At 41.5% G+C, this 260942-nt stretch overlaps 3 protein-coding genes, 1 long non-coding RNA gene and 1 pseudogene across 7 annotated transcripts; 3 read left to right on the forward strand and 2 right to left on the reverse strand.

Annotated features, from left to right (window-relative positions):
* Positions 1-14759: 14759 nt before the first annotated feature.
* Positions 14760-137702, reverse strand: OPRK1 (opioid receptor kappa 1). Its single transcript, XM_061598754.1, has 5 exons — positions 137633-137702; positions 50460-50614; positions 49492-49824; positions 24519-24871; positions 14760-15640 (listed from the first exon to the last, which is right to left on the reverse strand). The coding sequence occupies exons 3-5, from the start codon at positions 49752-49754 to the stop codon at positions 15108-15110; spliced, it is 1149 nt and encodes a 382-aa protein (XP_061454738.1). The 5' UTR covers positions 49755-49824; positions 50460-50614; positions 137633-137702; the 3' UTR covers positions 14760-15107.
* On the forward strand, positions 33316-33603 carry LOC133375585 (small ribosomal subunit protein uS14-like). Its single transcript, XM_061607332.1, has one exon. It carries the CDS (start codon positions 33316-33318, stop codon positions 33517-33519), a length of 204 nt encoding a protein of 67 aa, XP_061463316.1. The 3' UTR covers positions 33520-33603.
* A 35957-nt stretch (positions 137703-173659) lies between the features above and the next one.
* On the reverse strand, positions 173660-223517 carry ATP6V1H (ATPase H+ transporting V1 subunit H). Of its 4 annotated transcripts, none has more exons than XM_061598714.1 (14): positions 223303-223514; positions 218099-218221; positions 213000-213102; positions 209701-209790; positions 204382-204495; positions 202046-202150; positions 200938-200979; positions 195267-195364; positions 190519-190711; positions 189295-189473; positions 187857-187982; positions 185457-185558; positions 183956-184069; positions 173660-174036 (listed from the first exon to the last, which is right to left on the reverse strand). In XM_061598714.1, exons 2-14 carry the CDS (start codon positions 218200-218202, stop codon positions 173976-173978), a joined length of 1431 nt encoding a protein of 476 aa, XP_061454698.1. In that variant the 5' UTR covers positions 218203-218221; positions 223303-223514; the 3' UTR covers positions 173660-173975. The 4 variants fall into 4 exon arrangements, with proteins under 4 accessions (XP_061454698.1, XP_061454706.1, XP_061454714.1 ...); XM_061598722.1 differs by lacking the exon at positions 223303-223514 and adding an exon at positions 223017-223233; XM_061598730.1 differs by lacking the exon at positions 209701-209790 and having other exon boundaries at positions 223303-223515.
* On the forward strand, positions 216480-216598 carry LOC133375719 (5S ribosomal RNA; annotated as a pseudogene).
* A 1227-nt stretch (positions 223518-224744) lies between the features above and the next one.
* On the forward strand, positions 224745-227901 carry LOC133371384 (uncharacterized). The gene is made up of 2 exons (XR_009759313.1): positions 224745-224867; positions 225581-227901. It is a non-coding gene; the product is annotated as an uncharacterized LOC133371384 (long non-coding RNA).
* Positions 227902-260942: the final 33041 nt, after the last annotated feature.

A 260942-nucleotide genomic window follows, 5' to 3' on the forward strand; every position in this document is an offset into this window, starting at 1 on the left:
AACAACTGGTAACCAGTGTAGATCTTCTAACACCAGAGTGATGTGATCATGGCGACGGCTGTTCTTAATTAAACGTGCCACCGCATTCTGTACCAGCTGTAGTTTCCAGACCATTTTCAAGGGTAACCCAACGTAGAGCGCATTGCAGTAGTCTAAGCGAGAGGAGACCAGGGCATGTACCACCCGTGGGAGCAGATGGACAGGGAGGTAGGGTCGCAGCCTCTGTATTAGATGTAATTGATACCAAGACTTAGATGCTGCCAGTGGGTGGTTCTTCTGACCAGATGGTGGATGTCCAGCCTGTCCTGGATGGGGTTGCACTCCCCCTGAAGGAGCAAGTTCATAGATTGGGGGTTCTTCTAGAACCATCTCTGTCACTTGAGGCTCAGGTAGCCTGGGTGGCACAGAGTGCCTTCTACCAACTTCGGTTGGTGGCCCAGCTGCGCCCCTATCTGGACAGGGATAACCTGGCTTCAGTTGTCCATGCTCTGTTAATCTTCAAATTAGATTACTGCAATGCACTCTACGTGGGGCTGCCTTTGAAGACGGTTCGGAAACTGCAGGTTGTGCAAAATGCAGCGGCCAGATTGGTAACAGGGACCAGATGGTCCGAACATATAAAACCGATTCTGGCCCACTTGCATTGGCTGCCTGTATGTTTCTGAGCTTGATTCAAGGTGCTGGTTTTAACCTATAAAGCCTTACACGGCTTGGGACCACAATACCTGATGGAACGCCTCTCCTGATACGAACCCACCTGTACACTACGCTCAACATCTAAGGCCCTCTTCTGGGTGCCTACTCTGAGGGAAGCTGGGAGGGTGGCAACAAGGGAGAGGGCTTTCTCAGTGGAGGCCCCCAAATTATGGAATGATCCTCCTGACGAGGTGCGCCTGGCACCATCACTGTTATCTTTTCGGTGCCAGGTCAAGACTTTCCTCTTCTCCCAGGCATTTTAGCATGTTTTTTTAAATTGTTTTAATTTTTTTTAAGTGTGTTTTAAATTATTTTTAAAAGATGTGTTTTAACTTATATATTTTTTGATGTTTTTAGTTGCTGTAAACTGCCCAGAGAGCTTATACAATAAATAAATAAAATAAATAAATAACAGAACAACAGACAACAGGGAAACATATCTGTGGCAACTTTCACCAGAAACGAAGAGGAGTTACAATTTATTTAAACAAACAAAAACCATTATTTTTTCATTGAAATTATTTAGAATCCATCCTTCACTCAAAAGTGCTGAAGCAGAAATACATACATTTCAAAATCAAACTTAAAATTAAATTATATAATTTTCATTGTATCCAGATGTGTTCGTTCACTACTTTTAGTTCTATTTCAGTATATCACAAAAGGCTTCCAATTGACCTTTCTTCCTTATTCTATGTCTAATTCTTTCAAAATCTAAATCACCTCTGTTTTCTCAAACTTAGGAGCTGTTGCTGAATGCTTACTAGGGTTTAGCCTGCTGGTAAAACACAAGGCAATGAAAGTTTTCTAATGGCTAACATTGGTTAAAGATTATGGCACATAAATACCTCCGTTATTGCGTCCAGTAATGGCAATTCCACAGTTGCTGCCTCCCAGTGTTTTTGTAAATCTAAAAGGTTCCAGTTGCAGTTGACGTTTTTATCTCTCCCTGAAGTTCAGGCTCTATAGGTTTTAGAGCTACCAATAAATTTTGAATAATACAAGGCTACTTGTGGTCTTATGGTTCCCAGTGACCTTTCACATTTCTTAAGTCCTGAGGCCATGGTTTCATAAATGTTACCCTCCTTAATTCTAGCAAGATTCCAATGACAAAGGACTAATCAGCAGGCTCTGAATGATATAAAAATGAAGTGGAAAAATCTACTATAAACACAATAGATCAGTATTATCATCTCTATAGTGTGCATGGGATGGTGTTGGGGCAGAGAAACACTGGTGTGTTTAAGGCCAACTAGAAAGTTGAATTTGGGACCAGAATTCACAGTTACAGAAATAAGAGAATACCCTTGAATCAAATATTTTGATGGATGTCAGACACAGATGTTTGAATCCTTATAAGCGCATGACAGTTATCCAGTAATGAATGACAAACATGAAATGTCAAAGTTTTGATAGGTATCTAAAACTGAAATCCAAAACAAGTGTCAGAGGGGGATGTCTTCTATCAGAACATGCAAAAATGCATTTACATAAATATAATTTCATAATATAGGGAAGTGCAAGCAAACTTTTTCAAGCCCTCATTTTATTTCCCCCCAAAATATATAGACTTAGCTTTCAACATTTTGTCTCAATGCAGTTTACAGCAGAAAATGAACAATACTAAAACTCAAAAGCTAGTTAAATAATAATTAATTAATTAAACAACAAGGAGAAGAAGGCTGCAATTCTACGTCCCTGGGAGGATAATCCAGGGGCCAAAGGATACAACAGGTTTCAACACTGAAGAGGGGGATGTCAGGTCCCCCTCCCTGCCACCATGGAAGCTTCTTTGGTTCTGTTCCATCAGAGTGCCAAAGTCAGTAGAGTCACGTGTGTGTCTGTGTGAATGGCAGACCAGGAACTATGGATCCATAGTCTTCTCATTACCACCACCCCAATACCCCCCAACCTGTAATAAATTAGTCTTGCATTTTCTTCCCTTTGGAAACAATGGGAGAAAAATAGAGGGGTTTTCCTTGTGTTGTTGTTTTAAATGCAAAATGAACAGGGAAGTGCAACAGCACTGCTTCAACTGCATTTCCACCTTGTCAGCAAGATCCTGGAAGGGCTTTAGATAAGGCCGTTAAACCACCTTCATTTACCCTGCTCCTCACAACTTGGGGCTCCACTTTAAGTGGCTAATCCCTTGTACTAGCATTACTTGCTGAGGATCTGTTTCCATTCAGTCGCCTTGGACATTCATGAGTCATAATCCTTTTCTAGCAACAAAATCTGTTATTATTGCAATGCAGCAATGAAATTCTCTAGTGTGACACATCGTCCTTCTTTTGGTATTGATAACAGATGCAGACCTGGCTTTTCTACAAAGTATATGCTATTCTAGTCTCTCAAAACAGCTGATGCATATAGCCATACTTTGCAAACTTCTATTTTTCAAGCTGCTGCTTATATTAACAAGGTTGGTTTCTCTGCCTTTTCTCTAATTTTGTGGCATGGTTGTTCCATTTTGCAAGTCATGATTTGCTGAAGCAGGGAAGGAACTAGCATTGCTGCATTGCAGCATTTGCAAGGAAATGAAGATAATAGTTGTTCCCTGCTATCTCCTAGCCAAACAAATTGATATCACTGGTACAGTGTGACACTGCTTTTCCCACTGCCTCTTCTAGTGCTAGAGTTGCCAGGTCTCCAGTTTTTGGAGACTGCAGATTTTGGGGTCCTCTCTGTGTGTCACCTTAATCTATGGACTCTCAGCTTTCATTTTTTTAAAAAAATTTAGGTCGTCTGGTTTAAGAGATATATACCAAAATGTCAGTCCCCCCAACTTCTATTAAATGAGCTCATAGCTGGATGCTTTAACCACGGCCTTTCAGGTTTGTAGTAAGTAAAGTCAAGGTTGTGATTGAAAAGGAATTTGTTAACCTCCAGACAACAGCTAGAACCCATTGCAAGGCCAGAAAACTGTTGTCTTTTCCTTGTTTATAGCTTTCTGTGTGTGTGCAGATCAGGAGATGTAGAACAAAAAAATCACAGCAGGATCTTGGTAAGCAATTGTTTACTGCAAACAATTTCAGTTATAATGGAAGTGTACATGCAAGATTTTTTTAAAATTACTTGCAAAAATAGCATATTATAAGTTTTATCTTTCAAATAATTTTTGAACAGAAGTTTAAAAGAAGTGTACATGTACATTTTCCTGGGCTGTTGAAGAAGGCAATTTATTTGTCTAATGTATAGCTTGTTTTGAAAACCTTCCCAATATGAAGCTTTAATCCTATACTCACTTTTCAGGGAGTAAACCTGCAATGTTAATCCCACATACTTACTTTTGAGTAGACATGGTTAGGATTGTGCTATAAATCAATGGGATTTTTGACTGAACATAGCAAAGGATTGTGTTTGTGTTGTAAAACTTTCTCCCCCTCCAATCCTAATTTAAAGCAATTAGGCAGGGTTTACCTAGCTGTCTCTACTTTTATTTTGTAGGAAGCTAATACCGATTTTATTTTATTTTTAAACTGTTCTGCAAAGACCAACTGGTTCTGACAATAAACTATTATATGGAGGGTATGTATTTTTACATCTCCAGTGTATGTGTATATGGAATCTTTCTAACACCCCTGTGAGCTAGAGTTGGAAACCAAGGCAGCTCACAACAAGGACTAAATCAATTTAAAATCCAATAACCATAAAACAAGTATGAAACAGCTTCCCTGTTTGAATAAACCCCATTGAATACATTGGGACTTGCTTCTAAGTAAACATTCATGGGATTGCACTATGAATATCTTTACAGGTTGTATAAATAATAAACATTTAGGAAATCATCATTGTCTTTTGTTTTTCTGTTTGCATTTCATTTGCCTCTGACATCACTTCCTTCCATAGAAGCAACAACAGTGGTTCCATGCCCACCCCAATGACATTAGTAGGGGTCACCCCTGAAATCTCAGGGGTTGGGATGCTTCTGACCTGGCAACCCTATCTAGTACCGGTTTTGCTTTTGTGTAGGTGTTTTATATTGTTATAGGTTTTTATTTTACTATTTGAGACCATGTGTCAACCACCTCAGATGACTGCTGTCCTATGGAACAGAACCCCTCCTTTGTGCATTATTTGCATGATGAAGGAGTTCCATGTGGTTACCAGGAAGTATGGAAGCAATACTGACATTACATGCATCACTGGGGTCCCAACCATATGGGGGTGTCTGTGGAGATTCACCTACTCATGCATAGCTGCTCTTCACAGATGTCCAAACTCAGTGCATGGATGTTGAGGAGGTGGGCCCAGCGATGTGCACCACGATGCCAGGGGCAAGGCCTGCTTCCAAGTAATTGTGCGGAGGTCCTCCACACAATTAATGCTTGAGAGTAGCTCAGGAAATTCTAATATCTCAAGCTCTTCTCTAGATCAGAAAAATGAAATGAAATGGACTGCCTTCAAGTCGATCCTGACTTATGGGCAACCCTATGAATAGGGTTTTCATGGTAAGCAGTATTCAGAGGTGGTTTACCATTGCCTCCCTCTGAGGCTGAGAGGCAGTGACTGGCCCAAGGTCACCCAGTGAACTTCATGGCTGTGTGGGGATTTGAACCCTGGTCTCCCAGGTCATAGTCTGACACCTTAACCACTACACCACACTGGCTCTCTAGATCAAAGAAATGGCAATATACAAAAGTAGTCTCATCAAAGTATCAGAGTAGAAATAAGCAAACAATGATTTATGTATTGGACTAGAAATATTTTGGGTGCTCAGTTTTTTTTTTTTTAAATCGTCCTGCCTTTCTTCTGCAATTGAACCCAAGATGGCATACACAGAGTTCCTAAATGGTCACCTGCCCAGGCAGTGACAAGACCCAGATCGGCTTAGGTACAGCTAGGTGGTGGCTTCATGTGCCTACACACTGTCCCCTGGGACCTCAGCTATGCAATTGTTGCAGTGCTACTCTAATGACTATAAAATCTGTTAACAGCTTGAAACTAAGATCAAGAAAAAACATAATACAAAACTACGTTAAACTGGAATGCAATTCCACACAGAGTTATGCATGCTTAAATCCATTGATTTCAAAAGCCAAAGCAAGCATAATTCTGTTTTGGCTTTAGGCCCATATTTTAAAATTATTTAAATATAAATATAATTGTCAGTATGCCAGTTAAACTGAGTTTTTTTAAAAAAGATGATGATGACGTTGATTTACACATCATAAAAGGCCACCTATACTTCTGGGCATCAGAAGATTCTGGGCTGGCTGTAAAATTATAGTTTTAGTCTGCAATCATACTTACATGGGAGTAAGCTCCTTCAACTCCTTGAGACTTAGTTCTGCATAACTATTCATAGGATCACACTATGATTTTGGACTGCACTGTGCCATAAGTATCCAAAGTATCTTCTTCTTTTTTGACCATCTCTGCTATGTGCAAATGTAAGCCACTGGTGTTTGTTCCTTTCTACAAGGAGGATATTGCTGCACATGTTCAGTAAGAGAGCTGAAGAGGGAGTAGCCACCACTATGGGCAATTCACCCTTAGTAAGAAAGGAAGATTACATGTCAGACTCAGAGTAGGGATGGAATGGCCTGTCAATTTTGGTTCTCTCAAATTCTCCTTTTTCCAATCTTAAATTCAGTTCACATTTCTGCAGCAATTTGTGTTGTTGGGGTTTTTTTAATTCTCATGGAAATTCTCCAGCATTTTAGTGCAAATTTCTCCTCAAAAACACATTTTTGTAGGCAGTTTTGACTAATGTAAACATTTTTGCAAGCAATTTCTCATCATATAATTAATTTTTGTATATTATTTTCACAGATAAATTTGTTTTTATGAACACTTTCCTCTAACAAATGCATTTTTGTAAACATTGGTTAGTGAACTGCATTGCAAAATTCAAATAAGTGTGATTTGCAAAGGCTGGCTGTGTTTCAGTTCTCATTATGTTTTGGAAAGTATGAATTTGATAGATTTGGTTTGAAATGTGAACTGAATCAAATTTCTCACCCATCCCTACCTCAGAATATTTAGTAATGCCTGGCTGTCTCCTCTCTATAAGGCCCTGAATCCTTAAGAACAGATTAGCAGTGAGGTTTCCTTTTTGTTAAAAAAGAGGGTTATATAGTTCCCCAAAAGTAAACTCTAAAGTTCCTTGTCTATTTATGTTCTTTTATGTTATCATGGGCCTGTAAGTTTCATTTTCCTCATTGATCAACTAGCACTGGCAGCCATTTTGAGAAGACTGCTGTGGAGCTGAGGCAGATGACAGAGACAATTTCCCCTCTGCAGCCAACCAGACCAAACAAGCTTCAAGGGAGAACAGCTGCTGCAGAGAGCGTTCAAGTGGAAAGATTCCGTGGTGATAGCCTGAAAGACAGAACTTTGGGAGGAGGATGCTCGGTTTTATTGTTTTGCATTATTACACACAGATGATTAACATAGAAGACTGTATTTTGCATTTGTTTGGTGTTTGACAGTTGTGTGCTATTTGCCTCTGAATGCCCTTTACTGGGAGCCCCTCCTGAGACCTCAAATAATTTTTTTTGTATACATATAAAGAATATTTAAAAAAAAAAGGTTATGAAAAAGTTACACAAACTTCACCCATCAGCATTCACCACCAAAAATTGCAATCATTTTAAAATGTGCTGCAAAAAATATTTTTCTGAAGTTATCATTTGGCACAAAACTGATTCAAATGGTGGTTTATGCTAATAGAATGCACTTCCATTTGTGCAAGGTGGGGAACCTAATTTTTTTGGGGTGGGGGGTTGTTATTGGCAATATGAAGGCTGCAACTGAATGCTAGGATTTGAGCAACATTGAAGACTAACCAGCACTTAGCAATGTGCTCCATGTGAGATGGCCAAGTGTGTGCCACTCTTATACTTTATTAGACACATAAGAATTATAAATAATGACAACAGATAATCATTTAGATCTACCTTTGTTCCATTCAATCGTCCCATTGCTGGGGAACGGTGGGTGTTGAGAGTTCTTTTTAAATTAAAGTCCCCTTTGTCAGATCTAGAGCATGTTAGTATGTTAGTTCATGTGCAGACTACAACCTATTATTACAATTACCTAAAATACAGACAGACTTATGTAGCAGTCATTGGTACTTCAGTTCCAGCACTGTCCCACACAAGTATTGCTGTGGGATCATACAAGTGATTTATTTTAGAAGAGGCAGCATAGGGCAAGCTAGAGAGAGGGAGAAGTGAATGTTTCAATCATAGGCCCTTGCTCTCCATCTGATCATTTAGTGAAACTTCATCTCCTCCTTATAGATAATCACAAATATGTCCTCATATTCTCCCTGAAATGCGGAATGAATAAGAAAAATATTTTCTATCTCATCTGTACAACTCTGGGGAACACATTCAATGAAAACTGTGGTTTTCAAAATGTTGTTGGACTCCAACTCTCATCCACCCCAAGCAGCATGGCCAGTGGTCAAGGATGATGGGAATTTTAGGCCATTAGCATCTGCAAGACAACAGATAAGCTATGGCATTATCTGCATTAAGCTATGGCAATGAGCAAAGTAATCACTGTAAAATCCTTGAAAAATGTGCAGCCAATGCTTCTAGCCACAATGCAGTGTGTGTTACTGAAACAGCATATCCAATTGTAAAAAGCCTTTGACAACAGGCTGCTTCTGGATTATTTCTGGACTTCAGACAGTCTAAGTAGCCTAGCCATTATTAATTTACCCAGACTTTGCACAGTACAAGGGCGTATTTATACTAGAAATGGACAGAACTATCCAGGTCTATCTTGGAAAGGGTTCCACAAACCTTAAACTGGTTTTCATCTAAATTTTATTTATTTATTTATTTTATTTTCATTTCTAGACCGCCCATAGCTAATAGCTCTCTGGGCGGTGTACAAAACTAGATTAAAATACAATATAGAATAAAATCAGTAACAAAAAAGAACACATTAAACTAAAACAGTAAACATAAAACATTAAACATTAAAATGCCTGGGAGTATAGCCAGGTCTTAACCTGGTGCCTAAAAGAAAGAACCGTAGGTGCCAGGCGTATTTCCTACGGTAAGCTGTTCCACAATTCGGGGGCCACCACAGAAAAGGCCCTAGATCTAGTAACAGTCCTCCGGGCATCCTGGTGAGTTGGTACCCGGAGGAGGGCCTTAGATACTGAACGAAGTGAACGGGTAGGTTCATAGCGGGAGAGGCGTTCCACAAGGTATTGTGGTCCCACACCGTGTAAGGCTTTATAGGTCAACACCAGCACCTTGAATCTGGCTCGGAAACAAATAGGTAGCCAGTGCAAGCGAGCCAGGACAGGTGTTATATGCGCGGACCGATTGGTCCTCGTTAACAGCCTGGCTGCCGCATGTTGCACTAGCTGAAGTTTCCGAACAGTCTTCAAGGGCAGCCCTATGTAGAGCGCGTTACAGTAATCCAATCTAGAAGTTATCAGAGCATGGACAACAGAGGCGAGATCATCACTGTCCAGATAGGGGCGTAGTTGGGCTACTAAGTGAAGATGGTAAAACGCATTCCATGCCACCGAGGCCACTTGAGCCTCGAGCGACAAGGAAGGGTCAAAAAGGACCCCCAAACTACGAACCTGTTCCTTCAAGGGGAGTGTAACCCCATCTAGAACAGGATAAGCATCCACCATCTGGGCAGGGAAAGAGCTCACCAACAGCGTCTCAGTCTTGTCTGGATTGAGTTTCAGTTTATTAGCTCTCATCCAGTCCATTATCGCGGTCAGGCAACGGTTCAGCACATCAACAGCCTCACCTGAAGAAGGTGAAAAGGAGAAGTAGAGCTGCGTGTCATCAGCGTACTGATGGCAACGCACTCCAAAACTCCTGATGACCGCACCCAGAGGCTGCATGTAGATGTTAAAGAGCATGGGGGACAAAACCGACCCCTGAGGGACTCCACAATGGAGAGTCCAGGGTGTCGAGCAATGTTACCCAAGCACTACCTTCTGGCGACGATCCACTAAGTAGGAGCAGAGCCACTGCCAAGCAGTGCCCCCAACTCCCAACTCCGCGAGCCTCCCCAGAAGGATACCATGGTCGATGGTATCAAACGCCGCTGAGAGATCAAGGAGAATCAACAGAGTCACACTCCCCCTGTCCCTCTCCTGACACAGGTCATCATACAGGGCGACCAAGGCTGTTTCAGTGCCAAAACCAGACCTAAAACCGGATTGAAACGGATCCAGATAATCGGTTTCATCCAAGAGCGCCTGGAGCTGGCCAGCGACCACCCGCTCCCAAACCTTGCCCAAAAAAGGGACATTCGCCACCGGTCTATAGTTGTTCAAAACATCTGGGTCCAAAGAAGGTTTCTTTAAAAGAGGTCTTATTACTGCCAAATGTCTGCCAAATGTTCTGGGATCCACTTTGAATTCTAGAGCCTCCAATATGCTGTTGAATTTAGCAGCAAGCAGCAGGTTTAAGAATGTGTATGTGTGAGAAGGGAACAGGTGAGCATTACCTTTTCTGAAGTTTAGATGATTTAAATGTAGTGGAGCACCTGATCTGCAAGCAGAAGGTCTCAGGTTCAATCCCTGATGTTTCCAGGTAGGGCTGGAAATGGGAAAGACTCCTGCCCGAACCCCTGGAAAACTGCTGCCAGTGTTCACAACAGTGAGCTAGATGAACCAGTGATCTGACTTGGTGTAAGGCAGCTTCCTGTGTTCCTAAGTACCACATCAGGCTCAGAAGCCTCCACACATCCACAACAGGGCTGACTATATCTTAAAAGCCTCCAGAACTGAGAGAACACTGGATTGCCAAAAGTTCTAGGTCCATTTTGCAAGGTACTGCTCTGGGTGGAACTGTCTATTTGTCCCCAAATGTTGCCTGTGATGGACTCTACTGCGGTATATATAGTGTTTACCATTCTGACAATTTCACTAGTTTAAGATGGGCAATTTACCTCACAATGAAACTTACACATGAACAATTAACTATCACACCTAATTGCTGTACATAGTTTGGCACCTGATTACTGTACATAGTTTGCAGTTCCAAACCATCAGACTGCTTTTTGTGCCTTTGTTCTACTGCCTTATATCCTTAAGGGTTTTTTCTCCATGTGCGTATGTATGTGTGATCTTTCTGGATGATATGAAATAATCTCCAAGATAAAAGATAATGTTACTATTCAAATTAGGGGCTACTAACAAATAATAGATCTGTCAGAAGAGGCTTTGCAGCACTGAAAGGATATCATTGTTATTACAGCAGTAGCCTTTGTGGACTTTGTGCAGAGGGCCAATTATTATAGTAGTCATCCAGGGTCATAGACCTGTTACTTTTTTGGGAGAGGGGTCCCAGACAGGTCCCTATGTATGAGCCATTCAGCATGAAAAGGGAGTGTGCTGGTCACTGGGAAAAATCCTTGTCCTTTCATGCTGATTGGAGCCAATCAGAGAGAAAGGAAGTGAGTCAGCCACTGAGAAGACTCTTCTCAGTAGCCAACACACAGCCTCCTCTTTCATGCTGATTGGCTCCTAGAGACATCTGTTGTCGTAGAGTATGGATTTGCAAGACAACAGGGAGAGGAAGGAAGATAAGGAGAAGTAGAAAAGGGGGTGTGACTGGGAGGGGTGCAATGTGAGAATTATGAAGGGACCCTGCACTTCTTAATTTACCACTACACTACTGAGAATCACAGTATGCAGGGAGGATAGGGTTATTTCCTTCTCCAGATGTGATTTCCCACTGCAGAGCTGCAAGGCTTAGTTTAAAAGTCCCCATTTTTCCTAAGCCTTATAGCTGTGTAGGGTGGGGTGATATTTGGGGAAGGTGGAGGAAAGATAACCCTACCCTTCGTGCATACAGTGATCTCAATAATAATCTCTCATCACCACCATCTCCATGGCTGTAATTAATTTAAAAAAACCAAGAGGCATACCTGCATGTTATCCATTTGTAACTTGAAGTTTCATCATGGGTTATAGTGTTTAAAATTGTTACAATTCTAGGCAATTTATCATAATCTAAGAACAAAATTTTAGGAAAAGCATTAGAACTCTGAATTATAAATGCTTGCAAGATATGCTGTCAAGCATATATCCAAGAAAAGTTATTTTTACTAGATTCTACTGTAAATGACCAGTAGTCTTTATCAATAATTCCATGTTACTGAAAACCATACTGTGTCACTCTCGCTATCAGTAGGTAGGTATATTTTGGGGGGTTTGCACACACAAAAAAGCACTCATTATCATGAAGCATAATATATATGTTGCTGTATTTGTAATAGTTTTAAAAAGAAAATCACACTGAAGCACTTTTGTGGTAGATAGACACAAATACAAAGTCAGTGGTGATCATGCTTAAACCTTGCAGATCAAGAAATCTTGCAGTGCAGACAGACATATGCAGACACTCCACAATTATGTCACAGGCAGAAAAACCTAATTGGATTAAATTATACATACTGATGCAGTCTATTTTGGCTGAAACATTTGTGTGGCTTTGCTGAACGTCAGCTTTGGAAATGGATGGAGGACCAGACCAAGTGGGAGTGCCAGGGCGGGGGCTAGTACACTGTGAAGTGCTACATCTCAGGACAGGGTGAAAGTCTTCCTCAGCCTTGTCCCTCTCGATGTTTTGGACTACAACTCTCTTCAGCCCAAGCCAGCTTGGGTGGAGAGTGGAGAAAGCTACTTTAGAGTACTTTAGAGGTGCTGTTAGTTGTTCCCCATGTTATAGAGGCTTCTTTGTCCTCGACTAGTAGTCGGGTATTTATTGTCGCCAGTCCCATGTTGTGAGAGGCATCCTTGCTCTTCCCTCTCAGGCGCCTCTTGCCTTTTCTATCCTGACAGGCCTGTGCAGCCGTTTAGCATTTTCTTGCATGGCCAGTCATTTCAAGCATCATTCTGTACTGCTTTTAATGGTATTTAAAATGTTTTATATCACTGTGCACCACCCTGATATTTTGTGAGAGGGTAGTATATAAATACTTTTAAAATAGAATAGAATAAATAAATAGAATAAATAGCAATGAGAAACATCCTCTCAACTTGGCACCTATAAGCTAGACCCAAATGTCCTCTTGTTTCTGAGTCTTTAGCTGAAGGACACCATGAACATACTAATATAAAGTTAGTGTCTTACTTTTTAAAATCAAATTATTCACATCAGTGGTTTTCAACCTTTTGGGGCCCATGGGCACATTTGCAAACTAGAGAAACTGTTGTGGGCACTACACACACAGCACTAACAAACATACTCCACAGTCTATTCTATTGGATACTACACAATGCTTCTTTTAAGCCTAATTTCAGTGGGGGGAGAGGATCCTGTGAACACTAGAGAAGGCTTCTGTGACTGTACATGGGCCACGAGCACCATGTTGGTGACTCTTGATTTACACATTCATGTTTGGTTATAGCACAGGGTTGGGGAACTTTTTGGTTTCAGGGGCCAGATCTTTATCTGGCACCAACCTGCAGGCCAACTTTGACAGGTAGGTGGGGTAATTCACCTGTCAATCACCTGGCAACACTATGACATCATATGATTGGCATGCTGTGTGCAGACATTGGCTCTGACAGGAACTGCTCCATTGCTTAGCGATGAAGAAACAGACACTTGTTTTGGAGGGGGAAGAGACTGCTTCAAACAGCATTGCAAAAAATGCTGCAAAAGGCATGGGAGTGTGGAGACTATCTTAAAGCAAGGGGAGACTTCTGCAAGACAAGTGCCTGTTTCTTTTTTACTGCATGATGGAGCAGTCCCTGCCAGAGACAATGTCCTCTTACACACATCAGTTCTGACCAGGACTGTTCTGCTGGGTGGGCTTTCCAAAAAGGTCCCGCCCACCAGGCACTTCAGCTGATGGGCGGGTGGGTATGGTTTGGGAAAAATGGCCTTGGGGGCTAAATGGGACCGCCTGAAAGGCTATGATTGGCCCTGAGGTTGGAGGTTCCCCACCTTTGTCACAAGGCTTCAATTCTGGAATTGAAATAAGCCCACCGCCACCCCAAAAATGTAAATGGACTGCCTTCAAGTCGATCCTGACTTATGGCGACCCTATGAATAGGGTTTTCATGGTAAGCAGTATTCAGAGGTGGATTACCATTGGCTTCCTCTGAGGCTGAGAGGCAGTGACTGGCCCAAGGTCACCCAATGAGCTTCACGGCTGTGTGGGGATTCGAACCCTGGTCTCCCAGGTCATAGTCCAGCACCTTAACCACTACACCACACTGGCTCTCTGAGGCCACCTAAGCCCAACATTATGCTCTTCTTTAAAAACAAACAAAAAACATTATTTTGGCAGACTTTAGTGGGATCATTGGTTGATTTGTTTCCAACCTCTTTTTGGATTTTGACTGTTCCATGGTTATTTTAAGTTAATTAATTTATGTTTTATGATATTATTACCGTAGATGTCCAAAATCTGATGAATGTTGGCAATCTCAGACAAATTTTACAATTGTTTGAAGCCTTGGAAATTCGCTGTTGAAAATGAATAGTGAGAAAATGGAATTGGTCAGAAAAGTGAAATTCACACAGCATATTCATGCTCTAATTATATGATAAGTGTATCATATATACTGTTGTCTCAGGATTAATAGCTATTAATTGCATATAGTAAAACTCCCTGATGTTTCAGTTGATCAGCTTATGAACTACTAGATGCAATCATCATATAATACAGGAGTGGGAGAAATGTGGTCCTCCAGCTGTTGTTGGACCAACTATCCTCAGCTCCAGACAGCTTGATAAATGTCAGGGATGATGGGAATTAAAGTCCAGCAACATCTGGAGGGCCACAGGTTCCCTGCCCCTGATATAAAATGTGATGGTGTGAATTCACCAAAGAAGCTCCCCAATTTTTGTAACAGAAGGCTAGATTCCTTAATTTACTACGTGGTTCATGGCTATGTATGTTTTTTTAAAAATATATAGCTTTCATTCAAAAAAATAAGGAAAATGTTGATTTTGTACTTCTGACTGGTACTACAGGCTTAGAACGGGCAGATTCATTGTGACACAGAACAGTAAAACAAGATCCTTGTATAAGATTGTTATTCAGTAAAACAAGATTTTCACTCTTAATTAATTCTTTTCAGCAATCACTATAAGCCACATTTTAGCTTCCATATGGAATCTAAGTAAGAGCATAAAGGTACTATAAGAAACAATGTGCAACTTCTCTTCCTATAAAGGCATCAGAATTGTGAAGAGCTTTTCCTTCTTTTGCCGAGAATAGAAGTAGAGCTATGTACAAAGATCTGTTTTTAATATGATCCAAACATTTATCATCAGTGAGCGTGGGTAATGAAACCCTGATATCAGCAACTGCCAGTTCAGGCTATGAGAGTCCTTACATAATGTCAAATAGGTTTATTATTCTCCATTTCACACGGCAGTAGTTATCTGAGTTAGTCCAAGATCATTGGATTCCTCTCTTCCAGGAGGACAGTAAGATGACATTTCCACAGCTAGTCATACTGGCTTGTTTGTACCATCAGCCTGCCCAGCATAAGCAGTATTTTGAATGGTGGTTCTCACTCTGCTGGTGCTTTGTCTGTCTGTCTTCATCTTAAAAGGAAAGCAAAAATCTTTGAAACACCGTTTGAAGTTTTCATCCAGAAAAGCATACAGGATGGGATTTAGGCTGCTATTGGTGTAGCCCAAAGCAATGCAGAAATAATAGCTGGAAATGGCTGCAGTGCTGTGTGACACATCCCCAAGGGCCTCGACCAACACAAAAATGTGGATTGGAGTCCAACAGATGATGAAGACTGCAACCACCACAAGAACCAATCGGGTGATGCGACGGAGATTTCGGTCTTTTTCTCGAGAGCCAGAGAGAAGCCGCACGCTCTTCAAGCGCAGAATCATCAGAGTATAGCAAACAACTATAATTAGCACTGGGATAATAAACGCGAATACAAAGACACAGATTTTCATAAAGTTGTCCCACCAGACATAGTCTTTGTCTGGAAATTGCAAAGAACACTCGGTACTGCCTGTGTCTGTAAAAAAAAGGGGGACAGTCAGAAGAGAAAACATGAACAGGTTTAACAAAACAATTTTAACCATTTTTTAAAAAAAAATATATATTTTATGACAAATCAAAATTAATGTGATTTCAAGACTTCCCACTTTGCACTGCTAGGGTCAAGTGGTGCAGCGACAGATCCAGAACTCTGCAATGTCAGGCATTAATTCCTTACTCCTCTTTCTATACTCCTTACCTACTTTCCAGAGGCAGAGAAAACTTCAGGCAGTTCAAACGAAGTCACTAACATGCTCTTGACATTGAGAATTAAGTGATCTGGAAAAGCCAATCCAATGCCTGTGTCTAAGTTCACAATTTGCTGTGCTTCCTCAGTTCACTCAATTCATTTCTGAAGGAGGCCACCAGGCTTTCCCTCTGCACCTCCAATTTGCTTCCTTAATCTTGTTCCTGTCAGCCAGCAAGGCTGCCTACCCATCATCTTCTCCATTCAGGACAAGCTGACTTTCAAATGAGGGCTGAGGACTGGCTCAAGACATTTTGCACCTCCCATTCCCCTTGGAGAAGTCAAATGATCTTGCAGGTGAATTGTACTCCAATGCTGGCAAAAGAACATCTTCCACCACGCCAACAATTTAGGGCAGAGGTGGGAAACTAAACTTGGCCAGGGAACCAGATCATTATCTCTCACACACAATTCTGACCAGTCACTGTGATGTCACAATGGCATCAGGTGGCCCCCTTTTTGTGCCTGCATGGGTTTGGTAGAGCTTTTCCAAAGAGTTTGGCAATACCTGATAATCAACTGATCATTGTTGGGTTTTGTGAAGCCCTGTGAACAGTGCTTTGCACAGAGCTTTGCAGAACTGCTGATCAGTGGTGCCTGCAAACCTCATTTTGGCTGAGCCAGATCTTTACCTGCCCAACACATGACATCAGGTGTAAGCAGGTAAGCATGGCTTGGCTGAAATGGCCTCGTGGGCCGAATGGGGAGGCTCAGTGGACCTAATTAGGACCATAGGCCATAGGTTCCCAACCCCTAATTTAGGGGCAAAGGGTAAGCTGTACAGATCCATTCTCTTAACACAGAGGAATGGCTGCAGGCTCAAGAAGAACAGGAGCCTGCCACTGCTGCCTCCCCCACCACCCAGCTGCCTCACACTGCCTAATGATAGGGCTGGCTCACGGCCCCCACTGCAGGCCTATAGGGCTAGCTCATGGCCCCCACTGCTGGCCTATGTTAGTGGTAAGACCAGGTCACATGACAGTAGGTGACTCTAGCTAAACATATTAATCAAACCGTGTTATCCCATATACTATATAAACTGTAGTTCAAATAAAACAGTCAAAGGTGGTCATTAAAATAACAGGGTACACTGGACATTTGATCTGTGTTCTACCTAGGACATTCAGACTTCCAGATTACATGGAAGCTCCCTTCCCACAAAGCTGGATCAAATATAAAGATGTTTTCTGAGAATGTTTTTATAATCCAGTGCAATCAAGAGGTATGTTTTCTCACAATCCAGCGAGAAATCAAATGAAAGGGTATGAAACCCATGATACCTTGGGGGCCTTTCATACCAGTGCAAAGTCCGCAGTATGACAGAAAATGAGTTTAAGGAATTGCTCCCAGCAGGGTCTGCCCTTTCTAACCCCAATCCCTGATCCCCCGCACATTCCTCCATTCACTGTAAGTGTAATGTTACTGCTGACTTTAGTGGGTGAACTTTAGTGTGACCTTGCAAATGTATTTCAAACACTGAGTTTATTTTCTTTACCTACAGGCAATTCTGTACCTCTCTAATGAAGTGGAGCTCTTTCAATTACAGTGGTAAGCAAGAGAAGCAGTCACTTTTAGAGGGGTTCTACAAGTAATGAGGAAGAACAGCTGAGAGTGGAGATGGATGATTTACAGAAATGAGAAATTTATGGTGCAGGAGAACAAATATTCTGTGGAGTACTTCAGCCCACTTGATTGAACTGATGGCCTAACAGGCTTTGCTCCTCTGCAACAAATTGTGCTTTTTGTTGTCCTGGCATTTAATTAATGAGAAAACCATTGAAAACATATGGCTGCCACATGGAAGCTGCTAGAAAAAGGAGCTGTGGGGTGGCTGCTCCATCTAGTGCAGGTATGGAGTACCTTAGGCATGGGTGTGTGTGAACACAGCCCTCCAGGCCTCTGTATCTCAAGAAACCTCCCATGCCACACCTTTTGCTGCCCCTGCCCCCATGCCTGCCTAGAATGCTTTTGCCTGGCTGGAACTTATCTGTGAACTGTGTAGGGATGGAAAGATTTGTCAGTTTTGGTTCTCTCGGTTTCTCATTTTTCCAGTCTTAAATTCAGTTCCCCACGTTTCTGCAACAATTTGCTAATTTTGTTTTTAAAATCCCCATGAGAATTCTCCAGCATTTTAGTGCAAATTTCTCATAGTGAATACATTTATGTAGGCAGTTTTGAGTAACATACGCATTTTTGCAATCAATTTCTTGTCATACAATGCATTTTTGTATGTTACTTTCACTCATATGGTGGCAGGCCAGCTCCAGACACTCTTGGATGAGACCGATTATCTGGATCCATTTCAGTTGGGTTTCAGGCCTGGTTTTGGCATGGAAACAGCCTTGGTCGCCCTGTATGATGACCTCTGTTGGGAGAGAGACAGGGGGAGTGTGACTCTGTTGATTCTCCTTGATCTCTCAATGGCTTTCAATACCATCGACTATGGTATCCTTCTGGGAAGACTGGCTGAATTGGGAGTGGGAGGTACTGTATGGTGGTGGTTCCCCTCCTACTTGGTGGGTTGGCTCCAGAAGGTGGTGCTTGGGGAACACTGCTCGGCACCCTGGACTCTCTAGTATGGTGTTCCGCAGGGGTCAGGTTCTGTCCCTCATGCTGTTCAACATCTGCATGAAACCATTGGGTGCAGTCATCCAGAGCTTTGGAGTGTGTTGCCATCAGTATGCTCCTGACATGCAGCTCTATTCTCCTTTTCGTCTTCTTCAGGTGAGGCTGTCAATGTGCTGAACCGGTGCCTGGCTGTGACAATGGACTGGATGAGGGCTAATAAACTGAGGCTCAATCCAGACAAGACTGAGATGCTGCTAGTGGGTGGTTCTTCTGACCGGATGCTGGATGTCCAACCTGTCCTGGATGGGGTTGCACTCCTCCTGAAGGAGCAGGCTCGTAGCTTGGGGGTTCTTCTAGAACCATCTCTGTCGCTTGAGGCTCGAGTAGCCTCGGTGGCACAGAGTGCCTTCTACCAACTTCGGTTGGTGGCCCAGCTACGCCCCTATCTGGACAGGGATAATCTGGCTTCAGTTGTCCATTCTCTGGTAACCTCCAAGTTAGATTACTGCAATGCAATCTACGTGGGGCTGCCTTTGAAGACGGTTCAGAAGCTGCAGCTTGTGCAAAATGCAGTGGCCAGATTGGTAACAGGGACCAGATGGTTTGAACATATAAAACCGATTCTGGCCCGCTTGCATTGGCTGCCTGTATGTTTCCAAACTTGATTCAAGGTGCTGGTTTTAACCTATAAAGCCTTACATGGCTTAGGACCACAATACCTGATGGAATGCCTCTCCCAACATGAACCAACCCATACACTATGCTCAAATCCAAGGCCCTCCTCTGGGTGCCTACTGGGAGGGAACCTGGGAGTCTGGCAACAAGGGAGAGTATCTTCTCAGTGGTGGCCCCTAAATTATGGAATGACATTGTTGACAAGGTGTGCCTGGCGCCAACCCTGTCATCTTTTCTGCACCAGGTCAAGACTTTCCTCTTCTCCCAGGCATTTTAGCATGTGTTTTTAAATTTGTATATTTGTTTTTAATGTTTTCAGTTGTTGTAAACCGCCCAGAAAGCTTCAGCTATGGGGCGGTATACAAATGCAATAAATAAATAAATAAATAAATAAATTCATTTTTATGCACACTTTCCCCTACCATATGAATTTTTGAACTATGTTTGGTTGGCGAACTGCATTGCAAAATTCAAAAAAGTGTGAATTTCAAAGGATGGCTGTGTTTTGGTTCTCCTATTGTTTTCCAAAGTGCAAATTTGATAAATTTGTTTTTAAATGAGAACTGAATCAAATTTCTCCTCCATCCCTATAACTGTGATAATGCCTCTTGCTTTCCTGGATGGAGAATGGTATGTGGGTGTAGAAATCTCATTTTGTGTGGTTGAAATAATGTAGCCTACTGTACAAAGGTAACGCGTCCATTGTTCCACCCACTTTTGCCTCTGGCCATGCCCACCAGGGACCCTGTGCATGCCTAGAAAGTTGCCTATAAGAGAATGTGGGGTGAAAAAGGTTCTGCACCCCTGATCTAGTGTAAACCCCACACTGTAGAGTGCATGTTGATGACAAGATTCAGTCTGGATCCTCTTTCTGTGCTATGGAAAAAAGATTGCTGTGCTTCAAACCACTTTGGGCAGGACCTGCTTAGCCGCAGGGCCAATGTAGAGGCCCACCTTCAGAAATCCAGGGCTTCATATGTTTCCCCACTGAGTAACATGGGGAAACAAATGGCTATGACTTTTTAAGAGAATTTGATGAAATTATAAGCTGCAAGAATTGTTTGCTATTGCTCGTTTATACTCTTTTACTGTTTTTAGTATACTCTGCTCTGATTGCCTTAGCAACAGAGTGGAACATAAATTATTTTAAATAATAATCAAATTTTCAGGCTTAGTAGCCCATTCTGACTGGACAAAGTCTGCCAGTGTTCAGTCAGACAGGTGCAGGGGCTTCTGGTCAAAGTGCACTTAAACTCTGAAAGTTTCTTTAAAGGGAAACATATGCTTTTATCTGTTGGAACTTTTGGATGAAATGTGCATTGATAGTTGCTATTTCTGAAGGGATGAAGCCTTCCAATGTTAAGACAGACAGGCCAGGGGAGTTATACAAGGGGAGTCTTTCAAGTTTTGGGAGGAGCAATGCACTTTTCTCCTGCACTTTTTGGGGCAATATATGTATGAATATGGCATAGCTCATAAAGGTGCCCTAGGTAAGTAGCTTCCAAAATGTCAGAAGGATAGGTGCAGTAGATAGGGAGTTGTAAGGAATGAAGAACAATATATCATCATACCAACTGGAACATGCAGACTGTGAGTTTTTATTTGTAGACGTTATCAAGCAGGGCCTCAGTTCTGTGACAATTTATTGAAAAACATCTGTATGATTCAGTGATTTATCTCAGAATAATTGGTGTATGCTCACTAAATAATTGCCAAATAATTTCTCTTGGACAGCATTACTCAGTTTAAAAGACCATTTCAGTCTCCCCTGACGCAGCGTATCTCCAGTCAACTTTATTGTTTCAGTTAGTGATGCACATTCAATTAGTGAACATGCTGTTGTTATGTGCCTTCAAGTCGATTATGACTTATGGTGACCCTATGAATCAGTGACCTCCGAGAGCATCTGTTATAAACCACCCTGTTCAGATCTTGTAAGTTCAGGTCTGTGGCTTCCTTTATGGAATCAATCCATCTCTTGTTTGGCCTTCCTCTTTTTCTACTCCCTTCTGTTTTTCCCAACATTATTGTCTTTTCTAGTGAATCATGTCTTCTCATTATGTGTCCAAAGTATGATAACCTCAGTTTCATCGTTTTAGCTTCTAGTGATAGTTCTGGTTTCATTTGTTCTAACACCCAATTATTTGTCTTTGTAGCAGTCCATGGTATCTGCAAAGCTCTCCTCCAACACCACATTTCAAATGAGTTGATTTTCCTCTTATCCACTGTTTTCACTGTCCAACTTTCACATCCATACATACAGATTGGAAACACCATGGTCTGAATGATCCTGACTTTAGTGTTCAGTGATACATCTTTGCATTTGAGGACCTTTTCTAGTTCTCTCAGAGCTGGCCTCCCCAGTCCTAGCCTTCTTCTGATTTCTTGACTATTGTCTCCATTTTGGTTAATGACTGTGCCAAGGTATTGATAATCCTTGACTAGTTCAATGTCCTCATTGTCAACTGTAAAGTTACGTAAATCTTCTGTTGTCATTACTTAAGTCTTTTTGACATTCAGCTGTAGTCCTGCTTTTGTGCTTTCCTCTTTAACTTTTATCAGCATTCATTTCAAATCACAACTGGTTTCTGCTAGTAGTATGGTATCATCTGCATATCTTAAAATTATTGATATTTCTCCCTCCAGTTTTTACACCTCCTTCATCTTGGCCCAATCCTGCTTTCCATATGATATGTTCTGCATATAGATTAAACAAATAGGGTGATAAAATACACCCGTTTCACACCCTGAGAACCAATCCACTTCCCAAATGGTTGGTTGCCCCAAAAGTTCCATCCATTGTTCCAGAACTCTTGACGATCATCCAGGCACTTTTTGGCAAACAATGTTCTATGGACATATGAGTCAAAGATGGAACTTTTTGGGCAGCATGAGCCCCATTATGTCTGGCGAAAACCAAACACTGCATTCCACATGAAGAACCTCATACCACAATCAAGCATGGTGGTGGCGGCAGTGTCATGGTTTCGGGATGCTTTGCTGCATCAGGACCTGGATGACTTGCTATCATTGAAGAAACCATGCATTCTGCTTTGTATCAGAGAATTCTACAGGAGAATGTCAGGCCATCCATCTGTTAACTGAAGCTGAAGCATGGCTGGGTCATGTATCAAGACAATGATCCGAAACACACAAGCAAGTCTACATCAGAATGGTTGAGGAAGAAGAAATTTAAAGTTTTGGAATGACCAAGTCAAAGTCCAGACCTAAACTCCATGGAGATGTTGTGGCAGGATCTGAAGGGCATAGTTCATACTTGAAAACCCACAAATGTCACTGAGTTAAAGCAGTTCTGCATGGAAGAGTGGGCTGAAATTCCACCACAGAGCTGTGAGAGACTGATCAAGTACTACAGAAAGCGTTTGGTTGCAGTCCTTGCCTCTAAAGGTGACGTAATCGGGTTTTGAGTCTAAGGGGGCAATTACTTTTTCACATGGGGGCATTGGGTGTTGCTTAACTTTCTTTAATAAATAAATGAAATAGGTATCAAAATTTTGTGTTATTTGTTCACTCAGGTTCACTTTTCCCTAATATTAGGTTTGGTTCAAGATCTGATAACATTTGGTGCCAAAATATGCAACCGTGCAGAAAATCAGCCATGGAGCAAATACTTTTTCAAGGCACTGTACATTATGACAGTATACAAATTCTAGAAATGTTAACCCTCATTGATTGTATTTGCTATCCATAGAAATATATGATGCTAGGAAAATATCTTCAAAGTCTAGGCCTAATGGTTGGAAAAGACCCTCTGAGGCTGCACCAGCTCGGACACTGAAGTCCCCACAAATAAAAATAAATGCTTTTGGGAGGTTCAAAATAATCTGTCCCACTAGAAAGAGAACATTTTAGAGCAAGTTATTTGATTAAACTGAGGCCAGCTTCCCTAAGAAATGCTTTCACTGAGCTGCAATTTCAAGTCATGCCAACTGCTGACCTCGATGGATGCTATAACAAGATGCCATTTGAATGTAGATTTTTGTGGCCAAAATCAAGTAGAAGAGGAAGACATTATTCATTATATGTTAATTGCCCTTTGTATAGGGACCCAAAAGAGAGATTTTTGAAACCTTTGTTGACTTATGGAAGTGGTAACGCTCTTGCAGAAGTGGTTCAACTTCTTTTGAGCGACACCAATGGCTTTGTGACACAAAGTGGCTCTTTTTTCTTTGGCTGCATAAAGATTAGAAAGAGAGAACTAGATAAGATTGCTATAAATTTTCATGGACACTCAGAGCATTAATTTGAACTTGTTGACGGTAATTCTGTAAGCTATTCATTTTACTGATGTATTACTGATGTTTGCAATATTATCCTGTTCTTTGTGTTTCTTTTAATGTTTTTGTCATGGCCTTTGGCTAGCACAATAGATATAGATATATTTGATTCAAATCCTGAAACCACATATTCATTCATTCATTCATTGGCGATCACTCATGGCCGAGTAAGATTGTCTTCCAAGATAAGGTCTTTAACAATGGGTCCGTGACATATATGTCAACATAGCTTGACTGACTTCAGGAAATGACTTGAGAGTGACTCATCTGAGGAGAACACTAGTGCATGAATAGCGGCTATATTTCATAGTGTAATACCATGTAGTTTTCAATTCTGTGTGCTTCTGAATTACAATCCACTGGTTATCACACAATTATTCATTTCATATTAACAAGGCTAAATTGTGACTGTACTTTTCATGCCTGAGATACAAGCAACATAAGTTAATAGAATGTGAGGCAATGCATTTTTATTCTTTTCTGTATGCTATCACATTCAACTTGTTCATCACTTCAGGCCCCATGAAAAATACATCATGGATTCAACCTGTCTGCATGTGTCTACTGCATGCAATTGATTCATATGGCTTAGGTTTTGTGAAATAGAGTGATGCCACACACCTACAATTGCTACTCTCTCACACACACACATGCATTAAAAGAATCAGGATGGACTCGATTTTTTTTTTAAGTGGCTTTCCAGAATTTAAGGCAACACTGGGTGAGATGGAGCAATGGTCTGACTCAGTAAAAAGCAGCCTCCTATGTTCCTACATTGTTCCTACATTCCTATCTTCACACTTACAGCTTAATCTCTTCAGTAGTTTTCAGATGAGAATATTGTATTGTAGTCTACAATGTTTTTCCATTACAACTGTGATATCTGGACATCTTTCTTCTTAAAAATAAAAAGAGCACTTTTCAGGATTCTAAGAAGAATTAGCCAAGCACCTAGTAGTGTCTAGGAATCAAAAGTTAATTATGTTAGGCTACTCTAGGCTATTTTTTTAAAAAGGTTGTTATTGAACAGCAACAAATCACCTGCAAATAAGAGAGCCTTCACTTACCTTCCCTGACCTTGGTACCTCCAAGGACAATGGCTGATATACCAACCGATGAAGATAAGAGCCAGATACATATATTGATAATCTTTGCCTTCAGAGGAGTACGGAAGTCTAGAGCCTTCACAGGGTGGCACACAGCAATGTATCGGTCAACGCTCATCATGGTCAGCGTGAATATGCTGGTAAACATGTTATAGTAGTCAATTGAAATAACTATTTTACACAGCACATCCCCAAATGGCCATGAGTTCATCAAGTACTCAGTACTTTGGAAAGGCATAGTGGTGGTCACTAGGGCATCTGCCAGGGCCAGATTGAAAATATAGATGTTGGTTGCTGTCTTCATCTTTGTGTACCTGGAACACAAGGACATTTTTTATTATGTCTCCCTATAAGCTGGTTTTGTATAGAGAATATTCTAAAACAACCATTTAAATTAGAGCTGAGTTGACAGAGAGAGTGCTTTTTGTGAAAGCTTTCACACACGCCTCAAAGCACCTCCTCTTTCAGTTATTTTATTTTATTTTATTGTGGAGTACGCTAACAGACTAATGGGGACAAAAAACCTTTGGCTCTCCAGATGTTATTGGACTTCAGCTTCCACTCAGGCTAACCTAAGACATTTTGGTGCCTATGATAAAGGACATATTGCAACATCCTTCACCATTCCATGTCCAGGAGCAGATGGGCTGAATTTTACTTGAACACTAGTGGTGTCCTCCACCAAAGCTGAGTGAAGTTGAATACTCTGTCTGCAGGGCAGGCCGTTTGGCACACATAGTGCTTTCTCAGCACTGTTTCCTGCTCCCCAGAATCTACCACCTGAGCTGACTGCTTCATTCTGCCTAATGGTAGAGCTGGTCCTACTCCCACTGTAGTCCAATGCACATTGACCATGCTGGCTGGAGCTGATGGGAGTTGAAGTCATAGAATCATAGAACTGAGTTGGAAGGGGCCTATAAGGCCATCAAATCCCACCCCCAGCTCAATGCTCCAACAACAGCTGGAGGGCCACCAGTTTTCCATCATTGACCTATGGATAGGAAACCCATCACTGTATTTCCAGGGCAACTGGGCAATGTTTCCTGCCTTTTCATGTTACACTGTGGCAGTCTCATCGCTTACCTTAGCAATCCATAAGAATCACATCCTTGCCTTCCCTGTCCTACCCACCCCTATGAATAAGGGGAATATTTCCTTATTTTCCCTCGGAGATGATGCTATATGGTCACATCTGAGTGCCTACATTGTCATTTAGACTATATTTAGACTTGATCCAAAGGCAAAGACAATAACTTGATTATTCACTTTTGCATAGAATCAGAGGGGGAGACGGAATTAACCCCTCTAAGAAAAGCACTGTAACTTTACAGTTGACAATGAGGACATTGAACTAGTCAAGGATTATCAATACCTTGGCACAGTCATTAACCAAAATGGAGACAATAGTCAAGAAATCAGAAGAAGGCTAGGACTGGGGAGGCCAGCTATGAGAGAACTAGAAAAGGTCCTCAAATGCAATGTATCACTGAACACTAAAGTAAGGATCATTCAGACCATGGTATTCCCAATCTCTATGTATGGATGTGAAAGTTGGACAGTGAAAACAGTGGATAAGAGAAATTCATTTGAAATGTGGTGTTGGAGGAGAGCTTTGCAGATACCATGGACTGCTACCAAGACAAATAATTGGGTGTTAGAACAAATTAAATCAGAACTGTCACTTGAAGCTAAAACGATGAAACCGAGGTTATCATACTTTGGACACATCATGAGAAGACATGATTCACTAGAAAAGATAATAATGTTGGGAAAAACAGAAGGGAGTAGAAAAAGAGGAAGGCCAAACAAGAGATGGATTGATTCCATAAAGGAAGCCACAGACCTGAACTTACAAGATCTGAACAGGGTGGTTCATGACAGATGCTTTTGGAGGTCACTGATTCATAGGGTTGCCATAAGTCATAATCGACTTGAAGGCACATAACAACAACAAGAAAAGCACGGATGCTGTATTGTTTAATTATAGTTCTGTTTTCTTTCCCATTTTTTCCAAATGTGTAAATTGCTCTATTGATTGGTTTTGTGAGGGTAGCTCCTTTGGGTGCAACTTGTCACAGAAAAGTGATATATATATATAAAATGAGATCATTATCTAGCTCTCTACTCGATCACACAGCATGAGAGAAGAAAATAATGCTAAAGAAAAACTCAGGGGAAGAAACAATGGTTGCACCAGCTGACACAAAAAGGTATGTTTGGGCTTTTTAGGGGGCATTTAACATCTTCGGCAAGCTCACTATTCTCCCCCTTTTTATTATTTTTTGAAGAAGAAAATTTGGAACAGTTTTAGGTCGACTATCATTTACAGACAGTAGCACTGACATTTACCAAGGCTTGGATAGCAATTTATACAGTTTATTTCATCCTTTAACTGATTTATTGCTGCACTGCTGTGTTACCAATTAAGTTTTACTTGCCAGAGGCAGAACTGAATTTATGAGTGATTTTAATTAGATCATGCAAATTAGCCAAGCCATCATAAAGCTGCTAGATTTATTTTCACAAAATAAGATCAAACAATAGCTAAATGAGGATATAATTTTCTTTGCTGCAGATAAGTGTTGCCCCCTTGTCTTTCTCTTCTTTACAGAAATGTTAGTTGTTGGTTTTGCCCACCAAACAGTTGCCATTAACCTGTCAGCCTTTAGCAACATTCATTATTATTGCGGCATGACCAAATGTTCAATGGGCTTAATGACTAAGTATAGCCACTCTTAGCTGATTGTATCATGGCACGTTTTGGTCCATAGTATTTAAGAACATAAGAAGAGCCTGCTGGATCTGGTTCATCTAGTCCAGCATCCTGTTTCACCTTGGCCAAACAGTTGCCCATGGGAAGCCTGCAAGCAAGACCTGAATACAAAGAGCACTCTCCTCTCCTGTGGTTTCCAGCAACTGGTACTTAGAAGCATGCTGCCTCCGCCTATGGAGGCAGAGCATAGCCATCATGGCTAGTAGCCACTGATAGCCTTTTCCTCCATGCATTTGTCTAATCCTCTTTTAAAGCCATCCATGTAGGTGGTCATCACTGCCTCTTGTGGGAACAAATTCCATAGTTTAACTATATGCTGCATGTAGAGGTACTTCCTTTTGTCTGTCCTGAATCTTCCAACATTCAGCATTGTTGGATGTCCACAAGTTCTAGTGTTATGAGAGAGGGAGAAAAACTTTTCTCTGTCCACTTTCTCAATGCCATGCAAAATTTCATACACTTTTGTCATATCACCTCTTACTCGCCTTTTCTCTAAACTAAAAAGCCCCCAATACTTCAACTTTTCTTATACTCACACATGCAAACAGTAGCACGATCACTGTGAATGCACACATATGGAGGGCTTTTCTACATAAGCTGAAGAGAAAGTTTCTAGCAAGGGTGGAGTAATACATTCTGAAATGCTGGCACGCTTCCTGACCATCCCCAAGCCACACCCCTGTAGCCATGTCTCTTATAAGACTCTAGGACAAAAATGATTTTTTGACCAATGCACACATGATGACTTCAATACCAAGGTAGCTTTTTACTTACACATACCCCAATGCCCTGCTTCACTTAACATCCAATCTAATGAATAGCTCTGGTGGACTCAAAAGCTTACTTGCTATTTTGTTACATTTTGGTTGGTCATAATAATGGGACTGGGATTTTTCAAACTAAAAGCGGCAGTTGAAACCTTTAGCTATGCATGTTAACCTACCTTTTACTCTGTTTTGCTTATTTGGTGAGTTTTTCCCTGAGAAAAGCTTAGCTATTTGGTATGCAAAGGACTGCCAAATAGCACCTCATCATAATCATCCCTGGTGTGAAATAAGTGGTTGCACTTTGCCCCCGCCCATTCCTGAGCCACTACACCACTGCATTCAGGGGGGTTGTCTTCTCACACACACCCATTCCCTGTTAGTGCTTACTATTTGCATAGGTGAACATGGTGAACCTCTTTGCATGGATGGCTTGTCATGTGGATCAGTCTAAAGGCTGCTATATTTCAAGGAACTGCCACACAGATGTTTGCGTGTACAAAATACATTCCACATCAATGGCAAATACTTACTGGAGATCCTTACTAGCACTGTACAAAAACTAGCACAGCACCAGCTCCTAAGGAGAGTAGCTTAGTTCTTTGAGGGGTAGTTGGAGAAACGAGACACTCAAGCTGTCATCTACATACTAATTTTGAAGAAGTTTGGAGACACCATTGAGATCTTCAATACACATCAAGAACAATTTAGCAGTATTTCAATACTCGTTCTGTCAGCATAGACCAGCCTTTTCCAACCAGTGTGCCTCCAGATGTTGTTGGACCACAACTCCCATCAGCCTCAGCCAGCATTGCCAATGGTCAGGAAAGATGGTAATTGTGGTCCAACAACATCTGGAGGCACACTGGTTGGGAAAGGCTGGCATAGACGATAAAATCAGGGATCAAAAGCTTTTTAAGTACCTGTGTGTCTGGGTTGTCATGCTTCCCAAATTGTTTATACAGTAAATGTTTATCGATTACAGCTAGTAGCTGACAGTGTGGCAGGGTGCAGGCACTTACCTAACCTTCTGGCTGGTGAATCACTACTGCTTGCTGGAAAGCGGAGGGGCAAGGCAGCAGTGAGGCCTGTGCAGTGCAGACACATCAGCAGAAGCACTGGATTGGCTCCGCTGATGTGTTTCCACTGTGCCACTTGCACCTGCCATCTACAAAGATAGAGAATTACATTTTTGTATGTGTTGGTGTTATTACTTTGCTTTTTTCCTGTGTTACTACTGTTTCTACAGAGAATCTAATCTAGAAAATTATATTTCTCTCATTATTCATTCTAGAAATCTGCGTCAAATTTATTTTTATTAATGTCAAAGCCTTTGTATTGGTCAGTGTCATATGATGGTGAAGACAGCCTTTTGTCTTTCAAATGGGAGGTTATGCTCTATTTCTATTTTGGGCACATTAACAGTTGAATCTAAAACTGCAGTTTGATGTAAAATCAGACTGATTACATTATGTTGCTACTTAAGCAATGAATCTAGCTGCTGGGAAAAACAAACTTAGCCTGCCCAAGATGCATGCTTTCAACCTGCTATGCTTAAAGTACTCCACTTAAGGAAAGGTGGGCATGGTAAATTAAAAACACAGAGCACACCTAGAATTTTTCAAGAATATATTTCCCCTCCCTCTGGTTTCTCTTGTGCAAAAAGAGAGACTCCTGATGTCCTTTGGAAACTATTCTGCAGAACAGTCAGTGCCATTATTCCACAATTGTTTGGGGGGCTTTTTTTTAGTGTTGCAAAGTGTTGCTGTACTTGATTTACTATGATTTACTATAGGAAACTTCATTAAAATTACAAAGTAAATCAAACATATTTAAACTGACTATCTGAATGATATCAACTGTTTTAATACAGTTGCTTCTGCCCTGCTAAAACAAGATCAGTACAGCACGTCTTGTTTCTGTTATTTGGGTTGATTGCAGGTGTTGCCACCACTCACCATATGCTCAGAGGCACATGTTACCAAATTCTTCTAAACTACACAGGAAGCTGATTGGACTGTTAAAGACCAACCCAAATTGTGTTTGCATTTTGACAAATTTGTAGGGCAGTCCAATATCTCAGAGAGGAGGTCAGGTCTCCTGCTCCACTGGTGCATTCACTATAGCTGCCCAATTTCTCTGCTTTTTAAGGTTTGATAGTGTACACGTGGACATCACCAAATGGTCAATATAGGAATCAAATTGATTATATAATTGGTAGCAGAAGATGGAGAAGTTCCATACTTTCTGCAAAAAGACCAGGAGCAGACTGGGGTACAGATCATGAACTGGTCGTATCGAAAATCAGACTAAAGCTAAAGAAGAAGAACAAAGCAATCATAACGCCAAAATACAAATTAAATCACATCCCAGAAGAATATAAAGATCAAATAACGAACAGATTTGAGGCTTTCAACTTAGTTGACAGAGAACCAGAAGAACTATGAAGTCAGAGACATGATAAGAGAAGAATGCGAAAAGACAATACCTCTAGTTAAAAAGAGAGAAAGACCTCAGTGGATGACTGAAGAAACTCTTAAAATGGTTAAAGAGAGAAGGAAAGCAAAAGCAAGAGGAGATAGAAACACAGTCAGAACCCTAAATGCAACGATACAGCGACTAGTACGTAGGGACAAAGAGAACTACTACAATAGTTATTGTATAGAAATAGAAGAGGACAACAAAAAGTGAAGAACAAGAGCCCTATTCCAAAAGATTAGAGAAATGAAAGGGAAATTTAAACCACGAGTAGGGATGTTGAATAATCAACAGATGAACTCACTGACCGATCGAGATGAAATGAAAGGAAGATGGAAGCAATACGCTGAAGAACTCTATAAAAACGATGCCAGGATGACAGATTCATTCATGGAGGAACCGTATGATGAAGAACCAGAAATTTTAAAATGTGAGATGAAAGCTGCTCTTAAAATACTTGGAAGAAACAAATCACCAGGAATAGATGGCATACCAATAGAGCTGCTACAAGCTACTGAGACTGAATCTGTCCAAACCTTGACAAAAATCTGTCAAGAAATATGGAAAACTAAACAATGACCCACAGACTGGAAGCGTTCAATATACATCCCAATTCCAAAGAAAGGGGATCCCAGGGAATGCAGTAATTATTGAACTATACCCTTAATATCCCATGCAAGTAAAATAATGCTCAAGATTCTACAGCAAAGTCTCTTACTATATATGGAGCGAGAAATACCAGACGTCCAAGCTGGATTTAGAAAGGGAAGAGGCACCAGAAATCATATCGCAAACATACGTTGCATAATGAAACGGACAAAGCAATTTCAGAAGAAAATCACCCTGTGCTTTATAGATTACAGCAAAGCTTTTGGCTATGTAGATCATGAAAAACTACAAAATGCTTTAAAAGAAATTGGGGTGCCACAGCATCTGATTGTCCTGATGCGCAACCTATACTCTGGACAAGAGGCTACTGTAAGGACAGAATATGGAGAAACTGGTTGGTTCCCCATCAGAAAGGGTGTGAGAGAGGGGTGTATTTTATCACCCTATTTGTTTAATCTATACGCAGAACATATCATACGGAAAGCAGGACTGGACGAAGATGCAGGAGATGTGAAAATTGGAGGGAGAAATATCAGTAATTTAAGATATGCATACTACTAGCAGAAACCAGTAATGATTTGAAACAAATGCTGATGAAACTTAAAGAGGAAAGCACAAAAGCAGGACTACAGCTGAACGTCAAAAAGACTAAAGTAATGACAGCAGAAGATTTAATGTAACTTTAAAGTTGACAATGAGGACATTGAACTTGTCAAGGATTATTACCTCGGCACAGTCATTAGCCAAAATGGAGACAATAGTCAAGAAATCAGAAGAAGGCTAGGACTGGGGAGGGCAGCTATGAGAGAACTACAAAAGGTCCTCAAATGTAAAGCTGTATCACTGAACACTAAAGTCAGGATCATTCAGACCATGGTATTTCCGATCTCTATGTACGGATGTGAAAGTTGGACAATGAATGAAGCGGATAAGAGAAAATCAACTCATTTGAAATGTGATGTTGGAGGAGAGCTTTGCGCATACCATGGACTGCAAAAAACACCTATAATTGGGTGTTAGAACAAATTAAACCAGAACTGTCACTAGAAGCGAAAATGATGAAACTGAGGTTATCATACTTTGGACACATCATGAGAAGATGTGATTCACTAGAAAAGACAATAATGCTGGGAAAAGCAGAAGGGAGTAGAAAAAGAAGGCCAAACAAGAGATGGATTGATTCCATAAAGGAAGCCACAGACCTGAACTTACAAGATCTGAACAGGGTGGTTCATGACAGATGCTTTTGGAGGTCACTGATTCATAGGGTCGCCATAAGTCGTAATCGACTTGAAGGCACATAACAACAACAACAAAGAAATATCTGTGGGCTACAGGTGCATTCTTAAACCGCAAGGTTTTCTGCCTATTTGTGAATTAGAGCTATAGTCTCTAGCTGCTAAAAGGGTGAAGCAAAACTTATAATTGCCCGGGCAGAATAATAGTTATAGAAAATAACTATAGTTATAAAAAAGTCTTCCTTCCGCATAGCATCTGAATCTACGGTGATCGCATTGAGATCTTTGGCGAGCTGTACAAAGTGAGCTATACGCTCGGATTGCGTAAGCAAGCCCTTTAGCTTAGGATAGTTACTCAGAGGGTTGTTAAGCAAGCGTTTCTGAGTTCAGGACTATAAGTTTTGTAAGGTTTTGTTTTGAAATGAGCTTATGGGAAGCATCAGAATGGCATGGGGAAAATTTTCAATTTTACATTGTGGAATGTGAAAAGTCCATGCTGACTATAGTATACAGCCACTCTTGGCTGTATAATTAGACAGGTGCCATCTCTATGATCTTTTGGCACCTACTAAAGACTTTCCTCTTTCAACAAGCCTTTTAAGTAGAGACCTTATCCAAGTCTGTGTCTGTGCTGGAATTGCTTTTTAAGATGTTTTTAAGTTTTTTAAAAAAAGATATTTTAAAGATGTTTGGTTTTAATATATGTTTTTAAAGATGGTTTGTTTTAATATGTTTTAAAGTCTTTTGTTTTTAACATGTTTTAAAGTGTTTTTATTTGCTGCCGTGGGCTCCTTCTGGGAGGAAGGGTGGGATATAATTTAATAAATAAATAATATGCAGTTTTCAGATAGTTAGTGTTATAACTTGCATTTCCTTCCTTTATTTAAAACTATATAATGTTGCTTTTTTCTGCACGTGAGGCGGCCGAAACGGGTCACCAGCAGCTCTACTGGAGCCACTCAAGGAAGTTTGGGCAGGGGTCCCACTCCTGCCGCATGTGCTCGAACCGCCATGGCCTGATCCGCAAGTACGGGCTCAACATGTGTCGGCAGTGCTTCTGCCAGTACGCCAAGGACATCGGCTTCATCAAGTTGGATTAAGCACCTGGCTACCACGATGGCTTGAAGAGGACTGCAGACTTGGAAGCTTTGGCCTGATGAGCCTCCCCTGCCAGACATGCTTTTGTGTAATAAAATGTTGCTATGATTTATACTAATGCTTAACAATTTCAATAACTCATTCAAATTAGCCTTATGATCAACATCTGGAAAACAAAACGGTTCCATGGCAAGTGACCCTAATGAGAAAAGGAGTCCAAGATGGGTGGGAGTTTCTAAAAAAGGAAATTCTAAAAGCACAATGGCAAGCAATTCCAACAAGGAAAAAAGGGGGGAAACAGCAGAAGAAGCCAATGTGGCTTCACAAAAAGCTTAGAGATGACCTGAAAACAAAAGAGGACACATACAGGAAGTGGAAAGAAAGCCAGGCCACAAAGGAAGAGTATACGCAGGTATCACAGAATTGCAGGGAAGGCATCAGGAAGGCTAAAACTGAGAATGAGCTGAGGTTAGCGAGAGATACTAAAAGAAACAAAAAGCTTTCTTCAGGTACATCCATAGTAAAAGACAGACAAGAAATGGTGGCATAGCTACTCAATGAGGATAGCAAAATGATAACAGATGACAAAGGAAAGGCAGAAGTGCTTGATTTCTACTTTGGTGTCTTCTCCCAAAAGAGGGTCTATGATCCTCCTGGCAAATGTGAAATACAAATTGAAGGGGCGGGATTACAGTTTGAGATTGATAGACAAATGGTCAAGGAATACTTCATCCCTTTGAATGAGTTCAAATCTCCAGGGCCCATTGAACTGCATCCTAGAGTATTAAAGGAACTGGCTGAAGAACTCTCAGAACCACTCTCTATTATCTTTGCGAAATCATGGAGGACTGGTGAAGTGCCAGATGACTGGAGGAGAGCTAATGTTGTCCCTATCTTCACAAAGGGCAAAGAGGAGGAACTGGGGAACTACAGACCAATCAGCCTAACATCAGTCCCTGGAAAAACTCTGGAGCAGATTATAAAGCAGTCAATCTGTAAGCACCTTGAAAGCAATGCAGTGATTACTAGGAGCCAACATGGATTTATGAAAAACAAATCCTGCCAAACTAATCTTATCTCATTTTTTGATCAGGTAACCTCCCTTGTAGACTGTGAGAATGCTATGGACTTCAGCAAAGCTTTTGCAAAGTGCCCCATGATATTCTGATTAGCGAGCTAGCTAAATGTGGGCTGGATGGAACAACTATCAGGTGGGTCCACAGTTGGCTCCAGAATTGTACTCAGAGAGCAGTTATCAATGGTTCGTTCTCAAACTGGGGGGAAGTAATGAGTGGGGTACCACATTTTTATTAACGACTTGGATGAGGAGGTACAGAGCATGCTTATCAAATTTGCAGATGATACAAAATTGGGGGGAACAGCTAATACCGTGGAAGACAGAAACAAAATTCAAAGGGACCTTGATAGGCTGGAGTATTGGGCTGAAAACAACAGAGTGAAATTCAACAGGGATAAATGCAAAGTTATACACTTAGGAAAAAGAAACCAAATGCACAGTTATAAGATGGGGGATACTTGGCTCAGCAATATGACATGTGAGAAGGATCTTGGAATTGTCGTTGATCACAAGCTGAATATGAGCCAACAGTGCAGTGTGGCTGCAAAAAAGGCAAATGCTATATTAGGCTGCATTAACAGAAGTATTGTTTCCAAATCGGGTGAAGTATTAGTTCCCCTCTATTCAGCACTGCTTAGGCCTCATCCTGAGTACTGCATCCAGTTCTGGTCTCCGCACTTCAAGAAGGATGCAGACAAAGTGGAACAGGTTCAGAGGAGGGCAACAAGGATGAACAGGGGACTGGAAACAAAGCCCTATGAGGAGCGAGTGAAAGAACTGGGCATGTTTAGACTGAGAAGAGAAGACTGAGGGGAGATACGATAGCACTCTTCAAGTACATGAAAGGTTGTCATACAGAGGAGCGCCGGGATCTCTTCTCGATAGTTCCAGAGTGCAGGACACGGAATAATGGGCTCAAGTTTCAGGAAGCCAGATTTCGACTGAACATTAGGAAAAACACCATAACTGTTAGAGCCATACAATGATGGAATCAATTACCTAGAGAGGTAGTGGGCTCTCCGACACTGGAGGCATTCAAGAGACAGCTGGACAACCATCTGTCAGGAATGCTTTGATTTGGATTCCTGCACTGAGCAGGGGGTTGGACTTGATGGCCTTATAGGCCCCTTCCAACTCTACTATTCTATGATAATACTGAATGATTGCTCATAAAATAGCATCTTAAAAAGAAGTGACTAAACATTTCCCCAAGACACCCAAGGCACACACAGAGAAGGAAAATTACGGGTTTTCATCCACATGGAAATGAAACCTATGACCAGTAGTGGACGGTGTGGTGGGGCAGTGATGCAACCAACTAGAGATCAGGTGAGCAATGCTAACCTGATGTCTGGTTGGTTGCATTGCTGCTGCTTACCAGGAGGTAGATGGGGAGAGGAGAGGCAGTGGCAAGGTTGACATGGTCTGACTGCACGAACTGGAGCTCCAGATTGGCTCAACCAGTGCATTTGCATCATGAAGACCTCACCACTGCCTCACCTCTGCACCTCTACCTCCTGGTGAGCAGCAGCAATGTGACCAGCTGGAGGCGAGGTAAGCAGCACCACCCAACTGTGCCATCTGCCCCTGCCTATGGCAAGTGATGGTGAAGCAGGTACACATTCTGAATATGGTTCACTTACATCAGGGTGGGGAACTTTTCTCAGTTCAAGGGCCATATTCCCTCATGGATAGCCACATGCCAGAAATGGACAGGTCCAAAAGTAAAATATGGGTGTGGCAATGTATGTACAGCAAAATACATTCCAGCCATGCAAAAAATATACACATACACACCTCCATCCATCCAAGCAAGCAAGAGGTATTATCTCAGTTCAAGGCCAAATCTTACCCAGGCAAAAGCACTCTAAGAGGGTGGGGAGCAGGGCTGGTGATGGGTGTGGTCTGGTGAAGGGGTGTGGCCTGGGGAGAGTCACAAGGGCAGGCTAGAGAGGCCTGGAGGACCACTTTCAGCCCCTGCACTTGAGGTTCCCTATCTCTGTCTTACATTAAGCTGCCTACATACAGTAACTTGTGCCAAGTTCTACCCAGAGCTTTGAAAAGTTATTTTTTTGAAATACAAGTCCCATCAGCCCAATCCAGTGGCCATGCTGGCAGGGGCTGACGGGGGTTGTAGTTTTAAAAAGTAACTTTTCCAAGCTCTGGTTCTACCAAAGGCTCTCTTCTGGCTAACAGATCGTATGTAAGACTTGCTCACGTACAACTGAAATAGAGATGGGCAGTGTTCTACCAGCATGTCTTGAATTGGATTGGAAATAAGCTCAGCCATCTTCTGCATTTTATTTCAAAGCCAATCTGGCATAAATGAGTGTGTGAGCGTGAATGTGTGTGTGTTGTTCATCTCTCGTTTAGCTGTGTGTGAGGAGGGCTCTCTCTATGTGATTAAGACTTCAGAAAAATCAGGTTTCCTTAGTGTGTGGAGGGATCCTGACACACACACAGTTGTATACATGTGAGGTCTGTTCTGACCTTCAGCTGAGCCTGCATAGGTTGGGGGGAGGGGGGCATGGACATAATAATAATGGACATAATAGTGCTTCCCTTTTCCTCCATGTATTTGAAATATATGAATTAAGACTGTCTGAAAGGGCATTAGTCACCTTTTCTGAAAATAAAAATGTCTTAAATGTTTTAGCCCATCCTTAAAGAGAAGGAAATTCAACCTTTGTTAATCTGTCAACTTTTTTCTTTTCCTTTGGATACTTTTTCCACTTGTACAATATACTTATTGAGATGAGGAAAATAGAACTGTACACTATATGCTTAATGTAGTTGCACTGTAGATTGATATAGAGGTATTATACTTTGCTTATTTCTTACTCTAACACCCACATACACCCAAAAGACCCAAACTTCAATTTGTGTCATTATTTAGAACCCTTCAGCAAATATGTAAAGCTATAGAAGATATTTGTCCCAAAGTGCAATCACTTACAGTGAATTACTTATTTTATTTATTTATTTATTATTTTATTTATACCCCGCCCTTCCTCCCAGCAGGAGTCCAGAGTGGCAAACAGAAACACTAAAAACACTTTAAAACATCATAAATGTAAATGTACTGCCTTCAAGTTGATCCCGACTTATGCGACCCTATGAATAGGGTTTTCATGGTAAGCGGTATCCAGAGGGGGTTTAACATTGCCCTCCTCTGAGAGGCAGTGACTGACCCAAGGTCACCCAGTGAGCTTCATGGTTGTATGGGGATTCGAACCCTAGTCTCCCAGGTCCTAGTCCAACACCTTAACCACTACGCCACACTGGCTCTCTTTAAAACATCATACTTCTATTCAATTGCCCATCAACTCTGTCTGGAATTCGTTTGGAGCTCTTCATAGTATAAAATCATAGACTCATAGAATCATAGAGTTGGAAGGGGCCTATAAGGCCATCAAGTCCAACCCCCTGCTCAGTGCAGGAATCCAAATTAAAGCATACCCGACAGTTGGTTGCCCAGCTGCCTCTTGAACACCTCTGGTGTTGAAGAGCCCATAATCTCCCTAGGTAAATGGTTCCATTGTCTTACTGGTCTAACAGTTATGGTGTTTTTCGCAATGTTCAGTCAAAGTCTGGCTTCCTGTAACTTGAGCCTATTATTCCGTATCCTGCACTCTGTGAAAATCGAAAAGAGATCCTCGCCCTCCTCTGTATGACAAACTTTCAAGTCCTTGAAGAGTGCTATCATATCTCTCCTCAATCTTCTCTTCTCAAGGCTAAAAATGCCCAGTTCTTTCAATCTCTCCTCATAGGTCTTTGTAAATAAATAAATTGGAAATTGATTCCACTCTTTAATTGTTATGGGGAAACTTCTGTTCTAACAAGAACTACAGAAAGAATCTTGGGATTGTCGCCAACTAAGTTTTACTCAGAGTAGACCTATTAAAATCAATGGACCTAAGTTAGTCATATTCATAAATTTCAATGGGTCTATACTCAGTAGCACTAGCATTGGATACAACCCATATTCCTTGAGTAGTCTGTTCTGAAGACCTAACTAGGACCCCATCTGCACTATACATTTAAAGCAGTATCATACAACTTTAAACAATCATGGCTTCCCCCAAAGAATTCTGGAAACCGCAGTTTGTTAAGGGTGCTGAAAGTTGTTAGGAGACTAGGGTTGCCAGATTCAATCCCTGAGACTGATCCTGTATCTTTAGGAGAAAAGAAAGTCAGCCAAGTGCAGGTGTTCTTGCAACCCTGTAATGGGAAAAACCACAAGGTGGAATTCTCCCTCCTCCCTGCACAACTTTTAAAGATACAAAAGACCTCTTGGAGGCTGGGCCTGGCAACCAAGAGGTCTTCTGTATCTTTAAAAGTTGTGCAGGGGGAAGGGAGAATTTCACCTTGTAGTTTTTCCCATTAAATTGTTGCAAGAAAACCTGCATTTGGCTGACTTTCTCTTCACCTAAAGATACAGGATCAGTCTCAGGGATTGAACCTGGCAACCCTATAGGAGACCCTTATTCACAGAGTAATCAATCTCTCTTCCTACAAAACTCTGGGAACTGCAGCTCTGTGAGGAGCATAGGGGCTCCCTAACAATTCTTCACCAACTACTGTTTAAAGTGGAATGATACTGGTTTAAACATATAGTGCAGATGGGCCTTAGATGTCATGAGGAGAAAACCTGTCTACCACCAACTTTCATATCATGGTAACAACTAACAAGAGAAATGTGTGATGGCACATCACCATGTTCAGCAGTTCCCCACCTCTGTCCCAGTTTGTTCCCTGCTGCTTGCAGAGTGCTAAGAAATGCTGAATGTGATAACATCATGTCACATATTTTATTAACTAGATGTTAATTGAGAGTCTTGTGGGGGATGAAGGATTAGTGGCAGCCAGATATCCTCTGTAGTATGTTGTTTGGCTGAGATCTACACATAGGAAACATGGGACAATATTTCCCCTGCTGACCAAGGTGTAGGACTTTGGGGTGAGGCCCTGGAATAGGAACCCTAGAGAGCAGGTTTATAGGAGATTCATCTGTCCCACTACTCACAGCCAAGGCACCCAACTAATGACCCAGAGTTTGCAAGCAGCCTGCCTGCTGATATAAAAAAAAAAGAAAAGAAGAAGAGGAAGCCTCAGTAAGTGCTTTTGATGATGAAGATCTGGGGGTTTTCAACATGAAACTTCTCACCTGGTGCCTCTATTATGCATTCATTCATTTATTTATTAGAATTATTAGTCACTTGTTACCCAAAGGACTGCAAGCAACTTACAACATTGTTAAAAACAAAAGTAAATATACCATACAATAAAAACAAATAATAAAACAATAACAACCACACCCATACAACCACAGAAAGTTTTGGCAGCCCACAAATACAAAACATCATCCCTGTTGATCACATGCCTGAGAAAAAACATGTCTTTATCCGGCACTGAAAATATGTCAATAAAGATGCCAGGTGGACTTCACTGTGGAGAGCATTCCAAAAATGGGGAGCCACTACTGAACAGGCCTGCTCCCTTGACACCACCCTCCGAGCCTCCCTCAAATTAAGTCATTAGCCTCCATGCAGTTGACATCATGTGGAAAGGATAGGGCTGAGACTTCTCCTGCAACATAGCACGTTCTGCCACCTCCTGCCACCTAGAGACTATCATCTGAAGGTAACCTGTTATAAATCCAAACCTTGATTGTCTTTTTTATGAGGGCAGAGGTGAACTGCGCCCGTTCCTTGACCTCTCCGATCTGGCCATGGTGACACATGCCTTAGTCACATCCTGTTTAGATTACTGTAACGCGCTCTATGTGGGGCTGCCTCTGAAGACTGCTCGGAAACTTCAGCTGGTACAATGTGCTGCAGCCAGAATGTTAACTGGGGCTGATTACAGGGACCATACAACTCCCCTGTTAAAAAAGCTCCACTGGCTGCCAGTTTGTTTCCGGACACAATTCAAAGTGCTGGTGCTAACCTATAAAGCCCTACACGGCTTGGGTCCAGGCTATTTGTCAGATCGCAGCGCCCTCTATGTGCCTGCCCGGGCCCTGAGATCCTCAGGAGAGGCCCTTCTTTCAATACCTTCATCCGCACAAGTACAACTAGTGAGGATACGAGATAGGGCCTCTCAGTGGCTGCCCCTAGGCTTTGGAATTCCCTCCCTAAAGAGATAAGAATGGCCTCTTCCCTGCAGTCCTTTTCGTCACCAGGTAAAAACTTTCTTATTTCAGCAAGCCTTTGATTCTGAAGGTGGCTAATGATAGGCCCAAAAGGAGGTTATATTGTTCTTGCTTGTTTATTTTTTAATTATTCTGATTTCATGAGTATAGTTTTTAATTATCAGAAACAGTTTAATGCTATTTTAAATTAGAGTTCATTTTTTAATTATATCTGTCTATATTTATTTATTTATGTATTATATGCTTTTAACTTTGGTAGGTTTTAATTGTATCTGTTTTTTATCTGGAAGCCGGCGTGAGTTCCAATTTGGAAAAACGGCAGGGTATAAATAAAGTTGTTAATAATAATAATAATAATAATAACATGGATGGGATAGGTCACCATACATTTAAAGCATTCTTATACCACTTTGACAGTCATGGCTTCCCCCACCCCCCAAAAAATCCAGTATGTAAAGGGTGCTGATACTTTCCAGCATTCTTTAGGGGAAACTCTTACTGTTAATAGGAGGTCTGTCAGGAAAATAGCAGTCTCCTCTCAGCATCCTTCACAAACTACACTTCCCAGGATTCTTTGGGGGAAGCTATGACTGTCTCAAGTGAAATAAAGGTCTGGTGTGGGTGTGGCTCCCTGATTAACCAAGCAGCTGTGAGTCTGGCTTTTAGAATACTGAAAGTTGGTTCTTACTGAGCATAACCAGGCTTATCATTGACTTTAATGTTAAATTTCTTAAATTAATTAAAAATCCGCTAGGCATTGTTTTAACTTTTAAACTGCAGAAGACAAAGGTCAGAGTATGGGGCAAAGTCAGTAACAGGATTACACGTACTCTGTGAACACGGCAGATTTTTAATGAATTTCAACAGATTATGAGAACAAAGTCCAACAGGGGTCTGTTTTTCTCTCTCTCTTTTTACACTTTGAACTCTCGATTCTCTCTGACTGTTTTATGCATCGCCATGAAAACCTAGAGGGTTGTTAAGCAAGTGTTTCTGAGTTCAGGACTATAAGTTTTGGAAGGTTTTGTTTTGAAATGAGTTTAAGGGAAGCATCAGAATGGCATGGGGGTATTTTCAATTTAACATTGCGGAATGCAAAAAAAACAGGTTGGCTATAGTATACAGCCACTCTTGTGGCTGTACAATAATGTATATTCCTAGCCCTGTGGAAAGTACTCCCATCAGCTCCTGCCAGCACAACTATGCTGGCTGCAGCTGAGGGGAGGTGTAGTCCTAAACTTCTGGAGGATACCGCTTGGGGGAGTCTGGATTAGAAGAATACCTATGAGGAGGTGTTGCATAGCATGTGGTGGGTTTTGTTGTGTGTCATTTCATACATATTTGTTCTTCTGTTTCAAAAATACAACGCTTTTACATGTTCATAAATATGTAATTTTTAATAGGTAAGGGATATATTTTTATTGTGAGTTAATAAAAACTATTAACAGAGAACTGTGTTTGGACTGTTATGCAATAAGGCAAGGGTTGCCAATGTGGTGTCCTCCAGATGTTTTGGACTACAACTCCCATCAACCCTACTCCATATGGCCAATGGTGAGGGATGCTGGAGTTATATTCCCAAAAACATCTAGAGGGCACCACAACGGCTATTCCTGTAATGAGGCATTGTACTCACGATATCTTAATCCTGATTTGTTGCTTTAACATTGTTTAACAATAGTACACAAAGAGAGTGGTAGAAGAAGGTTTTTCCCTAACTTCTTAATACATTCCTCTATGTGAGGTTGGGATTCTTACAGCCCAATCCTAAGCAAACTGCATTAGTGATTGTAAGTATGGACTATGGAACCATGCATGGATATTTTTCCTGAAATATAGTCAAACACAGCAGAGAAACAAAAGCATCTTCCCCCACCCCTCTTGTTGGAATTGTATTCATACTGCAAAATAACTGCAAAAATGTTTCTTGTAAAAACCATTTTTACATAGAAAATTGTTCAAATTACTGGAGACTTGCAAGATAATTAGGAAAAGTGGCCATCTTGGAACTTGATGACAGTCAGCTGTTCTTCCATTTAACTGGCATCCTGGGGCTATTGGGACCAGTACATTGAGAGAATGACTCCAGAATTACTAGATTAATCATATTGTGCTTATGGGAGCCAGTTGACAGTGGCATCATAGTGGCAAATCCATAAAGCTGAGCCTCTGTTTCTGTTATAAGCTGAAATTAGTGTCTCTCTCTCTCTCAAAAAAAAAACAACAACGTTAAAACAAGCTGAAACATTTCCAGTGAAGACCCTCCTGTGGGAAAAAAAGTGTGTTAAAATAACAAAGGCTTTTTCCATGTATATGATTTCCAGGGTTAAAAATGCATTAGGAAAGTGCCCTGCTATTTTTAGTTTTTCTTTAAACAAAAAATCCACTCCTGCTTCCTGTAAAAAGTGTCTCTGTTGCCCTACAGAAATCCAGCTGGGATTTTACATTTTACTTCTCTCTTCTCATTATTTCTTCTATTTATTTATTTTTTAAAAACCCGCATTTTTCAGATAAATTCAAGATAATTTACAACCCAAAGCACAAAAACATTAGTACACTATAAAACGGGGGAATCCAATGTGGTGCCCTATAAATTTTGTTGGACTACAGCTCCCACAAGGAGTTTTGACTATTGGGCCATGATGGTCTGGCTGATAGGAGTTGGCATCCAGCAACATCTGGAAGGCACAGCATTGTCTACTCCAAAACATAACACTTTCCATTACAATAACAAATATTGACGTCAAAGCCAAGCCCCCATAACAAAATCCAAAATAGCCATTGAAACCAAGGCCCCATCTGCATGATTCATATAAAGCACTGTCATACCACTTTAAACAGTCCTGGCTTCCTCCCAAAAATCCTGGGAATTATAGTTTGTTTTGGATGCTGACCATTACTAGGAAACCCCTAATCCCCTCACAGAGCTATAGTTTCAGAATTCCCTGAGAAGAGGAATTGGTATTTAAACCACTCTGGAAATTATAGCTGTGTGAGGGGAATAGGGGGTCTCCTAACAACTGGGCAGACAAAGTCATCAGGGCAGATTACTGCTGGCTGAAAAGTCCACCCAGGGCAAGATCAGTTTTTGGCAATGCCCTTAAAACTGCTGTACCAGTAAGATGAAGAGCCCATAACTGGCACTACTGGAGGGCAAGACCTGACAAATTAACTTGCCTGTGCTTTGTACCCCAACCCTCAGCTGACCTCTATCACTAGCAACTGGTATTGCATCAAGAAATTTTCTGCATTGCCTCCCAACACCTCACACCTGAAAATGACCATTTGTCCTTAAAATGTTCTTTGCCACCACACCAAGGAAGACTCGTGACACAGAGATGGAATTATGTTATATTTGTTCCAAAGAATGGGGGGTGGCAAACACGCCCCCGCACAAGGTGGGAATGCCATTGCCCTTTCTTTGCCTCAGCACCAGAAAGGGAGCATAGGCACATGCTTTGCATGCACATAGTGCTGAGTCAAATTCCTGGTTCATTAAAAAGAGCTCAGATGGAAGGACACCTGGCAGTTCAAAAGGAGAATAGCAGGACAGATACATCAGTGGTCTTATTTTATGTAAGGCAGCTTCTTAGATTTGCCCCCATTCTTTCTTTGTCTTCTTATTCTAGCCTTATAATCTATTCTGGTGGTTCCAAAACATTTTCTCCCATGACCATTTGAAAATTGCTGATGGTCTAGGTGGACCACTGGATGATTTTTCTGCCTGTTGCAGCAGTTGTCATGTGTTGTGCTAGGTGCTGTATGGTTTTTTATTTGTATTTTTATTGCTTCTTTTATTTCTTATATTGTTTTTTATTCTGTTACAATTTGCATTCCATAGAATCATGGAATAGTAGAGTTGGAAGGGGCCTATAAAGAAGGGAAGGAAATAAGAAGGAAATCATGGAATCATAGTATAGTAAAGTTAGAAGGGTTCTATAAAGCCGTCAAGTCCAACCCCCTGCTCAATGCAGGAATTCAGCTTAAAGCAAACTTGACAGATGACTGTCCAGCTGCCTCTTAAATGCCTCCAGGGTTGGAGAGCCCCACTACCTCCCTAGGTAGCATTCAAGTGTGCAATACAAAAACATACACTATAAGAAACAAAGGAAGCAATAAAATACAGTTACAAATCAATATAAATATTTAATATGAACATGCCACAGACCACCTGAATGAGGCTCGCAGATCACTGGTGGTCCATGGACCACAGTCTGGAAACCTCTAGTTTATTCTTTCTTTATGCAGTCAGGGCTCTTCTCTTGGAACAAATTATAACTTTGTTGCTCAGATGATCCACTCAAAGGTAATCAAAGTTAAGTATTCCTCTTGAGTGGATGACCTGAAGGGGATGTGAATGACTAGCTTGCTTATGAGCATCTAAGTGAGTCCATGGCTGAGATGAGGTTTGAACTAGATATATACTTTGATGTGCACATTGCTTTAAACAGAGATAAAATGAGTTAAGGCCATTCACCTAAGGAGTAATCGTTTATGGGAATGTAATATCAGAATCCAGCTGCCTGAAGGAACATATGGATTGGACCATATGGCAAACCTTGGTTACAGCTCATGGTTAGTCAGCTAAACCACAAGGCTAGATTCAGATAACACACTAAGCCAAACCATGTCTTAGCTCAACATGGTACAGCAGCAAAACAACCAGAGAGGAGTGAAGTGGCCACATTCTCTTATTCCAGAGCCCACACACTCACTCATGCTAAGCTATTGTTTGGCTTAGTGTGACATTCAAACCAGACCAAAATAAAATAGGTTGGTATTATTCCCATATTACAGATATGGGGGTATTGAAAGACTAGCTTGCCTAAGAGCATCTAGTACAGGGGTAGCCAGCATAGTGCCCCCCAGATGTTATGGCCTACAACTCGCATTATTCCTGACTATTGGCCATGCAGGTTGGGGCAAATGGGAGTTGTAGTCTGTGACACCTGAAAGACACCACATTGGCTATCCCTAAATTAACGAGTTCATGACTGGCATAAGATTTAAACTGGATACTTCCTAGTTCGCAACATCTCTCAGCTATTATCATTTTCAAAATATTAACTACCACACAAAGAATCTAGTAGGGAAGAGTTTGAGTGTTCCTTACCTCACCAGTGATGCCTAGCAACACTACAATTGTTGAAAATGGAAGAGCAACACCTGTATACAAGCATCTGAAATTTATGGAAGGAGAAAGGAAGTGATGTTAAGAGACACCTGGTTAAAAATAAAAAAAAATCCTGGTGCCTTGGCAGGTCCTCTGAGATGAAGCCCCATGAGCTCCAGGAGTAGCATCCTAGATAGTCAGGGATGGGACTTGGGAGCCAAGGGAAAAGCCCATGGTCCCAATAGTGGAGCCCACAGAAAATGCTATGTCTGTCAAAGGTGTGCAACTATCCGATATGCTCACAAGTCTCCTGTCAAGCAAATAATAAATCCATATATTATACCAGGCTGTTAGAGATTGCACACTCCTGACTATGTGTCACAAGCAGAAATCAAGAATTAAAGTGCTTAACTCAAGTTAAATCCAACCTACACATCAAGGCACATGTCTAACACACATATTTGCAGCATATTATTAAGACATTACATATGTAGAAGAAATTCCTGAAAATATCTGCCCATTTTGCAGATGGGAAATTCTGACGCTGAGAGTCTCTTGTCTGAAAGACTGTCAGTGAAGCCATGGCACAAAACCCTTGGAAATACACTGAAGGAAGTAAACCAACTTGGCCATAACTCTAAAGATCATTTTAAAGACTTAAGGAATTAGCAGCTTCTGCAACTGTTACAGAGAAGTAAGCCCCATTGAGTTCCGTCAGACCCCCCAGGGGTGTGTGTAGAGTTGCAGCCAAAGGGTCCAGTCAAGTAATTAAGCATCTAGACAATCATTTCCCTGTTGCACACAAGCTTCCTTTCTGCAGATACATAGAAATATACCCCTTTCCATACAGACACACCCATACCCCCTTTTACACACACACACACACACACACACACACAGAGAGAGAGACTCGTTTATGCCCCCTTCCACACAGACAAGAAAAAACATTGTCACACACTCCACCTTTAGCACATGTTAGAAATTGATTGTATAATATATAATCCTATTATATATACAGTGATTCCCATGCCTATGTTTTGTTATATACACTTTTCCCCCCAATTAAAAAAAAATCATTTATTCTGTGCACTTAGAGGCACTTCCTTTGGAGGATTACAATAAAATGTAAATGTTGTGCAGGTGTCTACATAACCTTGTTCTGATATATTTTCTACCGTGTGTGTGTTTCTTTTTTCTCTGCCACCTTTAGCAGTCTGGCTTGCTGAGTACTGGACATGGTTTACCATCAAAGAGTCAAAACTGGGAACAAAACTGTATGATGTGAGCACACCATGAAGGATGAAGCCAAAGATTTCAATCACAGCGTGACGTACACAGGACATTTAGTACAGAAAGCTGGCTGCTTTCAAAATGGGTAAAATAAAATAAAAAATAAAAATAAAAAAATATATAGAGAAGAAACAAAAGGCCCAAACAGAAATGACTATGAGATCTATCAACTCTCGGGGGGGGGTATTTTACTTTAAAATAGCTATTGGGGACTCTTGATTTGAAAAGCAGTGGAGGGGGAGGAGATATTTAAGGTATCCCCCTCCCCACATCTTTTGTCTCAGTCAAAACTGGCCTATCCTGAAGCTTCTATTAGCTCTATTGGTGGGGATTAGGGCAGTACAGTTAACTGTATGATGCCTACATTTTTTGTTGTTGTTGTTAGGGATACTAACAGCTTTGGAGGAGGGCATTTTAGATCAGGGAAATGACAAGGGATAAAGGGTTAATCCCACTCCTACAGCATCAGGGCTTCAATCAAAACCAGAGCCCACAGCAGATGATTTAAAGTAAAAAACAAAATCAGGAGATCTGATCAAAGATTTCCTCTATTACATCAGCTTCCCTCCCAGAACTCCATCAAGTGTACTGTAAACAAAACATCTGTAATGTTTGTATGTGTGCGCGCGCGTGTATGTGTGTGTATATATTTAATATTCAATGTTATTCATACTCAGAGTATTGAAATCAGTGAATCTACTTTGAGTATGGCTTACCTGGATCTCTCTCATACATAGATATATATTTCTCTTTGTATGTACACACACATATACCTTGGCAACAATCTAATCCACTGTGTGCCCATTTATGGATGATTCCCACAAGCGCAACAAAATACTCTTTCCCCCCACCAAATAGCAACCAATAGGGTTGGTACACACCTCCCATCCATATTCCCTTCTCGTACTTCCCCTCCACTCTAAACATAGGAAGCTGCCTTATACTGACTCAGACCATTGGTCCATCTTAGTTCAGTGCTCTTTACTTTGACTAGCAGAGGCTCTCTAGAGTTTCAAGCAGGGGACATTCCCAGCCCTATATGCCAGGAATTGAACCTGGAACCTTCTGCGTGCAAGGCAAATGCTCTACCACTGAGTGCATAAGTAATTGACATTGCATCTAGATAGAGGGCTGGATGGGACACACAGAAGCCCTGCTCAGATAGCCTACCTCACACATTTCCCATCACATGAGAGGGTAGAGCACTTGCCTCTAGAGCTGGCTTCCTGCTGTACAAGTTCAGCCCCATCCTCTGGACGCCTGTGGGGGTCAGACGATTGGTGATATGATGTAGGGGGTGGAGCCAGCAAGCAAGCCCTTACTCTCATGTGATGGAAAACAGTTGAGGGGAAAGTCCCTGAGTAGAGCTACAGTAACCTCACATTTACCCAAATGGCCCTTTGTGCTGCCTGCTCATGTGCCCACATGTAAGTGGGGGAGTGAATAAAACAGGACTCTCTCGAGCCTGAGGGAATCTTTTCTTTCACAGGCTCTGCATTTATGGTTGACTGAAAGGAGAAAAATATTGTAAAGACTAAACCTATAGGCATTTGGGGTATATGTGTATTATATAACATTGGTACTAATATAGATCACATTAACAGCATCTTATCCCTGGGGTGAGGAGCTCTACCCACATTTTTCCCCAGTACTTTCCAGCAACTACTCTATCACATCATTCAGACTATATGACTTTGAAATTTCAACTCCATTTTCTCTTTCAGTTTTCTCTACCTGTTATTCTTACAACCAATTGGAGACAGTCTCTGACGGACACTTAACACAGTTAAGTCTGTGCCCACTGCCCAGATACCTGTTTCCCCATAGTTGGTTTAGCAAGGAACACTGTGGGGAAAGATAGCTCAAGGAAGAAATATTACATAAATGAGGTGTTTCCACTATCCCACTTACCCACCACTTGGGTGTTTGGATTCTGTGATTTGCAAGCATTGATTCTGCAAGGCATGAGCCTGTAGCCTGGATCTGGCACTCAAATATTCCTCAATAAGAAAACATCCTCGAGCTCTGGAAGCCCAAGAGACTCACCTATTAAGCACCACAGAGCTTTTCCTTCTCTCATATTGACACGAGCACATAGGAGTTGCCTTGTAACGTGTGAGACCATGGATCCATCTAGCTCAATATTGTCTAAACTGAGTGGCAGCAGCCCTCTCCCAGCCCTACCTGGATATGCTGGGAATTGAACCTGGGACCTTCTGCATGCAAAACAGATGCTCTACCAGTGACCTATGGCCCTTTTGCCTTAGTTCCTTTCAATTATGTGAATTTCTCCCAGTAATGGCACCTCAAAGAACCACCACAGATTGCATATCTCTTACCTTATGATGACAAACATGACCAAAGAGTTGCCAACTAAGCCCACTACAAAGACCATGGAGTAGACTGCAGTGATGATTATGGGAATAGCTGGGGAGATGTTGGTGTCGTTTTGCTGTAAGTCCTCATAGATGCCACTACTATTGTTGCCATATTCTGCCCAGTCCACAAGCCAGCTACTGCTGCTACTGCTTGGCAGTGGACATGGTCCTGGGGAGCAGGTGGGGCCTGGCTCCTCACGAAAAATATATACCGGGGATTCCATGGAGGGTTCTACCTCCAGCCCAGGTAGAGAAGAGGAAGTACAAGGACGCAAACAGGAGCAGATGAATACACTGGAAAGAGAAGAATGATAACAAAAGTGTGCAATTGATGGAGACAATGCTCAAGATGCTGAAGTTGTTGCTCAAACATTATTGTGAATATAGAAGGAGAGGAAAGTATGGGAAAGAGGAAAGCTCATCGTGGTAGGGGAGGCATTCATAAAAACATAAATGTGAGAACATCACACCCTAACAAAATAATAACCTAATCCACATTCCATGCTGTGCCAGTGTGCTTTTGATTTAAACACATTTAGTCCTGTAGAAAACAATGAGAAACCCGGATTGACTCCAAGTGCAGAATCACAATCATTAAACACTTTTAAGCTCCTCTGGACTTCTTAAATACTAGGTAGCACCAAAAGCTTGATGAATTGTCCAGATAGGTTTTGAGCCACTTTAGACTGAGGACACCACCTCAATAGCTCAAGAGGACCCAAGAGACATGTTTCAGTCTAATTGCTTTTCATCAATCCTTTATTGTGTATCCAAACAAGAGATTCTTCCCTCTTAGGTAAGATAAAGAAGGGGTCAATGCACTTTTAAAGTGCAGTCAGTTTTCTGGAAATAGGTGGAGGACACAGATTGCATTTCAATAATATATATTAAAAAAATAAACCAGGGAAACAGAATAGCAAGAACATTACCTTTTTTAAAAAAAATCAGGAAAAGGAGCAGGATCTCCCAGGAGATATTCTCAGAAGTTGAAAAGCATCATCTCCATGCCCATCTCTCTTTTTCTCACTCACTCTTGGAGGCGAGTGTTCTCTTTGTTCCTTGGGATCAGCAGGGTTTACACTCCCTGGGAGAGAGGAATAGACTGGATGCCAAGACAGATCACACAAGTATGAGCTCCAAGACTGCTGCAGCTGTAACTGCAGCCTGCACTTTACCTTTGTACCAAGCAGTCTCTCTCACACTCTGTCTCCCACTTTCCCTCTGAACAGCTCCGTATATGCCGGCAGCCCTTGCACACATTCTCCTCCAAGCTCACATGACTTTTCTCTAAACACCAAAGGCAGGCAAAGTCTTAGGCAAGATTGAGGCAGCCAGTCCTCCAGCATCTGGAAGGTTTTATACCATCCTTCAAGTTGCTTTCCCACCCTATCCCAATCTTTCCCCAGTTTTTAAGGTTTTTAAGCAATCAGATTTCCCCAGTGTTAATTATAGAAGAGGCAACAAAAAATAACACTTTCGAGATAAAGCATATTTGACTGCCCATATGATACATTTGGAATGCATTTGGGATTGTTCTCACATTGTGTCCCCTGTTTCATTAAATCCACATTAAGGAAGCAAGGCAGAAGGGTCTCCCCTATGAAAGGGTAAGATAGAAGAGCCATGTTAGGACATTGTTAGATACATTACATATTTAGATACATTTTGGATTTATATTCCATAGCTACATTTATATCGGATAATTCTTTTGTCATTTATTCATATTATATTGCAATTAGATTTGTCAAAAGAACACAACATTTTGATCCTCTTTACCTGGTTTCTTTCTTTATGTAACACCCAGCAGGGATATGGAACCTGTGATTCTGCATATGTTGTTGGACTCCAGCTCACATCATCTCCAGCCAGCCTGGCCAATGGTCAAGAATGATATGAGCTGAAGGTCAGCAACATCTGGAGGGCAACAGGCTCCCCATCTCTACTTATTAGGAATCCTATGGCACTTGGAAGAATAGCCTCATAAATTTCAAACATTGTCAGACTTTGATGTAATGAATGTCAACAAGCCGGGAGGGTGGGAATTGCTTAAACATGTCAAAAAGACCTGTCCATGTCTGGACCGTTAGCAGAAAAGGAGGAAGAGGAGGATCATGATCTTACTGTGGGCTCAGACTGAGACCATGGGAAGCTAAAAACTATCTCAGGGAGCACCTGAGGTGACCATACCAGATGACATGACACCACAGAAGGCTGTGAAACTGATGAATCCAATGCCTCCTGATAGGGTCTCTCTACTTCCACAACCTCCACCATCACCTCCAGAATTGCAGGAGGAAAGGCATTGATGGACCCATGTTGAAACCCAGCACTGAAGATACAGTGTCCGTTTGGCAGCCCAAGGCTTCCTCTCCCTCAGCCCTGCTTATGATCACTAGCATCAGGGCCTGCTGAGCTCCAGCAATATGTGGAGATTGCCTGGTCTCCCATAAAAAATATAAGGTACAATACAAACCCCCTTTGCACCACCCTTTATCACCTTGCCAGAGTGGAACTTCCCATTCATCCTGGTGAATGTGCAGACAGGTGGAAGTGCAGATCATCATCAGCCAACAGAAAGCCCTGAAATGGGACATTCTGGGATGAGGTGGGGGAAGGGCTGAGCCAGCCCAGGATCTTTTGGATCCCATGTTAGCCCCACTGCCATATCATGGCATGAGGCCCAATTTGCTTGACCCCCAGTTTCTAGCCAGTGTGTGTGGAAGGTCCATGGATGTGTCAGGCCCACCACTCTGTCAGGCAGTGGCCAAGGTTCGGATTGCACTCTTAGTTCTCCATTTTCTGGATAGCTCTCCCATAGGCCCGGGCCATTGGCTCATCCCTGTTCTGGCTGCTGCACCACTTTCTTTCATATAGGACATAATCAAATAGACCAGGGACTAGATGTGTGCCACTATGCTGCTTCTGTTCCATACAGTATGCAGGAAAGAGTGTTCCAGCTTCTGCTACAAGCCGCTGCTGGTATACACATCTGACATGTTGCAGACATACCAAGGGAGATGTGCCTGTCTTGGGACACTTCCTGTACCGTGCAGCTGTTTGGATGCTGACTATTATTAATTTGGAAAACAGATTCATTAATTATAGATGAAAAGTATTGAGTGTGTATCCCAGCGGCTTTTTCATCAGTATTCACTGGCAGGATCCCAAAGACCAAAAGCATCCATCACAAGAGAATTTTTTTGGCTTATCCTCCTAGGCAGTGGTGATGTTTTCCGCTGTAAATTCCCTCTAACTGGAAACAAGGGAACATGTCTGTTGACAAAAGAATATATTTGCTCTCTTTTTTTTTTAGAGATGGGGAACCTGTGGCTCTCAAGATGTTGGTAGACTCTAGTTCATGTTTGTTTGTTTGTTTGTTTGTTTGTTTGTTTCCCATCCTTTCTCCCAGTAGGAGCCCCAGCCAGCATGGCCAATGGTCAGAGATGATAGGAGTTGTAGTCACAGAACAGCAGGACTATAGGAGGTTGGAAGGGTTCCAATTTAACCCCTTTCACACTGTGTCTCCATCACACAGATTCCACTTTATAAAACAAGATCATCACAGGTTTCTTCCACATCAGGAAAGGCCCAGCACCAGCCACTAACAGCAGTGGGAAGCAATGACATGGAAAATCTTCATGAGAGAAGGACCAGCCCAAGGTGACTGCATGCTACAGTGACAGTCTCCACATGGTAATCACAATGGGTAGACTGACTCAAAGGCAAATTTCACTCAGGCACTGTAAGAAATACTCCCATCATTTATGTTGGAGTGCTTCTGTGTATCCAAAATTGTCATCTGGAAAGGCATAAAAAGAGCCTGCTGGATAAGGCCAATGACTCATGTAATCAGGCATCCTGTTCTCATAGTAGCCAACCAGATGCTTATGGAAAGCCCAAGCAGGACCTAAGTACAAGAGGACTCTCCCTTTCTGCGGTTTCCAGCAACTGGTCTTTGGAAGCACACTGTCTCCAACTGTGGAGATAGCCAACACACACACGAACCTACTGCATGCAGTAATCATATGAAAGAAGCTTCATGTGTTGAAGGGCTAGTGGGGACAATTGCTGTCCCTGGCCCCAGTGTTGCACAGCTTCCCTGACCCAACCCCTCATATCCATTTGTGTCAGTATCAGTGTGGTAGCATTTGCAAATAGTAGACCTCTATGTCTGTCATCTTCCATGTGAGCTGGAACGCCCATCACACAGGGTTCCAGCTCATGTGGCGGTTGACATGGATAGACTACCGTTAAACAACCATGCACAATGCATAGATGTTTGGAGCAGAGCTAGAAAAGCTACATAATGTTAATGTCAATAATGCAAATAACACATGAAGAGGTTTAGTGCCTCCACAGCATGCCGAAAACTCTAGGAGAAAGATGTGATAAAGTTCAATTGAAAGAAAGGAAGAAGGAATTGTATTTGTTCACAACCAGTGCTTTTTTGTATTGGTATTCACCAGTACAGAGTACCAGCACCTCTTTTTTTGCTGCCCATAGCAGTCATTTTGTGCTGGCACCCATGGCACTGTTTTCAAGATATGAGTACCGGCACCTCAGGTTTTAACCAAAAAAGCACTGTTCACAACCAGTGTTTACCACACAATGTAGAAGCATACCACAGTGAGGGGAACATTACTAGAGTTATTGAAGAAGAAAAACCATGAAAACATCTAGATTTATTTCAGTGTCATAACAGTTAGAATATCCCCAGGACATGAGATTAAAAGCTGCAGAACAAATTTCTGTCTTCATTTATGAATGTCAGAAGCAAACAGGTTGACATCAGAGGTGGGGAAAACTTATTCAGCCCAATGGCCACATTCTGTCTCATGAGCAATCTTCCAGGGCTGGGCAGAGGCCAGAGGCAAAAGGTGTCAGGGCAATGGACATGACAGTTGTGACCCGATAGGCTATGTCCCAGCCATGCAAAAGACAGTACCTTCTATAAACAGATGCCTACATGCCTCTCTCCATCCAGGCAAGCATCACAGCTCAAAAACACATTCTATTCAAGTAAAATCCTCCATGGAGAGTACAGAGCAGGGCTAGTAGGGGCATGGTCTGGATAGAGTCCCAAGGGCCAGAGAGAGAGAACTGGAGGGCCACATTTGTCCCCTGGCTTGAGGTTCCCTGCTCCTGCCCTATATGTTATAAACCTCTTGTGATCCAAAAACAGGCAGAAAACTTTTTTTTTAAAAAAAGTTCTCCCATTAAGGGATTATGGTGAGAATTTCAGGCAGAAACCTTTTTCCCTAGGACTAAAATAAAGCAAGCAATTAAAAACACAATGGGCCATGTCTTTTAGGAAGTGCTTTTGGAGATGGCAGTCTGATAGATAATCATTCACTAACTGCCCATTTGGCACCAAATATGTGAAAAGCATACACTGAAAGCACAGAGAAGTTGAAAGGACTTCATAAGGCACAGAAAGTTCAATTATGCAAATATGACTTGAGGGTATGGTTAAACTTAATGATCCTATACTACTGAAAAAATTGCAATGTAGGCACATCATCCATATCAGACTGTATATTCAGTTCTTTGATCCTGCTCTTAATACTACATATAGCTATAGTTAATTAGACAGCTGTTAATTAATGAAGGGTCAATCTGTAATGATGCATAGTATTCACATTTATTAACCCAATTATGTATGCTGTCCTTAGTGATTTGTAGCATTTCTTGGGTAGTCTGTTGCATACAACATCTTAGAGAAAAAGAGCCTCTGATAACACAAAATTTAGCTGAACAAATCCCAGTATCTCCACAAACCAATGCTGAGTGGGAATGGCATGGGACATAGAGAAGAACCTTCGAAGAGCGGGGGGGGGATCTAACAATTTTGAATAGTTATGCTTTGCCAGAGACCAAGTATCAATAAAGCCAAATTTTCCCTTGAAAATCTTTCAGTATAGGTGATAAAGTTATCCCTTCTTCATGCATAACTTGAAACAGCATTAGATGGACTCAGAACATGAAGCCCAGTTGTTTTGACCTTTCCAGCCATATCTTTCATGAAATTGTAATTTAGACTGTTTAAAGTCTGTACCATTGATTCTGAGTACAATGCATTTTTCAAAAACTGTATTTCAAACTTGCAGGTCGGTGTTTCCACATAAGGACTTGGCTAGTACTAATGGTATTTTTTCTGTAGATGAGTTCTGCAATTCAGCTCATTTCTATATATTGAATCAAATGTAGGCGTAACTCTGTAAGCCTGAGGGAAAGGATATCTCTCATTTTTTAAAAAAATTGAGCTGCATTGGGGTATGATGTATGTCTGAAAAGCAGGATAAAATATCATCACCAACCATGACCAGTGTACCTTGTAGTAACAAGATAAATTAAGTAGATAGATAGAAGGAAGGACAGATTGATAGAGAATTATAATGCTTGAAGTTAAATTCACGAGGACATTATCAGTCACATTAATAGAAGTGAAAAGTTTTACTAGAAATGATGTCCATTAATCAATTTTCCGTAACATTTTGGGTGGGATCATATTCTTTCCCAAAGACTTACTGTTTATCAGACAGGATTTAACATGTGTTCATTCATTATAACAGTTTATGGAATGTATCCAGCTAAGTCATACTCTGAGAAGACTGACTGAAATCAATGACATTATGTTAGTAATTGATTTTAATGTGTCTGCTCTGAGTATGACTTCACTGGATACAATCCTATAGGTGTATCTCTAATCTCTTGAAAATCAACTTACAATCACAAGTATTTAGTTTGTATCTCCATACAGTTAAATATTGTATGAAATAAGTTCATTGTTTTGAGACCATCCAGTCAAAATTTGGTTTTATGCAACCCATAAGCTACTGAGGCCCACAATGTAGCTGAATTGTTATTAGGAGAAGCAACTCCCACTTCTAGCACAAGCTGGACTTTGAACTCAGACTTCAATATGTTTTTGTAAGACCTATGTTTCTTTTAAAAATTCTTCAAGGGTTCATTCATTTTTTGACATCTCAGTTGTCTGGTGACCTGAAGTATTTCACAACTTGACAGTTTTTTTTCAAGCTATACCCCTATTTACCCTCTTGACAAAATGGACTGGATATGACAGAGACAACATGGTTTTATTTGCTATATGATCTTTTATGGAATTCCTTCCTTCCATGATAAAATGGATTATGAGTCTCTCTTTTGAAGATGATTGCTAAATCTAATAATCTCATCCCTAATAAGATATTTGTTGTTGTTGTTGTTATGTGCCTTCAAGTCAACTGCGACTTATGGTGACCCTATGAATCAGTGACCTCTAAGAGGCCCGGCCTGCAAGAGGTCTTCCGTATCTTTAAAAGTTGTGGAGGGGGTAGGGAGAATTCCACCTTGTGGTTTTTCCCATTACAGTGTTGCAAGAACACCTGCACTTGGCTGACTTTCTTTTCTCCTAAAGATACAGGATCAGTCTCAGGCCTTGAACCTGGCAACCCTAGTTTAGCAGTCAACCCCAGTCAACCTTGCAAGAAGGTCTGAATACAGAGTACAAGCAGCTAAGTGCCTAGTTCCTGTTTCAGGCTTAAAGTATTACACTTTAAGAATATTATTTAGAAAAATTCTGAACCTAACATAACTGCACTTACTTGAAAAAGGTTTCTTATTGAATTTGAATATTTCAAAATTTGGTAACAAACTGCAATCTTATTATACCAAGTAAAGGCTTTTATTCAGCATGGACAGCCTTAATGTCCAGATAGAAATAGCTGGTTTCTGCAGACATGTTCTGTGCTACCTCGCTTTCTTGGCGAAGGAAAAATCCTGATATATGAAAACCTTTTTAAGCAGAAACAGCCAGCCAGTTCCATTTGAAGAAAAGGGTATTCATGTCTCAAGGAGGTTGTACAAAATCATCCTTTATTCTGACAACAATATTACACCAAGGACATTCTATCCTTCATAATCACTGGGGATGTCTCAGGTTTCTTAGGAGGCATCTTTCTATGATCCTTAAAAATTACAAGAACCTGTGAATTATACCCTCTGGTCTGACCAAACCAGAGCTTTCTATCTCTGAGATTTTCTCTATTGTTCCCAAGCACATAATAAAGTTTAAAACGAGAAAGAGAATTGTGACCTCTCTTTGATAGATTTATATTCAGATTTTTCTCTCTCTTCATAAGGTTCCCCAGGCTGGGAAGCACAGAATCAATGGGTGATTGTTTACTTCTGTTTACAACCGATTACCTAGATTTACTTTCATTTTATGTAGTCTGTAGAATGTGTACTTATTATATTGCATTCTTCAAATATAATTTATCAAAAAGCTTACACAACCTTAATTAAAATATCATATTATTTCAGAAGCAGCATGCCTCTGAATACCAGTTGCTGAGAATCACAACTATGGAGGCCAGTGTTGTACTCTGGTCTTGCCTGTGGGCTTCCCATAGGCATCTGGTTGGCCACTGTGAGAACAGAATGCTAGATTAAACTTAGAGCACAATTCTAGCCACCTACTTAGAAGTAAATCCTATTGAATTAAATAGGTCTTGCTCCCAGGGAAGTGGGGTTAGGACTGTAGCCTTAGGCACCAGGCAAGCCTGCTTTGGGAGAGGATTCCATAAGCAGAATGCTACTACCTAGAAGGCTCTTTTGCCAGTTGCTACCTGCCACACTTCATTTAGTGGGGGCACCTGGAGTAGACACTTTGGTGATGACCTTAGTGTATATGGAGGAAGGTGGTCCTGCAGGTACCCATACCCCAAGTCATGTAGGCTTTATCTTACAACCAGCCCTCTTTTTATGCAAAATGGGACAGAAAATCTCACCAGAAGAGACCACCAATAGCCTGAGAGTCCAGCTGAGTATCCTCTCCTCCACCTTCCATGGGGCAACTTAAAAGACTTGTGTGGCATGAAGGATGACGGAAGAGAAGTCCAGGCCATGAAGTTCATGCCAACAACTCATGAAGAAACCATCAACAGTCTAATAAAAGTCTGCTGTTTTTAATTTGTTTTTTGGAGGGGAGAATTAATACTGTTGCATGCCACCCCAATCTCTGAGCAGTGGAGAGACTTCCAGGGGTTTCTGCTCTTGTCCAGGGTTTGGTTTCCTGGGAAAGAAGGTCAGCAGAGACTGTGGTGTCTATTAGGACATATGAACTTAAGATGGAGAGGTTCTCAGCATTAACAGTCTATCAGATCTTGTTTTTCTGTCAGGCTTGTAGAAGGCACCCCAAGCCAAGCAGGCCTCTCTGTGTGTATTTCCAGCCTCACCCCCAAGATGAAACTAAAAGACACAAGGCTTTCCTTGGCTCCAGGATGGGGGGGGGGGAAGGTCCCTCTCCTGTAAAGAGTTCCAATAGCCACAGGATCTCCTCTGGCCACATCGCTTTGTATATGCAGATTGACCACTCAATAAACCATTTACTCACAAGCTAACTTGGCTAAACTATTAGCTTATGCAAAGAAAACTGCTTTGACCATTGGAGCAGGTTTCTTCCTTTGCAGATCCCAAACCAGAGGCTGGCAAGGGGATTCTTAGAAATCATCCATATCACCCCCCAAATCCCATAACAATACAATATAATCTGTATTTTATATTACAAATTTCCTTCAGGGCCTTGGCACTCATGTAAACTGTAATTGACTAATTACTATGTTCTACACCAGGGGGTTCCAAACTGTGGTCCGTGGACCACCAGTGGTCGTGACCTTGATTCAGGTGGTCTACAAAGTGTCTGTAAAAATACAATTTAAAAATCATACAGCATCTAGCACAGTAAATTATAATGGCTACAACAGGCAGAAAAATACTAAGAGGTCTGCCAAGACCCTCAACAATTTTCAAGTGGTCCATGAGGAAAAAAGTTTGGGAACCACTTGTCAGTCTTTTTTGGCTGCACAGGGATGACTAATGATGCAGTAAAACAATTAGCCACCATCTGGTCAGGCAGTGACTGGGTTGTAAATCTGTTGAGGCTTGGAGAAAAGGAGGGAAAAGGAGGGTGCAGCTGGGTTTTTTTTCCCAAGCAGCAGTACCAGTTGGGTTAGCAATCATAGTCCAGCAAGGCAGTCCAGGTTCCAAAATAGTCCAGCAAGGCAGTCCATGGTCCAAAATATTCAAAAGAGTCTGGATCATGGGCAAGGCTGGTGAAGTTCCGATGCTGGTGTCTGACTTTGCTTCCAGTGGAAGACAAAAAGGCCTGTCACAACTTTTTGAACCCCCCTCCCTGGTGCAGGTGATTTCAACCTTAAACGACCAGAATGCTTGCACTACTCTGCTACTCACTCAGGTCTTTGCTCTGCAGGGGCAAAAGGGGCCTCCTGTTCACTCCCTGAGTCTGACTGAGGGGCTCCAGCTGTGTCCTGAACTTTTTCCAGCATCTGGGGGTCTTTGATGAGTCTGCTTGTTCTCTCCCCTGGATCTTCTGTGACACGCCACTCCTCCTTGCCCTCCCTCGAGGACTCATCCGATGGAAGCATGACACCATTTTTCTATGTAGTACTGGTATGGCCTCACCAGTTATCCTAACCTATATTCATAGATTTATTCCAGAGTGGGGAACCTCAGGCTCAGGATGCAAATGCAACCCCTGAACCCTCTCTGTCTAGGCCTTGGTAGTCTCCCCACGACACCCCCTCTCCCCGGCCATACACCCTCTCCCCAGGAAATGCCTCTCATTCATCCTGCTTTGCACTCTCCTGGAGTGTTTTTGCCTGGCTGGAAAGTGTCTGATTATGACTCTTCCTTGCCTGGATGGAGGATAGAGAGAAGTGTGTGTGTGTGGGTAGCAGCCAGCCTACTGCATAAAAGTAAAGATTACATTGGTTGTTCTGACCACTTTTGCTCTGGCCGCACCCACCACAGGCAGAAGGTTCTCAGAAGGGAATGTGGCCCCCAGCCTGAAAATTTCCCCCCACCATTGCCATAATACTTTCTGCTTAGAGTGCAGTGCTGTAATGGTCATACTTGCATTTTAAGCCAATATGTGCTACCTTTGAAACTTTCTGCAGTTTTCATCATCTCTCCTGCTGTGCTATTTGTATTCATCACTGCATGTAAGATACTCATGAAAATATTGGATAACAGCACTAACTATACACACACCTTATGGTAAAATATTCTTATCTGTGATAAGGAACTCACATGATATCATGTTGTATCATATTCACAGCATTTTCCTTATCTATGAAATCAAAAGCAAATCAGATTGGTTGGTATTAGTTGCCGTTAAGAAATATCCCAAGTGTTACTTGAGATATTTCTAATTATTGCTAAGGCCTGTTTTATGCATTTTCCTGAGGAAAAAATAGTATATGATTCTCTTTTGTGAGAGCATCTGAATTAGTTGGTCACAGTGCAATCCTATGCATGTCTATTCAGAAGTAAGCTCCATTCAGTGAGTTCAGTGGGGTTTTTGTTTAGAAGAACGCAAGATCACACAAAAGATCCAGGTCTCCAAACATGGAGGTGAATCATTTCATCACAAAAATTGATATTACAGATAATATGCACAAATAATATGTGACTGGCAATGGAATAATCTTTTTTTTTTTGCCTCAAGAGGAGAAATAGCCATTTGTATCACCTTCCTAAAGGGGCAGGAAAACCATAAACAACCTTTTACCATCATTGGAACCTTACACAAAAGGTCACCAACTATTGTGGGCACCACCACACACCTCACAACCAAGCCCACACTGCAGCAACATCTTATAAGCCTAATTTCAGTGGAGGGAAGAGGACCCTACGAGTACCAAGAAGGGCCTCTGCAGGCACATGCCTACAGACTCCACTTTGATAACCTCTGCCTTGCATTATTTTTCTGGTGCAGTTGTTAATTTCCATGCAGAAAAATATACTGACCCAATGGCCACAATCCTCCATCTAGTTACTGTCAGTCCATCCAGAAGTCATTGAGTGTAAGCAAGCTTAATCAGATCCAGAAATGCCATCTATAACGGAAAGTGCTGGAAGCTGCCTTATACAAGATCAGACAGTTTGTCTATCTAGCCCAGCATTGTTTAGTCTAAATAGCAATGGGTCTCCTGGCAGAAGCTTTTCCTATACCAGATCCTTTTACCTGGAGACATCAGCAGTTGAACTTGGGACTGCTAGTATGCAGAGTCTGTGCTTTGTGACTAAGCAAATGTCCCTTATCAACATAAGAACCTGACTGCTGCATTCAGCTACTACCCTATTCATATTTGATACAATACACCTTTCTATGAGGAACTCAATGTTATCTGCTGAAAGATTAGTGACTTCCAAGTTACCATCAGTTGATCATCACCTCACAGAAAAATTCAACTTTAGGAACACGGTGACTATACACAACATTAATGCAACAATGATAAAGGGGCACATAACCTTGCCTTTCCTGACACAGAGATTGGTGTACAGTAGTACCTGAGTTAACAAATCCTCCAGGAAATAAGCTCCTTTTAACAAAGTCTTTTTTGGGTGCATGGGGCATGGCAGGGAGCACACAATATGAGATGTGGCTTCTTCTGTACTGGATTGCAACTGCAGCAAGCAGCTCTCTCATGTGTGGCTGGAATGGTGTTCCTTGCCAGGTGGCACAGGCGCCTCCACAGTAAACAGTGCTTTGGGTCCCCTGGAAGCACTCTTTACTGCAGATGCATCTGCTCGAGTGTAGGGGAGGATGGCAGAGAAAGAGAGAGAAACCAAGCACAGTGTGATGGTGGCGGCTGCCTCTTGCCTGCCTGCTTGAGTGTACAGACAGGAAAACTGCTCAAAGCTTTAGACTGCCATAGCAAGATACTACATGATAAAAGAAAAAAAGGCAAGGCAGGCATCTGTGGATACATTATGGAAGAAGTCTTCAAGGCTTACTTGACCTGGTTGTTTCATTTCAGACATGCGTATTGTTAGCTTTGAATAAAAGGTTTGCTGGAAAATGTTGAACTGCTCTTCTTGTTTGTAGTGTAGGAACCTATCCTTATCCTTTCCATGTTATTCCTACCTCTGGTACCAATTCTATTAAAGAAGTAATGCCGAGGAACACATCTACTTTGTTAACTGAGGTATTACTGTATTTAACAAGTGGTGGGGCCATGCATTGTGTTATGGATGAAGGCATCACAGAAATGAATTCTGTGTATTAGAAAAAGTACAGGCTAGATAAGTATTGATTCTGCTCTTAATGTGTTAATGTCCAGACTTTACACTGTAATGTGAAGCTCTGTTAGCTTCTGTTTCCCTGTAACATTTTTGTCGTGACCCCAGAGTTCAGCAGCAATCAAGACTCTGAGTCAGAGGCTGCAGACTTTCCAGCTAAGGACCCAGACCAGATGCCGGGCTCTGAGCTGGAGATTAGAAAACAACTGAGCCGGAGGAATCTAGAGTTAGTCACAAGGGGGGTGGAGCCTGAGAAAGGTAGTTTGAGACCAGGAGTGAGGAGCTTAAGAAGGCTCAGTCTGCTCCCAACTTTTGTTGAAGTAAGTTGCTCACTCAGAGCTATCCATGGTCCTGCAACTCTGATCAGCCTAGCTGTGCCTCCTTCTTCATGGGATTCCGCATCACACAACACATTTTCCTAACAAAATATTGTTGTTGTCATTTTCACACATGAAACCTTAGGAAAATACCACCCTCTTTCTATTCTCATCTGAGTGGAATAGAGGGATCATTGATACAGTAAGTATTTTGATTTTCTTGGGAAGCCATGTTGTTATTTATTACTGATACAGTGCCATCCAATCGCATGACACTTTACATATTGTGAGTGAACAGGTCCCTGCCCCCAAGGGCTCAGAAACTTGCCACTGGCACAGTGGTAACAATATTTTCTCAAATAACTATGTGCTCACATCTATGTATACACAGCCTGCTTTCATTTTTGAGCCTCCTAGAGTGTCTAGAGATTGTTTTAATGTCTCATGAACCAACAAAGGGGGGAAAATATTTGACAATGGAAGGATATGTTTAAGACCTTTTGTGCAGCTCTCGTTGCTAAGGGAACTCAGTTTTCCTGCATATGCAGATTCAGAAATACTACTTGCCTGTGGGGAATCTGGCTGTCATGCAATTCATAGGAAACAAGACCTACAAAAATATGGGGGGGACTGTATAAAATATGGGGATGTGACATTCATGTAATTAGATATAGTGCCCTGCATACATCAGGAATTGCAAATGTGATGTGTAGGGTTTAAAGTTCAGCCCCAAAGGGCCTTGTCATGGAGACTGTAAATTAGAACAGTACAGGAATGAGTAACTCCTCTTTACAGCTAGCTTTTCCTTTTATAACCAATCACCGCCTCATGTTCTTCTCTGGTACAATTATATATTCTTACTCCAGGAATATAAATCCCCAGAGCTTGTCAGGACATCTAGGGCTTAAACCTGACACATATTTCAAAGCTGGGACCTAGCTACTCATGATGTAGTGAAGTTCAAATGAAGTTCCTCACCCTTCAGTAAATGCTTGAGGGAGAAATGACATGTAGCGTCATGGAATTAGGTTGTACCAATGAACCCAAAGCCACTCCTGGGTGATCAAGTCAGGAGACAGTGGGAATGAGCAGAAGGAGTGTTGGAACCACACCAAGATACAAGGTTTTAAAAGATGCATTGAAAGATGTCCAGTTGACACAGCCAGAGGTGCTCTTGTGAGTCAGCCATTGCAGGAACGGTAAAATGTAAAATTAGATATGCTCAACAGTCCTGATCTTTCATACTCACACACTCATACAAGTAGCTGGTGGCCAACCAGTATTGTAATGAAGAAGAAGAGATTTGGAGAAGGAGAGGAGGTGCGCTCACGGAGTTGCAGTTGGTAGGCTGTGGTAGAAAACTTCTCCAATCTTCTGGTGAAGTTGGAGTGTCTTTATTGTCAGATAATGTTTTGATGTTCTTTTGATAACGTCACTGAGTCCCAGTATCTCATCCATTAATCGGTCAGCTGGCACTTGTAGTGATGTCAGTCTCTTGGCACATACATGTTCTCAGGACTGCATCTCCTCTTTCTCATACCAGCTAGGTGCCTATCAAGGGCACTGGTCATGGGATTTCTTTTAGGGTACTCAGACTTACATTAGAATTATAACATTTGTTTATGGTTGATGTATTCCAGATACCCTCCAGTTGTTCTTGCCTTAATAACATTCAACACCTTCAAGCCTCCAAGCCATAAGCCCTAGAAAGAGAAATTCATTCACACCCACACATGCTCTATATGTTATGTTAACATAGACCACTCTGTCATCGGTGGCCTTGGGGTAACTAGCTGGTTCTGTAGTACATACAAGCAATGTAACTAGGGATGGAGTTCGCTGCCTAGTTCTGATCCGCTTGTATTCCAATAGTCCATCGTTCGATCCTGATCTGCCCTTTTTTTTGGTTCCCACTTGCTTTGGCACTTGCCAATTTGATCCGTTGGGGGGGGTTGTGTGAAAAAATTTGCATAATTTTTAACATAAAAATGGAAATGGACTGCCTTCAAGTCAATTCATGGTAAGCGGTATTCAGAGGTGGTTTACCATTGCCTTCCTCTGAGACTGAGAGGCACTGACTGGCCCAAGGTCACCCAGTGAGGTTCATGGCTGTGTGGGGATTCGAACTCTGGTCTCCCAGGTCATAGTCCAACATTCTAACCACTATACCACATTGGCTCTATTTTTAACATAAATGCTTATGTAAATGATCATGGTGTTCCATGTGGTTTATTTTGTCCTATTATCACACCTACACACTGTTACAAATACATCAGGTTAGCAGAAATTATGAAGATAATTATGTAAAACCAAGAAAAATTAAAAATCCACCCTGATTACAGCCATGACCAGCCACAAAAAAATCCATGCTGATTACACCAGCAGCCCATCCCAAGAGATCAGTGCTGGTGTGAAAAGACAGTGATTCAGTCAGAATCTGGTACTAAGTCCGATTTAGCGGATATTGTTCTGTATCCCTAAATGTAACAGACACTGCACTTGTTTTGCAAACAAGATAGACAAAGTTATAAACATTCCTGGCTTTATCTCAAACACTATATTTCTGACATTTTCAACACTAAGAGCATTTCTTATATATATATTAAATATACGATTATAAATGTGAATACAATGATAGAATAATATTTATAGTAACTGTGTATAGAAGCATATAGAAATATTCCAATAGCAGTATCAATAATAAATGGCATAAATAAATGTGCTTAGAGGTGTTCAGGCACTGATACATATAAGAAGGAGGAAATAAACAGCAAATATACTTTGATTCATGTCAGAACATCATGATTTTAAGCTATGCCTCCAACACACACTCCACAGAAGTGTGTAGGGGCCCTGTGAACTTAGATATACATGCATAAGGCTCCTTCACTCTAGTGGGACCCCAACTGACTTATGAGTATATATACTTGCCAACTGAAGAAAAAAGAACATAAGAAGAACGTTGCTGGATCATCTAATCCAGTATCTTCTTCTCACTGTGACCAACCAGATACCTTTTTAAGATGTTTTTAAAGCTGCTATTTTTTAAAAAAAGATGTTTTGTTTTAATATGTTTTAAAGTCCTTTGTTTTTAAGATATTTTAGAGTGTTTTTAGTGTTTTTGTTTGCCGTCCTTCTGGGAGCAAGGGCAGGATATTAAATAAATAAATAAGTTGTGGAATCATGGGTTAACACAAACACTTACTCTAAGAAGAAGGAGGAGGGAAGTAAAGCCTGAGAAAAACAATCTACATATCAACAAGTAGTTACTAAAGAAGTAACCAATGAGAGAAAAATAGGTTGCCTTTCTGTCTACTCCCCCCCCCCCGGTTCAGTTCACTTGTAACAAGTGTTGTTGCTTTCCTCCCAACGGGTAGAACTCCAGATGCAACTTTTAGAATGACATGGTTGTGGTTGTTGTTATCAGATAATAAGATTTTGAAACATACCCAAAAGGAGAGGCATGCAAAGGAGAAAAATATATTCTTTGAAAATACAATTTGGATAAAAAGTTCTTACCTTAGGGCTCCTTGGTTTTGCTATGGCCTCCACAAGCATTTCTACGTGTTCTATTATTTTAAAGCATGAGTCAAGTTGCAAAGATAGCTTGATAATAAATAGGCAACACATAAACCACTGCAATGTGTCCTAAAGTATGAAGTAGTCTGGCCAGCTAGAAAACTGGCTCCGTAAGTCAAGGTTTCTGATGTCCCAGAATCTGGCATTTTCTGTTCCCAGTAAATAGGGTGTTTTTTTTTCTTATGGATTGAAAACTAAAAAGAATGTTATAAAGGAGGAAACCCAGATCATTGTCTCAGCACTAGGAACAGGATTCACAGGACTGCACTTTTTTCATTCCTATGATAAAATAAAAGGTTTCATTTTTCTCCCTTTTAGCATTATTATTTATCAAGTCAAATACATGGAGGTGGACACAAGATTATTCCTTCTGGCTCCATTCCCAATGTTGCCACACTCATCATCCCCGATCCATCCCTAACCTCTCTGTATATGGAGTTCCCAGATCACATGGAGAACCTACAAGCATACTGCTTTCCGTAAGTAGACACCCCTTTCAGAGGTTGTGCTGGATGAATGGAGATCTGGAATGGAGCCAGCAGAACCAGTGGGTGCAATCTCACTCCCCCATCTAAGTATTCTGTATTGGTGTGGGTAGTGGCATGAGGGTATAGTCCTCTGAGCTTCCCAATGTAAAGTCTGAAGGAACAGAAAGCCACCACTTTGCTGAAGCTAAGCAGGTTTGGGTCTGGTCAGTGCTTGAACGGAAGATCGCATGGGAACGACATCTACACCACCGCAGGTTTCATGATGGAAGAAAAGCAAGATATAAATGTAAGATTTTTTAAAAATTATTATTTATTTATTATATTTATTAGTCACTTTTTTCCAAGAAACTCAAAGCAACTTACAAAAAAAATCTCAAAAACATAAGCAGAATAAAGATAACAGTACAAAAGTATACCAAGCAAAACTCAATACAATATATAGAACAATACGATAAAAATTGCAACACACAATACAACTCAAATATAGGTTTTCTGCTACCCCCCTCCTCTCTCCAAAACTCAGAACCTACTAGTTCAGCCATCGTAGCCAAGACCACCCCCCCAAGGCTTAGGCTACAGGAAGCCCCACTTCAGGTATGTTTGGTGGCAGAAGCCACTGCGGAAACAAACAGGACGATACTGCATTGGAGATGGAGACAAGGCACCTCTGCGTGACAAGCAGGGGGTCTCCATGGATGCAGGAAGGCCATGGGGCCACCCAGCGGGTGGCCCCCACCTGTCTGGGGCCAGAGGTGCGGCTTCAGGTGGGAGCTCTTGATGTAGATTTTCTCGCAGCCGGCCTAAGAGCAGGTGTAGATGGCCGTCCATTTGGGAAGCCAGAAGCAGCATCCCCTCTTGGGCTTGGCTTCCAACAGCTCCGGCGAGGAGGGCGGGGTGAGCAGGCCCCCTGGGGCAAAGGCCTGGGAGGGGAGGCTCTCCTCCAAGAACCTGGAGGCGCTTGGGTGCGTATAGGACTAGTACTGGAGCGGGTAGGCGAAGGCTGGGTGGTGAGGTGGAGGCGGCAGCTGCAGGGGTGCTCCCTGGTTCTCGGAGGCCACCAGGAGGTCATTGGGGCTGAGTGGCAACATCTCCACACCGGAGGTCTGCAGGAAGCCAGCATCCAGCATGCAGGGAGTGAGGCTGCCCTCTTGTTTGATCCCAGGGCAGGGCTGCATGTACTGCAGGATGAAGAGTTTTCACTCACCCTCCCAACATTTCCAGAAAGCCAGTAAGATCAGAAACATCTCTGACATTCAGGCCTGCATCCTGAAGAGCTTTTGCTGTTCCTCCAGAGGCAACTGAACCCCAACCCAAAGACCTGAGGCATTTTGCAAATTCCACCAAGCTGGTCTTGTCTGAGACACTGAACAAAGCCAGCTGCTGCCTTGTAGCCATGTTTGCTGTAGTATGATTTTTAAACTTTGAGACAACAAACTATAGGGAATCCAAAGAATTCTCCTACTGGGAGGAAGGGTGGGATATAAATCAAATAATAAATAAATACATAAACTGTGAGCAAAAGGAAAATAGCTCTAAACGTTGTTCTGCAACTCCAAGAGTTCATATTTTCCCATACAATGCTATAATAGGAGGAGACAAAAGTTAAAGAGTACCTTTGGATCCCAAACCCTATAATCTATTATTAAGAACCTTGCTTTCTGAACATTTGCTAAAAACAAATAATGATACTAGTTTTCAGAGCTTGGAAAAGTTACTTTTTTGAACTACAACTCCCATTAGCCCCAGCCAGCATGGCCACTGGATTGGGCTGATGGGAGTTGTAGTTCAAAAAAGTAACTTTTCCAAGCTCTGGACTTTGATTACACTAAACTTTTAACAGAAAGCACCCTTTAGAAGCTTTATGTCACATGCCCACCACATAGCTTAAAACAGTAAAAGGAGGTAGAGCATTGTTGTTAAAGGTACAGATATGTATTCGAAACTGAACAAGGTTTAACTACTCCCAAATTGAGAAGGAAGCTTTGGGTGTTATTTTGGAAGAGGATACATTTCCTAAATACTAATTCAGAATGAGTTACAATCCAAAAGTCAGTCCTGAAAATCTTGGGACTCAAGATAAGAATTGCCCCAGGAGCAACAGTTAGGATGCAGACTTGGCCTCTTGATTTCAGCTGCTTACCAGGATGACATAAAGAAGAGGCAGAGAACCTGTGACCCTCCAGATGTTTTTGGAGTCCAAGTTCCATTAGTCCCCAGCCAGCACGATCAATGGTCAGGGATGATGGGGGTGGCAACACAGCAACATTGAAAGGAGCACAGGCTCCCAAGCCCTGAAACAAAGTATAACCTTTCTGAGAGACATGGCGATGCAGATTTACTGTCATGGCTGCCACTTCTAGGAGTATCTAGTGTGAAGGCTATTCTGCACTAAAAGGCTAACTACATGTGATGCAAGTGTTTTTGTTTAATAGTAAGGGTGGGGGAATTTCCATTGGGATTGGAGTATGCAGCAGTGGAAGTTTACCTCTTCTCTCCCTAGCTGTGATCCTAGTGAACTTCCTTCCCCCCGAACTAGCAACAGGAAAAAAGCTCCCCACCAAACCTCTCATCCAAATCATTCTCTAGCAAAGCCCCTGTTCCTGTGATAGAGAGCCAGGCTGCATTCAGATATGGGGTTTATTGCATTAATTTTACTGATTATCATGGTAGCATGCCTGTCCTGATTTCTAACATTCCTTTCTCACTGCGGTACCCGTTGCATTATGTAACTCTGGCTTTTTGACCAATATACCACCATGTCATACTAAATTTCATTCACATCAGTGGGTAAGGTGTGACACAACAGTGAATGTCATTGGGCATGTTGCTACTCCCCCACCATTTCCACACATGTGCCCTTCTGTTCCCCCATGAAAACAGTGGGAAAGAACCATATGCTGGTATTCCATCCCAAATTTCATCATTTCACTCCCACAATTTTCTGGGTTAATGGGGTTGGAAATGATTTTTTTTTCTGGATGTAATTAACATGGAAATGAGTGCTAAATTTCTACTATATTCTGCTAGATTTCCGGAAGTAACTTTTATGTCTTGTGAAAGATCATATAAAATAAATTATCAGGTAAGGAAATGTCAGGAAAATGGAATGAATTGCGTTGGATGCAGCCCCAGTGCGGTATAGTGGTTAGAGTGTTGGAACCTCAGAGACCAGGCTTCAAATCTCCACTCAGCTATGAAGCTCACTGGGTGATCTTGAACCAATTATTGTCTTTCAGCTTGACATGCCCCACAGGATAAAAATGGCAAGGTGGAGAACCTATATGCCATCTTGAACTCCTTGCTATAAATATAATAAAAAAGTAATGCAGATGTCTCCCCCCCCTTCAACAGCAGCCACAGGGGTGATCCAGTTTAGGAAAATGTTTGTTTCAGTAACATTAAACATTTGGTTATTAGAGGTTCAGTACACATCTTGACATTTCAGTTGTAACAGTATCTCACATTTGTACAACTGTTACTTTTGGAAAGTACTTCTTTCAAAATGTTTTTTAAATGCATTACTCTATGTTTTTAACAAGCACTTTTTATTTTCGTATTTCACAAAGTCTGTAAATAAAATAACAGATCCAGCTATCTCATAAAATCCATCAATTGCTTGCAGTATTTTATGGAAAACAAAGTTTGATGCGATTGTTTCACAGCAGCTTAGACACTACTGTTGGTGGCTAATGTCTCAAGCAGTTTAAAGCATAATCCCAAAATTAATCTCAATAATAAATTAGAAATTGCTGTATGTTTTTCTCTCCCCATCTAAGAACTCAATGTTCATAAAATTTCACTCTAATGACAAAGCAGTGCTGTTTGTATTTCTAGATGTCACTTTGTATCTCTGATTAGACATCATTACCTCTCTGATAGGATTCTTTAGAGCATGGGTGAGTATGGGATAGATTCATATGTACTGGTAGATCTATCTAGCAGTGATTTGAAGATGATTGGCAAGGATTTCTGACCCAACTGTTTAACTATGGCAACCATAAAATGACACACACACACCCAAAACAAAGCCACTGCTAAAACAAAGGCTATAAACAGGAGTAGATTTTTGTGTGATCACCCTGAGTTCAGTTCTGGTACCCAAACCAAATCCCTGGGCTCAGAATTCTTTATTGCTAAGTGTATGTGTTTTGCACCTGGCTCTGACTGGTGGATCTCATTATTCTAGTAGAGAACAAAATTGATGCTGCAAGCCTGAAGTCTGCCCACGAAGTTTAGAGAGATCTGGTATTCCAAATGGGTTTACTTTAAGTATGCCAGTAATGCACAACATGAGTCATCAAATATTACACGCACAAATACACTCACTCAATTATTTAAAAAAGTAAAAACCTTGCTATTTCAGAACAAAGTTAAGGCCATCTCATGTTGGCTCAAGCTCCACAAAACTAAGGCTGCTGCTTTTGCAGACATTCCCTGTGATCGGCAGTGGTGTTATGTGATGATATCACAATCTGTGCTTGCATACCACTTACCGTTAACACACCCAGTTTGCCTTCATTTTTCAGGCTCAAATCCAGATAGGGAGAATGGAGCAAAGATGTCATACATGTTGACCTGACACTATATACTTGCATGAAGGAGAAATGGGCTGCATGAAACACTGTTATTCAGGGCTGGTAACAAACCAGTCTTTGGGTGTTGTATCTACTGTGCAGTAGTCACGTGATTGCCAATAGTGCATAACAATGGCTACATGGCATGGGTAAATAGGATTGCCAGATGTCTGGTTTTTGGCTGGAGACTCCAGTTTTTTGGGGTCCTCTCTGGGTCTCCAGTAAGTCAGCTTAATCTCTGGACTTTCAAGCTTTCATTTTTTTAAAAAAAAAGTTTCTAGGTGGTCGGGTTCATGAGATATACACCAAAATGTCAGCCCTCCCCCCCTGCAACTTCTATGAAATGATCTCTTAGCCGGCTGCTCTAACCCTGCCCTTTCAGGTTTGTAGCCAATAAGTGAAGTTAGGGTTGTGACTGACAAGGAATTTCTGGGCCTCCAGGCAATACCTAGACTGCATTCCAAAGGTAGAAAACTGTTGTTTTTTCCTGTTTATCTGAAAATCTCATAAATTGAGTAAGTATATACCTTTCAGCAGTACCAAAAGTCTTTTTTTCTATTGTGTGTAGGAGTCAAACAAGTTTAAATTTTCCTAGGCTGTTGAAGATGGCACTGTTTTGAAAACCTTCCCAATATGGAGCTTTAATCCAATACTTGCTTTTCTGGGAGTAAAGCTGTACTGCTACTTTGACAACTTTTGAGTAGACATGGTTAGGGCTGTGCTGTAAATTTATGGGACTTTTGAGTGAACATAGCAAAGGATTGTGCCTGTGTTGTAAATCTTTCTTTCTCTTCCCTCCCCCATTCTATTTTTAAAGCAATTAGGCAGGGCTTACATAGGTATCACTGTTTTTATTATGTAGGAAACTAATACTGATGTTATTTTTTTTAAAAAAATGTTCTGCAATGACCAGCTGGTTTTGACAATAAATTATTATATGGGGTGTATTTTTAAATCTCCTCTGTGTGTGTGTGTGTGTGTGTGTGTGTGTGTGTGTGTGTGTGTGTGTGTGTGTGTGTGTGTGTGTGTGTGTGAGTGAGTGAGTGAGTGAGTGAGTGAGTGAGTGAGTGAGTGAGTGAGTGAGTGAGTGAGTGAGTGAGTGAGTGAGTGAGTGAGTGAGTGAGTGAGTGTGTGTGTGTGTGTGTGTGTGTGTGTGTGTGTGTGTGTGTGTGTGTGTGTGTGTGTGTGTGTGTGTGTGTGTGTGTGTGTGTGTGTGAGAGAGAGAGAGAGAGAGAGAGAGAGAGAGAGAGAGAGAGAGAGAGAGAGAGAGAGAGTATGGAGTCTTCCAAACAACCCTGTAAGGTAGGATTGTTGATTGGAAACTAAGACAGCTCACAACAAGAAATAAATCCCTTTAAAATCCAATAACCATAAAAAGTATAAACTGTTGCAAAATATTTATTATTATTTATTTTATTTATTAAATTTATATACCGCCCGACTAGCAATAGCTCTCTGGGCGGTGAACATAAAACATAAAAAATAGCTCAAAGTAGCATGATTCTGAAGTTTGGGTTGGGTGAGTGTTCCTTATCATTTGAGGCTGCAGTTCTGTGCACTCTTCCCTGTTTGAGTAAGTCCCATTGAATACATTGGGACTTGCTTCTGAGTAAACAATCATAGGATTCACTACAGATATCTTTACAGGTTGTGTAATAAACATCATTGACAATCATGCTTATATAAATATTTCTTCATACTATGTCCCGATAAGTATTTGATTTCACATTATGGTTATAAATTATTACTTCCTCTACATTTTAAGTGTGCCCTTCTTCCTTGGGGTGGTCATGGTTCCCCTCTGCTATTTTCATCCCGAGGGTCAGATTAGGCTGAGAGATGGTGAGTAGCCCATGGTCACCCAGTAAACTTTATAGCTCATTTCTATTTTAAAAAATTAATTAAAATGATTTACACGCAGGCAAAGTTTATTAAGTAGATCCACACAATACATTTAAAGCAGATCTAACTTGCATATAAAGTGCATGACTTTCCCCAAATAATCCTGGGAAGTATAGTTTCCCCCTCACAGTTATAGTTCCCACTACCCTTAAGAAACTACACTTCCCATGATTCTGTGGTGGGATTCATGTTCTTCAAATGTGTGTTTAATGTGCCCTAAATGAATGGTGTGGATCTGCTCTAGGTATGCTGCACATGCATTTGTGAATTGAAAAGAACAATTTTAAAAGATACTTTTTTAAACAGGGAAAGGGCTGTAGGTCAGTGGCAAGGTATATGCTTTGCATGCAAAGGTCCAAAATTCAATTTCTGAAAAAGACTATTGCCTGGAATATTGGAGACCCAATGTTGGTCCATGTGATCAGTACTGAGCTGTATGGTATCAAATTGCTTGAGTTGGTATAAGGTAGATTCCCTTGTTCCTAAAAGTTGAAAGAGACCCAAGGGCCACAGTGACTCCAAAATTTATATATGTATTTTATTTACAGGATTTATATACCACTTTATTGTAAAAAAATATCTAAGCGGTTTACAGAAGGAATTAAAAGAATAAACTTATTGGCAAAAACAGTTAAAGACAGGTATTTAAAAGCATGCAAAATAATAAAACAATGAGTTAAAAACAGATAAAAAACACAATAGCTTCTACCTGCCTGGGTAGGCTTGCCTGAACAACAATGTTTTGAACAGGTGCTGAAAAGAGTATAATGAAGGTGTGTGCCTAATGTCAATAGGCAGTGAGTTCCAAAGTGTAGCTGCCACACTAAAAGACTGATTTCTTACAAGAGCAGAACAAGTACTATATGGCACCTGTAACATGGAAAGCACACTTTGAACTTGGCCTGGTACCAAATTGGCAACCAGTGCAGAGGTATTATGTGCTGATAAGGTATCACTCTTGTCAGCAATTGTGCCACAGCATTCTGCACTAACAGCAGTGCCTGGGTCAGGTTGTGCTGCATGGGGCTTTATGTGACCTTGGCTAACTGGCTGCCAGGATATTTTTAGTTTTGGCTTTTGGTTAGGAAACCTGACATGTTCTGCTGATTTTCTGCCTTCCTCATAGGAATTTTGTTATGGTTGGTATGGTATTGCATTTAGGAAATCATCACTGTCTTTTTTTTTCTTTTTCTGTTTGCATTTCATTTACCTTTAACCTCACTCCTTTACAGCCATAGAAACAGTGGTTCCATGGTCTCAGCTTAACCCCCTTAAACCCATTGATGATGCACCTTGTTGGTTGCATGACAGTTTGTTTCTTGCCCATAGTGGCAAAAGAGAATTCACATACGAGGAAGTGTGGCTGCAACTGTTGTTGGTCCCAGTCTGCTGTCTGTGAAGGTAGATCAAACCTTGTGCATTTTCTCTCTGTCAGTTATTACTCACTGGAATTGGATTGGCTGTCAAAGTGAGTTTATAGCAGCCCACAAGGTAGACAGAAAAGGGTAGAGAATCTTCTTACTCTTATTCATTTCTCAGACTTCTTTCTGAAGTGAAGGGTCAAATCTGTATAGAGGTTTGGAACAGCCATGTAAAAAGGTAGGGGCAGGGCATTCCAGCAAGGGGCTTGCCATCCCTGCTTGGATATGGATATATTTGCAGAGGATCCCTAGTCAAGCTTTACCAACAGCACAATCGAAACCATATCTACTCAGAAGGAAGTCCTACTGAGTTATATGGGGCTTGGTAAGTGTTTAGAATTGCAGCCTTCAGGGGCATCCATCTTTACTCCCGTGTGCTCCCATCTAACATCTCCGCAGCACTAGGCTCCTTTCTTCCTACAATGGCCTTCTGGTGACTTGCCTGGCCTGAGGACACTTAAACCCTTTTTGCCAGAAGCAAGTAGGCTAGATTAAATGTTCCCTACCCAGGCTCTATCTTTTAGCTAAGATTTCTATCTTAATTTCCAGTCAGAGAAATGTTTTTGTTTCAATTGTATGCTCCAAGCTACTGCGGTTGATGCTTAAGGTATCATGCTTAATGACATCACTAGGGCTTGCCCCTGTGATATCACTAAGACCCGCCCCTGTGACATCACTAAGACCCACCCCTGTGACATCACTTGGGCCCACCCCATAACATCACTACAGCTCACCTCCATGACATCAGTACGACCTGCCCCTGTGACATCACTTGGGCCCACCCCATAACATCACTACAGCTCACCTCCATGACATCAGTACGACCTGCCCCTGTGACATCACTAGGGCCCACCCCTGAAATCCCAGGGTTTGGGATGCTTCTGACATGGCAACCCTACGGGTAAACTTTGTGCGAGCCACAATGAAGTCTAGTAAATCTAAACTGAGAGTACAGTGCAGAAGCCAGTGTTCTGTGGTCAATCGCCCACCAGCTGTCACATTTCCTGAAACATATGGTACAGGCGCACATGCACACACCACAGTTGGTGTCAGTTGCCTCCTTCCTTGAAGTGGTGAACAAGAGTGACTGATGTAGCGGGTCACTGCCGCACCACTCCCCTCCCAACAGCAGCATCACTTCCACTTACCAGGATGGTACTAGGAGAGTGCGACAGAAGGGCAGGGAACTACAAAGTCAGGTCTGTGCAGGTCTACTTGCGCCACTCTGGTAAGTGGCAGCAATCCCACTGTTGGGAGGGCAGCGGTGCAGCACCACACCACCCACCACTTTTGTTGATGAAGTGTCTCCTGTAAATTGTCTCTTTACACTACTCTGGCACATTCTTTTACAATTTAAAGCTCTGCAGAGTCAAATAAAAACAAATGATAATCATTCTTCTGTAAAATATCAGAACATGCTAACTAGTTTATATGTATCTCACAGTGGTACCATCTTTCTTACCACTAAGAAGAATGCAGAAAAGCATATTGTGTTTAGAGTTATTCACTGTTGTGGAATGTGTGTGACTATTTATTTTAAAACACTGTTTGAAAAGATAAGTGCTATCTGAGTGGTGCAGTCTTTCTATCTATATTTTAAAAATGTGTTTTATTGAGCAGTTTATCATACAGTAGTAATACCTGAATAGCATAACCATATGTGTGATGCATCCAATTTTGGACACATTTTATAAACAATAAAACAAGCCATAAAATATTTATTCTCAATCAAGTTGGATGCACCTTAATGCCAGGAATCTCTTAATGAATGTAATAAGCATAGTTCTGCTAATTTATAGTGGCTCTGTCTGCACATGAAAACACTGCTCCTGTAACTTATTCTACATGTGACGGCATATATTGGAAAAGAATTAACAACAAAACAGAAGAATGTACGCTAATGCTAGGAGCCTCCGAACCAAGATGGGAGAACTGGAGTGCTTGGTCTTAGAGGAGAGCATTGATATAGTGAGCATAACCGAGACCTGGTGGAATGGAGAAAACCAGTGGGATACGGTTATCCCTGGATATAAACTATATCGGAAGGACAGGGAAGGACGTATTGGTGGCAGAGTCGCTCTATACGTGAAAGAAGGCACTGAATCCAGCAAGCTCGAAACCCCAAAAGAGGCGGACTCCTCCACAGAATCGTTGTGGGTGGTGATACCATGCCCCAGGAGGGATTTAATACTGGGAACGATCTATCATCCCCCTGATCAAAATGCTCAGGGAGACCTTGAGATGAGATATGAAATTGAGGAAGCATCCAAACTAGGAAATGTGGTAGTAATGGGTGACTTCAACTACCCAGACATAGACTGGCCGCATATGTGTTCCAGTCATGACAAAGAAGCAAAATTTCTAGATATTCTAAATGACTATTCCCTAGACCAGTTGGTCATGGAACCGACCAGAGGGACGGCAACCCTGGACTTAATCCTCAGTGGGGACCGGGACCTGGTGCGAGATGTAAGTGTTGTTGAACCGATTGGGAGCAGTGACCACAGTGCTATTAAATTAAACATACATGTAACTGGCCAATTGCCAAGAAAATCCAACACGGTCACATTTGACTTCAAAAGAGGAAACTTCACAAAAATGAGGGGATTGGTAAAAAGAAAGCTGAAAAACAAAGTCCAGAGGGCAACATCACTCGAAAATGCTTGGAAGTTGTTTAAAAACACTATATTAGAAGCTCAACTGGAGTGCATACCGCAGATCAGAAAAGGTACCGCCAGGGCCAAGAAGATGCCAGCATGGTTAACGAGCAAAGTCAAGGAAGCTCTTAGAGGCAAAAAGTCTTCCTTCAGAAAATGGAAGTCTTGTCCGAATGAAGAAAATAAAAAAGAACACAAACTCTGGCAAAAGAAATGCAAGAAGACAATAAGGGATGCTAAAAAAGAATTTGAGGAGCACATTGCTAAGAACATAAAAACCAACAACAAAAAAATTCTATAAATACATTCAAAGCAGGAGACCATCTAGGGAGACAATTGGACCCTTGGATGATAAGGGAGTCAAAGGTGTACTAAAGAACGATAAGGAGATTGCAGAGAAGCTAAATGAATTCTTTGCATCTGTCTTCACAGTGGAAGATATAGGGCAGATCCCTGAACCTGAACTAACATTTTCAGGAAGGGATTCTGAGGAACTAAGACAAATAGTGGTAACGAGAGAGGAAGTTCTAAGCTTAATGGACAATATAAAAACTGACAAATCACCGGGCCCGGATGGCATCCACCTGAGAGTTCTCAAAGAACTCAAAGGTGAAATTGCTGATCTGCTAACTAAAATATGTAACTTGTCCCTCGGGTCCTCCTCCGTGCCTGAGGACTGGAAAGTGGCAAATGTAACGCCAATCTTCAAAAAGGGATCCAGAGGGGATCCCGGAAATTACAGGCCAGTTAGCTTAACTTCTGTCCCTGGAAAACTGGTAGAAAGTATGATTAAAGCTAGATTAACTAAGCACATAGAAGAACAAGCCTTGCTGAAGCAGAGCCAGCATGGCTTCTGCAAGGGAAAGTCCTGTCTCAGTAACCTATTAGAATTCTTTGAGAGTGTCAACAAGCATATAGATAGAGGTGATCCAGTGGACATAGTGTACTTAGACTTTCAAAAAGCGTTTGACAAGGTACCTCACCAAAGGCTTCTGAGGAAGCTTAGCAGTCATGGAATAAGAGGAGAGGTCCTCTTGTGGATAAGGAATTGGTTAAGAAGCAGAAAGCAGAGAATAGGAATAAACGGACAGTTCTCCCAATGGAGGGCTGTAGAAAGTGGAGTCCCTCAAGGATCAGTATTGGGACCTGTACTTTTCAACTTGTTCATTAATGACCTAGAATTAGGAGTGAGCAGTGAAGTGGCCAAGTTTGCTGACGACACTATATTGTTCAGGGTTGTTAAAACAAAAAGGGATTGTGAAGAGCTCCAAAAAGATCTCTCCAAACTGAGTGAATGGGCGGAAAAATGGCAAATGCAATTCAATATAAACAAGTGTAAAATTATGCATATTGGAGCAAAAAATCTTAATTTCACATATATGCTCATGGGGTCTGAACTGGCGGTGACCGACCAGGAGAGAGACCTCGGGGTTGTGGTGGACAGCACGATGAAAATGTCGACCCAGTGTGCGGCAGCTGTGAAAAAGGCAAATTCCATGCTACCAATAATTAGGAAAGGTATTGAAAATAAAACAGCCGATATCATAATGCCGTTGTATAAATCTATGGTGCGGCCGCATTTGGAATACTGTGTACAGTTCTGGTCGCCTCATCTCAGAAAGGATATTATAGAGTTGGAAAAGGTTCAGAAGAGGGCAACCAGAATGATCAAGGGGATGGAGCGACTCCCTTACGAGGAAAGGTTGCAGCATTTGGGGCTTTTTAGTTTAGAGAAAAGGCGGGTCAGAGGAGACATGATAGAAGTGTATAAAATTATGCATGGCGTTGAGAAAGTGGATAGAGAAAAGTTCTTCTCCCTCTCTCATAATACTAGAACTCGTGGACACTCAAAGAAGCTGAATGTTGGAAGATTCAGGACAGACAAAAGGAAGTACTTCTTTACTCAGCGCATAGTTAAACTATGGAATTTGCTCCCACAAGATGCAGTAATGGCCACCAGCTTGGATGGCTTTAAAAGAAGATTAGACAAATTCATGGAGGACAGGGCTATCAATGGCTACTAGCCATGATGGCTGTGCTCTGCCACCCTAGTCAGAGGCAGCATGCTTCTGAAAACCAGTTGCCAGAAGCCTCAGGAGGGGAGAGTGTTCTTGCACTCGGGTCCTGCTTGCGGGCTTCCCCCAGGCACCTGGTTGGCCACTGTGAGAACAGGATGCTGGACTAGATGGGCCACTGGCCTGATCCAGCAGGCTCTTCTTATGTTCTTATGTTCTTAAGAATCAAAATGCACTTTTTGAAATCTAGGCCATGGCCATGTTGGAATAGGGGAGAAATCTGATTCAGTTCACATTTAAAGGCAAATCTACCTAATTTGCACTTCCTGAAACAACACACAAACTTAAACACAGTCATCCTTTGAAATACACAGTTCGCAGTTGAATTCTGCAGTGCAGGTCTCCAGCAAAGTAATCCATACAAAAAGGCATGCACTGGTGTAAAGTGTGCAAAATGCAGATATTAGTGAAAATAATGCAAAAATGCATTATCCCAGGGAATGCAGTAATTATCGAACTATAGCCTTAATATCCCATTCAAGTAAAGTAATGCTCAAGATTCTACAACAAAGGCTCTTGCCATATATGGAGTGAGAAATGCCAGACGTCCAAGCTGGATTTGGAAAGGGAAGAGGCACCAGAGATCATATCGCAAACATACGTTGGATAATGGAACAGACCAAGGAATTTCAGGAGGAAATCACCCTGTGCTTTATAGATTACAGCAAAGCCTTTGATTGTGTAGATCATGAAAAACTATGGAATGCTTTAAAAGAAATGGGGGTGCCACAGCATCTGATTGTCCTGATGAGCAACCTATACTGTGGACAAGAGGCTACTGTAAGGACAGAATATGGAGAAACTGAATGGTTCCCAATCGGAAAGGGTGTGAGAGAGGGGTGTATTTTATCACCCTATTTGTTTAATCTATATGCAGAATATATTATATGGAAAGCAGGATTGGACCAAGATGAAGGACTTGTGAAAATTGGAGGGAGAAATATCAATTTAAGATATGCAGACGATACCATACTCTTAGCAGAAACCAGTAATGATTTGAAACAAATGCTGATGAAAGTTAAAGAGGAAAGCACAAAAGCAGACTACAGCTGAACGTCAAAAAGACTAAAGTAATGACAACAGAAGAGTTATGTAACTTTAAAGTTGACAACGAGGACATTGAATTTGTCAAGGATTATCAATAGCTTGGCACAGTCAGTAACCAAAATGGAGACAATAGTCAAGAAATCAGAAGGCCAGGACTGGGGAGGGCAGCTGTGAGAGAACTAGAAAATGTCCTCAAATGCAAAGATGTATCACCAAACACTAACGTCAGGATCATTCAGAATGTGGTATTCCTGATCTCTATGTATGGTTAAGAAAGTTAGACAGTGAAAAAAGCAGATAAGAGAAAAATCAACTCATTTGAAATGTGGTGTTTGAGGAGAGCTTTGCGTATACTGTGGATTGCAAGACAGACAAATACTTGGGTGTTAGAACAAATTAAACCAGAACTGTCACTAGAAGCTAAAATAATGAAACTGAGGTTATCATACTTCGGACACATAATGAGAAGACATGATTCATTAGAAAAGATAGTAATGCTGGGGAAAAGAAGGGAGTAGAAAAAGAGGAGGGCCAAACAAGAGATGGGTTGATTCCATAAAGGAAGCCACAGACCTGAACTTACAAGATCTGAACAGGGTGGTTCATGACAGATGCTCTTGGAGGTCGCTGGTTCATAGGGTCACCATAAGTCGTAATTGACTTGAAGGCATATAACAACAACAACAACAACAAATAGAAGTCCTTATCCCTAAAGGGCTTTCAACCAGCTCTGAGCTTTATTTACTTATTAAACTTCTATCCTGCCCTTCCATCCAAAAGGAGCCTTCTGTGGCTGCTTCCAGACAATCAAATGTATTGAGCATTCATTCTGATTTGTTTGCACAAAGTTGGCAGGGAAGTTAGATGACATCCACTCTTGAGTATTCATTCTGATTTTTTTGTGGGCAGGTTATATGATATCCCATCAAACAACTGTTAGCCTACAATTTTCAGTACCATTTTCCCATCACTGCAAAAACTCCTAGTGTGGGGGAGGGGGTGTACGCAAGAGCAGCAAATCCATTTTAATTATGTGAACTGAATTTGCCAATATACCATTGAATACCACCTGCAAACAGGGGTGTAGTTGTCTGGGGTCTTGCGGTGTCTTAGACCACTTATTTTTTTGGAAGTAGTGTCCCAGCAGGGTCCCTATGTCTGTAGCATCCTATGAACCATTCAGCATGAAAGGGAGTGTGTGTTAGCCACTGAGAAGTGACATCTAACATGCTTCCTTGTCCTTTCCTGCTGATTGGAACCAATCAGGTTGAAAGGAGGTGAGTCAGCCACTGAAAAGACTCTTTCAGTAGCTAACACTCTTCCTTCTCATGCTTATTGGCTCCTAGGAACATCTGTTGTTGTGGGAAAGGGCATTAACAGGGATCTCATTCTCAACCCAGCACCAAAAAAGGGGGGGCATGGCTGTGACTATCATGAAGGGACCCTGCACTTCGGAATTTGTCACTACACTACTGCCTGCAAAACAGCACCTCCTTCTGCTCCAAACTGCAAAGCTGCTGTTTCTTCACGTGTGTGGACGCATACACCTTAAATAAGCCCCCTTTCCTCAGCTGGTGGAGTTTTACCTTGCCCAAGCTATTTCGCTTGAATTATTTGCTTCCTTCAACCAGCTCTCAGCCAAAAATCTGCCTCACAAAGAGAATAATATCAGTGAGAAATGTTTATGACAGAAAAAAATTAAAAGACAGAATTGACAGTCCACACGGTGCAACTTTTTGTGGATGGGTGGTACACAAGTAATGCCCTGGAGCTTCATTATGGATCTGTGGGAATCCTGCTCATGGCTACCATTCTTTGCAAAAGAGGCCTCTACATGTTAGAAAAACTGCACGTAGATCTAATTAAAGATGCTCGGTTTTCTCCCAAGTAATGAGACAGTGTTTCAGATGTTTATACTCTGCTGGTTGTTTTTACTTCTTACGTTGTCATGAAACTGGGTAACTTTTCAGTTCAGTGTTGATGGAGCAAAAACTCCAGAGAACTGAATAAAACTCAAATCTTCATAATGCTTTGCAAGAACTATACATTTTGAAAAATTGCTTGGATAAAATGTAGACAACTCAATCCACACCCAAGCTTCACTTTAAGAACTTGCTGGCCTATTAACAGCACAATCCTAATAATGACTACTTAACACTAAGTCCTGCTGAATTCACTGAGGCTTACTCTCAGATAAATGGGGTTAGTAACACAGCCTGGAAGAGAATGAACAGCAAATGCTATTGATATTTATTCACAACCAACTCTCACTGTGTTCAGTAAGGCTTACTGCTATGTTCAGAGGATCCTATACCCAGTATATTCACTTTCCAGGGAATTACCTTCGAATAGATACACATATGAACAAGCTGCCCAACTCTAATGTTTTGGGACTCTGCATTTTATTCATCTAACACGTTTGGTTAACTTGCTTGATTTGCTGCATTTTGAATTATGTTAGTAGGCTGTGTTTAACCTGCATGCTTTATATTCTGGAAAAAGTCTATACAACTCCCATCATCCTCGGCCATGCTTGCTAGGGCTAATGGGAGTTGTAATTCAATAACATCTAGAGGGTCAAATGTCCCCCCCCCCGGGAATAAATGGACATCATGGGCTCAGGTCTTCTGAAGCTGCAAACAGGAGCCATATCCTGTTAATGCCACACCAGAACAAATGTCTTATTCCTCCTATTAATAGCTAGCAGTGCAGTCCAAACCTCAAGATCAGCTGAGATGACAGAGTTTTGATTTGGCAGTTCTTGGGCTTTCCTGGCTGAGCTGGGGCTCTACCAACAGAACTTAAGCCAATGTAATTTAGACCGGCATAAGTCCCAAAAGGGGCATGGCAGGGGTGGGACAGGACAAGGAGAATCTTACACCTATTCCAAACACCTTTCAGCTTGGTCACGTGACCGAGCAACCTGGCGGAACTTAGCCGGCAAGAAGGGTGGTGTAAGTCAAATTCCTCCTAAAAGGAGTTTCGTTAGGGGTAACTTCCAGGCTTTTTATAATCCGGATTGCTCTGCTAGCATGTGAAGAAATAATTAGACAAAACTGTGATATGTTGAGTCAAGCACTAAACCTTTGGTCTTCTTTATAGCAAGGACCTCTTAATTCAATATATATAATTGAAAATGGCACTGGGAAGCCCCACCACTTTGGACAAAGCTAATAAAAAAGAAGGGGACCCTTTAATTTATAAATAATAATAATAATAATAAATTTAATTTCTGTGTCGCCTATCTGGCCAAAGGCCACTCTAGGCGACGTACAAAACAGTTAAAACACAATGAGATAAAATACAATAATACAATAAAAAACAGTATGAGAATAATACAGCAAGGCCAAAAAGTCACACAAATGTATTCACAATGCCATTAGAAGGAAAAGGGGAAACTGGAAAATGCCAGCAGGAAAATGCCTGATAGAGATGGTGGATATTAAACCCTCCCATCTGTTGTCCAGTTTCTACTGACAAGCATAACTTTCCTCAGTTGAAACACAGTAAGAAAATGGAATACTTAATACCTATATTTGAGCATATTAGATTCTACAGGTGGCACTGGCATCACTGAGAATTTAGAAGTCTGAAAACTTTGAAAAGCTGAAGGATTCCATTAAATCAGCAGGTCATTGGATATAATGTTGCTCTTTAAACTCCTACTCTTTTGAAGCAGGAAACCTGTACCCAGCTTTCCTCATCAAAAGTGAGAAATGCGGGTCCTCAACAATATGATGTAATTATTTCTTTTCAAATTCAAGTTTAGACAGATCTTCAAATACAAAATCCCTGTGATTTTTAATAAAAATGTCATCAAGGAAAGAGAATACTCCAAAAAGATGGGAGTCAAAATCTAGGCTGGCCATTTTTCTTCAGTAAAGGGTAATATATGCAAAAGATAATGGAGAAAATACATTTTACTGTAGTCCTTTGAACGTTAATGGAAAACGGATTTCAGCCAATATGTGCACCTTATGAGTCACAGGAGAAGAGGGTGGGAAAAGAAGATATTTCAAGAACAGTTGCCTTCCCCCCCCCCTTTCTCTTTTGGTACAAAATTCCTTTCTTGGTCTTACATGCTAACTAAGCAACAAGATCAGAGAGAGAGAGAGAGAGAGAGAGAGAGAGAGAGCATACTGTATGTCTATGACACCAAGAAAGCCTGTTACATGGAAACGTAGGGAATGAACACATATATGCATGCTCTAACCTCCAGAAAACCTTGCCCATAAAACTAAGGGAGCAATCAGTTTTTCACCTCACAGTATGAGGCATTTGGGTATGGATTGAAAAGACAAATATTAAATTAAATAAAAGAGAAATCTCTAGAAATGGTTTGGCACTGGTTGGCCAGATCTATGAGGAAGCTCTTGGTAGTGCAGAATACTTGTCCAACATCTTGAGTTCCTTTCCAGTGTGCAAACAGCATCCAAATCTAAAGAATCTGAAAATAAATAAATAAATAAATAAATAAATAAATAAATAAATAAATAAATAAATAAAGGTCTAATAAAAGTTGAGGGATTTCAAACTGAGGAATGTTAAAACTGGCTGGCTGAATGCCTACTTCTTCATTTCCATTTATCCTGTAGACACGTGAGGCTGTAAACATACTAGTCACTAGATCAAAGTGCTTCCATTAACCATACCTGGAGGGGGAATGGGTTGATCTGTCAATCAGTTGCAAAATCTCTTTGAAGCTGAATATTTTAAAAAAGCAAACACTAAAGCTTCTCCCACTGGGTTTTACAGTAAAAAGGGGCAGAGTTTGACTAGCGTCATGTGCTCTTGTTTTTAGGAGGGGTGGAGATGCGCTGGAACCGGCAAAAGAGCGAGTGTGTTTCTACCCTAACTCCAAAGAAAGTTGCTCTGGATAAACACTGCAACCTGGTAAAGAGAAGTCAAGGTGCCTTTTTAACAGGATATAAGTTGGACTTGGAGAATGCATATTATCTGGAGAGGGGGCTGTAGAGGACCCATTTGATTTGCAAAGCTTCCCAAAATTAATTTTAATGCTATGTTTAATGCATTATTATTATTATAAGCAGTCTATAAATGGTCTAAATAAAATTATTTATTTCATCTTTAGAAAAGGGTAGTAGCTCTGTGGTGGAGTATCTGCTTTGACTGCAGAAAGTCCCATTTCAATCCCCAGCATCTCCAGGTAGGCCTGGGAGAGACTTCTGGAGAGCTGCTGCCAGGTAGTGTAGACCATATTGAGCTCGATGGACCAATAGTCTGACTTGGTATAGGGTAGCTTAGAAATAAGTATAGATATCTCACATTCCTTTGCTGTGGTGTTTAGGAGCTCCCCTGGGGTAGGTGGTTGTCATTCTCTCACTCCTGTAAAGGGCCTTGGCCACTATGGTAGAGCATGCGGCTGTTAGGTCTTGCTATGTGTGTTTCTGTCCTCCCCCTTTCTTCTCTCTTTTAGTCTCCTCCCAGCCCCCTGTCTGGTGTGAGGCTGCTCCTTATACTCTGCCTGACTCCCCCCTCACAGCAGTCAGCAACTGTGTGCCTGCTTGCCTTGAGGGGTGACCTAATACAGATGGAACATTCCCCTGATGAGAGCTTACAGTTTTCATGGGAATAGGAATATGAATAGCCAGTACAACTAGACATGTCCTCTCTATAATAATGATGCCAGTCAAATCACTTTATTTGCTTTTAGCCATAGGCCCAGAGCTTGGAAGATTACTTTTAAAAAGTAATCAGTTACAGTTACAGTTACATGGCCCAAAAAAGTAGTAATTACCGTTACAATTACAATTGCTCTGAAAGTAACTGATTACTTTTTCTCAGAAGTAATCACTACAGTTACATTTCAGTTACTTTTTTTAAAAAAGTCTACAAGGTGCTGGCCTTGGCTGCTGCACATCTAAATAGCCTAAAACAACATTAAAAATAAACACACACACATACAGACGGAGTAGAATAATTCTTTTTATAGCAATGGTGGTCTCTCCACTGGTAAGGGAGGGAGGCAGAGGCCACTACTCAGATCTTTGCATGTAAAATCAAGTGCAACCCCCCCCCCACTCAGCCAGCAAGCATAATCTCTCTCACTTAACCACCTGCTGGACCCTGCCCTGCCACCAACTAAGGGAGACTCACCCAAGCAAACATTTCCCCTGAGATGCAAAAATGTTAAAATACTGCAAATGCAGCACAGTAGCCAGAGAGGGTGGTGGAGGCCACTTTGTGTACCAAGTGCAAGCACACACATGTCATCTTTCACTTCCGCAGTTCTTTATCTCCATTCTGCTACTGCCTCCTTCTCCTCCTTTATCCATGTTCGTGCCCTCTGGCTCATTTTCCCCTCCACTCCATTTTTTTAAACAATTGTTTTCTCCACTCCACCCTGTCTCATTCTGCACCTCCTCCCTTGTCACCTCCTACCCGCCCACAGACCATGATGATAATTAAAGTTAAAGAGTAAAGCACAAAAGCAGGACTACAGCTCAATGTCAAGAAGACTAAAATAACGACAACAGAAGATTTATGTAACTTTAAAGTTGACAATGAGGACATTGAACTTGTCAAGGATTATTATCAATACCTCGGCACAGTCATTAACCAAACTGGATATAATAGTCAAGAAATCAGAAGGCTAGGAGGGCAGCTATGAGAGAACTAGAAAATATCCTCAAACGCAAAGATGCACCACTGAACACAAAAGTCAGGATCATTCAGACCATGGTATTCCCAATCTCTAGGTATGGATGTGAAAGTTGGACAGTGAAAAAAGAGAGTAAGAGAAACATCAACTCATTTGAAATGTGGTGTTGGAGGAGAGCTTTGCACATACCATGGAGTGCAAAAAAGACAAATAATTGGGTGTTAGAACAAATTAAACCAGAACTGTCACTAGAAACTAAAATGATGAAACTGAGGTTATCATACTTCGGACACATCATGATTCACTAGAAAAGACCATAATGCTGGGAAAAACAGAAGGGAGTGGGAAAAGAGGAAGACCAAACAAGAGATGGATTGATTCCATAAAGGAAGCCACAGACTTGAACTTACAAGATCTGAACAGGGTGGTTCATGACAGATGCTCTTGGAGGTCACTGATTCGTAGGGTCGCCATAAGTTGTAGTCAACTTGGAGACACATAACAACAACAAATAGCTCCCAAATGTGTCCCTTGCTTCTGATTGCATGGGAGGAGGTGGCAATCAGCAGCGGCGGGGGGATGGGCGGCGGTAGCAATCGACAGTGGTGGCAGGAGGATGGGCAGCGGGGGGGATGGGTGGTGGCAGCAATCGGCAGCAGCGGGGGGATGGGCAGGGGCGGCAATGGGGGCCAGCAGGACACATGAGGGGGATGACAGGAGGTGCGGGGAGCACAAGGGGGGTGATGAGCGGGGGGGCGGCAGGACGCATGGGAGGCACACACTCACACACACACACCATCATCACTTACCTCCACAGCTCTTCACCTGCATTCTGCTGCTGCCTTCTCCTCCACCGTCCATTTTTTCCTCTCCAGAGCTCCACGATTCCCTGCCTCTTCACCTCCTCCCTCGTGCCTCCTAACACAGAGCACGAGGGAAGAGAGAGGCTGCGCAAAAGCTCAGTGTGAGGCACATGTCTTGTGTCCACCAGTCACAGGAGCTGAAGACGTGCGGTTGATCCCACCCCCAAGTAACGTCCAAACGTAACGCTGGAAACGTTAAAATGGTGGTTGAAAAGTAGGGAAATTACTAGTCGTTCTATTACTTACAAAATGTAACGGAATTACCCATTCGTTAGTTAGAAAAGTAATAAATTACAAGTAACTTGTTATTTTTAACGAGTTACTTCCAAGCCCTGCATAGGCCATTGCACAGAGTAAAACAAACAATTAAAACCATACAGCTTAAAACAACTTCAAACACACGCTCATGTCAAATTTATGCTTGCTGGGCTTATACGTAGTTTGCTCTTAGCTTTTTTGCGGCTAGAGCAAAGTTTGCCACCGCCATAGTGACCTGTATATGGTTGTGAGCCAGGAGCTCGGCCACCAGATCACCAGGTGTCCTTACTCTGGGGCTAATCAGAGGCGCTAAGAATTTGTGTCTGGGGTTTGACTATAAGGGACAGGTAAACATATAATGCACTAAGTCTTCCGGCACATTACACCCAAAGACACAGTAGCGCTCCTTGATCGGGGTCCCCAGATACCTGCCTTCCAAATAGGCTGTGGGCATTGTTTGGAATCTGAGTTCCGTGAATGCTCTTCGTAGAGAGGGGCATGTCAGGGTGTCGAAGTACCGTGATTTGACGTGGTTGGGTTTAAAGCGAGGGAACCAGCATGAGAAACGGGCCACAACTATCGTTGCCCTATCTTGGTTCGCATCATAATTGAACACCTAGTTACGGAGCTCAGATGAGTTGAAACCTGAGTTTCTTTTGGGGGAGGTCATACATTTCCAGTATTACCTGACGCCCTTGAGGCCAGCCCCCAATCCGAAGTTGCTCTTGCCAGCAGAGCTTTGTGAGGGAGGTGTCCTCCATGATAGAGATTTTCCTCCAATACCTTAAATGGGCCAGATCAATTTTGGTTGACAATGAGGGGAGGCCTAGTTCGGCTGTTAAGTTGGCAGCAAGTGTACCTCAAGGGAGCCCCAAAATCTGTTTCATGAATACATTTTGTAGTGACTCAAGCCTGGATTTAAATGAACTACCCCAAAGCTCTGACCCGTACAGGATTTTCGGTAGAACTTTGGCCCTATAGATTTTCAGCATTGGGTCAATCAGCTGGACCCCACGGGTATAAAAAACCTTCTTATTTGGCCAGTCACTCTGGCACCCGATACTTTGGTAGCCTCCAACTGTGGTCTCCATGAGAGTTGGTCACTGAAATTTATACCTAAATATTTAAAGGTGTGGACCTGGTCTAGTGGTTGGCCATTTAGGGTCCAGGTTGATTTTGCTTTCTTATGCTTCCCGCAAATCATAATAATGATGCGATAATTAACCCCCTCCACTGCACAGGGAATGGGTTTCAATATACAAGATCCCAGATATACCCACAATACAGCATTTGAGAGGTATTCTGCAAAGCTCACCTCTACCTGCTTGTCTGTGCAACAGTGTTTGGTAACACTTCTTCATAGATCAAGGCTACATATATTGGTCCTAAAAAAATCATCTCAGCTAGAGCCTAGGTTCAGTTGATAGACTAGTCCAGGGTTGCTCAGTAAACATCATAACTGAGTGAGGATTTGAACTTGGGTCTTCCCATTCTATGCACAAAACTCTATGCACCACAACACACACACTGACATTTTACTGCCATGTTAGGCTGAGAGGTATTCAGTTCAGCCAGACCTACATACTAAAAGAGCAGTCCTGTGGTGGGGAGGGAAAGATTATATGGCTGAGCTACATCCACTTCCTAAGCCCTGCCAGCTCACACTCAACTACGGGAGGAGGTGGAGGCAGCTTGTTATTACCTAGTTTTGCTGTTCATTTCCCCTCTCTCTCCCCTTCCCCCACACATTGCAATGGAAGGCAATCACGCTGCCATCTCCAGAGCTAGCTGAGTTGGGGACTCCCTTTGGTGGGGTGCCAAGAGAATAGAGATGGGTGATAATTTCGATTCAGTTTGCATTTCAAGCAGAATTTATCAAATTCTCACTTTCTGAAACAACATGAGAACTGAAACACAGCCATCCTTTGAAATTCACATTTATTAGAACTTTGGGATGCAGTTCGCCAACTAAACAATATGTACAAAAATGTATATAGGGAAAGTGTGCATAAAATGAACATATGAGTGAAAATAACATGCAAAGATATGACAAGAAATGGCTTACAAAAATGTGTACCTTTGTCAAACTTGCCTACAAAAATGTGGAGAAATTCGCACTAAAATGGTGGAGAATTTTCATGAGGATTTTAAAAAAACTCGCAGATTGCTGCAGAAATGTAGAGGACTGAATTTAACATCAGAAAAGTAAGAAACTGGGAGAACAAACAATGACAGATCTTTCCATCCCTACAGGAGAATGGAGGGAGTTAAAGTTGTGTCTAAGTCTGTCATACTCAGAGTACACCCACTGAAATCAATAAATTTTACTAACTTACGTCCATTGATTGCAATGAGTCTATTCTGAGAATGACTGAGTTAGATATAAGCCATTGAATCACACAGATCAGTCTTCGGGCATGATTCTGACAAACCCTGTTCTCCCCAACAGAACATTGCCAACAGGACATTATGGCCGCAATGCTTTCCACAAGAGTACTGGGGTGGGGGGAGAACCTCTAGCTGTGTAAGGGCTCCTGTCCCACCAGCAGGCCTCCCTTTTCACTTGCAAAATTGCACTTTCCTGCATCCAACAGCCAGCCTCTGCATGCTCAAGCTTTACTACTTTTTCAGTTATGTACTTCAGGGAACAGGCAAGCAAAGTAAATCGTGAAATCATCCTTCTGTTCAGTACTGATACAAAATCAATGGAACACCTGCTCAGTGTAACTCAGTAGCAGCTACTGCTTATTGGACTTTCCTTGATATTGAAAACTTTTTAAAGCTGTTGTTTTTGCATTGCAGAGCGGTTCAGCGGGTGCATTGCCCCAGGCCACATTATTTTTGATTTCAATTTTCCATTAAGATTTAGTGGTGTCTAATGATCTATGCATATCTCCTCCTTCTACACAGAAGGAAATCAAATAAAGTTATCTCACTTGAGCAGATGTTATTTCTGCTGGTGTCTCATTGCTGTAGACCTTACTGCAAATCAAAAGAAGTAAAAAATAATCAGAATGAATGAATAAAGCTGTAATCCTATGTGCACCTATCTGGGAATAAATAACATAGAACCCAGTGAGACTTAGGGCACAATCCAACTCACCTTTCCACCTGGCTGGGGTGAGTTGGATGCTGCGGTGCACCAGCTCTGCTGGCAGCAGCCCTCCACCATGGCAGAGATGTGGCTCTACCAGGAGCCTGCTGGCACCACCGGGAGTGTGCCGGGGACAGCCAGTCCAGCAGATGGAGGGCTGGTGGAAGCCGGTGGACACCCTGAAAATGGAGCATTCTGGAGATGTGGTGTGGAAGTCATGGGAGAGTTATACGAGATCCTCCTCACATCCAGACCCCTCCCCTGGGTCCTGATCCCTCTGCAAACTCCACCGGCCAAAAGGCTGGTGGAGTAAAATCATTGTAAATGTGCCCCATTGCCACCCAAAGGGAGCTCTTGCTCCCTGGGAGGCCTGTTTACTACAGTCAGCACTTCCTGGCCGGCTCATGCATGCGGCTCCCAACAGAGCTGGTGTTCAGCCGAGCCAGCAGCTCCCAAACGGGAGGATCCCACAGAGCTTTCCACTGCCGCTGCCCCCGCTTCCCCCTCCACTGGCTTCCTGGCAGTTGGATTGCTCTGTTTATTTTGGGTAAACATGCATACGATCACATTGAAAATATTGTTATGGCTTCTATTTAAAAAGATCCAAGCTATCCCTCAGTGATTTGGTAATGACAATCCTTTCGACCCTGGAAATAATGTTGTCTATACAAGATAACCTACAGCCCTGCATATGCTGCTACTTATAATATAACATTTTCTTAGTGGGCTGGAAGAGATACATTGTTGCTCCTTAGTGAGCTCTCCTGTAATGGGTAATGGGTAATTCTGTAATGAGTCCCAGCTGCACACAGACAAAGACTGGCTTAGGAAAACCCCTTCAAGGCAAGGTCCTACCCTAAGACTTTATTTATTACCACCAGTTTATGTTGTTGAATGGGAGAGTGTGGAAGGAAAATTATTGGCTGCTATGTAAAACTGAGAGCCCATGATGATGCTGGGTATAGGGCTCCTCAGGATGAGAGACAGAGTGAGAATGGGTGGAGGGCGTTAATGGGGCTGCCTTTGAAAACAGTTCGGAAATTACAGTTGGTCCAAAATGCAGCAGCCAGAATGCTAACTGGAGCACGGCTCACAAAGAGTATATCACCCCTGTGCTTTATCGACTCCACTGGCTCCCAATTTGTTTCTGGGCCCAATTCAAAGTGCTGGTTCTGACCTTTAAAGCCGTAAATGGCCTTGGACCAATGTGCCTGAGGGACCGCTTATGCCGATATGTACCTGCCTGGGATTTAAGATCATCTGCCTCTGGTCTCCTCTGCATGCTTGGAATGAAAGATGCTAGACTGACAGGCACACGGGAGAAAGCCTTTTCAGCTGTGGCCCCCAAGCTTTGGAATACCCTACCCCAAGAAGCCTGCTTTGCTCCTTCCCTGATGGTTTTCCAGAGACTTCTGAAAATGATCTTGTTCCGGAGAGCCTTTGGGAGGGACTGAGGGTAGAGCCTGATACTGATTTTATGCCTTCTATGTTAATTTTTACCTCTGTTGTACCTTCAGTACCACTACCTACATATATGTATATATGTGTATATGTATGTGTATATATAAATAGTATTTTATATATTTTAATTGCATTTTATGTATTTTAATTTATTTTAATGTTTTTGTGATCTTTGTTGTGTACAATTTTTATTATGTACATGTTCGATTTTATTGTAAGCAGCCCTGAGTACCCTATTATAGGGTAGAAGGGCGGGACAGAAATATTTTAAATAAATAAATAAAACCCAAGTTTCACTCCAATAGTATCACTGCCATCATTTAATATTACTTATACCATTTCAACTCTCAGTAACCCTAGTAACTAAGGGATATAGACATGGTACAAAACCAGTCAGATATACTTACTTATTTAGCAAATATATTAATGTTTATTTATTACAAGACAATATAGTGCAGAAGCTTATGTGGTTACTTTTATATAGCTCTGTCTCTTGAAATGGGCATACACTTTGCTTAGTTGTTACTGTCATTTTAAATACCAACCCCTTGCATTACACTACTGTTACTAAATCAAGTCAGATTTGAGGAAGCAGGTAGTTACACAATTAAAACCCTTTTGCTAGATTGCCCTTGCATTTTCTCCATCCCAGTTAAGACTCACCAACACTATAACTGAGGACTTTTGTTGAAGCGTCTGGTTCAATCCCTACTGCCTACTGAAGGGAAGATCTGTTTTTGCTGTCCTGTCCTGGAATCTTCTTCCTGTGACTCTCCTACCAGACACCAGACCCAAACTTCCAAACAGCTTCTCATTTCTTCTCCCTCAGTGCTGTTGACAGGTTCCTGCTCATCTCTTCAGCCTAAGCCAAGTGATTCAGCTACCCCAGCAAGTCTTTGGGCACTAAGCCACTCTGCCTGACTCTCAGGTCTTCTTTCTTCTTCCGCTTCTATCATCTTCTTTTGACTATCCACCCAAACACCAATCAGCTCTATCACCCAGCCGTATATTCACTTCTTCTGAATAGCCCTCTTCGATCACACTGTCTAAGAATTACAGACCTGCAACCACCAATCAGAACATGCACACCTTCCATCCTTTTGCATCATGAGAGTTCTATCTCTAACCCCTCCTCAGCTGTCAGTTAATATCCCTCAGTGACAGTTAAACCAACTTTCATCTGACCAGATAGAAGACTTCCTTCATCAAATACCATTGCAATGTACATTATAATACAAATGACAGAATACAGCACACAATACCCATTAATACAGGTGAGACTGTTGTGCTGAACCGTTGCCTGACCGCGATAATGGACTGGATGAGAGCTAATAAACTGAAACTCAATCCAGACAAGACTGAGACGCTGTTGGTGAGCTCTTTCCCTGCTCAGATGGTGGATGCTTATCCTGTTCTAGATGGGGTTACACTCCCCTTGAAGGAACAGGTTCGTAGTTTGGGGGTCCTTTTTGACCCTTCCTTGTCGCTCGAGGCTCAAGTGGCCTCGGTGGCACGGAATGCGTTTTACCACCTGCGCTTAGTAGCCCAACTACGCCCCTATCTGGACAGTGATGATCTCGCCTCGGTTGTTCACGCTCTGGTAACTTCTAGACTGGATTACTGTAACGCGCTCTACGTAGGGCTGCCCTTGAAGACTGTTCGGAAACTTCAGCTAGTGCAAAATGCGGCAGCCAGGCTGTTGACGAGGACCAATCGGTCTGCGCATATAACACCTGTCCTGGCTCGCTTGCACTGGCTACCTATTTGTTTCCGAGCTAGATTCAAGGTGCTGGTGTTGACCTATAAAGCCTTACAAGGTGTGGGACCGCAATACCTTGTGGAACGCCTCTCCCGCTATGAACCTACCCGTTCACTTCGTTCAGTATCTAAGGCCCTCCTCCGGGTACCAACTCACCAGGATGCCCGGAGGACTGTTACTAGATCTAGGGCCTTTTCTGTGGTGGCCCCCGAATTATGGAACAGCTTACCGGAGGAAATACGCCTGGTGCCTACGGTTCTTTCTTTTAGGCGCCAGGTTAAGACCTGGCTATACTCCCAGGCATTTTAATGTTTAATGCTTTATGTTTATGTTTTTAGTTTAATGTGTTCCCTTGTTACTGATTTTATTCTATATTGTATTTTAATCTCGTTTTGTACACCGCCCAGAGAGCTATTAGCTATGGGCGGTCTAGAAATGAAAATAAATAAAATAAATAATAATAAATAAATAATAAAATAAAACACAGTTTAAACAAATGGGGTTTCACAGAGTGTTCACACCTCCCCAGGGGAGAGATCGAGTGGGTCCTTCAGTGCTATATCTTGGATACAGATATATTGTTTGGAACAGAATTATGTTTTGTATGTTATTCTTCTAGTTTTGTAATGACATTTTCAATTATGCCTGGTTATATGTTTTGTTCTATACAATGTTTAGTTTAATTAGGCTATGTTATTTGCTAAATTAAATTATTTGTTATCTATTATAATTTGTTTCCTTATCTATTGAATTAGTTATCTTATTTGTATTGTTTTACACAATGTTGGGTTGTGGATTGATTTTCTGTTCTTATTGATATTAATGATTTAGAATTATTTCTAATACATTTAGAATTGTTATGCTTATTGTTCAATTTGATATATTGTGAGCAACTTTGGGAACAATCTTGTGGAAAAGAGGCATACATATAAGCAGATGATGATGATGAATGGGCAATTTGAACAATTTATATAGATCGTTTTTATTGCTACAGAATAGTTTTTGATAAGCAGTTTCCTCACCATGCAAACAATCCCACTGTTAAGACTGAACAATAAAGTTCTTTTTTTAAAGCAAGCAATATTCTCTAGGAAGGTTAGAAAAAAATGGCACAGAAGTATTCCCAAGAATCTTTATCAGGCAAAGGAGCTAAATAAAAAGCAAACAGTGGATGTTATCCAAAGCTAAATGCCCTTGAGTTGCAAATCCTATACACACTTACCTGGGAGTAAGTCCCACTGAACTTAATGAGACTTGCTTCTGAGAAGACATGCATAGAATCCCACTCTTAGGAGCCTTGTATTTAAAATGGAAAGGTTTAAGCACATGCTTAACACTCCCCCTGAAATCAATAGAGCATGGTTTTACTTCACTTTGGTTGCTTTGAACTTACTTGTGGAAGGGGTGTGTGACAAAAATGTGAAAAAAAATATGAGATAAAATTTTCCACACTGTAGTTTTAAAAGAATAGCCAATAAACTTAAAACTGAAGAAAATCACATTGAGTTCCACTAGACAAAGGTCCATCAAAAATACTAACCTTGGTGAAGAGGTTTAGGTTTTCTTTGCTTAGATTCTGCAAATATTTATGTATGCTAGCTAGCTGCCATCCAGCTAAAGTTAATTGCAGCCAAATGTGATTGAAAGCAACAAGGTTCCATGGATTTCAATGGACCTTGCCATTATGAGTAATGTTAATGGGATCAAGATTGATATTTTTAGAGTAGAATTTCTGTCTATTATAAATCTTCAAATAGGTTGCCACCAACCCAAACCACCAGAAGAAGGTAGGAGATAGATTCAAATAAATCAATAGTTTGGTCCTTGCCTCCATGTCACAAATATTTTTATGGCCATGATTCACTGAGATTATTACCTTTGATTTCAGTAGGCCTTCAAAGAAGAAAAATATTTTAAAAATTAATCATTCATTCTAGCTCCTCCAGCCTTGACTGTACTCACAATAAACTCCTGACAGATAATGAATAGAAGCTAAGAAATAGTAACCTGCACAAGGTCACCTAGCAAGTCCATGGCTACAGCTGGCCACAGTATATAGATCTATGAGTGCCAGATCCAATTCGGAAGGGGAGTTTCAGAATCCATAATAAAGGGGGAAATATCCCAGATTTGAACACCTTTTTGGAACAAAGACTTCATTTGGATGGAAAAACTGGAAGCAAGAGAAATGCAGCCAATCTGCAGAAACACATTTGCCAAATGCAGCAATTGTGCACTGCAAACACAGTTGGAATTTATGGGGCACCTTGTGTTCACAGATCCTTTTCTTTTATAGCCAACAATTGGCATGAGGGCTAGTAGTTTTCCATCAAGTCTGAAAGTTTTGAAAGTTAAGAGGAGTTATGTCTTTGCCCAGTCTGGGAACGGACAGTGAAGGCCGTTGTTATGGTAACCATCAAGATATAGACTGGAAAAGTTCTAACAGAGTCTGTGAGTTGTGTCCTTCTGCATCATGCCTCTGACCTGAGAGGCTGTCTTACTTTTGCTTTCGGAGAGAAATGTGCTGTAGAGCTAGGGGGGGGGGAAACTGCTGAAAAGCCTTAATGTCTCAATAAAAGACTCTTAACATGCTCTAATGCTCTGAAGAAGTTTTTTGCTCAACTTAACTCCAACGTAATGTATGCTGTTTCACGCAACAACGCACACACGCCAACAGGGGTTATGGGCCCAGATCCACAGCGCATTACATGGGAGTAAGTTGCTGGTCTGAACGGCAGACGGAGTTCCAGAGAGGGCAACTTGATTGATTGAACCAGACGGAGGTGAGCAACATGGCTGTAAACCTGTCTGGGGGAGGCTTGCCGATGGAACGGCTTAATGAAAAGAATTATGGCAGCTGGAAGCCAAGGATGCGGGCTTTGCTGATAACAGAGGATTTATGGGACATTATAGATGAACCACCCCCGGCGGTATTGACCGCAGCCTGGAAGCGTCGAGACCAGAGGGCGCAGGCGTTTATAATCTTGGCTCTATCAGATTCTCAACTGATGTGTGTGAGAGATGAGCCGTCGGCAAAACAGATGTGGGACGCGTTGCAGGATTTGTCCCAGGAATGGCAGCGGAGGCAGGAGGCGCAGAGAGCCGAGCTGATGGAAGCTGTCAGAAGCAAAGAGGCGGAAAGTGCTGAGGAAAAGCAAAAAGCCAAGCTGAAAGAAGAAAGCAGCAGCAGACAGGAAAACAAGCAGGAACAGCAGAGGCTGAAGGCTTATTTTGTTTGCGGAGATCGACGGCATCTACAGCGGGAATGTCCAGTCAAGTGCAACTCCAGGGACGGAGGCTTGAAGCAAGGCAGTGTGAACTTTGTTTGTAAACAGAAGTCTCAAGATTTACGACCTATTGACTGGCTGCTTGACAGCGGGGCAAGCCATATATTAATTAAAGACAGAAGTTTGTTTTACACTTCAGAAAAAGTGCAGGATTTTGTGCAACTTGCTGATGGATCACATAAACGGGTGGAAGCCCGTGGACTGGTGAGATTTGATAAACTTGGGATAATGTCAGATTGTTTGTTTGTTCCGGAATTGGCTCATAATATTTTATCAGTTAGAAAACTGGTGAGTTGTAATTATTCAATTTTGTTTCACAAAGACCAATGTTTAGTAATGAGGGGAGATCAAGTGTGTTTGCAGGGAAGCCTTAATGATTCACAGTTTAAAATGTCCATGGGTGTGAAGTGTGCTGATGCCTTGAGTTCCATGGGGCAGAAAGGGAATGACGGTCAGGGCTGTAAACAGACAGCCGTAAAAGGCAAGCCGTCGGTATTCACTGCCCAGATGGAGGAAGTTCACAGAGAACTAGAAGAGCCAGCATCATTTCAAGCAATCAGGCTGATGCCTGAGGCAGAGCAGCACAAATGGCAGCAGGCCATGCAGGAAGAATTACAAGCCATGCAAAAGAATGGCACGTGAACATTAGTAAAGTTACCCATGGGGAAAAAGGCCATAGGTTGCAGATGGGTGTTTAAGAAGAAGAAAGCAAGTTCCGGGGAAGTACAGAGGTACAGGGCACGTTTGGTTGCCAAGGGATTCACCCAGCAGCATGGGACAGATTATGATGCTGTTTTCGCCCCGGTTGTGAAACATGAGTCCATTCGTGTGCTGCTGAAGCTGGCAGCGATGCAGAACATGAGTGTAAATCACTACGATATAGGGACGGCATTCCTACATGGTGATTTAAGAGAGGAGATATATATGGAACTGCCTCCGGGTTCTGTGTCAAAGGAAGGGTTCGTGTGTAAACTGCATAAATCAATATATGAACTGCGGCAAAGTGCACGCTGCTGGAATGAGAAATTGGACAGAGTGTTGCATGGAATGGGATTCCAAAGATGCAAGGCAAATCCATGTGTGTATATAAAGAGACAGGGGATGAAAACCACGTTCTGTGCAGTTTACGTTGATGACATCATGTATTTTTATCATGAGCAGCAAGAGGAACGAGAATTTAATGAGCAACTGGGCAGGCAGGTGGACACAAAGAATTTGGGGCCTGTCACACACTATTTAGGCACGGATATTGTGCGTGCAGAAGACGGAAGCATAACATTGAGTCAGGAAAGTAAAATAAATCAGATCATAGAAGAATGCAACATGACAGAATGCAATGTTGTGAAGACTCCAATGGTTGTGGCTTTCCAACAGAATGTGCAGGAGACGCCCTGTACAGAACCTGAGAAGTACAGGCGCATAATAGGGAAATTGCAATACTTGGTGAAGGTGTCTCGCCCAGACATATGTAATGCAGTCAGCATTTTAAGCCGGAAGGTAGAGCATCCTTCAGAGGCTGACTGGCAAGGGATTAAAAGGATAGTGCGTTATCTGAAAGGCACGAAGACAAAGAGTCTGGTTTTGTCAGGAGCAAAGACAGGAGGTCTTGAATGTTTTGTGGATGCAGATCATGCAGGGGAACTGAGCAGTCGTAAGTCAACCTCTGGCATAGTTGTGATGTGGCACGGGTCATGCATTGACTGGAGCAGCAAGAAACAAAATGTGGTGGCAACCTCAAGTGCAGAAGCAGAGTATGTGGCTCTATCACAGGCCTGTAATGAGCTACAATGGTTCGCAATGCTCATGCAGGAGATAGGCATTGATATGCAATTTCCGATTACTGTATATGAAGACAATCAGACCTGCATCAAGATAGCCACATCAGAAGCTCATACCAAAAGAACAAAACATATTAGTGTCAGATACTTTCACGTAAGGGATTGTGTGCAGCAGGGGTTTGTTAACCTAACATTTTGTGACACTAACAACATGGTGGCTGGCATAATGACCAAGCCTTTGTGTGAGGAGAAATTTGGCAAACTGGTGACAAGGCTTGGAATGAGCCAAAGTTTGATTGAATAAAGTTCTAGTTAAATGTACAGAGATGTTCTGAAATGTACTGCAATGTACTGAGATGTAATATGGATCTGTATGATGCAATGTACTGAAATGTATTGCAAGAGGTATTGTAGAAATGTATTACTGTATGACTATGTATTGTGGAGATGTATTGTTGAGATTTCTTTGTAATTGACAGACATGATGAGAAAAAGGGGGGCTTGTTGGCATGAGGCCTAGTAGTTTTCCATCAAGTCTGAAAGTTTTGAAAGTTAAGAGGAGTTATGTCTTTGCCCAGTCTGGGAACAGACAGTGAAGGCCGTTGTTATGGTAACCATCAAGATATAGACTGGGAAAGTTCTAACAGAGTCTGTGAGTTGTGTCCTTCTGCATCATGCCTCTGACCTGAGAGGCTGTCTTACTTTTGCTTTCGGAGAGAAATGTGCTGTAGAGCTAGGGGGGGGGGGAAACTGCTGAAAAGCCTTAATGTCTTAATAAAAGACTCTTAACATGCTCTAATGCTCTGAAGAAGTTTCTTGCTCAACTTAACTCCAAGGTAATGTATGCTGTTTCACGCAACAACGCACACACGCCAACAGGTTTCTTGCTCATCTTAATGTTTGTTGGCAACACACTCTCTCTGCTATTAGGGATGCTTGAGGAATTTGATCTTTGTGCATTCCAAACTGACCTGACCTGAGCTGTACCTCTTGAACTAATAGGGAATTTGGAACATAGCTATCCAGCAGGTTTTCCATTTCCCCAAATGTTGTGGCATGGTTCTTAACTAAAAAAAACCTCCAGATCAAAATATGCTTAAAAATGCACATAATTTAGAATACAATTAGAAATGCATATTTTAAGAGAGGGTATGTTTAGAAACGCACATTTTAAAGAGAAAATACATTTAAAATACTTACTATATTACTATATTTTGTATGCTTGTCCTCACAATAGTCCTATGAGATAGGATATTTTACTGATCCCACATGGGTAAACCCTTATTATTCCCATTTTACTGATGAGGAACTAAGTTTTAAAATGATGCCTAAGAACACAGGATGATTCCAGGATACTTGAACTCAGTTCCTCTTGAAAAAACCCCAGTCTGTCTATCTAACACATTTGTATAGCACCTTTCTGCCAAGACACCAAATGACTAAAATAAGCAAAAATTACATTGAAAAAACAAGAACAGAGTATTCTCAGGGTGACTGATGACCACTTCAGGAGCTGATGGAATGAGCTCCTTGCTTGGGCCTCCTGTGTTCTCTTACAGTGAACTTTAGGGATGCTATGTCTTTTATGTCTATGTGTAGTACAAGTATTTTGAGAGTTTGCTTACCTTATGGTTAATTCCCATTTATTCTGAACAGTTAAAGGGCAAAACCATCAAATCTAAATTTTGAAATTTTGCCAAAGAAATGTCATAGACACCAGTTACCTTGAGTTTATATCAAACTTCTTCATAGAAACATCACTTAATATCCTTACTCAACTAGGGAGACCATTTATGTGGTAATTTTATTGTTCATTCAGTTTGTTCACTGAGGTTTTTTGAGGTAGTTTTGCAGGACAGAGGTTGGTACCTGAGGTTGCAAGGACTGGTTCATCAGTCAACAACAGCTTTGTTCTCCATCACTGTTCCAGTTTGATGGAGCAAAAGTGGGTAGAGCTACAGCATACTAATATGTCTGCGCTGTATTTATGCCTTTGTTAGAAAACTTCCTGCATAAATGGATCTTCACAGTCAGTAGGCAGAGGATAACAGAGATGGAGGCTCCACTAATCTAGTGAAAAGGGATAATGGAGCATGCATTTCATTGTAACAGAGCAGCAACAACTGGATGTTTAATGGGTGATATCCAGTTAATTATTCTCAGAGTAGCCTCACTGAAATCTATGGACTTCAGTTACATCAGTCTATTGATTTCTGTTGGTCTACTCCATGTATGACTAACAGAGTGCCACCTAATAAGTTTTTTCTCTCTTATACAAAGCTAACTAAAATTCAGTGTGAATAAGGGTCCAGAACTGGTTGACTCCCCTCTTTACCCACATAAACACTGCAAAAGCTTTGTTCAAAATTGCAGATATACCTAATTTTTATCCATCAGGAAAGCAACTAACTGAAAACCATAAACCTGGGTCGAGATGATGTGCAACCTAGGGTAAGTTCTCAATCATCCCAGAGTGCAGGACATGGAATAGTAGGCTAAAGTTACAGAAAGCCAGATTTTAGCTGAACAGCAGGAAAAACTTCCTAACTGTTAGAGCGCACAACAATGGAACCAATTACCTAAGGAGGTGGTGGGCTATCCAACACTGGAGGCATTCAAGAGGCAGAGGACAGCCATCTGCCAGGTATGCTTTAACTTGGATTCCTGCATTGACCAGGGGATTGGATTCAATGGCCTTTCAACTCCCCTATTCTATGATTATATAAAGTGTTTGTGCAAATACTCGATTCTACAACTCGGATCAAGAAATTAATTTTTATTATTGTATTTGCTCCATAATATGTACCAAGAAAGTCACAACTACCATCATTTTTGTTCTGTTTCCAGTTCCGTCAGACTGGCCAGAATCTACAGAAATCTGTATTAAAAAGCTGTGTGACTATACCTTTCCCACAGACAGAGACAGTGCAAGCTGGTCTCCTAGGGCTACTGAGGCATAGCACTCCCAATGAGAATGTCAAATATTTTTTTAAAAAAAAACAACCACCAAAAAACCCCACAAAAACAAAATCAAAGCCACACACTCTTTCCTGTCCCACACACATTTTATACTTTCTTAAACTTACAGGAGCATGTGAAGACATTTCTGTCAATCCTCTGTTCTCTGGCTATTCAGCTCTCTTTATCACTCAGCCAATCCTAATCAAAAAATATAGGTATGGCAAAAAGGTCCCTCCAGTGTGTCTTTAAGCAGAAAAACCATGTGACTGATATTTCCATAGGACTGCTGGCTTTTCAGGAAGCTCCCACTCCATCTGTTTTTATGAGGGCTATGAGTGATTTCTAAAATGGAAAGTTGGGCTCTGTACCTGTCTGGTTATCATTCCATATCCTTCCCTAACCTGGAAGATATTCTCCCTAATCTCAGGCATAACAGAGGCTGATTATGACTACTAGCCTGGTGTGATGTATTCTACACATGAGCAGAGATTATTACTTCACATTTTCAGGACTGAGACATGCATTGCAAATATGTTCTGCTGTGCTCTGATGTGCCCTGGCCCAAATGAAACAGGGCAGTTTAGAGTCTCGTGGCACCTGAAAAATTAATACATATGCATCATGGCATAAGCTTTTGTGGACTCAAGCCCACTTTTCCGGATGACAAAGCAGACTTGAGTCCATGAAAGCTATGCCATAATAAATTTGTTTAAGGTGCCACAAGACTCTTCTATTGTTTTTGCTGCAGGAGACTAACACGGCTACACTTCTGGAAATTATTAGAATTTCACTGGATGTAGGGTTTTGAGGTTACCCTATCATTGCAAGGTAGCCAAAAGCAGTGTGTGTGTTCATTCCAGGGCTTATCCAGCACTCTGCAGTGTCACTTCCTAATCTTACAAAGGCCCATGGGAGGAGCTGCTTCATTACATTTTCTTCAATCTAGCCTATAACTGAATCACAAGCACCCAGGAAGACTGCAGAGTACAAACCACTAGTGAGATTATTTGTACAATGAAAGAATGGGCATTCACAAACGTCCCTTAGCCAACTCAAAAATATGAAGAATGCAACAGAAACCTTGCACTCACCATGAGAACTTTACAAAACAAAATCTTTCAGTTTGATAATTTTTGGATGCAATTTTTTTCCTCAATTGATGGAGAATTGATGAGAATCTGATGGAGGCTTCCTGGTCCTTGCTAGGCTCCCCACAGTCATCTGAACTAGGTCTTTTGGGTGTAAATGACTCTAAACTTGTAGCAATCCTAGCATCTAATTCATATTTCAAAGTGAAAAAGGAAACAGGTTTATACATTGCTTCGGGGTTCAAAACAAATTCTATTTAACTTTTTTTTTTTAAGAGGCTAGAATTAATTCAAATATGTGATATTACATGAATACTATTAAGCTTTATGAGTTTTCTTTTTTAAAAAAAGTGAAAATATTTTCCTGGCCATTTGTCCAGGTATAAAACAGACCCGTAAGGCAAACATTATTTGTATTCTTGCAGCAGAACGTGTGATGCCTGCCAAGGGCAACAATTTCATTTCAATGTTCTGTTTTAATACAAGTCAAATATCCTCTCCTAGAAACAAATATTAGGGAATTGAATTGGACAGGCAAATTCTCTAGAAGCAAGGAAAACTAATTGGTTGCCTATGTCAATTATGCCACACAGAATAAAATAAAGATGAGACGTTGGGTCAAGGACACAGAAGGCTCGTCTCACATTGTAAAAAACAGACTTACCCACCAAGCACTGGATGCTGCTACGCTCACAGTAGTACAAGCCACTTAGTATGCTGTAACACAATTAGTTGAAAGAACATAACATAGAGAGAGAAGGTACAAGGAAACTGTGGTTCCCCAGATTATTTGTTTGTTCAAAATGGTCACAGGGCAGTTTACCAAAAAAATGTAATATAAAACAAAATAAATAACAATGAAAAACATTAAAATCATTCTCATAAGTTACATAAATAACATAGGTCAAATCTGCTCACACTCAACTGAGGTAGAAGGTGGGGGCAGCTTTTCATATTTAGTTTTGCTCTTCTTCCCCTCCCTCATTGCAGGCAATTAAGGCCTCATCTGCACTATACATTTAAAGCAGTATCATACCACTTTAAACACTCATTGTTTAATGCTTCCTCCAATGCATCATGAGAACTGTAGTTTGTTATGGATGTTGAGAGTTGTCAGGAGACCACTATTTGCCTCTTTCCAGAGAACAAGCACCTGCACTACACACCTCATTTAATGCAGGGACCCCCAGGAGAGCCTCTTCCACTGATCATAGTGCATGGACAGGTTGATACATGAGAAAGTGTTCTCTCAGATATTTGGAGCTCAGGCTATTCAGGGCTTTAAATGTCACCATAAGCACCTTGAATTAGACCTTGAAGATAACTGGCAACTGAGAATCATATGTGCCTGGCCCAGAGCTTGGAAGTACTTGTAATTCATTAATTTTTTGAGGAACGAGTGGGTAATTCCTTTACATTTTGATTGTAATAGTGCTAGGAGTAATTTTATTACTTTTGTGGACTAATTGTAATGTTTCCAGCATTACTTTTGGGCATTACTTTTTTGGGGGGAAGCAGGGAAAGTCTTCTGCTCCTCTGATTTGTGGATAAAAATCATGTGCCTCAAACTGGGCATCTGTGCAGCATCACTCTTCCCTCATACTCTGTGGGTGGCGACAAGGAGGAGATGGAGAGTGAGACGGGGTGGAATGGAGAAAAGAATTATTTTTAAAAATGGATGGTGGTGGAAAAGGAGCCAGAGGGCAAGAACATGGAAAAAGGAAAAGGAAGCAGCAGCAGAATGGAGATAAAGAACTGCGGAGGTGAAAGATGACGTGTGTGTGTGTGTGTGTGTGTGTGTGTGTGTGTGTGTGTGTGTGTGTGTGTGTGTGTGTGTGAATACTGTGTTTGCACTTGGCACACAAAGTGGCCTCCACCACCCTCTCTGGCTACTGTGCTGCATTTGCAGTATTTTAACTTTTTTGCATCTCGGGAAAATGTTTGCTTGGGTGAGTGTTCCTTAGTTGGTGGCAGGGCAGGGTCTGGGAGGTGATTAAGTGAGAGAGATTATGCTGGCTGGCTGGCTTGCTGGCTGAGTGGGGGGGTTGCACTTGGTTTGACGTGCAAAGATCTGCGTAGTGGCCTCTGCCTCCCTCCCCACCTCCCTCACCAGTGGAGAGACCACCATTGCTATTTTATGGATAAAGAAGAATTATTCTACTACCTCTGTATGTGTGTGTTTATTTTTAATGTTGTTTTAGGCTACTTAGATGTGCAGCAGATAAGACCAGCACCTTGTAGGCTTTTTTTTAAAAAAAGTAACTGAAATGTAATTGTAGTGATTACTTTTGAGGAAAAGTAAAGTAATCAGTTACTTTCAGAGCAATTGCAATTGTAACAGTAATTACTACTTTTTGGGGGTCATGTAATTGTAACTGTAATTTATTACTTTTTAAAGGTAATCCAAGCTCTGGCCTGGCCCACTGCTTCTGCCACCATTCTGGCACTGCTTTCTGCGCTAGTTACAACTTCAGGATCATCTTCAAGGCAGCCCAATGCAAAGCAGATTATAATAGTCCATCCTGAAGGACTGTGACATGGACAACAGTGGTCAGGCCATCCCTGTTCAGAATAATTTATGCATCAACCAAAGCTGGATGTAGTGACTCCTAACTAGGGATATGCTAGAATTCTGCCCAATTCAGATTTGGTACCAAATTTTCCATTAATTTGCTTATTCTCCATAGCTGAGGATCTGATTTTAATGTAGTAGATTTCCATGGCTATTCTTGAAAATGGCCAGTGAGGTCATGTCGGCCTCAGGTGACAATGATGGTTCTAAGACCACCTCCAAACTATGAACCTGCTCCTTCAAGTGGAGTACAACAGCATCCAGAACAAACTGTACCACCAAATCCACAGGACCAGCCTCTTGACATTCCTAACCTCCAGGATTTGAGATGACATCTGCATAGTGGCCTATGTGTGTAGGGTTTGATTTTGCAGACTACAGGTTGTATTTTCAGAGGCGGACCCTGTGTGTACATGAGCCGGGGTTCCTACTGGAAGGAAGGGCAGGATATAAATCTAACAATAAATAAATAAATAAATAAGCCACTATGCAGACATCATCTTGAACACTTGGTGGTTGAGTGTGCAATCCTAACTCCCATCCCATTTCCAATCCATTATCATATATCTGCATTGGGCTGGCTGTAGATTACAGGCAAGAAGAACTGAAAGCAGTAGTATGGGATTTGTGTTTAAGGAGACAGGACTGGAGTTGCTGTGAACTTTTATTGCCAGTTTGCTTGCTTCTGCTTCCCTATAAAGCTTGCTGGACTTGGATTTTAATCAGATTATTACAAAATCACCACCTTTCTTCTCCAATACTTTCTTGTCCAAAGCGAGCTTTTCTAAAGACCATTCTGAACTTCCCACCTCTTAGGAAAACTGGAACACAAAGTAATGTACATTGTTCCTAAAACTGATCTAGCAAATAATTGTAACTTTTGAATTGTTCTTTTTTTCCCCCCTGAATCCACAGTGCCCAGTAATATGTTCCAAGCATTTTTTATCCTGTTTGTGGGGTTTTCAGTACACTCAAGCATTACACTTCTGGTTCACTCTTACATTATGATGATCCCAGTCCCAGATTTATCCTTTTTTAATGAACCTTTCTTTCAGCTCTACTCCCATTTCCTGTCATCTTATTTGCCAATTAATAACAATGGGCATTGAAGGACAACATTCTGTTTCATCTTCTGGATAAAAGTTTAGTCCATTTGGTCCTCAGACTTTTTAAATGCAAGCCAGCAGTATTTTTCACAATCAGCTAACTGCAATTTTCAAAGGTGAGACATTAGTTGGCAAGGTGGTAACAGGCCGAATCTTCCCACCATCTGTTTCTTAACTCTTGCTCAATTTTGCAGATTCAATGGAAGTGAAAAATTAAATGAAACAGTATGCTATTGTTCAGACTTTTTAGTATGTGTTCACACTACATCATAGCATATTACTGTTCCTGACTCTTTAAAAATGCAAAATATTTTTGCATATTTTGAAGGAATATTTTATTAGTGTAACAATAAATTGAAAGAGTAGCCACAAAGTTAAAAATATAAATATACTATTATACTTAATGTGTTGACCTAATTAGATGTTCCAAAACTGTACAAAAGAATAGGTATTGTTACTTTTTTCTCTTCCTTCCTAAAATCTTAAAAAAACAAACAAATTTGATTACTTCTGAAACAGTCCAAATCATGTACTGGAGGGGCTCCAGATAATGTCCCTTTTTAAATTAGTTTTAAACAAATTTCTACTACATAGCCAATATCAACAAATTAAAAGATCTATCCTGTACAAGAAGTTGTTCCCCTGATTTCATTAATTGATGGTGATGTCACTTTCCCTAAAAGTCCAAAAGCAACTTCATAAATAAAATAACTACTTTGTTAAATAACTAGTTAAAAATAAAAAACAACTATACATAGTACAAAAATATCTAAAACCAGTGATAACACTAAAAAGTAATCAAACCTGAAAAACAAATCTCCCCACCATACGCTTAACCACCAAAGAATTATCCAGATAAAATACCATCAGCTGCTGTACAAATGCCTGGAATAAGAGAAATCTCTGCTTTGGCACCAAAGAGATGTCAGTATCTCTTGTTTTGTGCATAGAACAGAGAATGAAAATCATCACTATTGCATTAAAGAAGGGCCATAACTTTATTAACTACTTTAAAAGGATCTGCTATGGGATATTTAACTTTATCTCCTTATCTGCATTGCAGGTATATTCCTCAGGGGTGTGGGGGCTTTCCAGTGTTTTGCACCGCCTGCAGCATGTACGACTATCTGCCTGTTGGACAGAAGTCGTGGGTGTGCTCTCAGTGCAATGAGCTCCTGGCTCTCCAGGAACGACTTCATTTCCTTAAGGCCAAGGTGGCGGACCTGGAAAAGCTGAGAGATGCAGAGAGGTGTGTGGAGAAGGCCTTCAGGGACGTTATAGCTGTGTCCCACTCCAACGATGATAGCTCTCCTGCTATCATGGACAACGATGGTCTCGGGGAAGGAGAGCATCCAGCTGAGGAAGAGGGAAACGATCCCTTAGAAGGGACCCATTCCTTGGGGGATGAGCAGCTATCCTCTCGTGCTGAGGATATATCTCCAGGGGGTGGAGGGATCCTTGTAGTGGGTGATTCGATCATTAGGAACATAGACAGTGGGGTGTGTGATGGGCGTGTAGACCGCAAGGTGTTTTGTCTGCCTGGTGCGAAGGTTGCGGATATCGCCCGTCGTTTAGATAGTTTGGTAGACAGTGCTGGGAAGGAGTCAGTGGTCGTGGTGCACATTGGCACCAACGACATGGGGAAATGCAGCCGTGAGGTCCTGGAAGCAAAATTTAGGTTGCTAGGTAGGATGCTGAAAGCCAGGACCTCCAAGGTGGCTTTCTCTGAAATGCTACCGGTTCCACGCGCAGGGCCAGCCAGACAGGCCCAGCTTCGCAGTCTCAATGCGTGGATGAGACGATGGTGTCGGGTGGAAGGGTTTAGATTTGTTAGGCACTGGGGAACATTTTGGGACAAGCCGGGCCTGTACAAAAGGGACGGGCTCCACTTGAACCAGAATGGAACCAGACTGCTGGCACTTAAAATTAAAAAGGTAGCAGAGCAGCTTTTAAACTGACTGAGGGGGGAAACCCGACAGGAGCTGAGAATGGTCCGGTTCGGAATAAACCTCCCCCCTGGGATAAAAACCAAAGAAATGATGAAATTTTAAAAGGGGTAGGCCTAGAAGTAGGCATTGTGAGAGCAGGGGCACAGGATATAAATTCAGAAGAGCAAAATTACCACAGGCCTAACCACAAGTGCCAAAGACACTTGAAGAGAGACACTGCTTACAAGTGCCTGTACGCTAATGCTAGGAGCCTCCGAACCAAGATGGGAGAACTGGAGTGCTTGGTCTTAGAGAAGAGCATTGATATAGTGAGCATAACCGAGACCTGGTGGAGTGGAGAAAACCAGTGGGATACGGTTATCCCTGGATATAAACTATATCGGAAGGATAGGGAAGGACGTATTGGTGGCGGAGTCGCTCTATACGTGAAAGAAGGCACTGAATCCAGCAAGCTCGAAACCCCAAAAGAGGCAGACTCCTCCACAGAATCATTGTGGGTGGTGATACCGTGCCCCAGGAGGGACTTAATACTGGGAACGATCTATCGTCCCCCTGATCAAAATGCTCAGGGAGACCTTGAGATGAGATATGAAATTGAGGAAGCATCCAAACTAGGAAATGTGGTAGTAATGGGTGACTTCAACTACCCGGACATAGACTGGCTGCATATGTGTTCCAGTCATGACAAAGAAGCAAAGTTTCTAGATATTCTAAATGACTATTCCCTAGATCAGTTGGTCATGGAACCGACCAGAGGGACGGCAACCCTGGACTTAATCCTCAGTGGGGACCGGGACCTGGTGCGAGATGTAAGTGTTGTTGAACCGATTGGGAGCAGTGACCACAGTGCTATTAAATTAAACATACATGTAACTGGCCAATTGCCAAGAAAATCCAACACGGTCACATTTGACTTCAAAAGAGGAAACTTCACAAAAATGAGGGGATTGGTAAAAAGAAAGCTGAAAAACAAAGTCCAGAGGGTCACATCACTCGAAAATGCTTGGAAGTTGTTTAAAAACACTATATTAGAAGCTCAACTGGAGTGCATACCGCAGATCAGAAAAGGTACCGCCAGGGCCAAGAAGATGCCAGCATGGTTAACGAGCAAAGTCAAGGAAGCTCTTAGAGGCAAAAAGTCTTCCTTCAGAAAATGGAAGTCTTGTCCAAATGAAGAAAATAAAAAACAACACAAACTCTGGCAAAAGAAATGCAAGAAGACAATAAGGGATGCTAAAAAAGAATTTGAGGAGCACATTGCTAAGAACATAAAAACCAACAACAAAAAATTCTATAAATACATTCAAAGCAGGAGACCATCTAGGGAGACAATTGGACCCTTGGATGATAATGGAGTCAAAGGTGTACTAAAGAACGATAAGGAGATTGCAGAGAAGCTAAATGAATTCTTTGCATCTGTCTTCACAGTGGAAGATATAGGGCAGATCCCTGAACCTGAACTAACATTTTCAGGAAGGGATTCTGAGGAACTAAGACAAATAGTGGTAACGAGAGAGGAAGTTCTAAGCTTAATGGACAATATAAAAACTGACAAATCACCAGGCCCGGATGGCATCCACCCGAGAGTTCTCAAAGAACTCAAAGGTGAAATTGCTGATCTGCTAACTAAAATATGTAACTTGTCCCTCGGGTCCTCCTCCGTGCCTGAGGACTGGAAAGTGGCAAATGTAACACCAATCTTCAAAAAGGGATCCAGAGGGGATCCCGGAAATTACAGGCCAGTTAGCTTAACTTCTGTCCCTGGAAAACTGGTAGAAAGTATTATTAAAGCTAGATTAACTAAGCACATAGAAGAACAAGCCTTGCTGAAGCAGAGCCAGCATGGCTTCTGCAAGGGAAAGTCCTGTCTCAGTAACCTATTAGAATTCTTTGAGAGTGTCAACAAGCATATAGATAGAGGTGATCCAGTGGACATAGTGTACTTAGACTTTCAAAAAGCGTTTGACAAGGTACCTCACCAAAGGCTTCTGAGGAAGCTTAGCAGTCATGGAATAAGAGGAGAGGTCCTCTTGTGGATAAGGAATTGGTTAAGAAGCAGAAAGCAGAGAGTAGGAATAAACGGACAGTTCTTCCAATGGAGGGCTGTAGAAAGTGGAGTCCCTCAAGGATCAGTATTGGGACCTGTACTTTTCAACTTGTTCATTAATGACCTAGAATTAGGAGTGAGCAGTGAAGTGGCCAAGTTTGCTGACGACACTAAATTGTTCAGGGTTGTTAAAACAAAAAGGGATTGCGAAGAGCTCCAAAAAGATCTCTCCAAACTGAGTGAATGGGCGGAAAAATGGCAAATGCAATTCAATATAAACAAGTGTAAAATTATGCATATTGGAGCAAAAAATCTTAATTTCACATATACGCTCATGGGGTCTGAACTGGCGGTGACCGACCAGGAGAGAGACCTCGGGGTTGTGGTGGACAGCACGATGAAAATGTCGACCCAGTGTGCGGCAGCTGTGAAAAAGGCAAATTCCATGCTACCAATAATTAGGAAAGGTATTGAAAATAAAACAGCCGATATCATAATGCCGTTGTATAAATCTATGGTGCGGCCGCATTTGGAATACTGTGTACAGTTCTGGTCGCCTCATCTTAGAAAGGATATGATAGAGTTGGAAAAGGTTCAGAAGAGGGCAACCAGAATGATCAAGGGGATGGAGCGACTCCCTTACGAGGAAAGGTTGCAGCATTGGGGGCTTTTTAGTTTAGAGAAAAGGCGGGTCAGAGGAGACATGATAGAAGTGTATAAAATTATGCATGGCGTTGAGAAAGTGGATAGAGAAAAGTTCTTCTCCCTCTGTCATAATACTAGAACTCGTGGACATTCAAAGAAGCTGAATGTTGGAAGATTCAGGACAGACAAAAGGAAGTACTTCTTTACTCAGCGCATAGTTAAACTATGGAATTTCCTCCCACAAGATGCAGTAATGGCCACCAGCTTGGATGGCTTTAAAAGAAGATTAGACAAATTCATGGAGGACAGGGCTATCAATGGCTACTAGCCATGATGGCTGTGCTCTGCCACCCTAGTCAGAGGCAGCATGCTTCTGAAAACCAGTTGCCGGAAGCCTCAGGAGGGGAGAGTGTTCTTGCACTTGGGTCCTGCTTGCGGGCTTCCCCCAGGCACCTGGTTGGCCACTGTGAGAACAGGATGCTGGACTAGATGGGCCACTGGCCTGATCCAGCAGGCTCTTCTTATGTTCTTATGTTCTCATGCTGTGACTGCACATGCCAAGTCTCCACTTGAAACTTGAATCCCACATAGAATAGACATAGAATGTGTCCTGCTTTAGAAACGATTGTCCTCTACTTGAAATGCTGAAGGCATCGTCTATTAGAGAAGGGCTGCCTAGTCTCAGTCTGGTTTAGAAAACCACAAGGAGGGGGAGCAAGCGTCTTGAAGCTGCCCATCGCGACAGCAGACTGAGAAGGAATACAGGTCACCTCGTCACAGTTTTCCTCACAAAGGTGAGATGTATTGTATATTTAAATTATAACTTCATAGTATTTACTTCTAGATTTGCATCTATATATAAAAACTAACATATTCCAATTCTCTGCAAACTTGCAAAATCTTAAACATAGATCTGTCCCTGCACACTTCTTGTTGTTGTTATGTGCCTCCAAGTCGACTACGACTTATGGCGACCCTATGAATGAGTGACCTCCAAGAGCATCTGTCATGAACCACCCTGTTCAGGTCTTGTAAGTTCAAGTCTGTGGCTTCCTTTATGGAATCAATCCAGCTCTTGTTTGGCCTTCCTCTTTTTCTACTCCCTTCTGTTTTTCCCAGCATTATGGTCTTTTCTAGTGAATCATGTCTTCTCATTATGTGTCCAAAGTATGATAACCTCAGTTTCATCATTTTAGCTTCTAGTGACTGTTTGCAGTCCATGGTGTGTGCAAGCTGTCCTCCACCACATTTCAAATGAGTTGATTTCTCTCTTAACTGCTTTTTTCACTGTCCAACTTTCACATCCATACATACAGATCAGGAATAGCATGGTCTGAATGATCCTGACTTTAGTGTGATACATCTTTGCATTTGAGGACCTTTTCTAGTTCTCTCACAGCTGCCCTCCCCATTCCTAGCCTTCTTCTGATTTCTTGACTATTGTCTCCATTTTGGTTAATGACTGTGCCGAGGTATTGATAATCCTTGATAAGCTCAATGTCCTCATTGTCAACTTTAAAGTTACATAAGTCTTCTGTTGTCATTACTTTAATCTTTTTGACGTTCAGCTGTAGTCCTGCTTACATAAGTCTTCTGTTGTCATTACTTTAGTCTTCTTGATGTTCACCTGTAGTCCTGTTTTGTGCTTTCCTCTTTAACTTTCATCAGCATTCGTTTCAAATCATTACTGGTTTCTGCTAGTAGTATGTTATCATCTGCATACCTTAAATTATTGATATTTCTCCCTCCAATTTTTACACCTCCTTCATCTTCGTCCAATCCTGCTTTCTGTACGATATGTTCTGCATATAGATTAAATAAATAGGGTGATAAAATACACCCCTGTCTCATACCCTTTCCGATTGGAAACCAATCGGTTTCTCCGTATTTTCAATATGACGAGTCCATGATCTGTACCGCAGTCTGCTCCTGGTATTGTTTTTGTATGGAACTTCTCCATCTTCTGCTACCAATTATATTTAATCAATTTGATTCCTATATTGACCATTTGGTGATGTCCATGTGTACAGTCGTCTTTTTGGTTGTTCATAAAATGTGTTCGCAAGAAACAAATTATTGGCTTCACAAAATTCAATAAGTCTGTCTCCTGCTTCGTTTCAGTATTGTAGGCCCCATTTCCCCACAATTCCTAATTCTTCTCTGTTCCCTACATTTTGCATTCCAATCCCCCAGCACATCTTGTTTTGGTGTGTGATCAATTTCTTCCTGTACTTCTGCATAAAATCTCTCCAATTCCTCTTCTTCTGCATTTGCCGTTGGAGCATAGACTTGGATGATGGTTATGTTGACAGGTTTCCCATTAAATCTCATTGAAATCACTTGCTCATTCCTTGTGTTATAACTCCTAATTGCTTTAGCTACATCACTTTTCACTAGTAGAGCAACCCCCTTTCTTCCTAATTTATCATTTCCTGCATAAAATATTTTGTAGTTGCCTGATTGGAAATGTCCCATTCCCATCCATTTTCGTTCGCTCACACCAAGTATTGTAATGTTGATGTGTTTCATTACTTGCTTGACAATTTCTAACTTTCCCTGGTTCATGCTTCTCACATTCCATGTTCCTACTGTGTACATCGTAGAACTCCAGACTTTCCTTTCATATCTGTATGCATCAGCCTCTGGGTTTCCTTTCGGCTTTGACCCAGCTGCGTCATTAGTCACAGCGCTACTCGTACTTGTCCTTAGTTCTTCCCTAGTAGCTTGTTGAGTGCCTTCTGACCTGGGGGTCTCATCTTCCAGCACTATCTCATATTGCATTTTGGGTACTCTGTTCATAGGGTTTTCATGGTAAGAGATATTCATGGGTGGTTTACCATTGCCTTCCTCTGAGTTTGGATGCATCTTAGTCTGGTGTTTCAGCTTTGACCATTCCGCCTTGGGTGCCCCTGCTAGGAGTCTAGCCTTTTGGTCTAGACTCCTGGCAGCATTGCTCTTAGCTTCTTCAACACTCTCAAACCCCCTCGCCACATTAAGGTGTGCATCCAAAGAGGAGGTTTTTCTGTTTTAGGCAAAATTTAATAGTTTTTTGTGGGCCCTAAAAATTTCATTTTTTTTTCTGATGTGAGAAAAAAATTAAAACATTTTCTTCGACCCTAAAAGTTCATTTTTTCTTCTGATTTTTAAAAAAATCGTGGGCCCTAGGCACTGTGCCTACTGTGCCTAATGGATAAGTCGGCCCTTCTCCAACTCGCAGGAGCTTGTAGCCTTAAACGGCCAGAACGTCTGTGTTGCTGTGGTACTCGCAGGCATCTTTGCTCTGCAGGGAGTTGAGGGTCCTCCTGTTCACTGGCTGAGGCTGGCTGAGGGGCTCTAGCTGTGGTCTGATCTTCTTCTAGCGGTGGGAGGTCTTCAGCTGCATCTTGGGTGAATCTGCTTGTTCCCTCTCCTGGGTCTGCTGTGCCAATCCACTGCTCCTCATCCTCCTCTAAGGACTCATCTGATGCAGTTATGACAATCTCTAACCTGTTTTCCAGGGAGACAGCATACCCAGCAAGTCCATGGATCTTCTCAGCATACTTCGGTTTCAGTCCCATGAAATAGGGAGTCTCCCACTCCCACTCCTCTTCTCTTCCTGTTGTCCAGGAGTATCATCTTTTTGGTCTGAAATTGTTGTCCATGTCAATTTTGTACCAGTGAAATCCTTGATATTTGCAGATGTTCGTGTTCTTTTAAATTATAGTCCTGTAGTAAGGAGGTTAACAATCCCTTATGGCCACTAAAACACTTCTGCTTCGAGCCTGAAAAGATAAATACCCACCATCTATTATGCAACTGTCTCAGGACCTCATGGCCCTTGCTACATTTGAACCTATAAGTGTCAATTTTTGTGGATGCATATATGAACATCTGGATGGCTTACATCAACTTACATGTTTAATTTAAGATGGAAGTACTGACAGTTATTGCATCCTAAATGTGAGTGAGTTTTGTTTTTTCTGTCCTTCACTTCTTTCTTTTTCTTTTTTCTTCTTTGTTAATAATAATAATAATAATAATAATTCAACTGCCAGTCTAGTCAGCTTCTGTATGTAAAATTGGGAAGCAGTGCTATTTCATCCTTTGTTTTAGACATAAAAATGTCTTGGGCTCTTCCCATTATTAATGAATTGTTTGATACACTGATTAAACATGTACTCTGCCTCAGAACGATCTGCTTTTATTGAGCCTATAAATCTAATGCTAGTATACAATTCAGTTTATTACTTTTATCCCAGTTTTCACAAATGTATTCAAAGCAATTTACCAATGGAAGATAAAATAAATCTCAAGTTGAAAACAAAGTTAAGTACAAAGTTAAATACAAGCAATGGATACCAATTAATAATATAGACAGATACAGACACACACACACTTTAAAAACCAGCAGTAGCGAATTAAAACCTACATCATACTCTACAGATTGTCCAGAACAAATTGTTTGTCACTAATCATCTAAGCACATAGTTCCCTAAACTTGGCACCATCAAGGTGGCTCAGTAGACTACATATGGCCTTATAATGGAAAATCTAAGTTCAAATCCTAACTCAGCTGTAGACTTATGAGTGGCCTTGAACCACTCACTAATTTTCAACCTAAGTTCCCCACTGAGGAGAAAAAAAGAGACAAGGTGGCTCACCAAACTGCATACAAGAGAAATCATGAATCATAAAGGACTTTGCACACTCAGTGTGCTATTCAAATTGTAAGTTATGAGCCTCCACATCAATATTTATCATCTAGGGCCAAATGTCTCACCCCGAGCACTAAATGTGCAAAATAAAACACTCCTGTAATCTCAGCACTTGGCAGATCACTCCATTATTGTTAGTTATTAGCTCCATTCATTTAAATGTGTCCATTCCATTTGACTTTTTAACATTAGCCAAAATTCATTTTGTCTATTTTATGACCTTTTCAGTAATTGTAAAGTGACATTCTTGGGTGAAAATAAATGAGCCATTGCAATGCAACAATAAATAATGCTGACCGAGGAAAAACGACAATTAGTAATGCAAGCTGGCTTGGGGTTCTGATTAGTAATGAAAACCAAGACTGTGCAAGTGTTTCCTTTGGTGCCACCTGAGCTCACCCTTCATGTAACACCTCCACTTCTGAGAGGGCAAGTACATGGCTGGTAGACAGATTAATATTTTTAAAAGGTGAAGTGACAGGAGTGATGGTGATTTTTTGAGGAGAGAGACAGTGGTTGCTTCCAGATGACCTACTTATTAAGCATTCATCTGGATTTGTTTGCATCATGCCCAGTCTGATTTTGAAGCATTTCAATGTTTAGGATGCCCCATATCTGATCCCTATATCTTCATGAAGCTCTAACTCACAGCTGAGATGGAGTCAGAAGGGGAATAGCATGCAGAACCACAGCCAGAAGCATTTCCACAAGACAAGCCCAGGGGGAACCAGCCAGAGGATGCTGCATTGCCATTCTCTGTCTCAGGAGACCCCATCACAGAAGCCTCAGAACAGCCCCAGTCTCCCCTGCTCTGTTGGACTAAAAGATTGCTGGAGTGGGCTTTGCCCCTTTAACTTAAGAGGCACCTTTCAATGAAGGCAGAATTTGCAGTTGGGGCAAACTGGCCACTCCTTTATAGAGTTCAGTCTAAAGTTGATTGCTGCTGAAGAAACATCAGAGCTTTTTTCTCTTGTCCTATTCAGCAAGGCAGGTCTGACTTGCCTGCAAGGAGATCAGTGCTTGGCAAAGAACACCTATTCAACTCACCTGTTTTATCTTTTTAAAAAAATCTTCTTTCTTCTGCTACTTCATGCAATGGACTTGTGGTGTTTAACCATCAGCGTAAACTTGTGCATGTTTGCTGAGAAGCAGGGTTGGACGAATCTGTCAATTTCTCATTATTCCAGTCTTAAATTCAGTTTTCCATATATCTGTAGCAAGTTGCATTAAAATAAAAAACCTCATGAAAATGTCAGCATTTTAGTGCAAATTTCTCACAAGAAGGGCATTTTTGTATGCAGTGTTGACTTATACACATGTTGTCAATCAATTTCCCCTAATATAATGTAGTCCTGTATGTTATTTTCACTAATATATCCACTTGTATACATGTTTTCCCCAATATATGCAATTTTGTACACATTGATTAGCTGAAGAACTGCATCACAAAGTTTGGACATGGCTGTATTTTAGTACTTGCATTGGTTCAAGAAGCACAAATTAGGTAGTTTCTCTTTAAAATGTAAACAAAATCAAATTATTCCCTCATCCTTACTTGGAAATAAGATCCATGGTGTTCTTTGGAGCTTAGCGAGTGTGGTTAGGATAGCAGGCATAGCTGCCTGAAGTTAACCCTGGAACCAGTTATTTTCAAGGCTGTATCCCTGTATTAGGTCAGAATCTAGCTATAATACTGCAGTCTGAAAGGTGGCAAAATCTTTTCCTGTCCCTTAATCTTTTCCCCATCCTCCTTGAACATGGATGGCATGTCTGCCAGTTGGTTCTTTCTTTAGTAATAAGCAGTACATTTACATAATGCAATAACTCAGGCTGGCCAAAAATCTATAATTCCATCTAGCTGCTTTCCTGCCAGTCCTAGCAGGGAAGAGGGATCTGATAAGGTAACATGATTTGTTCCCTTTCAGGCCAAATTCATATGTTACACACACACACAAGTAGTCATTTTATGGCTGCAATCCTATACACACTTACCTGAAATAAGTCCTGTTGAGCTCAGTGGGGCTTACTTCAGAGTAGACATACGTAGGATTGTGCAGTATATGCTCATCTATTTTAAAATGCAAATAAAAACAGCTCATTTGAAATCAGTGCAGCTATCTAGGTTGATAGAATCTGGCCACTAAGAATAGGATGGCAATTAGGGAAGCAGCTACTTCATTACGGAAGCAGCTACCGGGCCAAGTTCAAGGTTCTAGTTTTGGTGTACAAAGCCCTATACAGCTTGGGACCAGGATACCTGAAAAACCATCTTATCCCTTATACACCCAGTCCATCACTGCACTCTGCAGGTGAGGGTCTCCTGCAGATACCATCTTATCAGGAGGTCCGTTCTGCACAACATAGGAAATGGACCTTTACTGTGGCGGCACCTACCCTGTGGAACTCCCTACCCTTAAATATTAGGCAGGCGCCATCTCTGCTATCTTTTCGGTGCCTTTTGAAGACTTTTCTCTTTCAACAAGACCTATCCCAGTCTGTGTCTGTGTCGGAATTGCTTTTTAATATTTTTTTAAATAAATAAAAATGTTTTTTTAACCCTTTTTAAAAGATATTTTTAAAGCTTTTTAAAAATGCTTTTAAAGTTATTTTGTTTTGGTGTATTTTAAGATCTGTTTTTACGATTTTTTGATGTGTTCTTAGCGCCCCTGTTTGCTGCCCTGGGCTCCTGCTGGGAGGAAGGGCAGGGTATAAATCAAATAATAAATAAATAAATAGATAAGAAACGTATGAAGTAAGCAAAAACCGTTTGTTTTGGTAGGTATAAATATAGCTATTTAAAACTGATGTTTGGTATACTGCAGAGATCTTTAAATTTGGATCTACAGGCATCAGATTTCAGATTTATCACAAGATAAAATGCCAAAACTATGTGCAGTCTGTTTTCCATCAATAGAAACAGATTCTGTTAGTGTGGTAGTAGATCAGTTTTTACAACAATCGTACATTTTTCAGAAAAGCACTAAATGTACACCAATTGTGGACTAATACATGGCAATCACTTTCAAATGTAGAGGCACGTGATATTGCACGTGTGCATGTGCACAGCAGATTGAGCATGGTCATGGTGCTGCACTATATATATGAAGAGGGTTGTGGAAATCCTGGGTCACCATAGAGTGTAAGGATGCAATCCAACTTGTTGAAGGCTGGCAGAAACTGAGCCAGCAGAAGCCTTTCAACTTCTGTTCAGGAACTGCTGGGACGGGAAGATGCGGGCTGTGCAGGCAAGGCACGGGGGAAGGAGATGAAATGCATGTTTTGTTCCACAATCCCTTTCCTGGCTTATAGGCTGCTGGGATGGAGGACCAGAAGACCAAGCCAAATGGGCTCAGGATGCAGTGTAATTCCCCCCCCCAGTTCTGTCCCCAACACACAAGCCTGGAATGCCCCTTTTTGAGATCTTCCGCAGGCTCCACTTGCGCTGGTCTCAGCTGAGCCAGCTGGGCGATGGCTGCACCCAGGTGGTGGCAGACTTCCCCAGCTGCACCACAACTGCACTCGGGTGGGGGGGACTTCTGCCAGCAGAGCCTGGCAGCACTACCACCCTTCCTCCACCACCACAGCTATGCCACATCTTGAAGCCTCTCAGCCCAGCATAACTACCAGGTGGACTGGGTCCTAAGTATCCTTCAGTTTTATAGTACAAAATACCTTAAACAACTGATGGAAAATGGAAATGGACTGCCTTCAAGTCGATCCCGACTTATGGTGACCCTATGAACAGGGTTTTCATGGTAAGCAGTATTCAGAGGTGGTTGACCATTGCCTTCCTCTGAGGCTGAGAGGCAGTGACAGGCCCAAGGTCATCCAGTGAGCTTCATGGCTGTGTGGGGATTTGAACCCTGGTCTCCCAGGGCATAGTCCAACACCTTAACCACTACACCACACTGGCTCTCAAAACAACTGATAGCAATCCTTAAAAACACCCGACTGTATCCCAATAGTTGTGAATCAGACAACAGTTGTCTGAATACCAACAGATACTTAGAAAGAAATCCCCTATAACTACAGTGAGTTCCCATGAGACTCAAGCTTCTGATAAAATAAATTAAACACAGATTTGTGATGGTATCTAGAATTTATGTCTGAAAGATGAGGAAAAGGATATTTTTTTTCTTAATCCATCTAATATTACTTGGAATCCCTGGGGTTGGTAAACTATTCTTCACTTCCTAATTACAGGAAAAATAGTTTCAAAAATTCCTGGGTCCCAATTCTGTGGCAAAAGAGATCTACTGAATTAGGAGGCAAACTAATTTCTGTAGTGATGCTGCAATTCTTGAACTTCCTTTCCGAGGGAAGAAACCAAACAATCTCTCTCTTTATTATTATTAGCTTGTTTCTATACATTTAAATGTTCAGCTTCTTGTGTAACACTGTGTTTCATTTATATTAATTTCTTGATGAAATTTAAAAGCTCGGCAAGAGGCTAAGAGCAAACGTTTGAGACATTGGCACAATATCCACAGACAGATGTTCTTTCAGTCCTCTGCAATTAAACAATACTGTTATTTTTCTCTGCTGTTTGTAGCATGCCACATTGACAGGAATCACAATTCAGGATGGTTTTAAACATTTGCAGCATTCAAGGAGATTCACCATCTACCTTGTGAAAGCATATAGTTATAACTGGTAAGATATAGTGAGAAATAAACCTCACAATTACACGGGAGCTAGAGAGAGAGAGAGAGAGAGAGAGAGAGAAAGCAACACAAAAGACATCCCAGGAAGCCTATTGTCTTACTCAGACTAAATGAATACACCAGAGTATTTCTAAAAGGCAATAAGGTAGTCATGAAACATTGCTGTTTGGAATTATTATTGCATTTCTAAGATTAAAGTGCACAAATAAAAGGAAACCTGAAATTTTCACAGCTAGCTAAAACACAACACTGCAGTTTTTATTTGTTCATTACAGCTGAATCTACAATATGAATCCCATGAAACAAATCAAACAGTAATAAATGGTGTGTGCTTTCCAATAGCTTTGTACTTTTTTAAAAGAAAAATTGTGTTTTGAAACCAACACGGCAAGTGAACAAGGGATTTTTCCAAAGCTTAATCTCTAGACTCTTCAAATCCTCAAATTTATATCCATTAATATATTTGGCATGCATCGCTGGTGAATCTTTTGTCCTTCATGTTGCTAATGTTGTTTATCCTTAACATTTCTGTATTTATGTGGGCGATCTGGCTTCCAAATTCACTGAGAGAGGACTACAAATATTTTTAAGACAAAAATTGGGAGCAGAATCTTTCACTCAGCTTTCCTTTCTGTATATTATAGTACTTGCATAAGGTGTTTTAACAAAGCTAAACGAGTGAGAAACTATCCTAATAATTCTGTAGTTCTACATACTTTAGATTCAGAAGGCCCAGTGGAGTCAATGGGACCAGTCTAAGAGCAACATCCAACATTGCTCAAGCAGATTTCTACTAGTACAATGGGACTTCTCCTTCCTCTGCTTCCCCATACCACACCTGGATCTCTTAACTCTTCAGAGAAAATTTGGGAGCCAAGCAAGGAACAACAGGGGGAGGAGAGAAAGGGGAATTTCCAGTGTACAAACAGAAGCCCACTCCACTGGTGGATGCTGGGCACTTTCGGATGTGGTCCTAAGTAAATATGTAAGGACTGAGCATATACTACATCATTAACGTGTAATGAGTTCTGCCCGTTTCTTGAAATATCATGTATAGCTATGTAGATCCTTTTGCAAACTCCTTTACCACTACTGGTCTTTGCAGATGCTTTTAAGCTAGCTATCTTTCTAGTATGATGTTCACCATTTCCTCCTCCTTAGCACACGTCTAACACAACATCTTCAGCTTTTTCACATAGCTTTACAACTTATGCCCTACCAATCATTCACCAACACAAGACAAACAGCTGGAGCAGGCACTGAGGGGGTCTTCATCTGTATTTCTCTCTCCTGGAAACCTTCCCATAGGCCTGCTAATGGTAGATGACCATCTTGTAAGAATAATAGAGGATTGTGAAGGAAGGGAAATTGCTCTGCCTCCCTTCCCGCTCCCCATCTGTGAGTAAAATACTTTAAGTAAAAATTACCACCTATTTTATATTTCACTAATTTTATTGTGTATATTTGTTTTAATCTGTTGATATATAGGCATGTAAATTAAATGTCAATTTCACGTTGTTATATGGAAACCACTTAGAACAGATCCACAGAATTATCAGCATTGACAGAAGAAACAGCTTGAAAATGTCTTTGTACCTTGCCATTTGCAGAGCTTGGAAAAGTTACTTTTTTGAACTACAGCTCCCATCAGCCCAATCCAGTGGCCATGCTGGCTGGGGCTGATGGGAGTTGTAGTTTTAAAAAGTTACTTTTCCAAGCTCTGGCCATTTGTGAATACATCTTACTCACCTAACAGTGACTTTATTCATCCTGTAATCTTCCTTCTGCTGTTCAACTAAAACAGGAATGGAGGGACCAGATGTTTGTTCCTTGCCATTACTTGACTACAATGTAAAATCAGAAGAATATTGAAGAATATGCCTTGAAGGAATACGATTTTGCACATGATCATGTAAGCTTCTCCCTAGAAATACTGGATGAAAGAGCTTTGCAGTGGGTTTGGCCTGAGGCATTCTTTAAAACTAAAAAATCTCTTGCTACATATACCCTTATTGGTATTCTTGGGGCTTTGTACACACACGGCCAGGTAATTTTATAGCTCTTCCACTGGAATATATATGTCCCAGTGGCAGTGATAGGAACAAAACAACAGTTGCTAAAAGGTAATGGTGGCACTGAAATGAGGCATTTCTATCAGGAATTCTAGGTAAGAAGTTTTAAAATGCAGGCAAAATATTTATTCAATAGAACATTGTGTGTGTGTGTTATGTCCCTTCGAGTCGATTACGACTTATGGTGATCCTATGAATCTGTTGTAAACCACTGTGTTTAGATCTTGTAAGATTAAGTCTGCAGTTTGCTTTATGGAGTCAATCCATCTCTTGTTTGGTCTTCCTCTTTTCCTACTCCCTTCAGTTTTCCCCAGCATTATGGTCTTTTCTAGTGAATCATGTCTTCTCTTCTCATTATGTGTCCAAAGTAGGATAACCTCAGTTTTATCATTTTAGCTTCCAGTAATAGTTCTGGTTTAATTTGTTCTAACCCCAATTACTTGTCTTTTTTGCAGTCCATGGTATCTGCAAAGCGCTACTCCAACATCACATTTCAAATGAGTTGATTTTTCTCTTATCCGCTTTTTTCACTGTCCAGCTTTTGCACCCATACATAGAGATCACGAATACCATGGTCTGAATGATCCTGACTTTAGTGTTTGGTGATACATCTTTGCATTTGAGGACCTTTTCTAGTTCTCTCATAGCTACCCTCCCCAGTCCTAATCTTCTTCTGATTTCTTGACTGTTGTCTCCATTTTGGTTAATGATTGTGCCAAGGTATATATAATAATTGAGAAGTTCAATGTCCTCAATGTCAACTTTGAAGTTACATAAGTCTTCTGTTGTCATTACTTTAGTCTTCTTGATGTTCACCTGTAGTCCTGTTTTGTGCTTTCCTCTTTAACTTTCATCAGCATTCATTTCATGTCATTACTCGTTTCTGCTAGTGGTATGGTATTGTCTGCATATCCTAAATTATTGCTATTTCTCTCTCCAGTTTTCACACCTCCTTCATCTTGGTCTAAACCCACTTTCCACATGATATGTTCTGCATATAGATTAAACAATAGGGCAATGAAATACACCCTTGTCTCACACCCTTTCCAATGGGGAACCAGATTTGTCCATATTCTGTCCTTACAGTACCCTCTTGTCCAGAGTATAGGTTGCGCATCAGAACAATCAGATGCTGTGGTACCCCCATTTCTTTTAAAGTATTCCATAGTTTTTCATGATCTACACAATCAAAGGCTTTCCTGTAATCTATAAAACACAGGGTGATTTTCTTCTAAAATTCCTTGGTCTGTTCCATTATCCAATGTATGTTTGCAATATGATCTCTGGTACCTCTTCCCTTTCTAAATCCAGCTTGGACATCTGGCATTTCTCGCTCCATATATGTTAAGAGCCTTTGTTGTAGAATCTTGAGCATTACTTTACTTGCATGGGATTTAACACAATGGTTCGATAATTACTGCATTCCCTGGGATCCTCTTTCTCTGGAATTCTTTTCTTTTCTATATTTGGATAGATTCAGTCTCAGTAACTTGTAGCAACTCTATTGGTATGCCATCTATTCCTGGTGATTTGTTTCTTCCAAGTATTTTAAGAGCAGCTTCCACCTCACATTCTAAAATTTCTGGTTCTTCATCATACAGTTCCTCCATGAATGAATCTGTCATCCTTGCATCTCTTTCATAGAGTTCTTCAGTGTATTGCTTCCATCTTCCTTTTATTTTATCTCAGTCAGTCAGTGTGTTCCCCTGTTGATTGCTCAACATCCCTACTCTTGGTTTAAATTTCCCTTTAATTACTCTAAACTTTGGGAATAGGGCTTTTGTCCTACCTTTTTATTATCATCTGTTTCTATGCAATAATTATTGTAGTAGTTCTCTTTTTCCCTATGTACTTGTTGCTGTATTATTGCATTTAGGGTTCTAACCGAGTCCCCCATGATTATCAGAACATCCTGTTTTGGTGTGTGATTATTTTCTTCCTATACTTCTGTGTACAATTTCTTAATTTCCTCTTCTTCTGTGTTTGCCATTGGACTGTAGACTTGGATGATGGTTATGTTGATAGGTTTCCCATTAAATCTCATTGAAATCACTCTCTCAGACCTTGCATTATAGCTCTTAATTGCTTTTGCTACATCACTTCTCACTGTTAGAGCAACCCTGTTCCTTCTTAATTTATCATTTCCTGCATAAAATATTTTGCAATTGCCCGACTGAAAATAGCCCATTCCTTTCCATTTTAATTGACTCATGCCAAGTATTGTAATGTTGATATGTTCCATTTCTTGTTTGACAATTTCTAACTTTCCCTGGTTCATGCTGCTCACATTCCATGTTCCTATTGTGTACATTGTACAACTCCGGACTTTCCTTTCATATCTGTGCACATCAGCTTCCGGGCTTTCCTTTCGGCTTTGACCCAGTTGTGTCATAAGTCACAGCGCTACTTATACTTGTCCTTTGTTCTTCCCCAGTAGCTCACTGAGTGCCATCTGATGTGGGGGTCTCATCTTCCAGCACTATCTCATGTTGTATTTTGGATACTCTATTCATAGGGTTTTCATGGTAAGAGGTATTCAGAGGTGGTTTACCATTGCCTTCCTCTGAGTCTGGATGCATCTTAGTCTGGTGTCTCAGCTTTGACCATTCCACCTTGGGTGACCCTGCTAAGAGTCTAGCCTCTTGATCTAGATTCATGACGGCATTGCTATCAGTTTCTTCAGCACTCTCAAATGCCATGACCACATTAAGGTGTGCATCTTAGAGGAGCAACGGAACATTAGATTTATGTAAACAGAACTGAACTTGAGATGAGGATGATCACTTATTGTCATGCAACTTTGAGCAAGTTTCATCTGTTGTCTGCATATGATCTTCTATCTCCTTCATGTTAATCCCCCAAATTCTTGCGATAAGTTGTCCTGATTATGGAGCTTAGTTTTGGACCAAGTGTTATCCTTTGTACAGGTCTGATATGCCAGGAATCATTTTCAATTCTACTTTTAGCAGCAGCAGAGTTCTGGAGAAAAGCAATTCAGTTTTCTGGTAGACTGCCTAAGCCTGGTGCTCTATTCATTTAGGAGGTGCAGTAGTCTTTGACATCAGCTGCAGCCTCCAAGCTGTCCATTTATTCAGGGCAATGGTAGCTAATTTCTCTGGACAAACTGTCTTCAGAGTTGCACTGTTCCCAGCTATCATGTAATTGCTAGATCTAGTGGGGTTAAGAATAACTCACCAGGGAACAGGGAAAACCAAGTACTGGAGAGAGAGAGAGAGAGAGAGAGAGAGAGAAGGAGAGCACAGTGAAGTAACCAGCCTATCATTAAGCATAGTACTACCTGTAAGAGTTTACTTATCTCCTTCCTTATCTGAAAAGTGAGTTATGATGCTGTTGTGGTGGCAGAGTGCTGGGATAGTACAGGCCAAATGGAAGCCATGGGCCCAGTCCCAACAATAAAAGAGGAAACTTTTTGTATGCCTGAAGCTATCCAGGGACCACAAATTGGCTCTTCCTGACATAGGATTCATATCCAAACATAAAATTTTTGAAAGGCCCATTTAGCTATGTAGACCAACCCACAGCATCCACAAAGGAGAAGCATTGACAACACCATGGAAGTAACAATGCAAATATCAGAGCTCTAAATACAAACACTAGTCCCCATGCACAATGCAGGCATCAGCAGTTGAGGAAGAAAGCCTAATTACTTAGAAAGTTGACCCAGTGAATGGTCCTGTAGCACCAGCTGTTGCTGAAGCCAAGTGGGTTATAACCCTGATTAGTAATTTTATGTACTTCTTTTTGACAAGATTTATATACTGCTTGATTGTAATACAATGTCAAATTTGGACAAATGACCCACTGGAAGACCCACAAGAGAGTGGGGTATGATTAATATAATACTTAAATGTTTTTTAAAGTATATCCAAGCTTAAGACAGAATATTCCCCCTAAATATGGAAGCACATGGCATTCTTTCAAACCATGTGAATCTGCTAGATAGAAAAAGGGAGCGTGACCCCTGGTTCTGATAAAATCCGTTCTTCCTTCAGTCTCTCCATCTATTTCACACCTGGAATCCTAAATAACTAATATTGATTAATGTCTTTGATTTTTCTGACCACTGATGGCTTCATTCAAACTCTGTAATGTGCACTTTCTGCAGTAGAAAATGTTTCCCTATTATATTCCACCAAAGTAATTTTCAAAAATATACAGAAAATTCCATCTGATAGGTAATCCTCCCCACTAATGTGGGTATTTGGGGATGAAAATGGCTGAGTACTGTTATTCATACTGTGATCATTAAAGCAATTCCCACTTCAGAAAGTTCCAAGTGAAGCTGAATTTAATAAAAACTTTAGCTGTGTAACCCAAAACTCCACCTGCACAAAAAATAGCCTAAAGACTCAATCAGCTTTTGCATGCAATGAAACACAGTTGAACAGCTCTAATTTGTCATCAAAATGCAATATGCTAGTTGCTCATATAGAAAATTACTTTAAACTCCCAGGGACAGGACAAGGTGTTAACAAAAGGGCTGGATTCTCGGCTCTATATTTTCAACCCTCCTTTGACACCTTTTTAACCTTTTTTTTACCAACACTTCATAACACACTCACAGACCAACATATTATGGCATCTGAAACCAGGCAGACTGATCAATGCAAATATTTATGGGGGAAATGCTTAATTGAGAATATGGTGAGCTTTTGATTTCTGGGTGCGAGGGTAGCAGATGAGAATCCCAACATGTATACTCTCTATACATACCCACCCACTCCAGATGCTGTTGGACTCCAAGTCCCATCAGCCTGACCCATCATGGCTGATTGTCAGGGATGCTAGGAGCTATAATCCAACATCATATGGAGATTCGCCCCTATTTTATACCCTACCACTACAGCACACTGTCCCAGGGCTGAAATGCAGATGGAGCTGTTTTGCCAAGAGGCAAGAGTTTCAGGGGAGGGGGATTTCAAAGGCAATGATCAGACCAGTGGAAAAAATTTACAATGCTTTAATTGAGAGCAGTGGATGTTTCACTGTGGCCAATATGTACACAGCACCCCACCAGCCTGGGTCTGTGTTGAAGCTTTCTGAACAGGAGTTAGGGAGCCTTATTTATACACAAAAAAGCCCCTGGGCCTGGTGCAGGTTTGTACCTGTGACTTCAACTAGCTATACCTATGGGGATGTTTCTTTAACTTGGGTCTCACTCTTCTGTCTTTGTTTATAAATCCTGTTGGTCAGTGTCCTTGGGCTTTGTACAGCATGATTCATTGTACCTGCCTTGAAGGGCAAGTTCCTAGGCCTTAGCAATGAGTGAAAACATCTTCCCTAATGAGCTGTTGGCATCTACTGTCTATTTTGGCCAATTAAGGGCCTCTCCTTACTTCATCTGTGTTACATAAATAAAGCTTATTCTACATAGGCAGGGTGAGAAAGCATGCAAATAGGCCCACCTGGCTGGCTTGCAGGGGTGTGAGATAGGAGCATGGGACAGGGGAATTGAGTATGTCATCCTATACCTCCGCATTACATCGAGATGTCTTGCGAGATATTTTCCCATACAGGAGCCAAGCCAGAGGGATTTCATTGAGATCCAAGGCAGATGATGAAGAACTTGGACTATAAATCATTTGGGAAGGGAAGTCTGCCCAAGGTACACATATTTCACATGTGTTCTGGTTGCTTTAAAATGGCATGGTAATGAACAGATGTTCTTGGAAGTTAGGGTCACTAATTTAAGCTGATTGATCGAGGGTATATCTACATCATAGACTTAAATAGTACATTACAGTATTTTGTTTTAATATAATATCTATCCCCATGTAGCTTCATGAATCTGACGGAAGACTATGGGTCAGCTCAACATCATGGTGACCTACATCACACAATTGTTTTGGGACCCAGTGATGCTCTCGGCATGCACAGTATAGTTGCACAGGTGGCCACCACTGTGATTTCTACAATAGCAATGTCTCCAAAAAGAAGTACCTCTACTTTCTGGAAATCATGGCAACACCATCTACAGTGGTTTGACTAAGCAGCCAGTAACACAAATTATGCAAAATCCACCATGGTGTTCAAGCCACAGGACCTACACAAGAAAATTTGAGAACAGGAGAACTTTCAAGTTGAATTGCATCCACCATCTTGAACATAACTAAGTGCCCAATGACTTGAACATTATCATTCCTTATATTTGCCCTCTAAAGAAAAAGTAGAGTAAAGAGAAAATATACAATGATATTTTTTTTTCTCTGTGGTTGATTTATTTGTACACTGAGAACACACTACGTACTTGTCAGGCCTGATGCTGCCAAATCAGTGTTTATAATAATGCAGCTTGCAGTACAGAGCTGTGCTATCAAAACTGATCACTGAAAGCAAAAGAAAGGCAACTCTTCTGAACATGCCAGTTATCACACTGCCCTTTCCACTGAAATGACAAAGGACAAGGTTTTAAAATGCCCGTCACTTAGAACTTTTCACTGGCACATCTGCTTCCATGGAAAATGTGAAAGAAACTGCTGTTAGCAATAGCAGAAATGCCAGATTTTTCATCAGTGTCTTCCATGACAATCACCCAAGAGAGAAGCTTTTATATAATTCACAGTGATCTATAGCTTTAAGAATCAGGCATGGCCTTGCCAGTATATGTTACTGAAAGCCACAACAGGGATCTGCAATGTATGTGACCCAGACAACAGGAGGCTCATCCACCACTAATATCATTGGAGAAGACTTGGGTTTCACAAAACCTGGACTTTTGTCACTCTAAATGGAGTTTGCCACAGAACAAGTCTCCCTAAATGCCAAGGACTAGTGCTGCCCAGCAGCAAGAGCCGCCAGTCTGCCCCCATGTACTGGCCAACAAGGTATGAATATTGGAGTGGGGCCAACATCATTAACATGACAGTGATACTCTACAAGTGTGCCATGGAGGTCGAGAGCACTACTCAGTATGACTACCACCTAGCTGAGCCATTTAGCTGTGGTATTTGGACAGGTACCCTGTGGTGTTTGTCCCTTCAGGGGCAGGATTGGCTCTACCATGAAGCAAAGATAATTAGTCACCTCAGGTGAAAAACGCAGGTACCCCTCCCAGCTGGTCTTCCTGAGGCTCCTAGCTGTACCCTTCTGTCAGAGGACAGAGTTGTGTGTACCGCATGCCTTGTCCTACACTATCTAGTATTGAATTAAGATTCAGCTGCCAGTCCAGACAACATCTATATGTGGGCATGTGTGTGGGAGATATCTTGGTCCTTAGCCTCAAGCAGCAAAATGTCTTGGGCCAGCCCTCTTGGTTCTACCATGTGGGGTGTTAGTGCTAAGCCTGTAAATCACTTTCAGTTGAAAGTGTCTCCAGACTCATATTATTTTTACTGTCTTTTTTGATATTACTTTATTATGTTTCAGAGATGCCCCAACTCAAATGAAATGCTGCACATGAGCTTCCAGAGATAAGTCCCTGAAGGGAAAGTGTTAGTTGTGAAATTATTGATAACCAGTGTGGCAATATTAAATTACTAGTAGGGAAAGAATGGAGGTAGGCGAATGGGTACGAAGAAGGAAATGTGATTATATATGCCTACCACAAAGAGACTGTGACCTCCATCCCGCTGCTGCTTGTTAGGAACTTCTTACACAGAATGGGTAATGGTTTCCTGATTAAAAGCTCATTTGTTCAGCTATCGTTGCTACTCTTCTACTATAATTTAATCAGGGCTTCAAAAGTGCCAGGCCCTTCTTTCCATACAGTTATTGATTTAGAAACACTAGTATCCAAGAGATAAATCTTGCTGCCTGTTGCCTAGGGATCAAGCTTACACTACTAAATTGGACAGGATTAATCTTTTTTCTGCTTGACTTGGCAACCATGCTTAGAACTATGAGTCTCACAGGTGCATCTTCAAGAAAGAATTTCAGTAGAGATGATTTGGTACAGGAACTTGACACAATTTAACAAAGCTAATGGGGAAAGACTGTGTGCTTCTCTGTTCTATCACCATCCTCTCCATTCTTGACCAATTTGATCTGGAGGAAAGGAGCCAGGAAATCAAATGCATACACCCAAAAATGGTTCCAAAGGGGCTTTCCTGACTACTTTATATAGCCAAACTGCGGAAGGAAGTATTTCAGGGAAACAGTCAAAGGGAGTTGTCCTCCACAAGGGAGCACTGAGACAAGACATGGACATGTATTTTGTCAACATTTTCTTCTCTACTCCTGTCCTTTTTGGCAATTTTTCATATCCTTTTGGAAAGGGTATGAAAGTCTTCTCAGGGTAGTTCCTGCAAAAAATGGAGGGACAGTTTTGAGTAGTTTGCCCTTAGCACGTGATGGATATACATTGATCAGTGGCAGCTGGTGGCTCCATGTCTGTGGGGCAGTAGAATCTGCTCTGGGTTTTAGTCCAAACTTTCAATGAACTGTTCAAGGTGCTTTAAGAACAGCTCATGGAGATTTTTTTGTTTGTGCGTACATTTTCCTCCCATTTTCTGAGTTGGGGGACCAGGAGTAAGAAAACTTATATTGCATCTTACATAGATTTGTTTGTAAGCAGCCTTGAGAGCTTTTTAAAGCCAAAAGGCAGGATGCAAATCTCTTAAAATATCATCAAATAATTAAAAATCACATCTGAGCTGTATATACAGTTATTTGCTACCAAAGAAAATACAGCCACTGAAGAGACAGGAACTGTTGGAGATGTAACAGGTCTCCAACCAATTTCATTCATATATTTTGGAGTTGCCCAACTATACATGTTGTACACTGGATTGCAATCTGCAATTTTAGTGCAGGAATGATTTGGTACCAATTACTAAATAGTCCTAAAATATTATTACTTAAATTATTTAAGAGGTATGGTATGAGAGCAGGATCTGGAAGTAATATTTGCTGCAAAAACAAGCATTGCAAAAGCGTAGCAAAATTATTTCAGAATGGCTCAAAAGAATCTGGGATATCACAATAATGATAAAATTAATATATTATAGAAAAGGAAATAATGGTTAAACAAAATTTTGGAACAGTGGGCATTATACATGTTTTGAATAACAAATTTCAGAAAAATATATATCCATACAAATTATTTTCTTTTATTATAGCATTATATTATGTATACAAATATTGTGTAAATTTTGCAAACAAAACTTGTGGAACTGTATTAAAATTTAAAAGAAAAGGAAATATATCCAGGGACTAAGCAAATTCTACTCATTCTGGTTCTGTAAGAGATATGGATCTTATACTTTTGCTGCAAAGAAAAAAAGTTTCTTTGGGCGTCACTGAGCTATCTTCATTAGCTCAGCAGGTGACATGACAATGGTTAGTTTAAACTGCTAATTTCCATTTATGAAGGTTTGCTTTCTTCCAACTCTCTTATGGTGTGGCCTTGCTAAAATTAGGGACAGAGATATTCGTTGTGTGCAAAACTGCAACAATTAATGCTGTTGACGGTGGTGCTCTGCAGAGCAAAAGTAACTTTCTTTCATAGTGGAGACCACTAGGGTCTAATAATATTTTAATGAAAATCCCTTTATGTACAGTCTATACAAAGGAAACAATAACCTGCTCAAATACTAGACTTAACTAATTTATGTTATGTTCCTGCTGGTTTTATTTGTAATTAAAACCTGTGGGTTGTACCTAACTAATTCCTGTTCAGAATAGAGTCACTTAAAACTAGTCACTTCAAGTTAGTTGTGTGTATTGGTTTCAGTGGATCTACTCTGGGTAGGAGTTGGTTGACTACAACCCTGTATTTTGATTTACTCTGTTTTAATCTTACTGTTTAATTTTAGTTTAAACTGTGCATATTTCTGCCCTGGGACCCTCAGGTGATGGGCAGATCATAAGTACTGTTAATTAATTAAGACCTGTATCAGCTGTGACAAAGGATTAATTAATAATTTAGTATTTTCAAGGCAGAATCTGTGCAGCATACACATACTCAACCCTACTACCTCAAACCCTTACTCCAGATGACTATCCCAAAGCTTCATTGCCAATATACTGCAATTACATTTCTTCTGTACAGCACATTGGCTCTTGTTCCTGTGCATCCTTATGTGCACAGGTGGGGTTTCTAAGCTTTTGATAGGGGAGTGAGCCAGTCATAGAAATGACATAAATATAAGATTATTGCATACGGCAAAGGAACAGGTCAAAACATGGCTTGAAAGCCCATTAAATTACAAAGCTAAAAGTTCACATGTCCAAAAACTTCAAGCCAAAATCTGTTTTGTTCTGTCAGAAATTCTGTCTACTGTTGTCTGATGCAATAATATTTTTTCTGATGAGTACAACAGAAGTCAACTACTTTCATGTAGTCTATATTTTCTTTAACTGCTCATCCTTTGTAGCTTCTTTAGCCAGGAGTTGCAAAAAATGGATTGTGACACTGCTGCTACAGTGCTATTCTGTGACTGGAAGGGTCCATAGGGTTTTTGTGGATCTCTCTGCCTGTGGATGGTGAGTGTTCCATCCTTGGAGAGAGTTGTCCACCTTTGGAAGACCCCTTCCAACTGTGGCAGAAAGGACAGCTGTTGTTGCTCCTCTATAGCTGGTAGTTCAATAGCAGAGAGAGAAAAAAGGGGGCATTCTGGTGGCATGTGCATGAGAGCGAGAGATAGAGGGGGAGATGACCCCAGATAAGGGAAAATACACCAGCCCTGGTATTGGATATTTCTTTTCCCTCCAGACACCCTTCCACTTTCCACCTGGGGCATTTGGCAGTTCCACCACCACCAGTTTCTCCCTCCCCTGACCTCATTGGATTGCTTTGTCTGAAACTGTTTTTAATTAAGACAGTGCCTTGTACTCATTCTTTGCCCTACTTTGGTCCTCTCAGTGATCTTTAGAGAGCGCTACATGCTCATTTATGTTCCATGAACTTCAGTGTTCTTATTATCTATCTAGAGCAGATCTTCCTATTTCACAATAAGTTTTTTCAGATGCCAATGAACTCTTCTAAGTGCAAAGGTTAAGGTTTCTTCTCATACGACGTTCTTTGAAACTGTCATCACCATGTAATAAGTCATTTGTATATAAGCTCACCATATGGCTTCTCTCTACACACCATCATAATCCCTACACATCATCACCACCACTAGAAGTGTTCAGTTGATCTGCACAAAACCAAATCATGGCAAACTTGTGGTACTGTAAATAACACAGTGGGATATGATCTGGATGACGGACATAGCAATGGCTTGCCAAGTGCAGCAGCCACTAGGCAGAATCAGTTTCTATCACCCTCACAACAGCCGCTGAATTATGGGAACCAGCTCTAAGGCAAATCAGTGCAAATCAATGGGTCACTTTAACCAAACCATGCAGTCTGAACTACACCATTTGCAACTGATTTATGGGATACAACAGCAATTGTTCTTCAAATGCAGGGTATTAAGAAAATTATGAATACAAGAATATTAAGTGTGTTAGTTAAAATTTCTTATAAACAGTAACAATAAATAACATTATTGTTTAATTTTCATGTGGCTGTGCAACCTTGCTGTCAGAAATTTCAGCAACAAAACTGTAATGTTTCCCGCCTCAGAGTACTTCCTCTTGAGAACAAGATTTTCCTCATCCTAAAATGTAACATTATAACTGCTTCATGGTAGCTCATTGTTTCTTTCAAGTGTTATCTTAGACCTCTGCAATTCTCAGAACTCTCTCCATTCACACTGAAAAATGGGTACTTATATGAAGTGCTGGTGTAGTGTAATCATTTATGGCTTGACGTAATAAATCTGTCTTACCTGACTTCAGAAGAGTGTCTTTCATGTTTGCCTATACATTTCTCATTTTAATATATTCTCACCAAGAAAAAGCATAATCTAAAACTACAAATCTCTGCCTGCTACAGTCTGGTATTATTGGATCACTCCATGCCATGCCTTTCCTGGTTTTTGAAGTGTATATACACCTCAAGACTTGCCATTTTGCTTCATGCTTTACCAGAGTTGCAGGAGTAGAAGGACAAAACCTCTTCTGTGTTTTGAGACTTTTAATGGAAGTTCTTCTCAGTCATAAGAAACTCTCAGGAGATTCAGGTACTGTTGCTTTTAAAGACTGTTGTTCCACTTTGGAAAATCACACATAGCATGTAATTTTTATTAACTTATGCACAGTTATTCCTAAACAACAGATTCCTACTTTCTTCCACATGAATCAGTCTGCTCACTGGGTTCTTCATCAGAGGCTTTGCCATCAGAGGTTGAATTTGCTGGGAGGTGGGATAGGGCCTTCTCTGTAGTAGTTTCCAGCTTGTGACCTCCTTTTTCATGTGTTTATAAGATCACCCCAATAAATGTTGCTGCCTCTGGTGAAGGACAAGGTGCCCCCCAAATCCGCATACAGAAACCAGCTGGCCTGGCGGTTGACACTTACTTTGACACCGGCAACAAACAGCATCTTCTACCACAGTTTTAAGCTAGCTTGGGGATGCAGGGATGAGGGTACAGGACAGACACAGTTCTGTTCATCATCTCACTGGCACTGACCGCTCTTCAGCATCTGCTACCAGAAGCAGCTATCTCATTTACCTAAAGGTAGAGCTAGTTCTGGGCATTTTTATGGGCTTGTAAGTCCTTTTTGTTCTGTTGGTCATCCAGTTAGCAATTCCCCTTCTGTTCTTCCATGCCTCTGCTTTACCTTGTAAAGTTTTGACTCTGTTGTTGGCATCTTGTAGATTATTCGCTTTACAATGTTAGCTAATTTGAGAGTCTTGGGCCAAAATAATCTGCCATTTCACCACATTTTCAATTAGCTTGCATATTGCTTTACTTTAAATTAATTAGACATATGCTTACTTTCTATTAAGCTATTTCTGATATCAATCTGCAACCCTGTTAAGCTCAGCCAGTTGGAACAGACTCCTTTTGGGACTTACTGGAGTCAATGAAGCCAAATCCTAATACTCTGTCTTAATATGGTTGTGCAATGGACTGTTGATTAGTAGTTGTGCTTGTTTTTTTACTTGGTTTTAGGTGTTCAACTTTCTTTCTTTCTTTCTTTAAATACAGTGCTAATATTTGTATATGTATATATTCAAACTGAATATGCTGAAATACACAGTCCAATCCTACTGAAATCTCAGAGCATGATAGACATCAGGAAATGACATGATGCTGTGCAATCAACAAATAGCAACTAAGAGCCTCAAACTATAAGCTATCCATTTAAACAAACTACAAATGAAGCACCAAGCAAGGACACTAAATTAGCTTAAAGCTATTTGCAGTTCTCTGAAAATTTCAGGAGAGCATTCCTTCAGGTTTATTGGCATGCTTGAATAAAATTAGATTAATATGAAGCATTCTGCAGAGGGGAGGGGAAGAGGAAAAACCAGGGTGCTCTTAAATATAGCTTCAGGCTGAGGAGAAGTGCCCTTCAAGAACAGAAACTATGTCAACTTTTGGAAACAGAACTTTCTGATGACAAAACAGCCCATTGACATTTTAACTTCTTCAAAACCACAATTCTATGCCTGTTACAGCACAAGATCAAGAAAGCCCATTGAAACAGACAGCACCTAAAACGCCAGACTAGAAAAGATGACAGAAACCTGTGACTGGATCTTCTGTTTCTTTAAAGTTTAGCAAAAAAAATATGGAAGGCAAGTGAATCAAAGCAGGAGCCCAGCCCTGGAGAAGCAGGGAAGTAACTCTTTCCCTCAGTGCCATGTTCCCAATGAAAATTCTCCCACTGAAGGTGCTGTTTGCCCCACTGTACATATTAAGCTTCCCTGGCAGACTACAGGAGCTACAAAGAGGCTTGCATGGGGGGTATGGCACAGGGGAAATGATTAAAGGTAGAAACACACTCACTGCTCTGCTGGTTCCACCTCTCTCTTCTGAAAACAGGCACATGATGCTAGTCCAACCCTGGCCCTTTTTACTGTAAAACCTAGTGGGAGCAGCTTGAGTCTTTTTTTTTTTAACTGAGCTTCAATTGCTTTGCAATTGATCAGCGGATCAATCCGTTCCCCCTGTGGCAACTAGTGTATTCATAGCTTAAAGGTAGAAAAAAAACACACTCACTGTTCAGCTGGTTCCAGTTCTTCTCTACCGTTCTCTTCTGAAAACTGGGGCACATGACACTACTCAAATCCCACCCCCTTTTCCTGTTAAACCTGGTGGGAGCCGCTTGAGAGCAGGTTTTTTAAAATTAGCTTCTAAGAGATTTTGCAGCTGATTGGCAGATCAACCTATTCCCTCTCTGGATGTGGCTAATGGAAATGCTTTGATCTGGTGACTAGTGTGTTCATTTCCACTTGCACAGCATAACCTCCCCCACCTCCTCTCCCCATGTGCCCCCTACTCACTCCCCAAATCTTTTCTGGAGTGTTGGGGAACAGATTTAAAGGGTGCATGGGGGCAGCAAGGGAGGAAGGTACATTGTGAAAGTGAAAATCCTTGAGCTGATGGAAAGAGTTGGTTGAATACGACCAAGAGGATATCTAATCATGGATCTCCATCCTCTCCTCTAGTTAGACATTGGGGCTCACTAACTGTTTTTATTTTGCTAATCAGTAGAGCCAATAAGCTGCTTTGAGGACCAGAAAGTGGTGCTTTGGACAAGAATTTTTAACTCTTTCCTTCCATGTCCTTTCTCCAAAGCAATTCCCCTCCCAAGCTACAGTTAATTCCGTTGTAGGTAGAGGGGGAGACACAGATAATCCTCCTGCCCTACTGTTCACAGAGCCAATAGTTTTGTGGGGGTGATTTACATTGGAGAAAAGTCATGGAAGGAAGACTTAAACACCCTCTCCCAGGAAAGGACATCCTTCATCTGCAGCCTCCTGTGCTCTGCCTCAGCTAATAATTAGCAAAAAAACCCAAAAAACATACACCCTATCACAGATGCCGCCAGCACCAGCACCATCATCACTAGTTTCATTTGATTTGCTCCCAAGTAAAGGAGGAAATCATTTACACTTCTTGTTGAAAACCAAAGTGAAAGAAGAAGTTGGAAACTTGGGACTATTAAAAAGTGAACTGCCGGCTAGTTTACATGGCATATACAAAGAAGTGTCCAACTAAAAGGAATTTGTTTTATCTGTTTCCCAAATTCAAGGGAAAAAATAGTGATCTAGCCAGCCCCAGAAGCAGCAAATATGAACCATAATGTCTTGCCACACAAGGGATTTCAACTACTGCTTCATAAACCTTCTCAGCACTGCTTTTGGTAATAACATCATTCATCACAGTATTCTTTACACATCTCCCAATGTGCAGTTTTCCTAAGCAATGAGACAAACTGTCTCCAAATATGCTGACATGATTTCTAGAAATTGCCTAGGCAAAGAAATCATCTACTAGAAGATGCTTAGCATTACCAGTTTTCATATCCAGCGACCCACATGTACATCAGGTTCTCTTTTGTGGTCATTATCTTCTTTTTTAAAACCTACCATACCTTATTTCCTAAGGAAACTGAAGGCACCTAACAGATTAAATATATCTGAATAATTCTAAAAACAAATCACATTTTAAACTAAACCCAATATCATAAAAAACAAATTAGCAAATCCAGCAGTCACTCTCTAAGCCAGCAAACACTGGCCAGCATGGCTCTACCCGTAGTACTGTTTCAAAAGCAGGAAGCAAAAATACTAGCTGGGCATGGCTGCAATCCCAATGTTTCACTCCCTTACAATAAATAAGACATGAAAACTTCCATTTTTCCTCATCAGACATATTCCATTATCATCAGAATAACTCATTGTCTATAGATATATTGCTTTTATCCATTATCTAGGTACCTATATTTATATTTTCTGAAAGTCTAGCTCAAATGCTATCAAAAGAAAATACTTCAGCACTTATTTATCAGGCCTTCCCATGCTTTCAATAGGGAAAATGCTTGCTAGCTTGCAGCCAGAGTCCATTAGCTTGCTGCCCTGATGAACAAAAGAAATGCAGAAGTAGTAGTGATGGGGGACTTCAACTACCCGGATATCTGCTGGGAGACAAACTCTGCGAAGCACAAAGCCTCCAACAAATTCCTGATGGGCCTTGCTGATAATTTCCTCTTTCAAAAAGTAGAAGAAGGAACAAGGGGATCGGCAATCCTGGACCTGATCTTAACTAACACGGACGAATTGGTCACGGGAATTAAAGCGGTCGGTACCTTGGGGGAAAGTGACCACGTAATGCTGGAATTCGTGATTCTGGGGAAAGCCAAAGAAGAATATAGTCAAACATGGACCTTGGATTTCAGGAAAGTCGATTTTAGCAAGCTCAGGGAAATGATGGGTAGGATCCCGTGGCTAGATAGACTAAAGAAAAAAGGAGCCCAAGACGCGTGGGAGTTCATGAAGAATGTATTACAAAAAGCACAATCACAAACAATTCCAAAGAGGAAGAAAAATGGAAGACATCGGAAAAAGCCAATGTGGCTACACGGAAGACTGGTGGAGGAGGTAAAAGTAAAAACGAGCATGTATAAAGAATGGAAGGAAGGACGCATCACCAAGGAAGAGTACCGACGAGCGGCTCGGGCTTGCAGGAATAGCGTAAGGAAAGCTAAAACCCATAATGAGCTGAGGCTGGCGAGGGAAGCAAAGAACAACAAAAAGGGGTTTTTCAGATATGTTCGAAGCAAGAGAAAGACCAAGCAAACGGTGGGACTGCTGCTCAATGAGGATGGCAAAATGTTGACAGATAACGAGGAAAAGGCAGAACTGCTCAACACCTATTTTGCCTCCGTTTTCTCCCAAAACGGGAACAGTGTGCAACCTTGCATCGGTAGCAATCTCAGTAAGGGGTCGGGACTGCAGTTCGAGATTGATAAGGAGATAGTCAGGAAATACCTAGTTAACCTAAATGAGTTCAGATCTCCAGGGCCTGATGAACTGCATCCCAGAGTATTGAAGGAACTTGCGGATGTTCTCTCAGAACCTCTTGCCATCATCTTTGAGAAATCCTGGAGAACAGGAGAGGTGCCGGAGGATTGGAGACGGGCAAACGTTGTCCCGCTCTTTAAAAAGGGTAAAAAAGAAGATCCGGGGAATTACAGGCCGGTCAGTCTGACTTCAATACCGGGAAAGATATTAGAACGGATAATAAAAGAGTCCATTGGCAACTATCTAGATGACAATGCTGTGATTAGAAGGAGCCAGCATGGGTTTGTCAAGAAAAAATCCTGTCAAACTAATCTCATCTCTTTTTTTGATCGGGTCACTAGCTTAGTAGATGGTGGAAATGCTGTAGATGTCATCTATCCAGATTTCAGCAAAGCGTTTGACAAAGTCCCCCACGACCTTTTGATTAGGAAACTAGTCAAATGCGGACTACATGGAAATACTGTCAGGTGGATTCACAACTGGTTGGAAAACCATACTCAAAGAGTGGTCATCGGTGGCTCTGCTTCGGACTGGAAGGAGGTCTCGAGTGGAGTGCCACAGGGTTCTGTCCTGGGGCCGATACTCTTCAACATTTTTATCAATGACTTAGATGATGGAGTGGAGGGAAGCCTTATGAAGTTTGCGGATGATACGAAACTGGGAGGGATAGCTAACACAATGGAAGACAGGAAAAAAAATCCAAAGGGACCTGGATAGACTAGAAAATTGGGCTGAAATTAATAAAATGACATTCAATAAAGACAAATGCAGGATTCTGCATTTAGGCCACAAAAACAAAATGCACGGGTACAGGATGGGAAATACCCGGCTTAGCAGTAGTGCGTGTGAGAAGGACCTTGGAATTGTAGTGGATCGCAAGTTGAACATGACCCAGCAGTGTGATGCTGTGGCAAAAAAGGCAAACGCGGTTTTGGGCTGCATAAACAGAGCTATAGTTTCCAGGTCGAGGGAAGTAATAGTCCCACTATATTCTGCATTAGTCAGGCCTCATCTGGAATACTGCGTTGAGTTCTGGGCGCCTCATTTTAAGAAAGATATAGACAAGTTAGAGCGGGTTCAGAAGAGGGCGACGAGGATGATAGCTGGTATGGAGAACAAGTCTTATGAGGAAAGGTTGAAGGAACTTGGCATGTTCAGTTTGGTGAAGAGAAGGCTGAGGGGTGACATGATTACACTCTTTAAGTACCTGAAGGGCTGTCACATAGGGGAGGGTACAGATTTGTTCACTGCTGCCCCAGAGGGTAGGACTAGGTGTAATGGTTTTAAGTTGCAGGAGTGTAGATTCAGATTGGACATTAGAAGGAACTTCTTGACAGTAAGGGCAGTTCGGCAATGGAACCAACTGCCTAGGAAGGTGGTGGCATCCCCTTCGCTGGATGTCTTCAAGCAGAGGCTGGACAGCTATCTGCGGGAGATGCTCTAGCTGTGGATTTCCTGCTGTGAGCAGGGGGTTGGACTCGATGGCCTACAAGGCCCCTTCCAACTCTATGATTCTATGATTCTATGATTGTTTGAATCTGCCAGTGCTCTACAGTCCCTTTGTATGCATTTTGGTTTCAATATATAGCCTGTGACACACACATATCTTCAAAAGTCACATAGGCATGCCTTAGCATTTCATTATCTAATCTAATGCAGCCAGAGTTTCAGAGAAACATCATTTTAGAATTCAGCAATGCTTTCAACAAATGAACGTACCTTCTTAAAATAAAGCAAATGTGATGATGAATGAGCCACTTCATCATTATTGAAAGAAATAAGACAGTGCCCTGTTATTACCAGTTCTTTGAATGTAGGTGACAGCAATCTCCCATGCTAATGAGGTTTAACACAATTATTTATGGGACAACAAAGCCCCAGTTTATCTGCGTGGTGTTTTAAAAAAATCAAGTTCACATTTTATATTGGGTGGGTTAATGGATTCTTTTCTGAAACAACTAAAACTAGTGTTACTCTTCAAATCAGTTCTATAATGATAGCAACACAAATAGTTGTAGGTAGGTAGGAAAACGGCTCTGCAGAATGAGGAGCAAAACAAAACAAGCCCAGCAGAGCAGTAGACATCTACGTAGTCTTTGTAAGAATTGTACAATTCAAGCCAAGTTCCTTTGTGGCATCCACTCTAATCTCATACTGGTATAATTTATCAAATTTTGCACAATAAATACAACACATATGCCCCACTGAATGCATACTTACAATCAGCCCTGTGCAAATGACTAATCTGTGGATAATCAATGCATGAAGGAGGTAATTAGGGGTCCTGTCTCTGACCCCCCCACAATAAACTGAAGTTATGCACAAATACGCTGCATGTTCAAGTTCTATGTACATAGGCTCTTGTCACACAATTGGTACCTTGCAAAAATGTTTTTTGCCATGTTTGTGAGTACAGGGTGCTGGTTTCATGTGCAATGAGCATCCTATAAACAGCACTACCCAACTACTATATGCAGATACCATCTAGTCAGGAGGTCCATTCTTCACCACATAGGAACTTTGTGACACCTACCCTCTGGAATCCCCATCTAGGATGCACAATTTAACATGGACATGAGAGTGTCAAAGAAGCTGAGAGCAATGCCATCAGGAGTTTAGACCCTAGATCCTAGGAGGCTAGACTCCTAGCAGGGGTACCCAAGGCGGAATGGTCAAAACTGAGACATCAGACTAAGTTGTATCCAAACTCAGAAGAAGGCAATGGTAAACCACCTCTGAATATCTCTTACCATGAAAACCCTATGAACAGAGTATCCAAAATGCAACACGAAATAGTGTTGGAAGATGAGACCCCCAGGTAAGATGGCACTCAGCAAGCTACTAGAGAAGAACAACAGGCAAGTACGAGAAGCGCTGTGACTAATAATGCAACTGGGTCAAAGCTGAAAGGAAGCCCGGAGGTTGATACATACAGATACGAAAGGAAAGTCCGGAGTTGTACAATGTACACAACAGGAATATGGAATGTAAGAAGCATGAACCAGGGAAAGTTAGAAATTGTCAAGCAAGAAATGGAACGTATCAACATTACAATATTTTGCATGAGCGAATTAAAATGGACAGGAATGGGACATTTTCAATCAGGCAACTACAAAATATTTTATGCAGGAAATGATAAATTAAGAAGAAACGGGGTTGTTCTACTAGTGAAAAGTAATGTAGCTAAAGCAATTAGGAGCTATAATGCAAGGAATGAGCAAGTGTTTTCAATGAGATTTAATGGGAAACCTGTCAACATAACCATCATCCAAGTCTACGGTCCAACGGCAAACACAGAAGAAGAGGAAATGAAGACATTTTATGCAGAAGTACAGGAAGAAAATGATCACACACCAACAGGATGTTCTGATAATTATGGAGGACTGGAACACAAAAGTAGGGAATAGAGAAGAACTAGAAATTATGGTGAAATGGTGCTTAGGAGATAGAAATGAAGCAGGAGAAAGACTTATTGTTTTGTTTCTTGCAAACACATTTTTTGACCAACCGAAAAGACAACCGTACATGCGGACATCATCAGATGGTCAATATCAGAATCAAATTGAATATATAATTGGTAGCAGAAGATAGAGAAGTTCCATACATTCTGCAAAAACAAGACCAGGAGCAGACTGAGGTACAGATAATGAACTGGTCATATTGAAAATCAGAGTAAAGCTAAAGAAGAACAACAAAGCAATCATAATGCCAAAATACAATTTAAATAACATCCCAGCTGAATATAAAGATCAAATAAGAAACAGATTTGAGGCTTTAAATTTAGTTGATAGAGAACCAGAACAACTATGGAGTGAAGTCAGAGACATTATCAGGGAAGAATGCAAAAAAGACAATACCTCTAGTTAAAAAGAGAGAAAGACCTCAATGGATGACTGAAGAAACTCTTCAAATGGTTAAAGAGAGAAGGAAAACAAAAGCAAGAGGAGTTAGAAACACGGTCAGAACCCTAAATGCAACAATACAGCGACTAGTATGTAGGGACAAAGAGAACTATTACAATAGTTATTGTATAGAAATAGAAGAGGACAACAAAAAGGGAAGATCAAGAGCCCTATTCCAAAAGATTAGAGAAATGAAAGGGAAATTTAAACCAAGAGTAGGGATGCTGAATAATCAACAGGGAAACACACTGACTGACCGAGATGAAATAAAAGGAAGATGGAAGCAATACACTGAAGAACTCTATAAAAGAGATGCAAGGATGACAGATTCATTCATGGAGGAACTGTATGATGAAGAACCAGGAATTTTATAATGTGAGGTGAAAGCTGATCTTAAAATATTTTGAAGAAATAAATTACTAGGAACAGATGACATACCAATAGAGTTGCTACAAGCTACTGAGATGGAATCTGTCCAAAAGAAATATGGAAAACTAAACAATGGCCCACAGATTGGAAGCGTTCAATATATATCCCAATTCCGAAGAAAGGGGATCCCAAGGAATGCAGTAATTATCGAACTATTGCCTTAATATCCCATGCAAGTAAAGTAATGCTCAAGATTCTACAACAAATAATGGAATGATCTCGCTGACGAGGTGCTTCTGGCGCCAACACTGTTATCTTTTTGGTGACAGGTCAAGACTTTCCTCTTCTCCCAGGCATTTTTTAACAGCATTTGAATGGTGTATGTTTTAAATTGCCTATCGGTTTTTATGGGTTTTAATTTGGTATGGTTTAAATTTGTATACTTGTTTTTAATTGTTGTAAACCACCTAGAGAGCTTCAGATATGAGGAGGTATATAAATGCAATAAAATAAATAAATAAATAAATATCATACAGAAAGCGGGATTGGATCAAGGTGAAGGAGGTGCGAAAATTGGAGGGAGAAATATCAATAATTTAAGATACGCAGATGATACCATACTGCTAGCAGAAACCAGTAATGATTTGAAACGAATGCTGATGAAAGTTAAAGAGGAAAGCAGAAAAGCAGGACTACAGCTGAACATCAAGAAGACTAAAGTAATGACAACAGAAGATTTATATAACTTCAAAGTTGGCAATGAGGACACTGAACTTGTCAAGGATTATGAATACCTTGGCACAGTAATTAACCAAAATGGAGACAATAGTCAAGAAATCAGAAGGCTAGGACCGGGGAGGGCAGCTATGAGAGAACTAGAAAAGGTCCTTAAATGCAAAGATGTATCATTGAACACTAAAGTCAGGATCATTCAGATCATCGTATTTCCGATCTGTATGTTTGGATGTGAAAGTTGGATAGTGAAAAAAGTGGATAAGGGAAAAATGGATTAATTTGAAATGTGGTGTTGGAGGAAAGCTTTGTGGATACCAGAGCTTGGAAAAGTTACTTTTTTAACTATAACTCCCATCAGCCCCAGCCAGCATGGCCACTGGATTGGGCTGATGGGAGCTGTAGTTCAAAAAAGTAACTTTTCCAAGCTCTGGTGGATACCTTGGATCACGAAAAAGACAAATAATTGGGTGTAAGAACAAGTAAACCAGAACTAGAAGCTAAAATGATAAAACAGGCTATCATACTTTGGACACATCATAAGAAGACATGATTCTCTCGAAAAGACAATAATGCTGGGAAAAAGAGAAGGGAGTAGAAAAAGAGGAAGACCAAACAAGAGATGGATTGATTCCATAAAGGAAGCCTTAGACTTGAACTTACAAGATCTGAACAGGGTGGTTTACAACAGATGCTATTGGAGATCACTGATTCATAGGGTCAGTGAAAGTCATAAGTGACTTAAAGGCACATAACACACACACCTTCTGAAATTCACTCCCTATAAATATTAGACAGGCACCGTCTCTATTGCCTTTTCCGTGCCTACTAAAGACCTTCCTCTTTCAGTGAGCCTTTTAGGTAGAGTATACCAGTCTGCATCTGTGTTGGAATTGTTTTTAAGATGCTTTTTAAGGATATATTTTTTAAAAAATTAAAGGTATTTTAAATATGTTTTTAGTGGTTTGTCATTTGTTTACTGCCCTGGGCTCCTTCTGGGAAGAAGGGTGGGTTATTAATTAATAATAACAGCACTATATGTACACACTAAAAGGATTGTGTTCTACTAAATCCTAGACCCACTGGAATTAATGAACCTAAATTAGTCATGTCTATTCAGTGGGTCTATGTTGAATAGGACTAGCACTGAATACTACCCAACATATCACTAGACTTTTTGAAAGCACAAAAGATGTTAAAAAGTCTTCCTTTGAATTCCATTGCCTCCATAGGGTACCAATGCATAACAATTTCACGGAAGCTGTATCTGTCCATCTTTTTCTGCTTTATATGTATTGGCAAACGTTGCCACAAGAGGACAAAATGGAGAGAATAGGAGGAGAAAATCAAAGTGATATAATGGTGTGCAGGATGGATGATGCTGGTGTTAAAATTAATGAAGCAAAAAGCAATCAGTAACTCTTAGAACAAATTGTTTCCTCCTGAATTAGAAGTTTAAGAACAATTGAACTCCTTGTTACTGCGTAGTTGGAGATTTCAATAGCCTGTTCTGAATAAACTTGCTAGCTCTAAGACGTATCCTTGTAGTGTGTGAAAAATGTTGGCTTTTCTAATCTGCTAATCTTCTTCTAGTTTTTGTGTTTTGGAATCTAGTATAGTCGGGCAGTAATTTCGGGAGAAGTGTGATTTGTTTGACAAGCTAAATCCATATGTGATTCCCTTCTGGGTGAGTATAAAGGGTAAAATGCTTTGCTGAGTAATTGGTCCACAGCCCCATGATGTTTAAAGGCACTTACTATGGCCCTTTTATGTATTGAGATGGCATGTTTGCAATCAGCAGGCAGGGAGATGTCCTACTAGCATGCTAGCAGTGCTCATGTACTACTAAAGCATACAATGTAACTGCATTTAAACATTACAGGATACACTTAGAATGTTTAAATGTTCAGGCATTTACCTGTGATCACATCATGAATAAACTGGGCCTGAATTGTTAAGAGTGTACTAGAACATGCCTCACTGGCAGAAGATCCCAAGTTCAGTCCCTGGTATCTCTACACAGGGCTGGGAAGGCCCCAAATTAAACCACAGGGAGCTATAGCCATAGCTAAATGGGCCCATTTTCTGACACAGTATAAGGCAGGTTCCTAAGTTTCTCAAACCCATTATGTTCCTAATGCCAATGGGCAAAGCAAGATATAGTAAAATTCCCCTCACAGAATTTCAGGAAGTTCAATAAGCCATAAGTTCAATAATTTATTTAGTTAGCAAGATTTATATAGTGCTTAATCAAAACAAATATCTATGCGGCTTATACTGCATATTTGTTGTTATGTGCCTTCAAGCTGATTATGACTTATGGCGACCCTATGAATCAGCGACCTCCAATAGCATCTGTCATGAACCACCCTGTTCAGATCTTGTAAGTTCAGGTCTGTGGCTTCCTTTATGGAATCAACCCAAATCTTGTTTGGTCTTCCTCTTTTTCTACTCCCTTCTGTTCTTTCCAACATTATTGTCTGTACTGTACTGTACTGTATAGACAATATTGTAGTATAAACAACACTGTACTGTATAGACAATATTGTCTATGCCGTATGTACAATAGTATAAAATATTCATTCAATTTTGAAATTAATCATTCAATAAAAATGTAGCTTTCTAAATTCTCACAACTGCAAAAGAAACAAATCACTTCAACATATCTGCAGGTGCTAACTTCTCTTGCTGTAGCTGTACCATCAATTTGGTGATGAGATTCATCACCTAGCCATGAACAGTGTCACGTGCCAATTCAGGCAGATCTAGCTACTACTGAAGACACAGCCAGGGCTTAATTTGTGCCACAACTCAATCACTTTTCTCACGACAGGGTTCAACGCTATAACACATCAGAGAAAATTCAGTGAAAAATCAGTGAAAAGTGTGCACTGTGAATCCAGAGCCAAAACTGCCTTCAGTACACCAGATGGGTTATATGAGTTTGTGACCTTACCCATGGGACTAAGGAACTCACCAAGTTCGTTTCAGAGGCTAATCAATACTGTGTTGCGAGGCATGTCAGATTTTGCAGTGGCCTATATCGATGACGTGGCCATTTTTAGCAAGTCGGTGCCTGAGCATGTCCAACACCTGACAACAGTATTAGAGGCATTAAAAAAGACAGGCCTCATAATAAAAGCTAAGAAATGCCAGTTTGGACTAAAGGAAGTAATCTATTTAGGACATAAGGTGGGGAGTGGGAAAATCACCCCCTTATGGAGCAAGGTGGAGGCAATACAAGCGTGGCCGATCCCCTTAACCAAAAAACAAGTTAGGGCATTTCTAGGTGTGGCTGGATTTTATAGGAAGTTTGTGAGAAATTTTGGGGAAATAGCAACTCCCTTGCATGAATTAACAAAGAAGAAGTGTTCTGAGCGTGTGGTATGGACGGATGAATGTCAGAAGGCTTTTGATCTGCTGAAGCAAGGCTTGTGCCAAGGACCCATATTAATAGCACCAGACTATGAGCAACCATTCATCGTGGCTACAGATGCGTCAGACCTCGCGCTGGGAGTCATCTTGCTACAGGAAAGAGAAGGCACCAGACATCCAGTGGCGTATCTGAGTCGCAAGCTGACGCCGAGGGAGAAAAACTATTTGTCGGTCCAGAAGGAGTGCCTAGCGGTCGTGTGGGGACTGAACAAGTTGCGTCCATACGTGTGGGGACGAAGATTCACGGTAACAACGGATCATCGGGCCTTGTTATGGTTACAGACTATGAAAAACCATAATACTATGCTGAAGAGGTGGTCCTGGGCCCTACAAGACTATCAAGTGGACTTCCAGTGCATCAAAGGCAAGGACAATGTATTGGCCGATGGACTGTCAAGGCAGGTGGCTGGGACTGCAGTGACATGACCAGACGGAGGAACAAAGAAAGACATTTTCCCCAGAGAGACTTGTTTTATTTGTTAACGTGGCGTATGAATCCTGGAACAGGAATAATACTCTGCCGTTATTTTAAGGGGGGGGGGAATGTGATGTTCCTGTATTAGTGTATATGTGGTAAGTGCTGTTTGTATAGGAGATACATGGTAAGTGGAATGAAAGAGGAGGGGGGAGTGAATGGGCAGTAGAATGCTGGATGATTGGCTGAGTGTTGAGAATGGCGGAGAGTATAAATGGAAGGATGACAGTTAAATCTGGGAGGACGTGAGAGGGTTGTTTTGGTGGGTTTGTGAGAGTTGTTTGAGAGGTGGATGTCAGGAGAGTGTGGAGAAAGAGAGAGTGGGAGTTCTAGTTTATGATAAGTCAAGTATCATAGCAATAGAAGAAACCATATGCTTATGTGCCTTTATAAAGTAATCTTGTTATCTTTGTTATTTAATAAAATCTGTATTTGGTTTACCAAAGGCCTGATCCTTGGCTGGGGTTTCACAGACCAGAAGGGAGGGTAAGGTAAATACCAAGCTGAAGAGTGACAAATGGTGGCAGCGGGGAAGGGAAGAATAACACCACAAGTATTCAGAGCAAACCAGGATTATCTGCATTGATACAAAGGGATTGGGACAGCTTAAGCACGCAGTCACAGAGGTAACCTGATAGAGACACTCAGGCAGAGTCTCTGGGAATACGGGTTATAGGATGTGACTGGTGGTGCTGCCTAGCAGGGGGATCTGGTGAGGTCTATGCTAGAGCGGGGAGAGAAACCATAAAAAAGGACAGTCCGGACTGGTGGAGTCCCTGGTGGTGCCTAGTGACAGGCAGTAACCACAAGCAGGTAGGAACCTCACAGGGAGAGCCAGGGAAGGGCGTCACATGCACATCCAATGAAAAATCTAATGAAAACCAATGAAAATATGCACATCCATCATAACTGCATGAATACAATCAGTAACAGAAATTGGGCAAAGGGCAGCATGATATCTCTAGACGGCAGCATGATATTCCTAGAGTGATATTTCTAGAGAGAGATACTCTTGACAGTTTTTTTCCTTGAAATGAAATACTGAGCACAGTTACAGGGGCCTGTTAAAAAGATGGCAATGGTAACTGACCAGAGGAAAATAACATGTTGTGAGCATTTGGCCAGCTTAATCCCTGTGAGTGGTGCACCTGACAGAGAAAGTTAATGTTGCTCCAACCAATGGCTGTGAATGGGCAATTCTCCTGCAGTGCTAGGGTCTGAGATGAGTAATCATCAAGGGTGTTTTGTGTAGCCAATTGCCAGACACCAACTTTGAGGGATGATTTCATTAGGGAAAGTATTATGGAGTCAAAGGGTTAATCTCCCTCTCCCTGTGATACAATCTGAATCAGAATGGGGGGTAGGGGTGGCGAGGAACAGCTGCTTTTTTCAAATAAAAATATTAAATATTATGGAAATGTAATCACACATTTAATGTGTCACCCAGTTTGATCCTAAGTATCAAATACTCTCTCATTCAAATGTTGCCCTTAGAACTTTACAGCAGTCCCGGAAGTAAGGAGTGTTTAACAATTTTTCAGCTGGGTTTAGGCTATTGGTTGGTTTCTGCCATGAAAGCAGTAGAAAGAATCTTCTTAGTACTTAATTGGATCCAGAATTTGTTTCATAAGTCAGGTCTATATGGACATGAATAGTGAAAACATTTTTTTTGCATAGCAAGCTGACTAGGGGAGAAAAGTACCTCTGAACATTCACGGAGTTCCCTTTTGTCAGCCCTTTGACAACAGAGCCCCCATTGATCAGAGGTTTGGAGATCAGGTTTCAAAGACATATTCAAGCTGTATTATGCTATTGACTAGTAAACTACTTAAAAATATAATTTAAATAGCCTTCTCTGCCATATATACCCCTTCTTACAAACATGTGTTTCAGTTGTTATCACTTTAGTGTCTCATCATTAAAGTGAATAATAACTGGAAAGGCAAAGTAACATAAGTTTCTCTGTGCCAGAAAATCCATGATCACCTATAAAAGCTTTACCTAACCTTTTTTAAAAAAAATGTATTTTGAATTTTCAATTTATTCTTTAAGAATATCATATATGTAAGGTGCTTTATACCAAGACAAACTCTTGGTATTATCTACACTGGCTGGCAGCCACTCTCTAGTGTTTCCAGCACGAGTCTTGCACAGCCCCACCTGGAAGTGTCAGCGATTAGACCTGGGACCTTTGGCATGCAAAGCAATCGCTCTACTACTGGGCTCAGATCCTTCACCTAACTGCCAGCAACAGACTGCCCCTATCTGGTACAGCATCATCCTGTCAATCAAAATCTACACTGTGTTTTATACCAGGGCTATGACCTTTCAAAAGCTTTAAGCCAGTTCCCAGTTTAATAACACAGTAACAGCAAATATATATTTAATACCCATAGGACCACTCTCAAAAGTTCACACTGGTGTGCGATTGTACAGGGGAAAGGGCAGGGTAACTTTACATACCGAATTTCAAAAGCTGCTTTCATCCTTACTGTATTTGAAATGTTGGCTCAGTCTCCTCTCAGAGCTCCTTTTGCCTACTTGGCATCTTTCGCTCCACTAGTGTAACATTTCTCATTTTGTCTCCCTGAAATGCTATCATGGTATTGTCCTAGATCTGGTCACACAGCATTTGGCCCAGGTTCTTGATCAGAGAGTGCCCTGTATTTCCTAGCTGGTCTTTGCCAGCCTTAATACTGTCCTGTACTGTAGCCTCAGTACATACATTTGGATGCCATACCCTCTTATTTGTTTTAAGAGGGAACAGCTGCAGCACTGGGGGACTGGAGAAGACCTGCCCTGGGAGTGAGTATCTGAGCATCTGACTGCTTGCTTGCTTGCTCGCTCCTCTGGGTTGCTGTCTCTTGAGACAGCTGAAATCCCTGGAAATGCTGCAAGGACTGGGACTCCCTGACTGACCCTGACTAAAGAGAGGCTGCAGTTAATCCTGCAGCCTCTTGCATCAGCTCCTGGCTGGGTCAGGGGCCATAAAAGCCTGGCTGCCCTTGGGCTGTGGGTCTGCCGCCAGTGGGAACAACACTGATGGGGAGACACCAAAGGGGTTGCCCCTTGGGGAATCCTGAGGGCATGGGAACTACCCCCTTCTTTTTTTTTTAACCAATCTAGAGAAGATTGATAGTGGGGAGGGCATATGGCGCATGGCACATGTAGTTCCTGTGCAGGGTTAGAGCCTGTGCAGTGAACTGAACAATAGGAGAAAGTCTCCAAATGCCTTAAACTCTTAAGAGTCTGTAACTGGCAGAAGGCTAGATCTCCCTGGGTGGGACACGGGGGGGGAGAGGAGATTTCCCTTGTGTGAAAGATATTGAATGGGTCTGACTGTTCCCAGTTATCTCAGAGGCCTACTGGGATAACTGGTTCAAGTAGGTTTTGTTGGTGGTCTCTTGTTGGGTCCATATCAGGTGTTTAGGAGGAGTCTTAGTAAGGAAAAACATGAGTGATGCCACCCCAATTTCAATGATCATGGGTAGAGGGAGGTATAGCCATGGAGAGGTGGTGAATTATCATAGAAGATGAGGGCCTTGTTCCTCGCTCCCACTCCTCTCATGGATGGGTTCTTTATTGCTTATCTGCTATGCCCACTGGCCTGTGTGTGTTGTTGTTTAAAGCCAGATCGGTACACAAGAACACCATGCTCATCTATGATTTGATAATGGGTGAAGGTGCCGATTTGGTGTGCGTTACCAAGGCCTGGGTGAGTGAGCTGGGAAGAGTTGATCTGACCCAGCATTGCCCACCTGAATACTTGGTGCAACACTGGCACAGGCTGCAGGGATGGGGGGAGGAGTTGCTGTGGTCAACAGAACTTCCATCTCTGTCACCAGTAAACCACTCTGTCTTGGAGCTGTCTGTGAGGCTTGTACCTGGTGTTGAGCCAAGGAGACAGTAAACTATGCTTGCTGCTGGTTTACCATCTACCCTGCTGCCTGGCAGCTTCTCTGACAGAATTGGTGGAGGCCATCCCGGCTGTGGTATTGGAGGAGCCCAGAAGGATAGTCCTGGGTGATTTCAATGTCCATGCTGAGGCTGCCTCTAGTGTTCTGGCTTGGGTCTTCATGGCCTCCATGACGACCCTGGGGCTGTCTCAAGTTGTTACTGGCCCGATGCATAGAGCAGGGCACACCCTCAACTTGGTTTTTGCTCCAGATGGAGGAAGGAGTGGTCTGGAGATAGAGGAGTAGATGTCACCCCATTGTCATGGTCAGACCACTTCCTGGTGAAGTTTAGACTTATGGCTCCAATCCGCCCCTGCAGGGATGGTGGACAGATTAAGATGGTCCACCCCCAGAGACTAATGGAATCCACAGGATTCCTGAATGCTGTGGGAGAGTTCCCACTAGATAGAGCAGGTGACCCTGTTGAAGCCCTTGTCATGCTGTGAAACAGCAAGGCACGTTGAGCTCTTGACACGGTTCCCCTTGAGCACCCTCTCTGGCATTGTGGAGCCCAGTTTGCACCTTGGTACACCAGTGAGCTAAGGGCAATGAAATAGGTTGGACGATAGCTAGAGAGCAAGTAGCGAAAGACGTGCTGTGAGGCTGATTGGGCACAAGTAAAACAGAACTGTGCCTACTGTGCAGCAGTGAGGGCAGCAAAGGTGGCCCACTTCTCTGCCACCATCACATCCTCAAGTAGCCATCCAGTGGAGCTTTTCTGTATTGTTATGGGTCTGTTGAAATCAACTCCAGGAAATGGAGTTTTAGACCCTTCAGAGGCCCACTGTGAATTGTTTGCAAAGCACTTTGAGGGTAAAGTTGCTCGCCACCATAGCAATCTTGATTCCACATCTACTGTAGTCCCCAGTAAGGTGTCCAGTGCAATGTGTGCTGCAACATCTTGGGAACACTTTCAGTTGATGCAACCTGATGATGAGGACAAGGTGCTTGCAATGATGCGGCCAGCAACGTGTCCTTCGACCCTTGCCCTTCTTGGTTTATTAAAGCTTGCCAAGGAGGTTTGATCCATAGTGTGGTCAACACATCATTGTGGGAGGGAGTGGTTCCAGCCACCCTGAAAGAGGCGGCGATCTGACCACTCCTGAAAAAGCCCACCCTGGATTCATTGGTTTGCAACAACTACCGACCAGTCGTAAATACCCCCTTCTTAGGGAAGATGATTGAGAGGGTTGTGACGCAGTAATTGCAAATACTCTTGGATGAAACAGATTATTTTGACCCATTCCAGTCTGGGTTCAGGCCTGATTATGGGACTGAATCGGCCTTGGTCGCCCTGATGGATGACCTTTATCGGGAGAAGGACAAGGGGAAGTGACCCTGTTATTGATCTCTCAGCGCCTTTTGATACCATTGATCATGGCATCCTTCTGGGCCAACTTGGTGAGATGGGTATTGGAGGCTGTCAGGATCCCTGCTGCTGCCACCACCTGTCAGGATCCCTCCTGCTGCCACCACCTATCAGGTCCCACCTTGTGTGCCCCAGCTCTGGTCACCACCAGTCAGGATCCTGGTTTTTATTTGTTCTCTCACCGGCTCTAGCACAGATCTCACAAGATCCCACTGGGAGGCAGCACCACCAGCCACTCCCTATTTCACAATATTGCCTTGAGACTTTGCCTTAGTCTCCTTCTGGCTTATTGTTACTTTGTGTCTGGGTGCACTTGCAGGCCACAACTTCCCTGTATCTTTGTGTCTATAAATCATACAGCCCTGGGTTGCTGGATACTTGATGATATTACACTATCTCTTCACCGCTGCCACCATTTGATACTGTTTCTCCACCTTGGTAAATACCCTGCCCACCCTTCTGGTTTGTGAAAGCCCCAGCAAAGGATCAGGCTTTTGGTAAACCAAGAAAATATTTATTTATAAACACCAGGAAATAACAAGATTACTTAAGGTATATTTAACAAGCATATGGTTACATATATTACGTTACTCTTTATGTTTCTAGTCATATATAATCTGCCTCAACACCAGCCTAATGCAATCCAACCCACAACTCCCTCAACTCCTCACAACCCAAAACAACAACAAAACTCTCTCAACTGCCATCCTCTCATTTATACCTTCAGCCACTCAAATGCTCAGCCAATCATCATACAGCATTCTCCAGCATTCTAGCCCATGTACTCCCCCCTCTCACTCAGTCCACTTACCACATATACTTTAATAAACCTGCACTTACCATATTTACAGTAATATCTATATACAGGGACATCACAGAGGCACTGTTTTACAGTGGTTCGGATCCTATCTCCAAGGTCATTTTCAGAGAATAGCATTGGGTGATTGTCTTTTGGCCCCCTGGCAATTGTGCTGCGGGGTGCTGCAGGGTACCATCTTGTTCCCCATGCTGCTTAACATCATTATGAAGCCCTGGGGGGCGTTCTTCAGGAAATTTGGGGCAATGTGTCAACAGTATGCCAATGATACCCAGCTCTATTTCTCTGTAACATCTGAATCAGAAGAGGCCATGCAAGCCCTGGACCGCTGCCTGGACTCGGTGGTGGGCTGGATGAGGGCCAATAAACTGAGTCTGAATGCCAGTAAGGTGGTGGTATTGTGGGTTGGTGGTTCCTCCAACACCACATTTCAAATGAATCGATTTTTCTCTTATTAGCTTTTTTCACTGTCCAACTTTCACATCCACATATAGAGATTGGGAATACCATGGTCTGAATGATCTCGACTTTAATGTTCAGTGATACATCTTTGCATTTGAGGACCTTTTGTAGTTCTCTCATAGGTACCCTTCCTAGAGTAGCCTTCTTCTAATTTCTTGACTATTGTCTCCATTTTGGTTAATGACTGTGCCAAGGTATTGATAATCCTTGGCAAGTTCAATGTCCTCATTAAAATCTTTAAAGTTACATAAATCTTCTGCTGTCATTAGTCTTGACATTCAGCTGCAGTCCTGCTTTTGTGCTTTCCTCTAACTTTCATCAGCATTCATTTCTAGTCATTACGGGTTTCTGCTAGCAGTATGGTATCATCCGCATATCTTAAATTAATGTTATTTTTCCCTTCAATTTTCACACCTTCTTCATCTTGGTCCAAACCTGCTTTCTGTATGATATATTCTGCATATAGAGTAAACAAATATGGTGATAAAATGCACCTCTGTCTCACACCCTTTCCAATGGGGAACCAGTCAATTTCTTCGTATTCTGTCCTTACAGTAGCCTCTTGTCCAGAGCATAGGTTGCGCACCAGAACAATCAGATGCTGTGGCATCCCCTTTTCTTTTAAAGCATTCCATAGTTTTTTGTGCTTTTCAATATGTTTTTAAACCTTTCCTTTTTTAAAAATGATGTTTAAAGCATTTAAAATATGTTTGTTAAAGATCATAGAATCATATAATAGTAGAGTTGGAAGGGACCTATAAGGCCATCAAGTCCCACCCCTGCTCAATGCAGGAATCCACTTGGGAAAAGGGTGGGGTATAAAGATAATAAATAAATAAATAAATAAATAAATAAATAAATAAATAAATAAATAAATAAATAAATAAATAAATAAATATCCCTGCACAGAAATACAGGAAGATGAGCATGGTAGTTCCACCAAGAGTATCTGGATTAAAATTAATGGGGCAAGTAATAAAAGGAATGTGGTGATTGGAGTCTATTATTATCAAGGAGAAGACAAGAATGTAACTTTTGCCCAATGTCACCCAGTGAGCTTCATGGCTGTGTGGGGATTCGAATCCTGGTCTTCCAGATCGTAGTCCAACACTATAACCACTACACCAGACTGGCTCTCCTCAAAGTGTGAACTGCCTCCATTATAATAGAAATTTGGCAATTGCAATTTCTGATAAGCTGTCTCTGTTAATTTCCCCCCTCTTCCAGATGATTAAAGATACATTTAAGAGAAGCCCTCTTTCCCCCTTTGCGTGAGCCACCCAACGTCCTTCCTGGAAGGCAATTTAATTCCAGCTCAAACCAGTAAATGTTCCACTTTTCCAGGCAGATGTATGTGCCATTCCAACACAGAATGATCACATGTTGGATGTGGAATTTTATAATCAGCTTGAATCTTATTTCCAGTGTATTGCAGGGATTAGTTTATTCTATCTACCTGCAGGGATTAGTTTATTCTATCTACCTGTAGATAGAGGTTCCCACATTCCATAAAATGTGAGATTATCACTTTCCTCATATCTTCCTCCGTTTCTCTGCTCAATTTTCCTTGTGTTTGTTACTTACATCATAAGTTGGAAAATGGGTAATGCTGATGTCACAAGTGTCTAGCATGCCCTAAATAATGTTCATTAGTTAGCAATGGATGGTATTCAGTGCTACGCCTACTCTGCCCCCTCCCTGTATAAACCTTTGCAACATGGCACTAAATGAAATGAAGGAGAAATTAATGGATTCCTATTTGGAATTTATTCATTTGAATTTCCATTCATTTCTGTAACTGAGATAACTGGAGCTTGTTTTATTCTTCATTTCTTAAAAGTAATGCACAGCCCTAGCTCTAGTTATAAATCCAAAATAATGAGCAGCCTTCTATCTATCTTGTATTCCATTAGCTGGTCTTTCTCACAGATGCGGACCTGTGTAAAGACTAGGGATGAGGTTCGCTGCTTAGTTCCGATCCGCATGTATTCCAATAGTCTGTCATTCCATCCCAACCTGATCTGCCCTTTTTGTTGTTCTTGCTTGCTTTGGTGCTTGTCAATTTGATCTGCTGGGGGGGGGGGTTGGTTGTAAAAAAAATTGCATATTTTTTTACCTAAATGCCTATGTAAATGACCATGGTGTTCCATGTGGTTTATTTTTTCCTATTTATCACACCTACACACTGTTATGAATGCATCAACTACGATGAAATTACAAAGATAATTATGTAAAATTGGAGGGGGATTTAAAAGATCCTTGTCTATTACAGCTGCAGCCCACCACAAAAAAACCTGTGCCAATTACAGCTGCAGCCTGTTGCAAGAAGCAGTGCCGATCCAAAAAGATAACGGACTGTCGAATTCAGTCGGAATCAGATACCAAGTCCAATTTAGCGGATATTCTCCCCCATCCCTAATAAAGACTAATCTATTAGACAGGTTATCAGGCCAGGACTCCAACGAAATAGCCAGCAGCCCGGGATTTAGATATAGTTTGAGAGTATGTCCTGCGTTCTCCAACAGTACCATTCCTTTCCCACAATATGTCCTAACTCATAAAATGGGACCTGAAAAGGCCCTCCAATAACCACAGTACATCTTCCATCCTTACCAATGGTACGGTGAAACTAACAGGGCTGAAGAGTGGCACCAACTAAAGCAGAAGGCAATATCATACTTGAATCCAGGAGGCTGGGTGGAAGCAGAAGTAGGAGAACTGCTGACAGGCCATGCAGTTATGCCTGCACCTCTGGCTTTCTGATGGTTAAAGCAAACTATGAGAAACAGTTATCAATCTCAGGCTCTAACTAGACCACAGATGGTTAATCTGTAACCCTTCAGATGCTGCTGAACTACAGCTGCCATTATCCCTGACTATTGGCTATGCTGGCTGTGCCTGATAGGAGTGGGAGTTAAGCAAATTCAGGAGGGTCCATAGGTTAGCCACTACTGAACTAGACCTTCAGGATTGTTGGGGGTATGCTGGAGCCAAGCCATGGGATCTCTCTTTCAAAGAAGGATCTGTGGCAGATCTGCACATTTTACAAAAGCCCAAATGCAACCAGGTAGTCTGCTGGGTCCTTGACATTTCCTCATTCATCTAGGCAGAGAGGTAGAGATGTGTGTCTGTGTATATGTATGTATGTATGTGTATGTATATATACTGGTGGGCTAGCACCGAGTAGCAAGTTCTATTAAGTTCCTCTAAGTCAATAAAATTTAGTTGGGTTGTATCCAACTAAATCGCTGAGCATGCAACAGAACTTCCCCTCCCTCTCCTTCTTCACTTAGCCCCTGCACCACCCCGAAGTATGCTCCAGATGGTTGGAGGAACCCTAGAGTCGTTTTGGGTGTGTGTGTGTTGAGCTCATGGAAGTCATTGTGCATGCAGTGATTTATTGGGACGGTACATACCCTCTTTGACACATCTCCTGGTGTCATGGTTTCTGTAAATTAAATGTTCCAGAGTGAATAGCCCTGGATCTGCCTGCTTCAAAAGTATCACTAATAGGGAGGTATTTCAGCCGTTGCATTCTCTGAATGTAGAAAACCTGGCTCCCATGCTCACAGTCCGGGAAGAATTGGCACTTAAAATATATATATATACTGTGTTGATGCTAACTCTGACTCAAACTTTCCCAGAAGCTCTTCTGTTATCACTTTCTCCAGCTAAAAAAGCAGACCTCTTTTATCAGCCATGTAGCTGTTATTTCCCTTCCAGGATCCCAAAATCAAATTAGGCTGGTTTGTCTTTGAAGGTCCTGGCTCATACAAACCAAACCCAGTTAATGCAGGGATCTGGAACAAGCTGTTAAGACGAGAACAGAAGAAACCAAGATTGTAGGTGTGGATTGGACACCCCATCGTTTGCAATGGAATTCATAGCTATAGTCCTTGAATTAACTCTTCTGTCCATGAGCAAAGAAAACCAAACTGACTTCACAGGTACTATAACCAATGAGAGAGAGAGAGAGAGAGAGGGAGAGGGAGAGAGAGATCACATGGCACAGAGGTAGCATCTGGCAGCATATTTTCACAAAACCAGGGGAACAATCAGGCTTTGATTTCTGCACATACACACAAACCCCTTCAGCTCTGAATTCTGACAAAAGAAAATAGATTACAACTGTATAACTCTGTAGGGAGTAGTTGGACTCTGAAAACTGTACTTAATTTTACACAGCTGCAAACCACAACTATTATATGAATATGAAGGAAATGGGAATGCATGAAGAGGACTAGACCCTGCTTCCCCACAAACATTTACATAAAACTTTTTGAAATCAAAGAAATTGTAAAGAACAGCTTCGCCTCTGCATTACCACTGCTGCTTTATTCTGGTTTAATTATTGGTTTTGGTGGTTTTAACAGCATACAGTTAGTGTGGTCCCATGGTGACTTAACACACAATGCATGCTGAAGGGAAAATATTGGGTGCAGACTAATAGACAACCCATGAAATAGTTCTTATCACACCTGTCCCCTCTTCACCGTGTAGGCTGTATTAATGCAACCATTCAAACAGAGCTCTTTTTTCCATGAAAAATGAAAAGTTGTAACAATCCACAAAACAATTGCAAATTTAGAGCATTCCTTGAGCAAGTCAAACAGATCATCTTGGAATATTCCAGCTTTTCTGTTGTGTAGAATTGCCAATTTTTGTACTGGGCCTTTGCTGTCTGCTACATATTGGCTCTGATGAAGGTTAGAAACAGAGCTCATGTATTAATACATGGCAGAATATGCTATTTGTGCACATTTTATTAAATATGAGCTGCAATGAACATTAAGTGGCAAATGAACCAGAGTAAGGCTGTGATCAAGCTATTAAGAACATATTCATTATTTCCATAAGATTTTCATATTAATAATTTCCTTCATGTCTGGCATTATCCTTTGGCATTTAAATCTAAAACACAGCAATACTTGAACTGCTAGTTCAGAAGATCTGTTAATCATTGCAGAAAGTAGGGCAGTTCAAGCATGCTTTCCTTTTGAGTATAATTCTCTTGTGTATACTATACTGCCCCCATGTTGCAGTTTTAGTGTATTGTATTAATGCAAGCTAATCAAAAGAAAATGATTCAATTCTATAGAGTATAAGAGTTCTGTATCATTGGAAGATAATCAATACAGAACAGATAATGAGCCTCTAACATCATTTCCATTTTTTAAAAAAATTCTGCATAACAAGACACCATTACTAGTATATTCCCCATAAATTTAAATAAACCAATTTATTAATTCTTATTTAAAAGAATTGCTCCCCACCACCACCACAGTGAGATCTGATCACAGATCTCTCTGATATAAGATCGGACATTTGTCTGTTTTCAGGTTGTTGTCACATGTTTTTCTAAGTAGCTGCTGGAGGAAGTGATGCTGGGGAAGACTTCCAACCTTTCACCCATACCACTTTTCAGTTCTAAGTTCCCTTCCCTTCCCAAAGTTGCTAAATGCATTACAGGGAAACATATGGGTACCTGTATGATGCTTTTGAGAGCCAGTATGGTGTAGTGGTTAAGGTGTTGGACTACGACCTGGGAGACCAGGGTTCAAATCTCCACACAGCCATTAAAGCTCTCAGCCTCAGAGGAAGGCAATGGTAACCCCCCTCTGAATACCACTTACCATGAAAACCCTATTCATAGGTCGTCATAAGTCAGAATGGATTTGAAGGCAGTCCATATCCATATATTATGCTTTTATGGTTTTCCACCATAGGGCAAAGAGCTCCAGGAGGGACATTTAGAACAGGAAAACATCACTGAGGGAGGGGCTAAATACCCTTTCCTCAGTGCTATTCCCTTAATATGACTGGGGAAAGGGAGGGGGAGAGTTGGGGGGGAGAGTTGGGGGGGACTAGAAGATCAACTAGAAATTTCCCAGTGTCTGATCTAGTTTGGCCCTTTTACTTTAAATAGATGCCATGTTGATTGCAGAGTGATGTTAAATATCTCCTATGGGAGCATTAGCACAGAGCTTTAATGGCTGCTGCAGAACTAAAATATGGTTAGAATCACATAGGGAAGGAAATCCACTCAAGGTATTGCATTTGCTACATTTACTCACTTTGCAGACATTGAAGTTGAACAGATTAATTTTAGATAATACTCCAATATGGAACTGGAGGGTTGCACCGCATTAGCATTACCATATCAAATACCAGACATCTGCTCCAAGCAGCAGTCCGTTTATAAATATAAGTACCCAGTGGAGAATATTTAACATTGGCTCCTTCTGACATCTGTTTCATTCACATTGTTCAAAATCATCTAGATCCCATCTATGTAGGATGGAACTTGGCAGTATATAAAATTTTAATGTTATTCTTCATTGTGGCTTCATTTCAAAATATGAGCAGAAGGAAAAAATATTTGTGTGGTTCCATGAAGTTTTGTGCAAGTATTACCGGAAGACTTCTCTCAGTGCCACAACATAGTGTTGTGTGCCACCCCAATCTCTGAGTAGTGTGAGACTTCCAGGGGGTTCTGCGCTTACCCTGGGTTTGGTTTCCTTGAAAAGATGTTCAGCGGAGACTATGGTGTCTTATAGGATATATGGTTTTTATTTATACACATTCCAACCTGAGCTTAAGATGGAAGGGTTCACAGCATTATCAGTCCATCAGATCTTGCTCCGCATTGCCCATAGCTTTATGCTTGCTTGCTTGCTCTCTGGATCCCTGTCTCCCTAGTTCCCAGCTTTTCCAGAGTAGACTAAAACCACAAGCCTCTCCTTGGCTCCAGGATGGGGGAGGAGGAGGGTCTCTCACCTGAAAGAATTCCAAAAGCTCCCTTTGGATATGTAGATTGACCACTCAATAAATCCCTTCAGTACCACTCCCTATATATGCATGTATGCGTGTGTATATATTTTTATGTATTTTAATTGCATTTTATGTATTTTAATGTTTTTGTGATTTTTATTGTGTACAATTTTATTATGTACGGGGTCCATTTTATTGTAAGCCGCCCTGAGAAATATCTTAAATAAATAAATAAAATATTAACTCACAGGCTAGCTTAACAAACGAAACTGCCCTGACTAATAGAGCAGGTCTCTTGCTTGCATATCCCAACTTCAGATACAAGATTACAGGCTTGTAGAGGACACAAAGAAATCATAGAATCATAGAGTTGGAAGGGGCCTTGTAGGCCATCGAGTCCAACCCCCTGCTCACAGCAGGAAATCCACAGCTAGAGCATCTCCCGCAGATAGCTGTCCAGCCTCTGCTTGAAGACATCCAGCGAAGGGGATGCCACCACCTTCCTAGGCAGTTGGTTCCATTGCCGAACTGCCCTTACTGTCAAGAAGTTCCTTCTAATGTCCAATCTGAATCTACACTCCTGCAACTTAAAACCATTACACCTAGTCCTACCCTCTGGGGCAGCAGTGAACAAATCTGTACCCTCCCCTATGTGACAGCCCTTCAGGTACTTAAAGAGTGTAATCATGTCACCCCTCAGCCTTCTCTTCACCAAACTGAACATGCCAAGTTCCTTCAACCTTTCCTCATAAGACTTGTTCTCCATACCGGCTATCATCCTCGTCGCCCTCTTCTGAACCCGCTCTAACTTGTCTATATCTTTCTTAAAATGAGGCGCCCAGAACTCAACGCAGTATTCCAGATGAGGCCTGACTAATGCAGAATATAGTGGGACTATTACTTCCCTCGACCTGGAAACTATAGCTCTGTTTATGCAGCCCAAAACCGCGTTTGCCTTTTTTGCCACAGCATCACACTGCTGGGTCATGTTCAACTTGCGATCCACTACAATTCCAAGGTCCTTCTCACACGCACTACTGCTAAGCCGGGTATTTCCCATCCTGTACCCGTGCATTTTGTTTTTGTGGCCTAAATGCAGAATCCTGCATTTGTCTTTATTGAATGTCATTTTATTAATTTCAGCCCAATTTTCTAGTCTATCCAGGTCCCTTTGGATTTTTTTTCCTGTCTTCCATTGTGTTAGCTATCCCTCCCAGTTTCGTATCATCCGCAAACTTCATAAGGCTTCCCTCCACTCCATCATCTAAGTCATTGATAAAAATGTTGAAGAGTATCGGCCCCAGGACAGAACCCTGTGGCACTCCACTCGAGACCTCCTTCCAGTCCGAAGCAGAGCCACCGATGACCACTCTTTGAGTATGGTTTTCCAACCAGTTGTGAATCCACCTGACAGTATTTCCATGTAGTCCGCATTTGACTAGTTTCCTAATCAAAAGGTCGTGGGGGACTTTGTCAAACGCTTTGCTGAAATCTGGATAGATGACATCTACAGCATTTCCACCATCTACTAAGCTAGTGACCCGATCAAAAAAAGAGATGAGATTAGTTTGACAGGATTTTTTCTTGACAAACCCATGCTGGCTCCTTCTAATCACAGCATTGTCATCTAGATAGTTGCCAATGGACTCTTTTATTATCCGTTCTAATATCTTTCCCGGTATTGAAGTCAGACTGACCGGCCTGTAATTCCCCGGATCTTCTTTTTTACCCTTTTTAAAGAGCGGGACTGAGGGATGATCATCTGTATCATCCCTCAATCCCATAACAACAATCATGGGAACCACTACACCACAGCACGAGAAATACATTTGATAAGGAAGATCTAGGCTATAGCATAGAAGCTGTAGTGGGTCTTAAGAACAGTTTTGAAAAAGAGGTTGAGCCAAGTCCTTCGGAAGAGGTTACACAAACAGAAGAACTTCTCTGGATTTTGGGTCACTTTTCTGACAGAGCCCTTTTTGTTCCACCAAACTCAGAAACAACCCTTCTGTGAGTGGAAGAGGCTTTCAGCTAGTGGAAGGACACTTTTGGATCCAAGCCAATGCCTTTCCATTGAGGCCTGTGCCAGTCTGCAAAGAATCAAATTTACTAAGATATGCAGACAATACCATGCTATTAGCAGAAACCAGTAATGGTTTGAAAAGAATGCTGATGAAAGTTAAAGAGGAAAGCGCAAAAGCAAGACTACAGCTGAACGTCAAAAAGACTAAAGTAATGACAACAGAAGGTCTGTGTAACTTTAAAGTTGATAATGAGGACATTGAACTTGTCAAGGGTTATCAATACCTCAGCACAGTCATTAACCAAAATGGAGACAATAGTCAAGAAATCAAAAGAAGGCTAGGACTGGGGAGGGCAGGTATGAGAGAACTAGAACAGGTCCTCAAAAGCAAAGATGTATCACTGAACACTAAAGTCAGGATCATTCAGACCATGGTATTCCTGATCTCTATGTATGGATGTGAGAGTTGGACAGTGAAAAAGGCTGATAAGAGAAAAATCAACTCATTTGAAATGTGGTGCTTTGCGCATACCATGGACTGCAAAAAAGACAAATTGGGTGTTAGAACAAATTAAACCATAACTATCACTAGAAGCTAAAATGATGACACTGAGGTTATCATACTTTGGACACATCATGAGAAGACATGATCCACTAGAAAAGACCATAATGCTGGGGAAAACAGAAGGGAGTAGAGAAAGAGGAAGACCAAACAAGAGATGGGTTGACTCCATAAAGGAAGCCACAAACCTGAACTTGTAAGATCTGAACAGGGTGGCTCATGACAGATGCTCTTGGAGGTCACTGATTCATAGGGTCGCCATAAGTCGTAATCAACTTGAAGGCACATAACAACAACTTTGGCCGATTTCTTACACAACTTTATACTCTGATACAGAAATATAGTCTTCCACACAGGCAGGGAGGTTATGTCATGGGGAAGCATTCACCGAGAAAAACACACAAAAGGAGTACTAACTTTACACAAAACTGTGCAGTCTCAACAACCTCAGAGTTAGAGCAATGCAGTAGACTGAACCTCAAAGGAGGGTATTCAGTGCTAGTCTTATTCAGAGTAGGCCCACTGAAGTTAATAGACAATATTAACTTAGGTTCATTAATTTCAGTTGGTGTATTCTGAGTAGCGCTTAGTTGAATAAAACCCAGAGCATTTAATTGCTTCAATAATATGTCCATAACTAAAATGGCAACAACATCAAAGTTAATTATCACAAACTGAGTCATTTTGAGCTACATACAAGCATTTAAAGGGTGACCTCCTAGCTGTATTTGGAAAAGGTGCAGCGTGAGTGTGCCACATGTATACCCCTAGCCAAGATACAATACATAGTAGTAGCTTTGTTGATCTGCAGCCAAACTCTTTTATGTTCCAAGAAGGGCAAGGGTTGACAGGACACATTGCTGGCCACATTGCCACAAGCACCTTGTCCACATCATCAAGCCGCATCAACTGAAACTGGTCCCAAGAAGTTGCACCAGACATTGCACTGGACACCTCACTGGGGACTACAATAGATGCGGATGGGGCATCAAGACTGCTACTAAGTTGAGCAACTTTACGCTGAAAGTGTCTTGCAAACAATTTACACACACACACACACACACACACACACACAGAGAGAGAGAGAGAGAGAGAGAGAGAGAGATGCAAGCAACTCCAAAACCACATTAAACTCCTGTGTGCATGAGCCTTGTGTCTTTCTGTTGCCCGAAAATGGCACACTGTGTTCTTCCAGACAGAACATATGTAAACAGTAAACCAGAGAAACTCAGATCACTTATAGTCATATAAGTGGCTCCACGAGCTAGAGGGAGCCCCAGCTGATGAAGCATCAAGGCCCCAGCTGACAAAGGGTCAAGGCGAGTTAAGCAGCAGAGCGAGTTCAGCAGCAGGGCGAGGAGGCCAGGGCCCCCCACTCTGCCCTTCTGTTCCCTGACCTCAACTAAACCGCAGTCTCCAACCTATTGACATAATAAACCTTAAACAAAACTATGCAGGTAAGAAGCCAGCAGGCGTGTGGGGGCTTTCCAGTGTTTTGCACAGCCTGCAGCATGTACGACTATCTGCCTGTTGGACAGCAGTCGTGGGTGTGCTCTCAGTGCAATGAGCTCCTGGCTCTCCGGGAACGACTTCATTTCCTTGAGGCCAAGGTGGCAGACCTGGAAAAGCTGGAAAGAGGCAGAGAGGTGTGTGGAGGAGGCCTTCAGGGACGTTATAGCTGTGTCCCACTCCAGCGCTGATAGCTCTCCTGCTATCATGGAGAACGATGGTCTCGGGGAAGGAGAGCATCCAACTGAGGAAGAGGGAAATGATCCCTTAGAAGGGACCCATTCCTTGGGGGATGAGCAGCTATCCTCTCGTGCCGAGGATATATCTCCAGGGGGTGGAGGGATCCTTGTAGTGGGTGATTGGATCATTAGGAACATAGACAGTGTGGTGTGTGATGGGCGTGTAGACCGCAAGGTGTTTTGCCTGCCTGGTGCGAAGGTTGCAGATATTGTCCGTCGTTTAGATAGTTTGGTAGACAGTGCTGGGGAGGAGTCAGTGGTCGTGGTGCACGTTGGCACCAACGACATGGGGAAATGCAGCCGTGAGGTCCTGGAAGCAAAATTTAGGTTGCTAGGTAGGATGCTGAAAGCCAGGACCTCCAAGGTGGCTTTCTCTGAAATGCTACCGGTTCCACGCGCAGGGCCAGCCAGACAGGCCCAGCTTTGCAGTCTCAATGCGTGGATGAGACGATGGTGTCGGGTGGAAGGGTTTAGATTTGTTAGGCACTGGGGAACATTTTGGGACAAGCCGGGCCTGTACAAAAGCGATGGGCTCCACTTGAACCAGAATGGAACCAGACTGCTGGCACTTAAAATTAAAAAGGTAGCAGAGCAGCTTTTAAACTGACTGAGGGGGGAAACCCGACAGGAGCTGAGAAAGGTCCGGTTCGGAATAAACCTCCCCCCTGGGATAAAAACCAAAGAAATGATGAAATTTTAAAAGGGGTAGGCCTAGAAGTAGGCATTGTGAGAGCAGGGGCACAGGATATAAATTCAGAAGAGCAAAATTACCACAGGCCAAACCACAAGTGCCAAAGACACTTGAAGAGAGACACTGCTTACAAGTGCCTGTACGCTAATGCTAGGAGCCTCCGAACCAAGATGGGAGAACTGGAGTGCTTGGTCTTAGAGGAGAGCATTGATATAGTGAGCATAACGGAGACCTGGTGGAATGGAGAAAACCAGTGGGATACGGTTATCCCTGGATATAAACTATATCGGAAGGACAGGGAAGGACGTATTGGTGGCGGAGTCGCTCTATACGTGAAAGAAGGCATTGAATCCAGCAAGCTCGAAACCCCAAAAGAGGCAGACTCCTCCACAGAATCGTTGTGGGTGGTGATACCATGCCCCAGGAGGGACTTAATACTGGGAACGATCTATCGTCCCCCTGATCAAAATGCTCAGGGAGACCTTGAGATGAGATATGAAATTGAGGAAGCATCCAAACTAGGAAATGTGGTAGTAATGGGTGACTTCAACTACCCGGACATAGACTGGCCGCATATGTGTTCCAGTCATGACAAAGAAGCAAAGTTTCTAGATATTCTAAATGACTATTCTCTAGACCAGTTGGTCATGGAACCGACCAGAGGGACGGCAACCCTGGACTTAATCCTCAGTGGGGACCGGGACCTGGTGCGAGATGTAAGTGTTGTTGAACCGATTGGGAGCAGTGACCACAGTGCTATTAAATTAAACATACATGTAAATGGCCAATTGCCAAGAAAATCCAACACGGTCACATTTGACTTCAAAAGAGGAAACTTCACAAAAATGAGGGGATTGGTAAAAAGAAAGCTGAAAAACAAAGTCCAGAGGGTCACATCACTCGAAAATGCTTGGAAGTTGTTTAAAAACACTATATTAGAAGATCAACTGGAGTGCATACCGCAGATCAGAAAAGGTACCACCAGGGCCAAGAAGATGCCAGCATGGTTAACGAGCAAAGTCAAGGAAGCTCTTAGAGGCAAAAAGTCTTCCTTCAGAAAATGGAAGTCTTGTCCAAATGAAGAAAATAAAAAAGAACACAAACTCTGGCAAAAGAAATGCAAGAAGACAATAAGGGATGCTAAAAAAGAATTTGAGGAGCACATTGCTAAGAACATAAAAACCAACAACAAAAAAATTCTATAAATACATTCAAAGCAGGAGACCATCTAGGGAGGCGATTGGACCCTTGGATGATAAGGGAGTCAAAGGTGTACTAAAGAACGATAAGGAGATTGCAGAGAAGCTAAATGAATTCTTTGCATCTGTCTTCACAGTGGAAGATATAGGGCAGATCCCTGAACCTGAACTAACATTTGCAGGAAGGGATTCTGAGGAACTGAGACAAACAGTGGTAACGAGAGAGGAAGTTCTAGGCTTAATGGACAATATAAAAACTGACAAATCACCGGGCCCGGATGGCATCCACCCGAGAGTTCTCAAAGAACTCAAAGGTGAAATTGCTGATCTGCTAACTAAAATATGTAACTTGTCCCTTGGGTCCTCCTCCGTGCCTGAGGACTGGAAAGTGGCAAATGTAACACCAATATTCAAAAAGGGATCCAGAGGGGATCCCGGAAATTACAGGCCAGTTAGCTTAACTTCTGTCCCTGGAAAACTGGTAGAAAGTATGATTAAAGCTAGATTAACTAAGCACATAGAAGAACAAGCCTTGCTGAAGCAGAGCCAGCATGGCTTCTGCAAGGGAAAGTCCTGTCTCAGTAACCTATTAGAATTCTTTGAGAGTGTCAACAAGCATATAGATAGAGGTGATCCAGTGGACATAGTGTACTTAGACTTTCAAAAAGCGTTTGACAAGGTACCTCACCAAAGACTTCTGAGGAAGCTTAGCAGTCATGGAATAAGAGGAGAGGTCCTCTTGTGGATAAGGAATTGGTTAAGAAGCAGAAAGCAGAGAGTAGGAATAAACGGACAGTTCTCCCAATGGAGGGCTGTAGAAAGTGGAGTCCCTCAAGGATCGGTATTGGGACCTGTACTTTTCAACTTGTTCATTAATGACCTAGAATTAGGAGTGAGCAGTGAAGTGGCCAAGTTTGCTGACGACACTAAATTGTTCAGGGTTGTTAAAACAAAAAGGGATTGTGAAGAGCTCCAAAAAGATCTCTCCAAACTAAGTGAATGGGCGGAAAAATGGCAAATGCAATTCAATATAAACAAGTGTAAAATTATGCATATTGGAGCAAAAAATCTTAATTTCACATATACGCTCATGGGGTCTGAACTGGCAGTGACTGACCAGGAGAGAGACCTCGGGGTTGTAGTGGACAGCACGATGAAAATGTCGACCCAGTGTGTGGCAGCTGTGAAAAAGGCAAATTCCATGCTAGTGATAATTAGGAAAGGTATTGAAAATAAAACAGCCGATATCATAATGCCGTTGTATAAATCTATGGTGCGGCCGCATTTGGAATACTGTGTACAGTTCTGGTCGCCTCATCTCAAAAAGGATATGATAGAGTTGGAAAAGGTTCAGAAGAGGGCAACCAGAATGATCAAGGGGATGGAGCGACTCCCTTACGAGGAAAGGTTGCAGCATTTGGGGCTTTTTAGTTTAGAGAAAAGGCGGGTCAGAGGAGACATGATAGAAGTGTATAAAATTATGCATGGCATTGAGAAAGTGGATAGAGAAAAGTTCTTCTCCCTCTCTCATAATACTAGAACTCGTGGACATCCAAAGAAGCTGAATGTTGGAAGATTCAGGACAGACAAAAGGAAGTACTTCTTTACTCAGCGCATAGTTAAACTATGGAATTTGCTCCCACAAGATGCAGTAATGGCCACCAGCTTGGACGGCTTTAAAAGAAGATTAGACAAATTCATGGAGGACAGGGCTATCAATGGCTACTAGCCGTGATGGCTGTGCTGTGCCACCCTAGTCAGAGGCAGCATGCTTCTGAAAACCAGTTGCCGGAAGCCTCAGGAGGGGAGAGTGTTCTTGCACTCGGGTCCTGCTTGCGGGCTTCCCCCAGGCACCTGGTTGGCCACTGTGAGAACAGGATGCTGGACTAGATGGGCCACTGGCCTGATCCAGCAGGCTCTTCTTATGTTCTTATTATGTTCTTATATCCCGATATCATAACATTGGGCTAGAGAATGAAATTACTACACAGCGTACATACTTGTTAGAATAAGAAATGTAGAATTGGGGGGGGCATGGGAAACCTCGAGTTCTGCACATTTTCGTTACCACTGTACATAAGCTTGAATATCCAGTTTTCATTCCCTCAGCCCACCCACCCACTGAAAATATTAATATTCTTGAGCACGCTGCATATATCCATAGCATTTATCCAGAAAAGCAGATCATAGAGCTTTTGCAATGGGAACTGATACCTGAGACTTTCTGCAGCATGCCTATCTCATCCAATTTATTTTTAAAGACATGTCCATTGTGAACTGACAATGTTTAGAAGAGCTACTTCATGCTCGGGCAGGGAGAAGGAACTACATGACCTCAGGGTGGGGCCAGCAGTAGAGCCCTCCCCAGTGCCTTTCTACACACCAAGGGGGTTAAGTCCCATTGAGATCAATGAGAAGCTACAATCCATGTCTATTCAGAAGTTCCATTGCATTCAATGGGACTTACTCCCAGGTGAGTATATATTGGATTGCAGCCTTATTTGCTAGTGAGAACTTCATTGCAACTATCCACGCTTGAATACGGTAAGAGTTGAAAGTTCCAAAACTGAAAATAATACTAAAATCCAGACAGATAAAGCCATGCTTTTCCTTGCCAATTCTTAAAAAATTGACTCAAGTTCCATTGTATCTATTTTCTACGTGCTGCAGATAATGTAATATTGTGTAAACAACTACCCTAATAAAATAAAATAAAAATTGTGTCAACTACAAGGGACACATTTACACATTTTACTTTTTTATAAAATTAAGAGTCTTGCTATAATCAATTAGTAACGAAGTGTAGGAAAAATACACGGCTTATATCTTACCAGATTAAAACTTTTTTTGGGGAAAGGCATTCTTGTTTGTAAATTTACTAGTGATATTTCACAATATTGAAGAAATTATATCACCTAATTGTAGCCAGATCTGTTGGTGTGCTAGTAGACACATTCACATGAGCACTTATCTTATAATTGTAGTCATTAAAATGCTTATTTTGGGAAATAGCAATACTACTACTGGGATCTTTAATGAAGACAGTTGAGGGGGAAACAGAATTGCTCTGGATCTGATTACCTGGCTTATCTGGGGGAATTTAGCACTGCTTAATATTAGAGCCTGCAATAACCACATCTTGGTTGCAATTACAGTAATTTATTTATAATTCAATAAAGATACTATGTCAATATACACTGATTTAGAGGCAACAACGGCTTTGCAGCTTGGAATGCCCCTATAGAAACACAGAACAGAAACTTTTAAATAATGCATTACAGAGGTTCACACACCCATGCATTACCTGGACTGCACACTTAATAACTATTACAGAGATAGTAGAGGAGTTACTATTGCAGAGGAGGAAAAGAGTCACCTAATGTGGAATTCTGAGGCAAAGTCTTAAAAGGACCCAGCTGTGCTATGAAAAAGGTAAAAGAATCAGTAAGTGGAAAAGGTTACATACAAAATAGTAGCTTTCCCATCTTGCAAGAGTCAGAGATGAGAGAGACTGAGAAAACAGATGGAGAGATATAAGGGATGTGAGATGTGACAGTTACCTGCACCAGTAAGGAAGGAGTAGAATAGCCGCACTGAGCCCCAAAGCCCTGGACCTTCATTGTGACGAGCAACTATAGTCACAACTAGGCTGTGATGCTTTGGCAAAGGAGGGGTAATGGTTAAAATAATCCTTCCGCCTGTCAAAAAGGAGGTAAGATTATGGCCTTAAGTGGGGTGGCTGGTCATTCAACCTCATTGCAAATCCCCTTTCCACCATCCTCTAATTTCCTAATGAACCCACCAAAAAGATGGTTGAAAAATAGGAAGATTCTCTCTTCAGAGAAAACCCAATGGAGTCTTTCCAGAGTGGAGTCCTGAAACAACAAACCTGGTTCTGAGGTAAGAAACAGAGAGGGTAGAGACAAGGAAAGTTATCTAGAGAAACCTTAAGCAGAGAAGCAATCTCCCATGGTCCATCATGGAGGCAGAATGTCTGAAAGAGAGTGTGGCATACAGCCTTTTAGAAGCACCTCAAAAAACAGAACAAACTGGGTGTGCATTGTGCATCCAGTTTTAGGGAAAACTTACCACACAACCCCACCCTGAATTTGGAAAAGGTTTTTTTCACCAAGGTTTGGGCTTGGACCCGAGAATCCTTACATGACAAAAGATACGTGAGGAGATTCCAGGGACGTCACAAATCAAGTCAATTGTCAGGACACAGGTGAAAGCTGTGTCTCTGCCCTTTTACTTTTCTTTAAGAAGGTGCTCTTGCCTTCATTGAAAAGGGGTAAACTTGGAAGTTCTCCAGAAATGCAAGAGGAATTCTTGATTATGCAGGGTATGTTTGCCATGTGGAAACCACTTATTCACAAGGAAGATCAATAACTAAGTTAGAGGTATTTCTTGCATTAGATGTGGCACTAAATTCCAGAGTTGATTTGGTTAGAGTGCAACCTCCTGCTTGTGACTGGCATGTGCTGCTGTTTACACCAACACTGACTCACACAACAATGTTTTCATTGCTCAGAGTACATGCAGAATTCCAGCTGAACTGAACTCCTAGTAATACCCATGAGGATAATCAACTAGTCTTTTGCAATCTTCACGTAGCTTTAACAACCACTCTGTCAAATAAATTATTTGAAACATTGTTTTCCAAAGAATACAATTCATAGCCAAGTGAAGAATGAGCAACACAGAGACAATTAATGATATAGAATGATTATTCTTTAATGCTTTGTCCCTTCTTATTTGGAGACAATAAATACATAAAATAAAGGGAACACATATCAGCAGTATTTCTTGTATATTTTCGCAATATCGAAGGACTTCAGCTAGCAAAGTGTCAGAAACTGTTTACTAGATTAAATTTTACCCCTGACAACAATACTGGAAGAACAATAGGGAAGAAATCTACACAAAAGCAGGACAGGCAGTGAGGGGACTGCAACCACATCGTTTTCTTATTCGTACTTCAAGACAGCAATAGTTACTCCAGTTAATTCCTGCCGAAAGAAAGACTCAGCTTCGTGCCGTGGCTGTTTGAGGTTGCTCTGATTGCAGCTGCTTTCCAAGATACTCCCTGAAAGAAAGCAAGGGGGCATTTTTAAAAAGCAATAATGAATGCTTATGGGAGTTTTCTGGAAGAAATAAGTAGCGGTTGCTGTTTTCAAAAGACAGCAGAGCAAGTATGCAATTTCTTGCCTCCACCAGCCCTCAGCAGTTCCACAGATGGCAGTTTTGATAAGCACTTCAGGTCTGAATTTTGTTAAAAATTTAACAAATTCTGAATAGTAGCCATGCTGGTTTATATTGTTGAAGTTATTTCTCTTTTCTGCAGAGTAAGGGCCCGATCAAACAAAAACAAACAAAAAGGTAAGCATTGATATAAAGGGGGGGGGGAGAGTTATCAAAGTGTTTTATGTGCCATTGATTCAAAGTGTTAAATCAATGGGACATAACACACATTCTTAACTCTCTCCCCCATTTATATCAACATATAACAAAGTTCAGATGGTACTGAACTTTGGCTCAGTCATGCCTAAATAGTTTTAATAAGAACATAACATAAGAAGAGCCTGCTGGATCAGGCCAGTGGCCCATCTAGTCCAGCATCCTGTTCTCACAGTGGCCAACCAGGTGCCTGGGGGAAGCCCACAAGCAGGACCTGAGTGCAAGAACACTCTCCCCTCCTGAGGCTTCCAGCAACTGGTTTTCAGAAACGTTTTTTATTTATGAAGTGCTGTTTAGGTCTTCACTTATACTCCAATGCTAAAGTGAAGGTGTACTCTAAATTAAACCTATCTCCACATCAGTTAAAACCAGCATGATGCACTATTTGCTTCAGTAATCTATTCCATCCACATGAATCAAGGCATTTTAAACAAGCTGAACAGAAAACAAATCTGCATATTTAAAAGCTCTGCATTTTTACACATACCAATGCAAATTTAAGAGGCTGAAATAAATTGTGACTGACTGAACCTTAATTAAACTTTGCTTGAGATGGAGTATAAAGTACCATTTTCTCCAATATAGAAATTGGAAAAGAAATTACTGTCACTGGCAAACAAATGCCATTCCAGTTCCCCTATATGAAATACTGAGATGTTAAGATTTAAAAACAAAAATTAATTAAGCAAGAGGAGTACAGCAGAATCCCAAAATGAAACCATGGAAAAGGGGAAGTACAAGATGTCTATTTCAGAAGGGGAACTACAGTCATGTATTATGAAACTCACAGGGGAAGAGAGATACAGAAAACTAATTTCAGTCATATTATTTTATGCAGCTTTACATGGCTGCAATGCTATTTGTGAGCAGCAAAGCAGACATTCACATGCTTGTTAATTTAGAAACAGCTTCATCATCAATGATTGTACTGCTTCAGAATCCTACTTAAAACAGAAAGTTCCTAAATTACTCAAATTTTCAAAACCAGATAATATATAATTAATGGTGCATTTATCATTTCAAATATTAAAATTATCAGAGTCCAAGACCATCACTGTACAACGTTTGGCTGCATTGCTATATCTGTGGGTTGTGGGATTTATGGAATCATCAATTGCTACAAACGTAAGTTATTAACAGTGCAGATCTATATATGTCTTCTCAGAAGTAAGCCCCGTTGAAGTGAATGGGCCTTTCAGAGAGATGAGTACAAAACTGCAGCCTAAGTGAAACACATCTTGATGAGCCTGCTGAGCACCACAGGACAGATGCAACTCATGGTGGGACATATGTTAACTGAAAGCTAATCGCAATTTTGCCTCGTTTTATGTTCCAATTTTCCTAATAACATGGAATGAAATGTATCTGCAATGTAGATGCAAGACTGAGACCAAAATGTGACAAAGTAAAAGTAATAGTCCAAATGGCCTAATGAATAATAATCAGCCCAGAGAGTTACGCTTTCATACACCATTGGTGTTCTCAATTTAAAAAATGGGGATGAATGGCAAGGGATATGGGGCTACAAGAAAGCAATGGCTGTGGGAGAAATGTTGGGTCTAAAGTTTCATGGAAGAACTGTTATCTGGAAGTGGACAGATCTGAGGCCACAAAGAGAGGTTCTTTATATATTGATTCTTGTAAGTTCTACATCTTTGCCTGTGGCCTAAGATGATCACCCTTACAATGGGATTGGATCAAAAACTCCACTACAGGTTACCTGATAGACCACTTGCCCCTATATAGACCTGTAAGATCACTTAAATAATCTGGGGAAATTGTACTTGTGGCACTGAACTATATACAGTAGGGCCCCACTCATATGGCAGGTTACGTTCCAGACCCCCACTGAAAAGCGAAACCCTCCGAAAAGCGGAACTCATTAAATAGAATGGCGCCCGACGCCCAAAAAATGCCATAAAAACGGAACAAGCGCCATGAGTGGGGCCTTACTCTAATTGAAAGCTGCCATATTTGCGGAATGCCGAAAAGTGGGCCGCCAAAAAACAGGGCCCTACTGTAGAGCGATGACCCCCAAAACAGGCACTTTCTGTTGTCCCTGTTCTGCGGAATGCCCTTCCCTTTGCCGTATATGAAGAAGCAGCCATCAGTTGCTTCAGAGGTCTTGCGAAGACTTCTCTTTTCCCCCAGGCTTTCCCTGATTCATCTGACTGGACCCTGTTTACCTATTTGAATCCTGTTTGTTTTATTCACTTTTATATGTTTTTATGTGTTTTTGTATTGCTGCTTTATTGCTTTTAAGTTGTAATTTTGTTCTTGTAATGTCCTTCGTGGCGCAGAGTGGTAAGTGGCGGTAACGTAGCCGAAGCTCTGCTCACGGCCGGAGTACGATTCCAACGGAAGGAAGAAGTCGAATCTCCGGTAAAAGGGGTCGAGGTCCACTCAGCCTTCCATCCATCCGTGGTCGGTAAAATGCGTACCCGGCATATGCTGGGGGGGTAAAGAAAGGCCGGGGAAGGAACTGGCAATCCCACCCCATATATACAGTCTGCCTAGTAAACGTTGCAAGACGTCACCCTAAGAGTCAGAAGTGACTCGCACTATAAGTGCAGGGACACCTTTACTTTAATGTTTTAATTACATATTTGTTTTAATTTGTTTAAACTGTTTTTAATATTTAAACTGTATTTTAAATTATTGTGTTTCACCCTGGAACCTTAGTGTGAAGGATGGGTAAATAATAATATTTGTTTTTAGACTGTATGCCATTTAGAGATTTTTAAAAACTATTCAGTGGTTATAAACACTTTTAAATAAAATAAGGAAATAAAAAATGTGGTATGCTAATCAATGTATTTTCTGTTTTAAAAGTGAAGCTAGGGATAAGAACTGGCCTTCACTCATAGCATCTCTTTCTCCACATCCTTCTGGCCATTTAAATGAGTGATCTGCTTATTTACTCCCTGCACTTTCAAAGGCACAGAAAGGGTACTTGGATGAAGGCCCTGCATTCTGAAAGGCTATGGACAGATAACAGAAACTTATGAAAAGGAGGGATGCAACAGCTACAAAGTTAGGTTTACCATGTTAACTTTGTTCCCTTCTGCCTAAGCAGGGATATGCTGTTGGGGTATACAGAAACCTGGACTACAGGCGGGCCCCGCTTATATGGCAGGTTGTGTTCCGGACCCCCGCCGTAATGCAGAAAACGCCGTAAAGTGGAATCCCATTGAGTATAATGGGGCGCGTCACACAAAAATGCCGCAAAAGCGGCTTTAAAATGGGGAATGAAAGCCACCACATTAGCGGAACGCCGGGAAGCAAAGCGCCAGGAAGAGGGGGCCCTACTGTACTTAATTATCATGATTAAGGTAACAGGAGTGGTAGATTACACATCTTGAAGAATGACATTTAGAAATCTCTTTATTCTGTTCCCAACCAATAGGATGATGGCAATAACCATTAATAATCGAATACATGCCAGTCAGACTGTAGTGTATTACAAAGTATAGCTGTACGATGAAGTGGTATATGGTCTGTATTACTTGAAAAAAGTTACAACTGATATTAAGTTGCTACAGCTGAAGAAGTTTTTTCAAAAGCAACCAAGAAGCAATTTTGTTTAAAAAATCCTAGATGCTAGTCTAAGCAAACAGTCCTAGGAGTGAGATCAAAGCAAAAACCATAAATCCTTCTCAATTCAGGATTAAGAGTATGCTTTAAGAAAAAATGCAGAAACCATAGTGGGCAAGTTTCCATGTAGGCTCAAGTATAAAGTCTTTCTTTACACAATGTGGCCCTCAGATTCTCATCTACTGATTTACTGGCCTTCTGCATCACAAGTTCTAATGTACTTTTCAGTTACTGCAAGCAAAATGAAGAGATGCATCTTAGAAGTGAAGGATGTGAGACTATGCATTTCTTTCTTACTTTGTTGCAGTCATCACATTTATGGAAATTATGATAAATATTACAATAAATAAGGAAAGTGCTTATGTTGAGAACTGGATTTCATTCACAGAACATCCTATCCCCATAGTGTACTCTTTGGCCATCCACATGGCTGATGGGACAATTGCAGGAGAAGAACAGGCTGTCAGATTGCACATATTATCCTGTGCATGGAGAGATCTTGCAACAAGAAGTGCATGGGAACTGGTACAGGGACACTTTTGTGATTCCAGTGATAGTTACTTTACATTATTTATATCGCACACCTTCAACTGCCACGTTGTGTTATTAGGCCAGCTAACAAACTCAGACAAAATTAAAAACATTTTTTTTACAAAAACCATACAAAATAAAAGTCACAAAACTATAAAAATTAGCAAGCCAATTTGAAACAGAACCATAACCCTTTTTAAAAATGGTACCTTCTGAGAAAGCAAAACAAGTTTTCCTGGTGCCTAAAAGATGTCAAGGAGGGCACCAGTCAGGGCTCCTCAGGAGGATATTCCAAAATCAAGGAGCCCTATTGAAAAAGCTCTTTCCCATCTATGCAAACTTAAACTCCAAAGTTTGATTTTTTTCTTCTTCTCAGAATTATCTGGTACAATTACCTCTATTGCCACAAAAAGACTAGAATATAGAATCTGGAGAACTGCATCTGGGAGATCTAGTTTCTAATCCTGCCTCCGAAACAGGCCTCTGACTTAAAATGCTATTGCTTCAAGTCATTCCTGTGTTGATTGGGGCTGTTGCAGCACCCAGAATCACACAATTTACATAGTTCCCTTTACAGATACACAGCACTGGACTGGGTTGCAACCCCATGCATTGAAACAGGGATGAAGAATCTGAGGTAGAGGCTAGCATCTGGCAAAGGGAGAACCAAATCCAGTCACCTGACCTGTCATTTGCTAATTCAGTGCTGACGCAGGGGTGTGGAGGGAATGACTGTTGTAACAGGAACTGCTATAAACTCACTTTGGAGAGGGTGGTTGAGGCCTTGGTCTGCCACCACCTCGACCTATTCCAAAATGGCCCTGTTGTTAACAATAGGTCAAGGGCTGAGAGCTTTTTAAAATTATAGACCAATCTCTTTTATACAACCTAGCCCCCATAGGTTTGGAGTCCTGAGAATCCTACTCCTTTTTTTCTCCTTTAAACAAGATAAAGGTAAGCCTCTAGCTTTCAGGAGTGCAGAGTCAGATTCTTTTAAAATGTAAGAAAAGAATACAGTGTGTGTATAAAGACAGGCAAGCAAAATAAGTCTTTATTTAGTATCTTCTTCAGCTACAATTTCTTCATTGGGATGCCCAAACTTTTATTTATTTATTTACTACATTTATACCCTGCCTTTCTTTTCATCATGGAAACCCAAGGCGGCTTACATATGGTTCCCAGACAGTCTCCCATCCACACGGTTCCCAGGCGGTCTTAGCTTCAGCAGGGTGCTGGCCTCATGTGCCTTCAGACCACAGCCTGGAACCTGGGAACTTTTCTGACTGCCAAGTCCCATTCTAAAGGTGCGAGGTTTGGGTGGGGGGAGGGAGAGGACAAAATGACTACCACTTGTAGTCAGAAATGCAAGTTGCATTTACACACAGCCAACATAGATAAGACAACTGCAGTCCTCTGACTTGTCATAGCTAGCTAATATGGGGCCAGGACAGCTTTTAAAAACAAGAAGAAAGTGAAAAGAAAAAAGCAAGGGCACTGAACAGGATGACCGAAGGTTTTTAACCCTCAAAAAACCATTATGCCTCAAGAAAGCAGAGGGAGTTCCAAACAAATAATTTGAGGAAAGGAAGATGTAAACAAAAAAAATGGTAGTGCTAAATGACTCTGTTAGCAGCTCAGAAGAAAATCAAGATAGAGCTTAAAGAAAGCAGGGAAGGTGCAATTTAACACATGCTCGATTGCCTAGGACAACTGGCAACTGCTCTTTGGTGAGGAGGAGAAAGTGAAAGCACCTTCTTCTCCCCTTTGGCTACAGAGAGCATTGCAGTGGGCTTTCAGGCATGCATGCTCACTTGATCCTGCCCCTTTGAGGAAGTCCACAACAAAAGAGGCTGGAAAGAAGAGGACCAGGCAGTAGTGGCCAAAAGGATGGCACAGGCAGGGCAGCGTTGCTTACCTAGCTTCTCAATGTTGTATGTCACTGCCAATTATTGAGAAGGGGAGGGGCAAAGCAGCAGGCGCTCAGGGCCACATGGGTGAAGTGGTGGAGCCAATCAGACACTCCTGCTGCTACACCTGCACCAAGCTCCTGCTGCCTCAGTCCTCCACCTCTCAGTAACTGGCAATGACACATGGTGTTGGAAAGCCAGGCAATCAACACTGCCCTGCCTGTCACTGCTGGGGCCAGGACACTATTTCTGTTGCTTCTGGCCTGGGAAGACTGCAACCATGCCTTCCTCTTGCTAGTGATAGCATGAAGGAAGAGAGATGATGAGTTGAACAAGAAAAATTGCTGATATTATTGCAAGGCAAGAGAATCTGTCCCCTAATCCCCTGCACACAGACACAAAAGTGCATAATCAATTAAAAAACGTTGAAAACAAAAATCAATTTTTTTCTTAAACATCCATAGTTCAGATAAAAAACACATCTTGCACTTCTGTTCACCAAAGACCTTTTGGACATGTTAATGGATTCTGCTGCAGGCAACTAATGGAAACACAATGGAAGGCTGCAAAATAAGATGTTCTAAGTGCCAGGGAACGAAAAGCAATCATAATACACTCAATACTAAAGTCTAATTTTATTCTACACAGTTCAACTCGATTTTCATTATGTAGCAAGATGGGGGGGTCGATAGTTAAAAGAAACCAGAAGAGCCTCTAAATTTCAAGTTTCACTTAATAGTGGCACAGTTGCTGAGTCTATTCTAAAAAAGTTAGTTATTCACTAATAGGCAAAAAAACTATAGTTTTTTGCCTATTAGTTAATTTCTCTGCTTTTTAATCTGGGAGATAAGAAATGGGATCCTGTGCAAGTTTGCTGAGAATGGATTGATCATTTGCATGCTTATTGAGTTCAGTGGGATTTACTCCCCTGCAATCATGCTTAGGATAGGTGAAACTGACCACAGGGAATGGGGAGGGGAGGAGGAGGGGGTTGGGAGCAGGCAGGAGGGGGAGAGGAAGAGAAGGACAGGTTTGATCATTTGCATGTTTATTGAGTTCAGTGGGATTTACTCCCATGCAATCATGCTTAGGATAGGTAAAACTGACAAGGGGGGAGGGAGAGAGGGCTAGAGTGGGCAGGGGAGGAGGAAGAAGGAAGAGGGGATGAGGAAGGGAGAGGAGAGGCAGGTCATCATTTGCATGCTTATTGAGTTCAATGGGATTTACTCCTATGCAATCATGGTTAGGATAGGTAAAACTCACTATGGAGGAGGAGGAGGAGGGAGAGGGGAAAGGCGTGGACTGGAGGAGGGCAAAGGAAGGAGAGGGGAGGGCATGTTTGATCATTTGCATAGTTATAGAGTTCAATGGTATTTACTTCTGTGCAATCATGCCTAAGATAGGTAAAACCGACCATGGGGATGAGGAAGGGGATTGGAAGGAGATGGGGAGGGAAGGGGCAAAGGAAGGGGGAGGGAAGGGGGAAGAGGGAGGGGATAGGAGGGAGGAGAAGGGAGGGTGGGGTTGATCATTTGCATACTTTTTGAGTTCAGTGGGATTTATTTCTGTGCAATCATGTTTGACAATGGAAATGGATTGCCTTCAAGTCGATCCCGACTTATGGCAACCCTATAAATAGGGTTTTCATGGTAAGCAGTATTCAGAGGGGGTTTACCATTGCCTTCCTCTGAGGCTGAGAGGCAGTGTGTCATGTCCCCCTCAGAGGACTCATCCAAGCAGAAAGAGGAATAGGAGACCGCAGACCCAGGAGAGGGGACAAGGAAAGAGACAGCTCAGGATCCTTCACCAGACCAGGGGCAAGCCCCCGAAGGAGCCCGCCTGCCAGAGTCGGGAAGCGACCAGGAGACTGCCCCTTTCCCAGCAGAGAGAAGACGCCAACAGGTGTTGCAGCAACAAAGGCAATTGGCTCGATTAAGGAGCAGGAGAGCTCACAAGAACACAGGCTGATTGGAAGCACCTGGCTTTGAACGCCGAGCATAAAAGACTGGAAGGAAAGGGAGACTTCTTGCTAGAGTCAACGTCAAGCCTTGCTGCAGACATTACTCCAGCTACCCTGTCGACCCGTGCCTTGGACCCTGCCCTGCCTGATTGGATCTTTTGGTTTCTGGACCTTTGGACTACCTTAAGGACTCAACTCCCCTGCATCCTCCTTCGGCACTTCCCAAACGGTAAATAAGCTGGCTGGCGCCCTGGTTCCTCCTGCCTAGCAGATTTATGGTCTGGCCAGCAGCTGGTATCTGTTAATTAGTTGCTAGTCGCTGTGAACCCACCGTGTTTGACACAGTGTCTGGCCCAAGGTCACCCAGTAAGCTTCATGACTGTGTGGGGATTCAAACCCTCGTCTCCCAGCTCATAGTCCAACACTGACCTGGGGAGGAGCAGGCAGGGGAGGAAATTAGGTGGGTGGGCACTGGGAAGAGGGGAAGTCCCTTACCTTTCCAAAAGGAAAACACTGAACATTATCATTGCTTTTTAGCATTTTCCCCACCGTTTTATTCTACAGCAGGCACAGGTAGCTTCCCACCCAAATTTAAACCAAAGCTGCCCCTGGCCACATCCACACCAGGCCTTTATTTCACTTTGGACAGTCATGGCTTCTCTCAAAGAATCCTGGGAAGTGTAGTTAGTGAAGGGTGCTGAGAGTTGCTAGGAGACACCCTGTTCCCCTCACAGACCTTCAATCAGAGTGGCTGACTGTTAAACCACTCTGGCCACTAGAGCTCTGTCCGTGGAATAGGAGTCTCCTCTCAGCACCCCTCACAAACTATGCTTCCCAGGATTCTTCGGGGGAAGCCATGACTGTCTCACACGAAATCAAAGTCTGGTGTGGGTGTGGCTCCCTAATTAGACAAGCCAAGCAGCTGGGAGTCTGGCTTTTAGAACACTGACAGTTGGTTCTTACTGAGCATGCCCGACACTATCATTCAAGTTCAATGCAAAATTTCTTAAATTAATTAAAAATCAGCCAGGCATTTTTTAAACTTTTAAACAGCAGAAGATGGTCAGAGTATGGGGCAAGGTCAGTAATAGGATTCCAGGTACTCTGTGAACATGGCTGATTTTTAATGAAATCCAACAGATTATGAGAACTCTGACAAAAAAAAGTCCAAAAGGGCTCTGGGTTGTTTTCTCTCTCTCTTTTTACACTTTGAACTCTCTATTCTCTCTGACTGTTTTGTGTATTGCCATGAAAATTTAGAGGGTTGTTAAGTAAGCATTTCTGACTTCAGGACTATAAGTTTTGTAAGGTTTTATTTTGAAATGAGCTTATGGGAAGCATCAGAATGGCAAGGGGGTATTTCCAATTTAACATTGCGGAATGTGAAAAATCCACGCTGGCTACAGTCTACAGCCACTCTGTATAATTTCACTGGTACAAGGTACCAATCCTCTATTTTAATCACCAAGGACATGACATTTTAGGATTTGTGTTTCATGCATCACAAAAAGAACTCATGCTGTTAGCCCCAAAAGTGAAAGTGAATTGTCACATACCAGTTGTGGACCATCAGCTTCTGCACAGCAAGTAAGGCATTATAGCGAACCTGTTGGTCTTCATGGTGCATGTGGTTCATTACAAGCTGTTTTCCACCAAGCTGTTCAATCACACTAAAAAATAAAAGAGGGAGGGAGCATTGGTATAAGAGAGGTAGTGTCATGGGTATGTATATTATTTCAAGCTTCCTTCCAAGTACTAGCAGGCACCAGCCTCCCACCATTTTAGGTTGCTTTACAACCCCACACCATGAATTTCAAGTGGACCCATCTTAAAAACCTGAGTACAAGAAAGAATGGCACATTTCTAAGAAATATGCAAACGTCTGGTGTTTAAATACAAGTATTCCATGTAGTAAACCAAGGGTGGGGAGACTTTTTGGCCTGGTGTGCCAGATCCGTACTAGTCCCCACCCCCCATGGGCCAACTTTGACAGGTGGGCAGGACAACGCGCCCGTCAATTACCTCCCACAGGGAATGTCACACAGCAGATTCAGCATACTTGAAGTCATCACCCATCAGCTAAGGGGCAGTGACTTCAGCCCTGCTTTCTGCAGGGATCAGCTGTGCAACTGAGTTCCCCATAGGGAACTTGGTCACACAGCCAATCGAGTTACATCTCTAACTACCCCACACCTGACATCACATATGACTGGCCAAATTGAGACCCAAGGTGGGGCAAATTTGACCTTTGGGGCAGAGATTCTCCATCCCTGCAGTAAAAAAGTAGGTGATACTGGCCAATTCACTCTTGCATATTACAGGCTGTAGAAATGTGTGCTCACCACATGATGTATTTAGTTTTGTAATACCTGCTACTAAGATGATCTTTTTCATTCTTCATTCCCATTGCTTTTCCAGCATCTCTTCAGTACAACACAGAAGCTATGCATTCTTCCCATGAGACTGGCTGCACTAGGAGTTCCACCTTGCATCTCCCTTATGCAGCAGAGTGGTTTGCTGAAACCAAGCCCTTTTGAAGGTGCACTGTCCGTGCTAATCAGATGACTGGCGCCAACAGCACATCTTCAAAGATGCTTGCTGCAAGCCCATTTTTGTCCATTTGCAAAAGCCGTTTGAAAACCATTTTGAAGTTGTTACTCGACATCAAAATAATGCCAGGTGATTGACAGGAAGTACCCCATCCAACTGTCAAAAAGGCACTCAGGAGGTGGAGGGAGATTAGGATCCAGCCCATTTTATCATCATTTATTTGTACGCTGCTTTTCCATGGTGAAACATGATCAAAGCGTCTCACAACATTAAAAAGTTTGTGTAAGATCATTCACTAACAGTTACAAGACTTACCAGAATTCAAACAGTCATATAAACAAAAAGCTACTGAAAACATCTCATATTAATACATATACAATCAAATAAACCATCCACTGATTTCATAGTAAGGTGTAGCAATAAGTCACACAAACTCGTCCATGTATCATATGCAATGACCCCGGCATGAACTCAGATGTTAAGCTACAGTGAAAAAAGCTTCTGTACCGTTTTCCTCGAGGATAGTGTCGGACATATTCGCCCACATCATGAGCAGCTACAGCCAACACCTGAGGATCATCCGATACCTCCAGAAGCTTTGTCAAGATTCTACAAAAGGATTGTAAATATACCATCAAATGTTCATTACTGTAAAGTGAAGTACAAAACATAGCATACTGATACAGGTCAACAAACCCATGCCATGTTATTTTAGCTCTTTAAATAAAACTCAGTATTGCACAACTTTTCTAGATCTACACAGTATCACACAAATCTTTTCAGAGACACGAGTGGCACCTGACTAAGTCATAGAGCAGACCCACGGAAATCAATTGACATAAGTTAATCATGGCTATATCCATTGATTCAGGCTGCTTTCACACTGCACTTTATTCCGTTATTCTGACAATTTCTTACCTGGTAATTTATGCATTTTATTTGATCTGTCAGACAACGTAAAAGCTAGTTTTGGAAATCTAGTGGAATATATTGGAAATTTAGTGCTAATTTCAGTGATAAACAATTCCAGAGATAATCCATTTGCAAACTTGGGAACCTAGAAAATGGTAGAAATTTTGTGCTAGCTGCAGCTGCTCACATGATATGCATCCTGGCATGTAATATGTTCCTGCCCTTTAGACACACATCAGGTTTTGCCCTACAAAAATTGTACCTGTATTCTGGCGTAGACGCGGGTAGCAGCTTCCCCTTCTTCTTCTCCCCTTCCCCCCCCCCCCGGCCATGTCCAGACATTAACTCATACAGTGAATTATGGTGGAACTATAGTGTGCATGAGTATAATGGATAAGGGACAAAAACAAGATGTTGTTCACTGCAGCAGTGTGAAAGACAGTTGCATGAAATGCCGGTATATCAGCCAAAAAAGCCGCAGTTCCTTAATACAACAGGTACTGCAGTGTAAAAGGAATTTTAGAAATCAGGACAGAAGCTCTACAATTTTAATCTGCAAAACTGATGCAGTAAGCCCCATGTGTGAAAACAGCCTCAGTGGGTCTACTCTTAGTGTGACTTAATCAGATACCACCCAAAACTTTTGTTTGTCCGTAGCTAGGTAGCACTCAACACATACTTGGCAAATGTGTTCAACTATAAATTATAATTGCACTCTCTGTTGAATTCTTATCTTATTAAAGTATCATGCAAAAATTCAAATAAACCTATATGGGGAGAGGAAATTGTACTGCTTTTCACATGTATCTTTCAGTATTTGTCTTCTGAGTGATAAAATAAAGAGCAAATATTCTTCATTAAGTTAGCTCAACTTTTAATGAAGACAAATCAATGTTATTGACAGTTACCTATTCGTTTCATGCTCTACTAAGCCCATCGATCTGCATGACATATCTACAGACAGTTGAAGCAGCCTAACCAAGACACCAAAATACCAATTAAAGTAACATAGACACATCAATGAATATCTCAATTTGAATGGATAATGCACATCTCTGAAAAGGCAAATACTATGCTTCACTGAACGGATATTTATGCTACATGCAGATGTTACAGCTATGATATGGTTACTGCTAAGTAACATTTTTGCACAGGAACATCATGTCATGGCCATCAGCTACAACACACATACACACGGTTCAATGGTTTCCAGGAAGCGTCTACATATATCTAAACCATACATTTGCTATTTAGAAAAAAAAATAGAAACAGTGGATTGTATCCAACAAAGTCATCCCATACAAGGCACAAGGATTTCCACCTGCGCAACAGGACTTCTCTTTTGGCCTGGAGGGTTGAGGAACTACCGAAACAGGTTTGGGGGGGGGGAGAGATGTGCGCAGGAAGAGGAAATCCCACTGCACAAATGGAAGTCCTTGCTCTAACGGGACGGTTACACAGGTTACAGTACTCTAGGTAAGATTCCCACTTTAACTTCCATACTATGTAATGCTGCAAATATAGTCTAGTCCCTCACATACTGTGCTCACTTGCAAGTTTGGCTCTATGCACCCACACTTTTCCTTCTTTTTTTCAACCCCAATCATCCAGGTTGCAAGTATTCTTGCCATGGCCTGGGTTCTTGTGCCCAAGGGTGGCCGGATTGGGTTGAATTTGAATTTCTCAAAGTGCAGCTCCCCATGCCACATGATTAACTTACTTTGAAACAGTCAAAAAGAGACAGTGATATGACATGGCAATATGTTATTTAATGGAAGAATTCAAATGTTCTAATAAGCATGCCAAAGTACTTTCAGACGTTCTCAGTCTTTAGATCCCAGTCCATATTTTGTTTGAGGGGAACTATTTCTTGAAAATGGTGTTAAGAGTCCCTTAACCTTATTAGATATTCTAAATTGAACTTTGGTGATTCTGAGCAACACAACAATTCAAGCTTTAAAAAAACGGAGGTTGGGGAAAATCAGAAGAACTTACTTCAACAGTTCATAATTCTTTTCATTTAATCTTACAGCATTCTCTCGCCAAAATTTCTCAGATTTGTGAACAGGACTCCACTCTAGCCTTCCTGACTTAAGCTCAGAACTATATTCATCAAATGAACTGCAGGATAAACAGACAGAGGATGAGGAATAAGTCTAATACTCAAGAAAAATATATGAAAGCAAACAGGACATTTAAAGAGAAAGAGGAAGATTCTACTAAAAGCCTTCACTGCACTTCAACTGTGTAAAGGTTATTACAGAAATTACCTGACACAACTATAAATATGAGCATTTACATATACACAAGTGCAGTTTACTAACAGCAGCATAATTCTAAGGTTTGGCCAGATTGACTCCTTTAGTTCCAATTCTTCCAGATTTTTGTCTATTGCTGACTGTTTTCCCACTACAAGGGTGGGAATGTCCACTATTCAATTTGGAGTCCCTTTCCAGGCAAAAAAAAATCCTTATTCTGACTAACATCTGCTCAGGCCTCATGAAGGTTGCTCATCTCCCAGACCTTGGAACCAGATTTGTAAAACAATAATTTAACCCTTAGGATCATGTAACTATGTATGTGCAGTGGGTGAAGGGTGGGTCATAAATAACAACAACAACAACAACAACAACAATAACAATAATAACAATAATATTTAAGACCTACCCTATTTTCTGTGAAGTTGGTTAAGTTGCTTTAACTGCTTTTAATTGTGTTTTAAAACTGTTGTAACCCACCCTGGGACCTTTGGCTAAAGGGCGGGTAATAAATTCTAACAATAATAATAATAATCACTTTTTAATATCCCAGGGCAACAACAATTAGGTGCTTAGCCAGATTTAAAATGATATTCTTTATTTTTAATGTCCAGTGATTCCAATTTCCTAATAAATAAACTATTTTTCATTCATTAACATGATATGCCTATGGGTTTTTCAAGAATCTCCCAATAAGCTTTCTGTTTATTTTATTTATTTATTCAATTTATATCCTGCTCTTCCTCCCAGAAGAAGCCCTGTTTTACTACCTTTTATGTATAAAACATATTTTGTTACTATATGAGATAATGAAGCATCCTCGAACGAGGTCTAAAATAAAGCCTATTGGAAGGGGTGACAAGTGATAACTACCACTTTGTAAGTTTTAATAATTAATTTTAAGTAGAAATTATCTAAGGGTACATATTATGTGAAGCTGGTACCAAAAAAAAGCCTGCTTGGTCGTAGGGTATTCCACAATTATTTCTTTCATATAATATTTAGAATCTACAGCATCTGGAAAAGCAATTACTAGATAAGCTAACATTCCAATAACTAGGCCTTTATTTGATCTTGACACATGCTTGGAGGGGGAACCTCTACCACAAGGAAGACCACCCACCAACACATCCACTGTATCAGTTCAATCATTAGACGCTCAAGACAAAATTTACCTGAGGTCTTGGACACTCTCCCCAAGTTTATCCAACAGAAACTTTATATCCTCACTTATGTCTTCATCATCATATTTCTGTTGCTCCAAGTTCTCTAGTTGCTTTAGAACTTTGCACTGGATCATGGCAAGAGCATACTCCTGGCGAGTTTCTCTTTCAGTAGACTTTTCTAGAAGATTCTGGAAAGAAACAATTAACAAAAAGGTGTTACACTCCAACTGCCATGAATGAAAAGGCACTGATGGCATTCTCTGTGTACTACCACTCCCTCTATACTGTCATTTCCAGTCATGTCCTGCTAGCATTCTTTACAGTTCTGTATCAAGAGGATGACATAACTTAATGAGAATTATTCAGATGTTATCCTAGTTTCTGGAAATAATCTGCCAGACGTCTGCTGGAAGCAGAGAGCATGAATTTTAGAGGGCAATATTGTAAATTAAAATTCTAATATCCAGCTTAAACCTATAATATGTGGTTTAGATGCGACTAAGATCAGCCACAATTAACTTTCTAAACATTAGGTGGCACTAAGACAGCTGCAAGATCTACTGCCTTAGCGCAGCACTGGGACAACTCCTTGGATCGTCTCCTCCCATGCCTATGAAAACCACATGAAGAGAGGGAGATGCCAAGACAGGATGGTGGAGTAGAGTTCATGCAAGAGAAACCGTTCTCTGAAATATTATCTGCAACAATGCCTTATTACTATTTCAAATGAATAGAGCACCAAGAAGTATGCAAGAAGGTCTCCAGATAAAGGCACACTCTGCTGTTTGACACTACAAGCTTTTCAGGACCAAGTGAAGACCTTCTTATTTGCCCTGGCGCGTCTGAATTTGCCTCTTATTTTGTTGTGTTATACGCTGGTTTTAAAAATTGTATTTATATGTTGTGAATTACTTTTATTCACACATATATTCTGTACATCCCCGATTATCTTGTAAGGAAGGGTGTTTAAGAAATATTTTATGACAAAAACAAAGAAAGATCAGAGGTCATGGGGGTGAAGAGATAAATGTAAAGTTTACCTTTGTACAGCAGGCTAGGTTCTCCTGCCAACAAGATATGTTATCAGACTTCAATGACACATTCAAGCCAGGCAGAAACACTCAAGGAGGATGTGAAGCAGGGCAAGTAAGGGGTGCAGCCCAGGGAGAGTTCAGAGGACATTTGGGCCTGTGGTTTTCAACCTCTTATAATACCTCTGTGTATTTCACTCACCCGAAATGCTGCAAGAATGATCCTGGTTACTTTCTCTTTTACAGATTCCTGTAGGATGTCAGATAGGACTGGGACAATATTATAACGCCGTAAATATTCACACATTTGAGGACTGAATGCCAGCAGCCAGACAGAGAAAATCATCTGATACTGAAGCTGGAAACCACATTTGTTACTCAATACTCCCATGATACTGAAAGGGTGGGGGGGTAAAACACAAGAAACATATCATTAAACAGGAGCTCAGTATTCTATGATTCAGAATGTAAAATGTACATTTCCAGACACATGGCATTTCAAAAAGAAAAGCCTTCCAAGTACATACTTCCATACAAATTAGCAGACAGACACTAAACAAATTAGCAGACAGACACTAAACAGAGCCAAACAATAGAATATAATTTAGTCAGCATTTACAGGGGTATATGGAAGGGGAATGCTGGGGAGTACAGCTTCAGGACTTTTTCAGAGCTGGAACAATGATATCATTGCTGGAACACCAGGGTAATTGATGGATCCTCCTTGCCCTGGCAAGGGAATGAAAAAATAATGAGACTTTGTGGTTTTAATATTTTTTGTGACTGATTAGTATATAGATGTAGTGTCTGAATGAGAGAAATAATCAAGCAGAGGCTGCACACTTTTCTTCCTTCCCTTTGATGATATTTCTACTTCACACCAGTGGCATAAATGGTAACACTTCTTCCAAGATGGTTTGCATTTCTAATTAAAAGCTAAAGGTTATACTTCAACTGGCTGAAGGTCTTTTGCTCAATGTGTTTTATAAACTGAACCTTTGCAGTCAGAAGTCAGAATCATCAAGTTCAAAGAAACTTACTCCCAGGAAATGATGAGACTATAGTCATGCTGATCCTAGTGAAGCTGGAAATTATGCTGCCAATATTTTTGGAATCTCCTTTGGGCATGTAGGGACTGCATGAAACTCCGACACTTCAAAATGTATCGCTACATCACTGAGCACGGTTATAGGAACTTCTAGAACAGGGTTAGCTAACCCTTCACCTTCCAAATGGACATCATCCCAGACCATTAGCCATGATGGCTGAAGCTGATGGAAACCAGAGTCCAACAACATCTGGAGGGGCACAGATTTTCTATCCCTGGCATATTGGGACCCAGCTTCTTATCTTATGACTACTAAGTTTATTCAGGAGCTATGGGGAAGGTCCCTCCTCTAGGATGCATACCTTAACATGGTGAGGAGGTCCGAGTGTCAAAGAAGCTGAGAGCAATGCCATCAGAAGTCTAGACCAAGAAGCTAGACACCTAGCAGGGGCATCCAAGGCGAAATGGTCAAAGCTGAGAAACCAGACTAAGATGCATCCAAACTCAGAGAAAGGCAATGGTAAGCCACCTCTGAATACCTCTTACCACGAAAACCCTATGAACAGAGTATCCAAAATGCAGCACGAGGTAGTGCTGGAAGATGAGATCCCCAGGTCTGATGACACTCAACGAGCTACTGGGGAAGAACTATGGGCAAGCACAAGCAGTGCTGTGACTAATGACGCAACCGGGTCAAAGCCAAAAGGAAGCTCGGAGGCTGATGCATATAGATACGAAAGGAGAGTCTGGAGCTGCATGACATACACAACAGGAATATGGGATGTGAGAAGCATGAACCAGGAAAAGTTAGAAACTGTCAAGCAAGAAATGGAATGCATCAACATTACAATACTTGGCGTGAGTGAATTAAAATGGATGGGAATGGGACACTTCCAATCAAACAACTACAAAATATTTTATTCAGGAAATGAGAAATTAAGAAGACAATGGGGTTGCTTTAATAGTGAGAAGTGATGTAGCAAAAGCAATTAGAAGCTATAACGCAAGGTCTGAGTGAGTGATATCAATGTGATTAAACGGGAAACCTATGAATATAACCATCATCCAAGTCTATACTCTGACGGCAAACACAGAAAAAGAGGAATTGGAGAGATTTTACACAGAAGTACAGGAAGAAATTGATCACACACCAAAACAAGATATGCTGATAATCATGGGGGACTGGAATGCAAAAGTAGGAACAGAGAAGAACTAGAAATTGTGGTGAAATGGGGCTTAGAAGATAGAAATGAAGCAGGAGAGAGACTTACTGAATTCTGTGAAGCCAATAATTTGTTTCTTGCAAACACATTTTTTGAGCAACTAAAAAGATTATTGTACACGTGGACAACACCAAATGGCCAATATAGGAATCAAATTGATTATATAATTGGTAAGAGAAGATGGAGAAGTTCTATACTTCCTGCAAAAACAAGACCAGGAACAGACTGCGGTACAGATCATGAACTGGTCACATAAAAAATCAGAGTAAAGCTAAAGAAGAAGAACAAAGCAATCATAATGCCAAAATACAATTTAAATAACATCCCACCAGAATATAAAATCAAATAAGGAACAGATTTGAGGCTTTAAACTTAGTTGATGAAACTGGAAATGGACTGCCTTCAAGTCGATCCTGACTTATGGCTAGCTACCCTATGAATAGGGTTTTCATGGTTAGCGGTATTCAGAGAGAACCAGAAAAACATTATCAGGGAAGAATGTAAAAAGACAATACCTCTAGTTAAAAAGAGAGAAAAACCTCAATGGATGACTGACGAAGGTCACAAAATGGTTAAAGAGAGAAGGAAAGCAAAAGTGAAAGGAGATAGAAACACGGTCAGAACCCTAAATGCAATAATACAGCGACTAGTACATAGGGACAAAGAGAACTAGTACAATAGTTATTATATAGAAATAGAAGAGGACAACAAAAAAGGTAGAACAAGAGCCCTATTACAAAAGATTAGAGAAATTAAGGGAAATTTAAACCAAGAGTAGGGATGATGAATAATCAACAGGTGAACACACTGACCGATCAAGATGAAATAAAAGATGGAAGCAATACACTGAAGAACCATATAAAAGAGATGCAATGATGACAGATTCATTTACAGAGGAACCGTATGATAATGAACCAGAAATTTTAGAATGTAAGGTGAAAGCCGCTCTTAAAATACTCGGAAGAAACAAATCACCAGGAATAGGAGGCATACCAGTAGAGTTGCTACAAGTTACTGAAACTAAATCTGTCCAAATTTTGACAAAAAATTGTCAACAAATATGGAAAACTAAACAATGGCCCACAGACTGGAAGCGTTCAATATATATCCCAATTCCAAAGAAAGGGGATCCCAGGGAATGCAGTAATTATCAAACTATTGCCTTAATATCCCATGCAAGTAAAGTAATGCTCAAGATTCTACAACAAAGGCTCTTACCATATATGGAACAAGAAATGCCAGACGTCCGTCCAAGCTGGATGTAAAAAGGGAAGAGGCACCAGAGATCATATCGCAAAAACGTATGTTGGATAATGGAACAGACCAAGGAATTTCAGAAGAAAATTGCTTTATAGATTACAACAAAGCCTTTGACTGTGTAGATCATGAAAAACTATGGATTGCTTTAAAAGCAATGGGGGTGCCACAGCAGCTGATTGTCCTGATGTGCAACCTATATGCATAAGAGGCTACTGTAAGGACAGAATATGGAGAAACCAATTGGTTCCCCATCGGAAAGGGTGTGAGGGGTGTATATTATCACCCTATTTGTTTAATCTATATGTAGAACATATCTCGGAGGATGGCAACAAGGGAGAGGGCCGTCTCAGTGGTGGCCCCCAAATAATGGAATGATCTCGCTGACGAGGTGCTTCTGGCGCCAACACTGTTATCTTTTTGGTGACAGGTCAAGACTTTCCTCTTCTCCCAGGCATTTTTTAACAGCATTTGAATGGCGTGTGTTTTAAATTGCCTATCGGTTTTTATGGGTTTTAATTTGGTATGGTTTAAATTTGTATACTTGTTTTTAATTGTTGTAAACCGCCCAGAGAGCTTCAGATATGAGGAGGTATATAAATGCAATAAAATAAATAAATAAATAAATAAATATCATACAGAAAGCAGGATTGGATCAAGGTGAAGGAGGTGTGAAAATTGGAGGGAGAAATATCAATAATTTAAGATACGCAGATGATACCATACTACTAGCACAAACCAGTAATGGTTTGAAACGAATGCTGATGAAAGTTAAAGAGGAAAGCACAAAAGCAGGACTACAGCTGAACATCAAGACTAAAGTAATGACAACAGAAGATTTATATAACTTCAAGTTGACAATGAGGACACTGAACTTGTCAAGGATTATGAATACCTTGGCACAGTCATTAACCAAAATGGAGACAATAAGTCAAGAAATTAGAAGAAGACTTCACAACAATGGTGAAGGTCTGTTTCAAAAGCTTTTTGGAAGACCAACTATATTTTGTCTATTGAATCACTCTGTTTCATGAAAGAAATGTCTGTGTGTTCGCCTACATGTACTCTTGAGCAAAGTTACAGTTCATACTTCATACATTATGATTTCAACTAAAGGTATAAGACACTTCAAACAAACTGTTCTTAAAACTATCATGGTCCCTCACCATGGGAACAGGGAATTATTTGGGAAGGAAACAGAATTTTGTTAAAGACATCTAGTCTCCTCACAGAACAACAATACACAGAGTTCTCTAGGAGAAGGGAATATGACACTATTTTAGATTTGTAAACAAATCCCAAGGACTCTTAAAAAAAAAAAATCTGGCTCAACAGAATACAGCTTGAAACACAGTCACTGTGAAAATCCTTGAAACATTTATGTATTGGAAGTTTATATTTTTCTGTGAAACAAATACTCACCAGCTAACTCCATCTGATTCGACCCACGCAAAACGGTATTCATTGACCCTCAGCATCAACTGCAAGCATCCAGCAACACACTGGACATATTGTGAACTCTACATAAAAGAAAAATATAACATTACCAAAACTACAACAACAAACTCCTAATGCCACACTGCAGAGGTAAACGTGGGAACAACTGGGCGGTCTCCATTTATCTCAATCTCTTTCACTGTAAGAAAAGCAAGTCAATCTCCATCAGCTGCTGCTGCTATGCCAAGGTTGCGTTTGCTCATTAATGCCAAAACATTCATGTTAAGGGCCCTTAGATAGAATCCCATTCAGTTTATGAAGCCAGGCCACTAATCATTTTTTACAAGAATACTCATTTAAGTAAGGTGTGGATCTTGCAATAGCAGAAATACCGCCAACACCATATGAATTGTATCTCCAAGGAAGAGAATGAAGTAATTGTTAACAATAGTCTGTCTGACTTTCACAGATTTCCTGTGTCCTGAAGTAAGCCTATTTTATTAGATACTTAATGAAAAATACATCAGATGGTCAGTACGTAGGGCACATATGAGGCACCTGTGTTCCTCAACCTCATTTTATGTGCCATTCCCCCACCCAAAGAAAACCACTTACAGCTGCCCTATTCTTCAATCCCATCAAAGTTTCTTGCTTCCTTTTTTAATTTCCTCCTTATTTTCCTGGCTTTTCAAAGTGTTCCATCCTTTTCAATGTGTGGGTGTGTGGGGGACAGTTGGAAGAGGCAGCTGAATATATTTCTCGGTTGTGTAGGTTGGGAAAAAAGTAACCTCAGCTGTTGGAGTACAAGTTGGTAGACTTCTGTTGTGTGTCTGTAGTACCCTAGGACTGGGGTAGCTAACACAGTATCCTTCAAACAATGGTGGCATACAAATCCCATCACCAATGACAATTGGCCAAGCTGGCTGTGGCTGATGGAAGTTGTAGACCAGCAGCACCTGGAGAGCACCATATTGGCTACCTCTGTCCTAGAATAAGAAAGAAATTACTATCATTTGCTTTCTAGCAACATAGGTGTACTGGTCTGTTGTGCTTAACAAAACCCTTCTTGTACAATTTCATCCATCTTGTGTCACATCGATAGTGTCCAGATAATGCTTGTTTGTTATAAAATAAATGAAGAAAAATGAGAAAAAACCCTTTTCTGTATATACTTATTTGAGAGTAGCCACATCAAACCTAGTGGGACTTACTTCTAAGTTGATATCCTTCAGACTGGGAATTCTAATCTGAGGTAGCCATAGTGAAAACTGAAGCAGAATAGCATTTATTCCAGATAAGTTAGTTTAAAACACTTTTGCCTCTCACTCTACCCATCATCAGCTCTGGCTCTGCCCACCACTGCATGCAGCCCCTGACAGATTAACCACAAAGAAATGCAGCCCTTGTCCGAAAAAAGGTTGCCCACTTCAGGAACAGGGCAATACCAAACTTTTCAAGCCCGTTACTGGAGTAAGAACATTTCAAAGCATATAAAGTGAAATAGAACAGTAACACATAAACATTGGCCCAAGCTGCTTCTGAATGTAGATTCCTGGCAGATTACTCCCATAGCATTATATAAAACAGCACAAAAGATAAAAACATGGAGCCAAGGACCCTTAATTCAATAGATATGAGAACACTGGCTGTATTCCAAGGGTGGATTCAGCCAATTATGGAAACCCTGGACGAATGTTTATGATTGCATCTGTTACAGAACTGGTTTGTTTTGAAACACAACTCAAAGGCCATCTTCCTACTCTGCTTTCATAATCGTCCCTGAACTCCCAACAAACAGCCATGACATTTTCAAAGAAAAAGAATATACACACCAGAAGTTATCACTGTTTATTTTGTCCTGAGTACATTAGTTGGGAAGTCAAGCAGCCTCCTAACCTATGTACACATGGTAGAACACATACTATCTCAATGCAATTAACAAGGAAAGGATGCATGTTTTCCCCTACGCTTAGATTTGGTGTTGAAAAATACATGTGAATGAAAGATACATGGTTCACCTCAGAAGTGCTCCCACCTGAAATAAAGTCAAAAATAACCCCAAATCACAGATATCGCCAACTTTCTTGTATCACATAGGCAAGTAACAGAAAACCACATCTCTGATAAGGTCTCACCATTCCTTAATATCTATACATCAAAACAAATGTGGAAATAGGATTAAAAATGATAAAAGATTATCAAAATTCCAACCACAGGAGCCCCTCACCATCCTTTCTCATAGCTAGTAGGTTGCCAATAGAATCCCTCAAAATACCAACACTAATCCCACCCTTAAAAAGTGTTTGTAGTTATGAAGATGCACTCAAAACTCCTCAGTGACATGCAGGAATGGCAACAAGTTGTCCAACTTTCCATGTTTTTCCATTCATGATTCCCGAGTACCCAAATCTCAAGAGGCCTGGACTAGCAACATCGCAAAAAAACCTTGTCCATGCCTTACCCTGCTAGACAGAACTGATGCAGGTTCATGACCTTGCTTTCCAGTAGGTCTTGTGAAACAGGAAGACAAAACTGGTGCTTCTCAGAATGCTGCCATCGCTATAGAACAAGCGGGCAAGCTTTGCTGCTTTCATGCTCTAGTGTTTTTTTTTAATTATTTTATTTTGCTATAAACCAAACCTATGGGATCCTTTTGAAAGGCAGTACACACATTTTAAAATAAAAAAATCAAGAATTTTCAAGTTAACCCATAACTGACAACTTACCAATTTTAAAAAATGCCCCTCAATACAGAGTGTAGTATGGCAGGTACCATGCTCATGAAAAGATAAAATATCTTAATTACAAATGCACATTAAGTGCAACAGAAGATACTTTTTAACACAACTTCAAAGTCTCCCATGTCTCTCCAGCACAATTTCAAGTTAAGTCTCGATAGGGTGCTTCTATGAAACAGGCCTCAAGGTAAACAATACATCTTGAAGGGGTACATACGGCTGGTTAGCCATTTGATGCGCACATCAGCACTACAGCCACTCAAACTGACAGCTGACAAAAAAGAGCTAAATTGGCTCAGTACTCATTTGAATAACTTGAACAGAAAACAAGGAGTTAAAAATTCTGCTTCCTTTTTCCTATATTGGAAGCAGAATACTCTAGTTTGTTTTGAGAATTCAGTTATACCCTCCCTTCAATCTCATGCTCCAGGATAACTGAAAAGAACTTAAATGATCCAATGATAACAATATTATATCTGATTACATTTCTCATTCCAAGCACCTACGATGTACCCTGCATTAATCAGAATTATTTTTATTTCTTGAAGACACCAAGTGGAAGCACTGAGCAGTACAGCTTTTGAGACAAATGATATTTTATGATAGTTTTCTGAAGCATCTGCAGTTTAATGGACTGCTAATCCATAAGCATTATCAATGTTCCTAACACACATTCACAGAAGGAAATGGTGAGAGGGTAATTTTTAGTATAACTAAGTTCTTTGCATAGCAATACTTTCCTGCCAAATAAACTGCCACTGAATAAGAAAGTATTTTTTGTTAATTACAAAGTTGTCTTTTTAAGATCAGATATCACAAAACCTTTCTGCAATATCATCAGCAACAGAACAGTGACCTATGAAGGCTAAACAGGTTGACCACTGGGGAAGATAGACAGACAAAGCGCAAAACCTATGTCTAGTTTCACTACTTTAAAAACAGCAACTACACAACTGTTAGTCTGTTCTTCATGTTGATCTCAGGTTCCTATTCAGACTGGTGGAACAATACAAATTGAGTCTATGGTTCCAGTCTATCAAAGAAACAAGCCAAACAAAAATGAGGTATTCATAAAAAGAAAAATACGGCTGGACTTATAGCTTTACCCTTTTCAATGCAGTTTTATTACAGTGAATGATCAAAGTCCAAAGGCTGATAATATCCTGAGGGATTCGACTACATTTATCACATGCTTCTGGTAAATGGCCAGATTTACAGAGATTCAGCAGCGAATGCTGACAAGAACCACTAGCGGACAGCTTGCATCTGTACTGGCCAGTCTTGGCATTTTTTGACATTCATTACATGATTGAGAAGATTGCTCAAGAGAGTGTAGTTCAAGTGACTTTAGCTCAAGAGAATGTTGGCAATCTTCAGTTTCTACTGCTTCTTTTTTTAATTCATTGTAAAATGTACGTCAATGAGCTCTCCATCCTCATGGGAAAGTCATGAGACTCTCAGCTGTTTGAGATAAAAACTGTCTCAAATGCCATCTGAGCCCTAGTCCATGTTACTGGAACAGCCAATAACTAGACAAGTATGTGGCTCCTACTCTACTACAGTAATGTATGAACTAGAGCTCATGTTAAAGCCCACATTCCCTTCACTGCAAAGCAAGACAACTGCTTCGATTCTAAGAATTCCTACTGTCCTATTGAACCAAAGGGGTTTGTAACTGCCATATCTGACATATAGTGTGTTCAGTCTTGCTCAGCACTAACCACTACTCTTAAATGTGTGCAATTAACAGTTTGTCTACCATTTATACATGCATGACAGATGCCAAGTTACCATTAAGCAAATATATTGCCACAGTCCTGTTTGAAATCAATGAAAGTGAAAAAAATTGGCATAGCCATTACCTGCTTGTTGAACTTCTTTCTTTTACCAAAAGCTGATATATGTGTGTGTGTAGGCAGTCTCAAGGAATGCATGCAGCCGACAGATGATATGTCACCATTAAATTAGTTAACTTGACAGTAAAACTAAACTATGGCCTCACAGCCTCTTTTTACCAATCATTCTTGGCTCTCTGACATGCTGCATTTCCAGCAGGAATGCCTACAAAACTCTACCCCATTCCCACACCAGCAACACCACCATGCTAGAAGTTCTTGCTCACTCTTTACCTTTCATACCCTCTGAATTCGTAGCCCAAAGTAGCTGTTGCTACTCATATCATCTCAGATCTGGCAGCAGATACTGTAGGGATTCCTTTAGCTATTAGGAGGGCCACTCCTTTCCTTGATTCAAGCAAGGATCATGCCCTCCTTGCTTAGTTTGTGTCCTGTGTACCAGACACATAGCAGCAGATGCATGTGCACAGACACAGTTGAAGCAGAAATGCTGCCCTACACCGCTGCTTACGATCACCCTAAAAACAATCATGCCATAAAACTTGGTTCCAAGTGCCAGTTGCCCTAGTACTGTAGAACCAAATGGAAACATGCTCTGGCTGCATCCACTGAACTGTGTGTGTGTGTGTCCACACATGGTAGTTAATTGTAAGTTTCTGGGTTGTGTATGATTAGCTGTTTATAAACCACTATGAGAATCACATAACTGAAAAGCAGGGTATAAATCTTCAAAATATATAAACTTGAAAATATATTAAATATTGCAAGAGAATTCCTAGTAAGTTTCCCATAAGTCAAAATACTCTGGGCTGGATCCAGACTAACCTATGTCTTTCCTAACCATGTCTATTAAGGAGCAAGTCCTACTGAATTCAATGAGGCTTACTCCCAGGAAAGCAGTGTTAGGATTGCAGCTTAAGGAAGACAAACTTTAGTTCCTTTGAAATCAATGGAACAAGTAAATTGTGACTGATTTCAATGTGACTGAAGCGTAACTAGCTTAGTCTGGATGAAACCCAGTATATGAAGAGGACTATGAAGAAATTACACACAGATACTTACATCAGTTCCAGGATCATTAGCACTGCCAGTGCTGCGTAGTTTCTAGTGTGCAAAGGAGAAAGTTACATTTTAAAGATGTGCAATGAGAGGGCCTTTATGTACAGCACTACACATATAGCCTACTTTTAACACCAAGAGATATCACTTATTTTCCTACACCTGACTGGATTGGAAATAAATTTCTGACCATCCCCTAAATATTGCTCACAAGTCTTGCAGTTAGTCACAGATCTGGGTTGACTACATTTTGCTTCCAAGTGGTTGGCTGTAGCACGTTCGCTCCCACTACCCATAAGGGAAATATTGTATTTCCTTTCAGCTCTTCCCATATTTTACCCAGGGCATCGCCATAACGTACCAACATTTTGGATGAAGTCATGAGCGTTTTCCTGAACATAACTACACTTCAGTATGTTTAGGTAATCTACACATTTGAAGTCTCCAGTCTCTCTTACGTTAATGAGCTTGAAAAATGTTTAACTGGCTCAGTGTTTCAATAAAAAAGGATACATATATATATATCTGATACCACACAGAATAGCCAAAACCAATCTTGCCCAAAGTCCTTGGCCACTGTACAACATACTTTTAAAAGTTTCAATAATGTAATATGTATAATTCCCTGCTGCTGCTGCATATTACTATACACACACACACTTAATTAAAGGACATTGTTCAGATTCAAGCTGATTTACAGCACAATCCCACACATGCTTACTCAGAAGTAAATTCTACGAAGATCAGTAAGTTTAACTTGCAAGTTAGCGTGCAAGCCTTCCAAATGACAAAAGAATATTTTCCTGCACAAACCCTAGTGATTTGAATAGGAGCTCATTGGTGCTTGCATAGGAGAAATACCCCATAGACCTTGTGTTTAAATCACATTTAAATCCAGAAAGTCTGATTTGCAGAGCTGTTAAGTATGCCTGCTTAAAAGCACTGCAATACCGCTAGATCACTGTTCTCCAAACTGGTGCCTTCCAGATGTCTTAGACTGTTACCATCCACAATCACTGGCAACGCTGGCCAGGGGTGATGGTAGTTGCAGTTCAAAACGACTAAAGAGCACCTCGTTGGAGAAAGCTGCACTAGATTATTACATAGTTACCTGTGAACTAAGCTGGGTCTTAATCCAATTGAAATAATAATTTAAATCGCTGCCTTCCATCAGTTCTCTTCCCCAAGCTGCTAGCTTAGCAATAATTCTGGCTGCCTGAAAGAAAATGCAAACCATATTTATTATTTTTTTATTTATTGCATTTGTATACCGCCTCATAGCCGAAGCTGTCTGGACAGTTTACAACAATTAAAAACAAATATTCAATATACAAATTTAAAAACACATTTTTAAAAAGCAATTTAAAAACACATGCTAAAATGCCTGGGAGAAGAGGAAAGTCTTGACCTGGCCCTGAAAAGACAACAGTGATGGCACCAGGCACACCTCATCAGAGATCATTCCATAATTTGGGGGCCACCACTGAGAAGGCCCTCTCCCTTGTTGCCAGACTCCCAGCTTCCCTCACAGTAGGCACCCGGAGGAGGGCCTTGGATGTTGAGCGTAGTGTATGGGTGGGTTCGTGTCGGGAGAGGCGTTCCATCAGATATTGTGGTCCTAAGCCGTGTAAGGCTTTATAGGTTAAAAACAGCACCTTGAATCGAGCTCGGAAACATACAGGCAGCCAATGCAAGTGGGCCAGAATCAGTTTTACATGTTCGAACCATCTGTTACCAATCTGGCTGCTGCATTTTGCACAAGCTGCAGTTTCCGAACCATCTTCAAAGGCAGCCCCATGTAGAGCGCACTGCAGTATTCTAACTTGGAGGTTACCAGAGCATGGACAACTGAAGCCAGGTTATCCCTGTCCAGACAGGGGTGTAGCTGGGCCACCAACTGAAGTTGGTAGAAGGCACTCCGTGCCACCAAGGCTACCTGAGCCTCAAGAGACAGAGATGGTTTTAGGAGAACCCCCAAGCTATGAACCTGCTATCAATTCAGATGCACATTAGCATGGATATTGAAATAACATTGCAAACAGATGCAACACAGCAAGGGTCGTAGCTCAGTGGCAGAGCACATGCCTTGCATGCAGAAGCTCCCAGGTTCAATTCACAGCATTTCCATGTGGAACTGAGAAAGACTCCTATGTGAAACCCCAAAGAGCAACTGACAAACAGTGTAGAGACAATACTGAGCTAGCTGAACCAATGGTCTATTTAAGGCATTCTTTCTAAATCTTAATAGGTTTTAAATAGCAGTGTTAAAATCTAAGAACCTTAGAAAGTCAACATTTGTTTCTTAGCATCCCTGAGCCACAGGATCGATACAACACACACGGACACATCAGTCTTCATAGCCAATGAATAAAAAGTTTTGTGGCGCTTTAAAGACTAACAAAATTATTATGGCATAAGATTTTCATGGATTGCACTTGCAGGGGAAGAGGACTAGAGTTCACCAGTGCCATAGTAAAGTTGTTAGACTTTAAAGTGCCACAACAAGCTTGTGAGAAGACACGCATATAACCCTTCAACCACATCACCTCTTTAGTCAATACGGTTGGCTTGAGATCTATATTGATAACAATATATGCCTAAACACATATTTTATCTTTTGGCTCCCATTGGTTAGCTAGTCCAGGAGTTCCCAAGCTGCAGACTGTGGACCACCAGTGCTCCGTGAGCTTCATTCAGATGGTCTGTGGGGTTTTGTGAAAAACACTTGCAATTTGAATTCTATTGAATTCAAGTTGTAATACAACAACATACAATACTTTTGCATTGTTCATACAATACATGAAATAAAGGCAACAATAAAAATACAATTAAAAATCATACAGCATCTAGCACAGCACATGACAATTGCTAAAACAGACAGAAAAACCATTAAGTGGTCCATCTAGACCACCAGCAATTTTCAAGTGGTCCGTGAACAGAAGTTTGGGAACCGCTGAACTAATTATATGTTGGCAACCTGAAGAGCAACAGCATGGTGATGACGCAGAAGAAGAAGCAGCAGCAGCTAATAGTTAAGAACAAAACAATAAAAAAACCTAGTTATTTGTTTATATTTATGAATTGCTCTGTTCTAAAGGCTTGGGAGAAAAGAGAGGAGGCTGAGTATCCTGTTTAATCCAAACACTCCAAATCAGGCCATCCTCATGGGTCTAACAGTACTTCCACGTGGGGCTTTGGCTTGGACTCTGATAATTTTTCAGTTGCAGGATCATAACAGAAGAATACTGCTGAAAATGCTTCTTCCATGGAAAACTTAAATCCCGTATTTTAAATAAAGCTTCTTTTTTTTAAGGATGATTTACATAGCCTTTAAAGAAAAAGAGTTGACAGAACACTTTATATTCAAGTACTTATAAAACTGTACTAAGTTTTGCCACAAAAAGTCCGCTCTCAAACCCAGGATAATTGACTGCTCTAAAAGCTCACCATGTGCACAGTGAAAAGATCTTGACGATTCAACATTGGCAGGAAGTAGGACCATGCAGTGTTCTTGCCCCGTTTTGCATAGTCAAAGAAAATACTAACACGTTGGTGATTCTCCTGTATGAAGAAGTAACAGAGAAAAAAGGCAGTTGATACCAAATTGAGAGGGACTGCAAGTACTTTGAAGGACAGTGTAATCATTCAGAGTGATGCATAATAGGAAACATGAACATAGTATTTAATATTGCTTTGCACACAACAATAACAACAAAACAATTGCTTTTTGAGAAGCACCTGCCTTGCAAGTAGCAACTGAGGAGGGAGGGGGAGGAAGAGGATCTGGATGTCACAGCCGACAATAATGCATTACCGAGAATGTGGGTTGCCAACTTAAATTAGAACACCCTATTACATGCCAATGATAGGAGAATTCAAATTAAATCATGGTAGCACTTCTTCCACTCCATTTGCCATTTATGAGTCTGCTGATGATAAACTGTGCTCCATAATCAGTACACTTAAAGAGGAGCTAGAAAAACATGAAGAGCAAACAAAACAAAAACCCTGATCTCACGCTTGGAGAAAATGACATATTATGAAAGTCTGAAGGAGTTGAGTTTATTTAATCTGGGCAAGAAAGGGGGTGAAAACTTGATAGAAATTTTCCAGTACATCATATGAAGTAGGAGTTTTCCTTGGTTATTATACGCAAAACAAGAAAACTATGGGCTGAAACAGATGCTGAAAAGAGGCAGGCAGCATAATCAACAGCAGCTTTCTAACTTGCAAGATGGAGTGGAGCACTAGAGCAATGCTTAGGAGTATGGTGGAATATTCACTACCAGAGATGTTTTTAAGCAAATTAGATAAGTATTTGTTGGCTTTGCTTAGCAGGATTCAACCCCTCAAACAAGAGAATCGACTAAAGAAATAAGGCCAGTCTACAGCAGCAGAGAACACCTACGAATCCCCAGATGTTGTGAAATTCCAACTCCCATCAGTCCCAGCTAGCATAGCCAAAGGTCAGGGAAAATGGAAATTGTCATCTAGCAATATTTATTTATTAGATTTTGAGGGCCACAGGTTTCACATCCCTGCTACAGAATATCCAGACATGCTCCCCACCAAAGATAAGGGTAGATGTTAGGGGCTAGGGATAGAGTACAGCCATCGCCTTCATGTCCTGCTTGTGATCTTCCCAAAGGCAACAGGCTGGCAATGGTTAAAAATACCTTTGCTGCAGGGGCTCCAGAACTGTAAAATATTCTGCCTGGTAGACTCTTTGGTAGACAGGTGAAAAGACTTTCATTCTGTCAGGCATTTGGGGATCAACTGAGATTCTTGCTGCTTAATGTAGTTTTAATGTCGTTAATTTAATTGAAATGTTTTTTCCTACTCTGTATGGTGATTTGCATTTGCATTTCTAAATGTTTTGTTAACCTGCCTTGTGTACAGATTTCTGATGACAAGTGATCTATAAATGTTGTAAGGAAACAAGACAAGATGCTAGACTAGATGGATCTCTGTCTGCTTCTGCAAGCCATTGGATGGGATTCCAGCTTTTGATAGGCGATTTGAGGACACACGAGGCCCATACCTGTTCTGAATCATTATGATTCTCCCACTATGAGCTTAAACATTTAAGCTAGTATTCTTGCCCAGAACATCAGCACAATGTGCTATTTAAAAGTAATTTGGCACAGCAGTCAAAAATCTGCCCATAAGTGCACTTAGAGATTCTCTTTGTTAATCATCACGATTCAGGCTAAGAATGTCTTCTTATAAAAATATAATTACTACACATTTAAAATATTAGAGTATTAAAATATGAGATAATTTTACACTATTCAGAAAAAAAAATATTGTAAAAAAAATCAAGGTGGTCATCCTGTCAAATAAGACAGACTAAAGCAGACCAAACTGGTTTCAGCATGTACATATGTACATGGAAGTCAAAGGAGTTACATGCATGTTCAGTCAGAAATGCTTTATGCGAAATGTATTCTTAGCACTTCCTCTGAAGGGGATAAATATGTCAGTAAAAGTGCAGTGTAGCCTGGCCACAGCTTCCCTGAGCACATGTGCTATGTTGCGAGGGGAGTATTATTTGTATTGAACATTTTATCTTGTTTCCACCTCCTTACAGTGGCTAATGGAATGCAACAAATAGTTAGCATTAAAACAATCTACCTCAACAAAATCTTAAACTAATAACTGCAATAATAATAATACATCTGAAACTCATGACTCCTCTCTTTTTTCTACCTTTCAATTTGTTTTCCCTGAAGACATCTCCCAATCTCTGAAGGGTATGAATCCCACTACTTGCCCACTCGACCCATGCCCTTCCTGGCTCATAAAAATATCTAGAGCTGAATTAGCTAACTGGCTCAGTGTAATTGTCAACTCCTCCCTCCAACAAGGCTATTTACCTGAATGTCTGAAGGTAGCTATTATTACCATTATTAAAAAAACCTTCTCTTGATTCCGCACTGTTAAATAATTTCCGTCCAGTATCCAATCTGCCTTTTTTGAGCAAAGTCATCGAAAGAGCTGTAGCCACTCAATTACAAACATTTCTAGACTCCACCTGCGGCTTCGATCCCTTTCAATCTGGCTTTAGGCCGAATCACAGAACTGAGACAGCTTTAGTTGCTCTAATGGACGATCTTCGGCTAGAACTAGATAAGGGTAATTTATCCCTGCTAGTTCTATTAGATCTATCTGCCGCTTTTGATACTATCGATCATGACATCCTTTTAGATCGCCTATATCAAATAGGATTTAGAAGTATAGTCTTACAGTGGCTCCGCTCCTTCTTAGAGGGCAGGACTCAGAGTTGCCCTTGGGGATTATCATTCCACACCCTGGCCGCTACGGTTTGGCGTCCCACAAGGCTCTGTCCTGTCCCCAATGTTGTTTAACATTTATCTGAGACCTTTAGGTAAGATTATTCAGGAATTTGGAATTCATTATCACCAATATGCGGACGATACTCAGCTGTATTGCTCTTTTCCACTGAATGCAAAAGATGCTGTCTATCCCCTTAATCAATGTCTTGTGGCAGTACAAAACTGGATGAACAGGAACAAACTAAAGTTCAATCCAGAAAAAACATAGGTCATTCTCATTGGAAAAAGTCCTCCACAAGAATTAGGCAATTTACCTTCACTAGATGGAGTTCTCCTTCCCCTAAAGACTCAAGTCCGTAGCTTGGGCATAATTTTGGATTCAGCTCTGACCTTAGAACCCCAGATTATGGCTGTTTCTAGAACGGCTTTTGCTAAATTAAAACTCGTTCGTCAACTTCGACCGTTTCTGGGAATGTCTGATTTAAGAAAAGTTACTCAAGCACTAGTGACCTCACGATTAGACTATTGTAATTCCCTATACATCGGACTACCTGCAAAATCGCTCCAACCTCTTAAATTAGTTCAAAGAGCAGCAGCAAGAATGATCACTAGAACCAGTCCGTGGGTCCACACCACGCCCCTTCTTTATCATCTACATTGGCTCCCCATCGAATTCCGGCACCAGTTCAAGATTCTGGTTCTAACATTTAAAGCCCGACACGGATTAGCACCAATATATCTGACTAATCGTCTTTCTGAATTCCAGTCTTCCCGTCCTATCAGATCGACCACCGAATCTACTCTGATTGTTCCATCAACATTTACCATCCGACACACGGCTATCAGAAATAAGACTTTCTCGGTTGCCGCTCCCTCCTTATGGAACCAGCTTCCGCCCGAGATACGACTTTCCACTTCTATCATCGATTTCCGGCGCCGGATAAAAACATTTTTATTTTACCAAGCTTTTAACATCTGATTGAAAATGTTGTAGAAAATTGTTTTAGTAGATATACTTTTATATTTTTTAATTGCGTTATTTAGTATTTTGTATTGGACTATGCCTTACTGTTCTCCACTCTGAATTCTAAATTTTTTGAACTAGAGCGGAATATAAATCCATTAAATAAATAAAATAAATAAATAAACAGCCTAAGAAAAAAAGTCTGTCAATAAATAAACTTAAATAGAGTGAAAAACTTTTTGAAAGAAAAGGAGTCTTCAAGCACTGACTGAAAATATAATTTTATTGATTTTTCTTACATTTGCATCCTGCCTCTCTTCCTGAACCCAAGGTGGTACACATGCAGTTCTTAGGTGGTTACCAATCCAGGCCCTGGACTTACTTCCAGGCAATTATGTACAGGACTGCAGCCTTAGAATGGATATCATCTGACTGTATACAACTTCTGCTTAAAGACATCCTAAGATGGGGGTCTACCACTAAGATGCTCCTGCAGAGAGTCACTGCATGCAGAATCTTAAAACTATGATGGTAACCTCAACAGAATCTCTTCTGGAGGTCTTAATACGTGGAAAGAAACATACAAAAGAAAAACATTCCTTCAGATAACAAAGGATTGGACTGTTTAGGATTTTAAAAGTCAACACCAGCACTTTCAGTTGTGCCCAGAAAGTAACTGGTAACAAACACAGTGCAATACTTTCTTTCCATCTATGGCTTGTATAGGCCACTCAATTCTGGGCCAGTTAAAGCTGCTCATTGTTTTTCAGAGGCAGCCTCATAAATGATTGCCTCATTACAGCAATCAATTCTAGATGTTGGGGAAAAATCAGACATGATGGATGTTAGTTCTATTAAACCTTGTAATAAAATTATTTTTTATAATGCAGTTCAATAGTTAGGCACTTTCAGTAACTACATTAAAAGAATTGTAAGCCTACAGGCAGGTTTCAACATCAATAATATAAACAATGAGGCTTTTACTTAATACAATATATTTAACTAAAATGGACAAATGGTTCAATTATTTGTAACTGATTAACTACAATGATGAGCTTATAAAATTGATGCTGTATGGGGTAAACAGAATTCAGTGGGATGCAGTTTGAAATATTAATAAAAATAGATGCATATTTCTCTTTTAATTGTTGAAAAAGGTTAAACGATTCATCCATTAGTGGTTTCAGCCACACTTGTTCCAAGCTGTAAATCCAGTCTTACCTCGCTATCTATACTACTTTCCACAAAATACAGAGTGTAGGTAAAACCAGCAGATGTCGTTCACAAAAAGTGTCTTCCACAAGGCACTGCTGCTGTGCTACTTCCATTCATTTCAGCAAATAAAGCACACAAGTGCCATTAAAATCAAACAGACCTGCTTGCTGGGTAGGCTATAGCCTTACAAAACAATTTAAAGTGGACAGCAAGTGGGAAGCCACCCACACTGAACTAAGACACCCACATATCAATAAGCACTAAACATGGAAAAAAAGTTAACTAACTTACCTGCAGCATATCATCCACCATTGTTAAAATGTACTGAACCGTTTGTTCCTTGGAGATATGTGTCATCAGGTTTATGAATGTTTTAGCACACTGGGGAGATTTAAAAAAAATAAAGTATTTACAAGTGTTTTCATTCTCATAAGAACATAAGAAGAGCCTGCTGGATCAGGCCAGTGGCCCATCTAGTCCAGCATCCTGTTCTCACAGTGGCCAACCAGGTGCCTGGGGGAAGCCCGCAAGGAGGACCCGAGTGCAAGAACACTCTCCCCTCCTGAGGCTTCCGGCAACTGGTTTTCAGAAGCATGCTGCCTCTGACTAGGGTGGCAGAGCACAGCCATCACGGCTAGTAGCCATTGATAGCCCTGTCCTCCATGAATTTGTCTAATCTTCTTTTAAAGCCATCCAAGCTGGTGGCCATTACTGCATCTTGTGGGAGCAAATTCCATAGTTTAACTATGCGCTGAGTAAAGAAGTACTTCCTTTTGTCTGTCCTGAATCTTCCAACATTCAGCTTCTTTGAATGTCCACGAGTTCTAGTATTATGAGAGAGGGAGAAGAACTTTTCTCTATCCACTTTCTCAATGCCATGCATAATTTTATACACTTCTATCATGTCTCCTCTGACCCGCCTTTTCTCTAAACTAAAAAGCCCCAAATGCTGCAACCTTTCCTCTCATTTTTACTGGGCAATACTGCAAGCACAGGCTGCGTGGGAAATACCAAATTTATCCAAGTTATTTTAGTAGAATGATCACAAGTTCTCAATATGATGGAAAACTCCCCCAAGTTTACGGTTACTGCAGAGACTTCATTCCAAGGAGAATTTGATAACAGTTTGCCTCAGGGCTGCGGAGTTGGAGTCGTGGAGTCGGAAGCAATTTTCGGTGGAGTCGGAGTCGGTAGAAATGTACCAACTCCGACTCCTGCTTCAAAACAAATTTTGATTGACAAATTTTTTAAAATATAAATTCAAAATGTGAAAGAAGCTTCCCATGAAGTCAGCTGTAGTTGAGCATTTCACCATAACTCAAGATGGAAAACATTTTGTGTGTCAGTGTATGACACAGGAACCAGATGAAGACAAATGCTGTGACGCCAAGATCAGCGCAGTCAGGCAGCGATAAAAATGCTCCTATGAGAGCTTCCAATTTAAAAAGACATTTACAGCCCTTTCCAGGGCTGTGGAGTTGGAAGCAATTTTGGGTGGAGTCGGACTCGGGCAGTAGAAAAATAGCGGAGTCAGAGTCGAAGGTTTGGCGTACCAACCCCACAGCCCTGGTTTGCCTTCACTGATTTCTACAGAATATAAAGGGTATGCTGTGTGAACAGCACTGTGGACGGAAGAGAAGCAGATGTGGACAGACACAATCTCACAAACTAAAAGTTCATTTTGATTTATAAGATTTATAAGAAGAGGGAAAGCTGGGAGGCAATGCTGAAGATATTTATGTATGCTTAGCCTCACCAATTTCAACAAAACAGAAGTGCAGAACTACCCACCTGCTTTTCAATAACAGTTTGTTTGTGTGTGTGCGTGCATGTGTGCGATAAATGTTGATTTTTCTCCTAGCCTAGCAGCACGCATATACCTTAAAAAGGAAGAGCAGTACTTATGCACAACATGCCCATACTTCACAAGAAACTTCAAGAATATTTACAATGGGCTGCATCCAGAGATGTACAAATGTAAAGATACATGTGCAATAGGGTTTTCCTCCTCACTTTCCAAAAAGCCACTCTGGAACATTGGGGCACTGTCTGGAATCATGGGGTGGGGTACAGAAGACTCAAGGGAGAGCAGAGAAGCAGCAAATTACCACGCAAGGCTGGGAAAGGCCCCTGTCTGAAACCATGGAGAGCCACCACTAGTCAGTGTACACAGCACTGATCTAGATGGACCAATGGTCTGACTCAGTATAAGGCAGCTTCCGATGTTATAACACTCATATTTCTCTGGCTACAGCCCAATGTTCTATGGCACTCTAAGCCACATCCTCTAAGCACCCTATCAGATGCTAGCACACAGAGGACATGTAGTTCAATTATACTTTTGGATCAGCCACTCTGAGGGCTCAATAAGGGAGCAGACCATAGCAGCACAAAAATGACTTCAACAGCAGGGCCCATGAAATGCTAAAAAGGAAGACATGTTGACATGACTTTGGTTAAAATCCCAAGATTTCCAACTCGCATGATATATGCTTCTTCAGTGGTTGAAAGTGCAGAATGCTTAGGGTTAATTCACCACTGCATGTTTGCAACTTCATAACTGAAACATCAAGCAGCAGACTTCAATATGTGAAATGGGTACCACAAGATTCACCAAGATTGTCCGTAGCACTTCGCAGTACCGCAAACACACACAAAATTTCACAATTGAGGCAGTTTGCACATTCAGCTTCAAGTCAGGGACTGGTGAAAGTTCAGTAACATGTATAAATGCATGAATCAGCTGCTACAAACCAGCAAGCTAACAAAAACTTGAAAAGTGTATTATTTGCTCAAATTAGGAAATCTGTAAAGTACCAGTAGCTAACCTGGTGCCCTCCAGATATTGTCAGACTCACCACCAGACCCAGCCAGCATGGCCAGTGCTGAGGGATGATGGCAGCTGTAGGCTAGCAATATGTGCAGGGCCACAAATTCTCCATCCCTGCTTCAAACCTCTCCCTCTCCCACAAAATATAACAATGCACAAACAATTTCAAAGGAGCCTACCGACAGTAAGCTTTCTGTATATATTGATGATCACCACAAACATGACAAACTGTTTGCTCTCTTTTTGACACAACATACCTAGCTCTCAATGGCTAGGCTCCTTTGAAATTAACAGGGCCCACGGTTAATAATTCGTAATCCAATGGAACTTAACCTGCTATTCCATGAACTGTACATGAACAAATACATTTTAAAATGTCTCAGAGTGCCACCAGCACATGAACACAAATGACCTATCAACAACTATGACCTGGGAGATCAGGGTTCAAATCCCCACTCAGCCATAAAGCTCACTGGGTGACCTTAGGCCAGTCAAGGTCTCTCAGCCTAACCTATCTCACAGGGTGGTTGTGAGGATAAAATGGGGAGGAAAGAACCATGTATACTACCTTGAGTTCCTTAGAGGAAAGGTAAGATATAAATGTTATAATAAATAAATAAAGCTGGCAGAAGAGCCGAAACAGGGATGCAAGTCCTTTAAAACCAAGGTGGCAAAAGACAAACACAACAAAAAAAAACATTTAGAATATTGAACTGCTATTCATAGAACAGATGTTTGCTCTGAAGAGATGCTGGATTACCTGGTTTCCTTCTGTTTTTATTAACTCTTGTTTCTCTTCTGGGCTCCTTTTCTGTTCAAATCTTTGAATAAATTCACAGTCTTCTGCTGAAATCATCTGTCCTCTGGCAAGGAAAACATAAAGCTGTAAAGACTTCATGCACTATCATTATTTAGATTAATGGACTGTATTTTGCTGTTCAATATTTTTCCCCATGGTGGCCAATATAATATTTCCTTACAGTGATCATTTGTTTAATGAGCACACTTCCTTTTCCAAACATAAATAAATTTAGAGCATGCACTACTCTGAACCTGAGTGTTGCCAAACAACTGTATAAAGGAAAAAGGTGATGCAAGCTCCAATGTATCTCTGACCATTCAAAAACCTCTTTGCAGCCAGGATCCAAAGAGCTGTTTTAGGCATACTTGTCTAATGCCATTTTTCCCCTTGACGCAGTATACCCCACCCCATGCCTCACCATCAATTGCTTTTGAAATGCCTGCTTAGTTTCCTAAGAAAAGCCCTGCTGGATCAGGCCAAAGGCTCATCTAGTCCAGCATCCTGTTCTCTCAGTGATGGACCAGATGCCTTTGGGAAGCCCATAAGCAGGACCTGAATGCAACAGTACTTACTGCACTTGCAATTCCCAGCAACTTATACACAGAAGCAGTCTATCTCGCAGTGGCAGCCAGCGGTGTTGGCAAGGTTGTGTTGCTGACTGTGCTTCCCAATGCCTCATGTTACTGCCAGTTACTAAGAGGGAGTGGGGAAGGGCAAGGAAGCAGGAAGTTTGGTGCAGTACAGGCGTAGCATTAGGGGTGTTGGATTGGCTCTGCTGCTGCACCCATACTATACCAAGCTCCCTCCTGCCTTGACCCTCCCCGTAATTGGCAGCGACACAAGGTGCAAGGGGCTGGGAAGCATGGTCAGCAACACAGCCCCATCCACACCACTCCAATGGTCACTATTGCTGCCTCCAACAGTTATTTGTCTTGCCGTATGTCATAGGGATCTGGTGTTCAAGAAACACAAGCACAAGCAGGCACTTCTACATTACTTGCAACTTTTCATTTATGCAATGTTTCATATACATTTGCAATGGCACTGCATATTTGTGCTGCTTCTCCAACATCCACCCAGTATAGAATACAAGACAAAAATATTCCTTTCAAGTGTTTAAATAATATATACATGCTTTTATTTGCAGGGGGGTTGAAATATATGCAATACTTATAGGAAAGTAAGTCTTAAACCTATTTTACTACTTTGACACCATAAAATGAATAATTTATAACTTAGTCTATAAAATTATACAATTTGATATATTTATCATGACATATTTATGATATTTTACTCAAATGTAAGACAGCTCTGTTTAATGGTGTTTACTCCTAGATATGCAGGCATAGGAATGCAGCCCCAAAAGTATAAATGCCTTTGTACAAGCAAAATTGAGAATCCACCCAACACACGAGTTGCAAACTGCTCCACCTGCAGCTACCTTAGCACATGTATCTTAGTTTTCACTGACAGAAATAGAAAAGAATAAAAGTTGAAAATAAAAACCAGAAACTTTGTAGTAAACAAAATCCTTTTCAGGAAGATGACAACACCCTTTAGGTATAGAAATGCATCTTGGATTTGAGTGTCATATATATCTATTCACAGGAAATTATTCTTTAATACTGTAGATTGTCTTGCTTCAAAATCTTCATACTAGACATTTGGAGTAAGTAAAACATTTTCTCAAAAAACACTCCACTCACTCCAAAAGATAAAATATTTCATAGATTTATTTATTTATTATTTGATTTATATCCCGCCCTTCCTCCCAGGAGCCCATGTTTGTTTTTTATACTGCTCTCCAGAATTTCTAATTTTCAGTGGAAAAACTGAAGAAAGTAGGAGGAAAAAAATGGAAATCCTTCCCCAATTTTTTTCTGGATTCCCCCCCCCCCAACTTTCACATCTCTAGGGAAACGCATCTTGGGAAAATCTGTTTTTTAAAAGTAGAAGAATTTTTTTTTCTAAAGTAAATGAGAGCTAAATAGTATTTGAGAGACAGGTTGGAAGCTTTCTGACTCTCTTCAAAAGCAGTCCACTATTAATTACACTACAATAATCCAGTCTGGAGATAACTGAAGCATGGACCACGGAAGCCAAATCCGCCTTCTCCCACAATGCTACAGTTAGCATATCAGCCAAAGCTGATAAAAGGCACTCCTAGCAACTCCAGAGCATTCATGGAAAGTGTTGTATTAAGGAGAAAGCCAAGCTACCTGCTCCTTCAAAAGGGAGTGCAACCCCATCAAGAACTGATTGAACCACCTTACTTAGGTTAACAGCATTTCTGACCAACAGTACCTCTCTCTTGTCTGGATTAAGTTTCAGCTAGTTAAACTTCACACACAATTCTTCATTCATCCTCCCAATAAGCTTTGGAGGTAAATTAATCAAAGACACAGCAGCTTGTCCACATCTACCCAGCAAACCATCATAACTAACCAGGGGCAAGAAAACTGTTCTTCCACATATAAGAACACCATGTTATCTAAAGCACTGTGCAAATAACTTTTTATCAGCCATAGTCCCTGCTCCCAGGTACATGCCTGGGTTCAGGTTTATTTGAGTTCCTTGCTTTCTTTTAGCTGTAATAGCTCCCAGCAACGAACCATGATTACCAATTGAGAAAAGGCAAAGAAATAAACCCAAGGATGCACACATCCTCTTCATCAGCACATTTTCCATGGGGGGGGAAGAGTGAAATGCTTCAGAGAGCTCCGCTGTAGTCTAACAACAGCTCCTACAATTCTAAATCCCTTCCCCTATTGGTCCCAGTGTGGTCCAAGGGGCTCACTGCCTGCTTGCTGGGATGCACTGGATCCGATACCTGCAGTGAAGCTTGGCTCACAGTTCAGCACCTCACTTACTCAAAGCTGTCTTCAGACTGTAAACATAGCATCCCCTTTGCCTCTTGGGTTGTCCTGACACATCATCCTCTCTGGAGACTTCCTCCACACCTGCTTCCGCCCACCATTCCCTCTTCTTTGTCCAGATGCATATGTCATTGTGTCTTTCGACCGACCCAACCAGATTTACTTTCAGCCCAGCCAGAAAAGTCCTGCATCCAAGAGGCACATCACTTGCTTTCTCGGGATCACTGCTACCCTCTACTAGAACTGCTACCATGTTCTGAGTAAACTAACTTTTTCAAGTAAATAAAAATACACTGTAAATAATATCAGTAACATTAATATGAAGGAGGTAAACCACAGGAATCATCTATTGATTGGGAATTTCAAGACACTATTTTACCTTTTCCTTAAATTTAGAGTTACTTGGCATGCCGCTTAGGAGAGAACATCAAGCCTCAAGAAAAACTTTTTTTAAAAAAAAATTCTAAGATAATATTTCACTCCTATCCTCACTATAACCTGAGCTGAAAAGCCATTTCAGAATACTAACTGGCCCTGAAAAAAAAGAGTTAAGATTCTTAATACTTATGGCCATACTATCCTGAACACACCTGACCTCGTCTGATCTCAGAAGCTAAGCAGGGTCAGGTCTGGTTAGTACTTGGATGGGAGACTGCCTGGGAATACCGGGTGCTGTGGGCTTGGACTAGAGGAAGGCAATGGTAAACCATCTCTGCATACCTCTTACCACAAAAACTGTGAATACATCCAAAAGATTCATAAGGTCACCATAGGTTGTAATCGACTTAACATCATAACAAAGATTCTTACCATAACAGGGTCACATTTTTAGGTTTCCCAACACCCTGATAACTTTCTACAGACATTCAGACATAATTCCAATACCGTGAGAGCAAGCAGCTGCTGCTTAGAGATGAAGGACAAGTTTTAAGGTTTGTTTGTTTTTTTTAAACTCTTTCAGTCATTAAGTGACACAACTGCTTGTGATCAAGTTTTCCTTGCAGGAAGAATAGTTCCTCTTCTGTTCACATGACACAGCAACAGCAACTTTATTTCCTTGCAATATTGCATTTTATCAGGCTGTCATATTATTATTACTATTAATTGTTGAGTGTCTTGCCCCCATTCTGTAATTATTTCATCAAGCAGTACCAGGAGGAGGGAAGGATTTAAAATGCCAGGAATGGGTAATATTGGGTGCTTGCTTTCCTGGGCAGTGGACTGCAATGGTATTGTTTGTAAATGAAAGAATAAACAAAATAGAGAAATATATAAGATGGGTGAGGCCAAAATTACTTAGACCTCCCAGGCCATCCTTTGGCCAGAAAATGTCCTTTGCACTGGTTGGATTCTTGCTATTTCTTTTAATCTCCTCTAGAAAACAACATGTACTTATGAACACTGGGACTATGAGAAGCTATGCCCCATAGCTACTGAGACTTCCATTTTTTGAACAAGAGCTTAGACTCATAGAACCTTATACCTACCACAATGACAGCCTTGCCCCTATGGGGTTGTATGAAGATTTTTTTAAATGGTTTCACGTTTCAATTTGAAACATATCCCTACTTTTTAAAAAACTAAGAAAACTAATTCCCATTAAAAGCTTATTTTATTCACATATTCTGCCTCTACTGCCTTTGTATTTGAACTCCCTGTGCTTAAACACTCTATCTTATAAACTTGTGGAAAACAGATATTTTGGTTATATGGGCAGGATTTGACAATATGTTCACCACCATGCTTTCCACAGCAATTGCTCAGACAGCCTCTGGAAAGCAGGAGATGCCCCAGGGTTCTTCCCAAACCTAGAGCTGCAGAGCAAAGGAGATAATCCCCCTCACTAGCCCCAACGTTTGGAAGGAGCCTAGGTTTGTTTTTTTTAATGACTCTGACAGATGTCAGAGAACCCAGCAAGCATAGATCCAAAACTTGCCTCTGCTTCCAGCCCCAAACTCATCTCTGTGGTTTCTGGGTGCTCCATACTACCAACAACCAAATGTCTTTTCTTATGAAATGTCATTTCTGGTATTAAGTAACAGTTAATTTCCACGGACTCAATATTTTCCAGATCTCCTAACAGTGTGCAAGACTGGTTTTACATGAACATAAAAACTAACTAGTCTAGAAGCCTACAGATATATACTACTTCTAGTAATCTGTGACCAGTTAATTACTTACTGAAGATATGACTGCCAATTCACTTTGTTGGCCCGAACTTCAGCAGCTTTGGCAGCAATGATATTGGTGGGGACAGCAGCATCTACAGCACCCCGGATATCCATTTTTATCTTGATTCAAAATCTGTTGAGAGAACAAGATTAGCAAACATTAGGTTTCATACAAATTGAACAATGCATTTTTCAGAGTTCAACATATAGAAAGTGGATATAGTTGATCCAAAAGGTAAACCCTAGTAATTTCAGGAAGAATTAACTTGATTAAAATCAATTAGACTTACAAGTCTGTTGTTTTTAATGGATTGTTTCGTGTACAAGATTTGCATGCCTTATCATATGCTACTTTCTATGGTGGCCCACTAAAACCTGCATATACCCAAATTTCCCAGGAATTATATTATGCTTTCCTAATTGTACATTGATTTGGAATCAAACATTCTCTAAAAAAAAATAGTCCAAGGTTCACATTGTTGCAGAAATATTTCAGTAATGCACATATAATTAGCTATGAAGAGATGTCCATACAATACATAAAGCAGCGCTGGATAAAACATAAGTATAATTCATCCTTAATGAACTTTTTGTTAATCACTTAGCTTCCTTTTCCTGTATGGTATAGAAGCAGAGGCATACAGACATCTAAACCTTCAGATGTTTACATAAATAACAATCACTTCTGTGTTTCATTGATGCAAAGCACCATGCAAGACACACAATAATGTCTGAATCACAAGGTTCTAATAGTTGCAGGTATGTATTTGCAGTTTAATTCTGGATTGCTCAACCTACTGAGTAGCCAACCTGCATAAAAATCTAAAGTCAATTACTTTAGAAATTGGCACCAACATTCCAAGTTCCGATGATTTACTATTTATTTTATTTTTTATTTGACAAGATTAATATATTGCTAATCAACAAAAACCTCTAAGTGGTTTACATAAAACAATATAAAATATGCCCTAAAAAACAAGAAAATCGAACAAATTGACATTAAACATTTCAAAATATATTTAAAAAATCAACAGTTTGAAAAACATATATACATAAAATATTATGTTGAAATTACATGTCTGGGTAGGTTTGCCTAAACAAAAGTTTTTTTTAGCAGGCATTGAAAATAATACAGGGAAAGTGTCTGCCCAATATTAGCAAGCAGCGAGCTCCAGAGTTTTGGTACTGCCACACTTGATCAATTCTTTGCAAATGCAGAATGAACATTCCATGGCCCTAGTTCTGCTAACTGAAGTGGCTCAGTGGGCACGCATGGGCCAAGGTGATCCTTACTAAGCCTAAGTATGTCTAAACTGAAGCAGTACCATATTCTTCCTGTTTCCTCATGCCTCCTGTTTCTCTTATATTCTTGTGCTATATTATAGACATAAGAACCTTTTGTATTCTAAAGCAACATGTATGTTGTTAGCGTTATAGAAAGAATAATAATGCGCGACATTCAGCAGAGATGCACATGTGTATCAATTATATCAATTAAATTGTAAAATAAATACGGCACAAATTAAATCAGCTGTAGAAAATCCTTTTAAAAGATTTTAAAGATCAATGAAAGCTTTTTCACATATGCATCTCCATTCTATTTGCCACTGTTAAAAGTTCCCAAAATTCAAGGCAACATCTTCTAGGCAGATGGGTTTGAGAAATTTAACAGTACAATCTTATACATGCCCATTCAGAAGCAAGCCCCATTCAGTTCAATGAGCCTTTCTTCCAGGTGGGTATAAGATTGGAGTGTTATTCATCTGTTTTAAAGGGTGCCCCCTTTACACATCAAAAATCTGAGTACTACACAGATTCACAAATGACTTGTTATTTATTTATAAAAATATTTATATACTGCTTTCATAAAAAATATTGAAGTGGCTTAAAATGATATACATATATACATATACAGTAAAACTATGCAAAAATTTAAAATCAGAAATCACTGACTGCTTTTTTATACTGCTTATGTCAATGAATCAAAGAATCAAAGGGCTACAATGTAAGCAAGGATCATCTATTTCAGCCTACAGCCCTAAGATGAGAATATATGAGTAGCCCTGATGGATCAGGCCAAGGCCCATCAAGTCGACCATCCTGTTTTCACTGTGGCCAAACAGATGCCTATGGGAAGCATGCAAACAGAACCTGAGTGCAGCAGTGATTTCTACCAACTGGCTCTAACAGTGGAGGCAGAACACAGCCACCATGACTAGGAGCCACTGGTAGCCTTATCATCCATGAATTTGTCTAATCCTCTTTTAAAGTCATCGAAGTTGGTGGCTATCACTACCTCTTGTGGGAACGAATTCCATTGTTTTAACTATGCACTGTGTGGAGAAGTACTTTCTTTTGTCTGTGATGAATCTTTCAACATTCACCTTTGTTGGATGGCCCAAAGTTTGAGAGAGGGAAAACTTCTCTGTCCATTTTCTCCAACCCATGTACAATTGTATATATCACTATCATATCCCCCTTCCCTCACCTTTTCTCTAAAGTAAGAAGCCCCAAATGTTGTAACCTTTCCTCACCGGGGGAGGGGGGGTACTCCAGACCTTTTATCATATAGGTTGCCCTTTTCTGCATCTTTTCTAGATCTACAATGTCCTTTTTGAGGTGAGGCAACCAGAACTGTACACAGTACACACCACAGATTTATATAACTTTGTCATGATATTGGCAGTTTTATTTTTAATCTCTTTCCTCATGATTCCTAGTATGGCATCCACCTTTTCACAGACCTATTTATTTATTTATTGTACTTATATACTGCCCCATAGCCGAAGCTCTCTGGGCGGTTTACAGTAACTAAAAACACTAAAACAAATATACACATCTGGGCAGACATCTTCATCAAGCTACCCACTCTGACCAAGGTCTTGTTCCTTGTCAGTCACTGCTTGTTCAGGCCCTAGGAGCTCTATGTGAACTTAAGATTTTTTTGCCCCAGCATGCATCACTGCACTTGTTTACACTGAATTGCATTTACAATTTTACTGCCCATTTGCCCAGTCTGGAGATATCCCTGTGGCACTTCTTGCAATCCGTTTTTGTTTTAACCACCCTGAACAATTTAGCATCAGCAAACTCAGCTAGCTCACTGCTCACCCCTAACTCTAGGTCATTTATTAACAAGTTTAAAAGCACAGGTCCCAATACTGATTCTTGGTAGACTCAACTTTCTACATCCCTTTCTTTGGAGAACTGCCTGCCTTCTGTGGCTCAATCAGTTACTGACCCATAAGAGGCCTCTCCTCTAATCCCATGACTACTAGCTTACTCAGGAGTGAGGAAGGTACTTTGGTGAGGTACTTTGTCAAAAGCTTTTGGAAAGTCTAACTGCACAGTGTCAGCTAAATCACTTCTATCTATGTACCTGCTGACACTCTAAAAGAATTTCAAAAATAAGAAAAGACTTATCCTTGCAGAAGCCATGCTGGTTCTGCTTCAGCTAGACTTGTTGTTTAACCAGTTTTCCCAGAGCAGATGTTAAAGGTCTAAAGATATTGTTTCTGAGCATGTCTTTCCTCTTCTCACATTCCTCTGGCTCGGTACAAAGTTGTTCCAGTATTATTTATTATTACTTTTTTTTATTTATTAAATGTATATCCCACCGTTCCTCCTAGAAGGAGCAACCGCTTTGTGGAACACTCTTCTTACAAAGCTTTGCTCACCCCCTTCTCTTGAACAATTCTAATTAAGCTTATTAATTCAAGAAATCCTTCCCAGTGGGGGAATGATAAATTTTCTGACGGTGGATGTTACAGTAGTTTTTATTGATGGAGGGTATATTTACTATGATAGTTTTATTTTGGTAAGCTGCTTTCAACAATTCATTTTAGAAAAGCAAGTAATAAGTTAACAATAACAGAAATGTGCAGAATGCCTTTCCCTTACAATAGAATATCCACTGCTATATAACATGGGGCATTGTTTCAAGAAGGATCTCCATATTTGAGAATGTAGATTTATCGCCAGTTAAGGTTGAGGCTGTAGACAAAACTCAAACCCTTTCTGAAACAAGCAGTTTCTGGCTCAGGCAACAAGCAGTTTTGCCCAGGAGCTCCTGATTAGCTTGCTCAACTTCCTATGAACACTAATGTTATTGCCTTTTTCTAGCTAAAGGCTAAATTTTCAAGCTACAATCCTAAGGACACTTTACTGGCAGCAAGCACCACTAAACACAGCAAAACATACTTCTGAGCAAACGTAAACAAGATTGCACTGCACATCATCCTAAAGTGACCTTCACTTGTGCTTCCTCCTTTCTTAGGTAGGTCCAACTCTCTGATGCCAAAACATGGTAAGGGCAGAACTTTCATAAACATCAGCCAACTAGTTCTGACCAAACCAGTTCAAACTCCAACAGGACCATTTGCTTACACACACAAGCTAGATCAATCCTTTCCTCCCCTCTACTGGAAATATGCAATAAATGTTATTGGATGAAACATCTCCTTCTGTCCTCTGCGTTAGAATCAACAAGATCAAGTCTTACCTCAGAAAAAGGTATACAGCCTAAAGTTCACCTGTATGTGTTGCATTAGTGGCACCAAGATATTAGTTTAATAACAAGAAATCATTTAACAAACTTTCAGAAAGCCAAAGCTCTCCTAGAGAGACTGAAATGAGCAGACAATTCCCACTCCAAGATCAGATTGGCCCTATACTGTTTTGTACTTGCTTTTTAAAATGTCACAGCAACATCTCCATCTTGACTCACTTATTTTAGTCATCAAGACCTATTTTGTACGGTAGAGCACCAAATCGAAGAGTTCGAGAGTGCTGCTGATCAGTATAGCTGTAATTGGCCATGACCGCTAAATACGGAACCTCCCTGATGCCTCCAACTACCAGAGTCTGGATGCACAGAACCTTCACGGTCTGCTTGCGACCTGCCCTGTGGCATCTATATAATCACTCACTGTTTAAAAGATGACGGACTCCGCCAGGCCCTTCTCATGGCGAGGTGACTGCGGAGCCTTGGAGGCACGAATGGGATGTTCTTTCGCCTCTCTGCAGCTCTGTCATTCTGTGAGCACCAGCGGTCTCCCAGGCAGCACGCAATCCCCTCGCCAGTGATGCTCGACAGAAGGCAAGCAGATGCAGCCCCTCTCACTTCCTGATGCCCACCAGCCCCCGACAAAGGCCTTTCGCTCCAGGCCCCAGAACTCTTCCCTACCCCACTCCCGGGCTGAAGGCCTTGCTTACCTCCTTCCCTTCCGCAGGCCTGCAATGAGCTTCCCGGAATCCGCAGCGGCAACGGGTGACCCAGACTCAGCCGCTGAGCAGTGAAGGGACAGCGGAGACTTACGATCATGTGACTGCGCTCAGCTGACAACAACAGCGGCAGTAGTATGAAGCTAGGGATCGCGCGAAGGCTCTATTCGGAAACGGGAAGTGTTGGCAGAGTGTGCTGGCGCGCCTGCGTGACACGCAATAGGAGGCGGGGCTGCTGAAGGCCATTTAAGGCCGCTCCGCCAGTCTCCCGCCCTCCTTTGAATTTTGGCGGCGAGGCTTTTGGTGCGACAAGGCCTGCGGCGCGGTGAGGCCTTGCAGTGTCGGCAACAGCGGCAACGCTTCCAGCTCGGCAGCCTTGCAGCGGCGAGGCTTCCGCCAAGAGAGGCCTTACAACGGCGGCGGGGCTTCTGGCCACGGGAGGGCTAACGGTGGCTGCGGCGGCGGCCGCGAGGCCTTCTAAGGGCGTGTGTGGTGCATTCAGCGCACGTGGCTTTGCTTGCCTTGTCTTGGGCGGTGTTGAGGCGGTGACCCCTTGGCCTGGGGAGGCCCTACAGCGGCGGCGGCGGCAAGGTCCTCCCGTAGTGGGAGCAGCGGCGGCAGCCTGGAGGCGGCGGCACATCCAAGGCATTACAGGCGGCTCAAGAGCACAGGCGAGGCGGCCTTTGGCTGTGTTCTTTCCTCGAGGGTTCCTCAAGGGGATCCCCGTGGTGGTGGGTGGGAAAGATCATAGTAGGGGAATTGGGTGCCGGGCACCAGCTCCATCACACCCCCTATTTGGTCACTTGGTGGCCCAGGAGGCCTGGATTGTCTGCGGCTGGACAAGGGAGCCAGTGGGTCGGTGACTGGGGTGTGCAGGATGACAAGAGGGCACAGTCTGGCTGGGCTGTGAAGGTGCTGGGCCCCCCTTTAGTGCTTCCTCACACTTACCGCCTTTCCTTTCTGAAGGACGCACGCCCCTTGCTTCTGCAATGGGGCATAGGCTGGGGGGGATTAGCAGAAGGGAATAGACCCAGCTACATGCTCAATCTCAGGATGCCACCCCAAAAGGGCAAAGTGGGCCGAAAGGGAAGGGCAGGGCCCCCAGGGCGGAGGGTAGACGCCCACCCCCAGCTGTGGAGGAGTAGAACATAGCCAATGCACTTCATGTGTTTTATTGCTAGGATTATTCTACCATTTACAGGGATCTCGAACCCTGGAGATGAAGGATTGTAGCTCAGTAACAGAACACTTGCTTTGCATGCTGAGGGTCCTCAGGTTCAGCCCTCAGCACCTCCAGTTAGGGCCAGGAGATACTTCTATGGGGGGCCCCTCGCCCACTAGAGAAAGTGAAATAGGAATAGACTCCTTTTCTTCATACTGAAGTGTATTTTTAGTTTAAACCGAATGTTCCTTTTCATTTACCAATTACCTAGAGAGGCAGCTGGACAGCCATGTGTGGGGATGCTTTTATTAAGGGATGTACTGAAAAGGCATGAAACATCTCCTTCTGTCCTCTGCGTTAGAATCAACAAGATCAAGTCGTACCTCAGAAAAAGGTATACAGCCTAAAGTTCACCTGTATGTGTTGCATTAGTGGCACCAAGATATTAGTTTAATAACAAGAAATCATTTAACAAACTTTCAGAAAGCCAAAGCTCTCCTAGAAAGACTGAAATGAGCAGACAATTCCCACTCCAAGATCAGATTGGCCCTATACTGTTTTGTACTTGCTTTTTAAAATGTCACAGCAACATCTCCATCTTGACTCACTTATTTTAGTCATCAAGACCTATTTTGTACGGTAGAGCACCAAATCGAAGAGTTTGAGAGTGCTGCTGATCAGTATAGCTGTAATTGGCCATGACCGCTAAATACGGAACCTTCCTGATGCCTCCAACTACCAGAGCCTGGATGCACAGAACCTTCACGGTCTGCTTGCGACCTGCCCTGTGGCATCTAATCACTCACTGTTTAACAGATGACGGACTCCGCCAGGCCCTTCTCATGGCGAGGTGACTGCGGAGCCTTGGAGGCACGAATGGGATGTTCTTTCGCCTCTCTGCAGCTCTGTCATTCTGTGAGCACCAGCGGTCTCCCAGGCAGCATGCAATCCCCTCGCCAGTGATGCTCGACAGAAGGCAAGCAGATGCAGCCCCTCATTTCCTGATGCCCACCAGCCCCCGACAAAGGCCTTTCGCTCCAGGCCCCAGAACTCTTCCCTACCCCACTCCCGGGCTGAACGCCTTGCTTACCTCCTTCCCTTCCGCAGGCCTGCAATGAGCTTCCCGGAATCCGCAGCGGCAATGGGTGACCCAGACTCAGCCGCTGAGCAGTGAAGGGACAGCGGAGACTTACGATCATGTGACTGCGCTCAGCTGACAACAACAGTGGCAGTAGTATGAAGCTAGGGATCGCGCGAAGGCTCTATTCGGAAACGGGAAGTGTTGGCAGAGTGTGCTCGGCTAACGTTCCAGGGTGCTGTAGATACAACTACTTTTCAACGTCATGGTTAAACCTTGGGACAAAGGGAGCTTTTTTTCTTTAATTGTTTTCCCCGATTAATAACTGTATTGGAGGTTTAACGGAACAGTTTTAAGAGACAATTTACAAGCAGTTATGATAAAAAGCAGTTATAGTAGTTATTACATAGACTGGTTAATATCAAGATTTGTAATGCCAAGGACCTCCAATATACTCGCCTTCCCTGCGCAGATAAATATAACATGAATGTGCTACATAGATCAATTAAAAACACATCACAAATGATCCCTGTATTAAATATAAAGTATATCGAAACAGGTTAATCAAATAAATAAAAACAGCAATAAATGATAAGCTGATTAAGGCGTTTAATACACAGACAAGAAGACCACTGACTGTGCAGAGTGTAATTCTCTAATGCATAAGTAGTGCCGGTCTCCGGCATAAAAATATAAATGAAGCAGAAGTCTACAGTAATGTCAATGTAGCCCTGAGTGCTGGCCCTTTTAGAGATTAGCCACCAGAGCTTGATTCATCAGTCCAGTTGCTGGTTTACCTTGAAAGCACAAACAATAAAAATTTACCATTTAGAAGCTTCAGTTTTCCTAACAAACGTTTGTTAAGTTTTGAACAATCCTTGCTGTTGAAACCCAGATCTCTCACTTTGCTGTGGTGACAGAACAGCAAAGAAGAGATGATCTTCCTTACTAGGGGTAAGGGATGGGATATATATTTCTTTATTTCACTAATAATGTGTAGATCAACTTAAATCTAAGTGAGATAAATAGAAAAAGATAAACAGCACTTTGTACACGGAAAAGTGCTGCAGAAATTATTTTTATACATTCAGAGGTAATGTACATTGTTGGACTAACCAAACAATAGCAAATATTATGTGATAGTTAAAGGAAAAGAACACTGTATTGAAGATAAAGAGTCCCAGAAGTAATATCACAAAGGCCCTCCTTTTCCCCTTTCGTTTCCTCTCTCATACAAATGAGAGATCACTCTTATACTTCTAAAAATTGCAGCCTTGGTGTTCTACTATTTGACCTTTTAAAATCCTTTACCCTAAATTAGCTTTTATTGCATTTCTACTACAGTATTAGCTCCTGTAAAAGAAACAGAATGGGTGATCTCTGAAAGTAAAGAATATGCAAAAGGTCAGGATAACATGATATACTTATATAATTCACACAGTATACTTGACATTAAAAAAGGGAACAAAAAATGGCAAAGCTGAAATCCATGTGTACACCAGACAGAACTTAAGGGCAGCACAAAATCAACTTAATTCTTTCTTAATTAAAACCTATCATATCAGCTTGTGCAGAAAGCATTAAGAAGAATTATTGGGATGGCAAGATTTTAAGAATCTAAACGTGGTGAATCAAGCTTGATTGGGGAAAATCCAAATGGGGAATCTCTTGCTTTCATTTTTTTGCTAATGCACTGTGCCTAAATATACTGGCAACCATCCAAAGCTTTGTAAATTCAGGCTTTTGCCTCAGCAGTTCATACTCCCAAAGGAGCAGCTTATCTCTTGAGCAGTGGGAACTCTTGACATCAAACAAAGCTTCAGTTCTGCATGTGGTTCTTCCCTGTCCACATACATCATTTTGTGTGGATTTCAGCTTTTGCACATAAGCAAGCAAGGACTGTTTTTGTTGTTTTCACATGAGGGACTATACATTACAGCAAATCATTTTATTCCTGCACTCTCATAATTTCAAATTATGTTCCTTAAAAAAAATAATTCTTGTGAATTTAGAAAAGTAAATATTCAAATATGGAAATAAAAGGCCCACTATGCACAAGGAGTGCCCTTCAAGTTTCTCTGGATTGTGCCTGATTCAGTGAGGGAACTGCCATGTACAGGGTTATGATCAGAGTATAAGCCCTGGAATCACATATTTCAGTTTTACATAAACTGTAAATGACACACCTTCTGGCGGGAATCACTAGCACAAGCGAACAAAACTCAAAAATCTATATAACACAAGATTAGTTTTTATTATTTTCTTAAACAGCAAAATAAAAGATACAATTACTTTTACTGAACTAAGACAAATTGTCATTGAATGAGATTAAACAACACTGAGTAACTTACTGATGTATGCCTTCAAGTGTTTTAATTTGATTACAGTATATTACAAAAGACCAACAAATTCATGGAGGATAAATTGCAGTATATTGCAAAATACAAATTCATAAAGGATAAGGCTATCTATCATTGGCTACTAACCATGATGGCTATGTTCTACCTCCACTGTTGGACGCAGTATGCTTCTGAATCCCAGTTGCTGGAAATTGCAGGAGGGGAGAGTGCTCTTGCACTCGGCTCCTGGTTGCGGGCTTCCCACAGGCTTCTGATTGGCCACTCTGGGAACAGGATGCTGGACTAAATGGGCCACTTGGCCTCATCCAACAAGCTCTTCTTATGCTCTTATGTTAACACTCAAGCTTTGTTTTGCTATCGTAGCTGCAAGTGTTTCAGCTGCGGAAGAGACAAGCCACTTTGGTGGTATGGATTGCTAAACTAACCAACCCCCAACATTCCAACTACACACATGGTTCTTTCATATGTGCGCATATTTTTCCACAAGCCATCTCCCATGTGTGTTGTTGACACATAGACTGAGCATGATATCCAACTGTGGCATCCTGCTTGTGTAACTGACTTCTGCTTGTGCAAACAGGACTTCCCCATCCTCTCCCCCCTGCAACCCCTAATGCACCATCAAAATCTGTTCCAGAGGCTTGGAGGACCCTCCAGAGCAGACTAGTGGTGGGGGCTGCAGAGTATAAGAAGATGTGCTGGCATGATCTTGGATGTCACCAGGAATGTATGGATTTGTCCCTCCTAACTGTTAGCCCCTGCTTTATGGTGTTTAGGGTGCCCACCGACTATCCTGTTATGCAGGGATGGGGAACTTGTGGTCCTCCAAGGGTTGGTGGAATATAGCTCCCGTCACCCCTGACCATTAGCCATGCTAACTGAGGCTGATGGGAGCTGGAGTCCAACAATCTTTGGAGGGACACAAGGCAATAGTCACCCTGAGTCTAATAGCTTGGTTGGTTGGTTGATGGATGTTTCATCAATGGGAGTTAATTATGGAAGGTTTCTTTTCCTGATTCCTGGGAATCTCTCTCCAGCTTTGGGAAAAATAATACCCATCAATGTTCAGGAAATGAACACTCTCTTGCTTGTAGGAGAGATAAGAGGAAAAGTTTAGAACTACGTTTGCCATTTTAATGGAGAGACAGAAGGTCAAACTAAATGTGGCATCTTTCACACAATTAGAAGAATATGGTATTTTAAGTGTAAAAAACAGACATGAAGATCTAATCCAGACTGGTACTCTGATGAAGGAGAGAGTGGGACTTTAAACGTTTGCCCCCTGCTATGGCCCCTCTCCAGATCATGCCCCTTGCACCTGCTGCTTATACTTCCATTTGTGTGAATGAGAGTTTTGCTTCTATAGCAAATGACTGGAGGGAGGGATCTAGATCAGGACAGAGTAGGGGGCTAAGTGCTAAAGCCCCCCCCCCCCAGCCATCCACCATGTCCCAATTGCTAATTCCATGAATGGTGACAAATTTAATTTGGCTGGCTGTCTCTCTCTAGTCTAAGTCCAGCACACTACCATACAGGCTCTTTTATATATGCATAAAATGTATTAAGTCATTCTGAGCTAACAAGGATTTCATTCACAAAACATAAAATCTCTGAAAGACTGCTACTGTAATTGGATTACAGCAAATGCAGAACAGTGAAACCAAAGGGCACCAATTTGTCACAAATATAATTATGAAAGTATTGTTGACAGACTGAAGTGGCCAAATTATTAACAGGATTTAATGAATGAATCTGTAACAACAATTTAACCTCCAGTTTTCACTCTGAATTCTTCCCAAACCTTCAGGCTAAACGAATGATAAATATATATAATTTAAATGGTGTTGTTGAATACAGCCAGTTAATCAGTTCTTCTTTAAAAAGAGAGAGTGAGATGCTTTCTGTGCTCTTCAAGGTAGGATTAAAGACCTATTAATAAGGTACTTGAAATTTGTAATATGGAATTTTTATTTAGACTGGAAGCATTAATTTAAAAGGCCATCTGGTCAATCATTTGGCTGCTCTGTGATTGACAAATACCACTGGTCTAAGATGAATTCAGCAGTACAGTGGCATGTTCTCAGCGGGACTGTGTCATCCTAATCCTATGCCTAATCCTTTGGTACAGGACTACATGTAAAAACCAATTAACTGGAAAATGCTGCTTTGCCCTCTATGTTAATTGCAACAGCTACAAGGAGTTTAGATGCTTTGTCAGAGATTCTGCATTAGATTTTTTTTCTTGTGGAATCTTTATCAACATCCAGTTGCAAAGCTGAAGCAATGAACTAATACTTTAATACGTTGTGAATTGCAGAGGAACTGCTACACAGAAAACATATAATCCTGTTTGCCTGCCAGCTATAAACAGTGCAGGAAAGATCTAATAAACTGTCAGAGAACCAGATCCTTGTCCCATTGATGCAAGGAAACATTAATCTTATGCTGCTTTCATTTACTTCAGTGTCTGCATTTGAGGCATATTGTTAAAAAACTCATTTTTCAAAGAAAACTGAGTGTGGAATTGGATTCAGAAACATGCCCTTTTATGACCTATCGATGTGGTGGCAATATCTATGTTCGTTTAGGACACAGAACACAAACCCAGAAGATGAAAATGAAGATACCACTGAGAAAGCTCAGCTGTTTTTCAAGGTAAGAAAAAGTTCAGAATACTGAAAAGAGAAGGGGGAATGAAATAAATTAATGTCATTGCATCACTGAAAAATCTCTAATCATTGATTCAGGGAGAGGTGACAACATCTGCAGTGCCATTTCTGCTATATGTGATAACTGCAACTTAAATTGAATTGAAGGATTGCTGCAAAATCATAATGTACAGCTGGGGCCCTATTCGGGACTTCCGTCAGCAAGGAAAATGAGTCCTATAGTGCTGTTTGAGGCTTGATCTTGTTTCTCAGTGGCTCCATTTTAGCTCAGTTTCAGTCGGCGCTGGAGCACTGAGTTTGCTGTTAAAGGAAGTAATAAATGTACAATTCCTAAGTGCAGCATGAGGATTTTATTTTTGCCATAAATACAAAGGTTAGGAAGCTGCTGCATCAATTTCTCCACCTTTGTAGTCATGAAAACCCATTTAAAAGCTGCAGTGTTTATTTATAATTGTACAATGTACATGACTTCATGGAGCATTTTATTTTTTTCTGTTCTGAGTTTACTTTAACAGCAAATTCAAAGCAGAATTTGTCTATTTGCTCCATAATTGATTATTTTCTTAGGGGTAAAACTCACAAGATTAATCAACTGCTCTGCTGCTATATTATTATTATTATTATTACAGTAGTACATATTCACAGGCAAAAAAAATCCCTTGGGCTGGAGTGGGCAGGGGAGGAGGAAGAAGGAAGGGAGAGGGGAGGAGGAAGGGAGAGGAGAGGAAAAGCAGGTCTGATCATTTGCATGCTTATTGAGTTCAATGGGATTTACTCCTCTGCAATCATGGTTAGAATAGGTAAAACTAACCATGGGAGAGGGGAGGGGCAAAAGGGAGGTGATGGGAGGGAGGAGGAGGGGAGGTCAGGTTTGACTATTTGCATGCTTATTGAGTTCAATCGGATTTACTCTGGTGCAATCATGCTTAAAATAAGTAAAACTGACAGAGGGGGGAGGGGATTGGAAGGGGATAGGGGGAGGAGGGGAGGGCAGGTTTGATCATTTGCATGTTTTTTAGTTCAGTGGGATTTACTCCTGTGCAAGCATGCTTAGGATAGATGAAACTTACCTGGGGGAGGGGCAGAAAGGGGAAGTGGAGGGAAGAAGGGGGAGGGGAAGAGATTGGATGGGTATGCACTGGGAATAGGGGAAGCTCCTTTCCTTTCCAAAAGGAAAACACTGTGAACAGTATCATTGTTTTTCAGTGTTTCCCCCACCTTTTTATTCTACAGAAGGCACATATAGTCTCCTACCCAAGTTTAAACCAAAGCTGTCACTAGCCACATCCACACCAGACCTTTATTTCACTTTAGACAGCCATGGCTTCTCCCAAGAATCCTGGGAATGTAGTTTGTAAAGGGTGCTGAGAGTTGCTAGAAGATGCCCTGTTCCCCTCACAGAGCTTCAATCAGAGTGGCTGACTGTTAAACCACTCTGGCCACTAGAGCTCTATCGGGAATAGGAGTCTCCTCTCAGCAGTACCGGTGGGATACAAACAACAGAGAATCCAGATACGAACCAAAGAGAGTCCCAAAGACACGTGGTGACAAAGGAGACTACGTCACAGGTGTTGGCTGTAGCAGTGAGATACGAATACTAGAGAATCCCTAACAGTGGTGTGGCAAACAGAAATAACAAAACAAGATTACTTGTGAGGGTGACTGGCAAAGAGTGTGTGGCAAAGAGTGAGTGAACTCAAACACCATGGCTGAATACATAAAAATGAAAAGAGAGGAGCTGGTGGAGAAGTGCATAACATTCAATTTACCTCACGAGGGTAAAGGGGTAGATGAATTGAGGGTAGCACTTATAGGATTTGCTACTGCCCAGCAAAAACAACCTGTCAGAGAAGAGACCCCAGAAGAATATTTAAGCAATCCCGCTTATATAGAGTACTTGAGAGAGAAGTTAAGATGGGAGGCTGAGGAAAAAGACAAGCAGAGGGAGTTGGCAGCTGAGAGATTGAGGATGGAAGGTGCAGAGAAGGAAAAACAGAGGGAGTTCGAAATTGAGAGAATGAGATTGGGGTTTGAGGAGAGGGAGAAGCAACGAGCAGTGGATGCTGAATTACAAGTAGAAAAGTTAAAATTTGATAGAGAGAAATTTCACTCTGAGGAGGCAAGGAAAGACAGAGATGGAGCAAAAATAAAAATTACTCCAAAGGACTTTGCTGTCTATGAGCCTGGTCAAGATCCTCAAATTTACCTCAGCACCTTTGAAAAAGCAGCTCAGTTGTGGGGGCTACCTGAAGATAAATACATGCAGTATTTATCAAACCTGATTAAAGGGGAATTGGCTGAGGTATACCAATATTTCCCCTCAGACAGGCCCGTCACCTATGCTGAATTCAAAGAAGCAGTGTTTAAAAGATTCAGACTGGGGCCTGATTATTTTAGAAAGCTTTTCAGAAACTGCCAGATACAGACAGGGAGGTCTTTCGTGGAGCTGGGGGCAAAACTGATGGACATATTTGGGAAATGGCTGACAAGTGCAAAAGCTCAGTCTGTGGAGGAGGTGAAAAACCTCGTGATATTGGATCAATTATACCATCAGTTACCACCAGAAATAAGGCTCCTGGTCAAAGACCGTTCCCCTACATCGGTGCAGGAGGCCGCAGAGATGGCGGATCACTTCGCCTCCAACAGAACTGGCTGGGTGGGGAAAACATCAAGAGATTTTAAACCCAGACCATATAACGCTGGCAGAAGGGATGTGGTACCACAGCGAGTGAGTCCTCCAGTAAAATCTGAAGGGCACAGGACACCCCAGAGTGGATCTGTGTACCCTAAAAGTGAGGAGAAATTATGCTACAAATGTGGTAGACCGGGGCACCTATGTTTTCAATGTGAGGTTGCCAACCCCATTAGTAATCCTGCTCAGACAAGGGCAGTGAAAACAGAGCCCAAGGCTTTAGAAACAGCGAAAAAGGTTCAGTTCTGCCAGATAAACTGGACAGAAGTAACAGACCTTGATTCAAGTCTGAGAGAGGAAGTGAGTGTACAAGGGGCAAATTATTGGGCATTGCTTGATACTGGTGCCGCTCAGACATTACTGAGGCCAGATTTAATAAAATCTGAGGTAATATTACCTCAGGAAACTGACGATCCAAGGAGTGAGGGGTCAACCAGAAAGTTTGCCTGTGGCCCTGGTGGAAATGATTTGGAGAGGCCGAGAGGGCCGATATAAAGTAGGCATTAATGCCCAGCAACAAGAACCAGTAATACTGGGAAGAGATGTAATGGGAGCCCAAGGAATGATATATGTAGTGACCAGACAGCAACTTGGCAGAGAAAAAGAAGCCATATTAAGGGGGGCTGAAACAAACAGGGTGGAATCTGTTAACCAGCCTCAGGTCACCATAGCAACCACTAGCAGGCCTGCTGAAGGAGACAAACTGTATCAGCTGGTCTCTGGAGAAGAGGCAGAGCAATTCAGGGAAGAGCTGCATAAAGATATCAGTTTGAATCAAATAAAGGAACAAGCCCTGACCCAACAGATTCCTTTCACTGACAAACTGAGGAATCAAGTTGTGTGTGAAAATGGGATTTTATATAGACTGTGGATGCCCACTGAGAGAAAGGATGAATGTGAACCAGTGAAGCAATTAATAGTACCTAGCAAATACAGAACCAGATTGCTAGAGGTAGCCCACGATGTCCCATGTGCAGGACATCTGGGAATAAAAAAGACCAAGAGGAGATTGGCGGCACACTATTATTGGCCAAACATCTCCAAAGATGTAAAACAACATTGTCTATCTTGTGGAATATGCCAAAAGGTGGGAAAAAGTGGAGTAAAGACTAAGGCACCCTTAAAGCCCCTTCCTATAATTGGACAACCCTTTTATAGAGTGGGGATAGATTTGGTGGGCCCTTTTTCCAAACCCACAAGGCATGGCAAGAAATATCTAGTGGTGGTGGTGGATTTTGCCACCAGGTACCCAGACGCAGAAGCACTAAGATCTGTAGAAACCCCTGTAGTGGCAGAGGCTTTATTAAAAATCTTTATGAGGCTGGGTTTCCCTCATGAAGTGCTGACGGATCAAGGCAGTGTATTCATGGGAGTAGTGATGCAATGTATGTGGAAATGTTGTGGTCTAAAACATCTAAAGACCACTACTTACCATCCCGCCACTAATGGGTTAACAGAGAGATTCAATGGCGTTTTGAAGGGCATGATAAGCTATATTCAAGATCACCCACAAGACTGGGATGAACGTTTGGGATGCTTCTTATTTGCATACAGAGAAGTCCCTCAAGAGTCAACAGGCTTCTCACCCTTTGAACTCATGTTCACTAGAAAAGTGAGGGGACCTTTGGAACTATTAAAAAATTCATGGGAAGGAACCCTGGGAGAGTACAAAACATCTGTAGTAGATTTTGTATTGGAATTCCGCAATAAATTAACATCAATGATGGAAGTGGTGAAAGAGAATCTCAGTCAAGCTCAGCAGAAGCAAAGATCTGTTGCAGCACTGACGAGTTTATCCAGTGGAATATCAGCATTTGTTAAGGCTCTGTCAAGTGCATTTTTAATGTCAACACCACGAGTTGTTTCTTTTAGTGCCACTAGGTCCAACATCTCTTCTTTGACAGTTACATCAGAGGAAACATAACAAATACCGCCAGTTGTGGGTTGTCTTGTATATCTGCAGATTCGTCAAGAGCAAAGCTGAATGCAAGGGAATTCTTTAAATCATTTTGCATTTTGCTAATTCGTACATCCTTGACAACATATCAGCTGGATTTTCAATGACTCACAGCCAAAATGGAGACTCATAAGACCTCTACTAGCAGTAAATAGCCTGATAATCGCAGCAATGTCTGTGTCATAAAAATATTATGATAAGACTATAATTTTGTAAGGTGGTATCTGATTAAAATATCTCTAATTTTATTGGTTTACATATTTTCCTCCATGTTTTGACCAGATATTTACTAAGACAAATATCATTAAAATATCTGTTTTTACCCCTTTTATTTGCATATTTTTCTTAGATGTTTCCATAGTTCATTACCGTATTAAATATGCTCAATATAGTTAAAACAATAATCATTCAGGATTTTGAAAACATTTGGTATAGACATGTGTACTTTGTGATTATTGAAACTAATACAAATTAACAGTTTAAAAACTACATACATGAATAAATATTATTAAGTACATATATTTCTTAATATTTATATAAATATTTTGTAACAAAATGTACATGTAACAAAAACGTGTGTGTAATATTTGTTCATGTCTTGCGGCTCTCAAACATCTGAAGTTTATTGTATGTGGCTCTTACGTTAAGCGCGTTTGGCCACCCCTGTTCTAGAAGATGCAACATTCAGCTTCTAAGGACATAAGAAGAATATAGATGAGAAACTTGCTATGAAGTTGCTCTCCACCATCTATTCATCTTAGAGAATGGATTGGCCTCCTGCTGCTGAGCAATATTTATTTTTTTATTTTATTTTATTTATACCCCGCCCTTCCCTCCAGCAGAAGCCCAGGGCGGCAAACAAAAACACTAAAAACGCCTTAAAACATCACAAAAAGACCTTAAAATACATTAAAATAAAACGTTAAAAACATTTTTAAAAAAACAACTCTAAAAACACCTTTTTTTGAAAGGGTTAAAAACACATTAAAACACATATTAAAAGCAATTCTAACACAGACGCAGACTGGGATAGGTCTCAACTTAAAAAGCTTGTTGGAAGAGGAAAGTCTTCAAAAGGCACCGAAAAGATAGCAGAGATGGCGCCTGCCTAATATTTAAGGGGAGGGAATTCCACAGGGTAGGTCCCGCCACAATAAAGGTCCGTTTCCTATATTGTATAGAACGAACCTCCTGATAAGTTGGTATCTGCAGGAGGCCCTCACCTGCAGAGCGCAGTGATTGGCCAGGTATATAAGGGATAAGACGGTCTTTCAGGTATCCTGGTCCCGAGCTGTATAGGGCTTTGTACACCAAAACTAGAACCTTGAACTTGGCCCAGTAGCAAATGGGCAGCCAGTGTAGTTCTTTCAGCAGTGGGGTGACATGTTGGCGATACCCTGCCCCAGTGAGCAGTCTCACCGCTGCATTTTGCACTAGCTGCAGCTTCTGGACCAACCTCAGGGGCAGCCCCACATAGAGTGCATTGCAGTAATCTAGCCTAGAGGTTACCAGTGCGTGGACAACAGTGGTCAGGCTATCCTGGTCCAGAAATGGCCGCAGCTGTCTTATCAGCTGAAGCTGGTAAAAGGCACTCCTAGCCACAGAGGTCACCTGGGCCTCTAGCGACAAAGATGGATCTAGGAGCACCCCCAGACTGTAGACCTGCTCTTTCAGAGGGAGTACAACCCCATTTAAAGCAGGTAACTGACCAATTATCTGAACTTGGGAACCACCAACCCACAGCGCCACCATCTTGCTAGGATTCAGACTCAGTTTATTGGCCCTCTTCCAGCCCACCACCCAGTCCAGGCAGCGGTCCAGGGCTTGCACGGCCTCTTCCGATTCAGATGTTACAGAGAAATAGAGCTGGGTATCGTCAGCATACTGCTGACACCTCGCCCCAAATCTCCTGATGACTGGTCCCAAGGGCTTCATATAGATGCCAAACAGCATGGGGGACAAGATGGTACCCTGCGGCACCCCACAGCACAACTGCCAGGGGGCCGAAAGACAGTTACTCAATGCTATTCTCTGAGAGCGACCTTGGAGATAGGATGGGAACCACTGTAAAACAGTGCCTCCAATACCCATCTCAACAAGTCAGTCCAGAAGAATACCATGGTCAATGGTATCAAAAGCCGCTGAGAGATCGACTCAGGGTCACACTCCCCCTGTCTTTCTCCCAATAAAGGTCATCCATCAGGGCAACCAAGGCCGATTCAGTCCCATAACCAGGCCTGAACCCATACTGGAATGGGTCAAGATAATTTGTTTCATTCAAGAGTACTTTCAATTGCTGCGCCATAACCCTCTCAATCACCTTCCCTAAAAAGGGGGTATTTGCAACCGGTCGGTAGTTGTCATAAACCAATGAGTCCAGGGTGGGCTTTTTCAGGAGTGGTCGGATCACCATCTCTTTCAAGGTGGCCCGAACCACTCCCTCCCACAATGATGTGTTCACCACACCCTGGATCCACTCAGTCAAACCCCTTGGCAATCTTTAATAAGCCAAGAAGGGCAAAGGTCGAGAGACACGTTGCTGGCCGCACCATCGCAAACACCTTGTCTACGTCATCAGGCCGTATCAACTGAAACCGTTCCCAAGAAGTTGCAGCAGATGTTGCACTGGTCACCTCATTGGGGACTACAGTAGATGTGGAGGGGGCATCAAGACTGCTACGGAGGCGAGCAACTTTACCCTCGAAGTGCTTAGCAAACAATTCACAGTGGGCCTCCTAAGTGTCTAAAACTCCATTTCCTGGAGTTGATGTCAACAGACTCCTGACAATACAGAAAAGCTCCACCGGATGGGTACTTGAGGATGCGATGGAGGCAAACAAGTGGGCCTTCTTCGCCGCCCTCACTGCCACACAGTAGGCATAGTTATGATGTTTTACTCGTACCCGATCAGCCTCAAAGCATGTCTTTTGCCACTTGTGCTCTAGCCGTCGTCCAGCCTGTTTCATTGCCCTTAGCTCACTGGTGTACCAAGGTGCAAACTGGGCTCCACAATGCCGGAGAGGGCACTTGGGGGCAACTGTGTCGAGAGCCCAATGCGCCTCACTGTTCCACAGTGTGACAAAGGCTTCAACAGGATCACCTGCTCTATCTAATGGGAACTCCCCCAGGGCATTCAGGAATCCATTAGGCTCCAGGAGCAGACCATCTTAATCTGTCCACCCCCCCTGCAGGGAAGGATCGGAGCCATGTCTGAACTTCACCAGGAAGTGATCTGACCATGACAATGGGGTGACATCCACCCCCGCTACCTCCAGACCACCCCTTCCTCCATCTGGAGCAAAAACCAAGTCGAGGGCCAGTGACAACCTGAGACAACCCCATGGTCATCATGGAGGCCATGAAGTCCCGAGCTGGAACACTAGAGGCAGCCTCAGCATGGACATTGAAATCACCCAGCACTATAGTTCTGGGCTCCTCCAACACCACAGCCGAGACGGCCTCCGCCAGTCAGAGAAGCTGCTGGGCAGCAGGGTGGACGGTACACCAGCAGCAACCCTGTCTCCTCGGCCCGACACCAGGCGCAGCCCTCACAGCCAGCTCCAAGACAGAGTGGTTTCCTGGTGACAGAGATGGAAGTTCTGTAGATCACAGCAACTCCCCCCCCCCCCGTCCCTGCAGCCTGTGCTGGTGTTGCATCAGGTATCCAGGTGGGCAAAGCTGGGTCAGATCAACTCCTCCCAGCTCACCCACCCAGGTCTCAGTAATGCACACCAAATCGGCACCTTCATCTACAATCAAATCATGGATGAGAGTGGTCTTATTGTGTACCGATCTGGCGTTAAACAACAACACACACAGGCCAGTGGGCACAGCAGATGAGCGACGAGGAACCCATCCGTGAGAGGAGCAGCAGCAAGGAACAAGGCGCAGATAGCCTTGACCTCGCCTTCTATGGTAATTCACCACATTCCCATGGCTATATTTCCCTCTACCTGTGATCACTGATATTGGGGTGGCATCACCCATGTTCCTCCGTACCTATTAGAGCCACAGAGCTGCCTTATGCCATATCAGCTTTCTAGGTTTCCCTTGGATCCACTTCTGTCACTAGAGGCACAAGTGGCCTCTGTGGCACAGTATGCCTTCTACCAGCTTAGGCCAGCAGCAGAGCTACACCCCTATCTGGATGCAGATGACCTGGCTTTTGTGGTGTATGCTCTGATGATCTCCCACGTATTTGGGTCATATTATGCTATTTTTAACTTCACATCATAGGTCACCTAGAGGCCGACACACAACAGTAACTATAATGACGTCAATCGATTGGTCCATCTAGCTCAGTATTGCCTGCACTGACTAGCAGCAGCTCTCCAGAGTTTTTGAAATGGGTCTTTCCCAGTCCTGCCAGGAGATGTGTGCAAAGTATATAGTCTACAATTAGTCACAGCCCTTCCCTATTATCTCTGTTGCTTTTTCTGACAGGATATCTATATTGTACGTATAATTTTTTGGTAAGTCATCACGCAGCGGACGGCAGCATTCCATGGGGCAGGAGAAGGCACAGCAGGGGGAAGGCAAGTGTGGCAAGGGCCTGAGGCAAGCAAGGATGATGGGCGGGTGGGAGGCAAGTGAGCAAGCAAGGCAGGAGAGCCACATAGGAACAGTCAGGACAGCCCAGGATAGCTCCTCATCAATTGTCCTGCACTGCAATTGCTGTCTCCCCCCACCTCACCAACAGCCACAGTGGCAGAAGGCAAGGAGCAGGGAAGCAGCAGGAGAGCAGGACTGTTGTTGAGACGCTGCCCCGGGAATTCCCCACTGTTCCTGTGTTGCTCACCTTGGCCAGAGGACGCTTAGCAACCTGTCAGGGGGAGGAGAAAGGGACACTTGGTGACCTGTTGGGGGCAAGGGCAACCTGTTTGGGAGTCCATGTGTGTATGTTTGGGTGTCCTGGGGGGTTGGGAGTCCCTGTGTGTGTCTGTGGGGTCCATGTGTGTGTGTGGGAGCCCCTGGGAGAGTTGGCGCATGAAGTGCACAGGGTCAAAGTCCCTAGTATACTATAAGAACTTTCAGTCGCAGATAGCAGATTTGCATTGGGGTTACTAACCTCCCAGAACTGTACGTGTTTAGCCAGAATTTCATTCTCTTGCCTGGTTGCCAAAAAGTGGAGAATGTAAAGTCAGGAAAAATGTGTCTATTTATATCTGTTAGCAGTAGCATACATGCATGGGTATTGCATTGGCTATGCACGCACAATAACTGAGAGTTTGCACACCAACATATGTAAACTTCATCTTATGAAAAGCATTTTCCATTGGGCTGTTGATCTGTCATTGTCCTGGGCCACCTTTAGGCATAATTCTCATATCACATATAGCCATCAAGCAGGCTGAAGCTGAATTTCCCATCTGTATAATTGACTGTGTGAGGAACTGACATTCTGCACATGTTCAGACATTTCCTTACCCCTTAGTTTTCAAAAACAGAAGCTGGATTCCTTCATGAGAAAAATGACTTTTTGCATATGTGTCCTTAAGCCAATTTTTAAAACCCTCATTTAGGAGGGTGAGAGGCATTCTTCCTGTTACCAGAATCTTTAAAATCAAAATTTCACCATAAGTCAGGATCGACTTGAAGGCAGTCCATTTCCATTTTTTCCAAAAGGCACGCTCCCTTAGACATTAATACATGGCAGTGAATCCTCATTCATAGGATAGCGTTTGTTACTTCATTGCCAAGCTGTTATGGAAATGCACAATAATGTGTATCTGCATTTGAGTTCTGAATTTTCTATCGTCACCATGATCTAAGAAATGAGAGAAGAAATTGACAAGTGCTGACCATTAGAAAAGAATCTGTGAAACTTCTTACCTACCATCAATTCTGCGAAAAGGTTTGTGACCCCACAGGGAGGGCTTCATGTTTATTAAGCATGAAGGACATAGAACAACTGCCTAAAAGAAGCAATTGATGAGGCTGCGTAGAGCCCATTCACCTTCCTTTCTGCTGTGCTCCTGTCCTGTCAACGGAAAAGCTAATTATTGCAAAGGTCCAATTAGCGAGATATGCTTTCCTAGGATTTCACTTAGAGTTTGACCCGAAGCAAGAAGCACAAAGCATCTGTCTTGGTTGATTTCAAGCTCCTTGGGGGATTTTGTATGGATTAGGTTGGCTGGCTCCCTGGCAGAAAGGTCAATATGTGACTCAGTCAAGTGCCTGAATGCCAGTAGTGTTCCTTGAGACTCAACTTTGAATCTGTTAGCTGGATTATTAGAATCCACAAACAAGGCAGCTTCTGCTGTAGCACACTGTTCTATGGCCATTCCCCATGGAGACGTCGCCTGAATAAAACGAGAGGCCCCAAATACCCTGTTTTACAAAAGAAAGTGCTCTATTTGAAGGACTGTCAGGCAACACTCCTCTTTTTAAAGGTTGTCCAGTTTAACGATAAAGACCCAATAAGAAGGGCCATCAAGAGACGGCACCTGGACAGCAGATTCAGCAGGCAGATGGGTCACCTGGTCACAAGTCTTTCCCACTTTGACGAAATGGATAGTATGTCTATCTGTATGTCCGTCTATTAAAATAAATAAATTATAACAATGTTTTCTAAATCTGCATCTCTGCATTATATTAGCACATGCAAATGTTATGTGATTATGTAGCTTCTTTTGTCTTTTTTATTGTGATGCATAAGTGGCCACCCTAAATAAAACCTTTAAAATCTTGTGATTAATTTTAGGAGATCAGCAGTTAGTGTTTAACCACATGATCAAGTTTCCCTTGTGCTTCTCTTACCGTAGGGCCCCACTCATACGGCGGGTTATGTTCCGGACCCCCGCTGTAAAGCGAAAACCGCTGTAAATCGGAACTCATTGAATAGAATGGCGTGTGATGCCCGAAAACCACGGTATAAGCAGAACAAGTGCCGTATGAGTGGGGCTTTAGTCTAATTGCGTCTGATTGAGACCACTGAATTAGCGAATTGCTGTAAAGTAAAGCGGGGCCCTACTGTATAGGAATATATTTCTGCCCTATAAAAACACATAACCCCAGTCAATCACCAAAATATCTTCATTCTTTCAATAACTGCCCCTTTGCCTCCAGTGGATTCTCAGAAATGCAAATAATATAAGCCCCATCCCTTTCCATTACAGAGCCAGATTTCTCCAGTCCAACTCTCCAGAGCTGTAAATGAATTCAGCATAACTAAAGGGAAATAAATTGAGCTTGTATTGATACTACTTACTATTGGCTAACAGACACAATAGGCCTGTTTTAATTGGTCAATTGTCTAAATGGAAGTTGTGTTAAAGGTCTAAAGTGGGAGGGGATTTTGACAGGTAATGACATAATGTGATTGACATGTAGAGAGCACTGTGAGGCGTCCTTCCCTGGCTCTCCCTGTCAGGTTCCTACCTGCTCGTGGTTACTGCCTGTCTCTAGGCACCACCAGGGACTCCACCAGTCCGGACCGCTCTCTCTTATGGTTTCTCTCCCCGCTCTAGCACAGATCTCAACAGATCCCCCTGCTAGGCAACCACCAGTAACTTCCCAATACTAGTATTCCCAGAGACTCTGAATACTGGTATTGTTATTCTCTTCACCGCTGCCACCATTTGTTACAGTTCCCCTTCAGCCTTGGTCATTACCTTACCCTCCCTTCTGGTCTGTGAAACCCCAGCCAAGGATCAGGCCTTTGGTAAACCAAATTAAGTATTTATTACAGATAACAAAGCTAACAAGATTAACAAGATTTCTTCTTAAGGCACGTAAGCATATGGTTTTACTCAATACTAATCCGAACTCCACCCCCCTCCTGGCAAACAACTCTCTCAAACCCCACCAAGCAACCCACTCAGTTCTCTTCTTCCCCCCAGATTCCACTCTCACTCTTCCTTTTATACATTCAGCCATTTTAAACACTCAGCCAATCATCTCGCATTCTACTGCCCATTCACTCCCCCTCTCTCACTCCACTTACCATGTATCTTCTAAACAACCAACACTTACCATATATACATTAATATAGGAACATCACATTTCCCCCCCCCTTAAACAACAGCAGTGTATTATTCCTGTTCCAGGATTTATACGTCGCGTTAACAAATAAAAGTCTCTATGGGGAAAATGTCTTTCTTTGTTCCTCTGTCTGGTCACGTCACTGCAGTCCCAGCCACTTGCCTGGAAAGTCCATCGGCCAGTACATTGTCCTTGCCTTTGATGAACTGGAAGTCCACTTGATAGTCCTGTAGGGCCCAGGACCACCTCTGCAGCATAGTGTTATGGTTTTTCATAGTCTGCAACCATAACAAGGCCCGATGATCCGTAGTCACTGAATCTTCGTCCCCACACGTATGGGCGCAACTTGTTCAGTCCCCACACGACCGCTAGGCACTCCTTCTGGACCGACAAATAGTTTTTCTCCCTCGGCGTCAGCTTGCGACTCAGGTACGCCACTGGATGTCTGGTGCCTTCTCTCTCCTGTAGCAAGACGACTCCCAGCGCCAGGTCCGACGCATCTGTAGCCACGATGAATGGTTTCTCATAGTCTGGTGCTATTAATATGGGTCCTTGGCACAAGGCTTGCTTCAGCAGATCAAAAGCCTTCTGACATTCATCCGTCCATACCACACGCTCAGAACACTTCTTCTTTGTTAATTCATGCAAGGGAGTTGCTATTTCCCCAAAATTTCTCACAAACTTCCTATAAAATCCAGCCACACCCAGAAATGCCCTTACTTGTTTTTTGGTTAAGGGGATCGGCCACGCTTGTATTGCCTCCACCTTGCTCCATAAGGGGGTGATTTTCCCACTCCCCACCTTATGTCCTAAATAGATTACTTCCTTTAGTCCAAACTGGCATTTCTTAGCTTTTATTGTGAGGCCTGCTTTTCTTAAGGCCTCCAATACTGTTGTCAGGTGTTGGACATGCTCAGGCACTGACTTGCTAAAAATGGCCACGTCATCGATATAGGCCACTGCAAAATCTGGACTTCCGGGAAGGGTGACTTAGCCTGTGCCTGCTTTTGAGACGGGCTCCTGCCTCAAAAGAAGCTTATTCAGATATATCAGTCAGTTTTTTCTTTTTTTTTTTGACTGATTAAACTTCTCCCGGGTAGGGAGAAACGAAGAGATTAACCTCAAAGCCTATTTTTGTTGGGACGACCAGATCTCATTAATTTATGGGACGAGGTCCAGCCGACGAAGGTGGGACGGATTTTTAACAGCAAGCTCTATCTGATAAAGCGAACGTTCACCTTATCTTCTAAGAGAGAACGCACTAACAGGCAAGCACCCTTCTTTCTATATTTTTCTTTTACTTGACTTAAATTGTTGCTGTTTAAAAGAGATTTGCCAGATTGATCAGTTTTTGACATCTCACTGGGGAGCCATAACTTCTCTCTGCTACGCACTAATTAATAGCTTATCTCTGTTTTTGTTGCAAAAAGCTGTCCTGGATTTGCATTCTAAAGATATACACAGAAGAGGGATTTCTATTCCAGATTTTTATTTTGAAAAATATTATACTGTTTTGAGACTACTCTCTTTTTGGTCTATTTTATTTTGACGAATCTGTTTCTTGACGATTGCCATTAATTGTTTCGATCCTGGGAACTGCATTTTGTTTACTTAACTATTGGAGAGATAAGGCTGTCTGCTCTGTTTATACTGTGATGTCACCAAGTTTGGAGTATTAACCCAATTGTTGCTGAAATAAGAAGTGGTTTTCCTATATTTTTCTTTTAAAATGGCAATTAAGAAAGTGGCTGAAAATCTGGAAATAACTATGTTTCAGAAAATAATGGATGAGATTGAGATAATGAAAATTGAATTGAGTAAAATGAAGCAGGAGATTAAAGATATAAGGGTCCCTGTGAGAGAGGTGACCCTGGAAGGGGTCCCTGTGAGAGAGGAGACCCCGGAGATTGGAACAGGGGTCCCTGTGAGAGAGGTGACCCTGGAGACTGGAATAGGGGTCCCTGTGAGAGAGGAGATCCCGGAGATTGGAACCAACGTGGAACAGGAACAAGATTTGGAGTCTATGGACTTTAGAAATAAAATCTATTGTTTGGAACTCAATGTTATCTCTGAAGAAATGAATGAAGATTCTAGAGATAAAGTTATCAATGGCATGGATAATCTTCTGGACTGGAATGATGTGATGGAGCCCAATATAGAGAAAATCTATGGAATTAACTGCAGCCATGTGACAATGGAAAAACTTTTAAGAGATGACCCAGTGTATTTTGAAAAAAAGAACAGAGATATGATTTTACAGCAGTATTTCAGCAACCTATTCAGAATGGATGGCAAGAAAATATTTGGGATAGAGGTAATCCCCATCAGACTCTTACTATATGACTATGGCTTTGACAGCAAGATTATTATGGAATACTGATAATGGAAGATTGGATATTGAAATTACTGGACTTAACAAGACTACTGAAGATGGAAGATGGAAAATGGAACTAATAGAGATAATAGAACAATGGCTACTGAAATTATTGAACCTAACAGATTCTGATGTGATGGATTAATTGAAATGTTTATTTTGACTATGGTTATGACAATAAGATTATCATAATTAGTAATGAGATGGATTAATCGATATGCTTATCTGGAAAAAAAAATTGATAGATATATTTCTTAAAGAATTGAAACCTCTCTTTGACTTTTTGTGGAAAGAATAAAGTAATGTTTATGAGATTTGATGATTAAGTAAGATAACTACTGGAGGAAAGTGATTTTATAATATGACTTAAGAGACAGGATTGTTATATATTATAGACTTATAACTGATTTGATCTTTGACAAATGGGAAGTCAATATTTTACTCTTTATTTTTTATTTTTGTTTTTTTTTTTTCTTTTTTTCTTTTTGTTTAACTATTTTTGATTTTGTTTTTTGTCTTTGAATGTTTTATGATTTTGTCCTGTATGTTTTATGAAAATCTGAATAAAAATTATTGAAAAAAAAAAAAAAAGATATAGGCCACTGCAAAATCTGACATGCCTCGCAACACAGTATTGATTAGCCTCTGAAATGAACTTGGTGAGTTCCTTAGTCCCATGGGTAAGGTCACAAACTCATATAACCCATCTGGTGTACTGAAGGCAGTTTTGGCTCTGGATTGCTCGTCTAGTTCCATTTGCCAAAATCCTTTACAGAGATCTAGTGTAGAGATAATGGTTGCTGCCCCCAATAACTCTAACATTGCGTCTACCCAAGGCATAGGATACGCATCTGGGACAGTAATTTTATTGATTAGCCGATAATCAATGCAAAACCTTGTCGTTCCATCTTTTTTCGGAACCAGGACAATACTTGAGGCCCAGGGACTGATGGATTCCCTGATCACTCCTAATTCCAGCATCTCTTCCACCTCCTTTTTGATCTCATTCAAAACTTTCCCATTCACACGGTACGGAACAGATCTGATTGGGGCATGATCTCCAGTATCAATGGAATGTATAACTATACTGGTTCGGCCAGGTTTATTACTAAAGAGATTCCTATAAGTTTTCAAAACTCTCAGAATCTCTTCTTTTACTTCCTCCTTCACCTCCTCTGACCATTCCACTTGATCTACCCCTCCTTTGTCTTTGCTTTCCTGTACCAAATCTGGAAGTTCAGGCCCACTTCTCTCAGGGAATAAGGTAACTTGCAACACCTGTACATCCCTGGTATGGTAAGGCTTCAACATATTTACATGAACCACTTTGCTTTTGTTTAATTGGTCTGTGGTGATTACATACGTCACTGTGTCAAGCCTTTCTCTGATGGTATATGGTCCTTCCCAGTTAGCCTGTAATTTGTCATGTTTCCTGGGTATGAACGCCATAACCATATCTCCCACATCATACACACGTTCCCTGGCTGTTCTGTCATACCAGTAACGTTGCTTCTCCTGTGCTTGACTCAAATTCTTTTTCACCACCTCCATCATTGATGTTAATATATTGCGGAATTCCAATACAAAATCTACTACAGATGTTTTATACTCTCCCAGGGTTCCTTCCCATGAATTTTTTAGCAGTTCCAAAGGTCCCCTCACTTTTCTAGTGAACATGAGTTCAAAGGGTGAGAAGCCTGTTGACTCCTGAGGGACTTCTCTGTATGCAAATAAGAAGCATCCCAAACATTCATCCCAGTCTTGTGGGTGATCTTGAACATAGCTTCTGATCATGCCCTTCAAAACGCCATTGAATCTCTCTGTTAACCCATTAGTGGCGGGATGGTAAGTAGTGGTCTTTAGATGTTTTAGACCACAACATTTCCACATACATTGCATCACTTCTCCCATGAATACACTGCCTTGATCCGTCAGCACTTCATGAGGGAAACCCATAAAGATTTTTAATAAAGCCTCTGCCACTACAGGGGCTTCCACGGATCTTAGTGCTTCTGCGTCTGGGTACCTGGTGGCAAAATCCACCACCACCAATAGATATTTCTTGCCATGCCTTGTGGGTTTGGAAAAAGGGCCCACCAAATCTATTCCCACTCTATAAAAGGGTTGTCCAATTATAGGAAGGGGCTTTAAGGGTGCCTTAGTCTTTACTCCACTTTTTCCCACCTTTTGGCATATTCCACAAGATAGACAATGTTGTTTTACATCTTTGGAGATGTTTGGCCAATAATAGTGTGCAGCCAATCTCCTCTTGGTCTTTTTTATTCCCAGATGTCCTGCACATGGGACATCGTGGGCTACCTCTAGCAATCTGGATCTGTATTTGCTAGGTACTATTAATTGCTTCACTGGTTCACATTCATCCTTTCTCTCAGCAGGCATCCACAGTCTATATAAAATCCCATTCTCACACACAACTTGATTCCTCAGTTTGTCAGTGAAAGGAACCTGTTGGGTCAGAGCTTGTTCCTTTATCTGCTTCAAACTTATATCTTTTTGCAGCTCTTCCCTGAATTGATCTGCCTCATCATTATCAGAGACCACTTGATACAGTTTGTCTCCTTCAGCAGGCCTGCTAGTGGTTGCTATGGTGACCTGAGGCTGGTTAACAGATTCCACCCTGTTTGTTTCAGCCCCCCTTAATATGGCTTCTTTTTCTCTGCCAAGTTGCTGTCTGGTCACTACATATATCTTTCCTTGGGCGCCCATTACATCCCTTCCCAGTATTACTGGTTCTTGTTGCTGGGCATTAATGCCTACTTTATATTGGCCCTCTCGGCCTCTCCAAGTCATTTCCACCAGGGCCACAGGCAAACTTTCTGGTTGACCCCTCACTCCTTGGATAGTCACAGTTTCCTGAGGTAATATTACCTCAGATTTTATTAAATCTGGCCTCAGTAATGTCTGAGCGGCACCAGTATCAAGCAATGCCCAATAATTTGCCCCTTGTACACTCACTTCCTCTCTCAGACTTGAATCAAGGTCTGTTACTTCTGTCCAGTTTATCTGGCAGAACTGAACCTTTTTCGCTGTTTCTAAAGCCTTGGGCTCTGTTTTCACTGCCCTTGTCTGAACAGGATTACTAATGGGGTTGGCAACCTCACATTGAAAACGTAGGTGCCCCGGTCTACCACATTTGTAGCATAATTTCTCCTCACTTTTAGGGTACACAGATCCACTCTGGGGTGTCCTGTGCCCTTCAGATTTTACTGGAGGACTCACTCTCTGTGGTACCACATCCCTTCTGCCAGCGTTATATGGTCTGGGTTTAAAATCTCTTGATGTTTTCCCCACCCAACCAGTTCTGTTGGAGGCGAAGTGATCCGCCATCTCTGCGGCCTCCTGCACCGATGTAGGGGAACGGTCTTTGACCAGGAGCCTTATTTCTGGTGGTAACTGATGGTATAATTGATCCAATATCATGAGGTTTTTCACCTCCTCCACAGACTGAGCTTTTGCACTTGTCAGCCATTTCCCAAATATGTCCATCAGTTTTGCCCCCAGCTCCACGAAAGACCTCCCTGTCTGTATCTGGCAGTTTCTGAAAAGCTTTCTAAAATAATCAGGCCCCAGTCTGAATCTTTTAAACACTGCTTCTTTGAATTCAGCATAGGTGACGGGCCTGTCGGAGGGGAAATATTGGTATACCTCAGCCAATTCCCCTTTAATCAGGTTTGATAAGTACTGCATGTATTTATCTTCAGGTAGCCCCCACAACTGAGCTGCCTTTTCAAAGGTGCTGAGGTAAATTTGAGGATCTTGACCAGGCTCATAGACAGCAAAGTCCTTTGGAGTAATTTTTATTTTTGCTCCATCTCTGTCTTTCCTTGCCTCCTCAGAGTGAAATTTCTCTCTATCAAATTTTAACTTTTCTACTTGTAACTCAGCATCCACTGCTCGTTGTTTCTCCCTCTCCTCAAACCCCAATCTCATTCTCTCAATTTCCAACTCCCTCTGTTTGTCTTTTTCCTCAGCCTCCATCCTCAATCTCTCAGCTTCCAACTCTCTCTGTTTTTCCTTCTCTGCTGTTTCAAAGACCCTCTGCTTGTCTTTTTCCTCAGCCTCCCTCCTCAATCTCTCAGTTTCCATCCTCAACTTCTCTCTCAAGTACTCTATATAAGCGGCATTGCTTAAATATCCTTCTGGGGTCTCTTCTCTGACAGGTTGTTTTTGCTGGGCAGTTGCAAATCCTATAAGTGCTACCCTCAATTCATCTACCCCTTTACCCTCATGAGGTAAATTGAATGTTATGCACTTCTCCACCAGCTCCTCTCTTTTCATTTTTATGTATTCAGCCATGGTGTTTGAGTTCACTCACTCTTTGCCACACACTCTTTGCCAGTCACTCTCACAAGTAATCTTGTTTTGTTATTTCTGTTTGCCACACAACTATTAGGGATTGTCTAGTATTCGTATCTCACTGCTACAGCCAACACCTGTGACGTAGTCTCCTTTGTCACCACGTGTCTTTGGGACTCTCTTTGGTTCGTATCTGGATTCTCTGTTGTTCGTATCCCACCGCTACTGACACCACATGTGAGGCGTCCTTCCCTGGCTCTCCCTGTCAGGTTCCTACCTGCTCGTGGTTACTGCCTGTCTCTAGGCACCACCAGGGACTCCACCAGTCCGGACCGCACTCTCTTATGGTTTCTCTCCCCGCTCTAGCACAGATCTCAACAGATCCCCCTGCTAGGCAACCACCAGTAACGTCCCAATACTAGTATTCCCAGAGACTCTGAATACTGGTATTGTTATTCTCTTCACCGCTGCCACCATTTGTTACAGTTCCCCTTCAGCCTTAGTCATTACCTTACCCTCCCTTCTGGTCTGTGAAACCCCAGCCAAGGATCAGGCCTTTGGTAAACCAAATTAAGTATTTATTACAGATAACAAAGCTAACAAGATTAACAAGATTTCTTCTTAAGGCACATAAGCATATGGTTTTACTCAATACTAATCCGAACTCCACCTCCCTCCTGGCAAACAACTCTCTAAACCCCACCAAGCAACCCACTCAGTTCTCTTCTCCCCCCCTGATTCCACTCTCACTCTTCCTTTTATACATTCAGCCATTTTAAACACTCAGCCAATCATCTCGCATTCTACTGCCCATTCACTCCCCCTCCTCTTTCACTCCACTTACCATGTATCTTCTAAAACAACAACACTTACCATATATACATTAATATAGGAACATCACAAGCACCTGCATGTCAAATTTGGCCCACAAGACCTATCCTGATAAGGATCTGGCCCACAGAGCCATAAAGGTTCCCCACCTTTGGATTATAAGAAAATTTTGGACACCATCATTTAATCATTTTCATGAGAATCAAAACATTTGTTTGTTCACTTGCTTGCTTTAGAAAATTCATGAGCTTCCCAGCACATGTTCCCAAGGTGTCAAATTTGAACAGCAGTATGAAATGAAATTAATTTGAAATTAAGTTCTTGTCAGCTCCCTCCTCAACTTTGCTGGAGGAAGAAAATGAAAGCTTTTGAGTTTACAGATATCTTCTTCACACTAAAGGAATAGACAGCCAATCTATACCAAATTTTGCATATGCTTGAAGCAGAGATAGCACAGTCACTCACTTGGTCATAAGAAGAGCTTCCTAGATCACCTTCTCCCATATATACCCACCTGGACCTTAAGGTCATTTTAAGAAGCCCTTTAGGCTGTGCTGCCATATAGGATGTGACAGGTGGCTACTATAGAGAGGGCCTTTTCTTTTTTTCTTTTTTTTTACAATAATTTTTATTCAAATTTTCATAAAACATACAAAACAAAATCATAAAACATTCAAAGACAAAAAACAAAACAAAACAAAAATGATTAAACAAAAAAATAAAATGTTGACTTCCCATTTGTCGCAGATCAAATCAGTTGTAGGTCTACAATATATAACAATCCTGTCTCTTAAATTATATTATAAAATCACTTTCCTCCAGTAGTTATCTTAATTAATCATCAAATCTCATAAACATTACTTTATTCTTTCCACAAAAAGTCAAAGAGAGGTTTCAATTCTTTAAGAAATATATCTATCAATTTTTCTCCAAAATAACATGTCGATTAATCCATCTCGTTAATAATAATAATAATCTTATTGTCATAACCATAGTCCAAATAAACATATTGATTAATCCATCTCATCAAAATCTGTTAGGTCCAATAATTTCAATAGCCATTATTCCATTATCCATATTAATTCCATCTTCCATCTTCAATAGTCCTGTTAAGTCCAGTAATTTCAGTGTCCAATCTTCCATTATCAGTATTCCATAATAATCTTGCTGTCATAGCCATAGTCATATAATAAGAGTCTGATGGGAATTTCCTCTATCCCAAATATTTTCTTGCCATCAATTCTGAATAAGTTGCTGAAATATTGTTGTAAAGTCATATCTGTGTTCTTCTTTTTTACAAAATGCACTGGCTCATCTCTTGAGAGTTTTTCCATTGTCACATGGCTGCAGTTAATTCCATAGATTTTCTCTATATCAAGCTCCATCACGTCATTCCAGTCCAGAAGATTATCCAAGCCATTGATAACTTTATCTCTAATATCTTCATTAATTTCTTCAGAGATAACGTTAAATTCCAAACAGTAGATTTTATTTCTAATATCCATAAACTCCAGATCTTTTTCCAATTCCACATTTGTTCCAATCTCCAGGGCTTGTATCTTCCCTTTATTTTTTCTTTTCTCATCTCTGATCTCATTCTCCTCTCTCACAGGATCCCCTATTTCTTTTAGCTCCTGCGTCATTTTGCTCAGTTCAATTTTCAGCTCCTTACTGCCCTGTTGCAGGGTTTGTTTCGTTATCTCAATCTCATCCATTATTTTCTGAAACATAATTACTTCCAGATTCTCAGCCACTTTCTTGATTGCCATTTTTAAAACCACCAAAACAAAACAAAACAAAAATAAAGAAGAACCACTTCTTATTTCAGCAACAATTGGGTTAATATTCCAGGCTTGATGACATCACAGTATAAACAGAGCAGCCTGCCTTATCTCTCTATGTTCAAGAACACAAAACAAATTTAGTTCCCAGCATCAAAACAGTTAGTGGCGTCGTGAAGAAGCAGATTCGTTAAAATAAAATAGACCAAAAAGAGAATAGTCCCAGACAATATAATGTTCCTCGGAATAGAAATCCCTCTTCTGTTTATATCTTTAGAATGCACTTCCAGGACAGCTTTTTGCAATAGAAACAGAGATAAGCTGTTAATTTTGTGAATAACAGAGAAGAGTTATAGCTCACCCAGAAGTTCTTTAAAGCTGATTCATTTGACAAATCTCTTTTTGCTGCAACAATTTAAACCAAGTAAAAAAAATAATAGAAAGAAGGGTGCTTGCCTGTTAGTCCATTTTCTCTTTGAAGAAAAGATAAACGTATCGCATTAATCAGATAGAGCTTGTTCGGAAGTCCGTCCGGCATTGCTGGCTGGACCTTTTCTCATAAATTAATGAAATCCAGTCCTCCCAACAAAAACAGGCTTTTGAGGTTGATCTCTATGTTTCTCCCTGCCCGGGAGAAATTTCATCAGACAAAAAAAAAATGTTCTGACTGATTTATATCTGAATAAGCTTCTTTTGAGGCGGGAGCCCGTCTCAAAAGCAGGCACAAGCGAAGTCACCCTTCCCGGAAGTCTAGAGAGGGCCTTTTCTGATGGTTGTGGAATGCCTTCTCCAGAGAGGATTGCCTGCTCATTACCATTTCCCTATGTCCTGTGTTGGTTATGAGCAGCTGCGGTGCATAGTGGGAGTAAGACTCTGCCATATTCTCCATGCCTGTTACGCTGCAAGAGAAAAGCATAAACCTTTGTCTGGAGTGCATAATGATGCTTGGGGAGATGGGAAGTGTGGATTTGTCCTCAGCCTGCAGCTGCCCACCCCTCCTCTAAGCCATCCTGAGCATGCTCAGTTGGAAGTCAATTCAACAGAAAGCTGGGCTCATCCACACAGGAGTTTAATGTGGATTTGAAGCTGCTTTAGTAGCTTTTTTCTTTGCAGCATCCACACAACTTCCTCATCCAAATGGCAGCCCACACCTTTTCCCAATTAATCTGGACTGACTTCTCTCCCTGATGGGGCACTCCAGTGCCAGTGAAGGGGGAGATATCAGGAGGCACCTATGTATTGCTACTCACTTGGATGCAACACACACAGGCTTCTTTATTTTTGAAACTGCTCCTTTGTGCAAAAGCAATAAATAAAAAAGGGTATTTATTTTAAAAATGGTCTGTTTGCCCACTGTGAAACATGTTTGAAACATTTGCTTTGGTGGAAGTTCATTGTTGAGCGATTCCATAGACAATTTTTTCAAAAGCTGTGTGCACACAAGTAAACAAACACCTGCATGCATGCCCACAAAGGGCCTCGGGTTCCGAAACATCTGGAGGGCAGAGAAGTAATAATTGAGGGAAGGGAACTGCAACAGTCAACACAAATACATTCCCTCAAGTACCAACACTCATGTAGACAGGAGACTTCAGAGGCATACAACTGAAAGGACTCGTTAGTGGACAAAAGCGCACATGGGGAAATTGACCCATGTACCCATTAATGCCCTAGTGTGGCCACAGTCTCTGTGGGACTTACTTCTAAGTAAATGTGCTTGTGAGTGGGATACAAATGCTCAAAAAAGAAAAAATCATGCATGTTTTTCAGACATAAGGCATTTCTTCAGGTGTTCACATTAATGGTATGAAAGAGACTCAATGGCAATTTAAACCCCACATATGGAAATGCTCTAGGACACAAATCATTTCTGTTATATTCTTCACCCTAACAAATCATGCTCACTTTTACTATAAGCCTATGGTGCCACCTGCTGGAAGTTTTTAATTCAGTAATGCAAAATTCCACTGTGTTCTGAATCATTGAATTCAGATATGCAATTAATACTTAGACCAGCCTTTCCCAAACACTGTGTCTCCGGATGTTGTTGGACTACAACTCCCATCTTCCTGACCATTGGCAATGCTAGTTGAGGCTGATGGGAGTTGTGGTCCAACAACATCTGGAGGCACACTGGTTAGGAAAGGCTGACTTAGACCTTTTCTAAATATCTTTGTTACAGTATTATCGTTGAGATACATATGAAATAATTTTCAGTAAAAGGAGAATCAAAGCTCTTCAAATGAACTACAGGATTTATACTCTAGTGTACCCAGAAACAACACACCTGCACATACCTTGGCACCACAGCTGCTCCTTGGTGCCACAGTGTGTCAGCAAAGACATACTGATGTGGTGGTGTGAGCAGTAGCAGTACCTGTTCTGGGGCCCAGAAATATGGATTCTCAATCCCTCCCTCGACATGACCAGGGGAGCTGACCGATGTGTGCTGCAACAAGATAGTGTTTTACAGAGCGCCAAATTTAGGGGAAGAGCCACAGCTCAGTGGTAGAGCATCTGCTTAGCATACAGAAGGTCCCAGGCTCAGTCCCCAGCATCTCCAGGTAGGGCTGGAAATGACTCCATCTGAAGCCCTGGAAGTCCACTGCTAGTCATAATACCAAAGTGGACGAAGCAAGGGTCTGACTCAGTATAAGGTAGCTTCCTATGTTCCTTCCTATGTTGTAAGCTGAAAAAGCTGTCCAAAGGTTTCTGGCCCTTAAGTTACATACCAGTATTCTACACAATATTGGCTTCATACATCTAGTACTTTGGAGGACATCAGAAATTCTGAAGCAGCAGCCTGTGTTATCATGGGACTTGCTCCCTGATATTAAAGCTTGCCAACCTTTTTGGCAAATGTGCCATGTCAAGTAACCCTCTAATCTCTAATGCACACTATAATCAGTGCTGACTTGGGGTGGGGTGGGGGTAAGGACAAGAGGCCCACAGTAGGCACCCCTCTTCCTCCTCACTGCTGTCATCTCCTTTCTCATTCTTTGAGTGCCTATCTTTACATAGCCAGAATGATCCCACCCATGCATAAGAGAAAAGTATTAGGAAGCTTATGGGAACCTGAAGATTTGCAGAAATAGAATAAAATATATTGGGAAGGAGACGAATTAGGCCTGGGTGTGCTCAGTGGGCATGGAATGCTAATTGATGTGTACAGGAGGAAAAAAGGTGAAATGTGTTGGAAGTGTTGGGATGAAACTCCAACTTGGTGGGCATGCACGGGGTTAAAAAAAAAAGTAGAAAAGGGACCTCCAAGATTCCTAGGCTATGTCTGTCCTTTGATCTCCGTGCTAACCCATACTTTAATGTGTAATCTGATATTCTTAGGGTTGCTGACCTCATTTCCAGTTCCTCCTCCTTTGTCTCTCTTGGGAGAGCAGACAACTTATTGTCTCTCTTCTGCATCACCAACTTAGCTAGCTAGTTAGAACTTGAAATTCTTTTCTATCAAATATGGATTTTTTTAAATAAATGAGCTTTCTTATTTTCCTCATTTTATAATCCAACTGTGATTATATCAAAGGGGAGGTGTGCTACTTCAAGTGAAGATTCTCACGCACACACAGCTCAGCTATTGGCCCTGTAAGCTCATTCTGCTAACACAGTGGAGGGAGTAGGGATTGGGTTCATTGCCTAGTTCCGATCCACTTGAATTCTGAGAGTCCACCTTTCGTTGCCAATCTGCCCTTTTTTTGTTCCCATTTGCTTTTGCAATTTCTGATTCACTGATTTTGTAAAGCAAAAAAGTGTAATTTTTAAATAAAATGGTTATGAAAATGCTTATGCTATTCCACCTTTTCTTCCTATTTACATATCAATTAGGCAGATAATTGCCTAAAGTAGGAGGGAGATTAATGAATGTAAATGGTGGTTATCACCTAGACAGCAGTTAAGAATGCATCAGTTTTGAGGAAAGCCAGTTATGAAGACAATAATGTGCAAGACTTTCCTCTTCTCCCATGCATTTTAGCATGTGTTTTTAAATTACTTTTTAAACATGTGTTTTTAAATTTGTATATTTGTTTTTAATGTTTTTAATTGTTGTAAACTGCCCAGAGAGCTTCTGCTATGGGGTGGTATACAAATGCATTAAATAAATAAATAAATTCAGAGCAGATTTTTTTTCAAAAAAAACATGCCAATGACAGCCACAACCCACCACAAGAAATCAATGCTGGTCTGAAAAGGCAGCAGATTCCCAGATTATGTAGAAATCCAGTACTAAATTCTACTTAGCTAATATTCTCCCCCATCTCTAGGAGGGAGGAGAATGTAATGGAATATGCTGGAGGAGGGCATGGCTGGCTGGCTGGAATCCTGAACAGGGGCTCTTCAAGCTGCAAAGCTCACTTGTCAGAATTGTAGCAGCTAATTCTTCCACCTGTGCAAGTTATGCATATAAGATATGATTCCCTTTCTAGAAATGTTCCTCTTGGCATTCCTTGTGATGCTTAATTTCAGTTCCAAGACAAACCTTTTAATAGATGTTCCAACAACTGTAATGTAATTTCATGGCAGAGTGCCTTAAGTCTTTGATTCAACATCATTTAGTCATTAGGATGCTCCAAAGGCTCATTTCTCCCTTCCTTGTTTCTCTTCAAGGTTAATTATGAGTTTCTTTCATTCTTTCCTTACTAGTTAAAATTAATAAGGAGTTTCTGACATGTATCAACAACATGAACCAGGTATTAGTCATATGCACATTAGATTGTCGTTTCAGAGGGAATGAACTGAAAATTAAAATGCATAAGACAATGTCATAATTATGCATATGATAGTTCTGTTTTGTATTTTCTAGTTTCCAGGAAATTCATTCATACTAGAAGGTGTTTTTGTTGTTGTTAGAAGTGGTATAATTGAATTACAAATACAGAATCTCATTCTGGTTGTAATTTCAAGTGGTATCTTGTATATTATTTAGTTTATTTTAATTATTTATATACCGCCTCTAAAAATACCTGCCCCCTCCCAAAAATAGTTTATATAGGTAGAAAAATTACAAATGTGATAGTGATAAAATAGAATTTAAAAATAAAATAAATGAAACAGATTAAAATACAGCAGCATTAAAGCCAAAGACTATAATATAAGAACAGTAGAGATCAATTATAAAATGCCTTCTGGGATTAAAAAAAAAAGGTTTTCAACATCCACCTAAAATCAAGAAGAGAAGGAGTTTGGCAGACCTCTCCAGGGAAAGAATTCTTTAGCCACAGAATCACTACCAAAAAGGTTCTGAATGGAGAGCTGTGTGGCTTTTGTGTTGCTGAAGTTAGCCCTACTGACTAAAGATACCAGTTGCATCTGTTGCTCCACCCACCGCTGGCATGTGGTCCTCGAAGGCCCTCAGTCTGAATAAGGTTCCCAACCCTGGGTTAGAGCACTGAAGATCACCAACACTTTAATTTGAGGAGGGGGGGAAATGGCAAGCCAATGTAATTGACGTAAGATTGGTGTAATATGTTCTGATTGCCTTGCTCTCATTAGTATCTTATAGCCACATTTTTTACCAGTTGTAGTTTCTGAACTGTTTTTAAAGGTAACCCCACACAACTCCCTTTCTAGACATGTTCCTCTTAGCATTCCTTGTAGTCTAGTCTGGATCTGACTAGTGTGTAAGGCCAGGCCCACCTTCTCCCTGTGGGGGGTCACACTTCATGAACCAGCTGAAGCTGGTAGAAGGCACTCCTGGCCACTGACATCATCTGGCCATCCAGGGAAAATGTCAGATACAGGAACTTGATACTGTTCAGCGGGGAGCACAACCCCAACCAAAATGAGTTCCAAACCTCCATGGAGAGCAGAAGAATTTCCAACCAACAGTACCTCTGTATTGTTTGGATTAACTTGTCAGTTGGTTGTCCTCCAGACAGTGGTTAAGAATCTCCAATGCCTCTCTAGGGTTAGACGATTGAAATAAAAGGTACAGGTGAGTGTCATCAACATACTGGTGACACTTAGGCCCAAAACTCCAGATAACCTCACCCAGTAGGTTCATGTAGATGTTAAAAATCATAAGCAACATGATAGAACACGAGACTAAATCTCACTGAATTATTTTTAACTGCTGCCTTGAGCAGAATATGGGCTTTGGAAATTCAGATGAATATTACAGTTGGAACCTACATTATTATAATTATGGTTAAATTTATTACCTGCCCTTCACCAGCAAGTCCCAGGGCAGGTTTCAACAGTTTCAAATTCAATTTTCAGAGACCTAAACACCATGTGTTTTTTAAAGCAAATAGAAAAAAGGCCAATATAAACGTAAGAGCAATAACAAGATAAATTATGCTTTTATTTTCTCAATGAACATAACATCTTTACAAGAACTCTGCTGGATCAGAGCAAAGGTTCCTCTACTCCAACATCCTGTTCTCAACAGTGGCCAACAGGATGCCTCTGCGAAGCCCATAAAGCTTGAAGACAATAGCCCAGTCTCACTGTTGCTCCCCAGCCACTGGCATTCAGTGACATACTGGTTCTGAACCTGGTGGTTCCCTGTAACCATCTTGACTAATCAATATGGCTCTATCTTCCACGACGTGTTCAATCACATGTAATCCATATAGTCCCTTGATATATTTTCAGAATGAAATTCAGCTTCTCTATTTGCATACATCTTTGTACAGTCCTATAAATGACAACAACCTTTTGCATCATGGGTTGTGAAAAAAGCCACACAAGCAAGTGGCCATCACATATCCTTTTGCACTAAATTGCATAAACTGAGTGTTGTGTGAAGAAGTGCCTATCTTTGCCTATCTTGATTTAAACCTCAAGAAACTTGGGTCCTCCAGAAACTAGTTTTGTAACCCTGCAATTCAACAGTCTATGGTAATAGCAGGCAGTGTGGTGGGGCAGAGGCATGGAGCAACCCTCCTACAGTTTACCTGGACAGGGCAGGATGGTGGTGAGGTCAAGGCTGCATGAACACACTGGTGGGAATGTTGAATTGACTCTGCTAGTGTGTCCATGCAGCACCACCCTTGCTGCTGCCCCCCCCCGTCCTCCCCAAGTACCATCCAGATAAGTTGTAACAAGCTGAGGTTGGAGGGTGACTCCATAGCTTCAGCTCACCACACTTACTGCTACTGGCCCATGGGAGAGAGTCTTGGGAGCCACAGGAAGAACTGGATTTCTTTCTCCAAAGGCAGAAAGAAGTTCAACCTCAGAGATGGGGATTCAATGTCAGATGCCTCCCCTCCACCACCAACACCACAGAAACCTCCATGGCCTACTGAAATTGGAGATCCAAGATGTAAGACCAAACAAGGGGCATGCAGGTGGCGGTTTGGGATGTACCAGGGATGGGCTAGGGGAAGGCATGGATCCAAAGGCCTTCCAAGTCCCCTGATGTGCCCCCAAACCAGAGAGAAGACTACACCAGCCCCGGACCTGACATAATAAATTTCCCTCCCTTTAGGGAAGGGTTGTAGCTCAGTGGTAGAGCATCTGCCTTGCATGCAGAAGATCCCAGATTCAATCCCCGGCATCTCCAGGGTGGGCCAAGAGAGAGATCCCTGACTAGAATTCTAGAGAGCTGCTGTCAGTCTGTGTTCTGAACTTGACAGACCAATCAGTGGTCAGACTCAGTAGAAGGGAGCTTCCAGTATTCTAAGTTCTCAATGGGAAGGAAATTGTTTCTTCCCTGTTACCAGGATGCTGGAATGAGGCAGTTCAAGCACCTTCAGTTCTCCCTCCCCCTGTTCTTTAGAACTGTAGCGTGTGTATAAATGCAGCCCCATTCTAAGCATTTCTCCTTGCATTCAGGACTGTATGCTTCCTCCTCAGTGGCCTAGAAATGCAGGCATAATGAAACCTTCTGATTCTCTTTCAAACCACAATGGAGAGAAGAGAAAGCTCTCAGCTCCCATAGCGAGCAAATGTACCTTCTTTGATTATTAAGACTCTGAGTAATGCAGAACTCTTCATCAAATGGCTAATTCTCAGCTTCAAACAAAGCCAGGTTTCAAAATGCAAATATAAGCACCATTTTCCTAATGGAACTGTTCACAGTTTAGGAGCAAAGCTAATTAATGTTGGAGTTACCACCAATTTTTTTAACATCATAATAATTCCTTTTCCAGCCTTGCTGGACAGGCAAAAATTCAACAGATGCAGTTTTCTCCAGCATGAAGATTTGTGCTCTTCTTGCTGATGTTAAAAGGCATCAATCCTATTTAAATGACAAGTGCTATTGATATTGTAGAACATTGTTGTTCTATTTAAGCACCATTATGCATGATATATTAAATGGCATGGAATTAGAAATCCAAAATGGGAGAGCAAGAAAAAGTTTTGGTGTGGAGTGCTCCCATTCAGGGTTCCAGTCATCCAGCCCTGCCATTTTTCAGGATACGTCATTTCTTCAGCGGAAATTGGTCCATTAGGGCAAATGGGACACTGACC

This window comes from Rhineura floridana, chromosome 1, assembly GCF_030035675.1.
Source record: "Rhineura floridana isolate rRhiFlo1 chromosome 1, rRhiFlo1.hap2, whole genome shotgun sequence".
NCBI classification, from domain to species: domain Eukaryota; kingdom Metazoa; phylum Chordata; class Lepidosauria; order Squamata; family Rhineuridae; genus Rhineura; species Rhineura floridana.

Coding starts and splice junctions, on each gene's coding strand:
- LOC133375585 (XM_061607332.1), top strand. CDS start 33,316: ATGTTGCTTTTTTCTGCACGTGAGGCGGCCGAAACGGGTCACCAGCAG.
- OPRK1 (XM_061598754.1), bottom strand. CDS start 49,754: ATGGAATCCCCGGTATATATTTTTCGTGAGGAGCCAGGCCCCACCTGC. Junction 24,872..49,491: donor GTCATGTTTGTCATCATAAG/GTAAGAGATATG, acceptor CTTGTGTTCCAG/GTACACAAAGATGAAGACAG. Junction 15,641..24,518: donor AGGTACCAAGGTCAGGGAAG/GTAAGTGAAGGC, acceptor TTTTTTTTACAG/ACACAGGCAGTACCGAGTGT.
- ATP6V1H (XM_061598714.1), bottom strand. CDS start 218,202: ATGGATATCCGGGGTGCTGTAGATGCTGCTGTCCCCACCAATATCATT. Junction 213,103..218,098: donor AATTGGCAGTCATATCTTCA/GTAAGTAATTAA, acceptor TTTCCTTGCCAG/AGGACAGATGATTTCAGCAG. Junction 184,070..185,456: donor CACTATCCTCGAGGAAAACG/GTACAGAAGCTT, acceptor TTTATTTTTTAG/TGTGATTGAACAGCTTGGTG.